The following is a 288,358-nucleotide window of genomic DNA, read 5'->3' on the forward strand; positions in this document are numbered from 1 at the left end:
CAGTTTCCCATGAGCTTACAGTTCAATGTAAACCTACGGGAAACAAAAATCGCTGCACACATGCTGCGGAAAAACTGCACGGAAACGCAGCGGTTTACATTCCGCAGCATGTCACTTCTTTGTGCGGATTCCGCAGCGGTTTTACAACTGCTCCAATAGAAAATCGCAATTGTAAAACCGCAGTGAAATGTGCAGAAAAAACGCGGTAAATCCGCCATAAATCCGCAGCGGTTTAGCACTGTGGATTTATCAAATCCGCAGCGGAAAAATCCGCAGAGGACCAGAATGCGTGTGCACATACCGAAACCCTAACCCTAGCCCTAACCCTAGCCCTAACCCTACCCCTAACCCTACCCCCAACCCTAACCCTACCCCTAACCCTACCCCTACCCCTAACCCTACCCCTAACCCTAACCCTACCCCTAACCCTACCCCTAACCCTACCCCTAACCCTACCCCTAACCCTACCTCTAACCCTAACCCTATTCTAACATTAGTGGAAAAAAAAAATTCTTTATTTTTTTATTGTCCCTACCTATGGGGGTGACAAAGGGGGGGGGGTCATTTATTATTTTTTTTATTTTGATCACTGAGATATAATCTATCTCAGTGATCAAAATGCACTTTGGAACGAATCGGCCGGCAGATTCGGCGGGCGTACTGCGCATGCGCCCGCCATTTTGGAAGATGGCGGCGCCCAAGGAGAAGACGGATGGGACCCCGGCAGGATCGGTAAGTATGATGGGGTGGGGGGGGGACCACGGGGTGGGGGGAGACCACGGGGGGGGGGATTGGAGCACGGAGGGGGGGAATCGGAGCGCGGCAGGCGTGGAACGGAGCACGGGGGGGCTGGAACGGAGAACGGGGGGGCTGGAACGGAGCACGGGGGGGTGGAACGGAGCACGGGGGGGTGGATCGGAGTGCAGGGGGGGTGATTGGAGCACGGGGGGGTGATTGGAGCACGGGGGAGCGGACAAGAGCACGGGGGGGAGCGAAGCACTGGATGGAGGGGAGCCGGAGCAGTGTACCGGCCAGATCGGGGGGCTGGGGGGGCGATCGGTGGGGTGAGGTGGGGGCACACTAGTATTTCCAGCCATGGCCGATGATATTGCAGCATCGGCCATGGCTGGATTGTAATATTTCACCCGTTATAATGGGTGAAATATTACAAATCGCTCTGATTGGCAGTTTCACTTTCAACAGCAAATCAGAGCGATCGTAGCCACGAGGGGGTGAAGCCACCCCCCCTGGGCTAAACTACCACTCCCCCTGTCCCTGCAGATCGGGTGAAATGGGAGTTAACCCTTTCACCCGGCCTGCAGGGACGCGATCTTTCCATGACGCCACATAGGCGTCATGGGTCGGATTGGCACCGACTTTCATGACGCCTACGTGGCGTCATGGGTCGGGAAGGGGTTAATAGGTTGATTGAAAAACTTCTGGAAACCTAATGAGTCTTAGACCTCCGTTACGGGTGCGTGTTTTTCAGTACGTGTGGTATACATTTTTTTCACAGCACGTACCCATTATAACCTATGCGGCTGCTCAGATGTTCGTGTCTTTATACTGACCATGTGTCTGTGCAAACTAAAGAAAAGTCCATTTTTTACTTGCAGCATGAATGACACAGGCCAATATAGGTCTATGGGTCCCTAAAAAACACATACAGCACACAGATGGCATCAGTGTGTCATCCGTGTGCTGTACGTGTTTCACACTGATGTGCAGGTCAGACTGGGGTGTCTGGGGCCCATCAGGGGAATGGACTCTAGGGGCCCACCCTACAGCTATATGCAGATATCTGTCAGTCGTTATCCCCATTATAGTGGAGCATTGACTGTGAAACACAAGGGGCTACTGTACATCTACTGTTCGCCCCCATAACTGGGATGTATAATTACGGTATTTGACATTAAAGGTTCTATGATTAAAACAAGCTATCATCAATCCATGGGCTCCACAGTATAGGTGATCGCTTAGGTCTGACCATTAGAAACTGCACCGATCGGAAAAATGGGGAAGTTTTATCCATGACAGGTCACTTATGCCCATTTTAAAATGCACCAGCAGTTCAGATGTCTGACCGCAGCTCCATTCATTTTCTTTGGGGCTTCTAGAAAAAAAAACAAGAGCAGCGCTCGCAGCCATAGAGTGAATGAATGGATCAGTGGTCAAGTCGGACATACCGCTCCAGTCTAATGGGGATAAATGTTCCACATTCTGCCAACTGGGTCTCAGCAGTCAGGCCCCCACCACCAATCAATACGTTATCACTAATCCTGTGGAGAGGTGATTACTTTTTTCACAGGAGAACCCCTGTAAGGCTACGTTCACATTAGCGTTGTGACCCTATATTTAACATGGGTGGCGCATGGACATGCGTTGCACTTGCGTTTTGTGATGCATGCGTCACTGTGGCGCATGCATCAGGGCGCAGAGGACGCTGCATGATGCAGTTTTTTCTGCACCAAAAACCATGCAAAAGTGGACGCATGCGTCACAAAACGCTGCATTGTGCATGCGTTTACATTTGCGTTGTGCATTGCATCGCCGACGCTGCACCGCACAACGCAAATGTGAACGTAGCCTAAGTGCATCTCTGATGCTGTGATCCAAGTATCTAATCTCTAATGGAAATAAAGAATCTTCTCCAAATTAATATTAGAGAGAACAGATGACTGCCATACACAACACAATCCACTACACCAAGACCAATACATACAGGGAAGAAATGCCACCACACCATGGCCAGACCACATAGTGACCGAGTAAAACCACATATTACCAGCATATAGGCACCAAATAATACCACATACAAGGAGAAATACCGCCACACCATAACTAGACTACATATTCCACCATAGTGACTGAATAATACCACATACAGGGGATAAATACCGCCATACCACGACCAGACCACAAAATTACCACCACATAGTGACCGAATAATACCATATATAGGGTATAAATACCACCACACTGTGACCAGACCACATATTACCATCACATAGTGACTGAATACTACAATACTGATCATGAATACAAACCACAATACTAACAACGCTCTTATTACCACCAGTAACATTATACACAGGAGCTCTGTATATTCTGTCAGTGTACGTTCAAAAGTTTAGGGTCACTTAGAAATTTCCTTATTTTTGAAAGAAAAGCACATTTTTTTCCAATGAAGCTAACATTAAATGATTCAGAAATACACTCTATACGTTGTTAATGTGGTAAATGACTATTCTAGCTGCAAACATTTGGTTTGTAATGCAATGTCTTCATAGGTGTATAGAGGCCCACTTCCAACAACCATCACTCCTGTGTTCCTATGGTTTGTTATGTTTGCTAACTGTCTAAGAAGGCTAATGTATGGTTAGAATACCCTTGAAAACCCTTGTGCAAGTATGTTAGCACAGCTGAAAACAGTTTGGCTGATTAGAGAACCTATAAACCTGACCTTCCTTTGAGCTAGTTGAGAATCTGGAGCATTACATTTATTGGTTCCATTAAACTCTCAAAATAGCCCCAATAGAACTTTCATGTGAAACTCGACAGTCTATTCTTGTTCTTAGAAATGAAGGCTATTCCATGCGAGAAATTGACAAGAAATTGAAGATTTCCTACAACGGTGTGTACTACTCCCTTCAGAGGAGAGCACAAACAGGCTTTAACCAGAGTAGAAAGAGAAGTGGGAGGCCCCGCTGCACAGCTGAGCAACAAGACAAATACATTAGAGTCTGTAGTTTGATACTTTGACACCTCACAGGTCCTCAACTGGCAGATTCATTAAATAGTACACGCAAAACGACTCCGGGATGCTGGCCTTCAGGGCAGAGTGGCAAAGAAAAAGCCATATCTGAGTTTGGCTAATAAAAGGAAAAGATTAATATGAGCAAAAGAACACAATCTTTGGACAGAGGAAGATTGGAAACAAGTGTTATGGACAGACAAATCCAAGTTTGAGGTGTTTGGATCACACAGAAGAACATTTGTGAGATGTAGAGCAACTGAAAAGATGTTGGAAGAGTGTCTCACGCCATCTGCCAAGCATGGTGGAGGTAATGTGATGGTCTGGGGTTGCTTTGGTGCTGGTAAAGTGGGAGATTTGTACAAGGTAAGGCCAGAGTCACACGTCCAGATAATTCCGGTACCGGAAAAATCGGTACCGGAATTATCCGTGTCCGTGTGTCCGTGTGCTTACCGTGAACATCAGTGTGGCACACGTGCGGCAGCCGTGTGCCACCCGTGTGCCACACGGACCGTGCAGGAGACAGCGCTACAAGTAAGCGCTGTCCCCTGCATCTGGTACTGAAGCCGCCATTCATATCTTCTCTCCAGCAGCGTTCGCTAGAGAGAAGATATGAAAAATCCTTTTTTTTTTTTTCGTGTTTAAAATAAAGATCCCTGTTTCCACCCCCTTCTCACCCCCTATGCGCCCGGCCGCTGTTACTAAAATACTCACCCGGCTCCCTCAAAGCATCCTCTCTGTGCCGCACCTTCTCCTGTATGAGCGGTCACGTGGTGCCGCCCATTACAGTCATGAATATGCGGCTCCACCCCTATGGGAGGTGGGGCCGCATATTCATGACTGTAATCGGCGGCACCACGTGACCGCTCATACAGGAGAAGCTGGCGCTGAGAGGACACTGCGAGGGAGCCGGGTGAGTATTTTATTAACAGAGGGCAGGCGCACAGGGGGTGGGAGGGGGGAGGGGACAGGGATCTTTATTTTAAACACGAAAAAAAAAAAAAAAAAGATTTTTCATATCTTCTCTCAAGCGAACGCTGCTGGAAAGAAGATATGAATGGCGGCTTCAGCACCACGCTGGGGGGACAGCGCTTACTGTAGCGCTGTCTCCTGCACGGCACACGGATTGCACACGGACAGCGTCCATGTGCGGTACGTGTTTTACATGGACCCATTGACTTTAATGGATCCGTGTAATCCGTGCGCTCCCACAAACACTGACATGTCTCCGTGTTTTGCACACGGACACACGGTCCATCAAAACATGCTGACATGTGCAGAGACACATTCATTTCAATGTGTCTACATGAGTCAGTGTCTCCGGTACGTGAGGAAACTGTCACCTCACGTACCGGAGCCACTGACGTGTGAAACCGGCCTAAAAGGGATTTTGAATAAGGAAGGCTATCACTCCATTTTGTAACGCCATGCCATACCCTGTGGACAGCTCTAGATTGGAGCCAATTTCATCCTACAGCAGGACAATGACCCAAAGCACACCTCCAATTTATGCAAGAACTATTTAGGGAAGAATCAGGCAGCTGGTATTCTATCTGTAATGGAGTAGCCAGCGTAGTCATCAGATCTTTACCTCATTGAGCTGTTGTGGGAGCAGCTTGACAAACCAACTTGTGGGAAGGGCTTCTCGTACCATGGGGTGAAATTTCTCCAGATTACCTCAGCAAATTAACTGCTAGAATGCCAAAGGTCTGCAGTGCTGTAATTGCTGCAAAGGGAGCATTCTTTGACGAAAGCAAAGTTTGAAGGAGAAAATTATAATTTCAAATAAAAATCTTTTTTTTCAAACCTTGTCAATGTCTGGACTAGATTTTCAATTCATTTGGCAACTCATTTGATTAATAAAAGTCTAAAAGCACAAAATTGTCTGAGTGACCCTAAACTTTTGAACAGCAGTGTACATGTAATACAGGGATCACCAGTGACATTATACTCAGGTGTTCTGTAAATAGTGTCAGTGTACAGGTAACACAGTGATCACAGGTGACATTATACACAGGAGCTCTGTATATAGTGTCAGTGTACAGGTAATACACTGATCACCAGTCACTTTATACACAGTAGTTCTGCATATAGTGTCGGTGTATAGGTAATGCAGTGACCACCAGTGACTTTATACACAGTAGCTCTGTATATAGTGTCGGTGTATAGGTAATACAGTGACCACCAGTGACATTATACACAGGTGTTCTGTATATAGTGTCAGTGTACAGGTAATACAGTGATCACAGGTGACATTATACACAGGAGCTCTGTATATAGAATATAGTGTCAGTGTACAGGTAATGCAGTGATCACTAGTGACGTTATGCATAGGAGCTCTGCATATAGTATATAGTGTCAGTGTACAGGTAATGCAGTGATCACCAGTGACATTATACACAGGAGTTCTGTATAAAGTATACAGTGTCAGTGTACAGGTAATATAGTGATCACCAGTGACATTATACACAGGAACTCTGCTACCCCTTTATATTCATCCTGGTCCTTTTTTCCTGCTCCCCCCACCCCCTATATATCCATGCTGGCACCTTATCCTGGCTTCATGGAGAGACAGAGAGAGACAGACAGACAGAAAGACAAAGAGAGAGACAGACAAACAGCTCCCAGTGCCAGGCGGCGTCCTCCTCTTCCTCTCTGCAGGTCGGCTCGCACATAGTAAAATGGCCGCCAACCTAGCAGAGGCCGGCGGCTGATGTGCGCCCATCACATGCGGCCCATGATACTGTGTGGCACCGCTGTTGAGGTAATGAATGCTGCGTGCGCACGCCCCTGCACTTTCTCTGTCTGCACTTTTAAAGGGCCGATGCCCATAAAAAAACACAGACTTTTTTTTTTCTTCTTCTTCTTCTCCTCTCCTGCCCCCAGAGACGAGGGCCCACCGGGGATTTCCTCAATACCCCGCCAGGCCAGACTGACCCTGCTGAAGTGTAAAGGGCGCCTTAGGATTTGTCTCTACTTTACCGTGCAATTGCATACTTACAGTCACATGCTGACTAGCTTCTCTCAATAAATAACAGAAAAACTGACTGAAACATCAAGAACTAGTCTGTACAGGTGCATACCAAAAAAAGCAACTCATATCAAAATAAGAATAAGGTTGCACTCAATTGTGTTAAAGCATGTCAATGTGAAATACATGAAGTGGGAATAGCAAAATGGCTTTTGAAATTTAGAAAAAATACACTGAGACGTTTAGCACAAAATTTGGACAAATAGAATGAGTCCATCAAACTTCATCAAGGTGTTCTCATGAATCTGATGGGACCCTGACCTAACTGCCCAGTGTAAACACTTTCCTATGGCTAATATCTGAATGCATGGATGAATAAAAACACCTCTCTTGGTAAAGCCTACATCTATGGGTTGGAATGGGTTGGCAGTTATGTCAGAGACCCATCATGTTTCCTTCCATTGCAACCAGTCCTGTCCCTGCAGCTGAAAAATACCCCATAGCATAATGCTGCCACCACCATGTTTCACTGTTGGGATTGTATTGGGCAGAATTATCACCAAAAAGGTCTATCTTCGTCTCATCAGTCTTCTCACCACAGAATCATATTTCTCATAGTCTGGGAGTTCTTCATGTGTTTTTAGCAAACTCTATGCAGGCTTTCATATGTCTTGCACTGAGGAGAGGTTTCCGTCGGGCCACTCTGCCATAAAGGCCCGAATAGTGGAGGGCTGCAGTGATAGTTGACTTTGTGGAACTTTCTCCCATCCCCCTACTGCATCTCTGGAGCACAGCCACAGTGATCTTGGGGTTCTTCTTTACCTGTCTCACCAAGGCTCTTCTCCCACGATTGCTCAGTTTGGCTGTACGTCCAGGTCTAGGAAGACTTCTGGTGGTCCCAAACTTCTTCCATTTAAGGATTATGGAGGCCACTGTGCTCTTAGGAACCTTGAGTACTGCAGAAATTCTTTTGTAACCTTGGCCAGATCTGTGCCTTGCCACAATTCTGTCTCTGAGCTCTTTGGCCAGTTCCTTTGACCTCATGATTCTCATTTGGTCTGACATGCACTGTGAGCTGTGAGGTCTTATATAGACAGGTGTGTGCCTTTCCAAGTCAAGTCCTATCAGTTTAATTAAACACAACTGGAGTAAAATGAGTGAGTAGAACCATCTCAAGGAGGATCACAACGAAATGGACAGCATGTGACTTAAATATGAGCTTCTGAGCAATTGGTCTGAATACTTATGAGCAAGTGATATTTCCGTTTTTCTGTTTTAATAAATTTGCACAAATTTCTACAGTTCTGTTTTTTTCAGTCAAGATGGGGTGCAGAGTGTACATTAATGAGAAAAAAGGAACTTTTTTGAATTTACCAACTGGCTGCAATGAAGCAAAGAGTGAAAAATTTAAAGGGATCTGAGTACTTTCCGCACCCACTGTAAATGAATGAAAAACCAGACGTGGGTTTTTACAGGAGATCGAGGGCTTAGAGTAAGTATGGTTTAATTTAGAATATTAAAGGAGTCTGTGTAATTATTTCAAATAAAGGAATTTATTCTGGCTGTGTTTTTATTTACAAACAATACAACTATAGAATTAGTAATGGATGGGTATCTTATAGAAGCCTCTCCATTACTAAGCCGTAGGCTTGATGTCACCTGAAAGGTGACATCAAGCCCACAAATAATACTTGCCACTGCTACAGGGAAAGTGGGAAGAGCCAGACAAAGCGCCAGAATTGTCGCATCTAATAGATGAGCCTTTTTTGGGCAGCTGCGGGCTGCTCTTTTTAGCCTGATAATACTAGCCCCCAGCTGTGAGCTTTAGCAAGGCTGGTTGTCAAAAAAGGGGGGGACCCCACACTGTTTTTTAAATTATTTATTTAAATAATTAAAAAAACAGGGGACCCCTCTATTCTTGATAACCAACCTTGCAGAAGCTGACAGCTGAGGGTTGCAGCCCCTAGCTGTGAGTTTTGTCTGGTTGGTTCAAGAAAATAGGGGAGAACCAGCGTTGAGTTTTCCATTCATTTCCTTAGGTTGCAGCCGGCAGCTTGGAATACCCCGATCATGCGCACCTACTGTCACTGTCAATAGCGGCAGCAGGTGTCGGATGATGGGGGTAAGAGTCCCAAAAGCCCCCACCTGCTGTCGTTCGGACTTTAGTATAACTCTCATCATTCTCTTCTGCTCGCCGGCAGAGCAAGGGAGAATGATGAGAGCTGGCTTCAGCATCTGCAACTGGGGAACAGCACTTACTGTAGCGCTTCTTGCCCGATGCCAATGCATGTCACACTGAGGACATCAATGTGTGTTCACCATATGCACGTGTGCGGATGTTTTGCCGTCCATGCTGACGGTAAGAAAAGGACATGTCTGCTTGTTTTGCCCAGGACCCACGGTCCGTGGAAACACACTGACATATGGGTCTACGTGTGTACGTGTCTCTGGTACATGTGAAAACTGTCACGACATGTACTGGAAACACAGACGTGAGTTTCATGACAAAAGTTACTACTGAGCAATAAGAACATAAAAGCTCATATCAGTATTGCCAGAAAACATTTTGATGATCCCCAATACTGATGTTGAAGTAACACAGCATTTCCAAAACTGAACATCATGCCAACAGTAAAATATGATGGTGGTAGTGTGCTGGTCTGAGGCTGTTTTTCTGCTTCAGAACCTGGAAGACTTGCTGTGGTACACGGAACCATGTCTATTAAAAAATCCAGAAGAAGACTGTCCGACCATCGGCTCGTGACCTCGTGGGTTATGCAGCAGGACAATGATCCAAAATACACCATCAAATCCACCTATGAATGGCTTAAGAAAAACAAAATTAAGACTTTGGAGTGGCCTAGTCAAAGTCCTGACCTTAATCTGATTGAGATGCTGTTGCATTAACTTAAAAAGGTGATTCATGTTGGAAACCCTACAATGTGGCTGAGCAACAATTCTTAAAAGACGAGTGGGCCAAATTTCCTCCAGAGCATTGTAAAAGACTCATTGACAGTTATCGCAAATGCTTGATTGCAGTTGCTGTTGCTAAGGGTGGCCGAACCACTTATTAGGTTTAGGAGGCAATTACTTTTTCACACAGGATCCTGTAGGCTTGACTTTCTTTTTCTCTTAATAATAAAAACCTTCATTTAAAAACTGCATTTTGTGCTTACTTGTTTTAACCTTGTCTAATATTTACATTTGTTTGGTGTTCTGAAACATTTAAGTGAGACGAACCTGCAAAAGAATAGGAAATCAGGAAGGAGCAGTCATGTTTTCATACAACTGTATATATATATATACATATATATATATATATATATATATATACAGTGGGGCAAAAAAGTATTTAGTCAGTCAACAATAGTGCAAGTTCCACCACTTAAAAAGATGAGAGGCGTCTGTAATTTACATCATAGGTAGACCTCAACTATGGGAGACAAACTGAGAAAAAAAAATCCAGAAAATCACATTGTCTGTTTTTTTAACAATTTATTTGCATATTATGGTGGAAAATAAGTATTTGGTCAGAAACAAAATTTCATCTCAATACTTTGTAATATATCCTTTGTTGGCAATGACAGAGGTCAAACGTTTTCTGTAAGTCTTCACAAGGTTGCCACACACTGTTGTTGGTATGTTGGCCCATTCCTCCATGCAGATCTCCTCTAGAGCAGTGATGTTTTTGGCTTTTTGCTTGGCAACATGGACTTTCAACTCCCTCCAAAGGTTTTCTATAGGGTTGAGATCTGGAGACTGGCTAGGCCACTCCAGGACCTTGAAATGCTTCTTACGAAGCCACTCCTTCGTTGCCCTGGCGGTGTGCTTTGGATCATTGTCATGTCGAAAGACCCAGCCACGTTTCATCTTCAATGCCTTTGCTGATGGAAGGAGGTTTGCACTCAAAATCTCACGATACATGGCCCCATTCATTCTTTCATGTACCTGGATCAGTCGTCCTGGCCCCTTTGCAGAGAAACAGCCCCAAAGCATGATGTTTCCACCACCATGCTTTACAGTAGGTATGGTGTTTGATGGATGCAACTCAGTATTCTTTTTCCTCCAAACACGACAAGTTGTGTTTCTACCAAACAGTTCCAGTTTGGTTTCATCAGACCATAGGACATTCTCCCAAAACTCCTCTGGATCATCCAAATGCTCTCTAGCAAACTTCAGACGGGCCCGGACATGTACTGGCTTAAGCATTGGGACACGTCTGGCACTGCAGGATCTGAGTCCATGGTGGCGTAGTGTGTTACTTATGGTAGGCCTTGTTACATTGGTCCCAGCTCTCTGCAGTTCATTCACTAGGTCCCCCCGCGTGGTTCTGGGATTTTTGCTCACCGTTCTTGTGATCATTCTGACCCCACGGGGTGGGATTTTGCGTGGAGCCCCAGATCGAGGGAGATTATCAGTGGTCTTGTATGTCTTCCATTTTCTAATTATTGCTCCCACTGTTGATTTCTTCACTCCAAGCTGGTTGGCTATTGCAGATTCAGTCTTCCCAGCCTGGTGCAGGGCTACAATTTTGTTTCTGGTGTCCTTTGACAGCTCTTTGGTCTTCACCATAGTGGGGTTTGGAGTCAGACTGTTTGAGGGTGTGCACAGGTGTCTTTTTATACTGATAACAAGTTTAAACAGGTGCCATTACTACAGGTAATGAGTGGAGGAAAGAGGAGACTCTTAAAGAAGAAGTTACAGGTCTGTGAGAGCCAGAAATCTTGATTGTTTGTTTCTGACCAAATACTTATTTTCCACCATAATATGCAAAAAAAATGATAAAAAACAGACAATGTGATTTTCTGGATTTTATTTTCTCAGTTTGTCTCCCATAGTTGAGGTCTACCTATGATGTAAATTACAGACGCCTCTCATCTTTTTAAGTGGTGGAACTTGCACTATTGCTGACTGACTAAATACTTTTTTGCCCCACTGTATATATATAAATACATTTTCCTGTTTTGTTAGTTAAATAAATAAATAGTGCAGAAAAAGTACCAGTCTCCCCATTGTCTGTGCTGTTGCATACAGGTAACCTGCTTACAATGTCATATACAATTGCCAGGTTCTAGTGACCACTAAATAGTTTTGCCCGCATACAGACGTTGCACATGGTGCAAGCTGCTCTATATTATGTTCCCAAACAAAGTGATGCCTAATATCTAGAGTCATATCAGAGGAATGCCATTAGCTGACCAGACAGGGAGTTTTCTTGTTCTTATTGTGGTCACACTATAGCTGTATACCTAGCTAAGGCTGCCTGTAGTGATTCCAGTATTTACTTACCAGCTGAAACCCATAGCAAGGTCATCATGGTCTAAGATAAGGAGTGAAGAAACATGCCCACAGAACCCATAGTGCACTGCTGGTAACTATAAGGTACTGTAGTAATACCCCTAATTACAACTACAACATTGAGGTCAAATCTGTGTATTCTCCGTGATGACTATCATTTGGCTCCAGCATAATGACTGTACTCGCATTGCCACATGCTATATTGAAGTGATTATATGAGTATACACATACTGTACTCACCGAGTGAGCAACACTTACTGTAATATCTTAAATGTAGTTATAATACCTAAGTTATAGATAATTGTAAAGCTAATACTCTTTTTCAACCCAGGACATTAAAGGGGCTGACCCATCACGACAACTCTCATTAATTGAGGATGGCTGGAGAAGAGGGTGACTCATAAATTTAGCCTGGCATATGAGTGATTGGGTCATGACACATAAGCTCATATGGTAGCTTGTAAGGCTTGGCATGCTGGGGATTTCCTGAAAGATCCATGACATGCTGTGCTGCATTTACTACTGCCAAAAGAAATCTTTTTGACTCTTGCACAACCATCTCGAATAAAAACAATTATTCACATTGACTGGGAATATTTAGGTGTGGCCGTGCTGGTGCTATGTGTTCCTTGGAGAATTAGAGCAATGTACAAACAATTGCCTGGCTGGCTCACCTTCCAGCTTGAGTTCATGTATGCCAGTCAGGCTAAAACCAATACTCTGGCACATTAACACTCCTTTTGACAGCCAATCATGGTATAAGTTATATATAGAGATCCTCTCTAGTGGCATAGACTTACCTGAGAATATCATCTAAGATTAATCCAAAACATGATCTCTAGGGGGTCACTAGTTGGCAGTTGTTTCTGACCAGCCAAGCAGAGTGAGAAGGAAGTGCTCTAAGTCCTGTATGCCTCATTTTCCTCAGCCAAGATCTTGTCTTAAGACAGCAAAGACCATCATTTAACCTTTATCAACGACAGCCCCCCTGCTTTCCTTGGCCAAATAGTACACAACACACATCTTGAACTATTTTGTTGGATGGGAAGTCATCCAGAGCTTTTATTTGGAATTCAATCATTTAACAAGTTAGCGTGTCATTTAAATTATTACTGTGGTTGAAGAAATATTCTGATCACTGGAGGTATCACAAGAGAACTAAAAGCAGAAACAAATATCAGTATGCTCAAATATTACCAAACAAAAGGACAAAGGCCTCTAAATTAGGGTGGGTGTCATGCATTCAGCCGCGGGTCCAGTCTCTCATGGACAGGGAGACCAGTGCCCCTCATGCAGCACTATGTACCTCACTCACCCTGTCCGTGGCTCCAGACGATCGGCAGTTCCATTCTCTGCTAGGAACCTGCATCCCCTTTGTAGGTCTCCTGGAACTGTTCTTAGGAGGTGCGCCTCGCTTTCTGCACATACTTAAAGCAGCAGGGCACCTGTTCTCTATTAGGGCTGTCTGTGCTGTGATACTCTGTACATAAAAGGCATCCTCCCCTTGAGGGAGGTGCCTGGGCAACGTGTTCATTCTGTAGGATCGTTGCCTCCTGCTCAGGCCATACTCTGCTGTGCTCTGCGATTCGAAGACTCTTGCTTTGCATTATACTAATACCTCTGTCTCCTCAGAATCCTCTGCTGGCAGTACCCTATCCTGGATCCTTCTGGACACTCCGGTTTCCACTCCAGGCTGACCAAGCCTCTCCTCACTGAACCGTCCAGATACAACTACCAGCTGGATCAGCCTTTTCGGGATTACACGGAGCTTCTGGGATTCTATCCACTGACAGAGCCAATATTCCACAGTCTCCTCTACACGGTCTGTACGGGTTGTCCCTCTTGTGTGGGATTCGTGGCATTGAGGCCTCCTGGTGTTGCGATGGGGGAATCCCTATATAGGGGTATACCTTGCCCGGTGCTCCACTACGTGGTACAGTGTCATGATCCAGAGGGTTCTCCCCTCAGGCACCTTTTCCCTTTTGTTAAGCTTTCGTTAATAAATATCTTTGGTTTTTTGAAGCTCATTCTCCTGTCTCTTGAGTATCGGGTATACAGCTACCACTGCACCATCTGTTGTCTTTTGAGTTCACTATAATCTTCACGCCCTGTGGGCATAACAGTGGGAAAGCGGGCAGCTCAAGATATACAGGTGTTTCTCACAAAATTAGAATATCATCAAAAAGTTAATTTATTTCAGTTCTTCAATACAAAAAGTGAAACTCATATACCGTATATACTCGAGTATATGCCGAGAGTGCCCCTCTCGGCTTATACTCGAGTCATGGTGGGTGGGTGAGGGGGAGCGACACCTGTCAAATACTCACCTGCTCCCAGTGCTCCAGACGCGGTCCCTGCATGTCCCACGGTCTTCGGGAGCGGCAGCTTCTTCCCCTGTTCAGCGGTCACTGGTACCGCTCATTAAAGCAATGAATATGGACTCCACTCCCATAGGGGTGGAGCAGCATATTCATTACTGTAATGAGCGGTACCACGTGACTGCTCACTACAGGAAGACGCTGCCGCTCCCGGAGACGTGGGACATTCAGGGACCGCGACAGGAGCACCGGGAGCAGGTGAGTATGTCATATTCACCTTTCCACATTCCACCGCTGCCCTGTCTTCCGCGTCCTCTGCAGTGACTGTTCAGGTCAGAGGGCGCAATGACGTATTAGTGTGCGTGCCGCCCTCTGCCTGAACAGTCAGAGCGGAGAGACGGGATGCTGAGGAGCAGCGGGCAGCGACGAGAGGTGAGTATGTAATTTCTTTTTTAGTGCAGCAGCAGCATTACATGTGGCACAATGCTATATGGAGTGCCTATAAGGCCATAAAGAACTGCATGGAGCATTATATGGGGCATCGATGGGGCCATAACTGCATGGAGCCATGGAGCATTATATGGGGCATTTATGGGGCCATAACTGCATAGAGCATTATATGGGGCATCTATGGGGCCATAAAGAACTGCATGGAGCATTATATGGGGCATCTATGGGGCCATAACTGCATGGAGCATTATATGGGACATTTATGGGGCCATAACTGCATGGAGCATTATATGGAGCATCTATGGGGCTATAACTGCATGGAGCATTATATGGGGCATCTATGGGGCCATAAAGAGCTGCATGGAGCATTATATGGGGCCATAAAGAACTGCATGGAGCATTATATGGGGCCATAATGAACTGCATGGAGCATTTTATGCAGCATTACATGGGATGGGGCCATAAAGACCTGCATGGAGCATTATATGGAGCATCTATGGGGCCATAAAGAACTGCATGGAGCATTATATCGGGCATCTATGGGGCCATAACGAACTGCATGGAGCATTATATGGGGCATCTATGGGGCCATAAAGAACTGCATGGAGCATTATATAGGGCATCTATGGGGGCATAAAGAACTGCATGGAACATTATATGGAGCATCTATGGGGCCATAAAGAACTGCATGGAGCATTATATGGGGCATCTATGGGGCCATAAAGAACTGCATGGAGCATTATATTGGGCATCTATGGGGCCATAAAGAACTGCATGGAGCACTATATGGGGCATCTATGGGGCCATAAAGAACTGCATGGAGCATTATATGGGGCATCTATGGGGTCATAAAGAACTGCATGGAGCATTATATGGAGTATCTTATGGGGCCATAAAGAACTGCATGGAGCATCTATGGGGCCATAAAGAACTGCATGGAGCAATATATGGGGCATATATGGGGCCATAAAGAACTGCATGGAACATTATATGGGGCATCTATGGGGCCATAAAGAACTGCATGGAGCATTATATGGGGCATATTTGTATATGGAGCATCTTATGGGGCCATAATGAACTGTATGAAGCATTATATGGGGCTCCTGATTCAATATGGATATTCAAAAACACTTAACCTACTGATGTGTCAATTAATTTTACTTTTATTGGTATCTATTTTTATTTTTGACATTTACCGCTGCTGCATTTTCCACCCTAGGCTTATACTTGAGTCAATAAGTTTTCCCAGTTTTTTGTTACAAAATTAGAGGTGTCGGCTTAAACTCGGGTCGGCTTATACTTGAGTATATACGGTATTATGTACAGTCATTATAAACAGAGTGATCTATTTCAAGTGTTTATTTCTGTTAATGTTGATGATTACCGGCACCGGTGCTCAGGAAGGATATAATGGAACTAGAGAGAGTACAAAGGAGGGCAACAAAATTAATAAAGGGGATGGGAGAACTACAATACCCAGATAGATTAGCGAAATTAGGATTATTTAGTCTAGAAAAAAGATGACTGAGGGGCGATCTAATAACCATGTATAAGTATATAAGGGGACAATACAAATATCTCGCTGAGGATCTGTTTATACCAAGGAAGGTGACGGGCACAAGGGGGCATTCTTTGCATCTGGAGGAGAGAAGGTTTTTCCACCAACATAGAAGAGGATTCTTTACTGTTAGGGCAGTGAGAATCTGGAATTGCTTGCCTCAGGAGGTGGTGATGGCGAACTCAGTCGAGGGGTTCAAGAGAGGCCTGGATGTCTTCCTGGGGCAGAACAATATTGTATCATACAATTAGGTTCTGTAGAAGGACGTAGATCTGGGGATTTATTATGATGGAATATAGGCTGAACTGGATGGACAAATGTCTTTTTTCGGCCTTACTAACTATGTTACTATGTTACTATGTTGCTATTATGGCTCACAGCCAATGAAAACCCAAAAGTCATTATCTCAGTAAATTAGAATACTTTATAACACCAGCTTGAAAAATGATTTTAAAATCCGAAATGTTGGCCTACTGAAATGTATGTTCAGTAAATACACTCAATACTTGGTTGGGGCTCCTTTTTCATCAATTACTGCATCAATGTGGCGTGGCATGGAGGCAATCAGCCTGTGGCACTGCTGAGGTGTTATGGAAGCCCAGGTTGCTTTGATAGCAGCCTTGAGCTTGTCTGCATTGTTGGGTCTGGTGTCTATCATCTTCCTTTTGACAATACCCCATAGATTCTGTATGGGGTTAAGGTTAGGCGAGGTTGCTGGCCAATCAATCACAGTGATACTGTTGTTTTTAAAAAAGGTATTGGTGCTTTTGGCAGTGTGGACAGGTGCCAAGTCCTGCTGAAAATTACATTTCCATCTCCAAAAAGCTTGTTGGCAGAGGGAAACATGAAGTGCTCTAAAATTTCCTAGTAGATAGCTGCGCTGACTTTGGTCTTGATAAAACACAGTGGCCCTACACCAGCAAAGGATGGCACAAATTAGAAGCAGGGCCATCCATATACCCTTGAAGGCACCAACTGTAGTAACCCATTCAAATATTGCGAGCAAAGTGTAGTTGGGGTACTCCCACACTTATAAAGGGTTTGTACACAGTGCATAGCCTGCCAAACATTACAAGCAGGGTCATCCATATACCCTTCTAGGCACTGTACTGTAGTAGCTCATTACAATATTGTGAACAAAGTGTAGTTGTGGTACTCACACACTCATAAAAGATCTGAACGCAGTGTAAAGCCTGCCAAAAATTACAAGCACCGTCATCCATACACCCTTGAAGGCAGCTACAGGAGTGCTTCATGAAAAAAGGAAGAAAGCATAGTTGTGACACATCTACACTCATAAAGGCTTTGTGTACAATGCAAAGCCAGGAAAAAATGATAAGGAGGGTAAGACAATTATCCATAGAACCTTGAAGGCAACAATTTGGGAACCTCATTAAAATATTTTGAAAGTGTAGTTGATGTACTCGAACACTCATAAAAGCTTTGCAAAAAGTGCAAAGCCAGGAAAAAGTTATAAGGAGGGTCATCTAGTCATCCATAGACCCTTGAAGGCAACAATTTGTGGGTCACATGAAAATATTTTTAAAGTGCAGTTGATGGGTCATCCAGTCATTCATAGATTGTTGAAGGCAACAACTGGGGGTTCTCATTAAAATATTGAAGATTAGAAACACTTTGTGTCCTGCTGTCATCTGCTGGTGTGGAAAAGTTGGAGCTAATCCAGGCTTTGTTCATTTTTAGGAGAATGAGCTTGTCAGCATTTTCTGTTGACAGCCAAAAGCACCTATCTGTTATTAACCCCCTTCCCTCAGGCAAGATGCTTATTGGCAGGGCAACACGACACTTCCAAGGCATAGAGGGACAGCTCAAGCCAGGTGTCCAGCTTTGAGATCCAATAGTTGAAGGTCGCAGAAGAATTGAGTACGCTGGTTTTGTCAGCCAGGTATTGCTTAATCATCTTTAAAAACGTTTCCCTCCCTGTCAAAAATACCAGGTCATCAGGGAATGGATGCTGGGAGGGTGTCATGTACTTGGCCCAGTCCTTTGACATTTTACCCCTGCCTCTGCTGTGTCTCCCTCGCCTCTTCACCTTGGTTGGGCATGGAAGCTTGTCCCCTGCCCCTGCCTATTTGATGGGAATTTTTTCAACACATTTTCTACAATGGTCTTCTGGTATCGCATCATTTTAGTAGACCTCTCCACCTCAGGAAAGAGAGATGCAAGGTTCTTCTTGTAGCGTGGGACTTGCAGGGTGAACAAACAGTACCCTTTTTTTGCCAATATGAATGTAACACAAAGGTCACGGAAAAGGCAGTGGTACATAAAGTCGGTCATATGTACCAAGCTCCCTTCAGCCAACACTTCCCTGTCTCGACCATGAAGACAACTCTCCATCTCCTCCTCCATCTCTTCCTCTTTATTCCCCTCCTTGGACCATTCACATAGGAGAGACAGGATGAAGCCTGTGTGGGTACTAGCCTCTGTTGCGCTAGCAACTATCTCCTGTTCCTTCTCTTCAGTGTCCATCTCCTCATTGTGCTGATTAAGGCATCATCACTGCTTGCCATCTTTGTGCAGTCCTCAAAGCCTTGGAGAACCACACAATTTTGAGACATCCATATCAACTCTTCAGTTGTTATGTGCGGAAGCTGCCCAGAATACTGATGGATGTGTTGGAGCTGTTATTTAACAACTGGCCTCTGCTGCTCACAAGCCTTGCCAGCATGTGCAGTGTTGCGTTCCAGCGTGTGGTGACATCGCACACCAGTCGGGGAGTCTGCACTTGCATGCGCTGCTGCAGCACTGCCAGAGCTGCAGTAGCTGTATCCAACTTGTGTAAATAGGAGCTGACAAGGCGTTCCTTGACCAGAAGCCCTGGGAAGTGTGGGTAGGTTTTCAGAAAACGCTGAATTACCAAGTTGAGCATGTGGACCAAACATGGAATGTGTGTGAGCTTACCAAGCTCCACAGCCTCCACCAAGTTACAGCCATTATCACACACAACCATGCCTGTTTGTAGGTTCAGTGGTGAGAGCCACAGATCTTTCTGGTCTGTTATTCCTTTCAATAGCTCTGCTGCGGTGTGCGGTTTCTCTCCCAGAAAAATTAGCTTTAGCAGATCCTGTTCCCGATTCGATGAGGCAGTCCTGCACATCTTCCAGCTTCTGGCTGATGTGCATGACGTGCTCTGAGATACCACATTGGATATGGAGGATGAGGAGAAGCATGAGGGGGTGCCGAAACTGGTGTAGGAGGCAGAGGAAAACCTGACAGAAGTAGGGCCAGTGTTGTGAATTCTGCTTTTGGGCTCCCTCCGGTGGTTGTAGGTGGTAATGCAGTTGTCCCTGGGTTGCAGTCCTGGTCAGGTGTATCTGCTGATTGCAGTTCTAACTGGGGTATTTAGATGTGCAGGATTCATTAGTCCTTGCCAGTTGTCCATGGTTGTTGGGAGGTGTTGGACCTCTGTCTGGTTCCTCCTGCCTTGCTGCCAAATCAGCAAAGATATAAGTGTCTGGTTTTGTTTCTGTGGCACACATGCTGTGTGCTTGATAATTCAGTGCTATTCATTTGTTTTTTCTTGTCCAGCTTAGATTGTGTCAGTATTTACTCAGTCTAGTTGGATTCTCAGGAGTTGCAGATATACGTTCCATGTCTTTAGTTAGATGGTGGAATTTTTTGTATTATCTGCTGTGGATATTTTTGGAAGGGTTTTAATACTGACCGCTTGGTATTCTGTCCTATCCTTTCCTATTTAGCTAGAGTGGCCTCTTTTGCTAAATCCTGTTTTCTGCCTGCGTGTGTCTTTCCTCTCCTACTCACAGTCAATATTCGTGGTGGGCTGCCTATCCTTTGGGGTTCTGCTCTGAGGCATGGTAGAATTCCTATTTCCATCTATAGGGGTATTTAGTCCTCCGGCAGTGTCGAGGTATCTAGGGTTTGTTAGGCACACCCTACGGCTACTTCTAGTTGCGATGTTAGTTCAGGATTTGTGGTCAATACAGTTACCACCTACTCCAGAGAAAGTTTCATGCGGCTCCAAGGTCACCGGATCATAACAGGCCAGCAGTCGTCGGCTTTGGTAGCACATGTGCCATGCCAGGGTGGGACTTGGTATTAGCCTCCAAAATGTTAACCCAGTGGGCAGTCAGGAAAATGTACAAGTGCTTGTTGACGTGTCGGTTGTTAAGTGTACAATCCCAGTAATTGCGTTGGTATTGGTTATGGTGATGTTCCTGGACACTTGCTCATACAAGGAGGGGACGCCACAGCGGGAGAAAGAGAGACGGCTGGGGACCAAGCACCGAAATACAGCTGTCGAGGATGAGTGTGTTTATTGTGCTCCAACAGGCATAGTCGCATTTGCCCCACGTCCTCGGCGTCTGCACGCACCATCATCAGCACTTCCATTTCCCCATCACTTACCGCACGCATTATGCTTTTTCTAATTGCTAGGTCTCTGGAAACCAAGTTTCCTTTATTAATTGAAATTCAGTTTATTATGAACCCAAAAATTTGGTCAACTGTAGCAAGAGAAGCAGTTTTTAAAAATTTGAAACCACTGTAATTTCAAAGAAAGCAAGCTAACCCCTTAATGACCACCAATACGACTTTTTACTGACCTGAGGTATAAGAGAATAGCATCCTCCGACAAGTGACAATCCAGCAGCTATCAGCTGTACACTATAGCTGACAACTTGCTGCATCAGCAACAATCAATGTTCGCACCGACAATGGCCTTTTAACCCCGTAGATGCTGCTGTCAATAGTGACTACAGCATCTAGATGGTTAAAAGATTTTTGGGCTCCCTCTTTAACCCCATTGGCATTCCGAATTATGATTATGTGGTCCTTATGTTTGCCATTGCAATTCAAGGCCAAATAATGACCTTAGAGGCTTCCAGATTTAGTGACCTGTTCAGATGTTAACAACATTTAGGTGGTAAATATAATTTTTTTCATTCCTGTCACGCCACTTTTCATTAATTCCTGAAAAGCACCTGAAGGGTTAATATGTTGAGGCATGTGGTTTTTAAAATGCTATCACATTTGGGGTTTTTCTAATAAGTAGGACCCCCAAAATCACTTCAAAACTGAATAGGTCCATAAGAAAATACATTTTGAAAATTTCCTTGAAAAAAATAAAAATTACTGCTACATGTTTAAACCTTCAAAAATGCTAACAAAATAAAAGAACGTTTCACTAATGGTGTTGATGCAAAGCAGACATAATGGAAATGTTATTTATTATTTTTTTTGTGTGATATGACTATCTGGATTAAAGGGATAATCATTCAAAATTTGAAAATTGCAATTATCTTGAAATCTCTGTCTTTTTTTTACAATCACAGTAATGCCCCTACCAAGATGGCTACAGCATTCCAGCGTCAAACATACGGGACAGGGATTCGAGCTTCAACTCCGAGCACCAGCCAATGCTCGCTGAGTGCCGAGCACATCCAAGCACCCATATACTCAAGTGATGTCTGACGATCACGAGCACGTTTGCTCATCCCTAATAGTTACTGTACAAATAATGTATAAAAAATGTTCATCACATGCTACTTTACACGAATAAGACATTGCTACCATTTATATTTTAAAATATTCATCATATCTTATTTATTGGTGATAAACTAAGCTTTATTAAAGGTTAATGGAAATTAACCGTAATCAAGGATAGCTTTTATTCTTGATGCAATCCCTTTAAGGCTAGCCCTGTCAGTAACATTGTAAAATCCTTGTCCATTTGCCTTTTGTTGGCCCGAAAATGAAGGCATCAGGCATTTTCTTTACATGACTGTACTCAATGGAGTGACTATGAGCCTTGAGCAAAATTTGGACCTTGGCTCTCATCAGCGTGTCGGTCAGATGTATGGACCCTTGTACTCCATCCTGGCACCTATCCTATAATAATGCGCCTCATAATGTCCCATGTCTTGGTACCCAACCTGTAATAATGTCCCCCATCCAGTCCCATTTCTTTAATAATGTCCCCCGTCCTGGGCCCTTCCTGTAATATTGTCCCTTAACCAGGGCCCCCATAGGCATGTCAGTCCTGTAATAATGTCCCATATCTTGGCCCCCAAATTGTATTAATGTCTCCTTTCTTTAACAATTCTCCCGTCTCCTACCCTGTAATAGCGTCCTTCATCCCGTCCTAGCCCCCCATCTTGTAATAATGGCTCCATCCTGTACTAATGGCATCCATCCTGTAATAATGTCCCCTATCCTAGCCTCTATCCTATAATAATGTCCTCTATCCTGGAATAATGTCTCCCATTCTAGCCCCCATCCTGTAATAATGTCCTTTGTTCTGACCCCTGTCCTATAATAATGTCTCCCATCCTGGCCCCATCCTGTAATAATGTCCCTGTCCTGGGCCTCTTCCTATAAGAATGCCCTTCATCCTGCACCCCCTTCCTGTAATAATGTCCACTGTCCAGCCCCCCATCCTGTTATAATGTCTCTTTTCCTTGGCCCCTTCCTGTAATAATGTCTCCTGTTCTGGCCCTTTCCTGTAATATGGTCCCCTGTTCTGGGCCTGTATTTTGTAAAAATATCCCCTATCCTAGCCTCTTCTCATAACAATGTTACCTGTCCAGGGCCCCTTCCTGTAGTAATAATAATAATAATAATAATAGTAAAAATGGCCCTATATTGGTCCTCAATTCTGTCGTAATGTCCCTTGTCCTGGCCCTTTCTTGTTATAATTTCCCCTGTACTGGCCTCTTTCTTCAATAATGTCCCTTGTCCTGGGACGCATTCTGTAATAATGTCCCCTCTCCTGGGCCCAAACCTATAATAATGTTCCTGTCTTGTCCCCTTTCTTCATTTATGTCTCCTATCCTAGCCCATTAGTTTAGTCATTTTTGCCATCCTGTTGCTGATCTCCAACCCATATTTAAAAAGAAAAAACTATATTCTACTTACCTGTCCATGTTCACATGGTAAGCAGTGTCCTCTTCCACCTCTATAGCCATCACAAGGGAGCGGTGCATGGCAGTGACATCATATGCTGACAACGATGGGCATACTGATGGGCATACTGATGTCAGGTGTAGGGAGTCATCTGTGGAATACATTTCAGCTGCATGTGCATCTGAGGTTGTGTGATAAAATATTTGTCTTTCCTGGGTATTTGGAGTCAGTATTTGGTGTTCATACACATCAGATAAAAATATATATAGGATTATCATTGGTTATGTTCTTTTGCAGAAATTAGCGATGATATATTTACATAAGTTGAAAAAAGACACCACGACATCAAGTTTAATCTTTTTTTGATCAATTATACATTCTCTGTCACTAGATCATTTATAACCCACAATGCCATTTGTTGTGAAAAAATAATCCAGCCCTTTTATAAAAGCTATTATAGTATCTTCCATTAGTACCTCTTGCAGTAGGGCATTGCACCGTCTGTCTGCTCTACCTGTAAAGAATCCTTTCCTATTTATGTGCTGGATTCGCCATTCCTAAACACATAATGAATATTCCTTGGTACTTTGGAAAGTTCTTTGGAATGAAGAAGTCATGTGCCAGTCCTTTGTATCAACCACTTACTTGTGTATTTATGCAGAAAGACCTGCCAATAGGCCGCCCCGAAGCACAAAGAGTCTATCTCTATAATGAGGAACATGTTTGTGCTTTGGGGTGGCCTGTCGGCAGGTCTCTCCTTGGTTTCTCTGACTTAGAGCAGGAAGATAAGACTCTGCCTACAGTCTCGCACCGGAACACAAGTATATCATTAACTGAAAACTTCTAACACTGATTACACAAGAACTACAAGACTGATTTCTTCACCCCAGGTATCATTTTGATCAGTATAACAACGCCAACCTGACAGTGTCTGTAGTTTACTTAGCAAAATCCTGCTGACAGGTTCTCTTTAAAGGACATTTCTTTATCACTAATATTACCAATTATCACATCACCGCTTCATTCCATCTATGTCATATTAATATGCAATATGAACTGATGTCCTACTGGCAGCTGCAAGTGCCAAGGCTCAGTTTGTTGGGTCTGTCCCCTTGTAATCTCCCCACCCATAACACTCTCCACTAGTGATGAGCAAACGTGCTTGCCACTACTCGGTACTCACCTGAGTATCACTATGCTCAGTGTACTCGGCGAGCACCTAGTATTTCTGGGATTATTCGGCGGGAGCTTGGGTCTCCGCCCTGCAATTCTGGCGCTCTTTAGAGTGCCAATGACAGTGCAGGGATTGTCAGCCATGCACTGTAAAGCGGCAGTCATCTTTGTTGTGATATTACAGTGACTGGCTGGCCGCACAGCGTCATCATGTCTATAAGAGACCTGGTGCTGCCCTGCTCGCCTCATTTTACTCCGGACTTAGCGAGTGTAGGGAGAGCTGCTGCTGAGATAGGGTCAGAATCATCCTGTTAATAGTTAGTGTAGGTCTGAAACTGTTCAGTCCACAACTCCTGAGAAACCAACAGTCCTTTTTAGGGCTAATTCTGGGGTCCAGAGATTGCAGCGTTAGGTAGGCAGGGGAGTCTATGTACACATATCCACATCAGTGCAAGGCCTGCAGGCACTATAAGTGAGTACATAGCTCTCACTGCATACCTGCAAAAGCTCCATTACTGTCTGCTGCTGTTTATGTAATATATACCTAGCTGCAGTTTTCTGTGGCTTTTTTTTCTTCACCTTATTCCTGCTCCTTTTATTTATAAAGCAATCCATAGCCCCCTTGTTTCAACATTTATTTGCTTGGTCACGCTGCCTACTACAGCCAGGTTATTGTAATCGAAGAACGTGCAAATCTACCATTTTTTTTGTCCCAGGCACCAGATGTGAGTGAGCCAAAAAATATTTTTTTGTGTGTCATAGCCAACTCGTTGACACAATTTAGTTGTGCCCAAAAAAATCAAGGCCACATTTAGATCAGTCTGTTAACTGAGGCTGACGGCTGGTGTATCTCTAGTGGAAAAATTGTAGCTTCCCAGGCATAAGTTTCATAGTTCTGTCTGCTATCCTTGTTGTACTCATTTTTAATTTTTTGCCAAATTTCACATACAAAAAAAAAATCATACAGTCTGTTATCTGTGGCTGCGACCTGGTGTATCTGTGGTGGAAAAATTGTAGTTTTGCAGGCATACGTATCATAGTTCTGTATGCTAGCCTTGTTCTCCTTTTTTTAAAAAAAAAATTCACCAAAAAACAAAAAATATTTGAAACAGTCTGTTACGTCAGGCTGAGGCCTGGAGTATCTGTGTTGGAAAAATCATAGCTTTGCAGGCATAAGTTGCATAGTTCTGTCTACTAACCTTGTTCCACTCTTTTTTTTAATTCTCCAAAAAACCTCAAAAATGTATACAGTCTGTTATCTGTGGCTGCGGCCTAGTGTATCTGTGGTGGAAAAATGGTAGTCTCGTATGCATATGTAGCATAATTCTTTGTGCTAGCCTTGTTCTACTCTTTTTAAATTTTTTTCAAAAATTCACCAAAGTAAAAAAAATTTTTATACAGTCTTATGTCAGGCTGAGGCCTGGTGTATGTATATGTGGTGGAAAAATCATAGTCTCGCAGGCATACATAGCATAGTTTTGTGTGCTAGCCTTGTTCTACTTTTTTTTTTCCAAATTTCACATACAACAGAAAAATTAATTATACAGTCTGTTATCTGTGGCTGTAGCTTGTTGTATCTGTGGTGGAAAAATCGTAGCTTTGAAGGCATACTGATCAGATATATTTTTTCTCAATATTAGTACATTTGTGTTGAGCCTTTGAAATAGTTCAGTAGTCCATTTAAAAAGGAGCAAGGCAAGGGGCAAGGGAAGGGGAAGTTGACGTATTGCTGATGGTGCATGCAGAGGATGAGGCCGTGGCCAAGCTGAAAATGGGCCACAACAAAGACTCACATCTTCTCGCTTGACCTTCCTGTCCAAGTTTCTAGGGGATCACAGCACACCACTATTGAAGCTAGAGCAGTGTGAAACGGTTGTTGGTTGGATAGCGGATAATGCTTCCAGTCACTTAGTCACCACCACCACCTTGATGTCCTCCACACGGTCAAGTCTGAGTAGCTGTGAGTGTGGACCGGATATTCCTCACCCTGATCCTCCTTCCTCCCACAATGCCGAGTGCCCTGAGACAATTGATCCCACACTTGGACACTCCGAAGAGCTGTTCAGTTTTCCCTTTCAAGATTCCAGACTCTTGGCCAGTCAACTTGAAGTGGGGCCAGATGAGCTCGCATGTAGCAATGCCCAATGCTTTGACCAGCCCCGGTCACACGAAGGCGATGGTGGGAAAGTGTCACAAAAGGAGGACTATGATGAGGCACAATTGCCAGAAAGTCAGGAGGAGGAACAAGGTGCGTATGTGGAAGACAAGGTGGTGGATGACATAGTGACTGACCCGACCTGGCAGGAGGACATGCAGAGCGAGGACAGCAGCACACATGGGGAAAGAGGCATATCACGCCAACAGGCAGGAAGAAGCAGTGCGGTGGCCACAGACAGAAGGCGTGGATATGTTCCCTGTAACACCAACATGAGGGAAGTTGCCATTCCAACTGTTAGATCTTCCCAAGTCTGGTTATTTTTTAAAGACTCTGCCAATGATCCCAAACAGGCCATTTGCAGCACCTGCCATGCCCGCATCAGCAGGGGTAGCAAAACTACCAGCCTCACCACCACCAGCATAATCAGGCACATGGCAGCAAAGCACCCAACTTTGTGGGCTGAACCCCAGGCTCCAGGAACACTGACTGCAGGTGACATCACTGCTTCTTCTACTGTTTTGCGTAGAAGCCAATCCCCAGTCCACCGTGCATGTGAAGATACCTCTAGCCCTGCACCTGTTGTTGCCCACAGTCAAGCAGCAACATCATCAAGCCTGTCCACGTCCTTGTCCCAGCACAGCCTTCAGTTGTCTATACCCCAGTCATTGGAATGCAAACGGAAATACCCAGCCAACGCCCCACAGTTCACAGTACTAAATTCTAACATTTCTCTTCTGCTTGTGCTCGAAATGTTGCCTTTTAGGCTTGTTGAGACGGAAGCTTTCCGCAACCTGATGGCGACGGCTGTCCCAAGGTACTCGGTCCCCAGTCGCCACTATTTCTCCCAGTGTGCCGTACCGGCATTACACTAGCATGTGTCCCACAAAATTACCCATGCTCTCAACAATGCTGTTACTGGGAAAGTCCACCTAACCATGGACACGTGGACAAGTGCTTGTGGGCAGGGATGGTACAACTCACTGACGGCACACTGGGTTAACATAGTGGAAGCTGGGACCCAGTTGGACCTTGGGATGGAACACATCCTCCCCACCCCAAGGATTGCGGGCCCTACGTCAATCAGGGTTGCCTCCACAGTCTACAGCTCCTGCACCTCCTCCTCCACCTCTTCAGCCTCCATCTCTAAAATCAACACATCAGTCAGAAGCTGGAAGCACTGTAGCACTGCCTCAGCCAAGCAGCAACAGTCTGTGCTGAAGCTAATCTGCATAGGTGACAAACCGCACAATGCAGAAGAGTTGTGGACAATGCTGAAAGAGCAGTCAGATATCTGGATGACACCGCTGAACCTACAGCCAGGTATGGTTGTGTGTGACAATGGCCCGAACCTGCTGGTGGCCCTGAGGCAAGGTGAGCTCATACACGTACCTTGCCTGACCCATGTGCTTAACCTCGTGGTTCAACTTTTTCTAAAATGCTACCCAGAGCTGCCGGATCTGCTAGTGATAGTACGCCGTCTGTCTGCCCATTTTAGAAAGTCAGCTACAGCTTCAGCCGCCCTTGCCATGCTTCAGCAGCATTTGCAGCTTCCGGCTAGCCGACTGGTGTGTGATGTCCCCACGCGTTGGAACACTACATTGCATATGTTGGAAAGATTTTGTGAGCAGAAGAGGGCAGTTGTTGACTACCAACATCAATAAGGCCATCGATATTCAGTTCAGACTCCACACATAAGACCTTAGCAGTGGACATGGATGTCAGACATTTGTACCATCCTACAAAACTTGTGAGGACTGCACCAAGATGATGAGCGTCGATGACGCCATAATTAGCATCACCAACCCGCTTCTCAGCATTCTGAAAACCTCTCTGCTCACAAATAAAGATGATGCATTGCAGGCAGAGCATAAGGACATGGAGCAAGGAACCATACAGGGGGATTACACACAGCCCAGCCTCATGTCTTCCCAACATGGATTGGTAGGCAAAGAGGAGGAGGAAGAACAGGAGCTGCTTTAATGCGCTATAGATGGTACTACAAGCACAGCTGTCATACCGTCTGTTCAGCAGGGATGGCCTGACGACAGGGAGGAGGAGGAGGACAATATGGTCAGTTGTCCTGTTGGTGAGGACACGGAAGTCTTGCCTGTTAGCATTTCACGTGACCCTCGCATTATAAAAATTTTTGGTGACACTCATTACTGGTTGGTGACACTTCTAAACCCATGCTACAAGGAGAACTTTCAATCTCTTCTGCCAGAGGCAGAGAGGTGTACTAAAATGTTGCAGTACCAGAGGGCCCTTGTAGTGGAATTGCTTAGAAAATTTTCATGTGAGAACATTGGCAGCAGACGTCAGAGTTTTGTACAACCAAGTAGTCCAAGCGAGAGAGACAGAAGTACAATCCAGCTCAGGCAGGGGAACAATGGCAAAGTTCTGGGACAGTTTTCTCAGACCCTCCCATCGTGCCGGCACAGAGGCAAGGGGTGCTGTCACAAGAAGTGCAATGTTTGGGAAGATGGTGAGGGAGTACCTTGCAGATCGTACAAATGTCCTCCGTGATTCCTTTGTGCCTTTTAATTATTGGGTATCCAAGCTGGACACGTGGCATGAACTGGCTCTCTACGCTTTGGAGGCCTGTCCTGCTGCTAGCATTCTATCAGAGTGTGTTTTTATTGCCACAGGTGGAATTATAACAGAAAAGCGCATCCGCCTGTCAACTGAAAATGCTGACAGGCTGACACTTAGAAAAATGAACAAGGGCTGGATTGGGCAAGATTTCTGTACACCATCAAGTGAAAACAGCGAAACATAACCTCTAATACAAGCATAAAAGATGTGGCACTCACCCCAAGATTGCGGTCCGTTCCTCTCTCCCCACACCCCTCACGTTCACCTGCCGCCTCTCCACAAATGTCTAATGCCGCATAAAGTGAAAAAAAGGCCATTGTTTTTTCAGCAATCTTGGGGTGAGTGCCATATCTTTTATGCTTGTATAATTTTTAACTCTACTGTTCTGATATATGTAGAGCACCGACCATGGATGCATTAAATGTGGTGTTTCAAGTCTGAAGGAAAGCCGGTCCAATATGTATTGTAGCCTGTGAAGACTGCTAGTTACCTGGTGCTGCTCAGTTCTGAATCTTGTTTGATTGGCATAACTTCTAATACATTGTGCTTTTTGTGGGGGTGTATTGTCATGCACCTCTCCCCAACCACACATGGGTATCCGTTTCCTTATATTGTCTGGTCGGTGTTATCCTCCTCCTTATCCTCATCCTCACCATCCACATCAAGTACAACACCAGGGTTAACGTATTCCGTGATGCAAAATTCACTCAATTTTTGTGCAAGGGTGTTTTTCTGATGCCCATTACTAATTAGAAACCAAAATGAACTCCCCCAGGGGGAACTGTCATCAAAATGAGATGTACGTATATTTTTCACATTTATTCTTATATATTCCAGTTTAAATATCTCTGCACCATCATTTTATGACCCAGTGTATACCTCTACAATATGAAAATATTGAAATACTATTATATACAGTACAGACCAAAAGTTTGGACACCTTCTCATTTAAAGATTTTTCTGTATTTTTATGACTATGAAAATTGTACATTCACACTGAAGGCATCAAAACTATGAATTAACACATGTGGAATTATATACTTAACAGAAAAGCATGAAACAACTTAAATTATGTCTTATATATCTAGGTTCTTCAAAGTAGCAACCTTTTGCTTTGATCACTGCTTTGCACACTCTTGGCATTCTCTTGATGAGCTTCAAGAGGTAGTCACCGGGAATGGTCTTCCAACAATCTTGAAGGAGTTCCCAGAGATGCTTAGCACTTGTTGGCCCTTTTGCCTTCACTCTGTGGTCCAGCTCACCCCAAACCATCTCGATTGGGTTCAGGTCTGGTGACTGTGGAGGCCAGGTCATCTGGCGTAGCACCCATCACTCTCCTTCTTAGTCAAATAGCCATTACACAGCCTGGAGATGTGATTGGGGTCATTGTCCTGTTGAAAAATAAATGATGGTCCAACTAAACGCAAACTGGATGGAATAGCATGCCACTGCAAGATACTATAGTAGCCATGCTGGTTCAGTATGCATTCAATTTTGAATAAATCCTCAACAGTGTCACCAGCAAAGCACCCCCACACCATCACACCTCCTCCTCCATGCTTCACGGTGGGAAACAGGCATGTAGAGTCCATCCGTTCACCTTTTCTGAGTCGCACAAAGAAACGGTGGCTGAAACCAAATATCTCAAATTTGTATTCATCAGACCAAAGCACAGATTTCCACTGGTCTAATGTCCATTCCTTGTGTTCTTTATCCCAAACAAGTCTCTTCTGCTTGTTGCCTGTCCTTAGCAGTGGTATCATAGCAGCTATTTTACCATGAAGGCCTGCTGCACAAAGTCTCCTCTTAACAGTTGTTGTAGAGATGTGTCTGCTGCTAGAACTCTGTGTGGCATTGACCTGGTCTCTAATTTGAGCTTCTGTTAACCTGCGATTTCTGAGGCTGGTGACTCGGATAAACTTATCCTCAGAAGCAGAGGTGACTCTTGGTCTTCCTTTCCTGGGGCGGTCCTCATGTGAGACAGTTTCTTTGTAGCACTTGATGGTTTTTGCCACTGCACTTGGGGACACTTTCAAAGTTTTCCCAATTTTTCAGACTGACTGACCTTCATTTCTTAAAGTAATGATGGCCACTCGTTTTTCTTTACTTAGCTGCTTTTTTCTTGCCATAATACAAATTCTAACAGTCTATGCAGTAGGACTATCAGCTGTGTATCCACCAGACTTCTGCACAACACAGCTGATGGTCCCAACCCCATTTATAAGGCGAAAAATCCCACTTACTAAACCTGACAGGGCACACCTGTGAAGTGAAAACCATTCCCGGAGACTACCTCTTGAAACTCATCAAGAGAATGCCAAAAGTGTGCAAATCAGTCATCAAAGCAAAAGGTATCTACTTTGAAGAACCTAAAATATAAGACATAATTTCAGTTGTTTCACACTTTTTTGCTAAGTATATAATTCCACATGTGTTAATTCATAGTTTTGATGCCTTCACTGTGAATTTACAATTTTCATAGTCATAAAAATACAGAAAAATCTTTAAATGAGAAGGTGTGTCCAAACTTTTGGTCTGTACTGTATATATTTTTTTATTTTCATGTCTCTCAGCTGTTGCTAGGGACAAACATATTTCCTGGGACACAATCTGGCATCATATACTGTATATTAACCTGTGTTCGCCCCTCCCTTTTGTTATTTACTTTCATCGGTGGATTCACATCCAAGGGGCGATTAGGGTGCATGCAAATTTGGGTCAAGGCGGCCCTTGTATTCAATGCATAAGGATCAGTGGAGCAAGACCAACTGAAGAATGTGAAGTGGGTTTTCCTGTGGCCATCCAGTTCAAAGGCTTATTGGGGTGCATATGACTTGATAGCAGGGCAGGCCTTGCATTCAATGCAACATTTTGTCAGGAAGCCCTCCTGTACCTCTCTTAAAAAGGGTATTGGGGTGCGTTGTAATTGTTGGCAGCCCAGCCACTCACTGTATAGGCAATCTATATATATAATTGTCTAAGGGGTACTTACGTCTGTCTGTTGCGGAAATCCTGGGTCGCTGATTGGTCGCGGCCAATAAGAATATTAATGCCGCCTGATGCCCCTATAAAAATAGGCTTTGTGACTTTAAGAGTCCCTCCTTCATAAAGGAAACAATATGTGTCTTCTTATGTGTCACACAACACATGGCCATCTAGGGTTATTAAATGTTACAATGACATTTCCCAGTGAAAGTAATGGCTGGAGCAAGGCCGCCCAACCCCCTCACCCAAGGCCTGAGTGGAGGCCAGCATGACAGTGGGTTGGAGGTGGGTATTTAGAGTAATTAGGAGGAGACTAGGGATGGGGGTAATATGGGGGTAGTTGGGGGTGGGACCTGTTAGTTCCTGCTCTTCAAGCCCCGGAGCACATCTCCTACCATGTCGGCATTGGACCGGGTCTTGGAGACCCTCAGGGCAGCGGCTGCTTCGCACCCTGATGGCTGGCTGGAGGCGCAGGTGGCAGGAATCCTCGGCGAGAGCACAGTGGCTGCAGCGGCATCACCATTAGAGTGGCGTGCACGGTGATGCAGGCCCCCGGAAAGACTGTCCCCAGATATGGCTCCCAGGGCCCCCCGCAGGCGCAGGAGCCCCTCCAGGGACCCTCCAGGCCGGGCGCCAGTTAGTAGCGGTGCCAGCAGGCCCCGGCCTGGGAGGAATCCTATCACCGGGCAGGCCCCATCGGCGGCTGCTGGGACTCAGTCTCGTGCTAGAAAGGGGGCAGAGCCAAAACGCGCCAGGCAGCGAGGGAGGCGCAGCAGTGCGGGGGGCCGCAGCGGCGATGCTCCTGTTGCACGGCCTGTCCCTTCTCATGTGAGCAGCGGTGGAGCCAGCAGTGGGGCGGACGGTGCAGGGCAGCCCAGCGAAGTGCCAGTCCTGTCACCGGGAGCAGGGAACTATCCTGCACAGCTGGACCACAGCGGGGGCGCAGCGGCGTTGCCTGGGCTGGGGTTTGGTGCACAGCGGGACTCGGCCGGAGGCTCAGGACTGGCAAGCACTCCGGCCAGAAGCGGATGGACACCCCATTCTTCAGCAGCGGCATCGGGTTATTCGTACGAGGCGCAACAATCGCAGCAGGTTTCGCCGAGGCAGGAGTTCGGGCAGCAGGGACGTCAGGAGACCGGCATTCCAGCTGGAGGGGTCACAGCCTCCTCGCAACCCGGTGAGTATTTGTCTGTGTCTATTCCATGTATTCAAAATGTTTCCGTACCGGTTGCTGGTGGTGCGCAGGGTAGTGTGGCTTATACGGATTTGGCGAATGGGGCTGCTGTTGCGGGGGGCGCATGTGTGCAGGAAGTGTTAGATAACGTGCAGGCTTTGTTGGCTAGGTTGGATAGGGGTTTATTGGAGCAGAGGCAGCTAGCTGCTTGGTAGCCCCTTGCGGGCCCCCAGTTGGTGTGGTGGTGACAATGCAGGTGCAGGCATCGCCGGTTTCCGTGTCGGTTCAGACGGAAAAGGAGAATCTGGATGATAGGGCTCACGGGGAGGTCTATGTATGTTTTGAGGGTCCTTTGGGGGCCCATCTTAAAAAGTAAGTGAAAGAGAAAATTGGTAAAGATGAATACGTCGAGATATTTTCGTTGCTCCCGCTAGAGAAGTTTCATTTGGATAAGGGCAAAAAAGAGGAAAGCAAAAAAGAGGATGAGGAAAAGCGGAGGTGGCGTCTGATATCGCAGACGTTTTCAAACTGGCTGCAGGCGTTTGCGATTTTAGCCAGCGTGATTGCCGAATCAGCGCTGGGTTGTTCTGTTATATGGATTCCATCGGTGAGGCTTATCAGGTTTACGGGGGGCAGGCATGGCACAGGTATGATGAGCAATTTCGGCAGCGGAAAGCTATCCGGCCTGCCATAAGGTGGGATCAGAAGGATATCGGATTGTGGCTGAGGGTCATGGCGCAGTATAAATTCGGGCATTCCTTTCATGGGGGATCCGGATCCTTGGGTCAGGCTAACCAAGCCGGTGGTTCAGGTTCCGGGGCCCAGTCGGGTAATTCGGGAGAGCGTAAGCCGGGATTATGCTGGCAGTTCAATGAGGGGCAATGCATGTTTGGAGCCAACTGCAAATTTAAGCATCTCTGCTCACATTGTAGCGGCTCCTCGCATGGGGCCGCAAAATGTTTTAAAAAAGGCAAGCCCAAGTTCGGGGCTGGTAATACCCAAGGGGGCGACTCCAGTGAGTTTGGAAAAGATGGCCCCTTATCTAAGTAGATACCCGGATAGGGAGAAGGCCGAATTAATATTTTCAGGTTTTAAGGACGGTTTCGTGATACTGGCGCCTAATTTTGTGGTGCCACAAGGGGTTAAAAATTTATGTTCTGCTTTGTTGCACAGTGCGGTGGTCACTGAAAAACTAGGGAAGGAAGTGTCGTTGGGTCGTATGGCGGGCCCGTTTGAGGTACCACCTTTGCCGGATTTAGTGGTGTCACCGCTGGGTGTTGTGCCTAAGAAAGAGCCAGGGAAATTTCGTCTGATTCATCATTTGTCCTACCCGCGTGGGTTGCCGTTAACGATGGTATAGCACCGGAGCTTTGCTCGGTGGTATATGTATCTTTGATGAAGCAGTGGCTTGGGTGCGCAGGTCTGGAAAAGGGGCGCTGTTGGCGAAAACGGACATTAAATCAGCATTTCGTTTGTTGCCGGTTCACCCCTCCAGTGTTAGACTGTTAGGTTGTTTTAGGAATGGGTTTTTTTTTTGTGGACAGGTGTTTACCAATGGGTTGTTCCTTGTCATGCGCCTTATTCGAATCGTTTAGTTCATTTTTGGAGTGGGTGGTCCGTGATGTGTCCGGTTGTGATTCTGTTATCCACTACCTTGACGATTTTTTGTGCGTCGGCCCAGCAGGGTTCGATCGTTGCCGGAGGTTCTTGAACGCGGTTCAGTGGGTGGCTGATCTTTTCGGTGTCCCGTTGGCACCGGGAAAGACTGAGGGCCCGGACACGTGTCTTTCTTTTTTGGGCATTGTGATTGACACGGTGCGGTGGGAGTTTCGATTGCCGATGGAGAAGGTGGAAGGTCTTCGGGCCGAAGTGGGCAGGGCCTGTCATTTAAAAAAGTTATCTTTGCGCGAGGTGCAGTCATTGTTGGGGAAGCTTAATTTTGCGTGTCGGGTCTTGGCCATGGGGAGAGTTTTTTACAGAAGGTTAGCTAGTGCTATGGCATTTCAGGAGATTGTCTGCAGAGGTGAGGGAGGATTTGATAGTCTGGAATTCATTTTTGACGGATTATAATGGGCGCTCATTGATCATGGATGAGGTGATGGATAGCGACACGCTGGAGTTGTTTATGGACACCGCAGGGGGGATTGGTTTTGGAGCGTATTTTCGGGGGCAGTGGTGCACGGAACAATGGCCTGAGGCTTGAATTGCTGCGGGTTTGGTCAGGAATATCCCGTTGTTGGAGATTTTTGCCATCCTTGTGGCGGTCCATTTATGGAAAAAAGACTTCCGTGATAGGCGTGTGCGCTTTAATTGTGATAACATGGGTGTCGTTTGCGCTATCAACGGGCTTACGGCGTCGTCGCCTCCTGTGGTGCGCCTGCTGAGGCAGTTGGGTTTGTCATGCTTAGCGTTGAATGCGCATGTGACGGCATCCCATGTGCCGGGTTCTCACAATTCCATTGCTGATTCTCTTTCTCATTCGCAGTTCGACCGTTTCCGATTGTTGGCCCTGAAGGCAGAAGTCGTCGGCTTGAGATGCCCTGCGGAGCTTTGGCAGGTGGTGTTCGAGACGCTGAAGGTTTGATTAGGTCGTCGCTGGCTCCTAGGAATTGGGATGCCTATCAGGCAGTGATGTCGTCTTGGGAGGGTTTATTGGCGGCAGGGCACTATGAGGCGAGTGCAGAGGATCAGGTGGGGGCATTATTATCCTGGTTAAGTGTGTGAGCATCTGAAGGTTGGTCTGCGGCTAAGGTGTCACGTACTTTAGCGGCACTAGCGTTTGGTTTTAAATTAAGAGGGCAGAGAGATTTGTCCAAGGTCTTTTTGGTAAAGCAGGCGGTAAAAGGTTTTCGGAGGCGTCAGGGTCAGGGGGATACCAGGCGCCCGGTTTCGTTTGCTTTGTTGGAGCAATTGGGGGAGATTTTGCCTTCAGTATGTTCGTCGGAATTTGAATGCCGTCTCTTCAGGTTGGCATTTTCGTTTGCCTTTTTCAGGGCGCCTAGACTTGGGGAGCTGGTTGCTCCCAGTAAACATGTGTTGGGGGGCATTCTAGCAAAGGATGTGTTATTGTCTCCCGATAGGGTGGAATTTTGGTTGCGGAGGTCAAAAACGGATCAGGAAGGTAGAGATCAGAGAGTGGTATTGGGGAAGGTTGCGTGTTCGGCTATGTGTCCGGTGAGTTGTTTAGCTAATTTTGGTAGGCTGAGGCCAAAGGGGGAAGGTGCTTTATTTTGTCATGCTGATGGTACGTTTCTGTCCAGATATCAATTTACGGTGGTTTTCAGGAAGGCAGTGCGACTATTGGGGCTGGACAGTTCGTGCTTTGCTCCTCACCCTTTTCGGATCGGGGCGGCAACTGAGGCCACATTGGGCGGTTTGGGTAGTGAGGACATTCGCCGAATTGGGCAGTGGCAGTCCAATAGGTATCGCAGTTATGTTAGGCCTCATCGGGTGACCGCAAAACATTAATGCCTCGTGATCTGGGGGTATTTGCTTGCCTTGATGGTTTGTGTTTTGTTGTTTCAGGGTCTCCACCGGTATTGGTGTGGATCTTCGGTCACTCGTTCGTTCACTGGGGAGCCTTGCGTGCAGACATGCAGAGAGAGAGTAGACAACTGGGTTTCGAGCGAGCGGTGGCTGTGGTTCGGTGGTTGGGTTTCCGGGGTATGCTCTGGAGCAGAGTTTTGAAAGAGGTGCACAACAGCGCGAGTTTGCACAGGGCACCGGATATTTTGGTGTTGCACGCCGGGGGGAACGACCTTGGGGTACGACCTTTCAGGGAATTGGTCAGGGACATCAAACAGGATTTGCTGCGATTGTTGGTGGTTTATCCTGGACTTACTGTCGTTTGGTCGGAAATTGTGCCACATTCTCGTTGGCGGAACATGCGATCTTGTGTTAAAATTATCAAGGCCAGGGTGAAGGTGAACAGGGCGGTGTCGTCGTTTGTATCCCGGAACGGGGGTGTGGCGGTGCGACATTTCGAATTAGGAGAGGGTGAAGGTGGTTTTTGGTTGGCGGACGGTGTGCATTTAAATTCGGTGGGTAGTGATCTTTGGGCTTTAGGCCTACAAGAAGGTATTGAACGGGCCATGGCTTTTCGGTCTGGGGGGGTCTCGGGCCTTTGAGATGGTCATCAGCCCTCGTTGTGGCGGCTGGGGGGAGTCCTTGGAGTTGGTGGAAATTGGTTCTGGGGATCCATCGGCATATGGGTCCCCTGTTTTTCGGAGTTTAACAGGTTTTGGATCTGGTGAATTGTGGTGGGGACTTTCGGCTGGGGTGGCCGAACCCCCGTGAAATTTTCGTGAACAGTTAAACCCTTGGGTTTATTGGTGCTCCCGAGCCAGGGTGGTAATGGCTGGGAGTAATTATGTTTTTACTGTTATGTTCACAGCTATGTTTTGGATATTCGCCAGATTCTTTGTAGCTACAAGGACTCCTCCTAGTACAAGAGTAATATTTACATTGTGGATAATTGTTATTTATTTTATGTGTTAAATAAAAGGCTGCTGTGGCCAAATTATTCCAAAGATAATTCTTGTCATGTGTTTTTGCGTGAATGGGAGTGTGGAGGGGTAACGGAGGAAGGGGGAGGTGATCAAGGGGTGGGTTATGGGGTAAAAGGTGCTCACCCGGTATACCCAGGGTCTCGACAATACCAATGTCATGCTTTTGTATTGGTTGAAAGCAATGTTAAAGTTAAAAAACGCAGCAAAAACGCTGTGTGTGAACATAGCCAAAGTGGTGGAGGAACATTTTGGTCTGGGGTTAATTATTTTGCCTTACATACAAGTCATTACCCTGAAAAGGATGTACCTTAATATATTTCCCAGTAAAATCCATTTTGGTTTCGTTTTTGTATGTTTTTTGGTGCACCAGTAAAAATGGTGTGAAACTCTGACAACACTGCTTACAGCTGTGACCTTGGAGTCAGGAATGTTTCCAGGGGCGATCCCGATGATGTTCCCGTGTCAATTTTCAGACGTTTTTAGACCTTAAAAGGACCCCCGGGAGGATCGCGGTAAAAATACTCGGGTCTCCCATAGACTTACATTGGGCTCGCTGCCCGGGTCGCGTAACCGAGTATTCCAAGTTGCTCGACCCCAGCAATGAACACCCGAGCATTTTAGTGCTCGCTTATCACTACTCACCACCTGTTCTGTGGTCTTCTTGTCATCTGTCATGTGATGTGTGAGTTCAAAACAGCACTCCTATCTAGAGTGTAAGATGACGGCCGGACGAGTCCTTGAAGGGACATATGTGTAATCGCAGCTATTAGCTGCGGTGATGTGAGCTCAGAAGCATGCTCCAGCACATATAGTGCTGAGAGAGTTATTAGGCCATATACGAGTAGTTATAAGAGATGGGTGGGAATGACTGCTCCCATATCCCAACCCCAGGGGCGTGGTTTGGCAGATAAAATGGAGGCAGAGTCTCTCATTCAGTGTGGCTCGAGGTGTGGAGACATCCAGTGTGTGTTGCTAAAGGCACTGACCTGACTGGGCGGACCCCCAGTACTATATGACCTACTTATTTACAGTTTGTTTTCACTTTGTGCTAGAAAAGGCTCTGTTTTGTTTTGCCATCCGGAGCGGTTTTTGAAAGTTGAATAAACTTGTCTGGACATTGCGGCAATACTGTTTCCTGTGCCCTCCTCAAATGCAGAGCTGAGTGAGTACAAACCTCTACAATAGATACAAATTACATCTCTTTCCTAAATTTTGTCCTTTCCACTTGCAGTAAAGGGACCCATCTGCAATGAAATTTGTGTCAAAATTGTTCTTTCCTCGTGATGGATCATTTTTTCCATATTTGTCCATCTTTTTATTAATAATCAATGAATGAGTTTCCAATATCACAAAAAAGTCATTTATGATGTGATCTAGCAGTAAGACTATTCAAATGTTATACTATGCAAGTTAAAATATAAGAGCAGTTTGTGAGCCACCTTGTGGTCATGTCAGGCTCTAGAGATTATTCTGAAGTCATCACAAATCTTTAATTTGAGGATATGTTCATTCAACTTTTTAATGTGGCTTTCGGAAAGACCATATACTTCATTTTAATAGGAAAATACTGCTATATTGCATGTGGTGATCTTTTTTTTCTTCCTGAAAAAAAGAAATGTCATATTTTGAGGTATATCTGCTTGAAAAAAAACCCTCTCCAAATGTGACTACTGAATCAATAAAGACATAAAAGTCTCATATATAAAAATGCACACCAAAAAGCAAACAAAGATATTTTATTTTACTTTTTTTTAGGGCTCATCTCCACTTGTGAGGAAAACGGACGAGTGCAATCCGATAAAAAATCGGATTGCACTCGGACCAATGTTAATCAATATGTGACACTCCATTTGCGATTTTTTTTCCCAGCCGAAATCGGACTAAGAAAAATCTGTGTCGGCTGAGAAAAAAATCGCAGCATGCTGCGTATTGCTGAGATTCTCGGACGAGACTCGCCAATGCAAGTCAATGGGTGCGAGAAAAAAAACGCACAGCACTCGCACCATGCGAGTGCTGTCCGATTTTTACGCACCCGTGTCCTTAGAAAAGCCGGCAATTCAGCGCAGAGTACAGTAAAATCACACTGACAGGTTAGATGAGAGTAGATATATACACATATATGTCAGGGAGACACCTATATATATATATTTATATTTAATGCAGCGCTAGATAGCTTTAAAGCTGGTAATTCAATTACCGGCTTTTGCTTTCTCCTTCACAAACCCGACATGATATGAGACCTGGTTTACATACAGTAAACCATCTCATATCACCATTTTTTTTGCATATTCCACACTACTAATGTTAGTAGTGTGTATATGCAAAATTTGGGCGTTCTAGCTATTATATTTAAGGGTTAAATGGCGGAAAAAATTGGCTCCCGCACAATTTTCTCCGCCAGAGTAGTAAAGCCAGTGACTGAGGGCAGATATTAATAGCCTGGAGAGGGTCCATGGTTATTGGCCCCCCCTGGCTAAAAATACCTGCCCCCAGCCACCCCAGAAAAGGCACATCTGGAAGATGCGCCTATTCTGGCACTTGGCCACTCTCTTCCCATTCCCGTGTAGCGGTGGGATATGGGGTAATGAAGGGTTAATGCCACCTTGCAATTGTAAGGTGATATTAAGCCTAATTAATAATGGAGAGGCGTCAATTATGACACCTATCCATTATTGATCCAATTGAAAGAAAGGGTTAAAAAAATACACACACACATTAATAAAAATTATTTTAATGAAATAAAAACAAAGGTTGTTGTAATTTTTTATTTAACGCCCAATCCACTCAGTGAAGACCCTCGTTCTGTGAAAAAAAAAAAATAATAAACCAACAATATACTTACCTTCCACAGATCTGTAAAGTCCAACGATGTAAATCCTTCTGAAGGGGTTAAAACATTTTGCAGCCAGGAGCTTTGCTAATGCAATGCTACTCCTCGCTGCAAAACCCCGGGGAATGAGTCTAAATATAGATCAATGAGCTATATTTAGCTTCATTTGCGGTGAGGCGCCCTCTGCTGGCTGTTCATAGATCGTGGGAACTTTCCTTGAAAGCTCCCAGGCTTTTAGTGCTGCCTTCCCCATTGGTGAGTATGGCACTATCGGTAGTGACTTTGGCAAAAATCGCTGATGTGAAAGTAGCCTTTTGCAGCAGATCCGGCAGTTTTTCTGCATCTGCCGCGTAACGGATCACTTATGCAACACTGCGTTCGGCCTCATTCATTCCCTATGGGACTTGCGGACATGTGCAGCAGTTGTGGTTTTGCCGCGATCCAGCAAATGCGGTACTTGCAGCAATGGCAAAAAAACCCTGCTAGTAGTGTTTTTTTTGTCTCACCGCAAGTGCAAAACCGCAAGTGCCCCACATGTCTGCAAGTAGCCATCACTACCTGTCCCTGCACCTTGCTAGCTCATCCCTAACCATCCCTCCCTGACCTAAAACTGCACTATAAAGTTTTAGAAAAACAATTTATTACTTGACATATTCCTACGATAATGAGGGCTCCAGCGTAGACTGGGACGGGCAGTCTCCAGGTCTCCATTCTCTCTCACCCTCAGCCCCTGCCTCACTGCCTGTGGACAGACCTCCCTCGACCAGACCCCGTAATCGGCGCTCGCAGTAGCATACCGACAGAGGTGTATCCAGATTTTCTGGCACCCAGGGCAAGAATTAATTTTGGCCTACCCCCCCGTCAAGGTCATATGCGATTTGCACACTTAGTCATGTACCCACAAGCTCCTCTCCCTAACGGCTCATACTCACTTGCGAGAAACTCGGATGTGTCTCGCATGTTAATACCCGGCGCTGCTGCCGGCACTCAAATCGGAGCGTGTGGCTGCATAGCAATACAGGCAGTCGCATGCTCCGCTCCGCTCCTGAGTGCCGGGTGCAGTGCCGGGTATTACCGTGCGAGACTCATCTGAGTTTCTCGCAAGTGAGAATGAGCCCCAATGCTCTCAATGTTCAGTGAAAAAACTGAGAGAAGCGGGAAGAGAAGCTCGTTGTCACAGGACCATAAGTATGAGAGTCGCATATGAGTGAAGTGTCCATGTGACGACTACTGGAACCTGCAGAGCTGAATCCTGACATCTGAATTCTCACAACTAATGCACTGAACATTTTTAGGATTCTTCCTTGCCGGTGGACAGTCATGTCAGCACAAGCATGTGATTTGAATACTTCTGACCACATTCTGACTAGAGGTGCCCTACCTCGCTCAGTTCATTTTCATTGACGGCGGCCACATATGTCTACTCAGCATGTCACTGCATGTATGTAAAATCACCAGCACAAGAGAATCCTGACAGCATGCATGGTGCACTGTGAGAACTCCGAAGTCTGCAGTGACAAAGAATGACTGCAGACTCATTACAAACCTGGACATTCCCTTTAATGCTCCTAACACAAATAAAAACATGAGTTAGTTAGTATCACAAAGAACATTTATATCCAGGTACCTTATAGATGATGTCGTCTTTGGAGTCGTTCTTCTTTTCTTCATCTTGTCCAGGCCCCATGATGAGTTTTGTCATCCACAGACGTCTCTGCAGAATTCCATCTTCTCTGCTCTTATGCAGAAAATCTCCACATGATGCCCTTAGGGATACAAGTGTTATTATAATGCTCCTGAATAAAAAATTGCCCATCACTATATTGTCTGCACAAAATATGACCCCCACATTGTCCCTCTTATGGTACATGCTCTTCACACTGACCTCTTCTTTCCATACCTGCCCCCTCTTCACACTGTCCTGTCACACTATGTCCCCCCTTTAGGGCCCAGTATTTATACTGTACTCTCTCATCACACTCCCCCTCCTTGGTATACTGTCCTCTCCTGGCTGTGCCCTTACACTGCCCCCCCATGCTATGCCCCCACTACTCAGTTTCTATTCTGTGCCCACTCACTTTTCTCACCCCATACTGTCTCCTTACACTATTCCCCTCCCTCCTCATACTGTCTCCTCTCACATCCCTCCTGTTCACCATACTGTCTCCTCATATATTTACCCCCTCACTTTCTACACTGCCTGCTCACTTGACTCCCCATTCTGTGTCTGCAAACATCCAATCACCCTCACTCCCCGTACTCTGTCCACATGCAGTACAGACCAAAAGTTTGGACACACCTTCTCATTTAAAGATTTTTTTGTATTTTCATGACTATGAAAATTGTACATTCACACTGAAGGCATCAAAACTATGAGTTAACACATGTGGAATTATATACCGTACTTAACAAAAAAGTGTGAAACAACTGAAATTATGTCTTATATTCTAGGTTCTTCAAAGTAGCCACCTTTTGCTTTGATGACTGCTTTGCACTCTTGGCATTCTCTTGATGAGCTTCAAGAGGTAGTCACCGGGAATGGTTTTCACTTCACAGGTATGCACTGTCAGGTTTAATAAGTGGTATTTCTTGCCTTATAAATGGGGTTGGAACCATCAGTTGTGTTGTGCAGAAGTCTGGTAGATACACAGCTGATAGTCCTACTGAATATACTGCTAGAATTTTTATTATGGCAAGAAAAAAGCAGCTAAGTAAAGAAAAACTAAAGGCCATCATTACTTTAAGAAATGAAGGTCAGTCAGTCCGAAAAATTGGGAAAACTTTGAAAGTGTCCCCAAGTGCAGTGGCAAAAACCATCAAGCGCTACAAAGAAACTGGCTCACATGAGGACCGCCCCAGGAAAGGAAGACCAAGAGTCACCTCTGCTTCTGAGGATAAGTTTATCCGAGTCACCAGCCTCAGATATCGCAGGTTAACAGCAGCTCAGATTAGAGACCAGGTCAATGCCACACAGAGTTCTAGCAGCAGACACATCTCTACAACAACTGTTAAGAGAAGACTTTGTGCAGTAGGCCTTCATGGTAAAATAGCTGCTAGGAAACCTCTGCTATGGACAGGCAACTAGCAGAAGAGACTTGTTTGGGCTAAAGAACACAAGGAATGGACATTAGACCAGTGGAAATCTGTGCTTTGGTCTGATGAGTCCAAATTTGAGATCTTTGGTTCCAACCAATGTGTCTTTGTGCGACGCAGAAAAGGTGAACGGATGGACTCTACATGCCTGTTTCCCACCGTGAAGCATGGAGGAGGAGGTGTGATGGTGTGGGGGTGCTTCGCTGCTGACACTGTTGGGGATTTATTCAAAATTGAAGGGATACTGAACCAGCATGGCTACCACAGCATCTTGCAGCGGCATGCTATTCCATCCGGTTTGCGTTTAGTTGGACCATCATTTATTTTTCAACAGGACAAAGACCTCAAACACACCTCCAGGCTGTGTAAGGGCTATTTGACCAAAAAGAAGAGTGATGGGGTGCTACGCCAGATGACCTGGCCTCCACAGTCACCAGACCTGAACCCAATCGAGATGGTTTGGGGTGAGCTGGACTGCAGAGTGAAGGCAAAAGGGCCAACAAGTGCTAAGAATCTCTGGGAACTCCTTCAAGATTGTTGGAAGACCATTCCCTCTACCTCTTGCAGTACATCAAGAGAATGCCAAGAGTTTGCAAAGCAGTCATCAAAGCAAAGGTGGCTACATTGAAGAACCTAGAATATAAGACATAATTTCAGTTGTTTCACACTTTTTTAAGTATATAATTGCACATGTGTTAATTCATAGTTTTGATGCCTTCAGTGTGAATGTACAATTTTCATAGTCATGAGAATACAGAAAAATCTTTAAATGAGGTGTGTCCAAACTTTTGGTCTGTACTGTAAATTTTTCACATCTCTACTCATACTGTGTCCACATATATTCCCCCGTTCGCTCCCCATACTGTCTGCACCTATCCCCCATACTGTTTCCTCATATGTGCCCCCATTCACCATACTGTTTCCTCATACATGCCCTCTTCCCCGTACTGTTTCCTCATACATGCCCCCCATTCCCCATACTGTTTCCTCACACATGCCCCCATTCCTCCATACTGTTTCCTCATACATGCCCCTCATTCCCTGTATTGTTTCCTCATACATGCCCCCCATTCCCCGTACTGTTTCCTCATACATGCCCCCCATTCCCCATACTGTTTCCTCATACATTCCCTCATTCCCCTGTACTGTTTCCTCATACATGCCCCCTATTCCCCATACTGTTTCCTCATACATGCCCACCATTCCCCATACTGTTTCCTCATACATGCCCCCACATTACCCTGTTTTGTTTCCTCATACATGCCCACCATTCCCCATACTGTTTCCTCATACATGCCCCTCACATTGCCCCGTACTGTTTCCTCATACATGCCCCCCATTCCCCTGTACTGTTCTTCATACATTCCCTCCATTCCCATACTGTTTCCTCATGCATTCCCTCTATTCCCGTACTGTTTCCTCATACATGCCCCCCATTCCCCCTTACTGTTTCCTTGCACATGCCCACCATTCCCCTGTACTGTTTCCCCGTACATGCCCCTCATTCCCCTGTACTGTTTCCCTATCTCCCCCTTTGCTCTTCATTTTGTGTCCTCAAAGCTCCCCCATACATTAAATCCCCCCCATCCCCACTCCAATTCTCCCCACACATAATAAATCCCCCTAGCCTCACTCAAATTGTCCCCACACAACAAATTCCTCCATCCCCACTCCAATTCTACCCACACATAATAAATCTCCCCATCCCCACATAATAATTCCCCCTTATCCTCACTCCAATTGCCCCCCCCTTGCACTTAATCCTTGATGTCTTCCGTGTTGTGAATTCTGTGGCAGAGCTCCCTCCTGTGGTCACAAGTGGTACTTCGGCTGATTCTCTCTGTGAGCTTCTGTTGGTGGAGGGAAGTGGTACTGCGGCTTCTGAGTTTCCTCCCTCAGGTGATCTGGTGAGGTCGTTAGGTGCTTCTCTACTTAACTCCACCTAATGCTTTGATCCTGGCTTCCTGTCAATGTTCCAGTGTTGGACTTGCTTTTCCCTGGATCATTCCTGTGGCCTGCTGCTCTGCATAGCTAAGTTCTTCTTTGCTATTTGTTTGCTATTTTTTCTGTCCAGCTTGTCTAATTTGTTGCTGGAAGCTCTGGGACAAAAAGGGTGTACCTCCGTGCCGTTAGTTCGGTACGGAGGGTCTTTTTGCCCCCTTTGCGTGGTTTTCTTTAGGGTTTTGTGTAGACCGCAAAGTTACCTTTTCTATCCTCGATCTGTTAAGAAAGTCGGGCCTCACTTTGCTGAATCTATTTCATCTCTACGTTTGTCTTTTCATCTTAACTCACAGTCATTATATGTGGGGGGCTGCCTTTTCCTTTGGGGTATTTCTCTGAGGCAAGGTAGGCTTATTTTCTATCTTCAGGCTAGTTAGTTTCTCAGGCTGTGCCGAGTTGCCTAGGCAGAGTTAGGCGCAATCCACGGCTGCCTCTAGTGTTGTTTGGAGAGGATTAGGGATTGCGGTCTGCAGAGTTCCCACGTCTCAGAGCTCGTTCTATGATTTTGGGTTATTGTCAGATCACTGTATGTGCTCTGACCGCTATGTCCATTGTAGTACTGAATTGCCTTTCATAACAGTACAGGAAGCCCAAAGTACTAATGATTCTCAATAGAGGGAAAAAAGAAGTTCTGAGACCATTTTTTTTTCTTTGCACTGTGTTTTGCCTTTTTTTTCCACTAGACATTTGGGTGGTTCAGTACACAGGTGTAGCGATGGACATTAGAAGTCTGTCTTCATTTGTGGATCAGCTCTCGGCAAGAGTACAAAAGATTCAAGACACTATTGATCAGAAAGCTATGTTGGAACCAAGAATTCCTATTCCTGATTTGTTTTTTGGAGATAGAACTAAGTTTCTGAGTTTCAAAAATAATTGTAAATTATTTCTGGCCTTGAAACCTCGCTCCTCTGGTGATCCAGTTCAACAGGTTTTGATTGTTATTTCTTTTTTGCGCGGCGACCCTCAGGACTGGGCATTTTCTCTTGCGCCAGTAGATCCTGCATTGAGTAATATCGATGCGTTTTTCCTGGCGCTCGGATTGCTTTACGATGAACCTAATTCAGTGGATCAGGCAGAGAAAAATTTGCTGGCTCTTTGTCAGGGTCAGGATGAGATAGAGGTATATTGTCAGAAATTTAGAAAGTGGTCCGTGCTCACTCAATGGAATGAATCTGCGCTGGCAGCTATGTTCAGAAAGGGTCTCTCTGAAGCCCTTAAGGATGTCATGGTGGGATTTCCTATGCCTGCTGGTTTGAATGAGTCTGTCTTTGGCCATTCAGATCGGTCGACGCTTGCGTGAGTGTAAATCTGTGCACCATTTGGCGGTATTACCTGAGCTTAAAACTGAGCCTATGCAGTGCGATAGGACTTTGACCAGAGTTAAACGGCAAGAACACAGACGTCTGAATGGGCTGTGTTTCTACTGTGGTGATTCCACTCATGCTATCTCTGATTGTCCTAAGCGCACTAAGCGGTTCGCTAGGTCTGCCACCATTGGTACGGTACAGTCAAAATTTCTTCTGTCCGTTACCTTGATCTGCTCTTTGTCATCGTATTCTGTCATGGCATTTGTGGATTCAGGCGCTGCCCTGAATTTGATGGACTTGGAGTATGCTAAGCGTTGTGGGTTTCTCTTAGAGCCCTTGCAGTGTCCTATTCCATTGAGAGGAATTGATGCCATGCCTTTGGCCAAGAATAAGCCTCAATACTGGACCCAGCTGACCATGTGCATGGCTCCTGCACATCAGGAGGTTATTCGCTTTCTGGTGTTGCATAATCTGCATGATGTGGTCGTGTTGGGGTTGCCATGGCTACAAGCCCATAATCCAGTATTAGATTGGAAATCCATGTCGGTGTCCAGCTGGGGTTGTCAGGGGGTACATGGTGATGTTCCATTTCTGTCAATTTCATCATCCACCCCTTCTGAGGTTCCAGAGTTCTTGTCTGATTACCGGGATGTATTTGATGAGCCCAAGTCCGATGCCCTACCTCCGCATAGGGATTGTGATTGTGCTATCAATTTGATTCCTGGTAGTAAATTCCCAAAAGGTCGACTGTTTAATTTATCCGTGCCTGAGCACGCCGCTATGCGCAGTTATGTGAAGGAATCCCTGGAGACGGGGCATATTCGCCCGTCATCGTCACCATTAGGAGCAGGGTTCTTTTTTGTAGCCAAGAAGGATGGTTCGCTGAGACCTTGTATAGATTACCGCCTTCTAAATAAGATCACGGTTAAATTTCAGTACCCCTTGCCATTGTTATCTGATTTGTTTGCTCGGATTAAGGGGGCTAGTTGGTTCACCAAGATAGATCTTCGTGGTGCGTATAATCTGGTGCGAATCAGGTGAGGAGATGAATGGAAAACTGCATTTAATACGCCCGAGGGTCATTTTGAGTATCTAGTGATGCCATTCGGACTTGCCAATGCTCCATCAGTGTTTCAGTCCTTTATGCATGACATCTTCCGAGAGTACCTGGATAAATTCCTGATTGTGTACTTGGATGACATTTTGATCTTCTCGGATGATTGGGAGTCTCATGTGAAGCAGGTCAGAACAGTTTTTCAGGTCCTGCGTGCTAATTCTTTGTTTGTGAAGGGACCAAAGTGTCTCTTTGGTGTGCAGAAGGTTTCATTTTTGGGGTTCATCTTTCCCCCTTCTACTATCGAGATGGATCCTGTTAAGGTCCAAACCATCCATGATTGGACTCAGCCGACATCTCTGAAAAGTCTGCAAAAGTTCCTGGCCTTTGCTAATTTTTATCGTCGCTTCATCTGCAATTTTTCTAGTATTGCCAAACCATTGACCGATTTGACCAAGAAGGGTGCTGATTTGGTCAATTGGTCTTCTGCTGCTGTGGAAGCTTTTCAAGACTTGAAGCGTCGTTTTTCTTCTGCCCCTGTGTTGTGTCAACCAGATGTTTCTCTTCCGTTCCAGGTCGAGGTTGATGCTTCTGAGATTGGAGCAGGGGCTGTTTTGTCGCAGAGAGGTTCTGATTGCTCAGTGATGAAACCATGCGCTTTTTTTTCCAGGAAGTTTTCGCCTGCTGAGCGAAATTATGATGTGGGCAACCGAGAGTTGCTGGCCATGAAGTGGGCATTCGAGGAGTGGCGTCATTGGCTTGAAGGAGCTAAGCATCGCGTGGTGGTATTGACTGATCATAAGAACTTGACTTATCTTGAGTCTGCTAAGCGGTTGAATCCTAGACAGGCTCGTTGGTCACTGTTTTTTTGCCCGTTTTGACTTTGTGATTTCGTACCTTCCGGGCTCTAAAAATGTGAAGGCGGATGCTCTGTCTAGGAGTTTTGTGCCCGAGTCTCCGGGTTTGTCTGAGCCGGCGGGTATCCTCAAGGAAGGAGTAATTGTGTCTGCCATCTCCCCTGAGTTGCGGCGGGTGCTGCAAAAATTTCAGGCTAATAAACCTGATCGTTGTCCAGCGGAGAGACTGTTTGTCCCTGATAGGTGGACCAATAAAGTTATCTCTGAGGTTCATTGTTCGGTGTTGGCTGGTCATCCTGGAATCTTTGGTACCAGAGAGTTGGTGGCTAGATCCTTTTGGTGGCCGTCTCTGTCGCGGGATGTGCGTGTTTTTGTGCAGTCCTGTGGGATTTGTGCTCGGGCTAAGCCCTGCTGTTCTCGTGCAAGTGGGTTGCTTTTGCCCTTGCCGGTCCCGAAGAGGCCTTGGACACATATATCTATGGATTTTATTTCAGATCTTCCCGTCTCTCAAAAGATGTCAGTCATTTGGGTGGTCTATGATCGCTTTTCTAAGATGGTCCATCTGGTACCCTTGTCTAAATTGCCTTCCTCCTCTGATTTGGTGCCATTGTTCTTCCAGCATGTGGTTCGTTTACATGGCATTCCAGAGAATATCGTTTCTGACAGAGGTTCCCAGTTTGTTTCAAGGTTTTGGCGAGCCTTTTGTGGTAGGATGGGCATTGACTTGTCTTTTTCCTCGGCTTTCCATCCTCAGACTAATGGCCAGACCGAACGAACCAATCAGACCTTGGAAACATATCTGAGATGCTTTGTTTCTGCCGATCAGGATGACTGGGTGTCCTTTTTGCCTTTGGCTGAGTTCGCCCTTAATAATCGGGCCAGCTCGGCTACCTTGGTTTCGCCATTTTTCTGCAATTCTGGGTTCCATCCTCGTTTCTCTCCAGGACAGGTTGAGTCTTCGGACTGTCCTGGTGTGGATACTGTGGTGGACAGGTTGCAGCAGATTTGGACTCATGTAGTGGACAATTTGACCTTGTCCTAGGAGAAGGCTCAACGTTTCGCTAATCGCAGACGCTGGGTGGGTCCCCGACTTCGTGTTGGGGATCTGGTTTGGTTACCTTCTCGTCATGTTCCTATGAAGGTTTCCTCTCCTAAGTTTAAACCTCGTTTCATTGGTCCGTATAGGATTTCTGAGGTTCTTAATCCTGTGTCTTTTCGTCTGACCCTTCCAGATTCTTTTTCCATACATAACGTATTCCATAGGTCATTGTTGCGGAGATACGTGGCACCTATGGTTCCATCTGTTGATCCTCCTGCCCCGGTTTTGGTGGAGGGGGAATTGGAGTATATTGTGGAGAAGATTTTGGATTCTCGTGTTTCTAGACGGAAACTCCAGTATCTGGTTAAATGGAAGGGTTATGCTCAGGAAGATAATTCCTGGGTTTTTGCCTCTGATGTCCATGCTCCCGATCTTTTTCGTGCCTTTCATGTGGCTCATCCTGGTCGGCCTGGGGGCTCTGGTGAGGGTTCGGTGACCCCTCCTCAAGGGGGGGTACTGTTGTGAATTCTGTGGCAGAGCTCCCTCCTGTGGTCACAAGTGGTACTTTGGCTGATTCTCTCTGTGAGCTTCTGTTGGTGGAGGGAAGTGGTACTGCGGCTTCTGAGTTTCCTCCCTCAGGTGATCTGGTGAGGTCGTTAGGTGCTTCTCTACTTAACTCCACCTAATGCTTTGATCCTGGCTTCCTGTCAATGTTCCAGTGTTGGACTTGCTTTTCCCTGGATCATTCCTGTGGCCTGCTGCTCTGCATAGCTAAGTTCTTCTTTGCTATTTGTTTGCTATTTCTTCTGTCCAGCTTGTCTAATTTGTTGCTGGAAGCTCTGGGACGCAAAGGGTGTACCTCCGTGCCGTTAGTTCGGTACGGAGGGTCTTTTTGCCCCCTTTGCGTGGTTTTCTTTAGGGTTTTGTGTAGACCGCAAAGTTACCTTTTCTATCCTCGATCTGTTAAGAAAGTCGGGCCTCACTTTGCTGAATCTATTTCATCTCTACGTTTGTCTTTTCATCTTAACTCACAGTCATTATATGTGGGGGGCTGCCTTTTCCTTTGGGGTATTTCTCTGAGGCAAGGTAGGCTTATTTTCTATCTTCAGGCTAGTTAGTTTCTCAGGCTGTGCCGAGTTGCCTAGGCAGAGTTAGGCGCAATCCACGGCTGCCTCTAGTGGTGTTTGGAGAGGATTAGGGATTGCGGTCTGCAGAGTTCCCACGTCTCAGAGCTCGTTCTATGATTTTGGGTTATTGTCAGATCACTGTATGTGCTCTGACCGCTATGTCCATTGTAGTACTGAATTGCCTTTCATAACACTTCCGCTCTACAGGAGCACTTACCACCAGTGTTCAATTGACAGGGGGAGCAGAGCCATGCATACAAGATGGGACGGGGGGATCCCTGGACAGGGGTGGATACTGACAGCTTGGGGCCCCTGTGCAAGAACTGTGTCTGGGCCCCCTCCTTTTATGGCGACAAAAATATATATATATATATATAATCTAATATATAAAGCTGTGTGTGTATGTGTATGTATGTATGTCCGGGTTTGGCATCTGCACCGCCACAAAATTTTCCACAGTCACACGTCTGGACCCCGAGAGCGTCATAGGCTATGTTGTGAGGCGAAATTTTAACCCCGCACATTCCAATTCACCGAACAATTTTGCCCCTATCTACATAATGGGGGAAAAAGTGAAAGGAAAAGTGTTGGAGGTGTCGCAGCTACAGCCACAAAATTTTGCACAGTCAAACGTCTGGACCCTGAGAGCGTCATAGGCTATGTTGTGAGGTGAAAATGTATCCCCGCGCTTTCCAATTCACCAAACAATTTTGCCCCTATCTACATAATGGGAAAAAATGAAAGGAAAAGTGTAGGAGGCAAATTGACAGCTGCCAGATGTGAACAAGGGGGACTTAAAGAATGAGAGCGATGGCGCCAAAGAGTATATACCGTACAGTTGCTAAGGTGGGGCCCCGACATAGGATACTCACCACACACGGGGATATGAACACACACACAAAATGCGCCACACACTACCACGTGCTTGAACACATATTACCCTCAGCACACATTTCACCACAAATACACCAACCTCGCCACATAAAAGTCGAAACACAAAAGTCGCCACTCAAAACTCGCCATGCACAGAACTCGCCACATGCAAAAACTAGGCTCTTGCAAAACTCGCCACAAGTGCAAAACTCACCTCATGGAAAACTCGCCACACGCAAAACTTGCACACGCGGAAAAATTGCCACATGCACAAAAGTTGCAACACATGCAAAAGTTGCCTCACACAAAACTTGCACATACTCAAAAGGCACCACACATAAAACTCACCACGCGCAAAACTCGCCATGCGCAAAACATGCTGCACACAACTTGCTACACTAACCTGTCACATGCAACTCGACACACAAAAAGTTGCTACACGCATGTTGCCACACAAAACTCATCTCACAAAAGTCGCTACATGCATGTCGCCACACGCAACTCAACACACACAACTTGACAAACGAAACTCGCCCTAAAACACACACAAGTCTGGTATTATCCTTCAAAAATAAAAATCTGATTAATAAGCAGACAAACTACAACAAATGTACCATATAGGAAATACGGCAGCTGTCAGTCACATGACCCGTCTATTATGTGTATGTGTGAGCTAATATATACTGCCAGGGGTAGGGCTTCCTGTTGGCTGGGGAATCATCAGGCTGCCAATTTAGCTTACAAATACTGAGGTAAAAATACTGAGCAAATAACGTGTGAACGAGGTCTAATACAGGAGGAGATGACACACAGGTATATACTATGTACAGGGGAGATGACACACAGATATATACTATATACAGGAGAGATGACACACAGGTATATACTATATAGAGGAGGAGATGACATACAGGTACATATATATACAGGAGGAGATGACATACAGGTATATACTATATACAGGAGGAGATGACACACAGGTATATACTATATACAGGAGCAGATGACCTACAGGTATATACTATATACAGGAGGAAATGACATACAGGTATATGCTATATATAGAAGATGACATGCAGGTATATACTATATACAGGAGGAGATGACACACAGATATATACTATATACAGGGGAGATGACACACAGGTATATACTATATACAGGAGGAGATGACATACAGGTATATACTATATATAGAAGGAGATGACATTCAGGTATATACTATATATAGGGGAGATGACACACAGCAGGTATATACTATATACAGGGGAGATGACATACAGGTATATACTATATACAGGAGATGACATACAGATGTATACTATATATAAGGGAGATGACAAACATGTATATACTGAGGTGATGAGGTGAAAATGAGAGGTGTGAGGTGAAAATGAAAAGGTGTGAGTGCAAAATGAGAGGAGTGAGGAAAAATAGTGGAGTGATCAGAAAATGACAGATGTGAGGTTGAAATGACAAGTGTTAGGGGGGAATGAGAGGAGTGAGGGAGAAAATGAGAGGTGTGAGGGAGAAAATGAGAGATGTGAGGGGGAAAATGAAAGATGTGATTGGGAAAATGAGAGGCATGATGGGAAAATAAGAGAAGTGAGGTGCTATAACTAACCACATATATTTACTATGCCCAGGCAATGCCGGGCTCTTCAGCTAGTACATATATATATATATATATTTTTTTTTTTATAGCCACACACACATATATGTGTATATATTACATACCGTATAAGCCGACCCGAGTATAAGATGAGGCACCTAATTTGGCCAAGGAAAACAGGGTAAGCTTATTGACTCGAGTATAAGCTGGGTATGCATTGTCCCCTCATTCCTATCCTGGTAAGTGTGGTTCCCCCTGCCCTGTCCTGTGTGGCTCCCCCTGTTGTATGCATGGCTTGGCTCTCCCCTCCCATCCTTGTATGCATGGCTCTGCTCTCCCCCTCCCATCTTGTATGCATGGCTCTGCTTCCCCCCGTCCTATCTTGTATGCATGGCTCTGCTTCCCCCGTCCTATCTTGTATGCATGGCTCTGCTCCCCCCGTCCCATCTTGTATGCATGGCTCTGCTTCCCCCGTCCCATCTTGTATGCATGGCTCTGCTTCCCCCATCCCATCTTGTATGCATGGCTCTGCTTCCCCCCGTCCCATCTTGTATGCATGGCTCTGCTTCCCCCCGTCCCATCTTGTATGCATGGCTCTGCTTCCCCCAGTCCCATCTTGTATGCATGGCTCTGCTTCCCCGTCCCATCTTGTATGCATGGCTCTGCTCCCTCTCGTCCCATCTTGTATGCATGGCTCCCTCATCCTCCCCCCTGTCCCCCTCCGTCCTCCCCTGTCATACTCACCTTTCTCACACTGCACCAAAAGTCCCTGCATCTTGGTCCCTGCACCACAGCTTCTTCCTGAGTGAGCAGTCACGTGGTGCCGCTCATTAAGGTCACGAATATGCATCCATATTCCTCACTTTAATGAACGGTACCATGTGACCAGTGAGCACAGGAAGAAGCTGCCGGCGCTGAGACCATCGGAGTTGCAGGCACCGCTGGAGAAGGGTGAGTATGATGAGTTCAAGGAGGTGGGGAGGTGGGTGGGGGGTTTGACCCCAGACTTTTAAAAAAAAAAAAAAAAAGAAAACTTGCTCAGGTGACGCCCCCTGCATCCTGCCGCCCTAGGCATGTGCCCTCAAGTGCCTAGTGGCAAATACGACCCTGCATAGGGCATTGATATCAAAGAAGTATTGGACAACTTCTTTACACAGTTTACATTTTTCATTAAAGGTAACTTGTCAGCAGGATTGTGAACAGTATCTGATAGACAGTGTCAAGTCCGCGCCGTTATACTGATTAAAATGATACCTTTGTTGTTGTGTAATCTTTATTTTCAGTTAATGATATGCCTGTGCTCTGTGACGGCCTGTGGTGGGTCTTCATGTGCTATTCTGCTTAGGTATTTATCAGTATGGCTTCTGACAGGTCACTAATTCCTCAGCGACTTGCCCCCAGTTTAAGTGATGAATATTTTATATATATATATATATATATATATATATATATATATATATATACAGTATACAGTATATACAGGTCCTTCTCAAAAAATTAGCATATAGTGTTAAATTTCATTATTTACCATAATGTAATGATTACAATTAAACTTTCATATATTATAGATTCATTATCCACCAACTGAAATTTGTCAGGTCTTTTATTGTTTTAATACTGATGATTTTGGCATACAACTCCTGATAACCCAAAAAACCTGTCTCAATAAATTAGCATATCAAGAAAAGGTTCTCTAAACGACCTATTACCCTAATCTTCTGAATCAACTAATTAACTCTAAACACATGCAAAAGATACCTGAGGCTTTTATAAACTCCCTGCCTGGTTCATTACTCAAAACCCCCATCATGGGTAAGACTAGCGACCTGACAGATGTCAAGAAGGCCATCATTGACACCCTCAAGCAAGAGGGTAAGACCCAGAAAGAAATTTCTCAACAAATAGGCTGTTCCCAGAGTGCTGTATCAAGGCACCTCAATGGTAAGTCTGTTGGAAGGAAACAATGTGGCAGAAAACGCTGTACAACGAGAAGAGGAGACCGGACCCTGAGGAAGATTGTGGAGAAGGACCGATTCCAGACCTTGGGGAACCTGAGGAAGCAGTGGACTGAGTCTGGTGCGGAAACATCCAGAGCCACCGTGCACAGGCGTGTGCAGGAAATGGGCTACAGGTGCCGCATTCCCCAGGTAAAGCCACTTTTGAACCATAAACAGCGGCAGAGGCGCCTGACCTGGGCTACAGAGAAGCAGCACTGGACTGTTGCTAAGTGGTCCCAAGTACTTTTTTCTGATGAAAGCAAATTTTGCATGTCATTCGGAAATCAAGGTGCCAGAGTCTGGAGGAAGACTGGGGAGAAGGAAATGCCAAAATGCCTGAAGTCCAGTGTCAAGTACCCACAGTCAGTGATGGTGTGGGGTGCCATGTCAGCTGCTGGTGTTGGTCCACTGTGTTTCATCAAGGGCAGGGTCAATGCAGCTAGCTATCAGGAGATTTTGGAGCACTTCATGCTTCCATCGGCTGAAATGCTTTATGGAGATGAAGATTTCATTTTTCAGCACGACCTGGCACCTGCTCACAGTGCCAAAACCACTGGTAAATGGTTTACTGACCATGGTATTACTGTGCTCAATTGGCCTGCCAACTCTCCTGACCTGAACCCCATAGAGAATCTGTGGGATATTGTGAAGAGAAAGCTGAGAGACGCAAGACCCAACACTCTGGATGAGCTTAAGGCCGCTATTGAAGCATCCTGGGCCTCCATAACATCTCAGCAGTGTCACAGGCTGATTGCCTCCATGCCACGCCGCATTGAAGCAGTCATTTCTGCGAAAGGATTCCCGACCAAGTATTGAGTGCATAACTGAACATTATTATTTGTTGGTTTTTTTGTTTGTTATTAAAAAACACTTTTATTTGATTGGATGGGTGAAATATGCTAATTTATTGAGACAGGTTTTTTGGGTTATCAGGAGTTGTATGCCAAAATCATCAGTATTAAAACAATAAAAGACCTGACAAATTTCAGTTGGTGGATAATGAATCTATAATATAAAAGTTTAATTGTAATCATTACATTATGGTAAATAATGAAATTTAACACTATATGCTAATTTTTTGAGAAGGACCTGTATATATATATCTTGGAAAAAGATTCTCTTCTGCAGGCAGGCATCAGCGGTGGCGCCTACGATGCAGCCTGACCGCATATATAATGTGTATATACCGTAATTAATTTGTTTTATGCTATGCTGATATTCCTAAAAAAAAAAGAAGCAATTTGAAAATGGTGCTGACCGCACCTGCGCAGTAGCAGCTATCAGTGATCCGATGGCTGCTATTGCGCAGACATCGGCGTCACCATATTACATAGTAACATAGTTATTAAGGTGGAAGGAAGACTTTAAGTCCATCTAGTTCAACCCATAGCCTAACCTAACATGCCCTTACATGTTGATCCAGAGGGCGGCAAAAAAAACCCCCATGTGGCAAAGAGTAAGCGCCACACTGGGGAAAAAAAATTCCTTCCCAACTCCACATAAGGCAATCAGACTAGTTCCCTGGATCAACGCCCTATCATGGAATCTAATATATATAACATGTAACATTATACTTTTCAAGAAAGGCATCCAGTCCCCTCTTAAATTTAAGTAATGAATCACTCATTACAACATGATACGGCAGAGAGTTCCATAGTCTCACTGCTCTTACAGTAAAGAATCTGTGGCTGTTATTATGCTTAAACTTTCTTTCCTCCAGACGTAGAGGATGCCCCCTTGTCACTGTCTCAGGTCTATGATTAAAAAGATCATCAGAAAGGTCTTTGTACTGTCCCCTCATATATATTTATACATTAAAATAATATCACCCCTTAGCCTTCATTTTTCCTAACTAAATAGCGCCAAGTGTAATAATCTATCTTGGTATTGCAGACCCCCTAGTCCTCTAATAACCTTGGTCGCTCTTCTCTGCACCCGTTCTAGTTCAGCTATGTCTTTCTTATACACCTGAGACCAGAACTGTGCACAGTATTCTAAGTGTGGTCGAACTAGGGACTTGTATAGTGGTAAAATTATGCTCTCCTCATGAGCATCTATTGGAAGAGGACTTTTTTTTCTCTCTAGCAAGATTGCTGATAGCTGCTACTGAGCAGGAATGGCGGTGTAATTTTCAAACAGATTTTTTTTTTAGGAATATCAGGATAACTTGAAACTGAGGAGCAGCACTTTTAGACCTAATACTATCTAATAGACCTGACAGAATAACAAATCTGCAGGTGGTCGGGCATCTAGGAAATAGCGACCACAATATTGTACAGTTTCACCTGTCTTTCACTAGGGGGACTTGTCAGGGAGTCACAAAAACACTGAACTTTAGGAAGGCAAAGTTTGACCAGCTTAGAGATGCCCTTAATCTGGTAGACTGGGACAATGTCTCAGAAATAAGAATACAGATAATAAATGGAAAATGTTTAAGAACATCCTAAATAGGCACTGTAAGCGGTTTATACCTTGTGGGAATAAAAGGACTAGAAATAGGAAAAACCCAATGTGGCTAAACAAAGAAGTAAGACAGGCAATTAACAGTAAAAAGAAAGCATTTGCACTACTAAAGCAGGATGGCACCATTGAAGCTCTAAAAAACTATAGGGAGAAAAATACTTTATCTAAAAAACTAATTAAAGGGAACCTGTCACCCCGTTTTTTCAATATGAGCTAAAAATAGCGTTCAATAGGGCCTGAGCTTTGCTTTACAATAGTGCCTTTATTATCCTCTGATTCCCCACCTTTGCTGCCAAAATATCTTTGTAAACTCGCCGTTTTCGGCTGTCAATCACCCCGGTCCGATGGGCGTTGGCTAATCTCTGATTCTCACCACCTCCCGGTTTTCACTAAAAAACGTCTTCCCGCCGATGTCGTTGTATTTCACGCCTGCGCATTATAATGTAATCTCGCGCCTGCGCATTATGCTTTGCCCAACTGTGGATGTGCATATGCTGACTTCCGGGGCACAGAGGTTACAGTGAAAACCAGCGCATGCACAATGATGTATTGTATACTTTGCAAACAGTTGGGCAATACATACTGCGCATGCGCTAGTGCCTAATGCACTGCGCAACTGCCAAAAATGAGCGCGATCTGTGCTATTCACAGATCGAGTTACGTCTGACATGCTGTGGAGCGGGGGGCGAGACAGCGATTTGGCAACTCCGATCGGACCGGACCGGGGTGATTGACAGCCGAAAACGGCGAGTTTACAAAGGTAATTTGGCAGCAAAGGTGGGGAATCGGGATAATAAAGGCACTATTGTAAAGCACATCTCAGGCCCTATTGAACGCTATTTTTAGCTCATATTGAAAAAACGGGGTGACAGGTTCCCTTTAAAGCTGCCAAAAAGGAAACAGAGAAGCACATTGCTAAGGAGAGTAAAACTAATCCCAAACTGTTCTTCAACTATATCAATAGTAAAAGAATAAAAACTGAAAATGTAGGCCCCTTAAAAAATTGTGAGGAAAGTATGGTTGTAGATGACGAGGAAAAAGCTAACATATTAAACACCTTCTTCTCCACTGTATTCACGGTGGAAAATGAAATGCTAGGTGAAATCCCAAGAAACAATGAAAACCCTATATTAAGGGTCACCAATCTAACCCAAGAAGAGGTGCGAAACCGGCTAAATAAGATTAAAATAGATAAATCTCCTGGTTCGGATGGCATACACCCACGAGTACTAAGAGAACTAAGTAATGTAATAGATAAACCATTATTTCTTATTTTTAGGAACTCTATAGCGACGGGGTCTGTTCCGCAGGACTGGCGCATAGCAAATGTGGTGCCAATATTCAAAAAGGGCTCTAAAAGTGAACCTGGAAATTATAGGCCAATAAGTCTAACCTCTATTGTTGGTAAAATATTTGAAGGGTTTCTGAGGGATGTTATTCTGGATTATCTCAATGAGAATAACTGTTTAACTCCATATCAGCATGGGTTTATGAGAAATCGCTCCTGTCAAACCAATCTAATCAGTTTTTATGAAGAGGTAAGCTATAGGGTGGACCACGGTGAGTCATTGGACGTGGTATATCTCGATTTTTCCAAAGCGTTTGATACCGTGCCGCACAAGAGGTTGGTACACAAAATGAGAATGCTTGGTCTGGGGGGAAATGTGTGTAAATGGGTTAGTAACTGGCTTAGTGATAGAAAGCAGAGGGTGGTTATAAATGGTATAGTCTCTAACTGGGTCGCTGTGACCAGTGGGGTACCGCAGGGGTCAGTATTGGGACCTGTTCTCTTCAACATATTCATTAATGATCTGGTAGAAGGTTTACACAGTAAAATATCGATATTTGCAGATGATACAAAACTATGTAAAGCAGTTAATACAAGAGAAGATAGTATTCTGCTACAGATGGATCTGTATAAGTTGGAAACTTGGGCTGAAAGGTGGCAGATGAGGTTTAACAATGATAAATGTAAGGTTATACACATGGGAAGAAGGAATCAATATCACCATTACACACTGAACGGGAAACCACTGGGTAAATCTGACAGGGAGAAGGACTTGGGGATCCTAGTTAATGATAAACTTACCTGGAGCAGCCAGTGCCAGGCAGCAGCTGCCAAGGCAAACAGGATCATGGGGTGCATTAAAAGAGGCCTGGATACACCTGATGAGAGCATTATACTGCCTCTGTACAAATCCCTAGTTAGACCGCACATGGAGTACTGTGTCCAGTTTTGGGCACCGGTGCTCAGGAAGGATATAATGGAACTAGAGAGAGTACAAAGGAGGGCAACAAAATTAATAAAGGGGATGGGAGAACTACAATACCCAGATAGATTAGCGAAATTAGGATTATTTAGTCTAGAAAAAAGACGACTGAGGGGCGATCTAATAACCATGTATAAGTATATAAGGGGACAATACAAATATCTCGCTGAGGATCTGTTTATAGCAAGGAAGGTGACGGGCACAAGGAGGCATTCTGTTATGACCTGGTGGTCAGGACAATAATGGACCTGGTGGTTAAGAGCACACGGAATGACCTGATAGTCACTGATAATAAAGGACGAGCTCTGGGACGTGGGAACTCTGCTGACCGCAATCCCTAAACCTATCAAACACACTAGAAATAGCCGTGGATTGCGCCTAACGCTCCCTATGCAACTCGGCACAGCCTAAGAAACTAGCTAGCCCTAAAGAAGGAAAAATAAGCCTACCTTGCCTCAGAGAAATTCCCCAAAGGAAAAGGCAGCCCCCCACATATAATGACTGTGAGTAAAGATGAAAATACAAACACAGAGATGAAATAGATTTAGCAAAGTGAGGCCCGACTTACTGAACAGACCGAGGATAGGAAAGGTTACTTTGCGGTCAGCACAAAAACCTACAAAAAGACCACGCAGAGGGCGCAAAAAGACCCTCCGCACCGACTCACGGTGCGGAGGCGCTCCCTCTGCGTCCCAGAGCTTCCAGCAAGCAAGACAACAATAATAATAGCAAGCTGGACAGAAAAATAGCAAACCAAAGAAATACAAGCTGGAACTTAGCTTCAGCTGGGAAGACAGGTCACAAGAACGATCCAGGACTCAGTGAACTAGACCAATACTGGAACATTGACAGGTGGCATGGAGCAAAGATCTAATTGGAGTTAAATAGCGCAGCCTGCTAACGAATTAACCTCGTCACCTGTGGAAGAAAACTCAGAAACACCCACCAGAGGAAGTCCATGGACAGAACCAGCCGAAGTACCATTCATGATCACAGGAGGGAGCCCGACAACAGAATTCACAACAGCATTCTTTGCGTCTGGAGGAGAGAAGGTTTTTCCACCAACATAGAAGAGGATTCTTTACTGTTAGGGCAGTGAGAATCTGGAATTGCTTGCCTGAGGAGGTGGTGATGGCGAACTCAGTCGAGGGGTTCAAGAGAGGCCTGGATGTCTTCCTGGAGCAGAATAATATTGTATCATACAATTATTAGGTTCTGTAGAAGGACATAGATCTGGGGATTTATTATGATGGAATATAGGCTGAACTGGATGGACAAATGTCTTTTTTCGGCCTTACTAACTATGTTACTATGATTAATTATATGCACAGTACATATGCGATTATGCTGCAGGGCAGGCGCCACCACCGGCACCTGCCTGCAGAAGGGGTTTTATATATGTGTATATATATGTGTATATACAGCTCTGGCAAAAATTAAGAGACCACTGCAAAATGTTCGGTTTGTCTAATTTTTCTCTTTATAGGAATATTTTTGAGTAAAATATAGATTGTTCTTTTATTCTATAAACTTTTGACAACATGTCTACGAAGTTCCCAAAAATACATTTTGTTTTTTTTTTCTGAAAAGGAGAAATTGTCAAAATTTAAAAAGAAAACCAGTGCTTTTAGATCTCAAATAATGCAAAGAAACAACAATACTAATGTTTTAACTCAGGAAGAGTTCAGAAATCAATATTTTGTGGAATAACCATGATTTTTAATCACAGCTTTCATGCTTCTTGGCATGCTTTCCACCAGTCTTTCACACTGCTTCTGGTGCAAAAATTTAAGCAGTTCTTCTTTGATCGCTTGCGACTATCCATCATCCTCTTGATTACATTCCAGAAGTTTTCAATGGGGTTCAGGTCTGGAGATTGGGCTGCCCATGACAGGGTTTTGATGTGGTGGTCTCTTAATTTTTGCCAGAGGTGTATATATAAAATACAGGGTGGGCTATGTATATGAATACACCTAAATAAAATGGGAATGGTTGGTGATATCGATTTCCTGTTTGTGGCACATTAGTATATGGGAGGGGGAAAACTTTTCAAGATGGGTGTCGACCATGGCGGCCATTTTGATGTAGGCCATTTTGGATCCAACTTTATTTTTTCCAATGGGAAAAGGGTCATGTGACACATCAAAATTGTGCCCACCTAAAAAAAAGTTTGCCTCATCACTAAACACAATGTTCTGTGTAAACTAAGGGTCCTGTTCCAATTTTTGTTTTGCCCATTCTGCAAATTCAGAGCGCCGATCTGGGTCATCCTCGTTGAGATGCTGCAGCAGCAGGATTTTGTAAAGGTGCCATTTGTGAGTAGCTAATATCCCCCGAAGGAATGTTCGACTGATGCCAGATCAGCGCACTGAATTAGCAGACTGGGCAAAACAAAAATTGGAACAGAACCCTCAGTTTAAACAGAACATTATGTTCAGTGATGAGGCAAACTTTTTTGGGTGGGCCATTTATATGGATACATGTAAATAACATGGGAATGGTGACAATTTTCTTGCATAGGTTAGATTTCAGAAAGGCAGATTTTAAGGGACTCAGAAAGCGAATCGAAGGGATCCAATGGCTGGATATCCTTGAGGACAAAAATGTCCAGAAATGTGAAATCTTGAAAAATGAGATTCTCAAAGCACAATCATTAACAATTCCAAAAATGAGGGAAGAATACGAAGCATTTAAGGAAACCAGGCTGGATGAACACAGAACTTAAACACTTCTTTCTTCATTATTAACATGTGTTAATCAAATAGAAGAGGGTGGCATATCTAAAGAAGAATATAATGCTGTCTGCAGAACCTGCAGGGCATGAATCAGATTATCTATAGCTGACAATAAATTAAATCTTGCAAGAGACGTCAAAAGCAATAAAAAAGGATTTTCTGGATATGTCAAGAGTAGTGTTGAGCATTCCGATACCGCAAGTATCGGGTATCGGACGATATTTGCGGTATCGGAATTCCGATCCCGAGTTCCGATATTTTTGCAATATCCGGAATCGGGATCGGGATGAATATGTGTAAAATAAAGAATAAAAATAAAAAATATGAATATACTCACCCTCGAACGCACCCTGGTTGTAACCACTGCAACTGGCAGTCTCCGTTCCTAAGAATGAGCGAGTGAAGGACCTGCGATGATGTCGCGGCTTGTGATTGGTCGCGTGAGCGGTCACATGAGCGGTCACGCGACCAATCACAAGCCGCGACGTCATCAAAGGTCCTTCACCCGCTCTTTCTTAGGAATGGAGGCTGCCGGTTACACCGCTAAGATCCAGGGTCCGCTGGAGGGGTGAGTATATCAATATTTTTTATTTTTATTCTTTATTTTTTTTACATGAATATGGATCACAGGGCCTGAAGGAGAGTTTCCTCTCCTTCAGACCCTGGGAACCATTCCAGGATACATTCCGATATTTGTGTCCCATTGACTGGCTAATATAAATGCATTCAAGTCTCCAGGTCCAGATGAATTATACCCCAGAGTACTGAAGGAGATAGCAGAAGACATTTTTGAACCACTCTCCATAATCTTTGAATATTCTTGGAGAACAGGAGGAGTTCCTGAAGAATGGAAAAGAGCAAATGTTGTTCTTATCGTCAAAAAGGAGAAGAAGGTGGACCCAAGGAACTACAGTATAGGCTTGTGAGTCTGACTTCTATACCAGGAAAGATCTTTGAACAAATTATTAAACATGTATGTAAGTACCTGGATAAGAATGAAGTGATTAACCAGAGTCTGCATGGGTTTGTAACTAATAAGTCATGTCAGACTACCTTAATTTCCTTCTGTGACAGAATCACTGACTGCGTCGATCAGGGAAATGCTGTAGATATAGTATATCTTGACTTCAGCAAAGCATTTGACAAAGTATCTCACACCATCTTTATTGAAAAAATGACTAAGTATGGAATGGACAAGGCAACTGTTAGGTGGGTTCATAATTGGCTTAGTGATCGGACCGAAAGAGTGGTCGTAAATGGCTGCATATCCAGTTGGAAGAATGTCTCAAGTGGGGTACCACAGGGTTCTGTGCTGGGTCCTGTATTGTTCAACATCTTTAGCTATGATTTAGATGAAGGAATTGAGGGTACACTGTTTAAACTTGATGACACAAAGCTAGAAGGGATAGGTAATACTAGAGAAGAGAGAGGATTCAAAAAGATATAAATAAACTGGAGCAGTGGACAGCAACTAACAGAATGGCTTTTAACAGGGACAATGCAAAGTACTACATCTGGGCAATAAAAATGAAAAAATCATATACAGAATGGGAGGAATAGGGATAAGTAACAGCACATGTGAAAAAGACTTGGGTATACTAATAGATCATAAACTGAACATGAGTCAACAGACTGATGCAGCAGCAAAAAAGGCAAATGCAATTCTGGGATGTATTAACAGAAGCATTCAGTCTAGATTACGTGAAGTCATTATTGCCCTCTACTCCTCTTTGGTCAGACCTCTGTTGTGAATTCTGCTTTTGGTCTCCCTCCGGTGGTTGTAGGTGGTAATGCAGTTGTCCCTGGGTTACAGTCCTGGTCAGGTGTATCTGCTGATTGCAGTTCTGACTGGAGTATTTAAGTGTGCAGAATTCATTAGTCCTTGCCAGTTGTCCATGGTTGTTGGGAGGTGTTGTACCTCTGTCTGGTTCCTCCTGCCTTGCTGCCAAATCAGCAAAGATAAGTGTCTGGTTTTGTTTCTGTGGCACACATGCTGTGTGCTTGATAATTCAGTGCTATTCATTTGTTTTTTCTTGTCCAGCTTAGATTGTGTCAGTATTTTCTCAGTCTTGTTGGATTCTCAGGAGTTGCAGATATACGTTCCATGTCTTTAGTTAGATGGTGGAATTTTTTTGTATTATCTGCTGTGGATATTTTTGGAAGGGTTTTAATACTGACCGCTTAGTATTCTGTCCTATCCTTTCCTATTTAGCTAGAGTGGCCTTTTTTGCTAAATCCTGTTTTCTGCCTGCGTGTGTCTTTCCTCTCCTACTCACAGTCAATATTCGTGGGGGGCTGCCTATCCTTTGGGGTTCTGCTTTGAGGCAAGGTAGAATTCCTATTTCCATCTATAGGGGTATTTAGTCCTCCGGCTGTGTCGAGGTGTCTAGGGTTTGTTAGGCACACCCCACGGCTACTTCTAGTTGCGATGTTAGTTCAGGATTTGCGGTGTTAGTTCAGGATTTGCGGTCAGTACAGTTTCCACCTACTCCAGAGAAAGTTTCATGCGGCTCCAAGGTCACCGGATCATAACAGTACAACTGGCCAATAATGAGTTAAATGCATCTCAGAAGAAGGGAAGAAAGGTGTTGAGTCATTTTTTTTTCTGCAGTCTGCTTTGTCTTCTCTTCCCTCTTTTTCTCTGGGTGGCTGAGGAGTCTTGTGCTAGCATGGATGTTCAGGAATTAGCTTCTCGTGTAGGCCAGCTTGCTGCTAGGGCACAGGGTATTTCTGAATATATTGTTCAGACTCCTGTTTTAGAGCCGAAGATTCCTACTCCTGATTTGTTTTTTGGTGACAGGTCCACATTTTTGAGTTTTAAAAACAACTGTAAACTGTTTTTTGCTCTGAGACCTCGATCCTCCGGTGATTCCATTCAGCAGGTTAAAATTGTCATCTCCCTGCTGCTTCGCGATCCACAGGATTGGGCATTTTCCCTGGAATCTGGGAATCCGGCTTTGCTTAATGTAGACTCCTTTTTTCAGGCTTTAGGATTATTATATGATGAACCGAATTCTGTGGATCAAGCGGAGAAGATCTTGCTGGCCCTGTCTCAGGGTCAAGAGGCGGCAGAATTGTATTGTCAGAAATTTAGAAAATGGTCTGTGTTGACTAAATGGAATGATGATGCTTTGGCGGCAATTTTCAGAAAGGGTCTTTCTGAATCCGTTAAAGATGTTATGGTGGGGTTTTCTACGCCTTTCGGTCTGAGTGATTCTATGTCTCTGGCCATTCAGATTGACCGGCGCTTGCGGGAGCGAAGAACTGTGCACGCTGTGGCGTTGTCCTCAGAGCAGATTCCTGAGCCAATGCAGTGTGATAGGATTCTGTCTAGAACGGAACGACAAGGATTCAGACGTCAGAATAGGTTGTGTTATTATTGTGGCGACGCTTCTTATGTCATTTCAGACTGCCCTAGTGGACAAAGAGGATCGCTAGTTCATTTACCATCAGTACTGTACAACCTAAATTTCTGTTATCTGTGTCCTTGATCTGCTCATTGTCATCATTTTCTGTCATGGCGTTTGTGGATTCAGGCGCCGCCTTGAACTTAATGGACTTTGAGTTTGCCAGGCGTTGTGGTTTTCCCTTGCAGCCATTGCAGAACCCTATTCCTTTAAGGGGCATTGATGCTACACCTTTGGCTAAAAATAAGCCCCAGTGTTGGACACAGGTGACCATGCGCATGGCGCTAGCCCATCAGGAAGATTGTCGATTTCTGGTGTTGCATAATTTGCCTGATGCTATCATGCTGGGTTTTCCGTGGTTGCAGGTACATAATCCTGTGTTGGATTGGAAGTCTATGTCTGTGACTAGTTGGGGTTGTCAAGGGGTTCATAATGATGTTCCTTTGATGTCAATCTCCTCTTCTTCCTCTTCTGAAATTCCAGAGTTTTTGTCTGATTTTCAGGATGTATTCGATGAGCCCAGGTCCAGTTCCCTTCCACCGCACAGCGACTGTGATTGTGCGATTGACTTGATTCCAGGCTGTTAGTATCCTAAGGGCCGACTTTTCAACCTGTCTGTGCCTGAACATACCGCCATGCGGAGTTATGTTAAGTAGTCTTTGGAGAAAGGGCATATTCGACCATCTTCTTCACCGTTGGGAGCGGGATTTTTTTTTGTTGCTAAGAAGGATGGCTCCTTGAGACCCTGTATTGATTATCGCCTCTTGAATTGGATCACGGTCAAGTTTCAATACCCTTTACCTTTTCTTTCCGATTTTGTTTGCTAGGATTAAGGGGGCTAGTTGGTTTACGAAGATTGACCTTCGGGGGGCATATAATCTTGTTCGTATTAAGCAGGGTGATGAATGGAAAACTGCGTTTAACACGCCCGAAGGCCATTTTGAATACCTTGTGATGCCATTCGGGCTTACTAATGCTCCATCTGTTTTTCAGTCCTTCATGCATGATATCTCCCGGACTTATATTGATAAATTCTTGATTGTATATTTGGACGATATTTTGATTTTTTCCGATGATTGGGAGTCTCATGTGCAACAGGTCAGGATGGTATTTCAGATCCTTCGTGACAATGCTTTGTTTGTGAAGGGGTCTAAGTGTCTCTTTGGGGTGCAGAAGGTTTCTTTTTTGGGCTTCATTTTTTCTCCCTCATCTATGGAGATGGATCTGGTTAAGGTTCAGGCCATTCATGATTGGATTCAACCCACATCCGTGAAGAGCCTTCAGAAATTTTTGGGTTTTGCAAATTTTTATCGCCGATTCATTGCTAACTTTTCCAGCGTGGTTAAACCCTTGACCGATTTGACGAAGAAAGGCGCTGATATGGCGAATTGGTCCTCTGCGGCTGTCTCTGCCTTTCAGGAGCTTAAACGCCGATTTACTTCTGCTCCGGTGTTGCGCTAACCGGATGTTTCTTTTCCGTTTCAGGTTGAGATTGACGCTTCTGAGATTGGGGCAGGGGCCGTTTTGTCTCAGAGGGATCCTGTTGGTTCCTTGATGAAACCGCGTGCCTTCTTTTCCCGTAAGTTTTCGCCTGCTGAATGCAATTATGATGTCGGCATTCAGGAGTTGTTGGCTATGAAGTGGGAGTTTGAGGAGTGGCGACATTGGCTTGAGGGAGGTAAGCACCGTATTGTGGTCTTGACCGATCATAAGAATCTGATTTACCTCGAGTCTGCCAAACGGCTGAATCCTAGACAGGCTCGATGGTCGTTGTTTTTTTCCCGTTTTGATTTCGTGGTCTCGTATCTTCCAGGTTCTAAGAATATTAAGGCTGATGCCCTCTCTAGGAGTTTTTTGCCTGATTCTCCTGAGGTCCTTGAACCGGTCAGCATTCTGAAAGAAGGGGTGGTCCTTTCTGCCATTTCCCCTGATTTACGACGGGTTCTTCAGGAATTTCAGGCTGATAGACCTGACCACTGTCCAGTTGGGAAACTGTTTGTTCCTGACATATGGACTAGTGGAGTGATTTCTGAGGTTCACTGTTCTGTGTTGGCTGGTCATCCTGGTATTTTTGGTACCAGAGACTTGGTTGGTAGGTCCTTTTGGTGGCCTTCTTTGTCACGTGATATGCGTTCTTTTGTGCAGTCCTGTGGGACTTGTGCGCGGGCCAAGCTTTGTTGTTCCCGTGCTAGTGGGTTGCTTTTGCCATTGCCGGTCCCTGAGAGGCCCTGGACGCATATTTCTATGGATTTTATTTCTGATCTTCCAGTTTCCCAGAGGATGTTGGTTATCTGGGTTGTTTGTGACCGGTTCTCCAAGATGGTTCATTTGGTGCCTTTGCCTAAATTGCCTTCCTCTTCAGAGTTGGTTCCGTTGTTTTTTCAGCATGTGGTTCGTTTGCATGGTATTCCGGAGAATATTGTGTCCGACAGAGGTTCCCAGTTTGTTTCTAGGTTTTGGCGGGCCTTTTGTGCTAGCCTGGGCATTGATTTGTCTTTTTCTTCTGCATTTCATCCTCAGACAAATGGCCAGCCCGAGCGAACTAATCAGACTTTGGAGACTTATTTGAGATGCTTTGTGTCTGCTGATCAGGATGATTGGGTGGCCTTTTGCCATTGGCCGAGTTTGCCCTTAATAATCGGGCTAGTTCGGCTACTTTGGTTTCGCCTTTCTTTTGTAATTTTGGTTTTCATCCTCGTTTTTCTTCTGGGCAGGTTGAGCCTTCTGACTGTCCTGGTGTGGATTCTGTGGTTGACAGGTTGCAGCAGATTTGGGCTCATGTGGTGGACAATTTGGTGTTGTCTCAGGAGGAGGCTCAACGTTTTGCTAACCGTCGTCGGTGTGTTGGTTCCCGGCTTCGGGTTGGGGATCTGGTCTGGTTGTCTTCCCGTCATGTTCCTATGAAGGTTTCTTCTCCTAAGTTTAAGCCTCGGTTTATTGGTCCTTATAGGATTTCTGGGATTATTAATCCGGTGTCTTTTCGATTGGCGCTTCCGGCCTCTTTTGCTATCCATAATGTCTTCCATAGATCTTTATTGCGGAAATATGTGGTGCCCGTTGTTCTCTCTGTTGATCCTCCGGCCCCTGTGTTGGTTGATGGGGAGTTGGAGTATGTGGTTGAGAAGATTTTGGATTCTCGTTTTTCGAGGCAGAGGCTTCAGTACCTTGTCAAATGGAAGGGTTATGGCCAGGAGGATAATTCTTGGGTTTTTGCCCCTGATGTCCATGCTGCTGATTTGGTTCGTGCCTTTCATCTGGCTCGTCCTGATCGGCCTGGGGGCTCTGGTGAGGGTTCGGTGACCCCTCCTCAAGGGGGGGTACTGTTGTGAATTCTGCTTTTGGGCTCCCTCCGGTGGTTGTAGGTGGTAATGCAGTTGTCCGTGGGTTGCAGTCCTGGTCAGGTGTATCTGCTGATTGCAGTTCTGACTGGGGTATTTAGATGTGCAGGATTCATTAGTCCTTGCCAGTTGTCCATGGTTGTTGGGAGGTGTTGGACCTCTGTCTGGTTCCTCCTGCCTTGCTGCCAAATCAGCAAAGATAAGTGTCTGGTTTTGTTTCTGTGGCACACATGCTGTGTGCTTGATAATTCAGTGCTATTCATTTGTTTTTTCTTGTCCAGCTTAGATTGTGTCAGTATTTTCTCAGTCTTGTTGGATTCTGAGGAGTTGCAGATATACGTTCCACGTTTTTAGTTAGATGGTGGAATTTTTTTGTATTATCTGCTGTGGATATTTTTGGAAGGGTTTTAATACTGACCGCTTAGTATTCTGTCCTATCCTTTCCTATTTAGCTAGAATGGCCTCTTTTGCTAAATCCTGTTTTCTGCCTGCGTGTGTCTTTCCTCTCCTACTCACAGCCAATATTCGTGGGGGGCTGCCTATCCTTTGGGGTTCTGCTCTGAGGCAAGGTAGAAGTCCTATTTCCATCTATAGAGGTATTTAGTCTTCCGGCTGTGTCGAGGTGTCTAGGGTTTGTTAGGCACACCCCACGGCTACTTCTAGTTGCAGTGTTAGTTCAGGATTTGCGGTCAGTACAGTTTCCACCTACTCCAGAGAAAGTTTCATGCGGCTCCAAGGTCACCGGATCATAACAGACCTCATCTGGAATACTGTGTTCAGTTTTGGGCACCGCATTTTAAAAAAAGACATCAACAAACTCGAGCAAGTTCAGAGAAGAGCAACTAGAATGGTGACCAGTCTGCAAACCATGTTCTATGAGGAACGGTTACAGGATTTGGGAATGTTTAGCTTGCAAAAAAGAAGACTGAGAGGAGACTTAATAGCTGTCTACAAATATCTCAAGGGCTGTCACATTTTAGATGTCTCATCTTTATTCTCATTTCTACAAGGAAAGACTAGAAGCAATGGGATGAAACTGAATGGGCGGAGACACAGATTAGATATAGGCTCCATGTTGGAAGGTGAACATCCCTCTGTCTCAAATTACTGACAGACTGAAACAGGTTTTGCTCAAGAATATCCATGCATTTCACACCATCCTTCTTCCCTTACAGTCCGACCATTTTCCCTGTCCCTGCTGCTGAAAAACATCGCCACAGCATGATGCTGCCACTGTGGGGATGGTGTTCTTGGAGTGATGAGCTGTGTTGTTTTGATGCCAGACATAGTGTTTGTTTTGGTTTCCATATAGGGAGTTAACCCTTACTAGGAACTGAATGACACTGTGACTTTAAGAGACAATGATCCCCTCTGATTTGTGTGCACTTGGACTAGTCCTTTCTCCCCTGCAGCTTGCTGTCTGTTGGTTTTGGACAAGAAACAGGAAATGTGTCAGGTCAGGAAGTAGAGAGGGAGCCTTGTGTCTGTGAGAGACAGGAAGGGGTATTACTGTGTCTTAATGGCTTAAAGGGAGACAGTGTCCTGGGTACCGCAGGATCAATCACCAGGACCATGTAAGAAGGAAAGAGTCACATAGCACAGCCAGGTAGTTGTCTTGGAGCACCTTCTGCAACCTGAAAGAGGAAACAACGCTGTGGTACCAGTAAGGCTACGTTCACATTTGCATTACGTCGGGCGCAACCGCGGTGACGCATGCGTCATGCGCCCCTATATGTAACATGGGGGGCGCATGGACATGCGTTGTGCTGCGTTTTGCGATGCATGCGGTTTTTTTGCCGCAAGCGTAGGGCGCAGAGGACGCAGCAAGTTGCATTTTTTTTGCGTCCAAAAATTCGGCAAAAAAGGATGCATGCGTCGCAAAACGCTGCGTTTTAGCGTGCGTTTTGTTGCGTTTTTGTTTGCGTTGTGCGTTGCGTCTCCGACGCAACATCGCACAACGCAAATGTGAATGTAGCCTAATCTCTCAACAATGAAAGTGGGAACAAGACTTTCCTGTATCCTGAAGAAGACAGATCAGTTTACCTGAATGAAGAGCTCAACAGAACAAACTCTGCTCCACTACATCAGGACCAAGCAGAAGCTATCAGACTTTCTTCTAATCGCTACAGAACTGTAAGTGGTACATCGGTGTTCAACTGCATTAGGGTGTAGAGCAGGCATGGTTAGCTAGGGCACTGTAGTAGTGGGGCTCGATTATCGGAAGCTAGGTAGGAACTTAGAACTGAGAGTAGTCTGTAGAAATTGTTAATACTGTTTGTATTAAACTTTGGATAGCCATAGCTGGAGCGCAGCTTTTGTGACACACTCCAACAATCTCTCCTTGTATCTATTATTGCTGTTATCATTACAATAACTGTTACACTTATTTTCCGGCATGTAATCCTCTGTCTTTCAATAGAGTTGTTTCTTTCTACCTCCTCATCTACTGTACCATATTTCAGTACTGCCCGGCGGTGTCGTTCAGGAATCGCTACATCCAAGACCTTTGGTCTCTGTGCTGCTTCTCTGATTGATGCCCTGTTTTCCGGGCTGAGAGTTTTAGTGGGCGGCCCTCTCGTCAGGTTTGTTGTGGTACATTGTTCTTTTCATTTGATGATAAAGTATTTGATGGTGTTTCGGGGGAGCATCAGTGATTTGGATTTTATTTTAAAACCCAACCCTGTCTTGTACTTCTCAACACCTTTGTCCTTGACTTGTTGGGAGATCTCCCTGATCTTCATGGTGTTGTTGGTTAGTGGTGCCTCATTCTTAATGGTGTTGCAGCCTCTGTGACCTTTCAGAAAAGGTGTGTATGTACTGATAGACCGTGATTGCACATGTAACTTTCAGGGGCTTCATACCAAAAGGGATGAATACATATGCAATTGCCAATTTTTAGTTATCTGATCCCATAAATTTAATTTATGCCTATATTTTTCTCACTTCACCAACTTAGACTATTTAGTGCTGATACATCATGCACAAATCGGATTAGAAAAATATTTAAACGCAGGTTGTAATGTAACAAAATAGGTAAAAAGCCAAGGGGGGGGGGGGTGGTTTGAATGCTTTTGTAAGCCAAAATATATTGTATATACTGTATATATCGTAAATCTAATTTCAAATAGAGATGACTTTTATCTCTTATACTGGAGTCAGGTTGTCCTTAGTGAAAGTTAACCCGGGGCCATTGCTCAACTTGAACATAACAAAATTACAGACATGGTTTAGTAAAGAGTTGGCTTCTGGCATCCACTTTGGGCTGTCGAGTTGCCAGCGTCCCTTTGCATGAAATTGGCACCATCTCATGTGTGATATCTACGTGACATATTCACAGTACTACAATTACACTGAAATTGGAATGTGTTATTTACCAATGGGAAATGAGTTATAACCTTACTTCCATTTATTATCATGATATTTAGCATTGTTCTGTTTGCTTTTTCATATTTTAAGTTCCCTCCTACCCCTAAGTAGACAAAACAAACACATCTACACAATTACAAATACTAGTATTAAATATCTGGCAAACGTTTGGTTTAAAAGGTGAATCATTTGATACTAGTAGAATGATAGTCCTGAAAATAGTTTTGGCAAATGGCTTTTTTGGCCCGAGTAGTTCTGTGTTTTGTTCCAGACTGTCCAGGGAATATTCCCAGCTCACTTCAATGGCCACATAAGGTCAGCTGGAACACAAGAGTCTTGCTCATTACAATTCTGAAGTATGGCGATAGTAGCTTTGTGCATCATACGCTGTGTAGGAATATAAAGTACAAATGCAAACTAGTGATAATTGGACAACTACATATGTTACCTGGTATATTTTAATGCACTACTTTCACACGTTCAGTATTTGGTCAGTATTTTACATCAGTATTTGTAATGCCAAAATAAGGAGAGGTACAATCAGAGGAAAAGTGTAATATAAACACGTCACCACTCCTGCATTTATCACCCACTCCTGGTTTTGGCTTACAAATACAGATGTAAAATACTGACCAAATACTGAATGTGTGAACATGGCCTTACTAGATCATTAGCACTGCCACAAATATTTTCTTAGATCATGGTTATTGTTCATTTTTGTTCTTGTCAAGCTGTAGTTAGACACCCGACTGACTTTACAGAATCAGTGTGCTCTGTGTATAGTGGCTGTGCCATTATAATTACAGCTGTAAAACATAGAAAAACCACATGCTTCACCTGTCTTTGCTGTTAAACTATAACAATTTGCAGTAAACTGTGTGAGACTTTTACCATGTAGGATTTGTTAATATTCATTTATTTTTTTAACTATTTTCGGCTACATGTTGATCCATTCTAATTTGATGGATGAATGCTCTGTGGGAATATTTTGTGCAAGCCTAGATAGGTCCACCAGGGTCTTCTCTGCTGTTGTCTTTGTCACAGAGTTACCGCAACAGAGCAGTGCCAGAACACCGCAGTGTCGGCTAGTTCCTGCTTTGCCGCTGAGAAGAAGCACTTCTCCATTGTATTAAATGTTTGTTTTCTTTCAGCAGGACGGGTTAAGTGAGGAGCTGATGTCTGGAGAGCTGGAGGAGTTTTGTTATGATCCGGTGACCTTGGAGCCGCATGAAACTTTCTCTGGAGTAGGTGGAACCTGTACTGACCGCAAATCCTGAACTGACACCGCAACTAGAAGTAGCCGTGGGGTGTGCCTAACAAATCCTAGACACAGCCAGAGGACTAAATACCCCTATAGATGGAAATAGGAATTCTACCTTGCCTCAGAGCAGAACCCCAAAGGATAGGCAGCCCCCCACGAATATTGACTGTGAGTAGTACAGGAAAGACACACGCAGGCAGAAAACAGGATTTAGCAAAAGAGGCCACTCTAGCTAAATAGGAAAGGATAGGACAGAATACTAAGCGGTCAAAACCCAAGAATTATCCTCCTGGCCATAACCCTTCCATTTGACAAGGAACTGAAGCCTCCGCCTTGAAAAACGAGAATCCAAAATCTTCTCAACCACATACTCCAACTCCCCATCAACCAACACAGGGGCCGGAGGATCAACAGAGGGAAAAACGGGCACCACATATTTCCGCAATAAAGATCTATGGAAGACATTATGGATAGCAAAAGAGGCCGGGAGCGCCAATCGAAAAGACACTGGATTAATAATCTCAGAAATCCTATAAGGACCAATAAACTGAGGCTTAAACTTAGGGGAAGAAACCTTCATAGGAACATGATGGGAAGACAAACAGACCAGATCCCCAACCCGAAGCCGGGAACCAACACACCGACGACGGTTAGCAAAACATTGAGCCTCCTCCTGAGACAACACCAAATTGTCCACCACATGAGCCCAAATCTGCTGCAACCTGTCAACCACAGAATCCACACCAGGACAGTCAGAAGTCTCAACCTGCCCAGAAGAAAAACGAGGATGAAAACAAAAATTACAAAAGAAAGGCGAAACCAAAGTAGCCGAACTAGCCCGATTATTAAGGGCAAACTCGGCCAATGGCAAAAAGGCCACCCAATCATCCTGATCAGCTGACACAAAGCATCTCAAATAAGTCTCCAAAGTCTGATTAGTTCGCTCGGTCTGGCCATTTGTCTGAGGATGAAATGCAGAAGAAAAAGACAAATCAATGCCCAGGCTAGCACAAAAGGCCTGCCAAAACCTAGAAACAAACTGGGAACCTCTGTCGGACACAATATTCTCCGGAATACCATGCAAACGAACCACATGCTGAAAAAACAATGGAACCAAATCTGAAGAGGAAGGCAATTTAGGCAAAGGCACCAAATGAACCACCTTGGAGAACCAGTCACAAACAACCCAGATAACCGACATCCTCTGGGAAACCGGAAGATCCGAAATAAAATCCATAGAAATATGCGTCCAGGGCCTCTCAGGGACCGGCAATGGCAAAAGCAACCCACTAGCACGGGAACAACAAGGCTTGGCCCGCGCACAAGACCCACAGGACTGCACAAAAGAACGCATATCACGTGACAAAGAAGGCCACCAAAAGGACCTACCAACCAAATCTCTGGTACCAAAAATACCAGGATGACCAGCCAACACAGAACAGTGAACCTTAGAAATCACTCTACTAGTCCATCTGTGAGGAACAAACAGTTTTACCACTCGACAGCGGTCAGGTCTATCAGCCTGAAATTCCTGAAGAACCCGTCGTAAATCAGGGGAAATGGCAGAAAGGACCACCCCTTCTTTCAGAATGCCGACCGGTTCAAGGACCTCAGGAGAATCAGGCAAAAAACTCCTAGAGAGGGCATCAGCCTTAATATTCTTAGAACCCGGGAGGTACGAAACCACGAAATCAAAACGGGAAAAAAACAAGGACCAACGAGCCTGTCTAGGACTCAGCCGTTTGGCAGACTCGAGGTAAATCAGATTCTTATGATCGGTCAAGACCACAATACGGTGCTTAGCTCCCTCAAGTCAATGTCGCCACTCCTCAAACGCCCACTTCATAGCCAACAACTCCCGATTTCCGACATCATAATTGCGTTCAGCAGGCGAAAACTTACGGGAAAAGAAGGCACACGGTTTAATCAAGGTACCAACAGAATCCCTCTGAGACAAAACGACCCCTGTCCCAATCTCAGAAGCGTCAATCTCAACCTGAAACAGAAGAGAAACATCAGGTTGGCGCAACACCGGAGCAGAAGTAAATCGGCGCTTAAGCTCCTGAAAGGCAGAGACAGCCGCAGAGGACCAATTCGCCACATGAGCGCCTTTCTTCGTCAAATCGGTCAAGGGTTTAACCACGCTGGAGAAGTTAGCAATGAAACGGCGATAAAAATTTGCAAAACCCAAAAATTTCTGAAGGCTCTTCACGGATGTGGGTTGAATCCAATCATGAATGGCCTGAACCTTAACCGGATCCTTACAGCCTGGAATCAAGTCCCTGTGCGGTGGAAGGGAACTGGACTTGGGCTCATCAAATACATCCTAAAAATCAGATAAAAACTCTGGAATTTCAGAAGAGGAAGAAGAGGAGATTGACATCAAAGGAACATCATTATGAACCCCCTGACAACCCCAACTAGTCACAGACATAGACTTCCAATCCAACACAGGATTATGTACCTGCAACCAGGAAAACCCAGCACGACAGCATCATGCAAATTATGCAACACCAGAAATCGACAATCTTCCTGATGGGCTGGCGCCATGCGCATGGTCACCTGTGTCCAAAACTGGGCTTATTTTTAGCCAAAGGTGTAGCATCAATGCCCCTTAAAGGAATAGGGTTCTGCAAAGGCTGCAAGGGAAAACCACAACACCTGGCAAACTCAAAATCCATTAAGTTCAAGGCGGCGCCTGAATCTACAAAAGCCATAACAGAAAATGATGACAATGAGCAGATCAAGGATACCGATAACAGAAATTTAGGTTGTACAGTACTGATGGTACATGAACTAGCGATCCTCTTTGTCCGTTTAGGGCAGACTGAAATGACATGAGAAGCGTCGCCACAATAATAACACAACCTATTCTGACGTCTGAATCCTTGTCGTTCCGTTCTAGACAGAATCCTATCACACTGTATTGGCTCAGGAATTTGCTCTGAGGACAACGCCACAGTGCGCACGGTTCTGCGCTCCCACAAGCGCCGGTCAATCTGAATAGCCAGAGACCTAGAATCACTCAGACCGAAAGGCATGGGAAACTCCACCATAACATCTTTAACGGATTCAGAAAGACCCTTTCTGAAAATTGCCGCCAAAGCATCATCATTCCATTTAGTCAACACAGACCATTTTCTAAATTTCTGACAATACAATTCTGCCGCCTCTTGACCCTGAGACAGGGCCAACAAGGTCTTCTCCGCTTGATCCACAGAATTCGGTTCATCATATAATAATCCTAAAGCCTGAAAAAAGGAGTCTACATTAAGCAAAGCCGATTTCCCAGATTCCAGGGAAAATGCCAAATCTTGTGGATCGCCACGCAGCAGGGAGATGATGATTTTAACCTGCTGAATGGAATCACCGGAGGATCGAGGTCTCAGAGCAAAAAACAGTTTACAGTTGTTTTGAAAACTCAAAAATGTGGACCTGTCACCAAAAAACAAATCAGGAGTAGGAATCTTCGGCTCTAAAACAGGAGTCTGAACAATATAATCAGAAATACCCTGTACACTAGCAGCAAGCTGGTCTACACGAGAGGCTAATTCCGGAACATCCATGCTAGCACAAGACTCCTCAGCCACCCAGAGAAAAAGAGGGAAGAAAAGACAAAGCAGACTGCAGAAAAAAATGGCTCAACACCCTTCTTCCCTTCTTCTGAGATGCATTTAACTCATTATAGGCCAGTTGTACTTTTATGATCCGGTGACTTTGGAGCCGCATGAAACTTTCTCTGGAGTTGGTGGAACCTGTACTGACCGCAAATCCTGATCTGACACCGCAACTAGAAGTAGCTGTGGGGTGTGCCTAACAAATCCTAGACACCTCGACACAGCCGGAGGACTAAATACCCCTATAGATGGAAATAGGAATTCTACCTTGCCTCAGAGCAGAACCCCAAAGGATAGGCAGCCCCCCACGAATATTGACTGTGAGTAGTAGAGGAAAGACACACGCAGGCAGAAAACAGGATTTAGCAAAAGAGGCCACTCTAGCTAAATCGGAAAGGATAGGACAGAATACTAAGCGGTCAGTATAAAAACCCTTCCAAAAATATCCACAGCAGATAATACAAAAATTTCCACAATCTAACTAAAGACATGGAACGTATATCTGCAACTCCTGAGAATCCAACAAGACTGAGAAAATACAGACACAATCTAAGCTGGACAAGAAAAAACAAATGAATAGCACAGAATTATAAAGCACACAGCATGTGTGCCCAAGAAACAAAAACCAGCCACTTATCTTTAGCTGATTTAGCAGCAAGGCAGGAGGAACAAGACAGAGATCCAAATCCTCCCAAAACCATGGACAACTGGCAAGGACTAATGAATCCTGCAAACCTAAATACCCCAGTCAGAACTGCAATCAGTAGATACACCTGACCAGGACTGCAACCCAGGGACAGCTGCATTACCACCTATAACCACCGGAGGGAACCCACAAGCAGAATTCACAACAGAGTTTATTGTGCGACCGTTGCTTGGTTTGTACGCTTGGAAATTCCTCATCCTTACCTGACTTCTTTTCTTCTTCCATCCTTCACACCCTGGTTAATAACTCTGTTAATTGTGAGAGTATATTTGTGTGAGTGGAATTTTCTTTTACCCTTGTCTTTGTTCCCCTGTCTGTCTGGTTGGTGTACTGCGGTACACGGTAGCGCCTCTCTTCCCCAGGTGGGGGAAGGGAACAGACGCAGGGCTGCAGCTAGGAGACAGGGTAAGGGCAGAGGCCTCGGCATCCTGACCATCAGAGGTATCTCGGGGAAAAGGGTGAGCTAGGGCGCCCCCTAGTGCTAGGGCCAGGAAAGGTGCTCCTGGTCCCAGTTTACTCGCCAGTCCTATTGTGACATTAACTCAGACTGAAAACCTTTTTCTGATCCATGATGGATCCTATCACAGCACTGACAGGACAGTTGCAGCAGCTCAGTTTGGAGGTGGCGGATTTACGCATGGTGGTTTCACAGCACCCTGCTATATCTGGTGTGGAGATCTTGCCCTCCAGGCAAACCATTGTGGAGCCCAAGATCGCGCTGCCAGACAGGTTCTCTGGCAGGCGGGACAAGTTTCTTATGTTCCGTGAGGCCTGTAAACTTTATTTCCGGCTGCGTCCGGTATCCTCTGTTACAGAGGAGCAAAGGGTGGAGATTGTTTTCCAGATCTGGTCATGTCAAGAGTTAACTTTTCCCAGCCTCTGTCTGGGCTCAGCTTGGTGATTTTTCACCGCTGCTTCCTCCAGGCGATGTCAGTTATAGTTTTTGCCTAGGGCTGCTGTAGCTGACTCTGATTGCTCTGATGCAGCAGCCCCATAGTATAATGCACCCATAGAAGTATAATGCACCCCTTAGTATAATGAAGCAGCCTCATAGCAGTATAATGCACTCATAGTATAATGCAGCAGCCCCATAGTATAATGCACCCATAGGAGTGTAATGCACCCATAGGAGTATAGTGCAGCAGCCACATAGCAATATAATGCAGCCCCATAGCAGTATAATGCAGCAGCCCCATAGCTGTATAATGCACCCATAGTATAATGCAGCAGCCCCATAGTATAATGCACCCATAGGAGTATACTGGACCCCTTAGTATAATCAAGCAGCCCCATAGCAGTATAATGCACCCCATAGTATAATGCAGCAGGCCCATAGTATAATGCACCCATAGGAATATAATGCACCCATAGAGAAAGCAAGTTCATTGGAGGGCAAAACGCGCGTCGGGGGTCTGAGTTGGTGGATCCGCTTGGTGTTCCCTGCCCTGCTGTCTGGTATCGGTAAGCGCTGCATCCTATTATTGCTGACTGTATACGGTGGGGTGATTACACTCACTGGCATTGTGCTATACCTACCTTTGGGAGCGCTTTTACTCTGCAACTCGGTATACTGGCTGCATGGGCAGCTTACACCAGGGGATACCCGCTTTCTTTTAAATAATCCTTGAGCACCCTATTTAATGTTGTACGCTGTATACTGCATGCACTTTATGCTTTATTAAATCTACTTAATAAAATATTAATTTTCTAATGACCTATATGCTCCGTTTGTACTCCTTTTCTATAGTCTCTGTGGAGTTGGCCTTTTGCTCTGGTGGGGGGTTTCTTTGCACTACTTAGTGCTTCAACTTCCCTCCTGTGTCAAATATGTTGCCTGGTTCTGTTACCACCCATAGAAGTATAATGTACCCATAGGAGTATAATGCAGCAGCCCCATAGCAGTATGATGCAGCAGCTCCATAGCAGTATAATGCAGAAGCCCAATAGCAGGTAATGCAGCACCGTCATAGCAGTATAATGCACCTCATAGTATAATGCAGCAAGCCAATAGCAGTATAATGCACCCATAGTATAATGCAGAAGCCCCATAGTATAATTCACCCATAGGAGTATAATGCACCCCATAGTATAATGAAGCAGCCCCATAGCAGTATAATGCACTCATAGTGTAATGCAGCAGCCCCATAGTATAATGCACCCATAGGAATACAATGCACCCATAGAAGTATAATGCACCCATAGGAGTATAATGCATCAGCCCCATAGCAGTATGATGCAGCAGCCCCATAGCAGTATAATGCAGCAGCCCCATAGCAGTTAATGCAGCACCCTCATAGCAGTATAATGCACCCCATAGTATAATGCAGCAAGCCAATAGCAGTATAATGCACCCATAGTATAATGCAGAAGCCCCATAGTATAATGCACCCAGAGGAGTATAATGCATCAGCCCCATAGCAGTATAATGCACCCATAGTAACATACATAGTAACATAGTTAGTAAGGCCGAAAAAAGACATTTGTCCATCCAGTTCAGCCTATATTCCATCATAATAAATCCCCAGATCTATGTCCTTCTACAGAACCTAATTGTATGATACAGCAGCCTCATAGTATAATGCACCCATAGGAGTGCACCCCATAATATAATGCAGCAACCCAATAGCAGTATATTGCACCCCATAGTATAATGCAGCAGGCCCATAGTATAATGCACCCATAGGAGTATAATGCACCCATAGGAGTATAATGCATCAGTCCCATAGCAATATAATGCACCCATAGTATATTGCAGCAGCCCCATAGTATAATTCAACCATAGGAGTATAATGCACCCCATAGTATAATGCAGCAGTCCCATAGCAGTATAATGCACTCCACAGTATAATGCAGCAGCCCCATAGTATAATGCACCCATAGGAGTATAATGCACCCATAGCAGTATAATGCAGCAGCCCTATAGCAGTATAATGCAGCAGCCCCATAGCAGTATAATGCAGCAGCCCCATAGCAGTATAATGCAGCAGCCCCATAGCCGTTTAATGCAGCAGCCTCATAGCAGTATAAAGCACCCCATAGTATAATGCAGCAAGCCCATAGCATTATAATGCACCCATAGTATAATGCAGAAGCCCCATAGTATAATGCACCCAGAGGAGTATAATGCATTAGCCCCATAGCAGTATAATCCAGCAGCCCCATAGCAGTATAATGCACTCATAGTATAATGCAGCAGCTTCATAGTATAATGCACCCATAGGAGTATAATGCACCCCATAATATAATGCAGCAGCCCAATAGCAGTATAATGCACCCCATAGTATAATGAAGCAGGCCCATAGTAGTATAATGCACCCATAGAATAATGCAGCCGCCCCATAGTATAATGCACCCCATAGTATAATGCATCCCCTTTCCCTTCTCTCCCATAGTAATACAGTATAATGCTCCCCCATACCGGTATAATATGCCCCATACCACGGCTTTGCAAAAAAAAAGAAGTTTTTCATCACCTGGCCGAGCTCCAGCGATATCCTCAACTACGACTCGACTGAGGCGCGGAGAATCGTTCCGGCGTATGACAGTTGACGGCCTGTGATTGGCTGTTAACTGTTGCCGTGTGGGAGGAATCTCCTGCACGGCAACAGATTTTAACTGATCATGAATTGGAGGAGGCGTGATCAGCTACTGAAGCCACAGGATCCTGCCACTGCAGGCCTGGTGATCCTGCTCATCGGGCCCCATATGCCAATAAGGTCAGTAATGATCTGATGGCGGCCCTGGAAGAGGATAATGATCGCTGTTATGTTTGCTAATGACAGGTGTTATGAAGGCAATCCAGAAACACAGTGTGCTTAGCGATCAGAGCGCACACAGTGATCTGACAAATACCCAAAAATACAAGAAAGAGCTCTGAGACGTGGAAACTCTGTAGACTGCACACCTGATCCTATCCTAAACACAACTAAAAGCGGCTGTGGATTGCGCCTAACAACTACCTAGGCAACTCGGCACAGCCTAAGAAACTAGCTAGCCTGAAGATAGAAAAATAGGCCTGACTTGCCCCAGAGAAATTCCCCAAAGGAAAAGGCAGCCCCCCACATATAATGACTGTGAGTAAGATGAAAAGACAAAACGTAGGGATGAAATAGATTCAGCAAAGTGGGGCCCGATATTCTAGGACAGAGCGAGGACAGTAAAGCGAACTTTGCAGTCTACAAAAAACCCTAAAGCAAAACCACGCAAAGGGGGCAAAAAAAACCCCACCGTGCCGAACTAACGGCACGGCGGTACACCCTTTGCGTCTCAGAGCTTCCAGCAAAACAAAAGACAAGCTGGACAGAAAAAAAAGCAACAAAAAAGCAAAAAGCACTTAGCTATACAGAGCAGCAGGTCACAGGAACAATCAGGAGAAGCTCAGATCCAACACTGAAACATTGACAAGGAGCAAGGATAGCAGCATCAGGCAGAGTTAAGTAATGAAGCAGTTAACGAGCTCACCAGAACACCTGAGGGAGGAAGCTCAGAAGCTGCAGTACCACTTGTGACCACAGGAGTGAATTCAGCCACAGAATTCACAACAGTACCCCCCCTTGAGGAGGGGTCACCGAACCCTCACCAGAGCCCCCAGGCCGACCAGGATGAGCCGCATGAAAGGCACAAACAAGATCGGAAGCATGAACATCAGAGGCAAAAACCCAGGAATTATCTTCCTGAGCATAACCCTTCCATTTAACCAGATACTGGAGTTTCCGTCTAGAAACACGAGAATCCAAAATCTTCTCCACAATATACTCCAATTCCCCCTCCACCAAAACCGGGGCAGGAGGCTCAACAGATGGAACCATAGGTGCCACGTATCTCCGCAACAACGACCTATGGAATACATTATGTATGGAAAAGGAGTCTGGGAGGGTCAAACGAAAAGACACAGGATTGAGAACCTCAGAAATCCTATACGGACCAATAAAACGAGGTTTAAATTTAGGAGAGGAAACCTTCATAGGAATATGACGAGAAGATAACCAAACCAGATCCCCAACATGAAGTCGGGGACCCACACGGCGTCTGCGATTAGCGAAAAGTTGAGCTTTCTCCTGGGACAAGATCAAATTGTCCACTACCTGAGTCCAGATCTGCTGCAACCTATCCACCACAGAATCCACACCAGGACAGTCCGAAGACTCAACCTGTCCTGAAGAGAAACGAGGATGGAACCCAGAATTGCAAAAAAATGGAGAAACCAAGGTAGCCGAGCTGGCCCGATTATTAAGGGCGAACTCAGCCAACGGCAAAAAGGACACCCAATCATCCTGGTCTGCAGAAACAAAACATCTCAGATATGTTTCCAAGGTCTGATTGGTTCGTTCGGTCTGGCCATTAGTCTGAGGATGGAAAGCCGAGGAAAAGGATAGGTCAATGCCCATCCTACCACAAAAGGCTCGCCAAAACCTTGAAACAAACTGGGAACCTCTGTCAGAAACAATATTCTCAGGAATGCCATGCAACCGAACCACATGCTGAAAGAACAAAGGTACCAAATCAGAGGAGGAAGGCAATTTAGCCAAGGGCACCAGATGGACCATTTTAGAAAAGCGATCACAGACCACCCAAATGACTGACATCTTTTGAGAAACGGGAAGGTCAGAAATGAAATCCATCGAAATATGTGTCCAAGGCCTCTTTGGGACCGGCAAGGGCAAAAGCAACCCACTGGCACGAGAACAGCAGGGCTTAGCCCTAGCACAAATCCCACAGGACTGCACAAAAGTACGTACATCCCGTGACAGAGATGGCCACCAGAAGGATCTAGCCACTAACTCTCTGGTACCAAAGATTCCAGGATGACCAGCCAACACCGAACAATGAAGTTCAGAGATAAGTTTATTAGTCCACCTATCAGGGACGAACAGTTTCTCTGCTGGACAACGATCAGGTTTATTCGCCTGAAATTTTTGCAGCACCCGCCGCAAATCAGGGGAGATGGCAGACACAATGACTCCTTCCTTGAGGATACCCGCTGGCTCAGATAAACCCGGAGAGTCGGGCACAAAACTCCTAGACAGAGCATCCGCCTTCACATTTTTAGAGCCCGGAAGGTACGAAATCACAAAGTCGAAGCGGGCAAAAAATAACGACCAACGGGCCTGTCTAGGATTCAAGCGCTTGGCAGACTCGAGATAAGTCAAGTTCTTATGATCAGTCAATACCACCACGCGATGCTTAGCTCCTTCAAGCCAATGACGCCACTCCTCGAATGCCCACTTCATGGCCAGCAACTCTCGATTGCCCACATCATAATTACGCTCAGCGGGCGAAAACTTCCTGGAAAAGAAAGCACATGGTTTCATCACTGAGCAATCAGAACCTCTCTGTGACAAAACCGCCCCTGCTCCAATCTCAGAAGCATCAACCTCGACCTGGAACGGAAGAGAAACATCTGGCTGACACAACACAGGGGCAGAACAAAAACGACGCTTCAACTCCTGAAAAGCTTCCACAGCAGCAGAAGACCAATTAACCAAATCAGCACCCTTCTTGGTCAAATCGGTCAATGGTTTGGCAATGCTAGAAAAATTACAGATGAAGCGACGATAAAAATTAGCAAAGCCCAGGAACTTTTGCAGACTTTTCAGAGATGTCGGCTGAATCCAATCCTGGATGGCTTGGACCTTAACTGGATCCATCTCGATAGTAGAAGGGGTAAAGATGAACCCCAAAAATGAAACTTTCTGCACACCGAAGAGACACTTTGATCCCTTCACAAACAAAGAGTTAGCACGCAGGACCTGAAAAACCATTCTGACCTGCTTCACATGAGACTCCCAATCATCTGAGAAGATCAAAATGTCATCCAAGTAAACAATCAGGAATTTATCCAGATACTCACGGAAGATGTCATGCATAAAAGACTGAAACACAGATGGAGCATTGGCAAGTCCGAACGGCATCACTAGATACTCAAAATGACCCTCGGGCGTATTGAATGCAGTTTTCCATTCATCTCCTTGCCTGATTCTCACCAGATTATACGCACCACGAAGATCTATCTTAGTGAACCAACTAGCCCCCTTAATCCGAGCAAACAAGTCAGATAACAATGGCAAGGGATACTGAAATTTAACAGTGATCTTATTAAGAAGGCGGTAATCAATACACGGTCTCAGCGCACCATCCTTCTTGGCTACAAAGAAGAACCCTGCTCCCAGTGGTGATGACGATGGGCGAATATGTCCCTTCTCCAGGGATTCCTTCACATAACTGCGCATAGCGGCGTGTTCGGGCACGGATAAATTAAATAATCGACCTTTAGGGAATTTACTACCAGGAATCAAATTGATAGCACAATCACAATCCCTATGCGGAGGTAGAGCATCGGACTTGGGCTCTTCAAATACATCCTGATAATCAGACAAGAACTCTGGGACCTCAGAAGGGGTGGATGACGAAATCGACAAAAATGGAACATCACCATGTACCCCCTGACAACCCCAGCTGGATACCGACATGGAATTCCAATCCAATACTGGATTATGGGTTTGTAGCCATGGCAACCCCAACACGACCACATCATGCAGATTATGCAACACCAGAAAGCGAATAACTTCCTGATGTGCAGGAGCCATGCACATGGTCAGCTGGGCCCAGTATTGAGGTTTATTCTTGGCCAAAGGTGTAGCATCAATTCCTCTCAATGGAATAGGACACCGCAAAGGCTCCAAGAAAAACCCACAACGTTTAGCATAATCCAAATCCATCAGATTCAGGGCAGCGCCCGAATCCACAAACGCCATGACAGAAAACGACGACAAAGAGCATATCAAGGTAATAGACAGAAGGAATTTGGACTGTACAGTACCAATGACGGCAGACCTAGAGGACCGCTTAGTGCGCTTAGGACAATCAGAAATAGCATGAGTGGAATCACCACAGTAGAAACACAGACCATTCAGACGTCTGTATTCCTGCCGTTCAACTCTAGTCATAGTCCTATCGCACTGCATAGGCTCAGGTTTAACCTCAGGCAGTACCGCCAAATGGTGCACAGATTTACGCTCGTGCAAGCGTCGACCGATCTGAATGGCCAAAGACAAAGACTCATTCAAACCAGCAGGCATAGGAAATCCCACCATGACATCCTTAAGAGCCTCAGAGAGACCCTTTCTGAACAAAGCTGCCAGCGCAGATTCATTCCACTGAGTGAGTACTGACCATTTCCTAAATTTCTGACAATATACTTCTATATCATCCTGACCCTGGCACAAAGCCAGCAAATTTTTCTCAGCCTGATCCACTGAATTAGGCTCATCGTACAGCAATCCGAGCGCCAGGAAAAACGCATCGACACTACTCAATGCAGGGTCTCCTGGCGCAAGAGAAAATGCCCAGTCTTGAGGGTCGCCGCGCAAAAAAGAAATAATAATCAAAACGTGTTGAACAGGATTACCAGAAGAATGAGGTTTCAAGGCCAGAAATAGCTTAAAATTATTTTTGAAACTTAGAAACTTAGTTCTATCTCCAAAAAACAAATCAGGAATAGAAATTCTTGGTTCTAACATAGATTTCTGATCAATAGTATCTTGAATTTTTTGTACATTTATAACGAGATTATCCATTGAAGAGCACAGACCCTGAATATCCAGCGCACACAGTGATCTGACAAATACCCAAAAATACAAGAACGAGCTCTGAGACGTGGAAACTCTGTAGACTGCACACCTGATCCTATCCTAAACACAACTAAAAGCGGCTGTGGATTGCGCCTAACAACTACCTAGGCAACTCGGCACAGCCTAAGAAACTAGCTAGCCTGAAGATAGAAAAATAGGCCTGACTTGCCCCAGAGAAATTCCCCAAAGGAAAAGGCAGCCCCCCACATATAATGACTGTGAGTAAGATGAAAAGACAAAACGTAGGGATGAAATAGATTCAGCAAAGTGGGGCCCGATATTCTAGGACAGAGCGAGGACAGTAAAGCGAACTTTGCAGTCTACAAAAAACCCTAAAGCAAAACCACGCAAAGGGGGCAAAAAAAAACCCACCGTGCCGAACTAACGGCACGGCGGTACACCCTTTGCGTCTCAGAGCTTCCAGCAAAACAAAAGACAAGCTGGACAGAAAAAAAAGCAACAAAAAAGCAAAAAGCACTTAGCTATACAGAGCAGCAGGTCACAGGAACAATCAGGAGAAGCTCAGATCCAACACTGAAACATTGACAAGGAGCAAGGATAGCAGCATCAGGCGGAGTTAAGTAATGAAGCAGTTAACGAGCTCACCAGAACACCTGAGGGAGGAAGCTCAGAAGCTGCAGTACCACTTGTGACCACAGGAGTGAATTCAGCCACAGAATTCACAACAGATCGCCTCTCTGTTGTCCGTGGTTGGCGGGAGGGGACAGAGGAAGCAAGCTTGAGGCTATATGCACACATTCAGGATTTCTCGCAGAAAATTCCTGAGAAAAACCAGACATTTTCTGCAAGAAATCCGCAAGAAAACCGCATGCATTTTTGCCGTGGTTTTGACGCGTTTTTTTCTGCGGTTTTGCCGCGTTTTTGCCGCGTTTTTTTCTGGACACTTCCCAATGCATTTTGTAGTGGGAAATCCGCAAAAAAAAACGCAAAATTAATGAACATGCTGCGGTTTTTACCGCGATGCGTTTTTTTTGCGGAAAAAAACGCATCATGTGCACAAAACATGCGGAATTCATTCTAAATGATGGGATGCTTATTCTATGCGGTTTTTTTTGCGGTTTTATAGCATTTTTATCGGGGAAAACCGTGAAAAAACCACAATGTGTGCACACAGCCTGAGCGTTACTCAGCTACGAAAACACTATGGACTTGGACCTTATGGGAGCGCCCGACACATGACCGCCTTTTTGAGAATGATCTGCAACATGATGTCAGTATTGTTAGGATTGCAAATAGTGCTGACTACTGCGTTGTCACTCTGTTAGATCCACAGTACAAGAGTAAATTTTGCCAAATGCTTCCCCCCTGGAAAGGGAAGCGCGTATGCTGGAGTATCGAAACACGCTTGTAGACAATCGTGAGAGTAGTTTTCCCCTAGACAGTGAGGTAGACAGTATGCAATACAGTTATAGACTTCCAACCCCAGGAACGTTGAGTCATCAACGCAAAAACATTAGCAGCAGCAGTGCAAGTGGCAGAAGCAATTTCTGTGAGTCATTTCACACATTTTTTTAGACCAGCCTGTGCACCAGAAGAGCAGAGTACAAGTCTGACACGTTGTGAATGAGAGGATGGTGCAAGAGCATCTCAAGCTCAATACCAATGACATCATGAGGAGTTTGAACCCTTTCGCACTTGTCTTCAGAACTGCTGGTGGTGTCCTGACAGATAAGGGCATCTGGCTGTCCTCTGAAACAGTAGATCGCCTAACTTTCATCAAGATGAACAAGTCATGGATCTCCAATGACTTTTGCACCCCAGAGGAAGACTGGGAAGTCTAGGCTATGGTGTAGTTTTCAGTGTGAAGCATTATTGCAGTCTGTGACACCTTTGTGGTGTCTTCTATGCCTACTATTGCTACGGCTGCTGATGTTACAAACAATTTTTTGAAATGTGGAGATTCCAAGTTGAGTCTCTATCTGGTGGGTTGCCTGTAGTGAAAGGGTTGTAAGTGACCCACTATTCTACTTCTACTCTGGGGAAATTGATGCCACTTTAGTGGTGAAAGACAATCATTTTTGGAAATGTGGAGACTAGGGTTGAGCGACTTTTTTACTTTTATAGGATCGGGTCGGGTTTCACGAAACCCGACTTTTTCAAAAGTCGGGTCGAGTGAAATCGGCTGATCCTATAAAAAAGTCGGGGTTGGGGTCGGCCGAAACACGAAACCCAATGCAGTGCATTGGGTTTCCAATGGTTCCCAGGGTCTGAAGGAGAGGAAACTCTCCCTCAAGCCCTGGGATCCATATTTAAGTGTAAAATAAAGAATTAAAATAAAAAATATTGCTATACTCACCCTCGGACACGCCCTGGTACTAACCGGCAGCCTTCCTTCCTTGGAATCAGCGCGTGAAGGGCCTTAGATGACGCGCAACCAATCACAAGCCGCGACGTCACCGAAGGTCCTTCAAGCGCTGATTCTTAGGAAGAAAGGCTGCCGGAAAGAAGCAGGGAGCGTCCGAGGGTGAGTATATTCCTATTTACTACTTTTTTATTTTAATTCTTTATTTTACATTTAAATATGGATTCCTATACCGAATTCCGAAACATATTGGAACTCGGGATCAGAATTCCGATACCAGATTCAGAAGATCGCCGACCTCATGGCCGACCCCACACAGGGGTCGGATCGGGTTTCATGAAACCCGACTTTGCCAAAAGTCGGCGACTTCTGAAAATGGCCGACACGTTTCGCTCAACCCTAGTGGAGACTCCAAGTTGGGTCTCCATCTGGTGGATTGCCTGTGCTGTAAAGGATGTCAAAGCCCCATTATACTAGTTCTACTCTGGGGAAATTGAAGCCACTTTACTGGTCTCTGCCCCAAATTTTTGGAAATGTTTGAACTCCAAGTTGTGTCTCCTTCATGTTTGTTGCCTGTAGCAGTTGGGCTCCCAGACCTGCAGGCCTGCACTTAACTTCACTCAACTACCTGTGTTACTATCCTTAAATGTTTCTAACAATAGTAGTCTATAAAGCTGATGTTTTTGGCACCTGAGTGTGGCTGAGCAGAAAAGCAGTTTGAGCTGTTGCTCCCAGCAAAGCGAGCTTAAACCAGTTCCTCACCCACCACATCTTAATTTAAGCTTAAACTCAAAGCTCCAAATGGTGGCCCAGACCATGAAACTTCATGCATGGCCCATGGCTGACTGCTGCGGTGCCATTGTAAAATTTCTACCGTGGGAGATGTTGTGAACTCTGCTTTTGGGCTCCCTCTGGTGGCTGTAGGTGGTAATGCAGTTGTCCCTGGCCTGCAGTTCTGGACAGGTGTATCTGCTGATTGCAAATCTGACTGGGGTATTTAGGTTTGCAGGACTCATTAGTCCTTTCCAGTTGTCAATGTTTCTTGTGAAATGTTGGATCACTTTCTGGCTCTCCTGCTTAGCTGCCAATTCAGCAAAAGATAAGTGTTTGTTTCTTTTTCTATGGCACACATGCGGTGTGCTAGTATTCTGTGCTATTCATTTATTTTTCTCTTGTCCAGCTTAGACTGTGTCAGTGGATTCTCTGGAGTTGCAGATATACACTCCACATCTTTAGTTAGATGGTGGAGTTTTTGTATTTTCTGCTGTGGATTTTTTGGAAGGATTTTTAATACTGACCGCTTAGTATCCTGTCCTATTCTTTCCTATTTAGCTAGTGGGGCCTCATTTGCTAAATCCTGTTTCCTGCCTGCATGTGTCTTTTCCTCTACTTCTCACAGTTATTATTTGTGGGGGGCTGCTTATTCTTTGGGGTTCTGCTCTGAGGCAAGATAGTATTCCTATTTCCATCTATAGGGGTATTTAGTCCTCCGGCTGTGTCGAGGTGTCTAGGTTTTGTTAGGCACACCCCACGGCTACTTCTAGTTGCGATGTTAAGATCAGGATTTGCGGTCTGTATAGTTACCACCTACTCCAGGGAAAGTTTTTATGCTGCTCCAAGGTCACCTGATCATAACAGGGAGAATTGCTTAGCCAACTACCTATGTTACTATTTGTGCCACCGGATTGTGGCTAAGCAACCAACCAGTTTGAGCTGCTGCATAAGGTATCATGGCTCCCAGCAAAACAGACTTGCATCAGTGCTTTGCCCACCTTGTCTTAATTTAAACTTAAATTCAAAGATCTAAATGCTGGCCAAGACTGTGATACCTCATGCATGGCCTATGGCTAATTGCTGCTGTAACATTATAAAATTTCTACTGTGGGTCAAGTGATGCAATTTTCCTGGAGTATGCCCCTAATTTATGGAAATGTTTGGGCTCCAAGTTCAGCCTCCTTCATGTGTCTTGCCTGAATTTATCAGGGCTCTCAGAGCGCCAGGCCTAAACCTGTCATTCATCAACCTCTTACTGAACAATGTTTCAGCTAGAAATGCTGGTCCAAGCCCTGTCCCAGGCGTTGCCCCATACATCCATGCTGTGCAATTATACTATCTGTACTCTGGGTCAATTGATGTCACTATTGCTGGTGTCTGCCCCTAATTTGAGCTGTTTTGGCAGCTTTTTGGAACCCTTGAAGGTGTTGTCTATTCATTTATTTTTGCCTCCCATTGAATTTAGTGAGATTCAAGTATGTTGATGAACAGTGGGACATTCGCCAAACCGAACCTTGAAAGGGTCACTCATTTCTACCAATCAGTGCTCGGCAGCTGCAGGTCCCATGGAAAAAAAACTGCCAAGAATCGAGAGATCAAGCACTGATCAGTGATCAAATATTGATCAGTGCTCGACGGTAGAGAGGAAGGTAAGTGGGAGAGGGTCAAAAAGTGCCAAAAAGGGGGAGCAGGGTATTGGTGTGGATTAGGAAATATCAGGATCAGATCAGGCAAGGATCAAGAAGTCTTTCTTCTTTCTTCCAGCAGTAGCAATGAGAGTGATGGCACAAGTTTTATGGCACCACAAGGCCCAGCACAGAGCTCAGTAACTGCCCTGTACAAATCCACAGCTAGAATGAGGTAGTGCAGGGCAGTCAATCTATGCACCAATCATAGCTGGCCCTGGTGAGGCCGACGTTGCAAGGCTCCAGCTCTTAAGCTGTGTGCACACATAGCAGATTTTTCGTGTTTTTTTTCGCGGTTTTTCACGATAAAAATGCTATAAAACCGTGAAAAAACGCTCACATTAAGCATCCTACTTAATAGAATGCAATCCGCATTTTTTGTGCACATGCTGCATTTTTTTCCTGAGCGGATTCGCATTCCAGAAAAAAAAGCAGCATGTTCATTAAATTTGCGGAATCGCGGGGTTCCGCACACCTAGGAAAGCATTGATCTGCTTATTTCCCGCATGGGGCTATGCCCACCATGCGGGAAGTAAGCAGATCATGTGCGGTTGGTACCCAGGGTGGAGGAGAGGAGACACCATATAATTGTTAAAAAAAAGAATTAAAATAAAAAAATCGTGATATACTCTCCCTCTGATGGCCCCCGGAGTCTTCCTGTCCCTCAGCGCTGCACGCGGCCGCTTCTGTTCCTGTAGATGGTGTGTGAAGGACCTGCGATGACGTCGCGGTCACATGACTGCGATAACGTCGCGGTCACGTGACCACGACGTCATCGAAGGTCATGCACACACACCATCTATATGGAACGGAAGCCGCTGAGGAGAGCGGCTGTTTGCGGTAGGTGAGAATAATCTTTTTTTTTTTTAAATTATTATTTTTAACATTCTATCTTTTACTATTGATGCGGCATAGGCTGCATCAATAGTAAAAAGTTGGTCACACTTGTCAAACACTGTTTGACAAGTGTGACCAACCTGTCAATCAGTTTTCCAAGCGATGCTACAGATCGCTTGGAAAACGCTAGCATTCTGCAATCTAATTATGCTTGCAAAACACTAGTTTTCTGCGGGAATATGCATGCCAATTCCGCATGTGATATTCCCGTGGCAGGAGGCGCAGAATTGCCGCAGAAATTTCCGCAGCAATTCTGCAACGTGTGCACTTAGCCTTATGGTTAGGGTTGGGATTAGGGTAAGGGTTGGGGTTAGGGTTGGGATTAGTGTTACGGTTAGGTTTGGGATTAGGGTTAGGGGTGTGTTGGAACTAGGGTTGGGATTAGGGTTAGGGTTGGGGTTAGGGTTGAGATTAGGCTTTGGGTTGGGATTAGGTTTGTGGCTAGGGTTATGGTAAGGGTTGAGATTAGGGTTAGGGTTGGGATTAGGGGTGTTGGGGTTAGTGTTGTGATTAGAGTTAGGGGTGTGTTGTGGTTAGGGTTATGGTTCTGGTTCTGATTAGGGTTAGGGGTGTGTTGATGTTAGGGTTGCGATTAGGGTTATGGTTAGGGTTGGGATTAGGGTTAGGGGTGTGTTGGGGTTAGGGTTGGAGTTAGAATTGGGGGGTTTCGACTGTTTAGGCACATCAGGGGGTCTCCAAACGCGACATGGCGACACCATTGATTTCAGCCAATTTTGCGTTCAAAAAGTCAAATTGTGCTCCCTCCCTTCTGAGCTCTGCCGTGCGCCCAAACAGTGGTTTACCCACACATATGGGGTATCAGTGTACTCAGGACAAATTGGACAACAGCTTTTGAGGTCCAATTTCTCCTGTTACCCTTGGGAAAATAAAAAATCGGGGGCTAAAAAATCATGTTTGTGGAAAAAAAAGATTTTTTATTTTCACAGCTCTGCGTTATAAACTTCTGTGACACAATGGGCATTCAAAGTGCTCACCACACATCTAAATAAGCATCTTGGGGGGGGTCTAGTTTTCAAAATGGGGTCATTTGTGGGGAATTTCTACTGTTTAGGCACATCAGGGGCTCTGAAAATGCAACATGACGCCCGCAGACTATTCTATCAAAGCCTGCATTCCAAAACTGGGGCAATTTCTCCTGGTACCCCTGTGAAAGTAAAAATTTGGGGGTGAAAAGATCATTTTTGTGAAAAAAATATTATTTTTTTATTTTCACGGCTCTACATTATAAACTTCTGTGAAGCACGTGGGGGTTTATAGTGCTCACCACACATCTTGATAAGTTCCTTGGAGGGTCTAGTTTCCAAAATGGGGTCACTTGTAGGGAATTTCTACTGTTTAGGTACATCAGGGGCTCTGCAAATGCAACATGACACCCGCAGACCTTTCTATCAAAGTCTGCATTCCAAAACGGCGCTCCTTCCCTTCTGAGCTCTACCATGCACCCAAACAGTGCCCCCCCCCTACATATGGAGTATCGGCGTACTCAGGTCAAACTGGACAACAACTTTTGGGGTCCAATTTCTCCAGTTACCCTAGTGAGAATAAAAAATTGTGGGCTTAAAAAATCTTTTTGAGAAAAAAAAGATTTTTTATTTTCACGGCTCTATTTTATAAAATTCTGTGAAGCACTTGGGGGTTCAACGTGCTCACCACACATCTATATAAGGTCCTTAAAGGGAACCTGTCACCAGGGCCAGACTGGGACTAAAATTCAGCCCTGGCATTTGAAGTTATACAGGCCCACTTGTCACATGGTGACTGTATAATATCTTTGTACACTTGTAGGCAGGGCCGGTTTTAGGCAAAGTGGGGCCCTATGCCTAGTCAAAGTTTAAAATGGGGCCCTGTTGTGAATTCTGTTGTCGAACTCCCTCCTGTGGTCGTGAATGGTACTTCGGCGAGTTCTGTCCATGGACTCCCTCTGGTGGCTGTGAGTGAAGCTGCTGCTTCTGAGGTTCTTTACACAGGTGACGTGGTTTATCCTTTGGTTGGCTGCTCTATTTAACTCCACTCATATCGTTACTCCATGCCAGCTGTCAATGTTCCTGCATTGGTTCAGTTCGCTCTTGGATCTTTCTGGTGACCTGTCTTCTCCAGCAGAAGCTAAGTTCCTGATAGTTATTATTTGTTCATTGTTTCCTTGTCCAGCTGGTTATCATGATTTTGTCTTGCTAGCTGGAAGCTCTGGGATGCAGAGTGGCATCTCCGCACCGTTAGTCGGTGCGGAGGTCTTTTTGCACACTGTGCGTAGTCTTTTGTAGTTTTTTGTGCTGACCGCAAAGATACCTTTCCTATCCTCTGTCTGTTTAGTAAGTCTGGCCTCCCTTTGCTGAAACCTGTTTCATTTCTGCGTTTGTGACTTTCATCTTTACTCACAGTCAATATATGTGGGGGGCTGCCTTTTCCTTTGGGGAATTTCTCTGAGGCAAGGTAGGCTTTATTTTCTATCTCTAGGGCTAGCTAGCTCTTAGGCTGTGAAGAGGCGTCTAGGGAGAGTCAGGAACGCTCCACGGCTATTTCTAGTTGTTGTGATAGGATTAGGGCCTGCGGTCAGCAGAGCTCCCACATCCCAGAGCTTGTCCTGTGTGAGTTTAACTATCAGGTCGTGCCGGGTGCTCCTAACCACCAGGTCCATAACAGTACAGCTGGCCCAAAGTATTAATGCATCTCAATAGAGGGATAAGAGAAGTTCTGAGACCATTTTTTTTCTTTGCACTGTGTTTTGTCTTTCTTTTCCCCTAAACCTTTGGGTGGTTCAGGACACAGGTGTAGATATGGACATTCAAGGTCTGTCCTCTTGTGTGGATCATCTCACTGTAAGGGTACAAAACATTCAAGATTTTGTGGTTCAGAATCCTATGTTAGAGCCTAGAATTCCTATTCCTGATTTATTTTCTGGGGATAGATCTAAGTTCTTGAATTTCAAAAATAATTGTAAACTGTTTCTAGCTTTGAAACCCCGCTCCTCTGGTGACCCCGTTCAACAAGTAAAAATCATTATTTCTTTGTTGCGTGGTGACCCTCGAGACTGGGCATTTTCCCTTGCGCCAGGAGATCCTGCATTGCGTGATGTTGATGCGTTTTTTTTGGCACTTGGATTGCTTTATGATGAACCAAATTCAGTGGATCAGGCAGAGAAAATCTTGCTGGATTTGTGTCAGGGTCAGGATGAAGCGGAGGTGTACTGTCAGAAGTTTAGAAAGTGGTCTGTGCTTACTCAGTGGAATGAGTGTGCCCTGGCGGCAATTTTCAGAAAGGGTCTTTCTGAAGCCCTTAAGGATGTCATGGTGGGATTTCCCACGCCTGCTGGTCTGAATGAGTCTATGTCCTTGGCCATTCAGATCGATCGGCGCTTGCGTGAGCGCAAAGCTGTGCACCATCTGGCGGTATTCTCTGAGCATAGGCCTGAGCCTATGCAGTGTGATAGGACTTTGACCAGAGCTGAACGGCAAGAACACAGACGTCGGAATGGGCTGTGTTTTTACTGTGGTGAATCCACTCATGCTATCTCCGATTGTCCTAAGCGCACTAAGCGGTTCGCTAGGTCTGCCACCATTGGTACGGTACAGTCTCAATTTCTTTTGTCCGTTACTCTGATTTGCTCTCTGTCATCCTCTTCTGTTATGGCATTTGTGGATTCAGGCGCTGCCCTGAATTTGATGGACTTGGAGTTTGCCAGGCGCTGTGGTTTTTTCTTGGAGCCCTTGCAGTATCCTATTCCATTGAGAGGAATTGATGCTATGCCTTTGGCCAAGAATAAGCCTCAGTACTGGACTCAATTGACCATGTGCATGCCTCCTGCACATCAGGAGGATATTCGCTTTTTGGTGTTGCATAATCTGCATGATGTGGTCGTTTTGGGGTTGCCATGGCTACAGGTCCATAATCCAGTGTTGGATTGGAAATCTATGTCTGTGTCCAGCTGGGGTTGTCAGGGGGTACATGGTGATGTTCCATTGCTATCAATTTCGCCTTCCACTCCTTCTGAAGTCCCTGAGTTTTTATCAGATTACCGGGATGTATTTGAAGAGCCCAAATCCGGTGACCTACCTCCTCATAGGGATTGCAATTGTGCTATTAATTTGATTCCTGGTAGTAAGTTTCCTAAGGGCCGTCTGTTTAATTTATCTGTGCCAGAGCACGCCGCTATGCGGAGTTATATAAAGGAATCCTTGGAGAAGGCTCATTTTCGCCCGTCGTCGTCACCATTGGGAGCAGGGTTCTTTTTTGTGGCCAAGAAGGATGGCTCTTTGAGACCTTGTATTGATTACCGCCTTCTTAATAAGATCACAGTCAAATTTCAGTACCCTTTGCCGCTGCTGTCTGATTTGTTTGCTCGGATTAAGGGGGCTAGTTGGTTCACCAAGATAGATCTTCGAGGGGCGTATAATCTTGTGCGAATTAAATAGTGCGATGAATGGAAAACAGCATTTAATACGCCAGAGGGCCATTTTGAGTACCTGGTTATGCCATTCGGGCTTTCTAATGCTCCATCTGTGTTTCAGTCCTTTATGCATGACATCTTCCGAGAGTACCTGGATAGATTCATGATTGTATATTTGGATGACATTTTGGTCTTTTTGGATGATTGGGAGTCTCATGTGAAGCAGGTCAGAATGGTGTTCCAGGTCCTTCGTGCGAATTCCTTGTTTGTGAAGGGGTCAAAATGTCTCTTTGGAGTTCAGAAGGTTTCATTTTTGGGTTTCATTTTTTCCCCTTCTACTATCGAGATGGACCCTGTTAAAGTTCAGGCCATTTATGATTGGACTCAGCCGACATCTGTGAAGAGCCTGTAGAAGTTCCTGGGCTTTGCTAATTTTTACCGTCGCTTCATCACTAATTTTTCTAGTATTGCTAAACCGTTGACTGATTTGACCAAGAAAGGTGCTGATGTGGTCAATTGGTCCTCTGCGGCTGTAGAGGCTTTTCAGGAGTTGAAGCGTCGTTTTTCTTCTGCCCCTGTGTTGTGCCAGCCAGATGTTTCGCTCCCGTTTCAGGTCGAGGTTGATGCTTCTGAGATTGGTGCAGGGGCTGTTTTGTCGCAAAGAAGTTCTGATGGCTCGGTGATGAAACCATGTGCCTTCTTTTCTAGAAAATTCTCGCCTGCTGAGCGCAATTATGATGTTGGCAATCGAGAGTTGTTGGCCATGAAGTGGGCATTCGAGGAGTGGCGACATTGGCTTGAAGGAGCTAAACATCGCGTGGTGGTCTTGACGGATCACAAGAATTTGACTTATCTCGAGTCTGCCAAACGGTTGAATCCTAGACAGGCTCGATGGTCGCTCTTTTTCTCCCGTTTTGATTTTGTGGTTTCATACCTTCCGGGATCTAAGAATGTGAAGGCTGATGCCCTGTCAAGGAGTTTTGTGCCTGACTCTCCGGGTGTTCCGGAGCCGGCGGGTATTTTTAAAGAGGGGGTAATTTTGTCTGCCATCTCCCCTGATTTGCGGCGCGTGCTGCAGAAGTTTCAGGCTGATAGACCTGACCGTTGTCCTACGGAGAAACTGTTTGTCCCTGATTGATGGACTAGTAGAGTTATCTCTGAGGTTCATTGTTCGGTGTTGGCTGGTCATCCTGGAATCTTTGGTACCAGAGATTTGATGGCTAGATCCTTTTGGTGGCCTTCTTTGTCACGGGATGTGCGTTTTTTTGTGCAGTCCTGTGGGACTTGTGCTCGGGCTAAGCCCTGCTGTTCTCGTGCCAGTGGGTTGCTTTTGCCCTTGCCGGTCCCGAAGAGACCCTGGATGCATATTTCCATGGATTTTATTTCTGATCTCCCTGTTTCTCAAAGGATGTCGGTCATTTGGGTGGTTTGTGATCGCTTCTCTAAGATGGTCCATTTGGTACCCTTGTCTAAATTGCCTTCCTCCTCTGATTTGGTGCCATTGTTTTTCCAGCATGTGGTTCGTTTGCATGGCATTCCAGAGAACATCGTCTCGGACAGAGGTTCCCAGTTTGTTTCGAGGTTTTGGCGGCCCTTTTGTGCTAAGATGGGCAGTGATTTGTCTTTTTCTTCGGCTTTCCATCCTCAGACTAATGACCAAACCAAACGAACTAATCAGACTTTGGAAACATATCTGAGATGCTTTGTTTCTGCTGATCAGGATGATTGGGTGTCCTTCTTGCCTTTGGCTGAGTTCGCCCTTAATAATCGGGCCAGCTCGGCTACTTTAGTTTCTCCTTTTTTCTGTAATTCTGGTTTCCATCCTCGTTTCTCTTCAGGGCAGGTTGATCCTTCGGACTGTCCTGGTGTGGATACGGTGGTGGACAGGTTGCAGCAGATTTGGACTCATGTGGTGGACAATTTGACATTGTCCCAGGAGAAGGCTCAATGTTTTGCTAACCGCCGGCGCTGTGTTGGTCCCCGACTTCGTGTTGGGGATTTGGTTTGGTTGTCATCTCGTCATGTTCCTATGAAGGTTTCCTCTCCTAAGTTTAAGCCTCGTTTCATTGGGCCATATAAGATTTCTGAAGTTCTTAATCCTGTGTCATTTCGTTTGGACCTTCCAGCTTCTTTTGCCATTCATAATGTGTTCCATAGGTCGTTGTTGCGGAGATACGTGGCGCCTATGGTTCCCTCCGTTGATCCTCCTGCCCCGGTGTTGGTTGAGGGGGAGTTGGAGTATGTGGTGGAGAAGATTTTGGATTCTCGTGTTTCGAGACGGAAACTCCAGTACCTGGTCAAGTGGAAGGGTTATGGTCAGGAAGATAATGCCTGGGTTTTTGCCTCTGATGTTCATGCTGCCGATCTAGTTCGTGCCTTTCATTTGGCTCATCCTGATCGGCCTGGGGGCTCTGGTGAGGGTTCGGTGACCCCTCCTCAAGGGGGGGTACTGTTGTGAATTCTGTTGTCGAACTCCCTCCTGTGGTCGTGAATGGTACTTCGGCGAGTTCTGTCCATGGACTCCCTCTGGTGGCTGTGAGTGAAGCTGCTGCTTCTGAGGTTCCTTACACAGGTGACGTGGTTTATCCTTTGGTTGGCTGCTCTATTTAACTCCACTCAGATCGTTACTCCATGCCAGCTGTCAATGTTCCTGCATTGGTTCAGTTCGCTCTTGGATCTTTCTGGTGACCTGTCTTCTCCAGCAGAAGCTAAGTTCCTGATAGCTATTATTTGTTCATTGTTTCCTTGTCCAGCTGGTTATTATGATTTTGTCTTTGCTAGCTGGAAGCTCTGGGATGCAGAGTGGCATCTCCGCACCGTTAGTCGGTGCGGAGGTCTTTTTGCACACTCTGTGTGGTCTTTTGTAGTTTTTTGTGCTGACCGCAAAGATACCTTTCCTATCCTCTGTCTGTTTAGTAAGTCTGGCCTCCCTTTGCTGAAACCTGTTTCATTTCTGCGTTTGTGACTTTCATCTTTACTCACAGTCAATATATGTGGGGGGCTGCCTTTTCCTTTGGGGAATTTCTCTGAGGCAAGGTAGGCTTTATTTTCTATCTCTAGGGCTATCTAGCTCTTAGGCTGAGAAGAGGCATCTAGGGAGAGTCAGGAACGCTCCACGGCTATTTCTAGTTGTTGTGATAGGATTAGGGCATGCGGTCAGCAGAGCTCCCACATCCCAGAGCTTGGATTGTGTGAGTTTAACTATCAGGTCGTGCCAGGGCCCCAAATGCTAACATATTGCACATCACACAAAAGCATTTTGGTTGTATTTACAAGCGCTGAGTTCACGCCGCTAAATGAGTTTGATCAACAATACTGAAGTTGTTCAACGCTTGTTTCCCGGTCTCTTTCCACCAGCTGAGGAATAATGATGGGTCAGAACAATCACTAATAGATCACTAACAGATCACCATACAGTATCATGTTATCAGCAGCACATCTACAGTTTACACCTGCGATGTGCTGCTGAGAACAATGATTTTTGTTCCAGCAAAAACAATCTGAATATGCAGCATTTTACTTGTTTAGTAAAATACACCCCATATACACCCCATAGTCCTCCATATATTAAAATACACTGCTCAGTCCTCCATATAGCATAATACACTCCTCATAGTCCTCCATATATTAAAATACACTGCTTAGTCCTCCATATAGCATAATACACTCCTCATAGTCCTCCATATAGCATAATATACTCTCCTCATAGTGCTCCAAATAGTATAATGCACCGCCATAGTCATCCATGCATCCATGTAGTACAATTCACTTCCCATAGTATAATGCACCCCATAGTTCTTCATATAGTATAACGTATTCCCCATAATCCTCGATACAGTATAATGCAGCCCACATATAGTATAATGCAGCCACCACCCTACAGAATATAATGCAGCCACCCCAGAGTATAATGCAGCCACTCCATATAATATAATACAACCCACCTCCCCATAATATATAATGTAGCCCCCATAGAATATAATGCAGCCCCCCAGAGTATAACACAGCCTCCCCCATAGAATATAATATACCACCACAATAGTATATAACAGCCACATAGCATATAACACGGCCTCCCCATAGAATATAATATACCCCCATAGTATATAGCACAACACGCATAGCAGATAACACAGCCCATGTAGCAGTAGACAGCACAGCCCACATACTAGCATACAGTACTGCTGACATAGTAGTATACAGCACTGTCCACATAGTAGTATACAGCAGAGCCCATATAGTAGTGTATAGCACAGCCCACATAGTAGTGTATAGCACAGCCCACATAGTAGTGTATAGTACAGCCCACATAGTAGTATACAGCAGAGCCCACGTAGTAGTATACAGCACTGCCCACATAGTAGTATACAGCACTGCCTACATAGTAGTATACAGCACAGCCCACACAGTAGTATACAGCACAGAGCACACAGTAGTATACAGCACAGCCCACACAGTAGTATACAGCAGAGCCCACATAGTAGTGTATAGCACAGCCCACATAGTAGTGTATAGCACAGCCCACATAGTAGTGTATAGCACAGCCCACATAGTAGTGTATAGCACAGCCCACATCGTAGTATACAGCAGAGCCCACATAGTAGTGTATAGCACAGCCCACATAGTAGTATATAGCACAGCCCACGTAGTAGTATACAGAACTGCCCACATAGTAGTATACAGCAGAGCCCACACAGTAGTATACAGCACAGCCCACACAGTAGTATACAGTACAGCCCACAGAGTAGTATACAGCACTGCCCACATAGTAGTATACAGCAGAGCCCACATCTCTCCTCCCCCCTAGAATGGCCCCACAGTCCAGTAAAAAAAACACTCCTCACCTCCCCTCATGCCTGCGGTGCTGGGACACAGTGAGTGCGCACACCCGCAGTGTCAGATGCAGAGCAGGGAATGATGGGAGAGAGAGTGTCAGGTGACGCTCTCTCCTCCATCATTGCATTCAACTGTACCGGCGTCATAGATGCCGGTATAGTTGAATGCGGCAGCGGCGGCGCTTGGGGGGAAGGGTGAGTCGGCGTGCAGCGGCCCACTACTGGCACTGGCCCTTCTGGCATTTGCCAGAACTGCCCGATGGCCAGTCTGACCCTGCCAATCACCCCCAAAGTGGAAGATGAGCTAAGCCCACCAGCATCAGGGGCTTATCTACAGCATTCTGTAATGCTGTAGCTAAACCCCTGTGTAACCTGAAAGATGAGAAAAAGAGGTTATTATACTCACCCAGGGTCGTACCCCGCTGCGGTCTGGTACAATGGGTGTCGCGGTCCGGTCTGGGGCCTCCCATCTTCATAGGATGATGTCCTCTTCTTGTCTTCACGCTGCGGCTCCGGCGCAGGTGTACTTTGTCTGCCCTGTTGAGGGCAGAGCAAAGTACTGCAGTGTGCAGGCGCCGGGCCTCTCTGACCTTTCCCGGCACCTGCGCACAGCAGTACTTTGCTCTGCTCTCAACAAGGCAGACAAAGTACACCTGCGCCAGAGCTGCGGTATGAAAACAAGAAGAGGACGTGATCATAAGAAGATGGGAGACCCTGGACCACAACGCCCACCGCAGCGGGACCGCCCCTTGGTGAGTATAATCTAACCTTTTTCTCATCTTTCAGGTTACATCGAGGCTTATCTACAGCATTCCAGAATGCTGTAGATAAGCCCCTGATGACGGTGGGCTTAGCTCAACTTCCATTTTGGGGGTGACAGGGTCCCTTTAAGGGGTCTAGTTTCCAAATTGGTGTCACTTGTGGGGAGTTTCCACTGTTTAGGCACATCAGGGGCTCTCCAGATGCGACATGGCGTCCTATCTCAATTCCAGCCAATTCTGCATTGAAAAAGTCAAATGGCGCTCCTTCCCTTCCGAGCTCAGCCATGTGCCTAAACAGTGGTTTACTGCCACATACGGGGTAACGTACTCAGGACAAATTGCACAACAACTTTGGTGGTCTAATTTCTCCTTTTACCATTGGAAAAATAAAAAATTGTGGGCTAAAAATAATTTTTGAGGGAAAAAAATAAGATTTTTTTATTTTCATGGCTCTACGTTATAAACTTCTGTGAAGCACTTGGGGGTTCAAAGTGCTCACCACACATCTACATAAGTTGCTTAAGGGGTCTAGTTTCCAAAATGGTGTCACTTGTGGGGAGTTTCAATGTTTAGGCACATCAGGGGCTCTCCAGACGTGACATGGGGTCCGATCTCCATTCCAGCCAATTCTGCATTGAAAAAGTCAAACGGCGCTCCTTCAATTCCGAGCTCTGCATGCACCCAAACTGTGGTTTACCCCACTTTATGCGGTATCAGCATACTCAGGACAAATTGCACAACAACTTTGGTGGTCTAATTTCTCCTATTACCCTTGTGAAAATAAAAAAAAAATTGGATCTGAAGTAAAATGTTTGTAAAAAGAAGTTAAATGTTAATTTTTTCCTTCCACATTGCTTCAGATCCTGTGAAGCACATAAAGGGTTAATAAACTTCTTGAATAAGGTTTTGAGCACCGTGAGGGGTGCAGTTTTTAGAATGTTGTCACTTTTGGATATTTTCTGTCATGTACACCCCTCAAAGAGACTGTAAATGTGAGATGGTCCCTAAATAATTTAATTATTTTGTCTGACATATCTCTGATTTAAGGGCATAACAATTCAAAGTTTGAAAATTGCTACATTTTAAAATGTTCACCATATTTTTGTTTTTTTAATAAATAAATGCAAATAATATCACAAATTTTTTATGACTAACATGAAGTACAATATGTCACGAAAAAAACAATCTCAGAATCAGTTGGATCCGTTAAAGTGTTCCAGAGTTATAACCTCATAAAGTGACAGTGGTCAAAATTGTAAAAATTGGCCTGGCCGTTAAGCTGCAAATTGGCTCCGTCACTAAGGGATTAAAAAGAGTTAATATTGCCATATTCAGTGTTGTGAGCACAATGTCCTAGGTAGATCACTGTGTACTCTCACATTCATTAACATTCCTGACTCTTTGCCATTTGTTATATTCTCTCCTAATCATTCTATTAAATTGAGTATCAGCTAATTTCCGGACCCAAGTATACCTGCTAAAGTAATTATGAAGTTGACCTCTGGCAGGCATGCAAGCGTTTAATATCCTATCCTACTAAAGTAGAAACATACAGAAGGAGTAGAGATTTACGTATCAATTTGCTCATCTCATGTTGGAGTCGAATTTCCTGAAATTTGTGATTTCACACAAATTTTGAGATTCAATTCGTGATTTGCAAAAAAAAAAAAAAAAATTGACTGTCACCATTTCCCACATTGCTGAATTATCACAGCGCAGGCAAATGAATTTGGACTGAGGCAGATAACTTTAAATAGTTACAAATTAATTATTAGCTTCCTTTTTATGTTAACTAAGGTTTGTGAAAAGATTAAACAGAATCTAGCACTGGGAACACTGGGAAAGTTGTCTTCTAGTTTTCCACTATGGAATAATCTTTATTTCTGACACATGAAGTGACTTACCTGTTCTAAATTTTGGGCAAAATAATGGCATGTTGAATGATTCTCAAATTTTAAGGGACAATAATCTTTTCTCATTTGAGGATCCGAAGAAATAATGTGCTCTGGCAAACCCTAATGTCTTCAGATATCTGCAATAAAATTGCCAATTCAATCTACCCCTCTCCTTTACTATTTGGGGAATCCATCACCAGTTACCCAGTTTTGGTTTTCTGTGCAGTTTTGTAGTGTGTAGAGAAGGATTTATTTTTTTAGTTAAACAAATGAATTGGCCATATAATATACAACCCCAATTCCAAAAAGTTGGGATGCTGTGAAAAATGTAAAGATAACTAGAGTGCAATGTTTTTGAAAACACTTATTTTACTTGTTTATAGAGTGCCATTTATTTCCACATCGTTTCACAGTCAACGTCTTCACACTGTCCCTCTCGGTATGTCTTTGAAGTGTGGGAGGAAACCAGATCACCTGGAGGAAAGCCACTCACACAGGGGGAGAACACACAAATTGTAAAGCCATATTTTATCCCCTTCACAACCTTAGACATACCTAGCATGCTTTGGTTGGCAGGTACTTTCTGACCTTAGACGTACTGGTAATGTCATGGCTAAAATGCAGCACCATGACCGCAGTCGCAGTGATCGCATCCATGTGCCCTGCTCAATCTTGTAGCAAAGTACATACAGTAGAGTCGCCGTTGCCTCAGCTACGATCGCTGTGATTGGCTGTTCAATTCTAAACAGCTAATCACAACATTTTCAGTGTTTCATGCAATCAGATTGCTTGACACACTGATGTCCAGCCTATGATCTATGATCGTTGCTGTAGTTTGTACCAGTCAATCTCCATCTTAGAATCCTCAGTGAACATCATGATATGGTGTTGGCTGGACATCCAGGGAATAAAGCCTCTGCAGATGTACTTACTTGGCATTTTTGGTGGCCAGGTGCTTATAAGGATGTTCAGGAGTATGTGGCTACCTGCAATATCTGTGCGTGTTCTAAGACCTCACATACTCATCCATCAGGGGCTCTCCAACCATTGGAGATTCTCAGCAGACCTTGGACTCATTTGTCGGTCGATTTTTATTACGGATCCACCTGTGTCTGCAGTGAACACTGTAATCCTGGTGGTGGTGGACAGGTTCAGTAAAATGTCTCATTTTATTGCTTTGCCTAACGCCAAAACTCTGTCGCAAATCTTCATCAGGGAAATAATCAGACTGCATGGGATTCCTACCAATATCGCTTCGGATCAGGGGGTGCAGTTTATCTCCAAATTCTGGAGGGCATTTTGCACCCATCTGGGGATCCACTTGTCTTTTTCTTCGGCTTTTCAACCGCAGTCTAACGGGCAGACTGAACGGGTTAATCAGAATTTAGAGACATATCTTAGATGTTTTGTGTTTGAGGATTAGAAGCACTGGGTAACCTACTTACCGTTGGCTGAATTTGCAGTTAATAATCACTGTCTGGAATCAACCAGTAAGTCCCCATTTTTCGGGGCATATGGGTTCCATCCGCAGTTTAGTTCGTTCAATGGTGACCGCCCTTTTGATTTACCGGAGGAAGAACGGTTTTCTTTTTCTATTTCTACTATATGGCAGGGGGTGATTAATAATTTGCAAAAGATGGGTTCCAAATATAAGAGTGTGGTTGATCAGAGATGTTTGGTAGGTCAAGGAACATTAAGCTGAAGGTTCCATCTTGGAAATTGGGTTCCAGGTTTATTGGTCCTTTAAGATCTTAGCCGTCATCAATCCGATAGCATTCCGCCTTGCTCTGACACCTACTTTTAAAATCCATAATGTTTTACAACGTTCACTTCTCAAGAAGTACGTGGCATCTGCAGGACCTTAACCTCTGCCACCTTCTCCTGCCATTGTCGATGGTAATCTGGAGTTCCAGATAACAAAGGTCTTAAGGTTAGAGTTGAGCGACCTTGACCTTTTTAGAGTCGAGCCGGGTTTCGCGAAACCCGACTATCTCAAAAGTCGGGTCGAGTGAAATCGGCCGATTATGACGTAAAGTCGGGATCGACCGAAACACGAAACCCAATGCAAGTCAATGGGGCAGCATAGTCGGCAGTGAGTGGGGGCCAGGAAAACACCTAGAGTGCCCATTTTAATGTCAAAACCATCCATTTTTCTTAATGAAGCTTGTCAAGCGTAATTTACCTTATAATAATCGGAAGGCATTTGAAATTGGGGGTCATTTGGCTAAAGTTGTGGTGGGTAGGGCTGGTTCAAGTAATTAGTGGGCCCAGGAAATCTGGACCACGTCACGGCAGTGGAGCAGGGAGAGGTAAGTATTTCAACTTTGCAAGTGCTGTGAACCTGAGCAAGCAGGGGGGGGGCACTCGTTGGCATTGGCACTGGCACAGGGCCCCTCAAAGTACAGCGGTGTGTTTGCACGGCGGGGGCGCCTCCCACCGGCAGCAACACTTTTGCGTACTATGAGAGGCCCTGTGCCAGTGACGTCGCCAACTAGTATTCCTCCCCCCACCTGATGAAGGAACCTGCACTTTCATCTGCACCTTCCTCTTTGTCCCCGTGTAAGGTGGTATGGTATGCGGGAAGGGCAACCTGACTTTCAGCAGGGTCACAATGTTGTTGTGTAGCGTGCATGGGGAATGTTGCATTATGGGTCAATGTACCAGCAGACTCATCTATCACTGGCTGGGCAATGGGCAGGATGAGGAGGAAACACAGATATAGGCCCAAAGAATAAAGTTGGCTAAATGCAGTTCAAAATTGGTAACACAGGAATAACCAGGGGGCATTGCAGTGGAGGACAACTGGAATGAGAGGCTGACACAGAGAGTAGGCCCAAATCAGTAAGTAGTCGAAATGCAGTTCAAAATTGGCAACCGCAGTAAACAGGCGGCACAGCTTTGTTCAGTGGAGGAGAACAGCAAGGAGTGGCAGACACCGATAGTAGGCCCCAACCCAACTAGTAGGCCAAATGCAGTCTAACATTAACAACTACTTAACGAGCGCCTGAAAAGGGAATTTCAGGACAGGAAACCAGGAGAACAGCAAGGAGCGGCAGACACTGTTAGTAGGCCCCAAACCAACTAGTACGCCAAATGCAGTTGTTCCATTTAACCACAATTTAACGAGAGCCTGAAGATAGAAGCTCAGGAAAGGCAACCTGGAGAACACCGTGGAGTGGAACACAGCATCTCTCTCCACCCCATACCCATTTTGTAGGCCTAATGCAGTGTAGTTTTCTACAACTACTAAACGAGAGTCGGAAGACCGAAGCAATGGCAAGGAAACCTGGGGAACACCTTGGAGTGTAACACACCATCTCTCTCCACCCGATACCCATTTTGTAGGCCTAATGCAGTGTAGTTTTCTACAACTACTAATCGAGAGTCGGAAGACCGAAGCAATGGCAAGGAAACCTGGGGAACACCTTGGAGTGTAACACACCATCTCTCTCCACCCGATACCCATTTTGTAGGCCTAATGCAGTGTAGTTTTCTACAACTACTAAACGACAGTCGGAAGACCGAAGCAATGGCAAGGAAACCTGGGGAACACCTTGGAGTGTAACACACCATCTCTCTCCACCCCATACCCAATTTGTAGGCCTAATGCAGCCTACTTTCCGACAACTACTAAACGAGAGCATGAAGATCGAAGCTCAGGAAAGGCAACCTGGGGAACACCTTGGAGTGTAACACACCCTCTCTCTACACCACGGAAGGGCTGATTCTTAGGAAGGAAAGCTGTCGGAAAGAAGCAGGGCGCGTCCGAGGGTGATTATATTCTTATTAGGTATATACTCACCCTCGGACGCGCCCTGCTTCTTTATTTGTAATGAATGTTTATTTGCAATGTGGTTTTGACTTACTCTATTTTTTTGGTAAATAATGATTTTATTATTTTCATTGTTTTGCATCTTCTTGGCAATAATATAAAGAAGACGCGACAGGACAACACTCGGTGGATGCCATATCTGTGTTTTAAATTGAAAAAAACTTTCAGTTAACTACTTGCAGGAGAAAGTTATTGTAGCTCGTGGCCATTTTTAGTTCTGTACCAGATTTTTGTTGTATGTGTTTGTTTTTAATGTTAAAATGTCTGCATTTGATATCTCTCCAGTATTTTCTTTTTTATAAGCAAAATACTTATTTTTATATTTTCTGATGTTGGTTCAAGGGGTACACGGGCAGCAGTAGACAGGTCAGTGGAGGCCTAGTGGAAGGAGGGACCGCAGACAGGCTTTGAAGGCCTAACATAATAAATTGGGCTGGCTGTAGGCAATTTAAAATTGGTTCCAGGGGAACACGGGCAGCAGTGGCCTGGTCAGTGTAGTAGTAGTGGAAAGAACGGGCCGCAGACAGGCTTCGAAGGCCTAACATAACAAAAATTGGGATGTAGGCAATTTACAATTGGTTCCAGGGGAACACGGACAGCAGTAGACAGGTCAGTGGAGGCCTAGTGGAAGGAGGGACCGCAGACAAGCTTCGAAGCCCTAACATAATAAATTGGGCTGGCTGTAGGCAATTTAAAATTGGTTCCAGGGGAACACGGGCGGCAGTAGCCAGGTCAGTGTAGTAGTAGTGGAAAGAACGGGCAGCAGACAGGCTTCGAAGGCCTAACATAACAAAAATTGGGCTGTAGGCAATTTAAAATTGGTTCCAGGGGAACACGGGCGGCAGTAGACAGGTCAGTGGAGGCCTAGTGGAAGGAGGGACCGCAGACAGGCTTCGAAGCCCTAACATAATAAATTGGGCTGGCTGTAGGCAATTTAAAATTGGTTCCAGGGGAACACGGGCAGCAGTAGACAGGTCAGTGGAGGCCTAGTGGAAGGAGTGACCGCAGACAGGCTTCGAAGGCCTAACATAAGAAAAATGTCAATACAATGGTATTGACAGTGCCAGGCATTGAAGGATGTCAGCACATAGACTAAACATTGGTGGAGCTGTGAGAGAAAATTTTGCAAGTGGTAGAGCACTGTTTGACCTGGGGGGGGGGGACTGTCTTGTGGCCGGCGGTACAGGCCCAGGGCCCCTCATATTACAACGGTGTGTCTGACGTTGGGTGCGCACCACCACCGCCAGACACTTTATTGTACTATGAGGGACCTAGTGGCAGTGCCGTCGACCAAAAGCGGGCACACCCACCTCTTCAGACAAACAGTACTCTCACGGGTGCTGGCGCCAAGTGGCGATACCACGGCCCCGTGTGGGGACTTTGGCCATTTAGGGAGGTGTTAACATGTCGGATGCTGGACAATCAGGTGCTGCAAATTACGAGATTGGAAAAGTCGTTCAGAATAGTCCACAGGCAAGACCTTTACATAGGAAAGCTAGGTGTCAGCCGGGCAAGGTGGGGCAAAAGATTTCGAAATCCAGTTGTGGTTCATTTTAATGAAGGTTAGATCATCTACATTTTGGGTAGCCAGACGAGTCCTTTTTTCTGTTAGTATTGAACCTGCAGCACTGAATACTCTTTCTGATAGGACACTAGCTGCCGGGCAAGCAAGCTCCTGCAATGCATATTCTGCCAATTCTGGCCAGGTGTCTAATTTGGATGCCCAGTAATCAAATGGGAATGACGGTTGAGGGAGAACGTCGATAAGGGATGAAAAATAGTTTGTAACCATACTGGACAAATGTTGTCTCCTGTCTGTCACTTTGAATTGATGCTGCAGTACCTGTCCTGTCTGCGGTCATAGCAAAATCACTCCACAACCTGGTCAGAAAACCCCTCTGGCCAACGCCACTTCTGATTTCTGCCCCTCTAACACCTCTGGTCTGCTGGCCTCTGCAGCTCGTGTGAGAACGATCACGGGCGCTGTGTGCAGGGAATGCCAGAAGCAAACGGTCAATAAGAGTTGATTGTTTGGTTGCTAATATTAGTTCCAAGTTCTCATGTGGCATTATATTTTGCAATTTGCCTTTATAGCGAGGATCAAGGAGGCAGGCCAACCAGTAATCGTCATCGTTCATCATTTTTGTTATGCGTGTGTCCCTTTTGAGGATATGTAAGGCATAATCCGCCATGTGGCCCAAAGTTCCAGTTCTCAAATCTGTGGTTGTGCTTGGTTGAGGGGCATTTTCAGGCAAATCCACGTCACTTGTGTCCCTCCAAAATCCAGAACCCGGCCTTGCCGCGCCAACAATTTCCACTGGCCCCGGAAAAGCTTCCTCATTAAAAATATAATCATCCCCATCATCCTCCTCGTCCTCCTCCTCCTGTTTGCCCGCTACCTCGTCCTGTACACTGCCCTGGCCAGACAATGGCTGACTGTCATCAAGGCTTTCCTCTTCCTCAGCTGCAGACGCCTGATCCTTTATGTGCGTCAAACTTTGCATCAGCAGACGCATTAGGGGGATGCTCATGCTTATTATGGCGTTGTCTGCACTAACCAGCCGTGTGCATTCCTCAAAACACTGAAGGACTTGACACATGTCTTGAATCTTCGACCATTGCACACCTGACAACTCCATGTCTGCCATCCTACTGCCTGCCCGTGTATGTGTATCCTCCCACAAAAACATAACAGCCCGCCTCTGTTCACACAGTCTCTGAAGCATGTGCAGTGTTGAGTTCCACCTTGTTGCAACGTCTATGATTAGGCGATGCTGGGGAAGGTTCAAAGAACGCTGATAGGTCTGCATACGGCTGGAGTGTACGGGCGAACGGCGGATATGTGAGCAAAGTCCACGCACTTTGAGGAGCAGGTCGGATAACCCCGGATAACTTTTCAGGAAGCACTGCACCACCAGGTTTAAGGTGTGAGCCAGGCAAGGAATGTGTTTCAGTTGGGAAAGGGAGATGGCAGCCATGAAATTCCTTCCGTTATCACTCACTACCTTGCCTGCCTCAAGATCTACAGTGCCCAGCCACGACTGCGTTTCTTTCTGCAAGAACTCGGACAGAACTTCAGCGGTTTGTCTGTTGTCGCCCAAACACTTCATAGCCAATACAGCCTGCTGACGTTTGCCAGTAGCTGCCCCATAATGGGAGACCTGGTGTGCAACAGTGGCAGCTGCGGATGGAGTGGTTGTGCGACTGCGGTCTGTGGACGAGGTCTTGCTTCTGCAGGAGGACGAGGAGGAGGAGGAGGGGGTGCGAACGGCTACAGCCAACTGTTTCCTAGACCGTGGGCTAGGCAGAACTGTCCCAAACTTGCTGTCAAAGTACAAAGAAAGAAAAAAGCCAGCTCACCGATATGTGCAAAAAGCACGGAACTTCGTCCTGACTCGACGTAGTGCAGATCCAAGTAAAAGAGAAAAATGTTCCAGCTTCTTGATAAAATGTAAAACTTTAAGACCGTATGGTCGAAACGCGTAGCTTTCTTCACTTGTGACAATGCATTGTCCCAGGAGTGTGTCTTCTACTATTTTATATGATGGATTAAAGTTTTACATTTTATCAAGAAGCTGGAACATTTTTCTCTTTTAATCCAAACTTGCTGTCCCCTGTGGACCCTGCATCCACCACATTTACCCAGTGTGCCGTGATGGACACGTAACGTCCCTGGCCATGCCTACTGGTCCATGCATCTGTTGTCAGGTGCACCTTTGTGCTCACAGATTGCCTGAGTGCATGGACGATGCGCTCTTTAACATGCTGGTGGAGGGCTGGGATGGCTTTTCTGGAAAAAAGTGTCGACTGGGTAGCTCATAGCGTGGTACAGCGTAGTCCATCAGGGCTTTGAAAGCTTCGCTTTCAACTAACCGGTAGGGCATCATCTCTAACGAGATTAGTCTAGCTATGTGGGCGTTCAAACCCTGTGTACGCGGATGCGAGGCTAAGTACTTCCTTTTTCTAACCATAGTCTCATGTAGGGTGAGCTGGACTGGAGAGCTGGAGATTGTGGAACTAGCGGGGGTGCCGGTGGACATGGCAGACTGAGAGACGGTGGGAGATGGTATTGTTGCCGCCGGTGCCCTAGATGCAGTGTTTCCTACTACGAAACTGGTGATTCCCTGACCCTGACTGCTCTGGCCTGGCAAAGAAACCTGCACAGATACTGCAGGTGGTGCAGAAAATGGTGGCCCTACACTGCCGGAAGGGATGTTGCGTTGATGACTAGCTTCATTGGCCGAGGGTGCTACAACCTTAAGGGACGTTTGGTAGTTAGTCCAAGCTTGCAAATGCATGGTGGTTAAATGTCTATGCATGCAACTTGTATTGAGACTTTTCAGATTCTGCCCTCTGCTTAAGGTAGTTGAACATTTTTGACAGATGACTTTGCGCTGATCAATTGGATGTTGTTTAAAAAAATGCCAGACTGCACTCTTTCTAGCATCGGATACCTTTTCAGGCATTGCAGACTGAGCTTTAACCGGATGGCCACGCTGTCCTCCAACAGGTTTTGACTTTGCCACGCGTTTTGGGCAAGATACGGGCCCGGCAGATGGAACCTGTTGCGATGTTGATGCCTGCTGCGGCCCCTCCTCCTCCGCTTCAGAACTGCTGCCGCCTGCACCCTGATCCCCCAATGGCTGCCAATCGGGGTCAAGAACTGGGTCATCTATTACCTCTTCTTGTAGCTCGTGTGCAACTTCGTCTGTGTCACCGTGTCGGTCGGTGGTATAGCGTTCGTGATGGGGCAACATAGTCTCATCAGGGTCTGATTCTTGATCAGCACCCTGCGAGGGCAATGTTGTGGTCTGAGTCAAAGGACCAGCATAGTAGTTTGGCTGTGGCTGTGCATCAGTGCACTCCATGTCAGATTCAACTTGTAATGGGCATGGACTGTTAACTGCTTCACTTTCTAAGCCAGGGACGGTATGTGTAAAGAGCTCCATGGAGTAACCCGTTGTGTCGCCTGCTGCATTCTTCTCTGTTGTTGTTTTTGCTGAAGAGGACAAGGAAGCGACTTGTCCCTGACCGTGAACATCCACTAACGACGCGCTGCTTTTACTTTTACCAGTTTCACGAGAGGAGGCAAAAGAGCTAGAGGCTGAGTCAGCAAGATAAGCCAAAACTTGCTCTTGCTGCTCCGGCTTTAAAAGTGGTTTTCCTACTCCCAGAAAAGGGAGCGTTCGAGGCCTTGTGTAGCCAGACGACGAACCTGGCTCCACAGCTCCAGACTTAGGTGCAATATTTTTTTTCCCACGACCACCTGATGCTCCACCACTACCACTACCCTCATTACCAGCTGACAATGAACGCCCCCGGCCACGACCTCTTCCACCAGACTTCCTCATTTTTTTAAAAACGTTACCAAACTAACGGTATTTGTTGCTGTCACACAACTTACACGGTGAGCTATAACTTCAGTATGATTTAGCTACCCCTTTACAGGTGGGTGAGACCACAACGAAAATCAGGCACAATGTTACACACTCTGTTGTTGGTGGCAACAAATGAGAGAGATGCCACACACGCAGGACTGTCACTGAAGCGCAAATGTAAATATTAATCTCCCACTGATTTGTTTTTTTTTTTTTAACAGGGAGACTTTAGAAAAAAAAAATAATAAAAAAAAATGATTTTTTAAGGAAGAATTTATAAACCAAATAAAATGAAATGACTGTTTCAGGGAGAATTTAGAAAACAAATTAAAAAAAAATAGGCTTTCTATGGCCCACTGAGTGAGAGAGGACGCACACAGGAGTCAGGAGTGGCACACAAGCCCAGAGGCCAATATTTATCTCCCACTGATTGATTTAGTGATTTTTTCAGGTAGAATTTAGAACCCAAATCAAGCAAAAAAATAAATAGGCTTTCTATGGCCCACAATTGGAGAGAGAGAGAGAGAGAGATGGCACACCCAGGAGTCAAGACTGGCACACAAGCAGAAAGGGCAATATTAATCTCCCACTGATTTGATTTTTTTTTTTTTTTTCAGGGAGACTTTAGAAAAAAAAAATACAAAAAAAATGATTTTTTTCAGGAATAATTTAGAAACCAAATAAAATAAAATGATTTTTTCAGGGAGAATTTAGAAAACAAATAAAACAAAAAATAGGCTTTCTAGGGCCCACTGAGTGAGAGATGACGCACACAGAGTCAGGAGTGGCACACAAGCCCAGAGGCCAATATTTATCTCCCACTGATTGATTTATTGATTTTTTCAGGTAGAATTTAGAACCCAAATCAACCCAAAAAATAAATAGGCTTTCTATGGCCCACTATTTGTGAGAGAGATGGCACGCTCAGGACTGGCACACAAGCCCAGAGGCCAATATTAATCTCCCACTTTTTTTTTTTTTTTCCAGGGAAAATTTATAAACCCAATAAAAAAAATAATAAATAGGCTTTCTATGGCCCACTATCTGAGAGAGAGAGATGGCACGCTTAGGACTGGCACACAAGCCCAAAGGCCAATATTAATCTCCCACTGATTGATTTATTGATTTTTTCAGGTAGAATTTAGAACCCAAATCAAGCAAAAAAATTAATAGGCTTTCTATGGCCCACTGAGTGAGAGATGGCACACACAGGAGTCAGGAGTGGCACACAAGCCCTGAGGCCAATATTTTTCTCCCACTGATTGATGTTGTGATTTTTTCAGGTAGATTTTGGAACCCAAATCAAGCAAAAAAATAAATAGGCTTTCTATGGCCCACTGAGTGAGAGATGGCACACACAGGAGTAAGGAGTGGCACACAAGCCCTGAGGCCAATATTTATCTCCCACTGATTGATTTATTGATTTTTTCAGGTAGAATTTAGAACCCAAACCAACCCAAAAAATAAATAGGCTTTCTATGGCCCACTATTTGTGAGAGAGATGGCACGCTCAGGACTGGCACACAAGCCCAGAGGCCAATATTAATCTCCCACTTTTTTTTTTTTTTTCCAGGGAAAATTTATAAACCCAATAAAAAAAATAATAAATAGGCTTTCTATGGCCCACTATCTGAGAGAGAGAGATGGCACGCTTAGGACTGGCACACAAGCCCAAAGGCCAATATTAATCTCCCACTGATTGATTTATTGATTTTTTCAGGTAGAATTTAGAACCCAAATCAAGCAAAAAAATTAATAGGCTTTCTATGGCCCACTGAGTGAGAGATGGCACACACAGGAGTCAGGAGTGGCACACAAGCCCTGAGGCCAATATTTTTCTCCCACTGATTGATGTTGTGATTTTTTCAGGTAGATTTTGGAACCCAAATCAAGCAAAAAAATAAATAGGCTTTCTATGGCCCACTGAGTGAGAGATGGCACACACAGGAGTAAGGAGTGGCACACAAGCCCTGAGGCCAATATTTTTCTCCCACTGATTGATGTAGTGATTTTTTCAGGTAGATTTTAGAACCCAAATCAAGCAAAAAAATAAACAGGCTTTCTATGGCCCACTGAGTGAGAGATGACACAGACAGGGATGGCACTCTAGCAGAAATGCCAATCTTAATCTCCCACAAAAAAAAAAAAAAAAAAAGGAACTGTCCTTCAATTACTATCTCCCTGCAGTAATCTCAGCCAGGTATGGCAGGCAGCAATAAGGAGTGGACTGATGCACAAATTAAATAAAAAGTGTGGACAAACAAACAAGATAGCTGTGCAGAAAGGAAGGAACAAGAGGATTTGTGCTTTGAAAAAAGCAGTTGGTTTGCACAGCGGCGTACACACAGCAATGCAGCTATCAGTGAGCCTTCTAGGGCAGCCCAATGAGCTACAGCGCTGAGGGAAAAAAAAAAATGTAGCTTCCACTATCCCTGCACACCGAAGGTGGTGTTGGGCAGTGGAAATCGCTACAGCACAAGCGGTTTGGTGGTTAATGGACCCTGCCTAACGCTATCCCTGCTTCTGACGAAGCGGCAGCAACCTCTCCCTAAGCTCAGATCAGCAGCAGTAACATGGCGGTCGGCGGGAACGCCCCTTTATAGCCCCTGTGACGCCGCGGACAGCAAGCCAATCACTGCAATGCCCTTCTCTAAGATGGTGGGGACCAGGACCTATGTCATCACGCTGCCCACACTCTGCGCTTACCTTCATTGGCTGAGAAATGGCGCTTTTCGCGTCATTGAAACGCGACTTTGGCGCGAAAGTCGCGTACCGCATGGCCGACCCCGCACAGGGGTCGGATCGGGTTTCATGAAACCCGACTTTGCCAAAAGTCCGCGACTTTTGAAAATGAACGACCCGTTTCGCTCAACCCTACTTAAGGTACCTTCACACATAACGATATAGTTAACGATATCGTTGCAGCGTCACGCTTTTTGTGATGTAGAAACGATCCCGCTAACGATCTCGTTATGTGTGACAGTGACCAACGATCAGGCCCCTGCTGGGAGATCGTTGGTCGCTGGGGAATGATCAGGACCTTTTTTTGGTCGCTGATCACCCGCTGTCATCGCTGGATCGGCGTGTGTGACGCAGATCCAGCGATGTGTTCACTTGTAACCAGGGTAAACATCGGGTTACTAAGCGCAGGGCCGCGCTTAGTAACCCGATATTTACCGGGACAGACATCAGAATGTGAGTATGTAGTGCTTTTTTTTTACTTTTACAATGGTAACCAGGGTAAATATCGGGTTACTAAGCGCGGCCCTGCGCTTAGTAACCCGATGTTTACCCTGGTTACCCGGGGACTTCGGCATCGTTGAAGACAGTTTCAAGGATGCCGAAGTCTTTCCCCTGATCGTTGGTCGCTGGAGAGAGCTGTCTGTGTGACAGCTTCCCAGCGACCCCACAACGACTTACCAACGATCACGGCCAGGTCATATCGCTGGTCGTGATCGTTGGTAATCGTTTAGTGAAACGGTACCTTTAGACTCTTGTCCTGTTCGTCGGTCACTTCAATACTTGGTACATTGGAAGGGTACGGTCCTGATTGTGTGTTCCAGCTTTTGATGTCCATGCGGCCATACTGGTTTAGGCCTTTCATGTGGCACACCCAGATAAACCAGGCCCTGAGGTTCCGGAGGACCCTCGTAGAAGGGGGGGACTGCGACAGAGCAGTGCCAGAAGACTGCAGTGTCTCATGGCTCCTGCTTTGCTGCTGAGAAGAAGCACTTCTCCAGTGTATTAAATGTGTTTTCTTTCTTTCAATAGGACAGCGGTTAATCGGCCATGTGGAAATCCCAGCATTCAGCTGTGCTCGGTTAGCCAATCCTCTCTCCTATAAAAGCTAGGCCTTCTGGCCAGATCCTTGTCTGAGTTAGCACTTCCTAGATAGACCTGGAGAGTGAGGAGCTGGTGTCTGGAGAGCTGGAAGAGTTTATTGTGCGACTGTTGCTTGGTTTGTACGCTTGGAAATTCTTCATTCTTACCTGTCTTATTTTCTTCCCCTGTCCTTTACACCCTGGTGAATACCTCTGTTAATTGTGAGAGTATACAGTTATATGAAAAAGTTTGGGCACCCCTATTAATCTTAAGCTTAATATTTTATAAAAATTGTTTTTTTGCAACAGCTATTTCAGTTTCATATATCTAATAACTGTTTGACACAGTAATGTTTCTGCCTTGAAATGAGGTTTATTGTACTAACAGAAAATGTGCAATCTGCATTCAAACAAAATTTTACAGGTGCATAAGTATGGGCACCCCACCAGAAACGTGACATTGATATTTAGTAGATCCTCCTTTTGCAAAAATAACAGCCTCTAGTTGCTTCCTGTAGCTTTTAATGAGTTCCTGGATCCTGGATGAAGGTATTTTTGACCATTCTTCTTTACAAAACAATTCCAGTTCAGTTACGTTTGATGGTCGCCGAGCATGGACAGCCCTCTTCAAATGATCCCACAGATGTTCAATGATATTCAGGTCTGGGGACTGGGATGGCCATTCCAGAACAGTGTAATTGTTCCTCTGCATGAATGCCTGAGTAGATTTGGAGCGGTGTTTTGGATCATTGTCTTGCTGAAAGATCCATCCCCTGCGTAACTTCAACTTTGTCACCGATTCAAGAACATTATTGTCAAGAATCTGCTGATACTGAGAGGAATCCATGCGTCCCTTAACTTTAACAAGATTCCCGGTGCCGGCATTGGCCACACAGCCACAAGGCATGATAGAACCTCGACCAAATATTACTGTGGGTAGCAAGTGTTTTTCTTGGAATGCTGTGTTTTTTGGCTGCCATGCATAACACCTTTTTGTATGACCAAGCAACTCAGTCTTGGTTTCATCAGTCCACAGGACCTTCTTCCAAAAAGAAATTGGCTTCTCCAAATGTGCTTTTGCATACCGCAGCCGACTCTGTTTGTGGCGTGCTTGCAGAAACGGCTTCTTTCTCATCACTCTCCCATACAGCTTCTCCTTGTGCAAAGTGCGTTGTATAGTTGACCGATGCACAGTGACAACATCTGCAGCAAGTTGATGCTGCAGCTCTCTGGAGGTGGTCTGAGGATTGTCCTTGACTGATCTTACCATTCTTCTTCTCTGCTTTTCTGATTTTTTTCTTGGCCTGCCACTTTTGGCCTTAACAAGAACTGTACCTGTGTTCTTCCATTTCCTTACTATGTTCCTCACAGTGGAAATTGACAGGTTAAATCTCTGAGACAGCTTTTTGTATCCTTCCCCTGAACAACTATGTTGAATAATCTTTGTTTTCAGATCATTAGACAGTTGTTTTGAGGAGCCCATGATGCCACTCTTCAGAGGAGATTCAAACAGGAGAACAACTTGCAAGTGGCCACTTTAAGTAGCTTTCCTGGCTATGAAGTTCAAAGCTCAATGAGGTTAGAAACCCAAAAAAAGTGCTTTAGTAAGTCAGTAAAAAGTAGGTAGGAGTATTTAAAACAAGAAAATGATAAATGTGCCCATACTTATGCACCTGTCAAATTTTGTTTGAATGCAGATTGCACATTTTCTGTTAGTACAATAAACCTCATTTCAAGGCAGAAACATTACTGTGTCCAAGAGTTATTAGATATATGAAACTGAAATAGCTGTTGCAAAAAAACAATTTTTATAAAACATTAAGCTTAAGATTAATAGGGGTACCCAAACTTCTTCATATAACTGCATTTAATTGGAATTTTCTTTTACCCTTGTCTTTGTCCCCCTGTCTGTCCCCAGGTGGGGGAAGGGGACAGACGCAGGGCTGCAGCTAGGAGACAAGGCAAGGGCGGAGGCCCCGACATCCTCGCCATCTGTGGTGTTGTGAATTCTGTTGTCGAACTCCCTCCTGTGGTCGTGAATGGTACTTCGGCGAGTTCTGTCTATGGGCTCCCTCTGGTGGCTGTGAGTGAAGCTGCTGCTTCTGAGGTTCCTTACACAGGTGACGTGGTTTATCCTTTGGTTGGCTGCTCTATTTAACTCCACTCAGATCATTACTCCATGCCAGCTGTCAATGTTCCTGCATTGGTTCAGTTCGCTCTTGGATCTTTCTGGTGACCTGTCTTCTCCAGCAGAAGCTAAGTTCCAGATAGTTATTATTTGTTCATTGTTTCCTTGTCCAGCTGGTTATCATGATTTTGTCTTGCTAGCTGGAAGCTTTGGGATGCAGAGTGGCATCTCCGCACCGTTAGTCGGTGCGGAGGTCTTTTTGCACACTCTGCGTGGTCTTTTGTAGTTTTTTGTGCTGACCGCAAAGATACCTTTCCTATCCTCTGTCTGTTTAGTAAGTCTGGCCTCCCTTTGCTGAAACCTGTTTCATTTCTGCGTTTGTGACTTTCATCTTTACTCACAGTCAATATATGTGGGGGGATGCCTTTTCCTTTGGGGAATTTCTCTGAGGCAAGGTAGGCTTTATTTTCTATCTCTAGGGCTAGGGAGAGTCAGGAACGCTCCACGGCTATTTCTAGTGTGTGTGATAGGATTAGGGCTTGCGGTCAGCAGAGCTCCCACATCCCAGAGCTCATCCTGTGTGAGTTTAACTATCAGGTCGTGCCGGGTGCTCCTAACCACCAGGTCATAACACTGTGGTATCCCAGGGAACAGGGCGAGCTAGGGCGCCCCTAGTGTTTAGACCAGGAAAGGTGCCCCTGGTCCCAGTTTACTCGCCAGTCCTATTGTCACAGTCTTGATACTATCAAGCTATCAGGTTCCTGGTCTTCCTCTTTGACTTGTTCCTTCTATTCTTCTGACAATGATGTCTACTTTGGGCACATCATACAAAGAGAGCAAACACTGGAGAAGGACAAGTCGCCTCTTGGTGATCTTTGCTTCGAGTGACATGGCTTAACTTGTTCCAAAATTGATTTGTTTATTCTTCTTGCCATCTCTGGTATTGATAACATCCTTCTCCAGCACCGCATTTGAAAGGTGTTGATTCTTCTTCAGTCTTGTTTCTTTATCATCCAGGTTTTGCATTCCATATGTTAATACAGAAAATACCAAATTACATACAAGCTGTGTCTTCGTTGCCAGTTACATGTTTGTTCCTTGTCCAGTGATGTCATTGTTGCGCTATTTGTCGCCAGTGAAATGCTCCTTGTTCAGCGACATTATTGTTGATTTGCCCATAGCTATTCACTGACTTTCAGTGTCATCACTGCATCTTGAGTGATCATTGATCCAAGTTGGTTGAAGTCCTATACAACTTCTAGTTTATCGCTGTCCATCTCAAATGAGTACCAGCAATACTTGGCAGTAGGCAATATATTTTTCTTCTTTGTATTGAGTAGCAGTCCTATGTTTGAGTTTTCCATCTTGACACTCCATAATTAGTTTTTCTTTTCATCTAAGCTTGTTGCTATCAATGTTGTATCGTTTGCGCCTTTAAGATTGTTGATGATTCAGCAATCTAGATTCCTTCTTTTTCTACCAGTCCAGCTATCCTGAAAATAGCTGCTACATGTAAATTGAAGAGAAATAATGACAGGATGCAGCACTGACTGACATCTTTCTCTACTTTGAACAATGCTGTGTTGCTATGTTCTGTTCGGACAGTTGCTTCTTGGTCGATGTAAAAAACCTGATCAGATGGCTCAGCACATCAATATCCTTCATGGCATTTGCTAATATAAGAAAGGAATATTTCACTTTTCAGTTATAAATTAGTTTACTTTTTGGAAAATATATTGAATACATATATACAGTTGGTACGGAAAGTATTCATACCCATTTAAATCTTTCACTTTGTTTCAATGAAGCCATTTGGTAAATTCAAAAAAGTTCATTTTTTCACATTAATGTACACTCTGCATCCCATCTTGACTGAAAAAAAGAAATGTAGTAATTTTTGCAATTTAATAAAAAAGAAAAACTGAAATATCACATGGTCATAAGTATTCAGACCCTTTGCTCAGACACTCATATTTATGTCACATGCTGTCCATTTCCTTGTGATCCTCCTTGAGATGGTTCTACTCCTTCATTGGAGTCCAGCTGTTTTTAATGAAACTAATAGGACTTGGTTTGTAAAGGCACACACCTGTCTATATGTAAGGAGGTTGCTTTCCCTGCTCCTTGCCTGGAACCACTTAGTCAGACAGCTGGGTTGTTTTGGGGAAGACTTTCTGCCCTGGACAGAGGGGACGAGGTGACTGCTGGGAAGAGAGAGGGGTGTGGTCAGAAAAAGTGCAGGAGAGCAGAGAGAAGGCAGCACGCCAAAGAGAGGGCAGGCTGCAGCGCCGTGCTCCCCTAAAGGTAGTGCTCCCCGTGAGGGCACTGAGGCTGAGATACCCACCATAGTAAAGGCTGTATGTGAGGGTGTAGACTCAGAAGCCTCCTGAATCAAAGAAGACTCTTCCCCTGACAGTGCAGAGACAGTGACCAGTGACCGCAGTGAAAAGCAAAGATCCCTGAGTGTGATTTCTGCCCAGTGTGTGTGTGACATGGTTGCATACAGAGACTCCTGCAGCAGTGACCAGACTGTGCTACTTCCTGATTCCAGTTTCACTTTGAGAAGAACAGACTGCAAAGGTTTTAACCCAAGAGTCTCCAGTTCTCAGAAGACAGGAAAGACTTCAGACTCTTCAAGTGCTGCTGGTGGAATAAGGAGTCGACCCTCCAGTCACATTTTCCCTGGGCTGATAAGTTAAAAGAACACTCGTTTTCCATTTTTCGGTTAACTTGTTGTGTACTGTTATACTGCTTGCTTTATCTTTGCTAACCCCCTGCCTCCTCCCTGCGAGGAGAATCTTACCCCTGTTAATAAATCCCCTTCAACAGTTGGTCTGTCTGTTCCGTGGTGACATACTCATCCCTGCACTCTATTACATATATACGGTAAGACGTCACTGCTCACAGTGCATGCCAGACTAAATGAGAATCATGAGGTCAAGGGAACTGGCCAATGAGCTCAGAGACAGAATTGTGGCAAGGCACAGATCTGGCCAAGGTTACAACAGAATTTTTGCAGTGCTCAAGGTTCCTAAAAGCACAGTGGCCTCCATAATCCTTAAATGGAAGAAGTTTGGGACCACCAGAAGTCTTCCTAGACCTGGCTGTCCAGCCAAACTGGGCAATTGTGAGAGAGGTAAAGAAGAACCCCAAGATCACTGTGGCTGGGCTCCAGAGATGCAGTAGGGAGATGGGAGAAAGTTCCAAAAAGTCAATTGCAAAAGCAGCCCTCCACCGGAGGGCCCGACGTGGCCCGAAGGAAGCCTCTCCTCAGTGCAAGACATATGAAAGCTCGCATAGGCTTTGCTAAAAAACACATGAAGGACTCCGAGACTATGAGAAATAAGATTCTCTGGTCTGATGAGACAAAGACAGACCTTTGTGGTGATAATTCTAAGTGGTATGTGTGGAGAAAACCAGGCACTGCTCATCACCTGCCCAATACAATCCCAACAGTGAAACATGGTGTTGGCGGCATCATGCTTTGGGGGTATTTTTCAGCTGCAGGGACAGGACAATTGGTTGTCATTGAAGGAAACATGAATGCGGCCAAGTACAGAGATATCCTGGATGAAAACTTTTTCCAGCGTGCTCTGGACTTCAGACTTGTCTACAGGTTTACCTTCAATCAAGACAATGACCCTAAGCACACAGCTAAAATAACAAAGGAGTGGCTTCAGAACAATTCTACGACCATTCTTGACTGGCCAGCCAGAGCCCTGACCTAAACCCAATTAGGCATCTCTGGAAAGACCTGAAAATGGCTGTCCACCAACGCTCACCATCCAACCTGATGGAACTGGAGAGGATCTGCAAGGAAGAATGGCAAAGGATCCCCAAATCCAGGTGTGAAAAACTTGTTGCATCATTCCCAAGAAGACTCATGGCTGTACTAGCTCAAAAGGGTGCTTCTACTAAATACTGAGCAAAGAGTCTGAATACTTATGACCATGTGATATTTCAGTTTTTCCTTTTTAATAAATTTGAAAAAATCACTACATTTCTGTTTGTTTTTTCAGTGAAGATGGGGTGCAGAGTGTACATTAATGAGGAAAAAAAAGAACGTTTTTGAATTTACCAAATGGCTGCAATGAAACAAAGAGTGAAAAATTTAAAGGGGTCTGAATACTTTCTGTACCCACTGTATGTAAGCTTAATAATGGATTTCATTAGACATTCTCTTCACATAAGCACCATGCAACTGATTTTCATGGACCATTTTTGTTTCCAAGGTAAAAACAACGAGCTGCGCAGAAATTTTCCATACCGTGTTAACAGGATTGATGAAAATACATTCACATGGTGCAGACTCTGCTCCGAAATGCATAAAATCTTGAATGTGTGAATGGAGCTAAATTTGGTACCAAGTTGTTAAAGGAGTGGTTTGAAACCAAATTGTAATATTATCCTGAATGTCTATTTCATTTAAAAATGTAATCAATTTTCTAATACTCTTCAATAAAAATTTCCCTGTCGTTCTCTCTCTATACTCTATTTTCCTGTTTTGTTCTTTTTAGTTTTTTTTACTTCCATTCCAGTGGCATTGTTTTTTTTAATCCCGAATGAATACTGGCTTATTCAAACAAGATCATCAGGTCATCAGGGGGCTGGGGCTGCGGTTACTACCACAGCTACCATCCCCACCTTAGAATAAAGCGTCATTAGTGATGTTAATTTCAGGGGCTGGGCTAGTCCCTGCTCTGCTGAGAATGTATCAGTTGTCAATTCCAATGCATGCTCAGTTTGAGCTTCCTGTGCTATATTCCTTTGAATGCGCAATGACCATGCACTCCTTCACCAAGTCTAAGGAGAACTGACGAGCTGGCAAGACAGCGCACTGAAAAGGAGAGAACGTGGAAAGGAGAGACCAGCCAAGCCTCCTTAACAAACATCACTGATGAAGTTTTGTTTCAGGGTGGTGACCTCTGTTCCCTGGGGCTGGTTTCTGCTCTCCCTGCTTGCAGCATTCGCTTCTTTTCAAAGTGCACTGAAAGTTCACTTTCTCAAAACTACTGTTTGGGCACTTGGCAGAGCTTGGAAATGAAGGAGTGCTGTTTGACTTTTTGAATGCAAAATTTGTTGGAATAATTAGCAGACACCATGTCGCGTTTGGAGAGCCCCTGATGTGCCTAAACAATAGAAGCCTCCCACAAGTGAAACCATTTTCGAAACTAGACCTCTCGAGCTTATCTGGATGTGTGCTCTGCATCTTGAACTCCCAGGTGCTTCACAAAAGTTTTTAATGTAGAGCCATGAAAAAGTAATCACATTTTTCCCATAAAATTGTTATTTTAGCCCTATTTTTTCACATGGGTGTCAGGAGAAATTGCACATTACAAATTGTTGAGAAATTTCTCTTGAATACGCCGATACCCCATATATCGGGAAAACTACTGTTTGGGCGCACAGCAGAGTTCGGAAGAGAAGGAGCCCCATTTGACTTTTTGAACGCAAAATTTGCTGGAATCATTAGTGAACAACTTGTCCCATTTGGAGAGCCCCTGATGTGCCTAAACAGTAGAAAGTCCCTACAGGGGATCCCATTTTGGAAACTAGACCCCTCAAGGAATGTATCTAGATGTGTGGTGAACAACTTGCTTCACAGAAGTTTATAATGTTGAGATGTGAAAAAAAAAATCACATTTTTCCCACAAAAAAGACATTTTAGCACCATTTCTTTATTTTCACAGGGGTAACAGGAAAACTTATATCATGCAAATTGTTTTGTACTTTCTCCTGAGGATGCCGATACCCCATATGTGGGGGAAAAATTACTGTTTGGGCGCACGGCGAGGGTTCAGAATGGAAGGAGTGATGTTTTGGAACTTAGACTTTGATGGAATTGTGTGTGAGTGTCATGTTGTGTTTAGAGAGTCCATGGTGTACTCAAACAGTAGAAAAACCCCACAAGTGCCAACTGGCCATTATATATGTGTATATATATATATATATATATATATATATATATACAGAGAGAGAGAGAGATAGCGGAGGAGACCTGTGTGATAGATACTGTGCTGTACCCAATCCATCCCATGTGATACTGTGCTGTACCCAATCCATCCCATGTGATACTGTGCTGTATCCAATCCATCCTGTGTGACGCTGTGCTGTACCTAATCCATTCTGTGTGAGTGTGCTGTACGTAATCCATCCCGTGTGGCACTGTGCTGTACCCAATCCATCCCGTGTGACACTGCCTTACCCAAACCAACCCGTGTGACACTGCTGTACCCAATCCAACCCGTGTGATACTGTGCTGTACCCAATCCATCCCATGTGACACTGCTGTACCTAATCCATCCCGTGTGACATTGTGCTGTATCTAATCCATCCTGTGTGGCACTGTGCTGTATCTAATCTATACCGTGTGACACTGAGCTGTACCTAATCCATCCCCTGTGACACTGTGCTGTACCCAATCCATCCCTTGTGACACTGTGCTGTACCTAATCCACCCTGTGTGACACTGTGCTGTACCTAATTCAACCCACGTGACACTGATTTACCTAATCCATCCTGTGTGACACTACTGTACCTAATCAATCCCATGTAACACGTATGTACCTAATCCATCCTGTGTGATACTACGGTACCTAATCCATCCCATGTAACACTGTGCCATGTGTAATACATAGTATCTGCTGTATCTAATGCTATCTTGTGTGATACTTTGTACCGGTGGGGGGTTACTGATGTCGGGGGCCAGTGGGGGTGCTGTTGTCGGGGACGGTGGGGGGGACTGATGTTGGGGCCGGTGGGGGGTACTGAAGTCTGGTCTGTGAGGGGCACTTAGGTTGGAGGCGGGGGCTGATGTCGAGGGCAGTGGGGGTACTGATGTCGGGGCTGGTGAAGGGTGCTGAGGTCGGAGCTGGGGGCTGATGTCAGGGCCGGTGGGGGGTGCTGAGGTCGGGGCCGGTGAGGGGCATTGAGGATGGGGCGGTGGGGGGGTACTGACGTCGGGGCCAGTGGGGAGCGCTGAGGTCGGAGTCGGGGGCTGATATCGGGGCCGGTGAGGGGGGTACTGATGTTGTGGTTGTTACTGCGCATGCGCGGGAATAGCGGTGACGTGAATGTCACTTGCGCAGGCGCAGTTCATGGGCTTGCAACCACGAACTGCGCCTGCACAAGTGACATACACATCACCACTATTCGCGCGCTGGCGTAGTAACGACGCGCAGTTCGCGGCGATTATATATATATAGATAGATATATACACACACACTCATACAAACACACACTCATACACATACTCATACATACACACACACACACTCATACACACACTCGCATACACACACTCGCAATGCTGGCTGCCCTCGTGGACTACTAACACTATGGATTATTCATGCCCCATACCCTATGCACAGCAAATTACATCTGTCATCTTCAGCAGCTCAGCTCCTGCTCGTCGTAGCACTGCTCAACATTCTTCCCACCGGCCGCCGCGTCCCGCCTCTTCTGCCCCGCTCTGCATCGCCAGCAGTGGCAGTGTGATGAGGTCGCAGCATGATGACCTCATCACTCTGCTGCATGCTAGGCTGCGGAGCGGGAAAAAATGCGATGCTCTGTGTAGGATATTGCGGCCGCAATCAAAGGTACAGGCCCAGGGGGAAAATGCATCCCTGCCACCCAGCCCAGCCTGCCACTGGCTGTCTACCAAACAATCCTGAAGGAGAATGTGTCCAGCCATCTGTCCGTGACCTCAAGCTGAAGTGCACTTGGGTTATGCAGCAGGACAATGATCCAAAACACCCCAGCAAGTCCACCTCTGGATGGCTTGAGAAAAACAAAATTAAGACTTTGGAATGGCCTAGTCAAAGTTCTGAACTTAATCCGATCGAGATTCTGTGGCATGAGCTTAAAAAAGCGGTTCATGCTTGAAAACCCTACAATGTGACTGAATTACAACAATTCTGAAAAGATGAGTGAGCCAAAATTCCTCCAGAGTGTTGTAAAAGACTCATTGCTAGTTATCGCAAACGCTTGATTGCAGTTGTTGCTGCTAAGAGTGGCCCAACCAATTATTAGGCTTAGGGGGAAATCACTTTTTTACACAGGGTCCTGTAGGTTTGGATTTCTTTTTCCCTTAATAATAAAAACATTCATTTAAAGATGCATTTGTTTACTTGTGTTGTCTTTGTCTAATATTTAAATTTGTTTGATGATCTGAAATATTTAAGTGTGACAAACATGCAAAAGAATAGGAAATCAGGAAGGGACAAACACATTTTCACACAACTGCATATAAATAAATATATATATGTTTTTTGACATTATAGTTTTTTCAAAGCTGTAGAGAACATTTTTAGAAAAAAATTAATTTCATTAGTAAATGTACACACATGCAGAAATAGCATAGCATGTAATGCTTAATTAATTATGAGATTATTTCTTTGTAAATTAGGCGCACATTTCAGTGTGAATGTCTCGTGTGAAGGATTAAATTAGCAGCTCCATACAGTTGTCGAGTGTATGTTATTTCATTCTCCTCGGTGCTTCATGGAAAGTATGGTGTTAACAGTAACTGACATACTGGAAGCACATTGATAGTTATGGTCCTAGATACTGGACCAAGAAATGAGAGCGCAACCGCGACTCCAGACAAATATATTGAACCTACAGAGAACCAGGAGTATACTCTCATGGGTACAATTTTAAATAGTAAATAGAGCCCAAGTCATTTAATTGTAATATCAAAAAGAGATTTTTATTACACAGAGCTCATTTACAATAAATAGCGGCTAAATGCCAAAATACAAAACACATGACGAAAAAATAGGGTAGAGAACACAATAAAAATAAAAAACACCAAAAAAACAACCAGAAAAGGTGTCTCCATGTTTGTTGGCGCCGAGAGCAAGTAAAAATTTGTAAAATAGGCACCCCTCCATCTAAATCACTTATATAGGGAGCCCATGCCGGCGGTTGCCGTTCTTAATATAGCTATTATAACTTTGCTCGTTAGCCCAAACACAGCATTTGCTGACCCATGTGGGAAGGAGAGATCTCGACAGGCTAAATGTAAAGCCCCGACGCGCGTTTCGTGTAGTTGGCTTCCTCGGGGGGCCGTCAGTGATTTAGATGGAGGGGTGCCTATTTTACAAATTTTTACTTGCTCTCGGCAAGTAGGTTCAATGGAAAGTATGGTGGTGGTATTTTCTACCTGAACCGATCAACTCAAACACATTTGCAAGGTGAATATCCTGATCCAAGAATCAATGTTTCCTAACGCACTGGTCTCTGCTAAAATTATCTTGCCAATAATGTAGGCAATTATTACTGGACACAAAGTTCATTAGTGTTCATCAGCGTAATAAACATTCAACTATTTATTTATTTTTAATTGAATGCATACATTTTCTTGAATTGGGACAACTACTTCAATGTTCTATTAATTCTGTGTTTATTGACAATTTTCTGCCAATAAAGTGCATATTACAAAGAAGTTATCGTATATACTTGAGTATAAGCTGACCCGAATATAAGCCGAGACCCTTAATTTTGCCACAAAAAACTTGAAAAACTTATTGACTCAAGTATAAGCCTGGGGTGGGAAATGCAGAAGATACTGGTAAATTTCAAAAATAAAAATAGATACCAATAAAAGTAAAGTTAATTGAGACATCAGTAGGTTAAGTGTTTTTCTGAATATCCATATTGAATCTGGAGCCCCATATAATGCTCCATAAAGTTCATGATGGCCCCATAAGATGCTCCATACAAAATACGCCTTATATAATACTCCATAAAGTTCATGATGGACCCCATAAGATGCTCCATAATAAAATATGCCCCATATAATGCTCCAAAAAGTTTATGATGGGCCCCATAAGATTCTTCATACAAAATATGCCCCATATAATGCTGCACAAAGGTTGATTATGGCCCCATAAGATGCTCAATAGAAACATTTGCTCCATACAATGCTGCATAAAGGTTTATTATGGCCCTATAAGATGCTTCATAGAAAATGTGCCCCATATAATGCTGCACAAATGTTGGTTATGGCCCCATAAGATGCTCCATAGAAACATTTGCCCCATAGAATGCTGCACTTAGGTTGATTATGGCCCCATAAGATGCTCCATAGAAACATTTGCCCCATATAATGCTGCTGCGATAAAAAAAATGAAATACTCACCTCTTGTCCTGAGAAGGCGGGGACACCAGCACTTGCAATATTCACCTGTCCCCATTCCACCGCCGCACCTCGTTCTGCCTTCCGCGTCCTCTGTAGTGACTGTTCAGGCAGAGGGCGGCGCGCACACTAAACACGTCATTGCGCCCTCTGACCTGAATGTCACAGCCAGAGGATGCAGAAGACAGAGCGGGGCGCTGCAGTGGAACAGGAACAGGTGAATATCAGAATGCTCACCCTCCCCGTTATACTCACCTGCTCCCGGCACGGTCCCTGGCAGCTTCTCACTGACAGATGGTCTCTGGGCGCTGGCAGCTTCTTCCTATGTTCAGCGGTCACATCGTACTGCTCATTAAAGTAATGAATATGCGCTCCACCCCTATGGGAGTGAAGTCACGTCAATATTCATTACGTTAGTGAGCGGTACCACGTGACTGCTGAACAAAGAAAGAGCTGCGGGTAAGGGAGAAGCAGTGACATGCAGAGACGCGCCGGGAGCAGGTGAGTATGATGTGAGAGCTGCCGCTCCCCCCCCTCCGCCGACCCCCTGGGACAATGACTAGAGCATAAGCTGAGAGGGGCACTTTCATCCTAAAAAAATGGGATGAAAATCTCGTCTTATACTCGAGTATATACGCTAAATGTTGGTAACAACATCATTCATCTCAGCAATGTACAAAGAAAGATACACAAAATCAGTAGCAGATTAAGGCCTCTTTCACACTTCCGTCTTTTCAGATCCGTCACAATCCGTCGGTTTTTGAGAATGCATTTTCCCATAGAGTTGTATTAGCGATGGATTGTGACGGATGGCCATACGTTTCATCCGTCGTGCACTGGATCCGTCGTAAAATAGCGGTCTGTCATGCAGAGAAAACTTTCAGTGTAACGTTTCTTGTGCACGTCGGAAAATCAGTCTGCAACGCATCCTGCGCTGCCCGCCGTCGGCTACAATGGAAGCCAATGGATGCAGGATCCGTCGCTGACCATCACACACAGGAATCCAGCGAAGTATCCAGTTTTTCTCTTCTGAGCATGCCCGGAAGGATTTTCAAGTCTGGGAAAAAGTCTCTCTCTCTCTCTCCGTCATTTCACAGGATTCGCACACGTTTTTCACTATTTTCATGACGTCCGTCGATACGTCATTTCACTGCACGTCAACAGAAACCAAAAAACGCAAGTGTGAAAGTAGCCTAAGGAGACCATAGGTCCTGGCAGTGCCCCAAACTCACTACTCATGCCCACACTTGTCACATTTTGGCGTTGACAAATGCCTGTCCCTGACCTGATAAATATGAGCCAAGTGAATGCATAAAAGAAAGACATCAGACGAAGGCAGGGCTGGACTGGGACTAAAATTCAGCCCTGGCATTTGAAGTTACACAGGCCCACTTGTCACATGGTCACTGTATAATATCTTTGTACACTTGTAGGCTCTGCACCAGAGAGCGAAAGCCAGCGACTGGGGGCTGATGTTTGTAGCCTGGGAAGAGGTTAATACCCATGGAGCTTCCCAGGCTATGAACATCAGCCCGCAGCTGTATATTTAGCCTTTACTTGCTATTAAAATCGGGGGACCCCCCCAAAAAAATTACGTGGGATCCCCCTGAAATTTGTAGCCAGAAAGGCTATGCAGACAGCTACGAGCTGATATTCATATCCTAGGAAGGGTGTTGTGAGTTCTGTTTTTGGGCTCCCTCTGGTGGTTACTGATGGTACTGGGTGACTTGTCTTTCCTGGGTTTCTGGGTTCCACCTGTTCCATCAGCATATGGGAGTTTCCTATTTAACCTGGCTTTGCTGGCATTTCCTCGCCGGTTATCAATGTATCCAGTGTGTCTTGTTACCTCTGCTCCCTGCTCCTAGAACCTTCTGGACTAGCTAAGTTTGGATTTTCCTGTTTTGTGTTTTGCTTAATTTGGTTTTTAGTCCAGCCTGCAGATATGTGATTCTCTGCTGCTGGTTGCTCTAGTGGGCTGAAATTGCTTTTCATGTACCATGAGTTGGCACATGAGTTCAAGTAATTTCAGGATGGTTTTTTGAAGGGTTTTTCGCTGACCGCGCAGTTCACTTTTGTATCCTCTGCTATCTAGCTTTAGCGGGCCTCATTTTGCTGAAACTGTTTTCATACTACGTATGTGCTTTCCTCTCATTTCACCGTCATTATATGTGGGGGGCTGCTATTTGCTGTGGGGTATTTCTCTGGAGGCAAGAGAGGTCTGTGTTTCTTCTGATAGGGGAAGTTAGATCTTCGGCTGGAGCGAGACGTCTAGGATCATCGTAGGCACGTTCCCCGGCTACTTTTATTTGTGTGTTAGGTTCAGGGTCGCGGTCAGCTCAGGTTCCATCGCCCTAGAGCTTGTTTGTATCTGTGCTTGTCCTTTTTGTGATCCCCTGCCATTGGGATCATGACAGAAGGGGCCATGGATATTGCCACCCCCTGGCTACAAATACCAGCTCCCAGTCTCCCCTGAAATGGCGCATTTGTAAGATGCACCAATTCCAGCACTTAGCCTCTCTCTTATCACTGCCCTGTAGTGATAGATAGCCGTAGGCACTACTGTAAATTGTGGTGCACAAGTAGGTGCCCAAACCGTACTTATGTTGTAGATAAACTTGGCACACACGTGGTCAAATGAAAGTGAGATTTAATTGAAAGAGAGTACATGCAATATTGACGTTTCGGTCTCAGGTTAGACCTTCATCAATGTACCTCTCTTAGAGTATTTCATAGATTGACGTTCTAATAGGAGATTGATCCCTCTGCTTGTGGCTGGTACAGCTATAAATAGCAAGCTACACTTGGCGCCGGTGCTGTGCTGTGCGGACGCGTCATCCACCGCTCGTCCTGAGTGACACTCAGGAGTGACACTCAGGACGAGCGGTGGATGCCGCGTCCACACAGCACAGCACCGGCGCCAAGTGTAGCCTGCTATTTATAGCTGTAACAGCCACAAGCAGAGGGATCAATCTCCTATTAGAACGTCAATCTACGAAATACTCTAAGAGAGGTACATTGATGAAGGTCTAAACTGAGACCGAAACGTCAATATTGTATGTCCTCTCTTTCAATTAAATCTCACTTTCATTTGACCACGTGTGTGCCAAGTTTATCTACATGCCCTGTAGTGGTGGCATATGGGGTAATAAGGGGTTAATGTCACCTTTGTAAGGTGACATTAAGCCGGCTTAGTAATGGAGAGGCATTCAATAAGATACTTACCATTACTAATCCTATAGTTGGTAATAGTTGGTAACCCTCAACCTACTGTCTCCTTCCCCATAATCCTGTAGAATGTAAGCCCGCAAGGGCAGGGTCCTCGCCCCTCTGTATCAGTCCGTCATTGTTAGTTTGTTTACTGTATGTGATATCTGTAACTTGTATGTAACCCCTTCTCATGTACAGCACCATGGAATCAATGGTGCTATATAAATAAATAATAATAATAATTGGTTAATAAAACACACACATGCAGAATAAAGTATTTTAATGAAATAAAACACCACACAGTTTTGCCATCTTTTTTGTACGCTCATTCCTGCAAAGCCCTTGTTCTCCTGGAAAAAAATTAAAAATAATCTGACATAGTCCATTTAATAACGAGTGTCCCACGACGAGTCCAGCTCTGCTACATCTGGATGCCTGACATCCAGACATAGCAGAGCTTGTAGATGACCACAGGAGATAACTCTCCAGCAATCACCTACACTCTAGCACTCGCGGTCAGCTGACCGTGAGAGACCAGCCTAGTGTGACGGGAGATAACCCCCGGTCATGTGCACAGCAGTTCTCGCGGTAAGCTAAGTTAGGCTAGGGTCACATTGTGTTAGCAGCAGCCCATTCAGCACATACGCTAACGGGCTGCTGCTAGCGCAAGTGCCTGTGCTACATCACGCTATCGCAGATGGAGCTTCTGCTAGCTCCATCTGCGCTAGCAGTGACGGACCCAGAAACGCTGCAGCCAGCGTCTCGGGTCCGTCACTCAATGACGGCGCATCACTAGCGCACGCCCATTCTGGGCGTGCGCTAGGCGATGCGTCCGACATTGCATTCAATGGCGGCGTTAACGGAGTATGTTACACCGCGTTATGCCACAGTGTAACGTACTCCGTTTAACGTTGCCCCTGAACGCAATCTGAACCTAGCCTTATCTCGAGAACTGCAGTGGACGCGGTCTTCCGACAGTGTGACAGGTAAGAGACTATTTAAATTAGGAGACATGCATAGTAAGCTGGGTTTACGCAGTTACTACACATTTGACTAATCATTACATGTGGTTTTACCACATCTAATGATAGTCTATGGGAAATTTACGGTGCGGCGACGGAGCATTGCCGCATTGTAAGCAGACATGCTGCGTTCTGAAAACACATGCTGCATGTCCATTTACGCGGGTATGCCGCCTGCGTCTTTTAACGCATAGTGGAGATGGGATTTCATGAAATCCCCTCCACTATGCTGTAACATCAGGACGCTACGGGTCTGACGCTGCGGCTGACGGTGGAAACATACCCTAACTGTAGTGAGCAGGCCCCTCAGGAAGACAGCCGCTGACACCGAAGAGAGGCAGAATCAAATGATCAAGTGAATCTGTCGACACACCAATATAAAGACTAAATCAACACAATACATTGTGGATGGAACAGCTTTGATGCAAATTACCCATAAAGAGTGGTGGACTCCCTAGTTTTGTAGAAACAAGAGAACAATAATAGAACCAGAAACACATGGGCTACTTGCACATTGAACAAGTCTGTAGGAACCTGTTCACACACCACCAAGAAACTTGAAGACACAAACGAGCACAGTGAGGTAAAAAATACTCTGTTGTAAAAAAAATCACAGTAATAAGCAAGTGCTAGTCAAAAGATGGGTATTTAGTTGATAAGTTTTTTTGCAAAAAAATGCATGTGCTCCCATCACACGCCAAAGTCAGTATTTTTTTTTTTAAATCATTAGCCATACTATACATGGATGACTATAGGGTGTATTATACTTTATGGATGACTATGGGGGTGCAATATGCTTTATGCATGACTACCATGGGGTGCATTATATTTTATGGATGACTACTATGGGGTGTATTATATTTTATGGATGACTGTTGTGTGCATTATACTTTATGGATGACTAAGGAGTGTGCATTATACTTTATGGATAACTATGGGATGTGCATTATACTTTGTGGCGGACTATGGGGTGCATTATACTATATGGAGGACTATGGGCTGTGCATTATATTATTTAAAGAATATGAGCTGTGTATTATACTAATATGGTTAACTATGGGCTATTGTCATGCACAGTGTGGGAAGACTAAGTGCAACATGAACGGATGAGGGGAAGGGAGCACAACACTAGGGAAGAGGGGAGTGGGGACCCCTAGGCAGATCTAAAGTCACCCTGTCTGTCCTAGACGTCCCTATATGGGTTTTGCACCTATCGCCGAGCAGGAAACTAATCACTGCCTGACCCTGGCAATAAGCCCTGCTTAGGGAAGGACTGGGTGCCAACTAGTCAATCCCCACTAAAACTAAATACAGATGGGATAGACAAACGAGAGGAACACTTTTCTTGAGTTGACTCAGAGAGATAACACAGACATCCTCCAACAGCCCCAAAGAGGAAGATAGCCAACTGCTACAGCTCCAAGCCTCAACAGGGGGAAATGGAAATATCACAGGCGATTCCCAGAAGCAGACAGAAAGTCTTTAAACACCCAGGTCCAGGTGTCGAGTATAGCTGAGTCAGAAGTACAAGGAAGACATCTGCAAAGCCAACCACAGAGACTTTCTGCAGCCAGATGCTGTGTGACTGTTTGCAGCCTCTGACACACCCATGACAGCTATGTAATATACTACATGTATGACTATGGGCTGTATAGTATAAGATATGGAGGACTATGGCATGCATTATACTATGTGTACATTATACTTCTTCTGCGGAGCCCCATGACTTCTATTCATGCCCCTGGTAAGTATGGTTTATTTTCTTCTATACATTAAAGAAGAGCGACAGAATGGGGGACATATACAAAGATGAGGGTTATACAGCTCTGGCAAAAATTAAGAGACCACAGCAAAATCTTCAGTTTGTCTGATTTTTCTCTTTATAGGTATATTTTTGAGTAAAATGTAAATTGTTCTTTTATTCTATAAACTACTGACAACATGTTTCCGAAGTTCCTAGCAATAAATTTTGTATTTATTTTCTGAAAATGAGAAAAGGTCAAAATAACAAAAAAAAATGCATTTCTTGCAGACCTCAAATAATGCAAAAAAAAAACAAGTTCATAATAATTTAGAAACAACAATACTAATGTTTTAACTCAGGAAGAGTTCAGAAATCAATATTTCGTGGAATAGCCATGATTTTTAATCACAGCTTTCATGCGTCTTGGCATGCTTTCCACCAGTCTTTGACGCTGCTTTTGGGTGACCTTATGCCACTTCTGGTATAAAAATTTAAGCAGTTCTTCTTTGTTTGATGGGTTGTGACTATCCATCTTCCTCTTAATTACATCCCAGAGGTTTTCAATGGGGTTCAGCGCTGGAGTTTGGACTGGCCATGACAGGGATTTGATGTGGTGGTCCTTCATCCACACCTTGATTGACCTAGCTGTGTGGCATGGCGCTGTCATGATCAGTTCCAGAGTTTAGTCCTGTCTGCTCTTTTTCTGAGGTGATGTCATTCAAGGAGATTATGGAAGTTGGTGCCACCAACTTCAAGGAGAAAGAGAGGAAACGATGATGTGATGGGAAATTATGTATTTACTGTGGATATCCGGGACATTGGAAGAAGGACTGCCCCTCTTGTCCATCGAGTAACAAGCTACTGAGTCTGGGTGATGGTCTAGGAGGTCATCCCGACTCCCAGGTACCATTTTCATCATTTCAAAAAGTTTTGATAGAGGTGGATCTGTGTTATGGAGGTGGTTTTGCATCCACTTCAGCATTTGTGGACTGTGGATCTTCCATGAACTTTATTGACTCTAGTCTGGTGTCCAAGTTAAAATTAGGGACAGTTAGGCGAGAGACTCCCATGCATATTGTTGCCATTGATAAGACACCATTGGCTCAAAATGTCCTTAAATTTGTCTCTGAGGAGTTCCTCCTCAAGGTGGGTTCCTTGCACCAGGAACGAATTTTATGTTTTGTTATGAATAATCTTCCTGCGGGGTTGGTGCTGGGATTCCCATGGTTGCAGAGGCATAATCCTTTTATAGACTGTTGATCCCGTGATATTGTTAAATGGGGTCCTAATTGTTCCAATGGTTGTCTTTCTGCTGTTTTTGTGTCTGCCATTAGCCCAGAGGGTATTCTGGAGTACCTAATGGACTTTGGGGACGTGTTCTCCAAAAAAGAGGCTGAGGTCTTACCACCCCATCGTCCTTATGATTGTACCATCAATCTTATTCTGGGTTCTAAATTGCCCAAAGCCCATTTGTACAATCTTTCTGGCCCGGCACATACTGCTATGAAAAACTATATCTCTGATAGTCTACGCAAAGGTCACATTCGTCCCACTGTTTCAACACAGGATTTTTTTTGTCAAGAAAAAAGATGGTGGTTTACGCCCATGCCTCGATTTCCTGGAACTAAATAAAATTACGGTGATAAATATCTACCCTCTCCCACTCATTCCTGATCTCTATAAACAATTGTCTGGGGCTAAGTGGTTTTCCAAACTTGATCTCAGGGGAGCATATAACCTTATCCACATTCAGGAAGGGGATGAGTGGAAAATGGCATTTCTCACCTCCGAGGGTCTGTTTGAAAATTTAGTCATGCCCTTCGGTCTCACGAACGCACCCGCGGTGTTTCAGAACTTCATAAATGATGCTTTTTCTGATTTTATCGGGCGCTTTATGGTTGTATACCTGGATGATATCCTTGTTTTCTCACCTGACAAGGAATCCCACATTGGTCATTTACGTGCTCTTCTTCACAGGTTACGGGAAAATTCTCTGTTTGCTAAACACGAGAAATGTATGTTTTGTGTCAAGGAGCTTTCTTTTCTGGGGATCATCCTTTTTGCCAATGGGTTTCGGATGGATCCCTGAAAGGTACAGGCCATTGTTGATTGGGTGCAACCCAGAGACCTCAAGGGGTTGCAGCGTTTTCTGGGTTTTGCCAATTATCGAAAATTCATCAAGGGGTTTTCTCAGGTGGTCAAGCCACTCATCGATCTCACTTGCAAGGGGGCTGATCTCAAGGTTTGGTTACCCTTGGCTGTTGAAGCATTTGTTACATTAAAAAAATGTTTTATGTCTGCTCCTGTATTGGTTCAGCCAGATCCATCTGAGCCGTTCATTGTAGAGGTGGATGCATTAGAGGTGGGACTGGGGGTGGTGTTGTCTCAAGGACCCATTATTTTGACCAATTTAAGACCATGTGCTTTTTTGTCCAGGAAGTTTTCCTCTGCAGAGAGGAACTATGATGTTGGTAATCGGGAGCTATTGGCCATAAAATTGGCTTTTGAAGAATGGAGGCATTTTTTGGAGGGGGCGGTTCATAGGATCACGGTGATTACGGACCACAAGAACTTGTCGTACATTGAATCTGCCAAACGGTTAACTCCTAGACAGGCTAGGTGGTCTTTTTTTTTTTCTCATTTTCATTTTTCAATCAGTTTTTGTCTTGGTTCCAACAATGTTAAGGCGGATGCCTTATCTCGCAGTTTAGATCCGATATCACCCCCCGAACCTCCCTCCTCCATTCTTCAGCACGGGGTGGTTGTTGTGGGGGTATCCTCTGAATTGGAGCAGGAGATTCGGGAGGGTCAGACTCTTGCTCCTTCCTCTTTGCCTGACAATAAGCTCTTTGTCCCGGTTTAGTACCGGTTGTGGGTTCTCCGAGAGTTCCATGATTCTGCTCTCAGTGGACACCTGGGGATCTCTGCCACCTGGAAAGCCATTGCTAGGCTGTTTTGGTGGCCCTCCATGACCTCTGATATCACTGTGTTTGTGTCTGCTTGTGATACCTGTGCCCGTGCTAAGAGCTCCCTTAACCGGCCAGCCGGGGAATTGGTGCATTGCGGATAGACCTTGGACTCATTTGTCCATAGATTTTATCAAGTATAAGCCTGGGGTGGGAAATGCAGAAGATACTGGTAAATTTCAAAAATAAAAATAGATACCAATAAAAGTAAAGTTAATTGAGACATCAGTAGGTTAAGTGTTTTTGAATATCCATATTGAATCTGGAGCCCCATATAATGTTCCATAAAGTTCATGATGGCCCCATAAGATGCTCCATACAAAATACGCCTCATATAATACTCCATAAAGTTCATGATGGACCCCATAAGATGCTCCATAATAAAATATGCCCCATATAATGCTCCAAAAAGTTTATGATGGGCCCCATAAGATTCTTCATACAAAATATGCCCCATATAATGCTGCACAAAGGTTGATTATGGCCCCATAAGATGCTCAATAGAAACATTTGCTCCATACAATGCTGCATAAAGGTTTATTATGGCCCTATAAGATGCTTCATAGAAAATGTGCCCCATATAATGCTGCACAAATGTTGGTTATGGCCCCATAAGATGCTCCATAGAAACATTTGCCCCATAGAATGCTGCACTTAGGTTGATTATGGCCCCATAAGATGCTCCATAGAAACATTTGCCCCATATAATGCTGCTGCGATAAAAAAAATGAAATACTCACCTCTTGTCCTGAGAAGGCGGGGACACCGGCACTTGCAATATTCACCTGTCCCCATTCCACCGACACACCTCGTTCTGCCTTCCGCGTCCTCTGTAGTGACTGTTCAGGCAGAGGGCGGCGCGCACACTAAACACGTCATTGCGCCCTCTGACCTGAATGTCACAGCCAGAGGATGCAGAAGACAGAGCGGGGCGCTGCAGTGGAACAGGAACAGGTGAATATCAGAATGCTCACCCTCCCCGTTATACTCACCTGCTCCCGGCACGGTCCCTGGCAGCTTCTCACTGACAGATGGTCTCTGGGCGCTGGCAGCTTCTTCCTATGTTCAGCGGTCACATCGTACTGCTCATTAAAGTAATGAATATGCGCTCCACCCCTATGGGAGTGAAGTCACATCAATATTCATTACGTTAGTGAGCGGTACCACGTGACTGCTGAACAAAGAAAGAGCTGCGGGTAAGGGAGAAGCAGTGACATGCAGAGACGCGCCGGGAGCAGGTGAGTATGATGTGAGAGCTGCCGCTCCCCCCCCTCCGCCGACCCCCTGGGACAATTACTAGAGCATAAGCTGAGAGGGGCACTTTCATCCTAAAAAAATGGGATGAAAATCTCGTCTTATACTCGAGTATATACGCTAAATGTTGGTAACAACATCATTCATCTCAGCAATGTACAAAGAAAGATACACAAAATCAGTAGCAGATTAAGGCCTCTTTCACACTTCCGTCTTTTCAGATCCGTCACAATCCGTCGATTTTTGAGAATGCATTTTCCTATAGAGTTGTATTAGCGATGGATTGTGACGGATGGCCATCCGTTTCATCCGTCGTGCACTGGATCCGTCGTAAAATAGCGGTCTGTCATGCAGAGAAAACTTTCAGTGTAACGTTTCTTGTGCACGTCGGAAAATCAGTCAGCAACGCATCCTGCGCTGCCCGCCGTCGGCTACAATGGAAGCCAATGGATGCAGGATCCGTCGCTGACCATCACACACAGGAATCCAGCGAAGTATCCTGTTTTTGTCTTCTGAGCATGCCCGGAAGGATTTTCAAGTCTGGGAAAAAGTCTCTCTCTCTCTCTCCGTCATTTCACAGGATTCGCACACGTTTTTCACTATTTTCATGACGTCAGTCGATACGTCATTTCACTGCACGTCAACAGAAACCAAAAAACGCAAGTGTGAAAGTAGCCTAAGGAGACCATAGGTCCTGGCAGTGCCCCAAACTCACTACTCATGCCCACACTTGTCACATTTTGGCGTTGACAAATGCCTGTCCCTGACCTGATAAATATGAGCCAAGTGCATGCATAAAAGAAAGACATCAGACGCAGGCAGGGCTGGACTGGGACTAAAAATCAGCCCTGGCATTTGAAGTTACACAGGCCCACTTGTCACATGGTCACTGTATAATATGTTTGTACACTTGTAGGCTCTGCACCAGAGAGCGAAAGCCAGCGACTGGGGGCTGATGTTTGTAGCCTGGGAAGAGGTTAATACCCATGGAGCTTCCCAGGCTATGAACATCAGCCCGCAGCTGTATATTTAGCCTTTACTTGCTATTAAAATAGGGGGACCCTCAGGATGAGCGGTGGATGCCGCGTCCACACAGCACAGCACCGGCGCCAAGTGTAGCCTGCTATTTATAGCTGTAACAGCCACAAGCAGAGGGATCAATCTCCTATTAGAACGTCAATCTACGAAATACTCTAAGAGAGGTACATTGATGAAGGTCTAACCTGAGACCGAAACGTCAATATTGTATGTCCTCTCTTTCAATTAAATCTCACTTTCATTTGACCACGTGTGTGCCAAGTTTATCTACATGCCCTGTAGTGGTGGCATATGGGGTAATAAGGGGTTAATGTCACCTTTGTAAGGTGACATTAAGCCGGCTTAGTAATGGAGAGGCATTCAATAAGATACTTACCATTACTAATCCTATAGTTGGTAATAGTTGGTAACCCTCAACCTACTGTCTCCTTCCCCATAATCCTGTAGAATGTAAGCCCGCAAGGGCAGGGTCCTCGCCCCTCTGTATCAGTCCGTCATTGTTAGTTTGTTTACTGTATGTGATATCTGTAACTTGTATGTAACCCCTTCTCATGTACAGCACCATGGAATCAATGGTGCTATATAAATAAATAATAATAATAATTGGTTAATAAAACACACACATGCAGAATAAAGTATTTTAATGAAATAAAACACCACACAGTTTTGCCATCTTTTTTGTACGCTCATTCCTGCAAAGCCCTTGTTCTCCTGGAAAAAAATTAAAAATAATCTGACATAGTCCATTTAATAACGAGTGTCCCACGACGAGTCCAGCTCTGCTACATCTGGATGCCTGACATCCAGACATAGCAGAGCTTGTAGATGACCACAGGAGATAACTCTCCAGCAATCACCTACACTCAAGCACTCGCGGTCAGCTGACCGTGAGAGACCAGCCTAGTGTGACCGGAGATAACCCCCGGTCATGTGCACAGCAGTTCTCGCGGTAAGCTAAGTTAGGCTAGGGTCACATTGTGTTAGCAGCAGCCCATTCAGCACATACGCTAACGGGCTGCTGCTAGCGCAAGTGCCTGTGCTACATCACGCTATCGCAGATGGAGCTTCTGCTAGCTCCATCTGCGCTAGCAGTGACGGACCCAGAAACGCTGCAGCCAGCGTCTCGGGTCCGTCACTCAATGACGGCGCATCACTAGCGCACGCCCATCTGAACCTAGCCTTATCTCGAGAACTGCAGTGGACGCGGTCTTCCGACAGTGTGACAGGTAAGAGACTATTTAAATTAGGAGACATGCATAGTAAGCTGCGTTTACGCAGTTACTACACATTTGACTAATAATTACATGTGGTTTTACCACATCTAATGATAATCTATGGGAAATTTACGGTGCGGCGACGGAGCATTGCCGCATTGTAAGCAGACATGCTGCGTTCTGAAAACACATGCTGCATGTCCATTTACGCGTCTTTTAACGCATAGTGGAGATGGGATTTCATGAAATCCCCTCCACTATGCTGTAACATCAGGACGCTACGGGTCTGACGCTGCGGCTGATGGTGGAAACATACCCTAACTGTAGTGAGCAGGCCCCTCAGGAAGACAGCCGCTGACACCGAAGAGAGGCAGAATCAAATGATCAAGTGAATCTGTCGACGCACCAATATAAAGACTAAATCAACACAATACATTGTTGATGGAACAGCTTTGATACAAATTACCCATAAGGAGTGGTGGACTCCCTAGTTTTGTAGAAACAAGAGAACAATAATAGAACCAGAAACACATGGGCTACTTGCACATTGAACAAGTCTGTAGGAACCTGTTCACACACCACCAAGAAACTTGAAGACACAAACGAGCACAGTGAGGTAAAAAATACTCTGTTGTAAAAAAAATCACAGTAATAAGCAAGTGCTAGTCAAAAGATGGGTATTTAGTTGATACGTTTTTTTGCAAAAAAATGTATGTGCTCCCATCACACGCCAAAGTCAGTATTTTTTTTTTAAATCATTAGCCATACTATACATGGATGACTATAGGGTGTATTATACTTTATGGATGACTATGGGGGTGCAATATGCTTTATGCATGACTACCATGGGGTGCATTATATTTTATGGATGACTACTATGGGGTGCATTATATTTTATGGATGACTGTTGTGTGCATTATACTTTATGGATGACTAAGGAGTGTGCATTATACTTTATGGATAACTATGGGATGTGCATTATACTTTGTGGCGGACTATGGGGTGCATTATACTATATGGAGGACTATGGGCTGTGCATTATATTATTTAAAGAATATGAGCTGTGTATTATACTAATATGGTTAACTATGGGCTATTGTCATGCACAGTGTGGGAAGACTAAGTGCAACATGAACGGATGAGGGGAAGGGAGCACAACACTAGGGAAGAGGGGAGTGGGGACCCCAAGGCAGATCTAAAGTCACCCTGTCTGTCCTAGACGTCCCTATATGGGTTTTGCACCTATCGCCGAGCAGGAAACTAATCAATGCCTGACCCTGGCAATAAGCCCTGCTTAGGGAAGGACCGGGTGCCAACTAGTCAATCCCCACTAAAACTAAATACAGATGGGATAGACAAACGAGAGGAACACTTTTCTTGAGTTGACTCAGAGAGATAACACAGACATCCTCCAAGAGCCCCAAAGAGGAAGATAGCCAACTGCTACAGCTCCAAGCCTCAACAGGGGGAAATGGAAATATCACAGGCGATTCCCAGAAGCAGACAGGAAGTCTTTAAACACCCAGGTCCAGGTGTCGAGTATAGCTGAGTCAGAAGTACAAGGAAGACATCTGCAAAGCCAACCGCAGAGACTTTCTGCAGCCAGATGCTGTGTGACTGTTTGCAGCCTCTGACACACCCATGACAGCTATGTAACATACTACATGTATGACTATGGGCTGTATAGTATAAGATATGGAGGACTATGGCATGTATTATACTATGTGTACATTATACTTCTTCTGCGGAGCCCCATGACTTCTATTCATGCCCCTGGTAAGTATGGTTTATTTTCTTCTATACATTAAAGAAGAGCGACAGAATGGGGGACATATACAAAGATGAGGGTTATACAGCTCTGGCAAAAATTAAGAGACCACAGCAAAATCTTCAGTTTGTCTGATTTTTCTCTTTATAGGTATATTTTTGAGTAAAATGTAAATTGTTCTTTTATTCTATAAACTACTGACAACATGTTTCCGAAGTTCCTAGCAATAAATTTTTTATTTATTTTCTGAAAATGAGAAAAGGTCAAAATAACAAAAAAAAAATGCATTTCTTGCAGACCTCAAATAATGCAAAAAAAAAACAAGTTCATAATAATTTAGAAACAACAATACTAATGTTTTAACTCAGGAAGAGTTCAGAAATCAATATTTCGTGGAATAGCCATGATTTTTAATCACAGCTTTCATGCGTCTTGGCATGCTTTCCACCAGTCTTTGACGCTGCTTTTGGGTGACCTTATGCCACTTCTGGTATAAAAATTTAAGCAGTTCTTCTTTGTTTGATGGGTTGTGACTATCCATCTTCCTCTTAATTACATCCCAGAGGTTTTCAATGGGGTTCAGCGCTGGAGTTTGGACTGGCCATGACAGGGATTTGATGTGGTGGTCCTTCATCCACACCTTGATTGACCTAGCTGTGTGGCATGGCGCTGTCATGATCAGTTCCAGAGTTTAGTCCTGTCTGCTCTTTTTCTGAGGTGATGTCATTCAAGGAGATTATGGAAGTTGGTGCCACCAACTTCAAGGAGAAAGAGAGGAAACGATGATGTGATGGGAAATTATGTTTTTACTGTGGATATCCGGGACATTGGAAGAAGGACTGCCCTCTTGTCCATCGAGTAACAAGCTACTGAGTCTGGGTGATGGTCTAGGAGGTCATCCCGACTCCCAGGTACCATTTTCATCATTTCAAAAAGTTTTGATAGAGGTGGATCTGTGTTATGGAGGTGGTTTTGCATCCACTTCAGCATTTGTGGACTGTGGATCTTCCATGAACTTTATTGACTCTAGTCTGGTGTCCAAGTTAAAATTAGGGACAGTTAGGCGAGAGACTCCCATGCATATTGTTGCCATTGATAAGACACCATTGGCTCAAAATGTCCTTAAATTTGTCTCTGAGGAGTTCCTCCTCAAGGTGGGTTCCTTGCACCAGGAACGAATTTCATGTTTTGTTATGAATAATCTTCCTGCGGGGTTGGTGCTGGGATTCCCATGGTTGCAGAGGCATAATCCTTTTATAGACTGTTGATCCCGTGATATTGTTAAATGGGGTCCTAATTGTTCCAATGGTTGTCTTTCTGCTGTTTTTGTGTCTGCCATTAGCCCAGAGGGTATTCTGGAGTACCTAATGGACTTTGGGGACGTGTTCTCCAAAAAAGAGGCTGAGGTCTTACCACCCCATCGTCCTTATGATTGTACCATCAATCTTATTCTGGGTTCTAAATTGCCCAAAGCCCATTTGTACAATCTTTCTGGCCCGGCACATACTGCTATGAAAAACTATATCTCTGATAGTCTACGCAAAGGTCACATTCGTCCCACTGTTTCAACACAGGATTTTTTTTGTCAAGAAAAAAGATGGTGGTTTACGCCCATGCCTCGATTTCCTGGAACTAAATAAAATTACGGTGATAAATATCTACCCTCTCCCACTCATTCCTGATCTCTATAAACAATTGTCTGGGGCTAAGTGGTTTTCCAAACTTGATCTCAGGGGAGCATATAACCTTATCCACATTCAGGAAGGGGATGAGTGGAAAATGGCATTTCTCACCTCCGAGGGTCTGTTTGAAAATTTAGTCATGCCCTTCGGTCTCACGAACGTACCCGCGGTGTTTCAGAACTTCATGAATGATGCTTTTTCTGATTTTATCGGGCGCTTTATGGTTGTATACCTGGATGATATCCTTGTTTTCGCACCTGACAAGGGATCCCACATTGGTCATTTACGTGCTCTTCTTCACAGGTTACGGGAAAATTCTCTGTTTGCTAAACACGAGAAATGTATGTTTTGTGTCAAGGAGCTTTCTTTTCTGGGGATCATCCTTTTTGCCAATGGGTTTCGGATGGATCCCTGAAAGGTACAGGCCATTGTTGATTGGGTGCAACCCAGAGACCTCAAGGGGTTGCAGCGTTTTCTGGGTTTTGCCAATTATCGAAAATTCATCAAGGGGTTTTCTCAGGTGGTCAAGCCACTCATCGATCTCACTCGCAAGGGGGCTGATCTCAAGGTTTGGTTACCCTTGGCTGTTGAAGCATTTGTTACATTAAAAAAATGTTTTATGTCTGCTCCTGTATTGGTTCAGCCCGAACCATCTGAGCCGTTCATTGTAGAGGTGGATGCATTAGAGGTGGGACTGGGGGTGGTGTTGTCTCAAGGACCCATTATTTTGACCAATTTAAGACCATGTGCTTTTTTGTCCAGGAAGTTTTCCTCTGCAGAGAGGAACTATGATGTTGGTAATCGGGAGCTATTGGCCATAAAATTGGCTTTTGAAGAATGGAGGCATTTTTTGGAGGGGGCGGTTCATAGGATCACGGTGATTACGGACCACAAGAACTTGTCGTACATTGAATCTGCCAAACGGTTAACTCCTAGACAGGCTAGGTGGTCTCTTTTTTTTTCTCATTTTCATTTTTCAATCACTTTTTGTCTTGGTTCCAACAATGTTAAGGCGGATGCCTTATCTCGCAGTTTTGATCCGATATCACCCCCCGAACCTCCCTCCTCCATTCTTCAGCACGGGGTGGTTGTTGTGGGGGTATCCTCTGAATTGGAGCAGGAGATTCGGGAGGGTCAGACTCTTGCTCCTTCCTCTTTGCCTGACAATAAGCTCTTTGTCCCGGTTTAGTACCGGTTGTGGGTTCTCCGAGAGTTCCATGATTCTGCTCTCAGTGGACACCTGGGGATCTCTGCCACCTGGAAAGCCATTGCTAGGCTGTTTTGGTGGCCCTCCATGACCTCTGATATCACTGTGTTTGTGTCTGCTTGTGATACCTGTGCCCGTGCTAAGAGCTCCCTTAACCGGCCAGCCGGGGAATTGGTGCCATTGCGGATAGACCTTGGACTCATTTGTCCATAGACTTTATCACTGACCTCCCTCCTTCAAATGGCAAAACTGTAATCTGAGTAGTTGTTGACAGATTCAGTAAACAAGTGCATTTTGTACCTCTGGCGGGATTGCCTAATGCTGAAACACTATCTAAGTTGTTTGTTGAGCACGTTGTATGGCTGCATGGCGTGCCTTTGAATGTTGTTTCTGATAGAGGGGTACATCAGTTTGTGTCCAAATTTTGGAGGGCATTTTGTAAAAGATTGGGTGTTTGTTTGACCTTCTCCTCTGCTTACCATCCTGAGACCAACAGTCAGGTGGAGAGGACCAATCAGTCACTTGAACAAATTTTGAGGTGTCTTGCTACATCTCAGCAGGATGATTGGTGTTCTTCTTTGCCCGTGGCTGAGTTTGCATTTAACAATCGGATTAACCATACCACCAGCAAATCTCTATTCTTCTGTAACTATGGTTTTCACCCCCATTTTGGCGAATTTTCTAGGCTGGATTCAGGATGTCCAGGGGCTGATATGGCAGTGCAACGATTGGGGGAGGTGTGGAGGGAGGTCCTGAAGAACATTGGGGAGGCTCAGGGCAAACATAAAGTTTTTGCGGATGAGGAGATAAAGTGTGGTTGTCTACCAGGAACATTCATCTTAAGGTTCCTTCTGCTAAGTTAGGTCCCAGGTTTATTGATCCTTACGAGATCATTGAAGTGGTCAATCCGGTTGTTTGGGCACACGTATATGGAGGGAGTTTTGTATGTATGGTTTTAATTGTTTTTATATGTTACCAATAAAGCTTGTTTGACTTATTATAACTTTTGGTGGTGTGCATACATTATAGTGGCTTTCCTTTTCTTGTTTATTACCTGCTCTGCATATTAGCCATTGTTTTGCACCCCCAATATATATTTATTTATTTGATATCATTGTGGTGCGCCAACTAATTTTTCTATGATGGTCAATCCGGTTGTCTTTCGCTTACCACTTCCTCCGTCGCTTCGAATCCCCAATGTGTTCCATAAGTCCCTTCTTAAGTCATTTGTACCATCCTCTGCTGGGCCTCCATCCCCTCCGCCTCCTGTCTCTGTGGATGGTCAGACCAAGTTTGAAGTGGAACGGATTGTTGATTCTCGCATGGTCCATAGTTCACTTCAGTATTTGGTCCACTGGAGGGGTTACGGTCCTGAGGATCGATCTTGGGTCCCGGTGCGATCTGTCCATGCTGATAGACTGGTCCGGGCATTTCATGCACGTTATCCTGGAAAACCTGGTGGTCTGGTGGCCCCCCCCTCCTTGAGAGGAGGGTACTGTCATGATCTGTTCCAGAGTTTAGTCCTGTCTGCTCTTTTTTTCTCTACCTCATTCTGGGCTCAGGTTTGCTATTTAGCTCCTAGGTATCATGCTGGTGGTGTCAGCTATAGTTCTGCCTTCGGCGTGTGAACCTGACTCTGGTAACTCTTGATTTGTCCTGCTGTGATCCCTAACTTGTCCCGTGTCTGTTTACTCCCTCTGTCTGCCCTTTTCCCATAGCTTCTCTGTTTATCTGCTTGATTCTCCGGTTCTGACCTCCTGGCTTGGCTATTGACTCCATTACTGTTTGTCCCTATTGTACCGTATATTGCCCGTTCTGGTTTACTGATCTCTTGCTGCGTCCTGACAATCCGTTCTGTCTAATCCTTTTTGCACTGTCGTGCTATCTCTTGCTTTGACTCGGCTTGTCTGACCACTCTCTCGCCACTTGATGTCGTCTGTTCTGCTGCTCTGTGTGTGCAGTCTCACTTCCCCCTCAAGCTCCCCCTGGTGGAGGTTGCACTGTACTGCACTGCAGCAGCATGACAAGCGCATTGTCCTGCTGGAAACACCAGTCCTCAGAGTTGGGAAACATTGCCTGAGCAGAAGGAATCAACTGTTTTTCCAGGATAACCTTGTATGCCACAGGTCTTGGGCAAAGCTGAAAATTAGACTCATCAGAGAAAACTACCTTACTCCAGTCCTCTATGGTCCAATACTTATGGTCTTTGGCAAACTTCAGCCTGGCTCTCATTTGCTTCTCATTGATGAAAGTTTTTTTTCTAGCTTTACAAGACTTTAGTCCTGTCTCTAGAAGCCTTCTACGAACTATTATTGCCATGCACATCACCCCAGCTGCCATTTGCCATTCATTTTGTAGGTCACTTGATGTCATCCTGCAGTTGCTGAGTGACATTTGAATAAAATGACAGTCATCCCTATCGGTGGAGAGTCATTTTCGCCCTTTTCCGGTCTGTAGCTTCGTTGTCACCAATGTCTGCTGCTTGACCTTGTTGTAATGGACTGCCGTCTTAGAAATTTTAAGAATGGAGGCAACATGACGTTCACTATGTCCCTCTGCTAGTAAAGCCAGAATTGAGCCCTTCTTTTCCTCACTCAAAACTTTTCTTTTCAACTCTTTTGGCATGGTTAAAAGTTATTTTTTCATTCATATTACTTTTGGGATATTACTAGCACTTGTTCTGCCATCCAGCTTGTCCCATTGCAAGAGGATTGTGAACACTGCATAAGTGTTTTTTATACTTTCCTTCGTTAAATAAGATTTGTTTCAGGTGATCAACTAATCAGAAGCACATTAAGTAGAATGAGGTGTACTCTGGTTGGAATTCAACTGACACTGGAATGGAATGCTGTCAGCCATGTAGAGTAGCTGATTTCTATAAAACTGTGCAGTGGTATCACGCCACTGCAATGCAGGTAAATGCAAGCTCCACTAGGTGGCAATAGAGTGGAGGCAGACAGCATACAGCAAGACCAAGTCTTCAATGCAGCAGAATAGTCAAAACAAGCTGGGTCGATATAAGACTGTAGTGCAGTACGAAAGGAATAATCAAACACAGAGTCACCAACAAGCCAAATGGGTCGGTACCGGTCAGGTGCAGATATACCAAAGACAAGAGACAAAACCACAGGTCAGGATCCAAGTCAAGTCAAAACCAGAGAGATAATACACGACAGGTGAACAGAGTCGGGAAGGGAAGAGGGGAAAACAGACACATGGACAGATCGTGCCGGGACCCACGATCGCTCCTCAGGACCATAACCCTTCCAATGAACCAAGTGCTGAAGTGAACGGGGACCATGCGAGAATCCACAATCTGCTCTACTTCATACTCAGTCTGACCATTCACAGAGACAGGTGACAGAAGGGATGGAGACTCAACAGAAGGAGGCACAAATGGCTTCAGGAGGGACTTATGAAACACATTGGGGATCCGAAGTGAAGCGAAAGGCAACTGGATTGACAACCTCAATGATTTCATAAGGACCAGTAAACTTGGGACCCAGCTTAACAGAAGGAACCTTCAACCATATATACTTGATAGACAACCATACTTTATCCTTTACTACAAATACTGTCCCTGAAGACCGTCGCTTGTCAGCAAAATGTTTATGTGTGCCCTGAGTCACCCCAATGTTCATATGGACCTCCCTCCAAACCCCCTGCAAAATCAGCCCCAAGACACCCAAATCGAGCCTAGAGAACTCACCAAAATGTGGGTGAAAACCGTAGTTACAAAAGAATGGAGAAGTGCTCATAGACTGATTGATCCGATTATTAAATGCAAACTCCGCCACTGGCAACGAAGAGCACCAATCATCCTGCTGGAACGTGGCAAGACACCGCAAAATTTGTTCAAGAGACTGATTGGTCCTCTCTGTCTGACCATTGGTTTCGGGATGATAGGCCAAGGAGAAGGTCAAACTAATACCTAACCTTTTACAAAAAGCCCTCCAGAATTTGAACACAAATTGTACCCTTCTATCAGAAACAAAACTCGAAGGCACACCAAGCAACCGCACCACGTGTTCAACAAACAACGTCGATAGTGTTTCAGCACTAGGCAGGCTTGCCAAAGGTACAAAATGCGCCTGTTTACTGAATCTGTCCACCACCACCTAAACCACAGTTTTGCGATTGGAAGGAGGGAGATCAGTAATAAAGTCCATTGACAAATGAGTCCAAGGTTTATCTGGAATTGGCAAAGGCAGAAATTCCCCGTCCAGCCGGTTATGGGAGCTCTTGGCATGGGCACAAGTATCACAAGCAGACACAAACACGGCGACATCAGAGGCCATAGAGGACCACCAAAACAGCCTAGCAATAGCTCTTTGAGTGGCTAAGATTCCAGGATGTCCACTAAGAGCAGAATCACGGAACTCCTGGAGCACCCTCAACCGGTACTGACCAGGGACAAGGAACTTGTTATCAGGCAGTGACAGAGGAGCAAGAGACTGAGCATCACAAATCTCCCACTCCAATTCTGAGGACACTGCTGCCACGACCACCCCATGCTGAAGAATGGAGGAAGGAGATTCGGGAGGTGATATCGGATCCAAGCTACGAGACAAGGCATCGGGCTTGACATTTTTGGAACCAGGTCAAAAGGTGATAAGACAATGGAAGCGTGAAAAAAACAACACCTCACCTGTCTAGGAGTTAAACATTTGGCAGACTCAATGTAGGACAGGTTTTTGTGGTCTGTAATCACCGTGATCCGATGAACACCCCCCTCCAAAAAGTGCCTCCATTCTTCAAAAGCCAACTTGATGGCTAATAACTCCCGATTCCCAACATCGTAGTTTCTCTCAGCAGGAGAGAATTTCTCAGAGAAAAAGGCACAGGGTCTCAGATTAGTCAAAGTGGCGGGTCCTTGAGACAACACCGCAGCAAACCCCACCTCCGATGCGTCCACTTCAACAATAAACGGTTCTGACGGACTGGGCTGGATCAAAACAGGAGCAGACATAAAGCAGTCCTTTAATGAAGAAATTCCACCACTGCTGGAGCTGATCAGTTTTTGAGATCAGCCCCCTTACAAGTTTGATCCGTGAGGGTCTTGACCACCTGTGAAAACCCCTTCATAAATTTCCTGTAGTAATTGGCAACCCCCCAAAAAACTAAACTGAAAACCCTTCAGGTCTCTGGGTTGCACCCAATCCACAATGGCTTGTACCTTCCCAGGGTCCATACAAAACCCCTTGGCAGACAGGATGAACCCCAAAAAGAACAGCTTTTTGACAAAAAATTAACATTTTTCAGGTTTAGCAAAAACAGAGTTCTCCTGTAACCTCTGGAGAACTGCACGTAGATGACCCATGTGATCTTGTTTGTCAGATGAGAATACCAGGATATCATCTAAGTAAACCACCATAAAGGGGCATATGAAATCAGAAAATACATGGTTAATAAAATTGTGAAAGACGGCTAGCGCGCTAGTGAGACCAAAGGGCATAACCAAATTCTCAAACAACCCCTCAGTGGTGAGAAATGCTGTTTTCCACTCATCCCCTTCCTGAATACGGATAAGGTTATATGGTCCCCTGAGATCCAATTTAGAAAACCACTTGGCCCCAGATAATTGGTTATACAAATCAGGATGAGCGGAAGTGGATAAATATTTCTCACTGTGATTGTATTTAATTCCTGAAAATCGAGACACGAGCGTAAACCACCATCTTTTTTTTTTTTTACAAAAAAGAATCCAGCCGCCACTGGAGAGACAGAGGGATGGATGTGACCCTTACGCAAGCTTTCAGAGATATACTCTTTCATAGCAGTATGCTCCAAGCCAGAGAGATTGTACAGATGGGCCTTGAGCAATTTAGCACCCAAAATCAGATTGATAGCACTATCAAAAGGGCGGTGTGGTGGTAAGACCTTGGCCTCCTTTTCAGAAAAAACATCCTCAAAATCCTTCAGGTACTCTTGAATACCCTCCAGACTTATGGATGATACCTGTACAGAGGTAAGACAACCTTAAACACAATTAGGATCCCATTTAACAATGTCCCGAGATTCCCAGTCAATCACAGTAACTGTAACCAAGGAACTCCCAACACCAGTCCCGCAGGAAGATTGCCCAGAACGAAACATGAAATATGTTCCTGCTGCAAGGACCCCACCTTAAGGAGGAACTCCTCCGAGACAAATTTAATAACATTTTTAGCCAACGGTGTTTTGTCAATGGCCACAATATGAATAGGAGTCTCAAGCCTAACTGTCCCTAACTTGCACTTGGTCACCAAGTTAGAGTCAATAAAGTTCATGGATCACTGACAGTCCAAAAAGCAGAAGTCGGAATGAAGCAATTCCCACAACAAAGTTCCACTTCAAACAATATTTTATGAAATAAGGAAAAAGGTACCTGAGAGTCTGGGTGACCTCCTCGGTAACCACCCAGACTTAGGCGTTTCCCGACACCTTGCTTGTCGGTGGGCAGGGGGGACAATCCTTTTTCCAATATAATGAAAAAAAATCCGGCACTCCCAAAATCATGGAAATTATTTCATTTTATTGAAAATCCAAAATTAACGTAACGATTCGGTCAATTATGACCTTCATCAGACTAAGATACAAAAGAAAAAACATAGCAAAAATATCAATCCACAATTCATACTAAATATCAAGTGCAACATGATAAGTACAAAATGGTAACAAAATTTATCAAATATAATAAATCTTTCATCACTTCAGTGATTGCAATATTATTTACAGTCCTGATACAGCTAAGCCAGTGGCTTATCAAAAGTAATATTAATATTTATATTCATTTTCAATATGGCAATCATTACATTTTAATTAATATGACTCTGGAACAAATTCGTTTTCATGACCCAAATCATCAATGGTATATAACATTAATATAAAAACCAATCAAAAGATCATCATGATGGGCGAACTCAATATATCTAATGTATCTTTATAAACTTTCTATTATACTACTATCTTTATTCTTTACAAATATATGTAATATAAACTAGTCCACCCATTAGAAGAAAATATAGAGGCTTACCGCTAAGTGCAGTGACTGCAAAGACCGACCTATATAAGGTATATGTGACTCCGTCAGGAGTTCTATAAGAAAAGATAGAGCAGTAGGATCAGCGGAAGCAGAAAACTAAGTGCAGACCAGAGATTCAGTAAAAAAGATTGTCCCGGCCCAGCTCAATTACAAGACCCAGGAGTGTATAATGAATAGAAGGGGTTTACCGCGTGTGTGTCCGGTGGTCCGGAAGTTCCTCACCGCAACATGCGGTGCGTGATATGCCTGCATGTCAGGTCCTGAATGTACCCACATTAAATAACCCTAATCCCTGAAGTGACGTCAGAGAAAAGCGGCTGAACCGCTAGGTGGAACGCATGTGAGGAGACGGGGCAACCGGAAGTACGTCACCGCAGTGTCTAGAAGTCCGTACTCCTCTAAAGGAACCTGTATCAGGAACCCAGGTGAACGGTGAGCCTCATAGTGCAGTACGGAAGTCCCCATAAGCAGTAAGTCAAAGTATTCAACGCTGGAGCGTGCAGACCAGGTAAGTATAGTGTAAAGTCAAGAATCAAATGGTCGCCTAGGAAAATAAAATAAAAATAAAAAGAATTAAAACGAAGAATGAATATATGTCATACATAACATAATAAACCCATATATCCAGGTATACACCACCGATTACAACGGATCAGTTGATTCTTATCTAACCACAATTTTTAAAGAAAAAGCCATATCGTTGGTCTCTAGGTCAGAATATCCAAGATGATCATATCCATAATTCTAATCCTAAAAAAAGGAAGTATGAATTAAATTAAAAGAGACCTGAAAGATTATAATCCCTATTAGTAAGCCCTTAAGCTCCAACCTTTGTAAAAAATAAATCCAAAAGGCCTCCCTCTGCAATAGTCTTTTGTGTAAATTGCCCCCTCTTCTGTTCAGAGATATTTGTTCCAATACCAAGAACCGTAATTGTGCCACGGAATGTCCTGCTTCACGGAAATGATAAGGGATCGGAAGATGATATTTCCCACAGCGAATATCCGATTTATGATGTGAGATACGATCTTTGATCGCCTGAGTAGTTTCACCTACGTAAATCTTACCGCAGGGACATTTTATGGCATATGCCACTTGTTTAGAATTACAAGTAAAAAATCCTTGAATCGGAACATCGGAACCTGTCTGTGGATGGGAAATATTAGGCCCTTTTAACACATTTGCGCATTGCGCACATTGTAAACATGGAAAGGTTCCTTTTTGTGAGGTTTGTAAGAATGTCTGTCGTGGGACTTTAGAAAATGAACCAATGTCTGCTCTCACAATTCTATTTTTCAAATTATTCGGCCGTCTAAAACAAGGCAAGAAAGGAGAATGAAATTCAGGCACTTCTGGGAAACTTTCCTGCAGTATATGCCAATGTTTGCGGATCTTACTGTGTAATTTATACATATACGGGTGTAACGTGTGCACTAAGGGGATTCTTACAGAAGATCCAGGGTTACCATCTCGACTTACACTCCTGTTATGATCTGGTGGCCTAGGAGCAGCATGAGACGTACGCTGGAGAAGGTGGTACCTGTACTGACCGCAGACCCTGAACTTAGCACCGCAACTAGAAGTAGCCGTGGGATGTACCTAACACTCCCTAGACACCTCGACACAGCCTAAGAACTAACTTCCCCTAAAGATAGAAACGGGAAAACTATCTTGCCTCAGAGAAAATCCCCAAAGGATAGATAGCCCCCCACAAATATTGACTGTGAGAGGAGAGGGAAATGACATATGCAGCTAGTTTCTCAGGCTGTGCCGAGTTGCATAGGGAGCATTAGGCGCAATCCACGGCTGCCTCTAGTGTGGTTGGAGAGAATTAGGGATTGCGGTCAGCAGAGTTCCCACGTCTCAGAGCTCGTTCTATGTTTTTGGGTTATTGTCAGGTCACTGTATGTGCTCTGACCTCTATGTCCATTGTGGTACTGAATTGCCTTATCATAACAACTCCCTAGACACCTCGACACAGCCTAAGAACTAACTTCCCCTAAAGATAGAAACGGGAAAACTATCTTGCCTCAGAGAAAATCCCCAAAGGATAGACAGCCCCCCACAAATATTGACTGTGAGAGGAGAGGGAAATGACATATGCAGACTGAAATCAGGATTTAGCAAAGGAGGCCATTCTAGCTAAAAAGAAAGAATAGGACAGAGTACTATGCAGTCAGTATTAAAACACTAGAAAATATCCACCACAGAAAATACAAATCTCCACATCTGACTAAAGACATGGAGGGTATATCTGCATCTCCAGAGACACAGCTTGGCTGCAAAAAATCCTTCACAGACAAAGCTGGACAAGACAAAACATGAAAATGCACTGAACTATAAGGTCCACAGCATGTGGACAGCAAAAACAAAGCCAGAACTTCTTTGTTGAAATGAACAGCAAAACAGGAGAGACCAGGTATGGATGTGAATCCTCCAAAAACAATGGACAACTGGCACTGACTAAAGGATCAAGCAAGACTAAATAGCCCAGTCCAAATTGCAATAAGTGGACACACCTGATAAATGCAGCGATCCAAAGACAGCAGCACTACCACTCATAACTACCGGAGGGAGCCCAAGAGCAGAATTCACAACAGTACCCCCCCTTGAGGAGGGGTCATCGAACCCTCACCAGAGCCCCCAGGCCGATCAGGACGAGCCAAATGAAAGGCACGAACCAAATCGTCAGCATGAACATCGGAGGCAACAACCCAAGAATTATCCTCCTGGCCATAACCCTTCCATTTGACCAGATACTGAAGCTTCCGCCTTGAAAAACGAGAATCCAAAATCTTCTCAACCACATACTCCAACTCCCCATCAATCAACACCGGGGCCGGAGGATCAACAGAGGGAACAACGGGCACCACATACATCCGCAACAAAGATCTATGGAAAACATTATGGATGGAAAAAGAGGCTGGTAGGGCCAAACGAAAAGACACTGGATTGAGAATCTCAGAAATCCTATGAGGACCAATAAACCGAGGCTTGAACTTAGGGGAAAAAACCTTCATAGGAACATGATGGGAAGACAACCAGACCAAATCCCCAACCCGAAGCCGGGAACCAACACACCGACGACGGTTAGCAAAACGCTGAGCCTACTCCTGAGACAACACCAAATTGTCCACCACATGAGCCCAAATTTGCTGCAGCCTGTCAACCACAGAATCCACACCAGGGCAATCAGAAGGCTCAACCTGTCCTGCAGAAAAACGAGGATGAAAACCAAAATTACAAAAAAAAGGCGAAACCAAGGTAGCAACGAAGGGCAAACTCGGCCAATGGCAAGAAAGCCACCCAATCATCCTGATCAGCAGACACAAAGCATCTCAAATAAGTTTCCAAAGTCTGATTAGTTCGCTCGGTTTGGCCATTTGTCTGAGGATGAAATGCGGAAGAAAAAGACAAATCAATGCCCAGCCTAGCACAAAAGGCCCGCCAAAACCTAGAAACAAACTGGGAACCTCTATCGGACACAATATTCTCCGGAATGCCATGCAAACGAACCACATGCTGAGAAAACAACGGAACCAAATCAGAAGAGGAAGGCAATTTAGGCAAAGGTACCAAATGAACCATCTTAGAAAACCGGTCACAAACCACCCAGATAACAGACATCCTCTGGGAAACCGGAAGATCTGAAATAAAATCCATAGAAATATGCGTCCAAGGTCTCTCAGGGACCGGCAAAGGCAGAAGCAACCCACTAGCGCGGGAACAGCAAGGCTTAGCCCGCGCACAAATCCCACAGGACTGCACAAAAGAATGCACATCCCGCGACAAAGAAGGCCACCAAAAGGACCTACCAACCAAATCTCTGGTACCAAAAATCCCAGGATGGCCAGCCAACACAGAACAATGAACCTCAGAAATCACTTTACTAGTCCATCTATCAGGAACAAACAGTTTCCCCACTGGACAGCGGTCAGGTTTATTAGCCTGAAATTCCTGAAGAACCCGTCGTAAATCAGGGGAGATGGCAGAAAGAATCACCCCTTCCTTCAGAATACCGACCGGCTCAAGAACCCCAGGGGAATCAGGAAAAAAACTCCTAGAGAGGGCATCAGCCTTAACATTCTTGGAACCCGGAAGATACGAGACCACAAAATCAAAACGGGAGAAAAACAGGGACCATCAAGCCTGTCTAGAATTCAGTCGTTTGGCAGACTCGAGGTAAATCAGATTCTTATGATCGGTCAGGACCACAATACGGTGCTTGGCCCCCTCAAGCCAATGTCGGCACTCCTCAAATGCCCACTTCATAGCCAACAACTCCCGATTGCCGACATCATAATTGCGTTCCGCAGGCGAAAACTTCCGAGAAAAGAAGGCACACGGTTTCATCAAGGAACCATCAGAATTCCTCTGAGACAAAACGGCCCCTGCCCCAATCTCAGACGCGTCAACCTCAACCTGAAATGGAAGAGAAACATCCGGCTGACGCAACACAGGGGCAGAAGTAAATCGGCGTTTAAGCTCCTGAAAGGCAGAAACCTCCGCGGAGGACCAATTCGTCACATCAGCGCCTTTCTTCGTCAAATCGGTCAGAGGTTTAACCACACTGGAGAAGTTGGCAATGAAACGACGATAAAAATTAGCAAAGCCCAAGAATTTCTGAAGGCTCTCCACAGATGTGGGCTGAATCCAATCATGAATGGCCTGAACCTTAACCGGATCCATTTCTGTAGATGAGGGAGAAAAAATGAAGCCCAACAAAGAAACCTTCTGCACTCCAAAGAGGCACTTCGACCCCTTCACAAATAAAGCATTATTACGGAGGATCTGAAATACCATCCTGACCTGTTTCACATGAGACTCCCAATCATCGGAAAAAATCAAAATATCATCCAAATATACAACCATGAATTTATCAAGATAAATCCGAAAGATATCATGCATGAAGGACTGGAACACAGATGGGGCATTAGAGAGTCCGAATGGCATCACAAAGTATTCAAAATGGCCTTCTGGCTTATTAAATGCAGTTTTCCATTCATCACCCTGCTTAATACAAATAAGATTATATGCCCCTCGAAGGTCAATCTTAGTAAACCAACTAGCCCCCTTAATCCTAGCAAACAAATCAGTAAGCAAAGGCAAAGGGTATTGAAATTTGACCGTGATCTTATTCAAGAGGCGATAATCAATACAGGGTCTCAAGGAGCCATCCTTCTTGGCAACAAAAAAAAAACCTGCTCCCAATGGTGAAGAAGATGGCCAAATATGCCCCTTCTCCACAGACTCCTTAATATAGCTCCGCATGGCGGCATGTTCTGGCACAGACAGGTTGAAAAGTCGGCCCTTAGGTAACTTACAACCTGGAATCAAGTCAATAGCACAATCACAGTCCCTATGCGGTGGAAGGGAACTGGATTTGGGCTCATCGAATACATCCTGGAAATCTGACAAAAACTCAGGAATTTCAGAAGAGGGGGAAGAGGAAATTGACATCAAAGGAACGTGACCATGAACCCCCTGACAACCCCAACTAGTCACAGACATAGATTTCCAATCTAACACCGGATTATGTACCTGTAACCATGGAAAACCCAGCACAATATGATCATGCAAATTATGCAACACCAGAAAACGACAATCTTCCTGATGGGCTGGCGCCATGCGCATGGTCAGCTGTGTCCAAAACTGAGGTTTATTTATAGCCAACGGTGTAGCATCAATCCCCCTTAAAGGAATAGGGTTCTGCAAAGGCTGCAAGGGGAAACCACAACGTCTGGCAAATTCTAAGTCCATTAAGTTCAGAGCGGCACCTGAATCCACAAATGCCATGACAGAAAATGACGATAATGAGCAGATCAAGGTCACAGATAACAGAAATTTAGGTTGTACAGTACTGATAGTAACAGAACTAGCGATTCTCTTTGTATGCATAGGGCAATCAGAAATAACATGAGCAGAATCGCCGCAGTAAAAACACAACCTATTCTGATGCCTGAATCTTTGTCGTTCAGCTCTAGACAAAATCCTATCACACTGCATAGGCTCAGGGCTCCGCTCGGAGGACAACGCCACAGTGTGCACAACTCTGCGCTCGCGCAAGCGCCAATCAATCTGAATGGCCAGAGACATAGAATCACTCAGACCAGCAGGCGTGGGGAACCCCACCATAACATCCTTAACGGATTCAGAAAGACTCTTTCTGAAAATTTTCGCCAAGGCATCCTCATTCCATTTAGTCAACACAGACCATTTTCTAAATTTGTGGCAATACGATTCTGCCGCTTCTTGACCCTGACACACGGCCAACAAGGTCTTCTCTGCATGATCCACTGAATTAGGTTCATCATACAATAACCCTAGCGCCTGAAAAAAGGTGTCTACATTAAGCAAAGCAGGATTCCCAGATTCCAGGGAAAATGCCCAATCCTGAGGATCACCACGCAACAGGGAAATAACAATTTTAACCTGCTGAATGGGATCACCAGAAGAACGGGGTTTCAGAGCAAAAAACAGTTTACAGTTATTTTTAAAGCTCAAAAATTTGGACCTGTCCCCAAAAAACAAATCAGGAGTTGGAATTCTAGGCTCTAAAGCCGGAGTCTGAACGATATAATCGGAAATACCCTGTACTCTAGCAGCAAGTTGGTCCACACGAGAAACCAATTCCTGAACCTCCATGCCAGCGCCAAACTCCTGAGCCACCCAGAGGAAAAGAGGGAAGGAAAGACAAACTACAGAAAAAAAAATGGCTCAGCACTTTTCTTCCCTTCTTCTGAGATGCGTTTAACTCATTGTTGGCCAGTTGTACTGTTATGATCTGGTGGCCTAGGAGCAGCATGAGATGTACTCTGGAGAAGGTGGTACCTGTACTGACCGCAGACCCTGAACTTAGCACTGCAACTAGAAGTAGCCGTGGGATATACCTAACACTCCCTGTTGTGAATTCTGTGACAGAGCTCCCTCCTGTGGTCACAAGTGGTACTTCGGCTGATTCTCTCTGTGAGCTTCCGTTGGTGGAGGAAAGTGGTACTGCGGCTTCTGAGTTTCCTTCCTCAGGTGATGTGGTGAAGTCGTTAGGTGCTGCTCTATTTAACTCCACCTAGTGCTTTGATCCTGGCCTCCAGTCAATGTTCTAGTATTGGACCTGTTTCCTCCTGGATCGTTCCTGTGGCCTGCTGCTCTGCATAGCTAAGTTCCGCTTTGCTATTTTGTTTGCTGTTTTTTTCTGTCCAGCTTGTCTATTTGTTTTTTCCTGCTTGCTGGAAGCTCTGGGACGCAGAGGGTGTACCTCCGTGCCGTTAGTTCGGTACGGAGGGTCTTTTTGCCCCCTTTGCGTGGTTTTTGTAGGGTTTTGTGTTGACCGCAAAGTTACCTTTCCTATCCTCGCTCTGTTCAGAAAGTCGGGCCTCACTTTGCTAAATCTATTTCATCTCTACGTTTGTCTTTTCATCTTAACTCACAGTCATTATATGTGGGGGCTGCCTTTTCCTTTGGGGTATTTCTCTGAGGCAAGGTAGGCTTATTTTCTATCTTCAGGCTAGCTAGTTTCTCAGGCTGTGCCGAGTTGCATAGGGAGCGTTAGGCGCAATCCACGGCTGCCTCTAGTGTGGTTGGAGAGGATTAGGGATTGCGGTCAGCAGAGTTCCCACGTCTCAGAGCTCGTTCTATGTTTTTGGGTTATTGTCAGGTCACTGTATGTGCTCTGACCTCTATGTCCATTGTGGTACTGAATTGCCTTATCATAACAGTACTGGAGGCCCAAAGTACTAATGATTCTCAATAGAGGGAAAAAAGAAGTTCCGAGACCATTTTTTTTTCTCTGCACTGTGTTTTGCCTTTTTTTTCCCCTAGACATTTGGGTGGTTCAGGACACAGGTGTAGCGATGGACATTAAAGGTCTGTCTTCATGTGTGGATCAGCTCACGGCAAGAGTACAAAATATTCAAGACTTTGTGGTTCAGAATTCTATGTTAGAACCGAGAATTCCTATTCCTGATTTGTTTTTTGGAGATAGAACTAAATTTCTGAGTTTCAAAAATAATTGTAAACTATTTCTGGCTTTGAAACCTCGCTCCTCTGGTGACCCAGTTCAACAAGTTAGGATCATTATTTCTTTTTTACGTGGCGACCCTCAGGACTGGGCATTTTCTCTTGCGTCAGGAGATCCTGCATTAAATAATATCGATGCGTTTTTCCTGGCTCTCGGATTGCTGTACGATGAACCTAATTCAGTGGATCAGGCAGAGAAAAATTTGCTGGCTCTGTGTCAGGGTCAGGATGAGATAGAGGTAAATTGTCAGAAATTTAGAAAGTGGTCCGTACTCACTCAATGGAATGAAGGTGCGCTCGCAGCTATTTTCAGAAAGGGTCTCTCTGAAGCCCTTAAGGATGTCATGGTGGGATTTCCTATGCCTGCTGGTCTGAATGAGTCTATATCTTTGGCCATTCAGATCGGTCGACGTTTGCGTGAGCGTAAATCTGTGCACCATTTGGCGGTATTACCTGAGCTTAAACCTGAGCCTATGCAGTGCGATAGGACTTGGACCAGAGTTGAACGGCAAGAACACAGACGTCTGAATGGGCTGTGTTTCTACTGTGGTGATTCCACTCATGCTATCTCTGATTGTCCTAAGCGCACTAAGCGCTTCGCTAGGTCTGCCACCATTGGTACGGTACAGTCAAAATTTCTTCTGTCCGTTACCTTGATCTGCTCTTTGTCATCGTATTCTGTCATGGCATTTGTGGATTCAGGCGCTGCCCTGAATTTGATGGACTTGGAGTATGCTAGGCGTTGTGGGTTTTTCTTGGAGCCCTTGCAGTGTCCTATTCCATTGAGAGGAATTGATGCTACGCCTTTGGCCAAGAATCAGCCTCAGTACTGGACCCAGCTGACCATGTGCATGGCTCCTGCACATCAGGAGGTTATTCGCTTTCTGGTGTTGCATAATCTGCATGATGTGGTCGTGTTGGGGTTGCCATGGCTACAAGTCCATAATCCAGTATTAGATTGGAAATCCATGTCTGTGTCCAGCTGGGGTTGTCAGGGGGTACATGGTGATGTCCCATTTCTGACTATTTCGTCATCCACCCCTTCTGAGGTTCCAGAGTTCTTGTCTGATTACCGGGATGTATTTGATGAGCCCAAGTCCGATACCCTACCTCCGCATAGGGATTGTGATTGTGCTGTCGATTTGATTCCTGGTAGTAAATTCCCAAAAGGTCGACTGTTTAATTTATCTGTGCCTGAGCACGCCGCTATGCGGAGTTATGTGAAGGAGTCCTTGGAGAAGGGGCATATTCGCCCGTCATCGTCGCCATTAGGAGCAGGGTTCTTTTTTGTAGCCAAGAAGGATGGTTCGCTGAGACCTTGTATAGATTACCGCCTTCTAAATAAGATCACGGTTAAATTTCAGTACCCCTTGCCGTTGTTATCTGATTTGTTTGCTCGGATTAAGGGGGCTAGTTGGTTCACCAAGATAGATCTTCGTGGTGCGTATAATCTTGTGCGTATTAAGCGAGGCGATGAATGGAAAACTGCATTTAATACGCCCGAGGGCCATTTTGAGTATCTAGTAATGCCATTCGGACTTGCCAACGCTCCATCAGTGTCTCAGTCCTTTATGCATGACATCTTCCGAAAGTACCTGGATAAATTCCTGATTGTGTACTTGGATGACATTTTGATCTTCTCGGATGATTGGGAGTCTCAAGTGAAGCAGGTCAGAACGGTGTTTCAGGTCCTGCGTGCTAATTCTTTGTTTGTGAAGGGATCAAAGTGTCTCATTGGTGTTCAGAAGGTTTCATTTTTGGGGTTCATCTTTTCCCCTTCTACTATCGAGATGGACCCTGTTAAGGTCCAAGCCATCCATGATTGGACTCAGCCGACATCTCTGAAAAGTCTGCAAAAGTTCCTGGGCTTTGCTAATTTTTATCGTCGCTTCATCTGCAATTTTTCTAGTATAGCTAAACCATTGACCGATTTGACCAAGAAGGGTGCTGATGTGGTCAATTGGTCTTCTGCTGCTGTGGAAGCTTTTCAAGAGTTGAAGCGTCGTTTTTCTTCTGCCCCTGTGTTGTGTCAACCAGATGTTTCGCTTCCATTCCAGGTCGAGGTTGATGCTTCTGAGATTGGAGCAGGGGCTGTTTTGTCGCAGAGAAGTTCTGATTGCTCGGTGATGAAACCATGCGACTTCTTTTCCAGGAAGTTTTCGCCTGCTGAGCGAAATTATGATGTGGGCAATCGAGAGTTGCTGGCCATGAAGTGGGCATTCGAGGAATGGCGTCATTGGCTTGAAGGAGCTAAGCATCGCGTGGTGGTCTTGACTGATCATAAGAACTTGACTTATCTCGAGTCTGCCAAGCGGTTGAATCCTAGACAGGCTCGTTGGTCGCTGTTTTTTGCCCGTTTTGACTTTGTGATTTCGTACCTTCCAGGCTCTAAAAATGTGAAGGCGGATGCTCTGTCTAGGAGTTTTGTGCCCGACTCTCCGGGTTTATCTGAGCCGGCGGGTATCCTCAAAGAGGGAGTAATTGTGTCTGCCATCTCCCCTGATTTGCGGCGGGTGCTGCAAAAATTTCAGGCTAATAAACCTGATCGTTGCCCAGCGGAGAAACTGTTTGTCCCTGATAGGTGGACGAATAAAGTTATCTCTGAGGTTCATTGTTCGGTGTTGGCTGGTCATCCTGGAATCTTTGGTACCAGAGAGTTAGTGGCTAGATCCTTTTGGTGGCCATCTCTGTTGCGGGATGTGCGTTCTTTTGTGCAGTCCTGTGGGATTTGTGCTCGGGCTAAGCCCTGCTGTTCTCGTGCCAGTGGGTTGCTTTTGCCCTTGCCGGTCCCGAAGAGGCCTTGGACACATATCTCCTGTCTCTCAAAAGATGTCAGTCATTTGGGTGGTCTGTGATCGCTTCTCTAAGATGGTCCATTTGGTACCCTTGTCTAAATTACCTTCCTCCTCTGATTTGGTGCCATTGTTCTTCCAGCATGTGGTTCGTTTACATGGCATTCCAGAAAATATCGTTTCTGACAGAGGTTCCCAGTTTGTTTCGAGGTTTTGGCGAGCCTTTTGTGGTAGGATGGGCATTGACTTGTCTTTTTCCTCGGCTTTCCATCCTCAGACTAATGGCCAGACCGAACGAACCAATCAGACCTTGGAAACATATCTGAGATGCTTTGTTTCTGCTGATCAGGATGACTGGGTGTCCTTTTTGCCATTGGCTGAGTTCGCCCTTAATAATCGGGCCAGCTCGGCTACCTTGGTTTCGCCATTTTTCTGCAACTCTGGGTTCCATCCTCGTTTCTCTTCAGGGTAGGTTGAGTCTTCGGACTGTCCTGGTGTGGATGCTGTGGTGGACAGGTTGCAGCAGATTTGGACTCATGTAGTGGACAATTTGACCTTGTCCCAGGAGAAGGCTCAATGTTTCGCTAATCGCAGACGCTGTGTGGGTCCCCGACTTCGTGTTGGGGATTTGGTTTGGTTATCTTCTCGTCATATTCCTATGAAGGTTTCCTCTCCTAAGTTTAAACCTCGTTTCATTGGTCCGTATAGGATTTCTGAGGTTCTTAATCCTGTGTCTTTTCGTCTGACCCTTCCAGATTCTTTTTCCATACATAACGTATTCCATAGGTCATTGTTGCGGAGATACGTGGCACCTATGGTTCCATCTGTTGATCCTCCTGCCACGGTTTTGGTGGAGGGGGAGTTGGAGTATATTGTGGAGAAGATTTTGGATTCTCGTGTTTCAAGACGGAAACTCCAGTATCTGGTTAAGTGGAAGGGTTATGCTCAGGAAGATAATTCCTGGGTCTTTGCCTCTGATGTCCATGCTCCCGATCTTGTTCGTGCCTTTCATATGGCTCATCCTGGTCGTCCTGGGGGCTCTGGTGAGGGTTCGGTGACCCCTCCTCAGGGGGGGGTACTGTTGTGAATTTTGTGACAGAGCTCCCTCCTGTGGTCACAAGTGGTACTTCGGCTGATTCTCTCTGTGAGCTTCCGTTGGTGGAGGAAAGTGGTACTGCGGCTTCTGAGTTTCCTTCCTCAGGTGATGTGGTGAAGTCGTTAGGTGCTGCTCTATTTAACTCCACCTAGTGCTTTGATCCTGGCCTCCAGTCAATGTTCTAGTATTGGACCTGTTTCCTCCTGGATCGTTCCTGTGGCCTGCTGCTCTGCATAGCTAAGTTCCGCTTTGCTATTTTGTTTGCTGTTTTTTTCTGTCCAGCTTGTCTATTTGTTTTTTCCTGCTTGCTGGAAGCTCTGGGACACAGAGGGTGTACCTCCGTGCCGTTAGTTCGGTACGGAGGGTCTTTTTGCCCCCTTTGCGTGGTTTTTGTAGGGTTTTGTGTTGACCGCAAAGTTACCTTTCCTATCCTCGCTCTGTTCAGAAAGTCGGGCCTCACTTTGCTAAATCTATTTCATCTCTACGTTTGTCTTTTCATCTTAACTCACAGTCATTATATGTGGGGGCTGCCTTTTCCTTTGGGGTATTTCTCTGAGGCAAGGTAGGCTTATTTTCTATCTTCAGGCTAGCTAGTTTCTCAGGCTGTGCCGAGTTGCATAGGGAGCATTAGGCGCAATCCACGGCTGCCTCTAGTGTGGTTGGAGAGAATTAGGGATTGCGGTCAGCAGAGTTCCCACGTCTCAGAGCTCGTTCTATGTTTTTGGGTTATTGTCAGGTCACTGTATGTGCTCTGACCTCTATGTCCATTGTGGTACTGAATTGCCTTATCATAACAACTCCCTAGACACCTCGACACAGCCTAAGAACTAACTTCCCCTAAAGATAGAAACGGGAAAACTATCTTGCCTCAGAGAAAATCCCCAAAGGATAGACAGCCCCCCACAAATATTGACTGTGAGAGGAGAGGGAAATGACATATGCAGACTGAAATCAGGATTTAGCAAAGGAGGCCATTCTAGCTAAAAAGAAAGAATAGGACAGAGTACTATGCGGTCAGTATTAAAACACTAGAAAATATCCACCACAGAAAATACAAATCTCCACATCTGACTAAAGACATGGAGGGTATATCTGCATCTCCAGAGACACAGCTTGGCTGCAAAAAATCCTTCACAGACAAAGCTGGACAAGACAAAGCATGAAAATGCACTGAACTATAAGGTCCACAGCATGTGGACAGCAAAAACAAAGCCAGAACTTATCTCTGTAGAAATGAACAGCAAAACAGGAGAGACCAGGTATGGATGTGAATCCTCCAAAAACAATGGACAACTGGCACTGACTAAAGGATCAAGCAAGACTAAATAGCCCAGTCCAAATTGCAATAAGTGGACACACCTGATAAATGCAGCGATCCAAAGACTGCAGCACTACCACTCATAAACACCGGAGGGAGCCCAAGAGCAGAATTCACAACACACTCCTACGGCTTTGTTATAAAATACGACGTGGATATCCTCTCTGTAGAAATGTATTCTCCATTTCATCTAGCCGTTGAGAACATATAGTTGTGTCACTTACTATCCTACGCACTCTTTCAAATTGAGAACGAGGAATTGATTTTTTAACGGCTTTGGGGTGGCAACTCTGATACAATAAAAGATTGTTACGATCCGTATCCTTCACATAAAGATCTATCATCAGTGTGCCGTCCGGTTTTTGAATCACCTTGGTGTCTAAGAAATTAATCTCCGTGCGATCATAGTTTAAAATGAACAAAAGTTCAGGCCAGACTGAATTAATCTGATCAAAAAATTCATGTAAACTATCACCTTTACCCCTCCACAAGCAGAATACATCATCGATGTATCTGTGCCATAGTATGCAATGGGACTTATATAATTCATTACTATACATACATTCAGATTCAAATACCAACATAAAACAATTAGCATAGGGCGGGGCCACATTGGACCCCATTGCCGAGCCCTGTATCTGAACATAGAAGGTGTCTTCAAAAATAAAGAAATTCTCTGTCAAAACCAATCTCAACAAATCCAGTAAAAAAGAAATTACCTTAGAATCCATATGGGAATCATCAAGGAGCTGCTTTGTCACCCTTATCCCCTTAGTATGTTGGATGGAAGTATATAGATTGTTTACATCTAATGTAACCAAAAAAGTATCTTCCGGTTGTTTGCCTAATTCACCAATAGTTTGTAAAAAAGATCCTGTATCTAACAAAAACGCAGGTGTTTTTTTAATAAGTGGTGTCAGTACCTTTTTCAATAGAATAGACAAAGGCGATAAAATCGAATCCGTGGATGCCACTATTGACCTACCAGGAGGTCTCTCTAAGTTTTTATGAATTTTAGGCAAAACATAAAACACAGGAATTATTGAGTATTCGTTTGTCAAAAATTCTTTAGTTTTTTTGTCTATGATCTGTGTCGATAATGCTTCCTCCAACAATACAGTTATTTTATTTCTAATTGACGGAGTAGGATTATTGGTAAGAGGCAGATATACATTTCTATTCGCCAATTGCGATAAAATTTTGAAGCGGTAAAAAGAATAGTCCATGATGACAATTGCACCCCCCTTATCCGCTGCTTTTATCACTATATCTTTATCGCTCATCAATGTTTTAAGAGCCACACGTTCTGCTTGTTCCAAGTTAGATCTAAAAGTAAAGTCACCTCTAATGATCTGTTTACAAAAATTTGAAACCTCCCTATCAATCAGTGTTATAAATGTCTCGATTGGTGCACTACTTTTTGGAGGGGAAAAATTACTCCGTTATTTCAAACCCAGATCTTTCAAATTAATGGGTGTGGTTTGGGTCACTAAAGCCTGTGTGGTTATAGGTGTTTGTTCACAGAAATATGCTTTCAGTCGTAGATTTCTATAAAACCTCTCTAGATCAATACTCAACTGAAAGGCATTAAACTTATACGTTGGACAAAAAGATAACCCCTTCTCTAACAAACGTAACTGAGATGTAATATCGGAACCTGTCTGTGGATGGGAAATATTAGGCCCTTTTAATACATTTGCGCATTGCGCACATTGTAAACATGGAAAGGTTCCTTTTTGTGAGGTTTGTAAGAATGTCTGTCGTGGGACTTTAGAAAGTGAACCAATGTCTGCTCTCACAATTCTATTTTTTATTTATTGACATATATTTGTAAAGAATAAAGATAGTAGTATAATAGAAAGCTTATAGATTAGATATATTGAGTTCGCCCATCATAATGATCTTTTGATTGGTTATTATATTTATGTTATATATACCATTGATGATTTGGGTCATGAAAACGAATTTGTTCCAGAGTCATATTAATTAAAATGTAATGATTGCCATATTGAAAATGAATATAAATATTAATATTACTTTTGATAAGCCACTGGTTTAGCTGTATCAGGACTGTAAATAATATTGCAATCACTGAAGTGATGAAAGATTTATTATATTTGATAAATTTTGTTACCATTTTGTACTTATCATGTTGCACTTGATATTTAGTATGAATTGTGGATTGATATTTTTGCTATGTTTTTTCTTTTGTATCTTAGTCTGATGAAGGCCATAATTGACCGAAACGTTACGTTAATTTTGGATTATCAATAAAATGAAATAATTTCCATGATTTTGGGAGTGACGGATTTTTTTTCATTATACAGTTAGGTCCATATATATTTGGACAGAGACAACATTTTTCTAATTTTGGTTATAGACATCACCACAATGAATTTTAAACAAAACAATTCAGATGCAGTTGAAGTTCAGACTTTCAGCTTTCATTTGAGGGTATCCACATTAAAATTCAATGAAGGGTTTAGGAGTTTCAGCTCCTTAACATGTGCCACCCTGTTTTTAAAGGGACCAAAAGTAATTGGACAGATTCAATAATTTTAAATAAAATGTTCATTTTTAGTACTTGGTTGAAAACGCTTTGTTGGCAATGACTGCCTGAAGTCTTGAACTCATGGACATCACCAGACGCTGTGTTTCCTCCTTTTTGATGCTCTGCCAAGCCTTCACTGCGGTGATTTTCAGTTGCTGTTTGTTTGTGGGCCTTTCTGTCTGAAGTTTAGTCTTTACCAAGTGAAATGCATGCTCAATTGGGTTGAGATGAGGTGATTGACTTGGCCATTGAAGAATATTCCACTTCCTTGCTTTAATAAACTCCTGGGTTGCTTTGGCTTTATGTTTTGGGTCATTGTCCATCTGTAGTATGAAACGACGACCAATCAGTTTGGCTGCATGTGGCTGGATACGAGCACACAGTATGCCTCTGAATACCTCAGAATTCATTCGTCTGCTTCTGTCCTATGTCACATCATCAATAAACATTAGTGACCCAGTGCCACTGGCAGCCATGCATGCCCAAGCCATCACACTGCCTCCGCCGTGTTTTACAGATGATGTAGTATGCTTTGGATCATGAGCTGTACCACGCCTTCGCCATACTTTTCTCTTTCCATCATTCTGGGAGAGGTTGATCTTGGTTTCATCTGTCCAAAGAATGTTCTTCCAGAACTGTGCTGGCTTTTTTAGATGTTTTTTAGCAAAGTCCAGTCTAGCCTTTTTATTCTTGATGCTTATGAGTGGCTTGCACCGTGCAGTGAACCCTCTGTATTTACTTTCATGCAGTCTTCTCTTTATGGTAGATATTGGATACCTCCTGGAGAATGTTGTTCACTTGGTTGGCTGTTGTGAAGGGGTTTCTCTTCACCATGGAGATTAGTTTGCGATCATCAACCACTGTTGTCTTCCGTGGGCGCCCAGGTCTTTTTGCATTGATGAGTTCACCAGTGCTTGCTTTCTTTCTCAGGATGTACCAAACTGTAGATTTTGCCACTCCTAATATTGTAGCAATTTCTTGGATGGGTTTTTTCTGTTTTCGCAGCTTAAGGATGGCTTGTTTCACCTGCATGGAGAGCTCCTTTGACCGCATTTTAACTTCACAGCAAAACCTTCCAAATGCAAGCACCACACCCCAAATCAACTCCAGGCCTTTTATCTGCTTAATTGAGAATGACATAACGAAGGGATTGCCCACACCTGTCCATGAAATAGCCTTGGAGTCAATTGTCCAATTACTTTTGATCCCTTTAAAAACAGGGTGGCACATGTTAAGGAGCTGAAACTCCTAAACCCTTCATCCAATTTTAATGTGGATACCCTCAAATGAAAGCTGAAAGTCGGAACTTCAACTGCATCTGAATTGTTTTGTTTAAAATTCATTGTGGTAATGTCTATAACCAAAATTGGAAAAATGTTGTCTATGTCCAAATATATATGGACCTAACTGTATGGATATAGGGGTGGCATCCCTTCTCTGAGCACCCGATTGTATAAGAGGAGTGACGTGATAGACTATTCAGAATCCTTTTTCCAATGTCCAGGATTTCCACAGTAGAAACACAATTTTCCTTTGCGTCGCCATCTCCTCTCTTTCTCCCTGAAGTTGATGGCCCCCACCTCCATAGGTTCAGAAGGTGGCATAACAACAGGAGGAGCAGGAAGCAAATAAACCTCTCACTACACCTCTCTCCCGCAGCCTCCAATTCATACGGACAGCCTGAGTCATGGCCTCCTCCATGGAGCTGGGTAGTGGATGGAGAGCCAGAGTGTCCTTCAGGTGATCCGACAGTCCTCTGCTGACCTTAGCGCAGAGTCGTTCCAAGACACCATCGTGGACCATCGTCGGAACTCGGAGCAATACCATTTGGCGGAGAGCTTACCCTGAAAGAGACCCATGATCGTGTCATCTGCCACTCTGACCCGGTCAGGTTCATCAAAAATAAGTCCAAAGGCCTCAAAGAACCTATCAACAGACATACGTTCAGGGGCAGTGGCAGGTAAAGAGAAAGCCCACGATTGAGGTCACTGCTGAAGTAAGAAAATAATTATCCCCACGTGCTGACTCTCATTACCAGAGGATCGGGGTCTAAGAGAAAAAAGCAACTTACAGCCCTCCCTGAATGTATGGAACTTCTCCTTTTCTCTGAAGAATGTATCTGGGAGCCTGACTGTAGGTTCAGGAGAGTGCAGTGACACATCAACAGTGTCAGAGTCCTGTCAGAGTGCTTATAGACAGATTGAGAAACAGATCCCTGAAAAGATTTAACTATTTCAGAAAGCTCCCTCTGCAGTTGGTTATGAGACATGGCCAGGGCCCTATGTTCCACAGTCAAATCCTGCATCATCTGCATCAAACTAGACATCTGATTTGCCAAGGTACGGAGTGGATCCATAGAAAGAGGAGCAGAGAAAAAAAACCTTTCTGTTCTGATCAGTTATAACGTCACGCAGCTGCAATGTAGGTAAATGCAAGCTCCACTAGGTGGCAATAGAGTGGAGGGCAAACTGAACACAGCAAGACCAGATCTTCAATGCAGCGGTGAGGCCACCACAAGGTGGCAGTAGAATAGTCAACACAAGCCGGGTCGATATAAGACTGTAGCGCAGTCCAAAAGGAATAAGCAAACAGAGTCAACAACAAGCCAAATGGGTAAGTACCGGTCAGGAGCAGATATACCAAAGACAAGAAACAAAACCACAGGTCAGGATCCAAGCCAAGTCAAAACCAAAGAGTCAATACACGAAAGGGGAAAGTCGGGAAGGAAAGAGAGGGAAAAACAGACAGGGGTTCAGTAAGCAAGCAGTAGGACAGATCAGGGCAAAGGAAGTCAGCTACACACACCACTATAACTGACATGGTCTGCAGGACACAGTGGAGATAAATAGAAAACCTGAGACCAGACTGAGGCTGAGAAAGTTAACCCCTGGCATGACCAGACCGGAAAAAGGGGAAGACAGGACTCAAAACCCGGTCTGGATCATGACAAATGGTCTCTTAATTTTTGCCAGAGCTGTATATTCAGGGATGGGGCCCAGGATAAGGGACATATACCAGAATGGGTGATATATACCAGGATGGGGCTAGGATGAGGGACATACAGTGGGGAAAATAAATATTTGATTCACTGCCGATTTTGTAAGTTTTCCCACCTACAAAGAATGCAGAGGTCTGTAAATTATGCACACTTCAACTGTGAAAGACAGCACGGCAAACACCCAGTGTTTGGGCAGCTGAACCTGAACAGTAACAGACTTGCTGGTGAAGCCTGTTTTCGGTGTCTGTGCCCGAACAGTAGGTTTTCAGTACGGACGCCGAACTTTACTATTCGGGTTTGCCCATTTCTGGTATCCACTTCACTCGCCGTGTTTGGAAGAAGAAGAAGGATGAGTACAACCTCAAGAGCAACGTTCCAACTGTGAAGCATGGTAGGGGAAATATAATTCTTTGGAGGTGCTTTTCTGCAAAGGGGACAGGACGACTGCATCGTATTGAAAGAAGGATGGATGGATTTATGTATCTCGAGATTTTGGCCGACAAGCTCCTTCAGTCAGTAAAAGCATTGAAGATGGCTCATGGCTTGGTCTACCAGCATGACAATGACCCAAAAAACACAGCCAGGGCAACTAAGAAGTGGCTCTGTAAGAAACATTTCAAGGTCCTGGAGTGGCCTAGCCAGTCTCCAGACCTGAACCTATAGAAAATCTTTGGAGGGAGCTGAATCTATGTTGCCCAGCGACAGCCCTGAAACCTGAAAGATCTGGAGATCTGTAAGGATGATTGTGCCAAAATCCCAACTGCAGTGTGTGCAAACATGGTCAAGAACTACAGGAAACGTCTGACCTCTATAATTGCATACAAAGGTTTCTGTACCAAATATTAAGTTTTGTTTTTCTATTGTATTAAATGCTTATTTCATGCTAATTAATTTTTAAAAAATCCAGAAAATTACACTGCATGACTTTTACATGATTCTGTCTCTCACAGTTCTATTATACAGCTCTCCAGTGGAAAAACTTGCAAAATCGTCAGTGTATCAAATAATTATATTCCCCACTGTATATAAATCATGTATTTATTCATTCATTATGTGGGAGGGGCCCATCAGACTCTAGTTATGCCACTGCTGGTATGCCCTTGTTATATATTTCTGTTCAAACTGTATTTTCTAAATCTAGTTGTTCAAGTAAATGTCCAAATAGCTTTCACACGTCCCGTATCATATACATTGTGCCTCTGATACTCAAGAAGCTTATGGAAAAGTTTGAGATGTCTCAGAACAAATTCACCCTCTTGAAGGAATAGCATGACAAGGATCAGAAGTCAAGCAGGCAGCAAGTAAGGCTTTGCCAAAGTATAATTGTCTTTACGAATAGTGTAGAATCTGACATCTGAGACACAGCACCTGCTCTTACAACCACAAGCAGGCTGTGTGAAGGGCTATGGCAGTTTGCAATCTCAGCATAATTTTTGGAGCTGCTAAGGACAGTGTTTACTGTCAGACAGAGTGGATGTCGCTCAGTCCAGTAACATAAGAACAAGGAAGCATAAACCAAAATAGAAATGTTACTGTAAACTCAAAGCACAAGCTTATTGTTCAGTCATATTGCCAGTATGTTATTGGATATCAAGATAACTACACCGGAGTCCTAAAAAATACAATATAGTGGTGTGTTATCGATGTTATTATGTACTAGATTGTGGCCCGATTCTAACGCATCGGGTATTCTAGAATATGCATGTCCCCGTAGTAGATTCCAGAATTTGCGGCAGACTGTGCCCGACGCTGATTGGTCGAGGCAACCTTTATGACATCATCGTCGCCATGGCAACCATTATGACATCTACGTCGATACTGTGCCCGTGGCTGAATCAGAAACGTGGGATTTCTACGTCCTTTATGACATCATCGTCGCTGTGCCCGTCGCTGATTGGTCGAGGCCGATTGTGGCCCGATTCTAACGCATCGGGTATTCTAGAATATGCATGTCCCCGTAGTATATTGACAATGATGATTCCAGAATTCGCGGCAGACTGTGCCCGTCGCTGATTGGTCGAGGCAACCTTTATGACATCATCGTCGCCATGGCAACCATTATGACATCTACGTCGATACTGTGCCCGTTGCTGATTGGTCGAGGCCGCGGGATGTCTACGTCCTTTATGACATCATCGTCGCCATGGCAACCATTATGACATCTACGTCGATACTGTTCCCGTTGCTGATTGGTCGAGGCCTGGCGGCCTCGACCAATCAGATGCGGAATATCTACGTCCTTTATGACATCATTGTCGCTGTGCCCGTTGCTGATTGGTCGAGGCCTGGCGGCCTCGACCAATCAGAGACGCAGGATTTCTACGTCGATGCTGTGCCGGTCTCTGATTGGTCGAGGCCTGGCGGCCTCGACCAATCAGAGAGCCGGGATTTCCAGGACAGACAGACAGACAGACAGAAAGACAGACAGACAGACAGACGGAAAAACCCTTAGACAATTATATATATAGATGAGCAAATTCACACCATATAAACACCGGACATTTCATTATAAGAACACGCTTGTACCACTTTTAGGCTAGGTTCACATTGCGTTAGTGCAGTCCATTCAACGCATACTTTAAACGGACTGCGCTGATGCAAGTGCCGACTTTGCACAGCGCTAGCGCAGATGGAGCATCTCCTAGCTCCATCTGCGCTAGCGGTGACGGACCCGGAAACGCTGCAGCTCGTGTCTCGGGTCCGTCACTCAATGTCGGATGCATCGCTAGCGCACGCCCATTGTGGGCGTGCGCTAGCGATGCGTCTGACATTGCATTCAATGACGCCGTTAACGGACTTCGTTACACCGCATTATGCCGGGGTGTAAAGTAGTCCGTTTAACGCTGACACTGAACGCAATGTGAACCTAGCCTTACTCTTTTGGTGCAAATCAGTTCAACTATCTTTTCTAGAGTGGCATAAATACCAGCAGCATCTGCAGAATAAGCACATTGGGCCCAATTCAACATTGTAACCTAGAAGCGCTGGGGTCCTGGTTTCAATCCCACCAAGAACAATATCAGCAAGGAGTTGAGGACAGTGATGATAATGTCTGTAATGCGCTACAGAATATGGTGGTGCTATAAAAATGAGTAAAATAATAATCTGCAGGTTTTTTTTTTTAAGTAACTCTTCTTTTTTGTCTTATGGTTAATGTTTTTATGCAATAAATTCCTAAAAATTTCCCACGCGGTTCATGAATTTTGCTCAAAATAAAAAAATACTCAAACTTTTGTCTTTAACCTCTTTTATGTTTTCCTTTTAGTATAAAACGTTGCATGTTAGGCTAAAATGATGACTTATAATAGAAATATTTAATGTACAGTGGGGCAAAAAAGTATTTAGTCAGTCAGCAATAGTGCAAGTTCCACCACTTAAAAAGATGAGAGGCGTCTGTAATTTACATCATAGGTAGACCTCAACTATGGGAGACAAACTGAGAAAAAAAAATCCAGAAAATCACATTGTCTGTTATTTTAACATTTTATTTGCATATTATGGTGGAAAATAAGTATTTGGTCAGAAACAAAATTTCATCTCAATACTTTGTAATATATCCTTTGTTGGCAATGACAGAGGTCAAACGTTTTCTGTAAGTCTTCACAAGGTTGCCACACACTGTTGTTGGTATGTTGGCCCATTCCTCCATGCAGATCTCCTCTAGAGCAGTGATGTTTTTGGCTTTTCGCTTGGCAACACGGACTTTCAACTCCCTCCAAAGGTTTTCTATAGGGTTGAGATCTGGAGACTGGCTAGGCCACTCCAGGACCTTGAAATGCTTCTTACGAAGCCACTCCTTCGTTGCCCTGGCGGTGTGCTTTGGATCATTGTCACGTTGAAAGACCCAGCCACGTTTCATCTTCAATGCCCTTGCTGATGGAAGGAGGTTTGCACTCAAAATCTCACGATACATGGCCCCATTCATTCTTTCAAGTACCCAGATCAGTCGTCCTGGCCCCTTTGCAGAGAAACAGCCCCAAAGCATGATGTTTCCACCACCATGCTTTACAATAGGTATGGTGTTTGATGGATGCAACTCAGTATTCTTTTTCCTCCAAACACGACAAGTTGTGTTTCTACCAAACAGTTCCAGTTTGGTTTCATCAGACCATAGGACATTCTCGCAAAACTCCTCTGGATCATCCAAATTCTCTTTAGCAAACTTCAGACGGGCCCGGGCATGTACTGGCTTAAGCAGTGGGACACGTCTGGCACTGCAGGATCTGGGTCCATGGTGGCGTAGTGTGTTACTTATGGTAGGCCTTGTTACATTGGTCCCAGCTCTCTGCAGTTCATTCACTAGGTCCCCCCGCGTGGTTCTGGGATTTTTGCTCACCGTTCTTGTGATCATTCTGACCCCACGGGGTGGGATTTTGCGTGTAGCCCCAGATCGAGGGAGATTATCAGTGGTCTTGTATGTCTTCCATTTTCTAATTATTGCTCCCACTGTTGATTTCTTCACTCCAAGCTGGTTGGCTATTGCAGATTCAGTCTTCCCAGCCTGGTGCAGGGCTACAATTTTGTTTCTGGTGTCCTTTGACAGCTCTTTGGTCTTCACCATAGTGGAGTTTGGAGTCAGACTGTTTGAGGGTGTGCACAGGTGTCTTTTTATACTGATAACAAGTTTAAACAAGCGCCATTACTACAGGTAATGAGTGGAGGAAAGAGGAGACTCTTAAAGAAGAAGTTACAGGTCTGTGAGAGCCAAAAATCTTGATTGTTTGTTTCTGACCAAATACTTATTTTCCACCATAATATGCAAATAAAATGTTAAAAAAACAGACAATGTGATTTTCTGGATATTTTTTTCTCAGTTTGTCTCCCATAGTTGAGGTCTACCTATGATGTAAATTACAGACGCCTCTCATCGTTTTAAGTGGTGGAACTTGCACTATTGCTGACTGACTAAATACTTTTTTGCCCCACTGTATATATTAGAGAGATTCTCAAAGATGATGTCAGAACAACAGAGCAACAATGTTCATTCTGAAGAAGAGAGGTGGATTATTTTTTATTGCCTTTCTTAGTTTTTCTTTATGCAGCGCCCCAGAGTCCTGGTCGTTGCAGTAATGTCGCTCTGCCACTAAGGGGAGTGATGTCATGTCTGATTGCACTAAAGGAGTTCACCTGACCAGGTATCACAGTCACACATTACACTTCACACTCCGGTCACCAGGGGGAGCAAAAGGCACTATGTATTAGGCCACTCCTCACACTTTGGTAAAACTGGGGGTTGGATAGGAAGTTAGTCAGAAAGCAGCCTGGGAGAGCTTCAGGGAGGACCTGTTAGCGGTGGGTTCCTGGCAGGTACCTAGCAGAAGGACAGAACGCTACGGAGCCGCACCTGCACTACCTTGCGGCGGCATCCTAAGGAAGGACACGAAGCGAAGGATATTGTGGAGAAGTGAGAAACGAGATCACAGCACAAAGGAGAGCCAGTAGGAGTCGTGCCCCAAGATCGGCAACATCCTACTGAGGCGCGTAGCCGGTGGCCGGAACGCCGAGGAAGTAACTGACTCCAAGCTTTACTTCAAACAGCGGCAGGACAGTTGATTATAGGTTGGCTGTCTACCATATATCACCTAAGCAGACATAGGGGGCAAACGTGGAGAGGGGCGTCTCTAGGGTCCCAGAATAGCTCCGAGCCTTCCCGTCAAACGGGTGCGTCCTAGCCAGATATACTTGGGGGACGGAGAGAGAGAAAGAACGAATACGAAAGTTGTGAGGACTATCCCGAATGCTCAGCAGGGAAGAACTACAACACACAGGCGCTAGTTGGAAGGCACTGATTTCCACCTGCAAAGGGAACTCTGGATGTGCCTTCGGACCGGACGGACTCAGCCAGCCCTGTTAGCAGTGCTCTGGATTGCGGATTCCGAAGTCTTCAGTAAAAAGGTAAAGAGACTGCAACCCTGTGTCCTCGTTATTAACTGCGCCTAACATCATCGCCACCTATTACTAAGTAATGTAATAGATAAACCATAATTTCTTATTTTTAGGGACTCTATAGCGACGGGGTCTGTTCCGCAGGACTGGCGCATAGCAAATGTGGTGCCAATATTCAAAAAGGGCTCTAAAAGTGAACCTGGAAATTATAGGCCAGTAAGTCTAACCTCTATTGTTGGTAAAATATTTGAAGGGTTTCTGAGGGATGTTATTCTGGATTATCTCAATGAGAATAACTGTTTAACTCCATATCAGCATGGGTTTATGAGAAATCGCTCCTGTCAAACCAATCTAATCAGTTTTTATGAAAAGGTAAGCTATAGGCTGGACCAAGGTGAGTCATTGGACGTGGTATATCTCGATTTTTCCAAAGCGTTTGATACCGTGCCGCCAGTAGTGTAGCTACTGGGGGGGCAGAGGGGGCCATTGCCCCGGGCCCAGTCACCTGAAGGGGCCCACTGGGAGATACACTGCCGTGTGTGAGGTGTCAGGAAGAGAGCAGCACAATGTCGGCTGCAGAGCCTCCCCCGTGCAGAGTGCGATGTGGTCTCACCCGAGGAGTCTCTTCCTGGCTGGCAGCAGCAGATGCAGTTACTTACGCTTGGTTTGGCTGAGGAACGCTGGGTCCTAGTGCCCTCCGTCCATCTCTCTGGACACTTCCTGGTTCTCCTAACTGTCTGCCTGAAAACTTCATCAGTAAGTGGGGATGGAGTTTGTTAGAGTAATTCGATTTAGGCATATCATGGTCACTGTGGGGGTGAATGTGAGAGGATTGTGTTATTGTAGGGGCTGAAGTGGGAGAGGAGGACAGGGCACTGTGGGGTAAATGTGAAACGATGGGGGATATTGTAGGTGTGCAGGGGGACAGGGAACTGTGGGGTAAATGTGAAACGATGGGGGTTATTGTAGGTGTGCAGGGGGACAGAGCACTGTGGGGTAAATGTGAAACGATGGGGGTTATTGTAGGTGTGCAGGGGGACAGGGCCCGGGGGGTGAATGTGAAACAATGGGGGTTATTGGGGGTGTGCAGGGGGACAGGGCACTGTGGGGTAAATGTGAAACGATGGGGGTTATTGTAGGTGTGCAAGGGGACAGGGCACTGTGGGATAAATGTGAAACGATGGGGGTTATTGTGGGTGTGCAGGGGGACAGGGCACTGTGGGGTAAATGTGAGAGGGTGGTGGTATTGTGGGAGGGAGACAGGGCACTGTGGAGGTGAATGGGAGAGTTTGAGGGTATTGTGAGAGCTGACATGGGTGAGGGGGCACTGGGGGGCTGACTATTATTATACTGTTTAACGCTATGAGATATTCACTCCATCATATGTGAGGGTACGTGTCCTCAAGGTGTATTGGCAGCGCTTTGGACGCAGCAGATACCCCGCTCCGCCTAAAGCGCTGCCCCCTGTTGTACGCACGGTGATTCCACATATATTCATTGAACACAGGTGGAATCACTGCATCCTATTCATAGACTGTTTTATTTATCTTGTGGAGACGGAGCATCTCTACAAGATAAATAGACATGCTGCTGTCTAGAAAAACGCGCCACATGTCCGGTTACGTGGGTCTGCCACCTGCGTCTATGTACGCATAGTGGAGACGGGATTTCATAAAATCCCCTCCACTATGCTGTAACATCTGGAAGCTGCGGTTTCGACGCTGCGGATGTACACAGCGTCCAATCACCAGCAAAACCCCAAGCAGTACACCCCTTGGAAACATACCCTAATAGTTGCTGTCTTGGGGGCTGGAGATGGGGAGGTCGGGGGGTCTTATTATTGCGAGCTGGGTCTTTTATAAGTATTAGTAAAACAAGCATTGCAAAGAAGGTTAACTATAACAAGGATAAGTATTAACATAAGGGCGCAGACAGACACTGTATAACTCATGCGACGATCGCATTGCAATCATCGGACTGGCCCTGACACCTCTCCTGACAGCGTGATAAATTACTATGCAACTGTCAGCTTCAGGTCATGAGAGCCGACAGTCAGTCCGAGGACTGCGATGCGATCCTCACATGAGAAATACGTCCGTCTGTCTGCCCCCTAACAAGTATAACAATACAGTAACCACGGGCTGCATTCTATGTTATAAGAATAAATTGCTTATAATTAAATTATTAAAGGGAACCTGTCACCCCCCAGGGCCTATTAAGGTAATACAGCCAGCCCCCTTCAGCAGCACTAAGGCTGCATTCTGTGAAGGTGGCTCTTAGGTTTTTGTTCCCTAATAACGCTGAAATATTCACTTTTATAAATTGCGCCCCATACCTTGAGTCTGGGGGTACGTCTTTTGTCCCCGGACACAACCACCTCCCAGCCGTCCATCATCCCACCGGGCGCCGATTCCTGGGCTCTCATTTTTCGGGCATGTGTCATGTGCGCTGCTCTGGAACTCCCATCAGCTGATGTACTGATATAGCGCCTGCGTGTAGCGGAGGCCCGAGATCCCGCCCCGCAGTGTGTTATGATTTATTCACACTGCGGGGCTGGGAATCTCGCGCTGTGCGCAGGTGCGATCTACTTACATCACTTGATATAAGTTCCAGGGCAGCGCGCACAGCGCATGACCGAGAAATAATTGCAGAGCGCCGGTGACGGCACAAGACAGAGAGGAGGCGGTGCTCGGTGAGATGATGAACGGCTGCGAGGCGGCTGAGTCAGGGGGAGAAAACGTACCCCCCGGACTCAATACAGGTTTGGCGCACAATTTATAAAAGTGAATATTTCAGCGTTATTAGGGATCAAAAACATAAGAGCCACCTTCACAGAATGCAGCCACAGTGCTGAAGAAGTTGGCTCTTTTACCTTAATAGGCCCTGGGGGGTGACAGGTTCCCTTTAAGTTATTAAAGGCTTGGGATAATTGTCTGCAGTCACTCTACAGACTGCCAAATCATGATGGGGTGCACCTGCCGTCATGAGACCCCAAGACCACTGGTGTGATCAGGCGGTCATGCCAAGACCACTGGTGTGATCAGGCGCTCATGCCAAGACCACTGGTGTGATCAGGCGCTCATGCCAAGACCACTGGTGTGATCAGGCGCTCATGCGACCACGTTTGCTATTTGCACGTGTTGACTAGACAAGTTTGACTTCTCTCAATAGAAGAAAATCGTCACATGACCTCCTGCTCTCATCAGCGATGCTGGGGCCATTATTACTGTAAATAGGGGGGCTCCTAAATATTAAGTAGGCACTTATGAAGCATTGAAGCCTAACTACTGGGTGGCAGATAGTGCTGCTGCATCGGCTGTCAGTCTGTCCCGGGGCATCAGTTACAGTCGCCGCTCTCTATGCACAGAAAAAAAAAAAAAAAAAAACACAAAATTGAGCTTAACTTAAGTTGGTATACATGCAGAGGTAAAACGCATGTTAAAAATGGCCACAAAACATAAAACCTACAAGAGAAAAAAGTAAATGAAAACCCTGATATAACTAAGTAAAAAAAGCAAAAATGCATTTAAATAACACAGAGTTTTTAGTAATACTGTTTTTTGATCAAAAAATAGCACAAAAGCCATCCCACCTCGTCACGGTAACTCTGATCGGGACAGTCCTACACTATCTAATATTAAAACCTTACCATGTGTCAATGTTGACCTCAGTGTGAATAAGGGCAGACAAAAGGACTGGGCCCAACCAGTGAAACACTAGACTAGGGAAGCTCAGTCCTCAGAGTTACCGTGACGAGGTGGGATGGCTTTTGTGCTATTTTTTGATCAAAAAACAGTATTACTAAAAACTCTGTGTTATTTAAATGCATTTTTGCTTTTTTTACTTAGTTATATCAGGGCTTTCATTTACTTTTTTCTCTTGTAGGTTTTATCTCTATGCACAGAGCGGTGACTGAAAAATGTTGAAGTAATAGTATACACAGTTTGTCAGGGAAAAGTGAATGGCTCCACCGGAAAGAACGTCCTCTGTAAGTCACCATCTACAACTGTGCTGTGATCTCTCTATGTCATGCAGGACTGGTATCTACCACTATATGGTATTTCCGTATGGCGGTAATATCAGTGCTGGTTATTGTATAGAGATTTATTTTCAATAACAGTGCGGTTATCTCCTGAGGTTCCCCTATACCCACCGTAGTTACAATCATGGTTACCTAGTTAAGGGCCACAGGTGGACACAGACAGAAAAGGGCCCATGTGCAAGAACAATATATGGGCCCTTTGCAGCCCAAGAACTTCTAAAAATACAAAATTGCACCTTATTTAGAGGTAGAAAAGGGCCCCCTTAACTCTTGGGCCCATGTGCTGCCGCATAGTTTGCACTAATGATATGTCCGCCTGTTAGGGGCCCACTCACATGTTTCGCCCCCCCTGAGCTGAACCCCTAGCTACGCCTCTGCGTGCCACACAAGAGGCTGGTACACAAAATGAGAATGCTTGGTCTGGGGGAAAATGTTTGTAAATGGGTTAGTAACTGGCTTAGTGATAGAAAGCAGAGGGTGGTTATAAATGGTATAGTCTCTAACTGGGTCGCTGTGACCAGTGGGCTACCGCAGGGGTCGGTATTGGGACCTGTTCTCTTCAACATATTCATTAATGATCTGGTAGAAGGTTTACACAGTAAAATATCGATATTTGCAGATGATACAAAACTATGTAAAGCAGTTAATACAAGAGAAGATAGTATTCTGCTACAGATGGATCTGGATAAGTTGGAAACCTGGGCTGAAAGGTGGCAGATGAGGTTTAACAATGATAAATGTAAGGTTATACACATGGGAAGAAGGAATCAATATCACAATTACACACTGAACGGGAAACCACTGGGTAAATCTGACAGGGAGAATGACTTGGGGATCCTAGTTAATGATAAACTTACCTGGAGCAGCCAGTGCCAGGCAGCAGCTGCCAAGGCAAACAGGATCATGGGGTGCATTAAAAGAGGTCTGGATACACATGATGAGAGCATTATACTGCCTCTGTACAAATCCCTAGTTAGACCGCACATGGAGTACTGTGTCCAGTTTTGGGCACCGGTGCTCAGGAAGGATATAATGGAACTAGAGAGAGTACAAAGGAGGGCAACAAAATTAATAAAGGGAATGGGAGAACTACAATACCCAGATAGATTAGCGAAATTAGGATTATTTAGTCTAGAAAAAAGACGACTGAGGGGCGATCTAATAACCATGTATAAGTATATAAGGGGACAATACAAATATCTCGCTGAGGATCTGTTTATACCAAGGAAGGTGACGGGCACAAGGGGGCATTCTTTGCGTCTGGAGGATAGAAGGTTTTTCCACCAACATAGAAGAGGATTCTTTACTGTTAGGGCGGTGAGAATCTGGAATTGCTTGCCTGAGGAGGTGGTGATGGAGAACTCAGTCGAGGGGTTCAAGAGAGGCCTGGATGTCTTCCTGGAGCAGAACAATATTGTATCATACAATTATTAGGTTCTGTAGAAGGACATAGATCTGGGGATTTATTATGATGGAATATAGGCTGAACTGGATGGACAAATGTCTTTTTTCGGCCTTACTAACTATGTTACTATGTTACTATGTTACCTACACTACTGGGAAGCCCTGGGGATATACTTCACCTGTGGGAAGGTATACCATCTAGCTGTCATTCCATCACCCCAGCGGGCCCCTAAGTAGCGTCGGTCACCCTGACCGAATACCACAGGTGGCGTCACGAAACCTTGACAAACTTGCATCACCTTTCATTGGATGCCCCTTAGCAGGGTCACGGACCCGGTCCAGCCACCGTGACAACCCTAGAACCGAGACAGAGAGGACCGGTACCGAGTAACCCGCGGCCCTGTGTCTGGGGGCGCTCCAACTTGGCGTCACGAACAGGATGTACTTAAGCCTGCAGAATCAGGTCATGTGTGCCTTGGAACTGTGATTGAATTGTGCTTGAACTGTGATTTATTGCAAAGACTGTGTATTGCTATTTGCCGCCAAGATTCCCGCCAAAACCGCCGCCATTGCCGCGCCACGAGGAGCGCAGGAGAAGGAGGGTGTGCCATGGGAGGAGATCGGGAAAGCGGCGCCAAAAGTAGTGACCGCCCTCTCCGACTACGGCTGCAGGATGACGAGCTCAGGAATGCAGGAGCTCAAACCCCAGAAAATGGAGGCGTCGCGTGCGTGTGCCGCCGCAGATCGGGGAGCAGAGACGGCGACCAGCAGGTGCCAGGACGACGGTGGAGTGACCCGGGGTCGTCCATGCCCGCTGGAGGCGAACCAGAACGTGCCGCTACTGGTGGCGTTGGACCTCTCTACTCTGGACGCGGGGTCAGCAACGGCGAAGAAATGGAAGTCGGAGCTGTGCAAGAAGATTGCACAGGGAGGGCCGTGGTCAGAGCCGCTGCAGACTCCAGTGTCCTTGTCAGCGGAGCCGATTGACATCGGTGGAACCACATCAGATGCAGGTACCAAAAACGACCCACCGACCGATCCAGCTCCAGTGACCGCTCCCCATCCCATCTATGACCGGTCTCCTGCTGTCGAGATCGTGGTGGCAGCCCTTTACGCCATGAAAGGGATACTGGCCCCGCTACCGACGTCTATGGGTGAACCGTTAGATGTGAGTCACGAGGGGGTGATCTTTGAATGGGATGCTCCAAGGATCCAACCAGACGGGTCCAGACAGGAGGGCTCCTACGTCATCGGGCTCACCTGGGAGCAGTATAAACGATGCTTAATTTCACAATGGAAAGACTCGGAACGAACAGATCAGACTGCCCGACCAGAGGTACAAACACCCCTCTTCAACTGCTGCCCTGAGAGTGCAGTGAAACAAGGGATAGTACTAGCTTTTCACCTGAGAAGGGGTTGTGGCTTTATACTGGAGCCAGGGCTGTCGACTGAAGTCTTTGTGACTAGCTGTAACGTGGAGGCCCAGTCCCACAGCATACCTCCTACCCGAAACTTGTACCGGGGGGACCATGTGACCTACACCTGCCACTGGAGTGAGCGAGGATGGTATGCCAAAAGAGTCAAACGATGTGAGCCTGTGGTAGCGCCATCTACTGTCACGACCGAAACTAGTGACGGTATCACGCCGATCCCCGTACCCGCGGGACCCAGTACTACTACCCATGCATGTAGCGTCCTGATTGCGGAGTCTGCCACTAGCACTGCCATCCGTACCCAGACCACTAATGACTTGACTGTGCCTAAGAGACAACCCAAAGACGTCCATACGGCATCGGATGAGAGCACAGATCCAGACCTTCCCCGGTCAGGAAGTGTTCACTACCGGCTGATGTCTTGTCACCTACTATAGAAATAAACCTCGAAACCCCGAATATGTACATAGTTAACTGTTTCCTGCTCTTTTGCTGCTAAACCCGTCCTGGGTTATTTCTTAAAGGGATCCCTTTGTTGACCCGGGATCCCTATTGTTTTACGTTTTTCTTTGCACAAGTTCATCATTGTTTCAAGAGACTGCCGAATCATGAACGGTGAATGATTCACAAACTGGGTCTGTAAATAGTTTGCACCTTCTTAAAGGTACTCTCTACTGGTTTTACACGGAAAGAAGACTTTGCGAAGAAACTATTCTTGATGACGACGTGGAAGTTTCTTGTGTCTTAAAGTTTATTAGTTGCAAGTAAAGAAGCTGCGGAGACACCATCACGTGTTTCTCGACGCAAGCAGTGAATAGCCAGGCCTTTCCCCGGGAAGGAACAACCACGGGAAGGGCAGCATCCTATGAAGGAAAGCCACCTATGCCAAGCATGGTATCCATCCACAGACAGCTGTTTCGGGGTTTTTGCCCCTCATCAGTGTGGAGTAGGAATCTGGCTATTAGGAGCAGTGCCTAGTAAAAAGGCTATAAAGGCACAGATGATTGGCCTCGGGGAGACCAAAACATCCAACACTGCGGAGACACCATCACGTGTTTCTCAACGCAGTGATTCCAGAACACTGCCCCCATCCCTTATGGGAAATATGCAGATGCAAGTAAAGAAGCTGCGGAGACACCATCACGTGTTTCTCGACGCAAGCAGTGAATAGCCAGGCCTTTCCCCGGGAAGGAACAACCACGGGAAGGGCAGCATCCTATGAAGGAAAGCCACCTATGCCAAGCATGGTATCCATCCACAGACAGCTGTTTCGGGGTTTTTGCCCCTCATCAGTGTGGAGTAGGAATCTGGCTATTAGGAGCAGTGCCTAGTAAAAAGGCTATAAAGGCACAGATGATTGGCCTCGGGGAGACCAAAACATCCAACACCGCGGAGACACCATCACGTGTTTCTCAACGCAGTGATTCCAGAACACTGCCCCCATCCCTTATGGGAAATATGCAGATGCAAGTAAAGAAGCTGCGGAGACACCATCACGTGTTTCTCGACGCAAGCAGTGAATAGCCAGGCCTTTCCCCGGGAAGGAACAACCACGGGAAGGGCAGCATCCTATGAAGGAAAGCCACCTATGCCAAGCATGGTATCCATCCACAGACAGCTGTTTCGGGGTTTTTGCCCCTCATCAGTGTGGAGTAGGAATCTGGCTATTAGGAGCAGTGCCTAGTAAAAAGGCTATAAAGGCACAGATGATTGGCCTCGGGGAGACCAAAACATCCAACACCGCGGAGACACCATCACGTGTTTCTCAACGCAGTGATTCCAGAACACTGCCCCCATCCCTTATGGGAAATATGCAGATGCAAGTAAAGAAGCTGCGGAGACACCATCACGTGTTTCTCGACGCAAGCAGTGAATAGCCAGGCCTTTCCCCGGGAAGGAACAACCACGGGAAGGGCAGCATCCTATGAAGGAAAGCCACCTATGCCAAGCATGGTATCCATCCACAGACAGCTGTTTCGGGGTTTTTGCCCCTCATCAGTGTGGAGTAGGAATCTGGCTATTAGGAGCAGTGCCTAGTAAAAAGGCTATAAAGGCACAGATGATTGGCCTCGGGGAGACCAAAACATCCAACACCGCGGAGACACCATCACGTGTTTCTCAACGCAGTGATTCCAGAACACTGCCCCCATCCCTTATGGGAAATATGCAGATGCAAGTAAAGAAGCTGCGGAGACACCATCACGTGTTTCTCGACGCAAGCAGTGAATAGCCAGGCCTTTCCCCGGGAAGGAACAACCACGGGAAGGGCAGCATCCTATGAAGGAAAGCCACCTATGCCAAGCATGGTATCCATCCACAGACAGCTGTTTCGGGGTTTTTGCCCCTCATCAGTGTGGAGTAGGAATCTGGCTATTAGGAGCAGTGCCTAGTAAAAAGGCTATAAAGGCACAGATGATTGGCCTCGGGGAGACCAAAACATCCAACACCGCGGAGACACCATCACGTGTTTCTCAACGCAGTGATTCCAGAACACTGCCCCCATCCCTTATGGGAAATATGCAGATGCAAGTAAAGAAGCTGCGGAGACACCATCACGTGTTTCTCGACGCAAGCAGTGAATAGCCAGGCCTTTCCCCGGGAAGGAACAACCACGGGAAGGGCAGCATCCTATGAAGGAAAGCCACCTATGCCAAGCATGGTATCCATCCACAGACAGCTGTTTTGGGGTTTTTGCCCCTCATCAGTGTGGAGTAGGAATCTGGCTATTAGGAGCAGTGCCTAGTAAAAAGGCTATAAAGGCACAGATGATTGGCCTCGGGGAGACCAAAACATCCAACACCGCGGAGACACCATCACGTGTTTCTCAACGCAGTGATTCCAGAACACTGCCCCCATCCCTTATGGGAAATATGCAGATGCAAGTAAAGAAGCTGCGGAGACACCATCACGTGTTTCTCGACGCAAGCAGTGAATAGCCAGGCCTTTCCCCGGGAAGGAACAACCACGGGAAGGGCAGCATCCTATGAAGGAAAGCCACCTATGCCAAGCATGGTATCCATCCACAGACAGCTGTTTCGGGGTTTTTGCCCCTCATCAGTGTGGAGTAGGAATCTGGCTATTAGGAGCAGTGCCTAGTAAAAAGGCTATAAAGGCACAGATGATTGGCCTCGGGGAGACCAAAACATCCAACACCGCGGAGACACCATCACGTGTTTCTCAACGCAGTGATTCCAGAACACTGCCCCCATCCCTTATGGGAAATATGCAGATGCAAGTAAAGAAGCTGCGGAGACACCATCACGTGTTTCTCGACGCAAGCAGTGAATAGCCAGGCCTTTCCCCGGGAAGGAACAACCACGGGAAGGGCAGCATCCTATGAAGGAAAGCCACCTATGCCAAGCATGGTATCCATCCACAGACAGCTGTTTCGGGGTTTTTGCCCCTCATCAGTGTGGAGTAGGAATCTGGCTATTAGGAGCAGTGCCTAGTAAAAAGGCTATAAAGGCACAGATGATTGGCCTCGGGGAGACCAAAACATCCAACACCGCGGAGACACCATCACGTGTTTCTCAACGCAGTGATTCCAGAACACTGCCCCCATCCCTTATGGGAAATATGCAGATGCAAGTAAAGAAGCTGCGGAGACACCATCACGTGTTTCTCGACGCAAGCAGTGAATAGCCAGGCCTTTCCCCGGGAAGGAACAACCACGGGAAGGGCAGCATCCTATGAAGGAAAGCCACCTATGCCAAGCATGGTATCCATCCACAGACAGCTGTTTCGGGGTTTTTGCCCCTCATCAGTGTGGAGTAGGAATCTGGCTATTAGGAGCAGTGCCTAGTAAAAAGGCTATAAAGGCACAGATGATTGGCCTCGGGGAGACCAAAACATCCAACACCGCGGAGACACCATCACGTGTTTCTCAACGCAGTGATTCCAGAACACTGCCCCCATCCCTTATGGGAAATATGCAGATGCAAGTAAAGAAGCTGCGGAGACACCATCACGTGTTTCTCGACGCAAGCAGTGAATAGCCAGGCCTTTCCCCGGGAAGGAACAACCACGGGAAGGGCAGCATCCTATGAAGGAAAGCCACCTATGCCAAGCATGGTATCCATCCACAGACAGCTGTTTCGGGGTTTTTGCCCCTCATCAGTGTGGAGTAGGAATCTGGCTATTAGGAGCAGTGCCTAGTAAAAAGGCTATAAAGGCACAGATGATTGGCCTCGGGGAGACCAAAACATCCAACACCGCGGAGACACCATCACGTGTTTCTCAACGCAGTGATTCCAGAACACTGCCCCCATCCCTTATGGGAAATATGCAGATGCAAGTAAAGAAGCTGCGGAGACACCATCACGTGTTTCTCGACGCAAGCAGTGAATAGCCAGGCCTTTCCCCGGGAAGGAACAACCACGGGAAGGGCAGCATCCTATGAAGGAAAGCCACCTATGCCAAGCATGGTATCCATCCACAGACAGCTGTTTCGGGGTTTTTGCCCCTCATCAGTGTGGAGTAGGAATCTGGCTATTAGGAGCAGTGCCTAGTAAAAAGGCTATAAAGGCACAGATGATTGGCCTCGGGGAGACCAAAACATCCAACACCGCGGAGACACCATCACGTGTTTCTCAACGCAGTGATTCCAGAACACTGCCCCCATCCCTTATGGGAAATATGCAGATGCAAGTAAAGAAGCTGCGGAGACACCATCACGTGTTTCTCGACGCAAGCAGTGAATAGCCAGGCCTTTCCCCGGGAAGGAACAACCACGGGAAGGGCAGCATCCTATGAAGGAAAGCCACCTATGCCAAGCATGGTATCCATCCACAGACAGCTGTTTCGGGGTTTTTGCCCCTCATCAGTGTGGAGTAGGAATCTGGCTATTAGGAGCAGTGCCTAGTAAAAAGGCTATAAAGGCACAGATGATTGGCCTCGGGGAGACCAAAACATCCAACACCGCGGAGACACCATCACGTGTTTCTCAACGCAGTGATTCCAGAACACTGCCCCCATCCCTTATGGGAAATATGCAGATGCAAGTAAAGAAGCTGCGGAGACACCATCACGTGTTTCTCGACGCAAGCAGTGAATAGCCAGGCCTTTCCCCGGGAAGGAACAACCACGGGAAGGGCAGCATCCTATGAAGGAAAGCCACCTATGCCAAGCATGGTATCCATCCACAGACAGCTGTTTCGGGGTTTTTGCCCCTCATCAGTGTGGAGTAGGAATCTGGCTATTAGGAGCAGTGCCTAGTAAAAAGGCTATAAAGGCACAGATGATTGGCCTCGGGGAGACCAAAACATCCAACACCGCGGAGACACCATCACGTGTTTCTCAACGCAGTGATTCCAGAACACTGCCCCCATCCCTTATGGGAAATATGCAGATGCAAGTAAAGAAGCTGCGGAGACACCATCACGTGTTTCTCGACGCAAGCAGTGAATAGCCAGGCCTTTCCCCGGGAAGGAACAACCACGGGAAGGGCAGCATCCTATGAAGGAAAGCCACCTATGCCAAGCATGGTATCCATCCACAGACAGCTGTTTCGGGGTTTTTGCCCCTCATCAGTGTGGAGTAGGAATCTGGCTATTAGGAGCAGTGCCTAGTAAAAAGGCTATAAAGGCACAGATGATTGGCCTCGGGGAGACCAAAACATCCAACACCGCGGAGACACCATCACGTGTTTCTCAACGCAGTGATTCCAGAACACTGCCCCCATCCCTTATGGGAAATATGCAGATGCAAGTAAAGAAGCTGCGGAGACACCATCACGTGTTTCTCGACGCAAGCAGTGAATAGCCAGGCCTTTCCCCGGGAAGGAACAACCACGGGAAGGGCAGCATCCTATGAAGGAAAGCCACCTATGCCAAGCATGGTATCCATCCACAGACAGCTGTTTCGGGGTTTTTGCCCCTCATCAGTGTGGAGTAGGAATCTGGCTATTAGGAGCAGTGCCTAGTAAAAAGGCTATAAAGGCACAGATGATTGGCCTCGGGGAGACCAAAACATCCAACACCGCGGAGACACCATCACGTGTTTCTCAACGCAGTGATTCCAGAACACTGCCCCCATCCCTTATGGGAAATATGCAGATGCAAGTAAAGAAGCTGCGGAGACACCATCACGTGTTTCTCGACGCAAGCAGTGAATAGCCAGGCCTTTCCCCGGGAAGGAACAACCACGGGAAGGGCAGCATCCTATGAAGGAAAGCCACCTATGCCAAGCATGGTATCCATCCACAGACAGCTGTTTCGGGGTTTTTGCCCCTCATCAGTGTGGAGTAGGAATCTGGCTATTAGGAGCAGTGCCTAGTAAAAAGGCTATAAAGGCACAGATGATTGGCCTCGGGGAGACCAAAACATCCAACACCGCGGAGACACCATCACGTGTTTCTCAACGCAGTGATTCCAGAACACTGCCCCCATCCCTTATGGGAAATATGCAGATGCAAGTAAAGAAGCTGCGGAGACACCATCACGTGTTTCTCGACGCAAGCAGTGAATAGCCAGGCCTTTCCCCGGGAAGGAACAACCACGGGAAGGGCAGCATCCTATGAAGGAAAGCCACCTATGCCAAGCATGGTATCCATCCACAGACAGCTGTTTCGGGGTTTTTGCCCCTCATCAGTGTGGAGTAGGAATCTGGCTATTAGGAGCAGTGCCTAGTAAAAAGGCTATAAAGGCACAGATGATTGGCCTCGGGGAGACCAAAACATCCAACACCGCGGAGACACCATCACGTGTTTCTCAACGCAGTGATTCCAGAACACTGCCCCCATCCCTTATGGGAAATATGCAGATGCAAGTAAAGAAGCTGCGGAGACACCATCACGTGTTTCTCGACGCAAGCAGTGAATAGCCAGGCCTTTCCCCGGGAAGGAACAACCACGGGAAGGGCAGCATCCTATGAAGGAAAGCCACCTATGCCAAGCATGGTATCCATCCACAGACAGCTGTTTCGGGGTTTTTGCCCCTCATCAGTGTGGAGTAGGAATCTGGCTATTAGGAGCAGTGCCTAGTAAAAAGGCTATAAAGGCACAGATGATTGGCCTCGGGGAGACCAAAACATCCAACACCGCGGAGACACCATCACGTGTTTCTCAACGCAGTGATTCCAGAACACTGCCCCCATCCCTTATGGGAAATATGCAGATGCAAGTAAAGAAGCTGCGGAGACACCATCACGTGTTTCTCGACGCAAGCAGTGAATAGCCAGGCCTTTCCCCGGGAAGGAACAACCACGGGAAGGGCAGCATCCTATGAAGGAAAGCCACCTATGCCAAGCATGGTATCCATCCACAGACAGCTGTTTCGGGGTTTTTGCCCCTCATCAGTGTGGAGTAGGAATCTGGCTATTAGGAGCAGTGCCTAGTAAAAAGGCTATAAAGGCACAGATGATTGGCCTCGGGGAGACCAAAACATCCAACACCGCGGAGACACCATCACGTGTTTCTCAACGCAGTGATTCCAGAACACTGCCCCCATCCCTTATGGGAAATATGCAGATGCAAGTAAAGAAGCTGCGGAGACACCATCACGTGTTTCTCGACGCAAGCAGTGAATAGCCAGGCCTTTCCCCGGGAAGGAACAACCACGGGAAGGGCAGCATCCTATGAAGGAAAGCCACCTATGCCAAGCATGGTATCCATCCACAGACAGCTGTTTCGGGGTTTTTGCCCCTCATCAGTGTGGAGTAGGAATCTGGCTATTAGGAGCAGTGCCTAGTAAAAAGGCTATAAAGGCACAGATGATTGGCCTCGGGGAGACCAAAACATCCAACACCGCGGAGACACCATCACGTGTTTCTCAACGCAGTGATTCCAGAACACTGCCCCCATCCCTTATGGGAAATATGCAGATGCAAGTAAAGAAGCTGCGGAGACACCATCACGTGTTTCTCGACGCAAGCAGTGAATAGCCAGGCCTTTCCCCGGGAAGGAACAACCACGGGAAGGGCAGCATCCTATGAAGGAAAGCCACCTATGCCAAGCATGGTATCCATCCACAGACAGCTGTTTCGGGGTTTTTGCCCCTCATCAGTGTGGAGTAGGAATCTGGCTATTAGGAGCAGTGCCTAGTAAAAAGGCTATAAAGGCACAGATGATTGGCCTCGGGGAGACCAAAACATCCAACACCGCGGAGACACCATCACGTGTTTCTCAACGCAGTGATTCCAGAACACTGCCCCCATCCCTTATGGGAAATATGCAGATGCAAGTAAAGAAGCTGCGGAGACACCATCACGTGTTTCTCGACGCAAGCAGTGAATAGCCAGGCCTTTCCCCGGGAAGGAACAACCACGGGAAGGGCAGCATCCTATGAAGGAAAGCCACCTATGCCAAGCATGGTATCCATCCACAGACAGCTGTTTCGGGGTTTTTGCCCCTCATCAGTGTGGAGTAGGAATCTGGCTATTAGGAGCAGTGCCTAGTAAAAAGGCTATAAAGGCACAGATGATTGGCCTCGGGGAGACCAAAACATCCAACACCGCGGAGACACCATCACGTGTTTCTCAACGCAGTGATTCCAGAACACTGCCCCCATCCCTTATGGGAAATATGCAGATGCAAGTAAAGAAGCTGCGGAGACACCATCACGTGTTTCTCGACGCAAGCAGTGAATAGCCAGGCCTTTCCCCGGGAAGGAACAACCACGGGAAGGGCAGCATCCTATGAAGGAAAGCCACCTATGCCAAGCATGGTATCCATCCACAGACAGCTGTTTCGGGGTTTTTGCCCCTCATCAGTGTGGAGTAGGAATCTGGCTATTAGGAGCAGTGCCTAGTAAAAAGGCTATAAAGGCACAGATGATTGGCCTCGGGGAGACCAAAACATCCAACACCGCGGAGACACCATCACGTGTTTCTCAACGCAGTGATTCCAGAACACTGCCCCCATCCCTTATGGGAAATATGCAGATGCAAGTAAAGAAGCTGCGGAGACACCATCACGTGTTTCTCGACGCAAGCAGTGAATAGCCAGGCCTTTCCCCGGGAAGGAACAACCACGGGAAGGGCAGCATCCTATGAAGGAAAGCCACCTATGCCAAGCATGGTATCCATCCACAGACAGCTGTTTCGGGGTTTTTGCCCCTCATCAGTGTGGAGTAGGAATCTGGCTATTAGGAGCAGTGCCTAGTAAAAAGGCTATAAAGGCACAGATGATTGGCCTCGGGGAGACCAAAACATCCAACACCGCGGAGACACCATCACGTGTTTCTCAACGCAGTGATTCCAGAACACTGCCCCCATCCCTTATGGGAAATATGCAGATGCAAGTAAAGAAGCTGCGGAGACACCATCACGTGTTTCTCGACGCAAGCAGTGAATAGCCAGGCCTTTCCCCGGGAAGGAACAACCACGGGAAGGGCAGCATCCTATGAAGGAAAGCCACCTATGCCAAGCATGGTATCCATCCACAGACAGCTGTTTCGGGGTTTTTGCCCCTCATCAGTGTGGAGTAGGAATCTGGCTATTAGGAGCAGTGCCTAGTAAAAAGGCTATAAAGGCACAGATGATTGGCCTCGGGGAGACCAAAACATCCAACACCGCGGAGACACCATCACGTGTTTCTCAACGCAGTGATTCCAGAACACTGCCCCCATCCCTTATGGGAAATATGCAGATGCAAGTAAAGAAGCTGCGGAGACACCATCACGTGTTTCTCGACGCAAGCAGTGAATAGCCAGGCCTTTCCCCGGGAAGGAACAACCACGGGAAGGGCAGCATCCTATGAAGGAAAGCCACCTATGCCAAGCATGGTATCCATCCACAGACAGCTGGCTATTCACTGCTTGCGTCGAGAAACACGTGATGGTGTCTCCGCAGCTTCTTTACTTGCATCTGCATATTTCCCATAAGGGATGGGGGCAGTGTTCTGGAATCACTGCGTTGAGAAACACGTGATGGTGTCTCCGCGGTGTTGGATGTTTTGGTCTCCCCGAGGCCAATCATCTGTGCCTTTATAGCCTTTTTACTAGGCACTGCTCCTAATAGCCAGATTCCTACTCCACACTGATGAGGGGCAAAAACCCCGAAACAGCTGTTTGTGGATGGATACCATGCTTGGCATAGGTGGCTTTCCTTCATAGGATGCTGCCCTTCCCGTGGTTGTTCCTTCCCGGGGAAAGGCCTGGCTATTCACTGCTTGCGTCAAGAAACACGTGATGGTGTCTCCGCAGCTTCTTTACTTGCATCTGCATATTTCCCATAAGGGATGGGGGCAGTGTTCTGGAATCACTGCATTGAGAAACACGTGATGGTGTCTCCGCGGTGTTGGATGTTTTGGTCTCCCCGAGGCCAATCATCTGTGCCTTTATAGCCTTTTTACTAGGCACTGCTCCTAATAGCCAGATTCCTACTCCACACTGATGAGGGGCAAAAACCCCGAAACAGCTGTCTGTGGATGGATACCATGCTTGGCATAGGTGGCTTTCCTTCATAGGATGCTGCCCTTCCCGTGGTTGTTCCTTCCCGGGGAAAGGCCTGGCTATTCACTGCTTGCGTCGAGAAACACGTGATGGTGTCTCCGCAGCTTCTTTACTTGCATCTGCATATTTCCCATAAGGGATGGGGGCAGTGTTCTGGAATCACTGCGTTGAGAAACACGTGATGGTGTCTCCGCGGTGTTGGATGTTTTGGTCTCCCCGAGGCCAATCATCTGTGCCTTTATAGCCTTTTTACTAGGCACTGCTCCTAATAGCCAGATTCCTACTCCACACTGATGAGGGGCAAAAACCCCGAAACAGCTGTCTGTGGATGGATACCATGCTTGGCAAAGGTGGCTTTCCTTCATAGGATGCTGCCCTTCCCGTGGTTGTTCCTTCCCGGGGAAAGGCCTGGCAATTCACTGCTTGCGTCGAGAAACACGTGATGGTGTCTCCGCAGCTTCTTTACTTGCATCTGCATATTTCCCATAAGGGATGGGGGCAGTGTTCTGGAATCACTGCGTTGAGAAACACGTGATGGTGTCTCCGCGGTGTTGGATGTTTTGGTCTCCCCGAGGCCAATCATCTGTGCCTTTATAGCCTTTTTACTAGGCACTGCTCCTAATAGCCAGATTCCTACTCCACACTGATGAGGGGCAAAAACCCCGAAACAGCTGTCTGTGGATGGATACCATGCTTGGCATAGGTGGCTTTCCTTCATAGGATGCTGCCCTTCCCGTGGTTGTTCCTTCAAGGGGAAAGGCCTGGCTATTCACTGCTTGCGTCGAGAAACACGTGATGGTGTCTCCGCAGCTTCTTTACTTGCATCTGCATATTTCCCATAAGGGATGGGGGCAGTGTTTTGGAATCACTGCGTTGAGAAACACGTGATGGTGTCTCCGCGGTGTTGGATGTTTTGGTCTCCCCGAGGCCAATCATCTGTGCCTTTATAGCCTTTTTACTAGGCACTGCTCCTAATAGCCAGATTCCTACTCCACACTGATGAGGGGCAAAAACCCCGAAACAGCTGTCTGTGGATGGATACCATGCTTGGCATAGGTGGCTTTCCTTCATAGGATGCTGCCCTTCCCGTGGTTGTTCCTTCCCGGGGAAAGGCCTGGCTATTCACTGCTTGCGTCGAGAAACACGTGATGGTGTCTCCGCAGCTTCTTTACTTGCATCTGCATATTTCCCATAAGGGATGGGGGCAGTGTTCTGGAATCACTGCGTTGAGAAACACGTGATGGTGTCTCCGCGGTGTTGGATGTTTTGGTCTCCCCGAGGCCAATCATCTGTGCCTTTATAGCCTTTTTACTAGGCACTGCTCCTAATAGCCAGATTCCTACTCCACACTGATGAGGGGCAAAAACCCCGAAACAGCTGTCTGTGGATGGATACCATGCTTGGCATAGGTGGCTTTCCTTCATAGGATGCTGCCCTTCCCGTGGTTGTTCCTTCCCGGGGAAAGGCCTGGCTATTCACTGCTTGCGTCGAGAAACACGTGATGGTGTCTCCGCAGCTTCTTTACTTGCATCTGCATATTTCCCATAAGGGATGGGGGCAGTGTTCTGGAATCACTGCGTTGAGAAACACGTGATGGTGTCTCCGCGGTGTTGGATGTTTTGGTCTCCCCGAGGCCAATCATCTGTGCCTTTATAGCCTTTTTACTAGGCACTGCTCCTAATAGCCAGATTCCTACTCCACACTGATGAGGGGCAAAAACCCCGAAACAGCTGTCTGTGGATGGATACCATGCTTGGCATAGGTGGCTTTCCTTCATAGGATGCTGCCCTTCCCGTGGTTGTTCCTTCCCGGGGAAAGGCCTGGCTATTCATTGCTTGCGTCGAGAAACACGTGATGGTGTCTCCGCAGCTTCTTTACTTGCATCTGCATATTTCCCATAAGGGATGGGGGCAGTGTTCTGGAATCACTGCGTTGAGAAACACGTGATGGTGTCTCCGCGGTGTTGGATGTTTTGGTCTCCCCGAGGCCAATCATCTGTGCCTTTATAGCCTTTTTACTAGGCACTGCTCCTAATAGCCAGATTCCTACTCCACACTGATGAGGGGCAAAAACCCCGAAACAGCTGTCTGTGGATGGATACCATGCTTGGCATAGGTGGCTTTCCTTCATAGGATGCTGCCCTTCCCGTGGTTGTTCCTTCCTGGGGAAAGGCCTGGCTATTCACTGCTTGCGTCGAGAAACACGTGATGGTGTCTCCGCAGCTTCTTTACTTGCATCTGCATATTTCCCATAAGGGATGGGGGCAGTGTTCTGGAATCACTGCGTTGAGAAACACGTGATGGTGTCTCCGCGGTGTTGGATGTTTTGGTCTCCCCGAGGCCAATCATCTGTGCCTTTATAGCCTTTTTACTAGGCACTGCTCCTAATAGCCAGATTCCTACTCCACACTGATGAGGGGCAAAAACCCCGAAACAGCTGTCTGTGGATGGATACCATGCTTGGCATAGGTGGCTTTCCTTCATAGGATGCTGCCCTTCCCGTGGTTGTTCCTTCCCGGGGAAAGGCCTGGCTATTCACTGCTTGCGTCGAGAAACACGTGATGGTGTCTCCGCAGCTTCTTTACTTGCATCTGCATATTTCCCATAAGGGATGGGGGCAGTGTTCTGGAATCACTGCGTTGAGAAACACGTGATGGTGTCTCCGCGGTGTTGGATGTTTTGGTCTCCCCGAGGCCAATCATCTGTGCCTTTATAGCCTTTTTACTAGGCACTGCTCCTAATAGCCAGATTCCTACTCCACACTGATGAGGGGCAAAAACCCCGAAACAGCTGTCTGTGGATGGATACCATGCTTGGCATAGGTGGCTTTCCTTCATAGGATGCTGCCCTTCCCGTGGTTGTTCCTTCCCGGGGAAAGGCCTGGCTATTCACTGCTTGCGTCGAGAAACACGTGATGGTGTCTCCGCAGCTTCTTTACTTGCATCTGCATATTTCCCATAAGGGATGGGGGCAGTGTTCTGGAATCACTGCGTTGAGAAACACGTGATGGTGTCTCCGCGGTGTTGGATGTTTTGGTCTCCCCGAGGCCAATCATCTGTGCCTTTATAGCCTTTTTACTAGGCACTGCTCCTAATAGCCAGATTCCTACTCCACACTGATGAGGGGCAAAAACCCCGAAACAGCTGTCTGTGGATGGATACCATGCTTGGCATAGGTGGCTTTCCTTCATAGGATGCTGCCCTTCCCGTGGTTGTTCCTTCCCGGGGAAAGGCCTGGCTATTCACTGCTTGCGTCGAGAAACACGTGATGGTGTCTCCGCAGCTTCTTTACTTGCATCTGCATATTTCCCATAAGGGATGGGGGCAGTGTTCTGGAATCACTGCGTTGAGAAACACGTGATGGTGTCTCCGCGGTGTTGGATGTTTTGGTCTCCCCGAGGCCAATCATCTGTGCCTTTATAGCCTTTTTACTAGGCACTGCTCCTAATAGCCAGATTCCTACTCCACACTGATGAGGGGCAAAAACCCCGAAACAGCTGTCTGTGGATGGATACCATGCTTGGCATAGGTGGCTTTCCTTCATAGGATGCTGCCCTTCCCGTGGTTGTTCCTTCCCGGGGAAAGGCCTGGCTATTCACTGCTTGCGTCGAGAAACACGTGATGGTGTCTCCGCAGCTTCTTTACTTGCATCTGCATATTTCCCATAAGGGATGGGGGCAGTGTTCTGGAATCACTGCGTTGAGAAACACGTGATGGTGTCTCCGCGGTGTTGGATGTTTTGGTCTCCCCGAGGCCAATCATCTGTGCCTTTATAGCCTTTTTACTAGGCACTGCTCCTAATAGCCAGATTCCTACTCCACACTGATGAGGGGCAAAAACCCCGAAACAGCTGTCTGTGGATGGATACCTTGCTTGGCATAGGTGGCTTTCCTTCATAGGATGCTGCCCTTCCCGTGGTTGTTCCTTCCCGGGGAAAGGCCTGGCTATTCACTGCTTGCATCGAGAAACACGTGATGGTGTCTCCGCAGCTTCTTTACTTGCATCTGCATATTTCCCATAAGGGATGGGGGCAGTGTTCTGGAATCACTGCGTTGAGAAACACGTGATGGTGTCTCCGCGGTGTTGGATGTTTTGGTCTCCCCGAGGCCAATCATCTGTGCCTTTATAGCCTTTTTACTAGGCACTGCTCCTAATAGCCAGATTCCTACTCCACACTGATGAGGGGCAAAAACCCCGAAACAGCTGTCTGTGGATGGATACCATGCTTGGCATAGGTGGCTTTCCTTCATAGGATGCTGCCCTTCCCGTGGTTGTTCCTTCCCGGGGAAAGGCCTGGCTATTCACTGCTTGCGTCGAGAAACACGTGATGGTGTCTCCGCAGCTTCTTTACTTGCATCTGCATATTTCCCATAAGGGATGGGGGCAGTGTTCTGGAATCACTGCGTTGAGAAACACGTGATGGTGTCTCCGCGGTGTTGGATGTTTTGGTCTCCCCGAGGCCAATCATCTGTGCCTTTATAGCCTTTTTACTAGGCACTGCTCCTAATAGCCAGATTCCTACTCCACACTGATGAGGGGCAAAAACCCCGAAACAGCTGTCTGTGGATGGATACCATGCTTGGCATAGGTGGCTTTCCTTCATAGGATGCTGCCCTTCCCGTGGTTGTTCCTTCCCGGGGAAAGGCCTGGCTATTCACTGCTTGCGTCGAGAAACACGTGATGGTGTCTCCGCAGCTTCTTTACTTGCATCTGCATATTTCCCATAAGGGATGGGGGCAGTGTTCTGGAATCACTGCGTTGAGAAACACGTGATGGTGTCTCCGCGGTGTTGGATGTTTTGGTCTCCCCGAGGCCAATCATCTGTGCCTTTAAAGTTTATTAGTGACTTGTTGATTATTTGCACTACCTCAAAGAAGACTGATTTTTCCTCTTAAAGGGAATGTTTACTTGTTGCCCTTTGATAAATGTTGCCTAAAGTAGTAAGATAGTAATAATGTTTACATAGTAGATGACATGTAGCTAGAGAGCTAGTAAGTGAACCCGTAGGGGTTAGAGAGTCCTCCTGAAAACCATAGAGAGATGGTTGCCGTGGACCTAGAAGAAGGGATGCAGTAGGCCCAGACAAGTAGCTAGGCCTACCTTGCAGCGGCATCCTAAGGAAGGACACAAAGCGAAGGATATTGTGGAGAAGTGAGAAACAAGATCACAACACAAAGGAGAGCCAGTAGGAGTCGTGCCCCGAGATCGGCAACATCCTACTGAGGCGTGTAGCCGGTGGCCGGAACGCCGAGGAAGTAACTGACTCCAAGCATTACTTCAAACAGCGGCAGGACAGTTGATTATAGGTTGGCTGTCTACCATATATCACCTAAGCAGACATAGGGGGCAAACGTGGAGAGGGGCATCTCTAGGGTCCCAGAATAGCTCTGAGCCTTCCCGTCAAACGGGTGCGTCCTAGCCAGATATACTTGGAGGACGGAGAGAGAGAAAGAACGAATACGAAAGTTGTGAGGACTATCCCGAATGCTCAGCAGGGAAGAACTACAACACACAGGCGCTAGTTGGTAGGCACTGATTTCCACCTGCAAAGGGAACTCTGGATGTGCCTTCGGACCGGCCGGACTCAGCCAGCCCTGTTGGCAGTGCTCTGGATTGCGGATTCCGAAGTCTTCAGTAAAAAGGTAAAGAGACTGCAACTCTGTGTCCTCGTTATTAACTGCACCTCACATCATCGCCACCTACACTACTGGGAAGCCCTGGGGATATACTTCACCTGTGGGAAGGTATACCATCTAGCTGCCATTCCATCACCCCAGCGGGCCCCTAAGCAGCGTCGGTCACCCTGACCGAATATCACAGGTGGCATCACGAAACCTTGACAAACTTGCATCACCTTTCATTGGACGCCCCTTAGCAGGGTCATGGACCGGGTCCAGCCACCGTGACGACCCTAGAACCGAGACAGAGAGGACCGGTACCGAGTAACCCGCGGCCCTGTGTCTGGTTGAGCTCCATTTACCTTTCGTAATTAAAGAAAATGGATATCAAAATCCTGAACATTAAAACCATTCTAGCTTCTTTTTTTAAATGATCTCAGTGCTGAGATATTAGCAACTTAAAGGGCTTGCGATTTTCCCGTATGAGTGCTATCGGGGGCTGTGCACATGTCTGATCTTTTCCTCAGACTGTGTGGTCGACGGGAACAATTGGAGCCATGTTTGATTTTGATCAGAGTTTCGAATTAAAATCAGCAATGCGGGTCTGAGTCTGTAAAAGAAAAAAAAAATCGGTCCACAGTCAGATGATGGAAAGTCTGAGAAGAAACGATGCCACTCTGACCAAATTTTGATATGACCCACAGTGATAGGTGGAGACAAGAAATGTATAACACGGGAAGTGGGAGGAAGGCGCTTGGCCAATGCCTGCAGAGGAGCAGTAGAATATAGTAATAAAAACATTTTTGTTGTCTGTGACCATCCAGAATTCCAAACCTTTCTCAAAAGGCTTGGGAGGCCGTCAGCTTTTGGTTGATCGTGTCTTTTTTGTTTTGTCACTTGGCTTTAGAACAATATTGAGTTGGTTGTTTGACTATTTAGAGAGATAAAAAAAATAATTTAAAGTTTTTGTTTTGTACCATGTGAATACTAAAACAAGTGCAGAAGAGATGATAAAATCCTATCCACTTAAATAAGTTCATCATATAAGGATCTTATAGGTTTTTCCTTAATTATTGCTTTTACATTTATATTTTTCCCTTGTTGCAGATTTTCTGGTGATATACCGTAATTAAAGGAAACAGATTTGTGTAATGATATTCTAGTGTAGTATTACACTAGCAACTCTTTCTGAATATCGGGCTATATTTAGCTGTTCAAGTCTGAACGAGGCTTTGCATTAAAAGCAGTTTGATCCAGTCTTTCATCACCATGTGTCTGAAAGCACTTGGCTATGCCTCAATGCAGGGCATAGAGGAAAATACTCATTCTATTCTACTTACCAAACACAGGTCCTGAAAGATCAGAAATGGTTTCTTGTTAAAGTCGGGGCAAGTGCCATGTGATCTTCCCGGCCATATCCGAAAGGCACTAAACAATTGTTGGACTACATCCAGGAGGTAACATCTCCATGTTGGCATCAGATAACACCTCATTTCACAAATAGATTAATCATATTATAAAATTACCATGACTGCTATAGAAAGAAATGGAGCCAATTAAAAATAAAATGATGTGATGTATGAAGGAAAGAAAATATACAGTATATTACAGTAGTCTTGTTGAAAAATTGTCTTTTATTTCTTAACTAGCTGAAGAGCCCAGCGATGCCCGGGCACAGTAACTAACTGTGGTTAGTTATAACAAATTATAATGATTATATTGCACATAAAAACATTTCACATCATATATTCAACACTACAGATTTGCAACACAAATTAACTAAATGATTACCCAAGTATTGATAATATTTTATTTTCAACTCATTCAAGAGCCTTTTGATAAACAACATTTTTGTTTTTTCCTTCTGGTGCCAAGATGAACAGATTTTTGGCAGTTCCAACTCTTGAACAGACCACGTAAAGTTGACCATGAGAAAAGCATAGAGATTGCAAATCGATCCCTACAACTACTGTCCCTGAGCCTTGTTAATGGACATTGCAAATGCCAGTTGTACTGGAAACTGGAGGCGTTTAAAATCAAAAGGCAAATGAGATGGAATGAGTGGAATTCTTGGAATGAAAATGTCCTCTCTGTTGGCACGTCCTGTCATAATGGTTACTTCAATTACATGTGTAAACAGTTCTTAATCAAGAGTCTTGTTCAATTACAAAGCTTTGGTAGATCTAAATTTCTCAACAGCAGAATATGTGCTGTAGGTTGTAGAAAGAGTTTATGCAGAGGAAGTCCTTGTTGTTCCAAGGAGTTGAGAAACTCTATTGGATAGAATACTGCTTGATCTGTTACTGTATCCACTGACTTGTAGGTCGTGCACATACCTGGAAGGAGACTTAAAATTTGAAGATCCATCTTGTTTAGAGTATCATTTTTCGAAGTTAGAATAACCGTTTCACACAGCCAGACTTTTTGAAGTTGCATTGAATGTTTAGAAAAACCTTTTCTTTTAGCTCCTCAATTGATGTAGCGATGTAGGAAAAGTTGCTTGGAAACATGATCTGTCCAGTGGTTGAGTTTATTAGTGCCTTGCCATCTCCAGTAGTCAACAGCTAGCTTGACAACAGTCCAGTAGAAGCATCAGCTGTCATGTGGACCCTCATGATTGTGTTCAGCAACATTTTCTTCATTTGTCTCCAAAGGTATGATGCTTTTAGGCAGGCATTGAGTTCATCTGCAGGGGTTGATCTTGATATAATGGGTAGTGTTTGTCGAAACTCACCTGCCAGAACAACAACTACACCTCCCATGATAGAATTGTTTCCCCGCAAGTCTTGCAGCAGTATGTCCACTGCTTCCAGAGCCTTCTTGTGTGACATTGTGCATTCATCCCAAATGATGGCACTGCACTTTTGAAGCAGTTTGGCCTGCCCTGATCCTTTGACAATGTTGCAAACTGGGCTGTCACTGTGAGACAGATTAAGCGGTAGCTTGAATGTCAAATGTCCCGTCCTACCATCAGGTAAAAGTATAGCTGCAATTCCAGAATGTGCCACTGCAAGTGTAATCTTTTGTTGTTGCTGAATTTTTGCTAGGAGTAAATTGATTAAAAATGTCTTTCATGTTCCAAGTGGAGCATCAAGGAAGAATATCACACTTTTGTTGGTTGCAGTGAAACTTAAAATTTGGTCGTAGGTGTTTCTTTGGTCTGGTACCAACAGTGGCTCATTGTGTGAGACAAATGCTGTGAGTTCATCAATGTTGTAGTTTGTTTCTCTGAAAATCTCCCTGCACATTTGGTTAGCTTCCTGATTTCTTGTTGGAGTAGGCAAGCCAAGTAGATGTAATGCTTTTCCACAAATTTCCATGCACTGGTCCTCAAGGAGAATTAAGGTTTTGTTGAAAATGTATTCAGTGATGTTGATAAGTTGCTGAAGATGTTCCTTTTAACCTGCATGAGAATGTCCTCACTGAGATCAGTTTTGAGCTTTGTCCAAATGTCAAGGGGATTTGAAATGTTACAGGTTGTTAAAAGAATAGCAAAGAGTTGTCTTAGTCGCTTTGGGGTTTGTGTGGCTGCTGCTTCACTGAGAGTCATGTCCCAGTGTCCGTCATTTTCCAGAAGTCATCGTCTTTAGCAAGCTTCCTTGAATGTTTCACAAACATGGCCCCCAACAGTCTTCAAGTCAGAAAATGATGTTGGACCCTTGACAACATGAAGTAACATGCACAGGTAGAAGCACTCTGCATATGACGGATGAATAGTGTAGACACGAGCAAGAGTATCATTTGCTTTGACCCCTGGATGTCCTTCAACATCAAACCCCTGTTTCCTACATTCCAGTGTTTTTCTAGATGCATTCCAAATGTAGTACTTTGGTAGATCACAGTAGAGTATTGTTTTTGCAAATGTATCTTGTTGACAAAGTTCAAAAAATGGCAAAAGGGTGGTTAGTTGGTGTTTGAAGCTGCTGGATCAGGTTTGCTGGGTCAAAGTAAATGCTCTGTCTATGCTCCAAGTGAACACTGAGATGCATAACTGGTGGGTAGCACTCATGAATGGAGAACCCTAGTATTTTCCAAACAGCTTCATTGCTACTGATATACCTGCCCATCTGGAATGCCTCTACTTCATCAATAAGTCAATTTTTCTGAAGTTTAAACACTGCTTGATCACTTCCTTTGTAGACATATTTGCATATGTACATGATTGATTTCACAGAGTGACAAGATTCGATGTTGATGTGGGCTTGGAAAATTTTGGGAAGCAGAGGATTGTATGGCACTACCCACTTGTTGTCAATTTCTATCTCTTGGGGTGATGATCCAACCTGCATTTTGAGCTTTGCTATGAAACCACCATCCCCTCGTTTTCTTCTTCGGTAGACTGGATATCCATCTTGTCCAGTTTGTGTGTCTTGAACCAGGTGGGTAATTCTTTGAATACCTGCCATCAACTATGCAGGGAGAATTTTTGTTGAGATTCCCACAGGGACCATGGATCATGTTCTTTGTGATGGTGTCAAACAGCAATGGATCATTCTCAGGGTCTAGCAATTTTGCACTGATGATATTGTCAATTGTCAATTTCAGTGGGCAGTATTTTTTTCAGCCAGATCAAGATATGGGCATGAGGAAGGCCTCTTTTTTGCCACTCTACTGAATACATCCAGCAATGTGTCTCACCAAAAATGTGGGCTTTTGTAATCAGATGAACCATTTTTGCAAGTTTTCTCATGCAATGATGTCATAGCGATGGACAGTTTTCTGGCCTGGAAACAGGTGCTCTATGATTTCCTCCCAATTAGAATTGCAAGTAAAGGTAATGAAAAGATCTGGATAGCCAAACTTTCTTACGTAAGTCATTGCATTCTGCGTGTATTCATGCATGCGTTGTGGGCTTCCCGTGAAAGTTGAATGAAGGATTACCATTTTACCCAAGTTGTTTGGATCGGCATCATTTGCCACAGCATCTCTAAGGTGAATGTATTCCTCAGCTCTGAGCTTCTTTTGATTTAGTCAGATATACAGAAGATGTTCACTCTCAATTTTTGCATACATGTCAACGATGAATTGGTGGAAAAGATGTCTGCATTTGAGAAAGTGATTTTCCTCACCAACTCTTGTCATGATCCTATAGGCATAGAAGTCCTTTAAACAACTGTGATTAAATGAAAGATGCTTAGTGATTGGTTGCTATGGGCAATACAGGCAGTATACCCTGTTGTGGTCAATATTTTGCAGTTGTCTTATTTTTTGCCAGAGCTGTATATATATTTGTATACAGTATACACATATACAAGTGATGGATACCGCCATAATTTTATCATCCTGTAGAAAAAAGTTAGATTGTCAATTATGCTAAACAGTAAAATCCATAAAAAAAATTAAATAAAAAAAAAGTAATATACAGCTCTGGCAAAAATTAAGAGACCACTGCAAAATTTTCAGTTTGTCTGATTTTTCTCTTTATAGGTATATTTTTTGCATTCATTTTCTGAAAATGAGAAATGGTCAAAATAACAAAAAATGCATTGCTTGCAGATCTCAAATAATGCAAAAAACAAGTTCATAATCATTTAGAAACAACAATACTAATGTTTTAACTCAGGAAGAGTTCAGAAATCAATATTTTGTGGAATAACCATGATTTTTAATCACAGCTTTCATGTGTCTTGGCATGCTTTCCACCAGTCTTTCACACTATTTTTGGGTGACTCCTGGTACAAAAATGTAAACAGTTCTTCTTTGTTTGATGCCTTGTGACTACCTGTCTTCCTCATGAGAGGTTTTCAATGAGTTTCAGGTCTGGAGTTTGGACTGGCCATGACAGGGATTTGATGTGGTGGTCCTTCATCCACACCTTGATTGACCTAGCTGTGTGGCATGGCGCATTGTACTGCTGGAAAAAACAGTCCTCAGAGTTGGGGAACATTGCTTGAGCAGTAGGAATCAACTGTTTTTCCAGGATAACTTGTATGCGACTTGATTCGCAAAGATTAACTTGCCCAATACCAGCCATGCTGAAGCATCCCCAGATGATCACCGATCCTCCACCAAAATCCACAGTGGGTGCAAGACACTGTGGCTTGTACGCCTCTCCAGGTCTCCGTCTAACCATTAGATGACCAGGTGTTGGGCAAAGCTGAAAATTAGACTCATCAGAGAGGCTTGGTCTTTGGCAAACTTCAGCCTGGCTCTCCTTTGCTTCTCATTGATGAAAGGCTTTTTTCTAGCTTTATATGACTTGAGTCCTGCCTCTAAGAGCCTGTTACAAAATGTTCTTGCAATGCACTTCACCCCAGCTGGCATTTGCCATTCCTTTTGTACAGTCATGGCCAAAAGTATTGACACCCCTGCAATTCTGTCAGATAATACTCAGTTTCTTCCTGAAAATGATTGCAAACACAAATTCTTTGGTATTATTATCTTCATTTAATTTGTCTTAAATGAAAAAACATAAAAAGAATTGTCCTAAAGCCAAATTGGATATAATTCCACACCAAACATAAAAAAGGGGGTGGACAAAAGTATTATCTGACAGAATTGCAAGGGTGTCAATACTTTTGGCCATGACTGTAGGTCACTTGATGTCATCCTGCGGTTGCTGAATGACATTCGAATAAAATGACGGTCATCCCGATCAGGGGAGAGTCGTTTTCACCCTCTGCCGGTCTGTAGCTTTATTGTCCACAATGTCTGCTGCTTGACTTTGTTGTAATGCATTGCTGCCTTAGAAATTTTAAGCATGGAAGCAATGTGATGCTCACTGTGTCCCTCTGCTAGTAAAGCCAGAATTGAGCCCTTCTTTTTCTCACTCAAGACTTTTCTTTTCAACTCGCTAAATAAGATTTGGTTCAGGTGATTACCTAATCAGACATGTAGAGATGTAGAGAAGCTGATTCTTATAAAACTCTGCAGTGTTTTTTTTGTCAGATATATATACATATATATATATATATATATATATATATATATATATACACAGTGGGGAAAAACTGTTTAGTCAGCCATCAATTGTGCAAGTTCTCCCACTTAAAAAGATGAGAGAGGCCTGTAATTGACATCATAGGTAGACCACAACTATGAGGGTCAAAATGAGAAAACAAATCCAGAAAATCACCTTGTCTGATTTGGGAAGATTTATTTTGCAATAAGTCACGTATTCAATTGTGGGATACCACAAGAGAAACAGAAGTGAGGAAGGAAAAAGGATATTTTTAAAAAGTAATAAATTTATTGAAACAATATGTTTAAAATAACACAGAACATTTAATATGGGGAGGGAAAAAAGAGAAAGGGAGGGGGTTAAACCACCAGACTGGAGAAACGAATCTGCACTATACCATAAAGGGGTAAAAGAAAAATAAATAAACCCGATGAAAATATGATGGTAATACTGGTACAAAAAAAGGGGGGCGATCTAGTTACGCTGAGCAAACTAAATATCCACACAGGGCAAGGTATAATCCCCAACAAATGGGCGCATGGGAACCGCATCTGCACCTCACCACCAGCGCTAGTTACCACCGCACTTGCTCGGCACTACAGGTAATTCATTCCCTGGCAATATATCCTTTTCCTTGCAGCCCCTTTGTTTACATTGGCACACTACCTTGGATGTACTCACCAGGACATTAGCAGGTTTTTCTCTTGCTTTGTATTCTTGGACAGACATGTACTCACTGTGTGCTTATTTATTAACCCTTCTATAGGATACTCTTTATGTTGTTGGGGATTATACCTTGCCCTGTGTGGATATTTAGTTTGCTCAGCGTAACTAGATCGCCCCCCTTCTTTTGTACCAGTATTACCATCATATTTTCATCGGGTTTATTTATTTTTCTTTTACCCCTTTATGGTATAGTGCAGATTCATTTCTCCAGTCTGGTGGTTTAACCCCCTCCCTTTCACTTTTTTCCCTCCCCATATTAAATGTTCTGTGTAATTTTAAACATATTGTTTCAATAAATGTATTACTTTTTAAAAATATCCTTTTTCCTTCCTCACTTCTGTTTCTCTTGTGGTATCCCACAATTGAATATGTGACTTATTTGATTCTTGAAGTGACTTACAGCCTTGTTTTTCAATAAGGACTATGGGAATAATAAGATTTATTTTGCAAATTATGGTGGAAAATAAGTATTTGGTCATTAACAAAAGATCATCTCAATATTTTGTTATACGAGTTATATCCTTTTTTAGCAATGACAGAGGTCAAACGTTTTCTGTAAGTCTTCACAAGGTTGGCACACACTGTTGTTGGTATGTTGGCCCATTCCTCCATGCAGATCTCCTCTAGAGCAGTGATGTTTTGGGCCTGTTGCTGGGCAACACGGACTTTCAACTACGTCCAAAAGTTTACTATGGGGTTGAGATCTGTAGACTGGCTAGGCCACTCTAGGACCTTCATATGCTTCTTACAAAGCCACTCCTCCATTGCTTGGGCGGTGTGCTTGGGATCATTATCATGCTGAAAGACCCATCCACGTTCCATCTTCAATGCCCTTGCTGATGGAAGGAGGTTTGCACTCAAAATCTCACAATACATGGCCCCATTCATTCTTTCATGTACACGGATCAGTCGTCCTGGTCCCTTTGCAGAGAAACAGCCCCAAAGCATGATGTTAGCACCCCCATGCTTCATAGTAGGTATGGTGTTCTTTGGATGCAACTCAGCAGTCTGTCTCTTCCAAACACAATGATTTTTGTTCCTACCAAAAAGTTCTACTTTGGTTTCATCAGACCATATGACATTCCCACAGTACTCTTCTGGATAATCCAAATGCTCTCTAGAAAACTTCAGACTGACTTAGACATCTACTGGCCTAAGCAGGGGGACACATCTGGCACTGCAGGATTTGAGTCCCTGGCGGCGTAGTGTATTACTGATGGTAGCCTTTGTTACAGTGGTCCCAGCTCTATACAGGTCATTCACTAGGTCCCGTTGTGTGGTTCTGGGATTTTTGCTCACCGTTCTTGTGATCATTTTGACCCCACGGGGTGAGAGCTTACGTGGAGCCCCAAATCGATGGAGATTATTAGATCGCCCCACCAAGGTCTTGGGGTACTCGGTACCGGGTCCGGTCTTAAAGGAGATGTCACAGTGGCTGCGACCCGGTCCGTGGCCCTGGGCAGCAGCCACGTATTAACATGCGAGACTCGGCCGTGTTTCTCGAATGTGTGATCCTGGCCTAACAGGTTTTATTGCACCCGGCTTTTTTTTGGTAGTGTTGCCAAATTTTCTTTAAATAAATAAATAAATAAATATATATATATATACTAGCTATTGAACCCGTTCTACGCCCGGGTGGCGAGCATTTATATTGGTATATGGTCTCCATCCTGGTATGTGCTGCTCCATCCTGCGCCCCCATCCTGTCATGTGCTGCTCCATCCTGCGTCTCCATCCTGTCATGTGCTGCACCCATCCTGCGCCCCCATTCTGTCATGTGCTGCTCCCATCCTGCGCCCCCATCCTGTCATGTGCTGCTCCATCCTGCGTCCCCATCCTGTCATGTGCTGCACCCATCCTGCGCCCCCATTCTGTCATGTGCTGCTCTTATCCTGCGCCACCATTCTGACATGTGCTGCTCCCATCCTGCGCCCCCATTCTGACATGTGCTGCACCCATCCTGCGCCTCCATTCTGACATGTGCTGCACCCATCCTGCGCCTCCATTCTGACATGTGCTGCACCCATCCTGCGCCTCCATTCTGTCACTGGCTGCTCCCATCCTGCGTCCCCATCCTGTCATGTGCTGCTCCCATCCTGCGCCCCCGTTCTGTCATGTGCTGCTTCCATCCTGCACCCCCGTTCTGTCATGTGCTGCTCCCATCCTGCGCCCCCGTTCTGTCATGTGCTGCTTCCATCCTGCACCCCCATTCTGTCATGTGCTACTGCCATTCTGTGCCCCCGTTCTGTCATGTGCTGCTCCCATCCTGCGCCCCCGTTCTGTCATGTGCTGCTTCCATCCTGCACCCCCGTTCTATCATGTGCTGCTTCCATCCTGCACCCCCGTTCTGTCATGTGCTGCTGCCATCCTGCACCCCCGTTCTGTCATGTGCTGCTGCCATCCTGCGCCCCCATTCTGTCATGTGCTGCTCCCATCCTGCGCCCCCGTTCTGTCATGTGCTGCTTCCATCCTGCTCTCCCCTTCTGTCATGTGCTGCTGCCATCCTGCACCCCCGTTCTGTCATGTGCTGCTCCCATCCTGCGCCCCCATTGTCATGTGCTGCTGCCATCCTGTGCCCCCGTTCTGACATGTGCTGCTCCCATCCTGCGCCCCCGTTCTGTCATGTGCTGCTTCCATCCTGCACCCCTGTTCTGTCATGTGCTGCTGCCATCCTGCACCCCCATTCTGTCATGTGCTACCCTATTCTGTCATGTGCTGCTCCCATCCTGCGCCTCCGTTCTGTCATGTGCTGCTGCCATCCTGCACCCCTGTTCTGTCATGTGCTGCCCTATTCTGTCATATGCTGCTCCCATCCTGTGCCCCCGTTCTGTCATGTGCTGCTCCCATCCATATGCCCCATACGCTGCTCCATAAAGGTTTATGACCCCCATCAGGTGGCATAAGTAACAAATAGCTGTGGCATGAAGTGCCACAGCCTCATGGCACAGCAATTTGTTACTTACGCTACCTGATTCTTTTCCGGCGCCATTGTCTTGCTCCTCCCGGTGCCGGAATCGGCGCCTGCGCAGTCCGCGCTTTCCGGCGCCATTTTCTTGAAGACACACTGCTGTGTGTCTTCAGGAAAATGGCGCCGGTAAGAGCGGACTGCGCAGGCGCTGATTCTGGCACCGGGAGGAGCAAGACAATGGCGCCGGAAAGGAATGGCGTAAGTAACAAATTGCTGTGGCATGAAGTGCCACAGCCTCATGGCACAGTAAGTTTTTACTTACGCTATTCGTTTCGGGCGCCATTGTCTTGCTCCTGGTGCCGGAATTGGCGCCTGGGCAGTCCGCGCTTTCCAGCGCCATTTTCTTGAAGACACACAGCAGTGTGTCTTCAAGAAAATGGCGCCGGAAAGCGCGGACTGCGCAGGCGCCGATTCCGACACCAGGAAGAGCAAGACAATGGCGCCCGAAACGAATAGCGTAAGTAAAAACTTACTATGGCGGCGGATTATTTGCATAATCAGGGCGCACATATGTAGACGGCGTCCCCGTGCTCCCGACCCCCTGCTCTCGGCGGCATTTTTTCTATAATGTAATGCTAGGAGCGTCGCGCCTGCGCAGTCTATTAAGACTTCGGACAGAGTGACGCTCCCAGCGTTATATTATACATATACATATATTATACGGAGCTTTGTGTGTGAAGTTGGTGTGGCTATGCGGAGTGGGCAGGGCTATGTTGAGTCGGGGTGGTGTTATGGCTGGCAATCAGGCAACACAGCGTGCAGTAATCAGCGCACATACAGAGATCTGGCAATAACCAAAAACAATAGGCAGCAGTGGATTGCGCCTATCAACTACCTATGCAACTCGGCACTGCCTGAGGAGCTGACTAGCCTGAAGATAGAAATACAAGCCTGACTTACCTCAGAGAAATACCCCAAAGGAATAGGCAGCCCCCCACATATAATGACTGTTAGCAAGATGAAAAGACAAACGTAGGAATGAAATAGATTCAGCAAAGTGAGGCCCGATATTCTAGACAGAGCGAGGATAGCAAAGAGAACTATGCAGTCTACAAAAAACCCTAAAACGAAAACCACGCAAAGGGGCAAAAAGACCCACCGTGCCGAACTAACAGCACGGCGGTGCACCCCTTTGCTTCTCAGAGCTTCCAGCAAAAATAAATAGCAAGCTGGACAGAAAAAACAGAAAACAAACTAGAAGCACTTATCTAGCAGAGCAGCAGGCCCAAGGAAAGATGCAGTAGCTCAGATCCAACACTGGAACATTGACAAGGAGCAAGGAAGACAGACTCAGGTGGAGCTAAATAGCAAGGCAGCCAATGAGCTCACCAAAACACCTGAGGGAGGAAGCCCAGAGACTGCAATACCACTTGTGACCACAGAAGTGAACTCAGCCACAGAATTCACAACAGTACCCCCCCCTTGAGGAGGGGTCACCGAACCCTCACCAGAACCCCCAGGCCGACCAGGATGAGCCACATGAAAGGCACGAACAAGATCTGGGGCATGGACATCAGAGGCAAAAACCCAGGAATTATCTTCCTGAGCATAACCCTTCCATTTGACCAGATACTGGAGTTTCCGACTAGAGACACGAGAATCCAAAATCTTCTCCACAATATACTCCAATTCCCCCTCCACCAAAACAGGGGCAGGAGGCTCCACAGATGGAACCATAGGTGCCACGTATCTCCTCAACAACGACCTATGGAATACATTATGTATGGAAAAGGAGTCTGGGAGGGTCAGACGAAAAGACACCGGATTGAGAATCTCAGAAATCCTATACGGACCAATAAAACGAGGTTTAAATTTAGGAGAGGAAACCTTCATAGGAATATGATGAGAAGATAACCAAACCAGATCCCCAACACGAAGTCGGGGTCCCACACGGCGTCTGCGATTAGCGAAAAGCTGAGCCTTCTCCTGGGACAAGGTCAAATTGTCCACTACCTGAGTCCAGATCTGCTGCAACCTGTCCACCACATAATCCACACCAGGACAGTCCGAAGACTCAACCTGTCCTGAAGAGAAACGAGGATGGAACCCAGAATTGCAGAAAAATGGAGAGACCAAGGTAGCCGAGCTGGCCCGATTATTAAGGGCGAACTCAGCCAACGGCAAAAATGACACCCAATCATCCTGGTCAGCGGAAACAAAACATCTCAGATATGTTTCCAAGGTCTGATTGGTTCGTTCGGTCTGGCCATTAGTCTGAGGATGGAAGGCCGAGGAAAAAGATAGGTCAATGCCCATCCTACCACAAAAGGCTCGCCAGAACCTCGAGACAAACTGGGAACCTCTGTCAGAAACAATATTCTCAGGAATGCCATGTAAACGAACCACATGCTGGAAGAACAAAGGCACCAAATCAGAGGAGGAAGGCAATTTAACCAAGGGCACCAGATGGACCATTTTAGAAAAGCGATCACAGACCACCCAAATGACCGACATTTTTTGAGAAACGGGAAGGTCAGAAATGAAATCCATCGAAATATGTGTCCAAGGCCTCTTCGGGACCGGCAAGGGCAAAAGCAACCCACTGGCACGTGAACAGCAGGGCTTAGCCCTAGCACAAATTCCACAGGACTGCACAAAAGCACGCACATCCCGTGACAGAGATGGCCACCAGAAGGATCTAGCAACCAACTCCCTGGTACCAAAGATTCCTGGATGACCGGCCAGCACCGAACAATGAAGTTCAGAGATAACTTTACTAGTCCACCTATCAGGGACGAACAGTTTCTCGGCCGGACAACGATCAGGTTTATTAGCCTGAAATTTCTGCAACACTCTCCGCAAATCAGGGGAGATGGCAGACACAATGACTCCTTCCTTGAGGATACTCGCCGGCTCAGATAACCCCGGAGAGTCGGGCACAAAACTCCTAGACAGAGCATCCGCCTTCACATTTTTAGAGCCCGGAAGGTATGAAATCACAAAATCAAAACGAGCAAAAAATAACGACCAACGGGCCTGTCTAGGATTCAAGCGCTTGGCAGACTCAAGATAAGTAAGGTTCTTATGATCAGTCAAAACCACCACGCGATGCTTAGCACCCTCAAGCCAATGACGCCACTCCTCGAATGCCCACTTCATGGCCAGCAACTCTCGGTTGCCCACATCATAATTACGCTCAGCAGCAGAAAATTTCCTGGAAAAGAAAGCACATGGTTTGAACACTGAGCAACCAGAACCTCTCTGTGACAAAACCGCCCCTGCACCAATCTCAGAAGCATCAACCTCGACCTGGAACGGAAGAGAAACATCAGGTTGACACAACACAGGGGCACAGCAAAAACGACGCTTCAACTCCTGAAAAGCTTCCACGGCAGCAGAAGACCAATTAACCAAATCAGCACCCTTCTTGGTCAAATCGGTCAATGGTCTGGCAATGCTAGAAAAATTACAGATGAAGCGACGATAAAAATTAGCAAAGCCCAGGAATTTCTGCAGACTTTTTAGAGATGTCGGCTGAGTCCAATCCTGGATGGCCTGAACCTTAACCGGATCCATCTCGATAGTAGAAGGGGAAAAGATGAACCCCAAAAATGAAACTTTCTGCACACCGAAGAGACACTTAGATCCCTTCACGAACAAGGAATTAGCACGCAGTACCTGGAAAACCATTCTGACTTGCTTCACATGAGACTCCCAATCATCTGAGAAGATCAAAATGTCATCCAAGTAAACAATCAAGAATTTATCCAGATACTCACGGAAAATGTCATGCATAAAAGACTGAAAAACAGATGGAGCATTGGCAAGTCCGAACGGCATCACCAGATACTCAAAATGACCCTCGGGCGTATTAAATGCCGTTTTCCATTCATCTCCCTGCCTGATTCTCACCAGATTATACGCACCACGAAGATCAATCTTAGTAAACCAACTAGCCCCCTTAATCCGAGCAAACAAGTCAGAAATCAATGGCAAGGGATACTGAAACTTAACAGTGATCTTATTAAGAAGGCGGTAATCAATACACGGTCTTAGCGAACCATCCTTCTTGGCTACAAAAAAGAACCCTGCTCCCAATGGTGACGACGATGGGCGAATATGTCCCTTCTCCAGGGACTCCTTCACATAACTGCGCATAGCGGTGTGTTCAGGTACGGACAAATTAAATAAACGACCCTTAGGGAATTTACTACCAGGAATCAAATCGATAGCACAATCACAATTCCTATGCGGAGGTAGGGCATCAGACTTGGACTCTTCAAATACATCCTGAAAGTCCGACAAGAACTCTGGGATGTCAGAAGGAATGGATGACGAAATAGACAAAAATGGAACATCACCATGTACTCCCTGACAACCCCAGCTGGTTACCGACATAGAGTTCCAATCTAATACTGGATTATGGGTTTGTAGCCATGGCAACCCCAACACGACCACATCATGCAAATTATGCAGTACCAGAAAGCGAATAACTTCCTGATGTGCAGGAGCCATGCACATGGTCAGCTGGGCCCAGTACTGAGGCTTATTCTTGGCCAAAGGTGTAGCATCAATTCCTCTCAACGGAATAGGACACCGCAAAGGCTCCAAGAAAAATCCACAACGTTTAGCATAATCCAAATCCATCAGATTCAGGGCAGCGCCTGAATCCACAAACGCCATGACAGAATATGATGACAAAGAGCACATTAAGGTAATGGACAAAAGGAATTTGGACTGTACAGTACCAATAACGGCAGAGCTATCGAACCGCCTAGTGCGTTTAGGACAATTAGAAATAGCATGAGTAGAATCACCACAATAGAAACACAGTCTGTTCAGACGTCTGTGTTCGTGCCGTTCTACTTTAGTCATAGTCCTGTCGCACTGCATAGGCTCAGTCTTACTCTCAGACAATACCGCCAGATGGTGCACAGATTTACGCTCGCGCAAGCGACGACCGATCTGAATGGCCAAGGACATAGACTCATTCAAACCAGCAGGCATAGGAAATCCCACCATTACATCCTTAAGAGCTTCAGAGAGACCCTTTCTGAACAAAGCCGCTAGTGCAGATTCATTCCACAGAGTGAGTACTGACCATTTCCTAAATTTCTGGCAATATACTTCTACATCATCCTGACCCTGGCATAAAGCCAGCAGATTTTTCTCAGCTTGATCCACTGAATTAGGCTCATCGTAAAGCAATCCCAGCGCCTGGAAAAATGCATCAACATTACTCAATGCAGAATCTCCTGGTGCAAGAGAAAACGCCCAGTCCTGTGGGTCGCCGCGCAAAAAAGAAATAATAATCAAAACCTGTTGAATAGGATTACCAGAAGAATGAGGTTTCAAGGCCAAAAATAGCTTACAATTATTTCTGAAGCTCAGGAACTTAGTTCTGTCACCAAAAAAACAAATCAGGAATCGGAATTCTTGGTTCTAGCATCGATTTCTGATCAATAGTATCTTGAATCTTTTGTACATTTACAACGAGATTATCCATTGAGGAGCACAGAGCCTGAATATCCATGTCCACAGCTGTGTCCTGAAGCACTCTAATGTCTAGGGGAAAAAAAAGACTGAAGACAGAGCTAAGAAAAAAAAATGATGTCAGGATTTCTTTTTTCCCTCTATTGGAAATCATTGGAGGGCTCCTTGTACTGTTATGGCTGGCAATCAGGCAACACAGCGTGCAGTAATCAGCGCACATACAGAGATCTGGCAATAACCAAAAACAATAGGACGAGCTCTGAGACGTGGAATCTCTGTAGACTGCAGTACCTGATCTATCCTCACACAACTATAAGCAGCAGTGGATTGCGCCTATCAACTACCTATGCAACTCGGCACTGCCTGAGGAGCTGACTAGCCTGAAGATAGAAATACAAGCCTGACTTACCTCAGAGAAATACCCCAAAGGAATAGGCAGCCCCCCACATATAATGACTGTTAGCAAGATGAAAAGACAAACGTAGGAATGAAATAGATTCAGCAAAGTGAGGCCGATATTCTAGACAGAGCGAGGATAGCAAAGAGAACTATGCAGTCTACAAAAAACCCTAAAACGAAAACCACGCAAAGGGGCAAAAAGACCCACCGTGCCGAACTAACAGCACGGCGGTGCACCCCTTTGCTTCTCAGAGCTTCCAGCAAAAATAAATAGCAAGCTGGACAGAAAAAACAGAAAACAAACTAGAAGCACTTATCTAGCAGAGCAGCAGGCCCAAGGAAAGATGCAGTAGCTCAGATCCAACACTGGAACATTGACAAGGAGCAAGGAAGACAGACTCAGGTGGAGCTAAATAGCAAGGCAGCCAACGAGCTCACCAAAACACCTGAGGGAGGAAGCCCAGAGACTGCAATACCACTTGTGACCACAGAAGTGAACTCAGCCACAGAATTCACAACAGGGTGGCTTGATACATACATACATACACACACACACACACACATATATACATACACTCAGCTTTATATATATATATACATATATATACTGTATATATATGATAAGAATTTCTTTCAGGCTCTGGGGCATGCAGTGCTTGGAAGAAATCTCTGCCTCCTGTCTTAATTTGCTTACCACCCCCCTCCCATCAGCATCACACTGCCCTGTGGCGTGTCCCGCACCCTGCCATAGTGCGATTATACATACCATTGGCTCCAGTATTCTAATGTGACTGCTTTCAAAGACAGGCGGCGATACACTGATAGGAGGCAATCGCTCCCACAGTGTATCACTGAGCTGCCGTGAGAAATTTCTCACACAGCAGTGCCGTAAATTAAAGCACTGGAGCTGATCAGCTGAGGAACTCAGGTGAACTCTCTCACAGTAGCTCAGTGATATACTGTGTGAGTGATTACCTCCTGTCAGTGTATTGCCAGCGGCTGGGTACAGCAGTCACATCTCCCGAAGTGACTATACTACACATGAGATCGCCGTGAGACACTCAGGATTATGTGGACTATGGCGGACAGGTGAGCATATGGCTTTTTTTGGTTTTTGTTTTTCTAGGACACGAGGGAATCGGGGATTGGGCGTTAAGGTGACTGAAATTTTTTAAAATTTTTATTTGAATATGCATGTAATGATTTTACTTTTTTTTTTTAACTGTGAGCACAGGCACTGACTGATGAGTAGGGTTGAGCGAAACGGGTCGGCCAGATTCATGAAACCCGACCTGACACCTGTGTGGGGTCGGCCATGAGGTCGGCGATCTTCTGATCTGGAATCGGAATTCCGATACCGAGTTCCGATATGTTTAAGATATCGGGAATCAGTATCGGAATTCATATTTAAGTGTAAAATAAAGAATAAAAATAAAAAAATATTGATATACTCACCCTCGGACGCGCCCTGGTTCTCACCGGCAGCCTTTCTTCCTAAGAATGAGCGCCTGAAGGGCCTTCGATGACGTCGCGGCTAGTGATTGGTCGCGTGAGCGGTCACATGGGCGTCACGCGACCAATCACAAGCCGCGACGTCATCTAAGGTCCTTCAGGCGCTAATTCTTAGGAAGGAAGCGTTCGAGGGCGCGTCCGAGGGTGAGTATATTCCTAATAGGTATATACTCACCCTCGGACGCGCCCTGGTTCTAACCCACAGCCTTCCTTCCTAAGAATCAGCGCCTGAAGGACCTTAGATGACGTCGCGGCTTGTTATTGGTCGCGTGACGCCCATGTGACTGCTCACGCGACCAATCACAAGCCGCGACGTCATCTAAGGTCCTTCAGGCGCTCATTCTTAGGAAGGAAGGCTGCCGGTGAGAACCAGGGCGCGTCCGAGGGTAAGTATATCAATATTTTTTATTTTGATTCTTTATTTTACACTTAAATATGGATCCCAGGGAGTTTCCTCTCCTTCAGACCCTGGGAACCATTAGAAACCCAATGCACTGCATTGGGTTTCGTGTTTCGGCCGACCCCGACCCCGACTTTTCTATAGGATCGGCCGATTTCACTCAACCCGACTTTTAAAAAAGTCGGGTTTCGTGAAACCCGACCCGATCCTATAAAAAGAAAAGTCGCTCAACCCTACTGATGAGACTATGCCTCCTATCAGTGGCACAAGCTGTCACTGTTATAAGTGACAGCAGACGCAGCCCGATGGGAGCAGTAATCTCATCAGCCCATGTCTGCTGACCTGCTGTAAGCTTTTTACCACAGGTCACCGCTGTGGGTCACAGTCACAGCTGCGGGGTGACGGTGGCATCTGACAGCATGAGCCTGCAGTGCTGTGACTGACAGTCTTACCAGCAGTAGTGTTGCCGCGGGTCACAGTCACAGCTTACCGGTGGTAGGGTTACCGACAATAAGAACAGATGACAGCATGGGAAACACCATAGGAAGTCCATAAAAATGCAAACAAAAACTCAGCTAATCTGCAAACATTTTTATACCTGTGTTTTTGCTGCGGATTTGACTGACTCAATTGTAGTCAATGGGTGAAAAACGCTGCAAAAACACACAAAGAATTGATATGCTGCAGAAAAAAAACACACTGCAAATACTCAAAGCAAATTTACAGATCATGTGCACAACACTTCAATATTGTCATTGAATTAGCTTGCATAAGGATTCCAAAGCATTTGTGGCCAATTTCCCACTGAAAAGAAACACATAAAAAAACACACCATGTGCACACAACCTTATTAGTCCTGTTCACTGTTTGGTTTGGGCCTCTGTTTGCAAGTGAAACCCACTGATTTTCAGCACAGCACATTACATTTAGCTAGTGCTCTTCCTAGCGTAGCTATGACACAGACATATTCTGCCAGGCTCCTATTGCTTTTACTGGGCAGTCCATCTGAGTGAATCTGACCTTTTTAGATGGTAGAAGCATTTTGTAATGCCAACTTCATAGTGGCCTGTGACTCAGCTGTGTGTAAACAAGGAAAACATACAAAAAGGATTATACAACCATGGCATGGACTTTCAAAGCAAGAATATTAGTTTTATCAGATCTTAGATATCTATTTAATAAGATATTGATGTAGTTTTTCTTAACTCTTTCCCTATATATAATGTACCAGTACATCATATTTTGCGGGTGCTTCCTGCAAATGGTCGCGCCAGTACGTCATGGCGATTGTTAGTACACAGGGGCTGACAATTAATCCAGCAGTTTAACAATGTAAATGCCATGATTGATAGCATTCACAGCAATTTAAAAGGCAAGAAGAGTTAGGGGGCTCCTTTTCCTACCCAATGAGCATCACTGTGACATGATCACAGGGACCCGATGGTTTCCATGACACCAGAAGGCCCAGTAATGACCTCCTGAATTGTCAGCTACGTTGGCCTGTTAGACTATGCCAAGAGCATTACCCATTTTCATGTGTGAAAGTGACAAATCTGGGGTTAAAACAACATTTTTGTGGTAAAAATGTATACATTTTTTTTCACCACCCAATGGTATAAAACTCTGTGACACACCTTTAGTGCCAACATGATCACTGTACCCTTAGATAAATTCTTTGGGAAGTGAAGTTTGTAAAATGGGGATACTTATGGGGGGAGTTATGCTGTTCTGTCACTTCAGGGGCTCTGCAAATGTGACATATTACCCGAAAACCACTCCAGCAAAATCTGCACTATAATATGGCACTTGTTCCTTTCTGAGCATTTCATTGTGCCTGAAAAGTAGTTCCTGATTACATGCAGGGTGTTAGTGCCCTCAGGAGAAATTGCACACCAAACGGTGTGGTCCAATTTTTCCTATTAGCCCTTATAAAATAAAATAAAAATTGGGGCAAAAACAACATTTTATTGGTATAAGTGTAATTATTTTTTCTTCACAGCCCAATGGTATAAAATTGTGAGGCACATGTGGTGTCAACATGCTCACTGCACCCCTAGATGAATTAATTGAGGGGTGTAGTTTGGAAAGTGGGGTCACTTGTGGGTGTCCTGCTGTTATGGCACTTCAGAGGCTCTGCCAATGTGACATGGCACCCTCCAACCATTCCAGCAAAATCTGCTCTTCAATATGGTGCCCCTTCCCTTCTGAGCTTTGCACTGTGCCTCAAAAGTAGCTTTCAATCTTATATGGGGTATTGACATAGTCAGGAGAAATTGAATAACAGATTGTACCATTCATTCTCTCCTTTTACCACTTGTTAAAATTAAAAACTTGGGAAAAAGCAACATTTCAGTGAAAAAAACTATAATTTTTCATTCACTCACCCGCTATTTATAGGGACTCTAGCACGCCCCGGCCTCCATGGGTTGCCACCGTGCCTCCTGGGTGTAGGGCAGACAGGTAACTTGCAATTAGCTGTCCTGCTGGTCTCTGGAGCAAAGCATAAAGGTCCTTACTCCCTCAGTGTTCCGGCACCGGGTTTCTGCGCCTCAGAAGGAGGCAGCCTGTGTAGGGCTGGTCCCTTTCTGGTATCCTCTCCTTTGCTACGACTTCCTTCATGCTCGCTGCAATACAGTTCTGCCTTCTGAATGTCTCTTTCTGGGAGCTGCAGCTCTGAGGGCATGCACAGCTCCTTGGACCCTCTGTCCACCTCAGACTACTGTCTGGAACTTTCTAACTCTCCCTACAGACTACCAGTTATATATACTGTATATGTGGGGAGTGACCTAATAAATAGGAGCAGAAGCTCCCCCTGGTGGTCTGGAGTGTGAAATGTGTTGCATGTTTGTGATACCTGAATGCAGTTATCCTTCTTTGCCTCCAAACGTAGCATCACTCTCCCCGAGAGGAAAGCAATACCACTGCGACGATCAGGACCCTGGGGCGCCACACAAGTTTGGTTTAGGTCTGGATAATGCTAAGAAGTATAAGCAGATATCCATCATAGAATACTATCAGGGAGGCGTCTGGCTCCAAATTTATTCATCAGTAGGTCAATTACTCTAAGCATACAGAAAATGTCATTAAGAATTATCTTCAGCATAAAGATGAAAAATTAGTCCTGGAAATCATGATATCTGAGATTACATAAAAGAATTTCCGCAAGCCTTCCACAGAAGATATGTGGCTAGTTCTCCAATATGTTTGGCGTTACCTCCATTCTGAGTTCCTTCAAAATGGTGTAAAAGCATGCCTAGAATAATCAATGATTTCATGCTCTTTTGAAAGCAAAGGGTTGTTGTACCAAATATTGATTAGATTTAGATTTCTCTTTTGATCATGCACTTTGCATTTTGTTAATTGGTTAAAAAAAAACTATTAACGCCTCTAATTTTAAAAGCATTCTTTTCCACATTTATCTAAAACTTTTGCAAAGTGCTTTATATTAGGCTGGTTTCACATTTGCGTTTTTTTTTTGCGTTTTTGCGCAAAAAAAAGCATGCGTTTTTTTCCCTATACTTAACATTAAAAACGCGTTTTTTTGCATGCGTTTTGACGCGTTTTTGCAATGCATGCGTTTTTTCTCTGCATGCGTTGTGTTGCAGAAATGCAACATGTAGTAATTTTAGCGGCTTTTTTTGCCGCCAAAAAACGCATGCATTTTTTTGCGGCAAAAAAACCCCTATTGATGTCTATGTAAACGCATGCGTTTTTAAGCACATGCGTTTGCATGCGTTTTTATAGAAAAACACAAGAATACACACTCATAAGCCACCCCTAAACCCTAACCCTAACCCTAAGGGATCCTAACCCTAACCATAAGGGTTAGGGTTAGGATCCCTAGGGTTAGGGCTAGGGTTAGGGTTAGAGTTTGGGTTAGGGTTAGAGTTTGTGTTAGGGTTAGAGTTTGTGTTAGGGTTAGAGTTTGGGTTAGGGTTAGGGTTAGAGTTTGGGTTAGGGTTAGAGTTTGTGTCTTAGGGTTAGAGTTAGGGTTAGAGTTTGTGTTAGAGTTTGTGTTAGAATTTGTGTTAGAGTTTGTGTTAGGGTTAGGGTTAGAGTTTCTGTTAGAGTTTGTGTTAGGGTTAGGGTTAGAGTTTGGGTAAGGGTTAGGGTTAGAGTTTGTGTTTTAGGGTTAGGGTTAGGGTTAGAGTTTGTGTTAGAGTTTGTGTTAGAGTTTGTGTTAGGGTTAGAGTTTGGGTTAGGGTTAGGGTTAGAGTTTGTGTTTTAGGGTTAGGGTTAGAGTTTGTGTTAGAGTTTGTTTTAGAGTTTGTGTTAGAGTTAAATTAATGAATATAATAGTACAATTAATCCAAAATTTGTATGTATCAATGTATTTGGTCCATAGAAGCTCATTGCACAGTTTGTCCCAATGAAGATATATAGTGCATGTGTGGCGCCCCATGGTCCTGGTCGTCACAGTGGTATTGCTTTCCTCCCGGGGAGAGTGATGGAGGCAAGGAAGGATAACTGTTATGATCTGGTGGTTTAGGAGCAACATGGAACGAGCTTTGAAGGACGTGGTAACTGTACTGACCGCAGTCCCTAAGCTCAACACAACACTAGAAGTAGCCATGGAATGCTCCTAACTCTCCCTAGGCATCTCTGTTGTGAATTCTGTTATCGAACTCCCTCCTGTGGTCATGAATGGTACTTCGGCGAGTTCTGTCCATGGACTCCCTCGGGTGGCTGTGAGTGGAGCTGCTGCTTCTGAGGTTCCTTCCACAAGTGACGTAGTTTACTCTTTTGCTGGCTGTTCTATTTAACTCCACTCAGATCGTTACTCCATGCCAGCTGTCAATGTTCCTGTACTGGTTCAATTCGCTCTTGGATCTTTCTGGTGACCTGTCTCTTCCTGCAAGAAGCTAAGTCCCCGATTGTTATTTTCTGTTCATAGTTTTCTTGTCCAGCTTGCTTTCATGATTTTGCTTTGCTAGCTGGAAGCTCTGGGATGCAGAGTGGCACCTCCGCACCGTGAGTTGGTGCGGGGGTCTTTTTGCACACTCTGCGTGGTCTTTTGTAGTTTTTTTGTGCTGACCGCACAGATACCTTTCCTATCCTCTGTCTGTTTAGTTAGTCTGGCCTCCCTTTGCTAAAACCTGTTTCATTTCTGTGTTTGTGTCTTTCATCTTAACTCACAGTTAATATTTGTGGGGGGCTGCCTTTTCCTTTGGGGAAATTTCTCTGAGGCAAGGTAGGCTTTATTTTCTTTCTCTAGGGCTAGCTAGTTCTTAGGCTGTGTCGAGGCGTCTAGGCCTTGTCAGGTACGCTCCACGGCTATTTCTAGTGTGTGTGATAGGATTAGGGATTGCGGTCAGCAGAGTTCCCACTTCCCAGAGCTTGTCCTGTATCGGTTTAACCATCAGGTTATTTCGGGTGCTCCTAACCACCAGGTCATAACACATCTCGTCACAGCCTAAGAGCTAACTACCCCTAAAGAAAGAAGCAGGAAAGCTATCTTGCCTCAGAGAAAATCCCCAAAGGATAGATTAGCCCCCCACAAATAATGACTGTGAGTGGAGAGGGAAAAGACATACACAGAATGAAACCAGGATGAGCACAGGAGGCCAGTCTAGCTAAATAGATAGGACAGGATGGAATACTGTGCGGTCAGTATAAAACACTACAAAAATCCACGCAGAGTTTACAAAAAATCTCCACACCTGACTAAAGGTGTGGAGGGCAAATCTGCCTCCCAGAGCTTCCAGCAAGACAGAAATAATTCACACTGATAAGTTGGACAAACATAGAAAACACAGAATGGATAAGTCCACAAACTATGGACAGAAAAGAGCAAGCAAAAACTTAGCTTTGCTGAACTGGTCAGGAAAACAGGGAACTCCAAAGAGATGTGAATTCAACCAGGAACCATTTACAAGTGGCACTGGCTGAAGAAAGAGCCAGGCCTAAATAGCCGAGCAGAAGAGACGATAAGTGGAGGCAGCTGATGACAGCTAACTCCAAGGAGCAGCCATACCACTAGAAACCACAAGAGGGAGCCCAAGAGCAGAACTCACAAAAGTGCCACTTACAACCACCGGAGGGAGCCCAAGAGCGGAATTCACAACAGATAACTGCATCCAGGTACCACAAACATGCAACACTTCACACTCCAGGCCACCAGGGGGAGCTTCTGATCCTATTTACTAGGTGACTCCCTATATATATATATATATACAGTGGGGCAAAAAAGTATTTAGTCAGTCAGCAATAGTGCAAGTTCCATCACTTAAAAAGATGAGAGGCGTCTGTAATTTACATCATAGGTAGACCTCAACTATGGGAGACAAACTGAGAAAAAAAAATCCAGAAAATCACATTGTCTGTTTTTTTAACATTTTATTTGCATATTATGGTGGAAAATAAGTATTTGGTCAGAAACAAAATTTCATCTCAATACTTTGTAATATATCCTTTGTTGGCAATGACAGAGGTCAAACGTTTTCTGTAAGTCTTCACAAGGTTGCCACACACTGTTGTTGGTATGTTGGCCCATTCCTCCATGCAGATCTCCTCTAGAGCAGTGATGTTTTTGGCTTTTCGCTTGGCAACACAGACTTTCAACTCCCTCCAAAGGTTTTCTATAGGGTTGAGATCTGGAGACTGGCTAGGCCACTCCAGGACCTTGAAATGCTTCTTACGAAGCCACTTCTTCGTTGCCCTGGCGGTGTGCTTTGAATCATTGTCATGTTGAAAGACCCAGCCATGTTTCATCTTCAATGCCCTTGCTGATGGAAGGAGGTTTGCACTCAAAATCTCACGATACATGGCCCCATTCATTCTTTCATGTACCCGGATCAGTCGTCCTGGCCCCTTTGCAGAGAAACAGCCCCAAAGCATGATGTTTCCACCACCATGCTTTACAGTAGGTATGGTGTTTGATGGATGCAACTCAGTATTCTTTTTCCTCCAAACACGACAAGTTGTGTTTCTACCAAACAGTTCCAGTTTGGTTTCATCAGACCATAGGACATTCTCCCAAAACTCCTCTGGATCATCCAAATGCTCTCTAGCAAACTTCAGACGGGCCCGGACATGTACTGGCTTAAGCAGTGGGACCCGTCTGGCACTGCAGGATCTGAGTCCATGGTGGCGTAGTGTGTTACTTATGGTAGGCCTTGTTACATTGGTCCCAGCTCTCCGCAGTTCATTCACTAGGTCCCCCCGCGTGGTTCTGGGATTTTTGCTCACCGTTCTTGTGATCATTCTGACCCCACGGGGTGGGATTTTGCGTGGAGCCCCAGATCGAGGGAGATTATCAGTGGTCTTGTATGTCTTCCATTTTCTAATTATTGCTCCCACTGTTGATTTCTTCACTCCAAGCTGGTTGGCTAGTGCAGATTCAGTCTTCCCAGCCTGGTGCAGGGCTACAATTTTGTTTCTGGTGTCCTTTGACAGCTCTTTGGTCTTCACCATAGTGGAATTTGGAGTCAGACTGTTTGAGGGTGTGCACAGGTGTCTTTTTATACTGATAACAAGTTTAAACAGGTGCCATTACTACAGGTAATGAGTGGAGGAAAGAGGAGACTCTTAAAGAAGAAGTTACAGGTCTGTGAGAGCCAGAAATCTTGATTGATTGTTTCTGACCAAATACTTATTTTCCACCATAATATGCAAGTAAAATGTTAAAAAAACAGACAATGTGATTTTCTGGATTTTTTTTTCTCAGTTTGTCTCCCATAGTTGAGGTCTACCTATGATGTAAATTACAGACGCCTCTCATCTTTTTAAGTGGTGGAACTTGCACTATTGCTGACTGACTAAATACTTTTTTGCCCCACTGTATATATATATATATATATACATATATATATGTATATATATATATATATATATATGCTAGGCAAAAAACGGAAGGCAGCACTCCAATAGGTAATGAAGGTGAAAAAAGCTGTGAAGTTTATTTCAGACCCACATCTCGCGACGTTTCGGCTCGCTCTGAGCCTTTCTCAAGCAGTGGGTGGTAACAAGTTGTGTCCTTATATACATATACCATACACTCATTTACATAGTAAATAGCCATACATATGCTTACAGATATTATAATAAGTTTACATTATACTTAATAAACGCTCCATGTGTTATTTTAGTGATTAAAAGTGCAATGTGCTAAAGTGCCATAAGACTTTTCCTGCATCCACATTTCCAATGGTATTTCTACTTTTACGGCTGTTTATATTTTATTCTCTCATACATATATAATGATTCATAATCGCTGATATTAGCATAACATAGTGCTTACCCCGCTGTACAGGTTGTGTCACATGGAGGACTATATCGCCGCTGAATTCGGCGTTCTCTAGAGTTTACTGCGCATGTCAGGGCTTCCCATATCCACGTGGTGTGGAGCCAGCCAGTGAGATTGCACATACTCCTTCCTACTACTAGCGCCTGCGCATAAGGACATTATCTGCCCCATACTTCCATCTTAGTTGTGGCAGCGCCGACTTCTGTGTGGTATACAGCGGAGCTCTATAACTGATGTTCCTCCGCACTTTCAAGTTATTTTTATACATTTAGATACCTAATGGGTCATTGCTATCAACCACTCTCAGCTAGCAGGACGGCACCTTATTCAGGATGTCTCCCGCTGCTAATGGGCTTCTACATTGTCCTGTGACCTTCTCAGATCACACAGACTCCGCAGTAAAGCCCATATAAGTGTACTTTTATTATGCCCAGTATCTCTAATAGAAAGAAACTTCCTTCCAACATGTACAGAGTTTCATGCTGATTTTATATTTATTAAATCAAGTATACATTCTCAACTGGCCAGCAAAACCACATCAAACGAATATCGGAAAAGATATATATCTAAAAAACAATATATGCAGAAATTAGATTATATTCGCGACTATGTCCTCCTCTGTGAGCTTCTAATCCATATACAGCAGGGCAAGGACCCTTTTCACTGGGAGTGGAGTTACATCTAAAAAAATACAAACATAACACTTATTAAAATAGGAGCAGTAGAACAGTCTTCATTCTGCATGATCCATAATAACAACCGGAGTGTACATACAGCTAATTCAACCAAGCATTTCCCTTTAGGGAAGGACCATTTGTGGATGAATTTTAAACTCTACATTTAAGCCTTTCGGCTTTAGTGTGTCTAACTCATAGATCCAACGGAGTTCCAATTTTTTCAAAACACTTATCCTGTCCCCCCCTCTTCTTTGGGATGGAACTCTATCTATTATTCTAAATTTTAGATCTTTTTCCGTATGATTAAAGTCCAAAAAATGTTTTGAGATCGGAAGATCCTGTCTTTGCTTCCTAATTGAATGGCGGTGGTTGTTTAGGCGGGTTTTAAATTCACATGTCGTTTCCCCCACGTACCATAATTTGCAGGGACACTCCAATAGATATATAACATAATCTGAGTTACACGTAAGGTATTCACGAATTATATATTGTTTATCCGTAACTGGATGTTTAAAGCTAGATCCCTTAAGCATATATTTACAATTTACGCATGATAGACATGGGAAGCAGCCATATTGTTTATTCCCTGTGATTGTGAGTTGGGCAGTATTTTTGATGGAACCAATATCCGACTTTACTATATGGTCTCCAAGATTTTTGTTTCTGCGGTATGAGAAGAGTGGGGGTTCCCTAAATTCCTTAATGTTTGGTAGGCATTTGCCTAGCATACCCCAGTGTTTCCTAATCACCTTCGCGATTACTCCACTTTCTTCCGTGTATGTCATTACACACGGGATTCTACTTAACATTTTTTTCTCTGTATTTTTCTCCATTAATGCCCTTCTATTTGTATTCAGAGTCCTATGTTTCACTTTGTTAAGTAATTCCCTAGGATATCCTCTCTGTAGAAATTTGTTTGCCAACCTGTCTACTACCCCCCCAACTTTATCTTCTTCTTTTACTATTCTACGTATCCTCAGCATTTGGCTGAGGGGTATGGATCTCACCATAGCGCGGGGATGTTGGCTGTTGAACATTAAAAGATTGTTTTTGTCCGTCTCTTTTACAAATAAAGTTGTGTTAAGTTCCCCATTTTCCTGTTTTATCAAAACATCTAGGAACTGTATACTTGACCTTGAAGAGACCAATGTAAATTTAATAGTTCTATCTATTGTATTTAGGTACTCATGGAAATACTCAAGTTCTTTATCTGTTCCTGTCCAAAGGAGGAAGATGTCGTCTATGTATCGCCACCACACCAGCACATGCCGGAAGTGGTGGGACACATAGACGAGATCCTCCTCCAGGACACTCATTACAAGGTTTGCATAAGCGGGGGCCATACTGGCCCCCATTGCTGTACCACGTTGTTGTGAATAGAAGGTATCCCCAAATAGAAAATAGCTCCGCCCCAAAATAATTTCCAATAATTTTAATACAAATTTCTTTCCTTCCATAGACACTTCTATTTGATCCAATTTCTTCTCTACAGCTTTTAGTCCAGTCTGATGTTCAATTGACGTATAAAGTGAAACGACATCATAAGATGCCAAAATCACCTCCCCCTCTAGTTTTACGTCTTCCAATTTCTTTAAAAACTCTGTTGTGTCTTGGATATAAGATTTACTTTTCTTGGCAATCGGGTTAAGGATCTTATCAAGGAATGTTCCCATCCTACTAAACACTGAGTCTACCCCTGACACTATGGGTCGTCCTGGGGGGTTTATCAGTGTTTTGTGGATTTTTGGGGTCGTATATATTACAGGCGTTCTCGGAAATTCTATATATAAATAATCCATAAGCTCTTGATCTATTACGTTATTTTGTACCGCTTCTTCCAAGCACTTCTTAATTTCAGCCATGATGTTAAACTTAGGATCATAATCCAATTTATGGTATACTTTACTATCTCCTAACTGACTCTCAATTTCTGCAATGTATTTATGCCTGTCCATGATGACGACAGCACCCCCCTTATCTGCGGTTTAATGATGATGTCGCCATCATGGACAAGCTCCTTCAATGCTCTAGATTCCTCCACTGTAATATTTGGATGTTTATATTTACATATAGCCCCATTCCTTAGTTCCTCTATCTCCCCTCTTACCGCCTTTTCAAAGGCATTGATAACCGCAGAATTTACCATCGGTGTAAACTCACTTTGTTTCCTAAGTCCCATCAATTTTGAGTTAAACTCACTATTTCCTACTATATTAATGATGTTTTTATCTTGGAACCACTCTTTTAATTTAATAGATCTAAAAAATCTCTCTAGGTCCATTTGTAAATTAAACCAATTAGTGTGTGAGCATGGAGAAAATGTTAGTCCTTTACTGAGAATAGATATCTGTCCCGGAGTCAATACCTTTTCAGAAATGTTAACTACGAGGTCTGATCCCGTTTCTTGTTGGCCGCCAGTCTCTGTGGCTGGAGTCTGTTTTTTTCCGGTTTTCTTTTGTTCCCGGTGGTGCCGCTTGCCTCCTCTCCTCTTGTGTTTGTTGGTCCTTCTGTTGTTTTTTCCTGGTCTATAAGAAAAATCATCATTAAAGACATGTCCCACATTTCTATCATTAAATTGGTTCTTTCCATGTCCACCTTTCGGAAAAAGATCTAAAATTTAGAATAATAGATAGAGTTCCATCCCAAAGAAGAGGGGGGGACAGGATAAGTGTTTTGAAAAAATTGGAACTCCGTTGGATCTATGAGTTAGACACACTAAAGCCGAAAGGCTTAAATGTAGAGTTTAAAATTCATCCACAAATGGTCCTTCCCTAAAGGGAAATGCTTGGTTGAATTAGCTGTATGTACACTCCGGTTGTTATTATGGATCATGCAGAATGAAGACTGTTCTACTGCTCCTATTTTAATAAGTGTTATGTTTGTATTTTTTTAGATGTAACTCCACTCCCAGTGAAAAGGGTCCTTGCCCTGCTGTATATGGATTAGAAGCTCACAGAGGAGGACATAGTCGCGAATATAATCTAATTTCTGCATATATTGTTTTTTAGATATATATCTTTTCCGATATTCGTTTGATGTGGTTTTGCTGGCCAGTTGAGAATGTATACTTGATTTAATAAATATAAAATCAGCATGAAACTCTGTACATGTTGGAAGGAAGTTTCTTTCTATTAGAGATACTGGGCATAATAAAAGTACACTTATATGGGCTTTACTGCGGAGTCTGTGTGATCTGAGAAGGTCACAGGACAATGTAGAAGCCCATCAGCAGCGGGAGACATCCTGAATAAGGTGCCGTCCTGCTAGCTGAGAGTGGTTGATAGCAATGACCCATTAGGTATCTAAATGTATAAAAATAACTTGAAAGTGCGGAGGAACATCAGTTATAGAGCTCCGCTGTATACCACACAGAAGTCGGCGCTGCCACAACTAAGATGGAAGTATGGGGCAGATAATGTCCTTATGCGCAGGCGCTAGTAGTAGGAAGGAGTATGTGCAATCTCACTGGCTGGCTCCACACCACGTGGATATGGGAAGCCCTGACATGCGCAGTAAACTCTAGAGAACGCCGAATTCAGCGGCGATATAGTCCTCCATGTGACACAACCTGTACAGCGGGGTAAGCACTATGTTATGCTAATATCAGCGATTATGAATCATTATATATGTATGAGAGAATAAAATATAAACAGCCGTAAAAGTAGAAATACCATTGGGAATGTGGATGCAGGAAAAGTCTTATGGCACTTTAGCACATTGCACTTTTAATCACTAAAATAACACATGGAGCGTTTATTAAGTATAATGTAAACTTATTATAATATCTGTAAGCATATGTATGGCTATTTACTATGTAAATGAGTGTATGGTATATGTATATAAGGACACAACTTGTTACCACCCACTGCTTGAGAAAGGCTCAGAGCGAGCCGAAACGTCGCGAGATGTGGGTCTGAAATAAACTTCACAGCTTTTTTCACCTTCATTACCTATTGGAGTGCTGCCTTCCGTTTTTTGCCTAGCATATTACTTGGATGGACATGAGGACGGTCTTTTCTAGGAGGCCTGGCACCCATTGGTGAGCGTTGTGCTGCACTCATTTTTCTTTATCTATATATATATATATATGGTAGTTTGTAGGGAGAGTTAGAAAGTTCCAGACAGCCGTCTGAGAAGGATAGAGAGTTCACTGAGCTGTGCATGCCCACAGAGCTGCAGCTCCCAGAAAGAGACATTTGAAGGCTGAATTGTTTGCAGTGATCGTGCAGGAGAAGGAGCACAAGAGAGGATATCAGAAGGGGACCAGCCCCAAGCAGGCTACCTCCTTCTGAGGTGCAGAGACCGGTAGCCGGAACACTGAGGTTGTAAGGACCTCTATGACTTACATCAGAGACCAGCAGGACAGCTGATTGCATGTTACCTGTCCGCACCCACACCCAGGAGGCACGGTGAAAACCTTAGAGGCTGGGGCATGCTAGAGTCCCTAATATATTCTATAATATATCCTAACATATTAGCCTATTAGGACGCTAGATGATTGTTTGCAGCCGCAGTGCAATAGATTCCCGTGCACATGCACTTTATATATCTTCATTGGGACAAACTGTGCAATGAGCTTCTATAGATCAAATATATTCATACATACAAATTTTGGATTAGTTGTACTATTATATTCATGAATTTTCTTAATCCTAATGAGTGAGTCTATCTACTATATAATTGTCTAAGGGTCACTTCCGTCTTTCTGTCCTTCTGTCTGTCTGTCTGTGATGGATATTCATTGGTCGCGGCCTCTGTCTGTCATGGAAATCCAAGTCGCTGATTGGTCGCGGCAAAATAGCCACGACCAATCAGCGACGGGCAAAGTCCGGAAGAAAATGGCCGCTCCTTACTCCCCGCAGTCAGTGTCCGGCGCCCGCATACTCCCAACCACTCACCGCTCACACAAGGTTAATGCCGGCGGTAACGGACCGCGTTATGTCACGGGTAATGCACTCCGTAACCGCTGCTATTAACCCTGTGTGACCAACTTTTTACTATTGATGCTGCATATGCCGCATCAATAGTAAAAAGATCTAATGTTAAAAATAATTAAAAAAATAAAAAATCGTTATATACTCACCGTCCGTCGGCCCCTCCTCACGACACTCCGGTGAAAGCGCCATGCATTGCGATCTCAGGAGATGATGACGTAGCGGTCTCGCGAGACCGCTACGTCATCATCTCGCGAGACCGCAATGCACTCTTGAGACCGGAGCACACGAGGAGCATCGGTAACCGCTTCCTGGATCCAGGGGCCAACGGAAGGTGAGTATATAACTATTTTTTATTTTAATTCTTTTTTTTTTTAACAGGGATATGATGCCCATATTGCTATATAATACGTGGGCTGTGCAATATACTACATGGGCTGAGCAATGTACTCCGTGGGCTGCGCAATATACTCCGTGGGCTGCGCAATATACTCCGTGGGCTGCGCAATAAACTCTGTGGGCTGCGCAATATACTCCGTGGGCTGCACAATATACTCAGTGGGCTGCACAATATACTACGTGGGCTGCGCAATATACTATGTGGCTGGGCAATATACTACGTGGGCTGTGCAAAATACTCCATGGGCTGCGCAATATACTACACGGGCTGCGCAATATACTACGTGGGCTGTGCAATGTACTACGTGGGCTGCCCAATGTACTACATGGGCTTCGCAATGTACTACGTGGGCTGCACAATGTACTACGTGGGCTGCGCAATATACTACGTGGCTGGGCAATATACTATGTGGGCTGCGCAATGTACTACGTGGGCTGGGCAATGTACTATATGGGCTGCGCAATGTACTACGTGGGCTGCGCAATGTACTACGTGGGCTGGGCAATGTACTACGTGGGCTGCGTAATGTACTACGTGGGCTGCACAATATACTACGTGGCTAGGAAATGTACTACGTGGGCTGCGCAAGGTACTACGTGGGCTGTGCAATGTACTACGTGGGCTGCGCAATATACTACATGGGCTGCGCAATATACTACGTGGGCTGCGTAATGTACTACGTGGGCTGCGCAATGTACTGCGTGGGCTGCACAATGTACTGCATGGGCTGCGCAATGTACTGCGAGGGCTGTGCAATGTACTGCGTGGGCGTGCTATATACTACGTGGGCTGCGCAATGTACTGCGTGGGCGTGCTATATACTACATGGGCTGTGCTATACTCTTCGTGGGCTGTTACACACTACGCATATATATTCTAGAATACCCGATGCGTTAGAATCGGGCTACCATCTAGTATTATAATAATTGGATTTCTTTATCATGATTTGCAGAAAATGAATACTTTATATAGTGTGCATAATTTATTTTGCTTTACGTGGTGACTGAGTTCCCCTTTCACCCTGGTTGGTTAGCGATACTCTGATAAATGACATTAATATTGTATTTTGTATATAATAAAGATATCAATTTTTCCATAAGATACTCTGGATTTGATCTCTTTTGTATTTAGAGGTTCTTTTGTGGTACAGTGCTTTATATATAAAAAATATGTAAGCAAATTGTAACATTGATCTTTTCAAGCGAATACAGTATGAGTGGATATGAGGCTTAGTAAAGGCTTAGTAAGCTCTCTCGTCCTCCTGTAGTGTTGATCAAGATGCATTTCACTGATATAAATAAATCTGATTCTAAGATTAGCTGCCCGGATGTTACCTGAACCTAATGTCAAGTGAAACTTCTTTCCATGACCCATCAAACTGATAAACTGATGCCTTTAGCATTCACAGCGTAAAATACAATAAATCACCATACATATAATATATCCCAACATGTTTCTTGGTATTACCTAGATTAGAAAAGACCAATTTACTGCTACCGTAATTATAACACCACTTTCACATTAAGTCGTTAATATTTCTCTATTTGCTAAATCTCTTCTTTTACCACTTAGTGTTGTCTGGTTAAAAGCAAAGAACACCACAAACAATAGTACTTCACACTTATGGGGTAGGAACTCTTTGCCTCATATGCTGGCAATTAATAGAAAACAGAATACATTTTCATATTTAAAGAGTTTTAATTTTTATTTCATGAATCAATAGTACACATGGAAATAAGAAAGTTTATAATATATTTAATCAGAGAGATCTGCTTCTTTCTCCACCAGGACTGATCATTTATTCTCAAAATTGTCAATTTACAGGTAAATTCTATATTCAGTGAGGACAGATTGCTACATTACTGAGATAGGAGATAACAAAGATTCTGTGTATACAGGAGGTGGTGGAGGAGGGAGGATCTCTGCCTCTAGCTCCTCCCCTACGACAGTCTACATAGAATTCTATCAATAGCAACTGCCATTTCCTATCTTGGTAATGTAATGATCTGTCTTCACTGAATACACATTTTACCTGTAAATTGAGAATTTTGAGAATGGAAAGAATGGTTGTAGATGACGATGAAAAAGCTAACATATTAAACACCTTCTTCTCCACGGTATTCACGGTGGAAAATGAAATGCTAGGTGAAATCCCAAGAAACAATGAAAACCCTATATTAAGGGTCACCAATCTAACCCAAGAAGAGGTGTGAAACCGGCTAAATAAGATTAAAATAGATAAATCTCCGGGTCCGGATGGCATACACCCACGAGTACTAAGAGAACTAAGTAATGTAATAGATAAACCATTATTTCTTATTTTTAGGGACTCTATAGCGACGGGGTCTGTTCCGCAGGACTGGCGCATAGCAAATGTGGTGCCAATATTCAAAAAGGGCTCTAAAAGTGAACCTGGAAATTATAGGCCAGTAAGTCTAACCTCTATTGTTGGTAAAATATTTGAAGGGTTTCTGAGGGATGTTATTCTGGATTATCTCAATGAGAATAACTGTTTAACTCCATATCAGCATGGGTTTATGAGAAATCGCTCCTGTCAAACCAATCTAATCAGTTTTTATGAAGAGGTAAGCTATAGGCTGGACCACGGTGAGTCATTGGACGTGGTATATCTCGATTTTTCCAAAGCGTTTGATACCGTGCCGCACAAGAGGTTGGTACACAAAATGAGAATGCTTGGTCTGGGGGAAAATGTGTGTAAATGGGTTAGTAACTGGCTTAGTGATAGAAAGCAGAGGGTGGTTATAAATGGTATAGTCTCTAACTGGGTCGCTGTGACCAGTGGGGTACCGCAGGGGTCGGTATTGGGACCTATTCTCTTCAACATATTCATTAATGATCTGGTAGAAGGTTTACACAGTAAAATATCGATATTTGCAGATGATACAAAACTATGTAAAGCAGTTAATACAAGAGAAGATAGTATTCTGCTACAGATGAATCTGGATAAGTTGGAAACTTGGGCTGAAAGGTGGCAGATGAGGTTTAACAATGATAAATGTAAGGTTATACACATGGGAAGAAGGAATCAATATCACCATTACACACTGAACGGGAAACCACTGGGTAAATCTGACAGGGAGAAGGACTTGGGGATCCTAGTTAATGATAAACTTACCTGGAGCAGCCAGTGCCAGGCAGCAGCTGCCAAGGCAAACAGGATCATGGGGTGCATTAAAAGAGGTCTGGATACACATGATGAGAGCATTATACTGCCTCTGTACAAATCCCTGGTTAGACCACACATGGAGTACTGTGTCCAGTTTTGGGCACCGGTGCTCAGGAAGGATATAATGGAACTAGAGAGAGTACAAAGGAGGGCAACAAAATTAATAAAGGGGATGGGAGAACTACAATACCCAGATAGATTAGCGAAATTAGGATTATTTATTCTAGAAAAAAGACGACTGAGGGGCGATCTAATAACCATGTATAAGTATATAAGGGGACAATACAAATATCTCGCTGAGGATCTGTTTATACCAAGGAAGGTGACGGGCACAAGGGGGCATTCTTTGCGTCTGGAGGAGAGAAGGTTTTTCCACCAACATAGAAGAGGATTCTTTACTGTTAGGGCAGTGAGAATCTGGAATTGCTTGCCTGAGGAGGTGGTGATGGCGAACTCAGTCGAGGGGTTCAAGAGAGGCCTGGATGTCTTCCTGGAGCAGAACAATATTGTATCATACAATTATTAGGTTCTGTAGAAGGACGTAGATCTGGGGATTTATTATGATGGAATATAGGCTGAACTGGATGGACAAATGTCTTTTTTCGGCCTTACTATGTTACTATGTTACTATGTTACTAATGATCAGTCCTGGTGGAGAAAGAAGCAGATCTCTCTGATAAAATATATTACAAAGTTTCTTATTTTTGTGTCCTATTGATCTATGAAATAGAAATTAAAATGATGGTAACATTTAAAAAACGAAAAACCTCCACCGCACAGCAAAACATCACAATAAATACATAACACATAAATGAAAAACCTGGCGCCCTAATTTTTATTCTACGATTCCAAGTCCTACCTTCACATATGTAAATTGCTTGCCAGCATTCTCCACGCACAGTGTTCTAGGAGTCTGAGAGACGCCCCCTGCTTTTGGCTGTTCCATCTATGGCCATGGGGAGGGTCTTGGACTATCAAAGCACAGTGTGCTTAGTCTAGACTGAGAAACTCCTACCTGCTCTTCGATGGAGCCGTCCATAGTAAGGGGAGCATTTCAGAATTATAGAATACACTACACTATGCATAGAGGATGATTTCAGTTATTACAGCTTTAAGTAAGGACTGGAATTTGGAGGATCCGCACTAAAAAAACTAATGAGGACATCAGGTATTTCAAACTCATATTATGCATTTATTGTGACATATTTGTTGTGAGATGGAGAGTGGTTTTATTTAACACTGTGCCTCGAGGTGAGGGGCATAGGAAGAAGCTTTCTGCAGTGTGGCCAATAAAGTACCAAAATAACGGTATTCTTGCCATTTCCAGTGAGAGGGCTGAACCTTGAATTTGCTGTGGAAGGGACAGCTTGTTACTGTACTTTATGAATCACTTGCCACTAAGAATTATTTCTGTCGACATTTACACCCAACTTCATTTCCATATGAATTTCAACAGGTCTAAATATTAATATATACAAAACTGCACATCCGCTATCCCAGATTATGGCTAACGCTGCATAGTGAGTTGTCCAGTTGTCACATGACATAGGATTGCAATGTGAAGTTACTACAGGGCAACTAATTATAGTGCAATGACCATAGGCCACTGCAGCCACAACCAGTTAGCAGAAATACAATCCAAGTGGATTTCTGCATGACTACTTTCACTATCATTTGTTGCACCTGATAACACTACATATACATTCCTATTGTTGCATTGTTACCAGTTGCCATGTAGCCCTAGGTTATATACCGTATTTTTCATACTACAAGACACATCGTACCATAAGACGCACCTAGGTTTTAGAGGAGGAAAATAGAGAAAATTGAATGTCCTGGGGAAGAGAGGGCAGAGTTACGGCCACGCATGCACGGTTGGAAATGGCGGACGCAACGTACAAAAAAAAGGTTACATTGACCTTTTTTTTCGTGACGACGGTCCGCCAAAACACAATGGATCCAGTGCACGACGGACGCGACGTGTGGCCATCTGTTGGCAATACAAGTCTATGGGCAAAAAACGCATCCTGTGGGCACATTTGCAGGATCCGTTTTTTGTCCAAAACGATGGATTGCGATGGATGCCACACGACGCAAGTGTGAAAGTAGCCTTAGGGTTAGGGTTGGGTCTAAAGTTAGGGCTAGGGTTAGGGTTGGGGCTAAATTTAGGGTTAGGGTTGGGGCTAAATTTAGGGTTAAGGTTAGTGCTAAAGTTAGGGTTAGGGCTAGGGTTAGGGTTGGGGCTAAAGTTAGGGTTAGGGCTAGGGTTAGGGTTGGGGCTAAAGTTAGGGTTAGGGCTAGGGTTGGGGCTAAAGTTAGGGTTAGGGCTAGGGTTAGGGTTGGGGCTAAAGTTAGGGCAAGGGTTGGGGCTAAAGTTAGGGCCAGGGTTATGGCTAAAGTTAAGGTTAGAGTTGGGATTAGGGTTAGGGTTTGGATGAGGGTTGGTATTAGGGTTAGGGTTGGCATTGGGTTTATGTTTGGGATTAGGGTTAGGTTTGGGATTAGGTTTGAGGTTAGGGTTGAGATTAGGATTAGGGGTGTGTTGGATTTAGGGTTTTGATTAGGGTTTTGGTTAGGGTTGAGATTATGGTTGTTTTGGGGATAGGGTTGTGATTATCGTTAGGGTTGTGATTAGGATTATGGATCGGGTTGGGATTAGGGTTAGTGGTGTGTTGGGGTTAGGGTTGGAGTTAGAATTGGGGGTTTCCACTGTTTAGGTACATCAGGGGTCTCCAAACACGACAGCCAATTTTGTGCTCAAAAAGTCAAATGGTGCTCCCTCCCTTCTGAGCTCTGCCATGCGCCCAAACAGTGGTTTACCCCCACATATCGGGAATCAGCGTACTCAGGATAAATTGGACAACAACTTTTGGGGTCCAATTTCTCCTGTTACCCTTGTGAAAATAAAAACTTGGGGGATAAAAAATCTTTTTTGTGGAAAAAAAATATTTTTTATTTTCACGACTCTGCATTATAAACTTATGTGAAGCACTTGGGCATTCAAAGTTCTCACCACACATCTAGATAAATTCCTTGGGGGGTCTAGTTTCCAAAATGGGGTCACTTGTGGGGAGTTTCTACTGTTTAGGTACATCAGGGGCACTGCAAACGTAACATAATGCCCGCAGACCATTCTATCAAAGTCTGCAATCCAAAACGGCGCTCCTTCTCTTCCGAGCTCTGCCGTGCGCCCAATCAGTGGTTTACCCCAACATATGGGGTACCAGGATACTCAGGATAAATTGGACAACAACTTTTTGGGTCCAATTTCTCTTGTTACCCATGTAAAAAATCTTTTATGTGGAAAAAATATATATTTTTTATTTTCACGACTCTGCATTGTAAACTTCTGTGAAGCACTTGGGCATTCAAGGTTCTCACCACACATCTAGAAAAGTTCCATGGGGGGTTTAGTTTCCAAAATGGGGTCACTTGTGGGGGGATTCTACATTTTAGGCACATCAAGGGCTCTCCAAACACGACATGGCGACCGATCTCAATTCCAGCCAATTCTACATTGAAAAAGTAAAATGGCACTCCTTCTCTTCCAAGCTCTGTGGTGCGCCCAAACAGTGGTTTACCCCCACATATGGGGTATCGACATACTCAGGAGAAATTGCACAACAACTGAAACTCACTGGCGTGATGAGCTTTGGTGTCTTTTACTGCCAATGTCTTGGTAACTATTTCATTTTTGTCACAAACAAATCGGACAATGATGGCAAAATAGTTCACTCTGTGACATGTGCAGGCATCCATTTTAAGAAACAGAAAGCGTCCCTTGAGAGTTTTTTTAAGTTCTTCCTTTTGTTTAAAAGCTTCTTCGATTACTAATTTTCTAATACTCTCTCTCTCCAGAGAAACACCAAGCTTGCAGGCCATTTCCCCATTCAGACACATAAAAGCTGGTCGTGAAAATAATGAAATAGGCACACTATCCTTTACAACAAGCTCTATGATCTGTTTTTTAAATGTATCTACTGTCATTGTCACAGTAACTTTGTCACTGACAAAATATCTTGCAACTGATGGCTGCAAAGTTCTCTGCTCCTTTGTTTGGCTGGAAGAGCTGGGCACTGGTTCATTGGTTTGGATGCAGTCTTTCTCATCCACTGCTTTCAGTACTTCTGGATGAAAGCGCTGTAAATGTCTCTTTAGATTAGAAGCTCTGGTAGGAGCATTTGTATCTTTGCCTGAATATGCACTGATCTTGGCTTCACAGCATTTGTTTTCATCTGGCTCATTTGTCATACACTGACAGACATATTGTTTTCTATCTTGAGTGATGGTGAAATGTTCAAATACAGCTGATTTAATGTGACGCTTCTTTGACATTCTCAGGTTTTTAATTCTGCATTCACAATCCAAATGACAATTGTTTTTCCTAAAAACAATTGAACAAATTTATTGCCAGGTCGTACAACTGATATAGTGGTCAGTAATACTGTTATTCCTCATGTACTCACAGTTAACTGATGCAAAGTTTGTTGAAAGGATAATACTTCTTACAGTCTTCCTCTTCTGAGTAGCAGCTGTGAGATGCTTGGAAGACACACACCAAACATCTAGTCTGGAGGAGGAGCTTTACTACTAAGAATTTGCAACACATTTTCACTTTCAGTTTCATACATTGTAAGTAGGGGGGGTTGGGGCAGCATGAGGTTAACCAAGTATGAGATTAGACAAGGGCAGTGGAGAACAGTGACACACAAGAAGTTAGAAATGTCTCTATCTCTAGCAGAACTGCTTATCACTAGTGTTGAGCGATACTGTCCGATACTTGAAAGTATCGGTATCGGATAGTATCGGCCGATACCCGAAAAATATCGGATATCGCCGATACCGATATCCGATACCAATACAAGTCAATGGGACATCAAGTATCGGAATGTATCCTCATGGATCCCAGGGTCTGAAGGAGAGGAAACTCTCCTTCAGGCCCTGGGATCCATATTAAAGTGTAAAATAAAGAATTAAAATAAAAAATATTGTTATATTCACCTCTCCGGCGGCCCCTGGACATCAGCGGGAGGATCCGGCGTCCGGCACGGCTTCTTTCTTCAAAATGCGCGCCTTTAGGACCTGTGGAATGACGTCCCGGCTTCTGATTGGTCGCGTGCCGCCCATGTGACCGCCACGCGACCAATCAGAAGCCGCGACGTCATTCCTCAGGTCCTAAAAGGCGCTCATTCTAGGACTTTAGCTGAGGAATGACGTCGCGGCTTCTGATTGGTCGCGTGGCAGTCACATGGGCGGCACGCGACCAATCAGAAGCCGGGACGTCATACCACAGGTCCTAAAGGCGCGCATTTTGAAGAAAGAAGCCGTGCCGGACGCCGGTTCCTCGCGCAGATGTCCAGGGGCCGCCGGAGAGGTGAATATAACAATATTTTTTATTTTAATTCTTTTTTTTACACTTCCGATACCGATACCCGATATCACAAAAATATCGGATCTCGGTATCGGAATTCCGATACCGCAAGTATCGGCCGATACCCGATACTTGCGGTATCGGAATGCTCAACACTACTTATCACTGTTGTTCATAGTTTGATAGAACATATATATTTGAGTAACATTTATAAAATTTATATGAAAGTTCAATTATGAAATATTAATACTTTTTTTAAAGCTGGAGTCGGAGTCGGTACATTTCTACCGACTCCGACTCCAACCAAAACTAACTCCGACTCCACGACTCTGACTCCACAGCACTCATTTATACGGAGACTTGATTACACACAGATGGATTATATTTATCATCATTAGGCATTTAGGACAACATTGGATCATTCAGAGATCCACAATGAACTTCTGGAGTGAGTTTGCTGCACTGAAAGTAAAGGGGCCGAATAATATTGCATGCCCCACTTTTCAGTTTTTGAATTTCCACAAAGATTTAAAATTACCTATAAATTTCGTTCAACTTCACAATTGTGTTCCACTTGTTGTTGATTCTTCACCAAAAATTTACATTTGTTATCTTTAATTTTGCAGCATGATATGTGGGAAAAGGTTGAAAAGTTCCAGGGAGCCAAATACTTTCGCAAAGCACTGTAGATATATAGAAGGAATGAGATAGATAGATAGATAGATAGATAGATAGATAGATAGATAGATAGATAGATAGATAGATAGATAGATAGATAAAATTCAAAAAAGAAGGCAGCACTCCATTTTCTTAATAAATGTGCAGGATTTAATCAGACCCACATGTCTGGGCAACGTTTCAGCTCCAAATGAGCCTTTCTCAAGCAGTGGATACATAACCTTAGTGCATATATATAGGTTTTAAAACAATCCTTAATTACAGCCATTTGTGATCAATAAAGTGCAATGCATTGCAATATATTTCATGTGCTCCATATTTTATCTAGCAATAAATTTCATTGCTAGATAATATTTGATTAAGACAGCGATGCTTGGTGCTTATGCGCATGCGCCAGTCTCAGTGGAGATGCTGGATCAATATAGGAGTGAAGAAAAAGATATGCCACTACAAAGATGGCAAAATCTAGCGCTTATGCACATGCGCCAGCCCATGGATGCTTGAGATTGGTCTGCAGTCCGGCATAGGGATATGACGCGCCAGACATGCGCACTTGATACATAGGAACGCCGAAGAACATGATAATAATAATAATAATCTTTATTTATATAGCGCCAACATATTCCGCAGCGCTTTACAGTTTAACAGTTTCAAACACAAAAGTCATAAGTAACAACGTTAACAATACAATAATGATGTTGTCCTCCATTAGTAGCAGGTTGCTTCAGGGGTAAGAATAAGTGAAATATGAAAATAATATGGATAATAAGGTATACAGAGTAAAGTTTGGATGTATAAACATAAGAGGAACACTACTTTGCACATATGCACATATGCACTTTATGAAATTTATTGCTAGATGAAATATATTGCAATGCATTGCACTTTATTGATCACAAATGGCTGTAATTAAGGATTGTTTTAAAACCTATGTATATGCACTAAGGTGGTGTATCCACTGCTTGAGAAAGGCTCATTTGGAGCCGAAACGTTGCCCAGACATGTGGGTCTGATTAAATCCTGCACATTTATTAAGAAAATGGAGTGCTGCCTTCTTTTTTGAATTTTATGAACTTGGGATAACCAGTGGACAGGTTGCCTGGAGGATTTGCACCCAGACATAAGTAGAAGATTTGTTCTGTTCCATTTCTATGAATATGTTGATGTCTGGAAATTTTTGCACACTCGGATTTTTTATATTGAGTATATTTAACATCCTTAAGCCATTTTTTGGTAACATGGAGGAACACTCTATGGAACCCGGGACTTTTAACTACACAATGGAGGATGAGGAGCGTATACTTGGCAATATTGAGGGGGATGCAGCTTTCTTGAAAAGTACCCTCGTTGATTGAAATGAAGCATAAATATGCAAATGATATGAAGCGTCTAATTAGTTCTCAGTTACATTTGACTACATTGGGACAATATCTAAAGGAACGCAAAATACCAAGGGGACTAAGATCTAACATTAGGCCCAATTTATTTAGTGGTAATACTGCATTTTGTAACAGATTCACAATGATATCCAACAAATATGCCATGGATGTGATGTTATTAAACGTTGAATTCTTACAAGTAGAAGTAAAGAAGTTGCAGTCAAATGTTGGGGAAACTGGAAAGAAATTACAAGATATATTGAATAAGGAAGATTGGACCATATTTAAAGATAAAGTGGATAAGGACATGAGTAAATTTCGTGGAGAGCTGGAAGAAACTAAAAGGAAAAAATGGACTAGGGACACTGGGGACTATGAGACAGGTCATGTGTACACTTGGCAAACAGACAATGCTAAAATATCTTGGAAGAAAAGAGGTTATTTTAATGGAAATGATCCTAATGCCACTAACTTTCATTGCATGAATAATGAGTTTGTTCCCACTAGATCCGATCAAAGGCCTAGAAGAAGAAAAAGGCGAGGAGGCAAGCGCCAGTATCAGACGCAAAAAGAAATCAGAAAAAAACAAAGTACAAAGAACATTGAACCTCAGGAAGAGGGAACAGAACTAGTGGTGAATAGGGTTGAGCGACCTTGACCTTTTTAGAGTCGAGTCGTGTTTCGCGAAACCCGACTATCTTAGAAGTCGAGTCGAGTGGAATCGGCCGATTATGGCGAAAAGTCGGGTATCGCCCGAAACACGAAACCCAATGCAAGTCAATGGGGGAGCATAGTCGGCAGTGAGTGGAGGCCAGGAAAACACCTACACTGCCCATTTTAATGGCAAAAACATCCATTCTTGTTACAGAAGCTTGTCAATCGTAATTTAGCTTATAATAATTGGAAGGCATTTGAAATTGGAGGTCATTTGGCTAAAGTTGTGGGGGGTAGGGCTGGTTCAAGTAATTAGTGGGCCCAGTAAATCTGGACCACGTCACGGCAGTGGAGCAGGGAGAGGTAAGTATTTCAACTTTGCAAGTGCTGTGATCCTGAGCAAGCAGGGGGGGCCCACTCGTTGGCATTGGCACTGGCACAGGGCCCCTCAAAGTACAGCGGTGTGTTTGCACGGCGGGGGTGCCTCCCACCGGCAGCAACACTTTTGCGTACTATGAGAGGCCCTGTGCCAGTGACGTCGCCAACTAGTATTCCTCCCCCCACCTGATGAAGGAACCTGCACTTTCATCTGCACCTTCCTCTTTGTCCCTGTGTAAGGTGGTATGGCATGCGGGAAGAGGAACCTGACTTTCAGCAGGGTCACAATCTTGCTGTGTAGCGTGCACGGGGAATTTTGCGTTATGGGTCAATGTACCAGCAGACTCATCTATCACTGGCTGGGCAATGGGCAGGATGAGGAGGAAACACAGATATAGGCCAAAAGAATAAAGTTGGCTAAATGCAGTTCAAAACACAGGACTAACCAGGGGGGCATTGCAGTGGAGGACAACTGGAATGAGAGGCTGACACAGAGAGTAGGCCCAAATCAGTAAGTAGTCGAAATGCAGTTCAAAATTGGCAATCGTAGTAAACAGGCGGCACAGCTTTGTTCAGTGGAGGAGAACAGCAAGGAGTGGCAGACACCGATAGTAGGCCCCAACCCAACTAGTAGGCCAAATGCAGTCGAACATTAACAACTACTTAACGAGAGCCTGAAAATGGAATTTCAGGACAGGAAACCAGGAGAACAGCAAGGAGTGGCAGACACCGATAGTAGGCCCCAAACCAACTAGTACGCCAAATGCAGTTGTTCCATTTAACCTCAATTTAATGAGAGCCTGAAGATAGAAGCTCAGGAAAGGCAACCTGGAGAACACCTTGGAGTGTAACACACCATCTCTCTACACCCCATACCCAATTTGTAGGCCTAATGCAGTGTAGTTTCCAACAACTACTAAACTAGAGCATTAAGATCGAAGCAATGGCGAGGAAACCTGGGGAACACCTTGGAGTGAAACACACCGTCTCTCTACACCCCATACCCAATTTGTAGGCCTAATGCAGTGTAGTTTCCAACAACTACTAAACGAGAGCCAGAAGTTCGAAGCAATGGAGAGGAAACCTGGGGAACACCTTGGAGTGTAACACACCGTCTCTCTACACCCCATACCCAATTTGTAGGCCTAATGCAGTGTAGTTTCCAACAACTACTAAACGAGAGCATGAAGATCGAAGCAATGGAGAGGAAACCTGGGGAACACCTTGGAGTGGAACACACCATCTCTCTACACCCCATACCCAATTTGTATGCCTAATGCAGTGTAGTTTCCAACAACTACTAAACGAGAGCCAGAAGATCGAAGCTCAGGAAAGGCAACCTGGAGAACACCTTGGAGTGGAACACACCATCTCTCTACACCCCATACCCAATTTGTAGGCCTAATGCAGTGTAGTTTCCAACAACTACTAAACGAGAGCATGAAGATCGAAGCATTGGCGAGGAAACCTGGGGAACACCTTGGAGTGGAACACACCATCTCTCTACACCCCATACCCAATTTGTAGGCCTAATGCAGTGTAGTTTCCAACAACTACTAAACGAGAGCATGAAGATCGAAGCAATGGAGAGGAAACCTGGGGAACACCTTGGAGTGGAACACACCATCTCTCTACACCCCATACCAAATTTGTAGGCCTAATGCAGCGTAGTTTCCAACAACTACTAAACGAGAGCATGAAGATCGAAGCAATGGAGAGGAAACCTGGGGAACACCTTGGAGTGGAACACACCATCTCTCTACACCCCATACCCAATTTGTAGGCCTAATGCAGCGTAGTTTCCAACAACTACTAAACGAGAGCATCAAGATCGAAGCAATGGAGAGGAAACCTGGGGAACACCTTGGAGTGGAACACACCATCTCTCTACACCCCATACCCAATTTGTAGGCCTAATGCAGCGTAGTTTCCAACAACTACTAAACGAGAGCATGAAGATCGAAGCAATGGAGAGGAAACCTGGGGAACACCTTGGAGTGGAACACACCATCTCTCTACACCCCATACCCAATTTGTAGGCCTAATGCAGTGTAGTTTTCTACAACTACTAAACGAAAGTCGGAAGACCGAAGCAATGTGGACGAAACCTGGGGAACACCTTGGAGTGTAACACACCATCTCTCTACACCCCATACCCAATTTGTAGGCCTAATGCAGTGTAGTTTCCAACAACTACTAAACGAGAGCCAGAAGATCGAAGCAATGGAGAGGAAACCTGGGGAACACCTTGGAGTGTAACACACCGTCTCTCTACACCCCATACCCAATTTGTAGGCCTAATGCAGTGTAGTTTCCAACAACTACTAAACGAGAGCATGAAGATCGAAGCAATGGAGAGGAAACCTGGGGAACACCTTGGAGTGGAACACACCATCTCTCTTCACCCCATACCCAATTTGTAGGCCTAATGCAGTGTAGTTTCCAACAACTACTAAACGAGAGCCAGAAGATCGAAGCTCAGAAAAGGCAACCTGGAGAACACCTTGGAGTGGAACACACCATCTCTCTACACCCCATACCCAATTTGTAGGCCTAATGCAGTGTAGTTTCCAACAACTACTAAACGAGAGCATGAAGATCGAAGCATTGGCGAGGAAACCTGGGGAACACCTTGGAGTGGAACACACCATCTCTCTACACCCCATACCCAATTTGTAGGCCTAATGCAGTGTAGTTTCCAACAACTACTAAACGAGAGCATGAAGATCGAAGCAATGGAGAGGAAACCTGGGGAACACCTTGGAGTGGAACACACCATCCCTCTACACCCCATACCAAATTTGTAGGCCTAATGCAGCGTAGTTTTCAACAACTACTAAACGAGAGCATCAAGATCGAAGCAATGGAGAGGAAACCTGGGGAACACCTTGGAGTGGAACACACCATCTCTCTACACCCCATACCCAATTTGTAGGCCTAATGCAGCGTAGTTTCCAACAACTACTAAACGAGAGCATCAAGATCGAAGCAATGGAGAGGAAACCTGGGGAACACCTTGGAGTGGAACACACCATCTCTCTACACTCCATACCCAATTTGTAGGCCTAATGCAGCGTAGTTTCCAACAACTACTAAACGAGAGCATGAAGATCGAAGCAATGGAGAGGAAACCTGGGGAACACCTTGGAGTGGAACACACCATCTCTCTACACCCCATACCCAATTTGTAGGCCTAATGCAGTGTAGTTTTCTACAACTACTAAACGAGAGTTGGAAGACAGAAGCAATGTGGACGAAACCTGGGGAACACCTTGGAGTGTAACCCACCATCTCTCTACACCCCATACCCAATTTGTAGGCCTAATGCAGTGTAGTTTCCAACAACTACTAAACGAGAGCCAGAAGATCGAAGCTCAGGAAAGGCAACCTGGAGAACACCTTGGAGTGGAACACACCATCTCTCCACACCCCATACCCAATTTGTAGGCCTAATGCAGTGTAGTTTCCAACAACTACTAAACGAGAGCATGAAGATCGAAGCATTGGCAAAGAAACCTGGGGAACACCTTGGAGTGGAACACACCATCTCTCTACACCCCATACCCAATTTGTAGGCCTAATGCAGTGTAGTTTCCAACAACTACTAAACGAGAGCATGAAGATCGAAGCAATGGAGAGGAAACCTGGGGAACACCTTGGAGTGGAACACACCATCTCTCTACACCCTATACCAAATTTGTAGGCCTAATGCAGCGTAGTTTCCAACAACTACTAAACGAGAGCATCAAGATCGAAGCAATGGAGAGGAAACCTGGGGAACACCTTGGAGTGGAACACACCATCTCTCTACACCCCATACCCAATTTGTAGGCCTAATGCAGCGTAGTTTCCAACAACTACTAAACGAGAGCATCAAGATCGAAGCAATGGAGAGGAAACCTGGGAACACCTTGGAGTGGAACACACCATCTCTCTACACCCCATACCCAATTTGTAGGCCTAATGCAGCGTAGTTTCCAACAACTACTAAACGAGAGCATCAAGATCGAAGCAATGGAGAGGAAACCTGGGGAACACCTTGGAGTGGAACACACCATCTCTCTACACCCCATACCCAATTTGTAGGCCTAATGCAGTGTAGTTTTCTACAACTACTAAACGAGAGTCGGAAAACCGAAGCAATGTGGACGAAACCTGGGGAACACCTTGGAGTGGAACACACCATCTCTCTACACCCCATACCCAATTTGTAGGCCTAATGCAGCGTAGTTTCCAACAACTACTAAACGAGAGCATCAAGATCGAAGCAATGGAGAGGAAACCTGGGGAACACCTTGGAGTGGAACACACCATCTCTCTGCACCCCATACCCAATTTGTAGGCCTAATGCAGCGTAGTTTCCAACAACTACTAAACGAGAGCATCAAGATCGAAGCAATGGAGAGGAAACCTGGGGAACACCTTGGAGTGGAACACACCATCTCTCTACACCCCATACCCAATTTGTAGGCCTAATGCAGCGTAGTTTCCAACAACTACTAAACGAGAGCATGAAGATCGAAGCAATGGAGAGGAAACCTGGGGAACACCTTGGAGTGGAACACACCATCTCTCTACACCCCATACACAATTTGTAGGCCTAATGCAGTGTAGTTTTCTACAACTACTAAACGAGAGTCGGAAGACCGAAGCAATGTGGACGAAACCTGGGGAACACCTTGGAGTGTAACACACCATCTCTCTACACCCCATACCCAATTTGTAGGCCTAATGCAGTGTAGTTTTCTACAACTACTAAACGAGAGTCGGAAGACCGAAGCAATGTGGACGAAACCTGGGGAACACCTTGGAGTGGAACACACCATCTCTCTACACCCCATACCCAATTTGTAGGCCTAATGCAGTGTAGTTTCCAACAACTACTAAACGAGAGCATTAAGATCGAAGCAATGGCGAGGAAACCTGGGGCACACCTTGGGGAGGCAGACACCGTTAGTAGGCCCTACCAAAGTTGTACCCCCAATGCAGTTTTAAAATTCCTAGAGGCTGAAAACAAGACTATTGACGCTCAGCTTTTTTCAAAGGAACACAGCTGAATTGAGTGGCGCAGACAGACACAGGCAGTAGGACTTAAACCAAAAATGTGGCTCACTGCAGCTTAAAAAAGTTACAGGGGTACACAGGCAGCATTGCTCCGGGCAGTGGAGGACAATTTCAATAGTGGACCGCAGACAGACTTTGTACACCTACTATTAAAAAAAGGATGCTCTATGCAATTAAAAATAGGTTCCAGGGGTACACGGGCATCAGTGGTGTGGTCAGCGGAGGAAAATTGGAATTAGGGACTGCAGACAGACTTTGTAGGCTGTCCCCTGTGGACCATGCATCCAACACATTAACCCAGTGCGCCGTAATGGACACGTAACTTTTTGTGGACATGCCTACTGGTCCATGCGTCTCTTGTCAGGTGCACCGTTCTACTGTTTGATTGCCTGAGTGCTATGACAATGCAGACTTTTTCATGCCGCTGGAGGGCTGGGATGGCTTTTCTCGCAAAAGAAATGTCGACTGGGTAGCTTGAACCGTTGCACAGCGTAGTTCATCTGGGCTTTCTAAATATAAAACAAAGAAAAAAGGAGGCTACATGCACTTTCAGCTGGGTTCCAGGGGTACACGGGCAGCAGTGGTGTGGTCAGTGGAGGCCTAGTGGAAGGAGTGACCGCAAACAGGCATCGAAGGCCTAACATAATAACAGATGGCTGTGGGCAATTTTAAATTGGTTCCAGGGGAACACGTGCAGCAGTGGCCTGGTCAGTGTAGTAGTAGTAGAAAGAACGGACCGCAGACAGGCTTCGAAGGCCTAAAATAAAAAAATTGGGCTGGCTGTAGGCAATTTTAAATTGGTTCCAGGGGTACACGGGCAGCAGTACAATGGTCAGTGGAGGCCTAGTGGAAAGAGTGACCGCAGACAGGCATCGAAGGCCTAACATAATAACAGATGGCTGTAGGCAATTTTAAATTGGTTCCAGGGGTACACGGGAAGCAGTGGTGTGGTCAGTGGAGGCCTAGTGAAAGGAGTGACCGCAAACAGGCATCGAAGGCCTAACATAATAACAGATGGCTGTAGGCAATTTTAAATTGGTTCCAGGGGAACACGGGCAGCAGTGGCCTGGTCAGTGTAGTAGTAGTAGAAAGAACGGACCGCAGACAGGCTTCGAAGGCCTAACATAAAAAAATTGGGCTGGCTGTAGGCAATTTTAAATTGGTTCCAGGGGTACACGGGCAGCAGTACAATGGTCAGTGGAGGCCTAGTGGAAGGAGTGACCGCAGACAGGCATCGAAGGCCTAACATAACAAAAATAGGGCTGTTGGCAATTTAAAATTGGTTCCAGGGGTACACGGGCAGCAGTACAATGGTCAGTGGAGGCCTAGTGGAAGGAGGGACCGCAGACAGGCTTCGAAGGCCTAACATAACAAAATAGGGCTGTTGGCAATTTAAAATTGGCTCCAGGGGTACACGGGCAGCAGTACAATGGTCAGTGGAGGCCTAGTGGAAGGAGGGACCGCAGACAGGCTTCGAAGGCCTAACATAACAAAATAGGGCTGTTGGCAATTTAAAATTGGTTCCAGGGGTACACGGGCAGCAGTACAATGGTCAGTGGAGGCCTAGTGGAAGGAGGGACCGCAGACAGGCTTCGAAGGCCTAATAGGGCTGTTGGCAATTTAAAATTGGTTCCAGGGGTACAAGGGCAGCAGTACAATGGTCAGTGGAGGCCTAGTGGAAGGAGGGACCGCAGACAGGCTTCAAAGGCCTAACATAACAAAATAGGGCTGTTGGCAATTTAAAATTGGTTCCAGGGGTACACGGGCAGCAGTACAATGGTCAGTGGAGGCCTAGTGGAAGGAGGGACCGCAGACAGGCTTCGAAGGCCTAACATAAAATAATAGGGCTGTTGGCAATTTAAAATTGGTTCCAGGGGTACAAGGGCAGCAGTACAATGGTCAGTGGAGGACTAGTGGAAGGAGGGACCGCAGACAGGCTTCGAAGGCCTAACATAACAAAATAGGGCTGTTGGCAATTTAAAATTGGTTCCAGGGGTACACGGGCAGCAGTACAATGGTCAGTGGAGGCCTAGTTGAAGGAGGGACCGCAGACAGGCTTCGAAGGCCTAACATAAAAAAATAGGGCTGTTGGCAATTTAAAATTGGTTCCAGGGGTACACGGGCAGCAGTACAATGGTCAGTGGAGGCCTAGTGGAAGGAGGGACCGCAGACAGGCTTCGAAGGCCTAACATAAAAAAATAGGGCTGTTGGCAATTTAAAATTGGTTCCAGGGGTACACGGGCAGCAGTACAATGGTCAGTGGAGGCCTAGTGGAAGGAGGGACCGCAGACAGGCTTCGAAGGCCTAACATAACAAAAATGTCAATACAATGGTATTGTCAGTGCCAGGCATTGAAGGATGTCAGCGCATAGACTAAACATTGGTGGAGCTGTGAGAGATAATTTTGCAAGTGGTAGAGCACTGTTTGAGCTGGGGGGGGAACTGTCTTGTGGCCGGCGGTACAGGCCCAGGGCCCCTCATATTACAACGGTGTGTCTGACGTTGGGTGCGCACCACCACCGCCAGAGACACTTTGACACTTTATTGTACTATGAGGGACACAGTGGCAGTGCCGTCGACCAAAAGCGGGCACACCCACCTCTTCAGACAAACAGCACTCTCACGGGTGCTGGCGCCAAGTGGCGATACCACGGCCCCGTGTGGGGAGTTTGGCCATTTAGTGAGGTGTAAACATGTCGTATGCTGGACAATGCGGATGCGAGGCTAAGTACTTCCTTTTTCTAACCATAGTCTCATGTAGGGTGAGCTGGAGTGGAGAGTTGGAGATCGTGGAACTAGCGGGGGTGCCGTGGACATGGCAGACTGAGAGACGGTGGGAGATGGTATTGTTGCCACCGGTGCCCTAGATGCAGTGTTTCCTACTACGAAACTGGTGATTCCCTGACCCTGACTGCTTTGGCCTGGCAAAGAAACCTGCACAGATACTGCAGGTGGTGCGGAAAATGGTGGCCCTACACTGCCGGAAGGGATGTTGCGTTGATGACTAGCTTCATTGGCCGAGGGTGCTACAACCTTAAGGGACGTTTGGTAGTTAGTCCAAGCTTGCAAATGCATGGTGGTTAAATGTCTATGCATGCAACTTGTATTGAGACTTTTCAGATTCTGCCCTCTGCTTAAGATAGTTGAACATTTTTGACAGATGACTTTGAGCTGATCAATTGGATGTTGTTTAAAAAAATGCCAGACTGCACTCTTTCTAGCATCGGATACCTTTTCAGGCATTGCAGACTTAGCTTTAACCGGATGGCCACGCTGTCCTCCAACAGGTTTTGGCTTTGCCACGCGTTTTGGGCAAGATACGGGCCCGGCAGATGGAACCTGTTGCGATGTTGATGCCTGCTGCGGCCCCTCCTCCTCCGCTTCAGAACTGCTGCCGCCTGCACCCTGTTCCCCCAATGGCTGCCAATCGGGGTCAAGAACTGGGTCATCTATTACCTCTTCTTGTAGCTCGTGTGCAACTTCGTCTGTGTCACCGTGTCGGTCGGTGGTATAGCGTTCGTGATGGCGCAACATAGTCTCATCAGGGTCTGATTCTTGATCATTACCCTGCGAGGGCAATGTTGTGGTCTGCGTCAAAGGACCAGCATAGTAGTCTGGCTGTGGCTGTGCATCAGTGCACTCCATGTCAGATTCAACTTGTAATGGGCATGGACTGTTAACTGCTTCACTTTCTAAGCCAGGGACGGTATGTGTAAAGAGCTCCATGGAGTAACCCGTTGTGTCGCCTGCTGCATTCTTCTCTGTTGTTGTTTTTGCTGAAGAGGACAAGGAAGCGACTTGTCCCTGACCGTGAACATCCACTAACGACGCGCTGCTTTTACATTTACCAGTTTCACGAGAGGAGGCAAAAGAGCTAGAGGCTGAATCAGCAAGATAAGCCAAAACTTGCTCTTGCTGCTCCGGCTTTAAAAGCGGTTTTCCTACTCCCAGAAAAGGGAGCGTTCGAGGCCTTGTGTAGCCAGACGACGAACCTGGCTCCACAGCTCCAGACTTAGGTGCAATATTTTTTTCCCACGACTACCTGATGCTCCACCACTACCACTACCCTCATTACCAGCTGACAACGCCCCCGGCCACGACCTCTTCCACCAGACTTCCTCATTGTTTTAAAAACGTAACCAAACTAACGGTATTTGTTGCTGTCACACAACTTACACGGTGAGCTATAACTTCAGTATGATTTAGCTACCCCTTTACAGGTGGGTGAGACCACAACGAAAATCAGGCACAATGTTACACACTATGTTTTTGGTGGCACCAAATGAGAGAGATGCCACACACACAGGACTGTCACTGAAGCACAAATGTAAATATTAATCTCCCACTGTTTTTTTTAATTTTTTTATTTTTATTTCAGGGAGACTTTAGAAACAAAATAAAATAAAATGATTTTTTCAGGAAGAATTTAGAAACCAAATAACATAAAATGATTTTTCAATGACAATTTAGAAACCAAATAAAAAAAAAAAAAAAAAAAAAAGGCTTTCTATGACCCACTGAGTGAGAGATGCCACACACAGGAGTCAGGAGTGGCACACAAGCCCAGAGGCCAATATTTTTCTCCCAATGATTGATGTAGTGATTTTTTCAGGTAGATTTTGGAACCCAAATCAAGCAAAAAAAATAATAGGCTTTCTATGGCCCACAATTGGAGAGAGAGAGAGAGAGATGGCACACCCAGGAGTCAAGACTGGCACACAAGCAGAAAGGGCAATATTAATCTCCCACTGATTTTTTTTTTTTTTTTCAGGGAGACTTTAGAAAAAAAAAATAATAGAATAAAATGATTTTTTCAGGAAGAATTTAGAAACCAAATAAAATAAAATGATTTCTTCAGGGAGAATTTAGAAAACAAATAAAACAAAAAATAGGCTTTCTATGGCCCACTGAGTGAGAGATGACGCACACAGGAGTCAGGAGTGGCACACAAGCCCAGAGGCCAATATTTTTCTCCCAATGATTGATGTAGTGATTTTTTCAGGTAGATTTTGGAACCCAAATCAAGCTAAAAAAATAATAGGCTTTCTATGGCCCACAATTGGAGAGAGTGAGAGAGATGGCACACCCAGGAGTCAAGACTGGCACACAAGCAGAAAGGGCAATATTAATCTCCCACTGATTTGATTTTTTTTTTTTTTTTTCAGGGAGACTTTGGAAAAAAAATAAAATAAAATGATTTTTTCAGGAAGAATTTAGAAACCAAATGTTAGGACTGGCGGAACGCACCAAGAAAGGTGATATAGATGCGTTCGCAGTCCGGGGTCCACCGTGCAGGTGAAAACCTGCTGCTAGTAAATACAGACTATATGGCAGTACACTAAAGTATATACACGTGGGTTCAACCTCACCCAGCGTGAAGGGAGCAATACTGTTGCGTCACAGGATCGCGGTACCGCACCTAAAGCGCGAGCGAGTAGTCAGCGTACTTAACCCCAACTGGGATTGTAGTCCGATTAGACCCTCGCTGGCACTACACCACAACTGGGTATGTAAGGAAACTAAGTATAAATATATGCATGCACAGGAGTGCGAGCAATGCCGCACTGACGGACGCCACCAACCACACTGGCTTGGGTATGGAAAGCGCAAGGCAAGCGCACGGCGCCGTACAGGCGGACACAGCAAGAGGACGCTGCAATGTGTGTATCGTGCAGATGATTAGTCGGGCGCTAGATAGCTACCAACATCCGCGAGCAGACAACAACTCTAGGGAGGGATATTTAGGAGCTTTCATCCATCGACATACATTCATCTACACACACACATATAACGTTATGAGACAATACTAGCGCATGGCCGTGCGGTCATGCGCAGTTTATATAGTTGCAGCACAGGAAGTGGCTACAGCACTTTTGCCCTTCCAAGACCTGCCAAGAGGACCAATGGAATGTGCTGCAGAGCCTGAGCACATGACCCTCGATCTCCAACGGGAGATCTTACCCTGGGCATGCTCAGTACGTGCAGACAAGGACTTAGTCCCAGAGAAGTCCGCTCGCTGCTGACCAGCACTGACTTTAATGGCAGAGACTGGAGAAGCAGCAGCAACTCTTCGCACAGTCAGACTGAGCGAGACGCTGGGATCGACGTCCCTGCTGAGCAGACTCCACTGCGGCTGGAGGAGAATGGGAGACCGCAGCGGAGACGGATCGAGATTCCCCCTGTGCAGCAGAGGAAACTCGACTCCTAACATGCCCCCCCCTCCTTGGGCCTCGCTACGTTCGAAGGCAGCAATGAGCTGCGGAGCCTGAATGTGCTCAACAGGCTTCCAGGACCTGTCCTCGGGGCCATAACTCTTCCAGTCTACCAAATAAAATTTTTTACCACGCACCACCTTGCACCCCAAAATAGCGTTCACCTCATAATCGTCCGTAGACGAACCCGATGTCCCAGCAGATGACTCGGAAAACCGGGACATATACACGGGTTTCAAGAGGGACACATGAAAGGTGTCGGTGATACCCAGGCGTGGCGGAAGGGCCAAACGATAGACCACAGGATTAACCTGCTCGAGGACCTTGAATGGGCCCAAGTCGCGAGGAGCAAATTTAGTGGACTCAACTCGCAGCCTGATGTTACGGGCGGAGAGCCACACCAAGTCGCCAGGAGCAAAGGTCGGAGCGGGGCGCCGATGAGCATCGGCGGAGGACCTCATTCTCTCCTTAGAGGCCCGAATGGCATCCCGAGTGCGGTCCCAAATATCCCATGCCTCCACAGCCCAGTCTGCCACCCTGGAGTCGGCCGAAGACACGGGCATAGGCACAGGTACTCGTGGATGCTGACCATAGTTGAGGAGGAATGGGGTTTGTCCAGTGGAGTCGGCTACGGTGTTGTTCAGTGCAAACTCTGCCCATGATAGCAAGGATGCCCAGTCATCCTGCCTGGCTGAAACAAAATGTCGTAGGTATGTGACCAAGGTCTGGTTGGCCCTCTCTACCAACCCATTCGTCTCGGGATGATAAGCGGAAGAGAGATTCAACTCAATACTGAGAAGACGACAGAGCTCTCTCCAGAACCGAGACGCAAACTGGGGACCCCGGTCACTGACAATTTTGTCTGGCATACCATGCAGGCGGAAGATATGTCTAATGAACAACGCTGCCAAGGCCCGTGCAGAAGGTAACCGCGGCAGCGGCACCTAATGCACCATTTTTGAGAAATGATCGGTGATGACCCAAATGATGGTACAGCCGCGAGACTTGGGCAAACCCACAACAAAGTCCATCCCGACCATCTCCCAGGGCCTATCTGCCACCGGCAAGGGATAGAGCAAACCAGCTGGCCTTTGACGCGGGGATTTATTTTTGGCGCAGGAGACACACGCCAGAACATAATCCCTGACATCCCGGACCATATGCGGCCACCAGTACGTCCTCGCCAGTAGCTCAGATGTCCTCTTTGTCCCAAAGTGTCCACCCACCCTGGACGAATGAGCCCAAGAGAGAACCTCCGGTCGCAAATTAATGGGCACAAAAGTCTTGCCCGGAGGCACAGACTCTAGCGAAATCGGCGCCACGGTTCTCAGGCTCTCGGAAGGGACAATAAGCCGAGGCTCCTCTTCCTCCTCCTCAGTTGACATAAGGGAGCGAGAGAGAGCGTCAGCACGGATATTCTTCTCCCCGGCGAGATAATGAAGGGAAAAGTGGAACTGGGAGAAGAACAGGGACCATCTGGCCTGGCGAGAATTTAGCCGCTGGGCTGTCTGCAAATAGACCAAATTTTTGTGGTCCGTGTAAACTTGGAAGGGAAACCGCGCACCTTCCAGAAGGTGTCTCCACTCCGAAAAGGCCAACTTCATTGCTAGCAACTCCCTGTCCCCGATGGAGTAGTTCCTCTCCGCTGGCATGAAGGTCTTGGAGAAGAAGAAGCATGGATGCTTCCGACCTTGAGCATCCTTTTGGTAGAGGACTGCTCCAGCACCAACGGACGAGGCATCCACCTCCATTAGGAATGGTTTATCCACATCGGGACGATGTAAGATGGGAGCGCTAGCAAAGTGGGACTTAATAGAAGTGAAGGCCTTGGAGACCTCTTCCGACCACAATTTGGGATTCGCTCTTTTCTTGGTGAGTGCTACCAAGGGAGCTACCAGAGTTGGGAAGTGGGGAATGAACTGGCGGTAATAGTTTATGAACCCCATAAAGCGCTGCACCGCTTTAAGAGAATGGGGCTCTTGCCAGTCCATCACAGCCTGTAGTTTGGCAGGATCCATAGCCAATCCCTGGGCGGAGATGATATAGCCCAGGAAAGGTAAGGACTCCTGCTCAAACACACACTTCTCAAACTTTGCATAAAGAGAGTTTGCCCGTAGGAGGTCGAAGACTCTGCCAACATCTCTCCGGTGGGAGTCAATATCTGGAGAAAAGATGAGAATATCATCCAGATAGACTACAACCGAGGTGGAAAGCATATCCCGGAAGATGTCGTTGACAAAGTCTTGGAAAACGGCAGGTGCATTACAGAGCCCGAAGGGCATCACCAGCTACTCATAGTGCCCATCTCTGGTGTTAAATGCCGTTTTCCACTCGTCCCCCTCACGGATGCGAATCAGGTTATATGCACCCCGCAGATCTAGTTTAGTAAACACTCTAGCTCCCCGAAGCCTATCGAAAAGCTCAGATATCAACAGCAAAGGGTACTTGTTCTTAACTGTGATAGCATTAAGACCCCTGTAGTCTATGCATGGACGTAGTTCTCCATTCTTCTTCTGCACGAAAAAGAACCCTGCCCCAGCAGGTGACACTGACTTCCTGATGAACCCTCTTGCCAGATTCTCTTGTATGTACTGAGACATTGCCTCCGTTTCCGGGAGAGATAATGGATAGACTCGACCCCGGGGAGGCTCAGCACCAGGCAAGAGATCAATAGGACAGTCATAGGGGCGATGGGGCGGAAGAGTCTCCGCTGCCTTTTTGGAGAACACGTCTGCATAAGACCAATATTGCTTGGGGAGAGAGGAGAGATCTGCAGGTACCTCTGTAGTAGTAACCTGAACGCACTCTCGAAGACACCTGTTCCCACAAGATTCACCCCATCCCAGAATTCTGCCTGAGGACCACTCGATGTGAGGAGAGTGGTACCGTAACCAAGGTATCCCCAAGAGAACCTCATCAATTCCCTCAGGAATGACGAGTAGAGATATAATCTCCTGATGAGATGGTGACATGGACAGAGTAAAAGGGATAGTTTGATGTGTAATCTGTGTGGGCAGTGTCGACCCATTCACCACTCGTACCGTTACTGGTTGAGATAGCATGACCAGAGGAATTGCGTGACGTTGGGCGAAGGCTGAAGACATAAAATTGCCCTCCGCCCCAGAATCCACGCAGAGTTCCACCGAGTGAGAGGATGAGCCCAATGTTATTGTCCCCTTAAAGGACAATTTGGAGGCAAACGTCGCCGTGTCTAGGTCACCTCCACCAACTACCACTAGACGCTGACGTTTCCTCGACCGCTGGAGACATCGGGAGGTAAGATGTCCAGACTGTTGGCAAAGATGACAAATCTGGAGTGCACGAGCGGTCCGGGACTTAGATCCTGCTCGAGACTCTACCACAGGCTCATGGGGCTCAGGAGCCTGGTCTGGAGATTCCAAAGGTTTGGCGAAGGTGGGAGCCAGCCGAAACATCTGCCTACACTGGGCTCGCTCTAACCTCCGCTCGTGAAAACAGAGATCAATACGAGTGGATAGAGTAATTAATTCCTCCAGTGTGGCGGGAATCTCCCTAGTGGCCAGGGCGTCCTTAACGTGGTCAGCCAGCCCCCTCCAAAATATTGGAATGAGGGCTTTATCCGACCACTCCAGCTCAGATGCTAGGGTGCGGAAGTGGACGGCAAAATGACTGACCAAGGACAAGCCCTGAGTCAATGCCAACAATTGGAGCGCCGTATCATGGGTGACACGAGGTCCCAAAAAGACCTGTTTCAGAGTGCTCAGAAACAACGGAGCACTCTGCACCACATGATCGCTATGCTCCCATAGCGGCGTAGCCCACTGCAACGCTCTGTCCGACAGAAGAGACACTATAAATCCCACCTTAGCCCGCTCTGTAGGGAAACGAGAGGCCAGAAGCTCGAGATGGATAGAGCACTGACTCACGAAACCCCTACAAGACTTACTGTCACCAGAGAATTTCTCTGGAAGCGGGAGGCGAGTTAGAGTCGGGACAGGAGCGGCAGTGGACAAGGTGGCTGCAGCAACACTAGCAGCCTTAACAGCGACAGCAGTGACATCCACAGCTGAAGTTGAACGCTCAAGAGCCGCCAACCTTCCCTCCAGCTGCTGGATGTACCGCTGTGAACGCTGATCGTCCATCATTTACTAGCCAGACCCTGGCGCTAGTATTGTTAGGACTGGCGGAACGCACCAAGAAAGGTGATATAGATGCGTTCGCAGTCCGGGGTCCACCGTGCAGGTGAAAACCTGCTACTAGTAAATACAGACTATATGGCGGTACACTAAAGTATATACACGTGGGTTCAACCTCACCCAGCGTGAAGGGAGCAATCCTGTTGCGTCACAGGATCGCGGTACCGCACCTAAAGCGCGAGCGAGTAGTCAGCGTACTTAACCCCAACTGGGATTGTAGTCCGATTAGACCCTCGCTGGCACTACACCACAACTGGGTGTGTAAGGAAACTAAGTATAAATATATACATGCACAGGAGTGCGAGCAATGCCGCACTGACGGACGCCACCAACCACACTGGCTTGGGTATGGAAAGCGCAAGGCAAGCGCACGGCGCCGTACAGGCGGACACAGCAAGAGGACGCTGCAATGTGTGTATCGTGCAGATGATTAGTCGGGCGCTAGATAGCTACCAACATCCGCGAGCAGACAACTCTAGGGAGGGATATTTAGGAGCTTTCATCCATCGACATACATTCATCTACACACACACATATAACATTATGAGACAATACTAGCTCATGGCCGTGCGGTCATGCGCAGTTTATATAGTTGCAGCACAGGAAGTGGCTACAGCACTTTTGCCCTTCCAAGACCTGCCAAGAGGACCAATGGAATGTGCTGCAGAGCCTGAGCACATGACCCTCGATCTCCAACGGGAGATCTTACCCTGGGCATGCTCAGTACGTGCAGACAAGGACTTAGTCCCAGAGAAGTCCGCTCGCTGCTGACCAGCACTGACTTTAATGGCAGAGACTGGAGAAGCAGCAGCAACTCTTCGCACAGAGTCAGACTGAGCGTGACGCTGGGATCGACGTCCCTGCTGAGCAGAATCCACTGCGGCTGGAGGAGAATGGGAGACCGCAGCGGAGACGGATCGAGATTCCCCCTGTGCAGCAGGGGAAACTCGACTCCTAACACCAAATAACATAAAATGATTTTTCCAATGACAATTTAGAAACCAAATAAAAAAAGGCTTTCTATGACCCACTGAGTGAGAGATGCCACACACAGGAGTCAGGAGTGGCCCAGAGGCCAATATTTTTCTCCCAATGATTGATGTAGTGATTTTTTCAGGTAGATTTTGGAACCCAAATCAAGCAAAAAAAATAATAGGCTTTCTATGGCCCACAATTGGAGAGAGAGAGAGAGATGGCACACCCAGGAGTCAAGACTGGCACACAAGCAGAAAGGGCAATATTAATCTCCCACTGATTTTTTTTTTTTTTTTCAGGGAGACTTTAGAAAAAAAAAATAATAGAATAAAATGATTTTTTCAGGAAGAATTTAGAAACCAAATAAAATAAAATGATTTCTTCAGGGAGAATTTAGAAAACAAATAAAACAAAAAATAGGCTTTCTATGGCCCACTGAGTGAGAGATGACGCACACAGGAGTCAGGAGTGGCACACAAGCCCAGAGGCCAATATTTTTCTCCCAATGATTGATGTAGTGATTTTTTCAGGTAGATTTTGGAACCCAAATCAAGCAAAAAAATAAATAGGCTTTCTATGGCCCACTGACAGAGATGGCACACACAGGAGTCAGGAGTGGCACACAAGCCCTGAGGCCAATATTTTTCTCCCACTGATTGATGTAGTAATTTTTTCAGGTAGATTTTAGAACCCAAATCAAGCAAAAAAATAAAACAAAAAATAGGCTTTCTATGGCCCACTGAGTGAGAGATGGCACAGACAGGGATGGCACTCTAGCAGAAATGCCAATCTTAATCTCCCACAAAAAAAAAAGGAACTGTCCTTCAATTACTATCTCCCTGCAGTAATCTCAGCCAGGTATGGCAGGCAGCAATAAGGAGTGGACTGATGCACAAATTAAATAAAAAGTGTGGACAAACAAGATAGCTGTGCAGAAAGGAAGGAACAAGAGGATTTGTGCTTTGAAAAAAGCAGTTGGTTTGCACAGCGGCGTACACACAGCAATGCAGCTATCAGGGAGCCTTCTAGGGCAGCCCAATGAGCTACAGCGCTGAGGAAAAAAAAAAATGTATCCTCCACTGTCCCTGCACACCGAAGGTGGTGTTGGACAGTGCAAATCGCTACAGCACAAGCGGTTTGGTGGTTAATGGACCCTGCCTAACGCTATCCCTGCTTCTGACGAAGCGGCAGCAACCTCTCCCTAAGCTCAGATCAGCAGCAGTAAGATGGCGGTCGGAGGGAATGCCCCTTTATAGCCCCTGTGACGCCACAGACAGCAAGCCAATCACTGCAATGACCTTTTCTAAGATGGTGGGGACCAGGACCTATGTCATCACGCTGCCCACACTCTGCGTTTACCTTCATTGGCTTTGAAATGGCGCTTTTCGCGTCATTGAAACGCGACTTTGGTGCGAAAGTCGCGTACCGCATGGCCGACCCCGCACAGGGGTCGGATCGGGTTTCATGAAACCCGACTTTGCTAAAAGTCGGCGACTTTTGAAAATGAACGACCCGTTTCGCTCAACCCTAGTGGTGAATATTTCCAACAAGATATTGACTAATGCACAGATTTCTGTATTGAGTCATGGGTTAAGTTTTAGTCCTTGTACCCATGTTGATTGGTTCGAGCTACAGTTAGACCTTGAGGTTTTTTTTAGACAAATTAAGTTAAAGGAGTGGTTTGGAGGTAAGGATAATGCTAAAGTTACTAAAATGAGTGAGTTTGACCTTAAAATGGTGGACTTAAAGAAAAAAAAAAGGTTTGTTGCACCAACAAATTCAGCTGTCATTGAAGCATTTGAAGAAGCTGTAAAATCAGATAAAGAACAACTGAAGTGTAATAATGTGAAAAAGTACAAATATGCCAATATTCTGAAGGAGAAGGTTGAAGCCTTACAAGAACTTGCCCATGATGACGACATCATCGTTAAACCTGCAGATAAGGGGGGTGCGGTCGTCGTCATGGACAAGTATGCATATATCACAGAAGTTATGAGACAGTTAAGTGATGAGAGTATATGGTAAACTAGAGAGGGATCCAAGATTTAGTATCTATGAAGAAATTAAAATATGTCTAAAGGAAGCAGTGGATGCATCTATAATAGATCAAGAGCTGTATGATTATCTATTGGAAGAGAACCCACGTACTCCGGTGCAATATATAACCCCAATGATACATAAAACTTTGGTCAACCCTCCCGGGCGACCGATAGTTTCAGTAGTTGTCTCCATGAGACACTGCATCTGGAGGGGGAAGTACTTTTGGTATCCTCCGATGTAGTGTCGCTTTATACTTCCATTGATCACGAACGAGGTTTGAAAGCAATAGAGAAGAAGTTGGATCCTAAAAAATACACAATTGAAGGTAAAATGTTCTTATTAAGGATGTTGGAAATTATATTAAGGCGCAACTATTTTCTATTTGGTGATGCGTTTTACACGCAAAAATGAGGTACAGCTATGGGGGCCAATATGGCCCCTTCATATGCTAATCTGGTCATGGAAGTCCTGGAGGAGGACCTCATCTATGTGTCCCACCACTTCCGGCATGTGCTGGTGTGGTGGAGGTACATAGATGAAGTCTTCCTCCTTTGGACAGGTACACAAAGCAAATTAGAAGAAATCCACGCATTTCTTAATACACTACACCAAACGATCAAATTTACATTAGTGAAATCTAAAACTGAAATCCAATTTTTGGATGTATTGATTGAATTAAGAGATGTCAACTTGCAACCACATTATATGTGAAAAACACGGATAGGAATAACTTGCTTTTGTATGATAGCCAACATCCGAGATCTATGAAAAGATCTATCCCACTGAGTCAACTACTCAGGGTTAGACGTATAGTTAAGAGGAGGATAAAGCTGATACAGCAATAGATCTGCTGATAAAGAAATTCTTAAACAGAGGATATCCTAGAGGGTTATTAGAAATGACAAAGAATGCGGTAATGAAAAAAGATAGAATAGAATTAATCAACAAGGAATCAAATGAAAAACGTAAACAAAATTTACAATAGAGTTCCCTTTGTCTCTACTTATGGAGAAGAAAGCAGAGAAATAGCAAATATTATCAAAAAACATTGGGCAATGCTGGGGAGGTGTCTTCCTGATGTTCATGAATTTAGGATACCACCATTGAATTCATATAGAAGAAGCAGGAATATAAAAGATATTTTAATAAAATCAGACATTGGCCCAAGGAAAAAAAGTACTCAGAGGTCCCTAACAGGATCCAAAAGGAATGGATGTTTTCCATGTTTAAATTGTATAAATTGTGCATACATTATCAAAGGGTCCACATTTCAGCATCCAACGACAGGAAAGATATATGAAATTAAGCAATTTTTAACTTGTAGTTCAGATTATGTAATTTATCTTCTCATGCGCCCGTGTAACTTATGGTATATCGGTGAAACAACCTGTGAATTTAAGACCAGGATGAATCAACACTATTCTGCCACTGATATACGTGGATGAGATGTGTCTGAGGGATGTGATCACAAATCGCTATATAAACAATGACAGGTAGCGTTACTCGCCAACCTGTGCCACCAGTCTCTATCAGCCGCGTGTGGTGATCCGGAAGGATGATGCAGTGATACATTCAACAGGTTTATTTACAGTACCTTGGTGAGAGTGAGGACTGTAGGTTAGAGCTGTTACAGAATCACCAGATAGAGGTAATAGAAGCTTCAGGTTAGAGGTAACAAGAGAATCCTTTCTCCAGCTCTGCAGCACATGTGGGATCCAAGATGGCACGGAGTACAAAACAGGAAGAGAAGGAAAAAGATAGGAGGAGCTAAAGACAGAAAGGTGTTGTGGGAAAATTCCATAACAAATATTATAGTGATATAGCAAACGGCCAGTAGATGGCAGCAAAGTATAACAAATGATAGAACCAGGCTTATTAGCACTACATAAATGTCCATGTATGACTGAAAGTCTATCAGAATAAACTGAGCAGCACACTCCCCGTCTGAAATCCTTGGATTTCACTATACCATAAGTCTCGAATTGGGAGTGTTCACCAGAAGTGCATGGAGGGATACGTCAACCTGTAAGATAAAAACAACGCATGCAATGCAACAATAACATATTGAATAACAAGTCTAGAACGATTTCTTGAAGTAATCCAAAGGATAACCCATCTTCGGATTGGAGAAGCCGCGCTAGGCCAAACTGTCTCCAACCCATTTGTAATCCAAAGGTTGAAGTTCCTTGAAAGAGTTCCTACTGATTGGATGGATAATCAATCCTCAACCGGTATGAGTAAGATAATCTCTGATATAGGCCTAATGAAAGATTTGGGGTCACCTTGCTTAGTAACTGTCACTTCTACCTTGCGTACCTTGCCATCGTCACTTGGAAAGGTTTTAGATATAAGTCCCATAGGCCATTTGTTTCTTTCCTCCTTGTGGTCTTTCATGAGGATAATATCTCCTACTTGTAAATTTGGCTTTACTTGTTGCCATTTTCTTCGTTTTTGGAGAAGTGTCAGGTACTCCCTCTTCCATCTATTCCAGAAACAATTAGCCAGATGTTGCACATATTTCCACCGTCTCTGATATTTGTTACCAGACACAGAGTCTTCAGGCGGGTTAGGAACAGTTCCAAGTTTCTGGGTGAGGAGAGTTGCCGGAGTGAGAATTGTAGGAGATTCTGGATCCGTAGATATGGGTACAAGTGGTCTTGAGTTTACTATAGCAGAGACTTCTGCTAAGAAAGTGGTCAAGGTCTCGTGAGTGAGTCTTGAAAGATTTGAGTCCATCAGCATAGATTCCAGTTCCTTGTGAAAAACATTCTGCTGCACATTGCGTATCACAATGAGTTCACTCAGAACAATGTCTTCTGCAGAGAGAGGCTTATGGCAGATATGCCAACCATGACAATCAGTGTTACTGTCCTTATTGCGATAGCATTGTACAATGTGTACTAACCTTGCAATGGCACGAACCAGCCTCGTCCATCTTGAGAAGCGATCAAAACGCTGACAGTCCAAGCCAACCTTCTCCTTGAATTTGGTGATGAAGGTGCTGACATCAGGACAGATCTCTGGGTCGACATCTGGATCCTCAAGGCTGAAGCTGTCTTCAACGGCAGTCTCTTTGCACTGTTCGTGAAGGAACTCCGGTCCTGTCAACCAAGAAGAGCTTGCGAAGGCACCAATAGACACTGGTCTAGTAGCAAGGTCCGCAGGGTTAAGATGGGATGGGACGTGCTGCCATTGCTGGGGTTTGGAGGATTTCCTGATCCTTTCCACTCGGTTACTGACATAGACGTAGAAGCGTTTCGTCTGGTTGTATATGTAGCCCAGAACTACCTTACTGTCTGTGTAGAATTTTGTGTCATCCACGTGAATAGCTAGTTCACTCTGTATGAAGTCTGCAATCTCTATGGCTAGTACAGCCCCACAGAGCTCGAGTCTGGGTATGGTGTGCTCGGGTTTAGGAGCCAGTTTAGCCTTTCCAAACAGAAATCCAACATGGGCATCATTGTTAGAGTCTAAAACCTTCAAGTAAGCGACAGCGGCAATAGCTTCAGTGGAGGCATCAGCGAATACATGAATCTCCTTCCTTTGACTTGTAGTTAGGGATGCTGGAGTGTAACAACGTGGTATGTGGATCTTATCCAAGGCGCAAAGAGATTCTCTCCATGACTTCCACTTTAGTTGTTTGTCTGCAGGGAGTGGTATATCCCAGTCCTTAATGTACTCTGAGAGTTGTCTCAGCAGGAGCTTTCCTTGTATAGTCAGGGGTGCGACAAACCCAAGTGGATCATATAGACTGTTCACCACTGACAGAACCCCACGCTTAGTAAATGGTTTTTCTGCACCACTAACCTGAAAGCTGAAGGAGTCATTTAGCAAGTTCCACCTCAGGCCTAGACTTCTCTGTACTGGTGGATTGTCTGAACTTAGGTTCAAGTCCCTAAATTCTGTGGCATGATCATTAGGGTGAAAGGCCTTCATGACAACAGCACTATTGGAGGCAATTTTATGCAATCTTAAATGAGCTTTAGAAAGCATACCTTGTGTCCATTTGAACAGATCTGTGGCTTCTTCCGCCGTGGGCAGGGATTTAAGACCGTCGTCCACGTAGAAGTCCTTTTCAACGAACTGTTGGGCATCCTTCCCGAACTCTGCTGCACCATCGGAGGCGGTCCTATGTAGGCCGTAGGTAGCGACTGCAGGAGAAGGACTGTTTCCGAAAACATGCACCTTCATGCGGTATTCGATCATTTCCTTGTTGGTGTCGTTGTCTCGGTGCCATAGAAAACGGAGATAATTTCTGTGATCTTGTTGCACGATGAAACAATGGAACATTTGTTTGATGTCGGCGGTAATGACGACCGGTTCCTTTCTGAATCTCATGAGCACTCCAACCAGGTTGTTAGTCAGGTTCGGACCAGTGAGGAGAACGTCATTCAGAGATACGCCGTCATGTTTGGAGCTTGAATCGAACACCACCCTGATTTGTTTCGGCTTTCTTGGATGATACACTCCAAAGGAAGGTAGATACCAGCATTCTTCATCAGCTTGCAATGGTGGAGCTGGCTCTGCATGATCATTGCGAAATATCTTGTCCATAAAGGCTATGAAATGTTCCTTCATTTTAGGCTTGTTCCTTAATGTTCTCTGCAGTGAGATGAATCTAGATAAGGCCTGTTCTCTGTTGTTAGGAAGCCTGGTCCTTGAAGCCTTGAAGGGTAAGGGAGCAACCCAGCGGTCCGATTCATTTTTGAAGAATCCACTGTCAATAATTTTAAGAAACTCCTTGTCTTCTATGGATAAGGTGACTTTGTTGTCATCTTTTGTTGTGTGAAACACTGTTCTCCCTAAGTCATCAGCGTAGGGAGTGGGAATGATGTCAGGCTCCTGGATGCAATCAGAGAACCTCTCTTTCACTTCGTAGTGAAGGCATGGCTTAAAGTGAGTTGCTCGACCATTTTGGAGCACATACGTTTTACAGGCGTTGACTTCGGATGCCTTGTGACTCCTATCCAGACATACATCGCCCACGATTACCCAGCCTAGGTCGAGTCTTTGGGCGTATGGAGCATCATCTGGGCCGTTGCATTGTTGGTGTACCTTGTGGACCTTCAGAATGTCCCTTCCGAGTAGGATTAGAATATCAGCATTCATGTCCAGAGGAGGAATTTCATTAGTCAGGTGCCTCAAGTGGCGATGATGAAGTGCGGCTTTCGGAGTGGGAATCTCCTCCCTGTTATCAGGTATCTGGTCACATTCAATTAGGGTTGGCAAGGGTATATGCACGTTTCCCTTGATTGAAGAGACTATGTACCCAGAGGCTCTCCTGCCAGAAGTCTCAATACGACCAGAGCAGGTGTTGAGGATGTATGGAGTCGTTTGTCCCTTTATGTTGAAGATCTCAAAGAATTTGGGCCTTGCTAGAGATCGGTTACTTTGCTCATCTATTATGGCATACATTTTGGAGGCCTTGTCGGGTTGTCCTTCTGGATAGACCTCAATCAGACATACCTTGGCACAGCATTTTGGATCAGTCCCTTCTCCACATACCTCAGTACATGAGGAGGAAACAGCGGTTGCAGTTGGGTCAGGGACCTGTGGCTCCCCGCCATGCTTTTGAGCAGGGTTAGATGCTGCAGAAGGTTGTGAGTTGTATGGAGCTGGCGTGGGATGCATGGCTGTGATGTGTTTATCACTGCTGCATTCAGTGCACTTAATGGCGGCCTTACAGTCCTTAGCGAGGTGGTCTGAGGAGGTGCAACACTTATAACATATCCCAAGCTCCTTGAGGGTATCTTTACGCTCCTGCAAATTCCTTGCTCTGAATCCACGGCATTCTTTAAGTGGGTGAGGCCTTTTGTGGATAGGGCACATACGGTTATTGTCCATGACTTTAGGAGCAACATTATTTGTCTTAGTGAAGGCAGGTGTAGTAAGTGGAACGTCAGTCTTTCTCACAGATACTGTGTTCCTTGAATCTCTACGTTTGGCAATGTTATCATACCTTGTAGATGATGATGATGCTGGTGGAGTAGGCTCAGTGAAGTCGAAGCTGGGATCATTCTTCTTCCGAGCTTGGTCACTGATGAACCTGGAAAAATATGAAAAGGGGGGAAAGGACACATCATGCTGCCTTTTATACCGTGAGCCGTGGTCTGCCCATTTATCCTGCATGCCGTGTGGCAACTTGGACACTATTGGATTAACACCGTGAGCAGTGTCTAGGTAGCTCAGTCCTGAGAGACGTGGGTCTAATTTTGCCAATTCTATTTCCTTTAGCAGGTCGCTCAGATCTTGAAGTTTTCTATTGTCCTTGTTAGTTATCTTTGGGAAGGTTTGCAGTCTTTTAAATAAGGCACATTCTATAGCTTCTGAGCTGCCATAGGTTTGTTCCAGTCTCTCCCAGGCTGCAATAAGACCTGCATCTGAATAGTCCACATGAACTGCCCTTATTGTCTTTATGTGCTCTGCTGATTCAGGGCCTAACCAGTTAACAAGCAAATCCAGTTGTTCCTTGCAGGTGAGATTAAGGTCTTGGATCACTGCTTGAAAGGTGGATTTCCAGGCTCTATAATTCTCAGCACGATCATCAAACTTTGAGAGACTAATGTTTATTAACTCCCGGCGAATCATGTATCTGGCGAAGTCAGACATATCCGATCTCCCGGTCATTGTTGCAGGATGAACTTGTGGTATCCGTAGGGAATGTAAGTTCTCTGGCTTATATGACTGCGACAAATCAGGACGAAATGATGCGGCATAAGGGTTAAACTGCGGTTTAGTCTCTATAGGTTCTGCTGGCTGTGGCCTAAATTGTGAGTTAGTGCTGGAAGTTACCTTGTCGGCAGTAGGTGGCAACATTTCTTGACTTGCGGGCGCATCCGTGTTAGAAACTGGAGGTGGTGCTGGTGCAGATGTTACATGTCTTAGCACGTAGTCTGAAGTTCGATCAGCTGCGTCTTCCATTTCTTCTGGAATAAGACAGTCCGGATTATCATCTTGTCCCAGTGCATGTTCAAGGACCTTCAGTTTAGCAAGGGCTGTTGCTTCTTCCCTTTCTGCTTGGAGTAGTTTCAATTTCCTTTGAGCTTCCATCTCATTTCTTTGAGCTTCCACTTCCACTTCAGCCTCCCTTTTAGCAAAGGAGCTTTTTACTCTAGCTTCCTCTGCAGCTGCACGGATCTCTAGTAGCTTGTCGGACAATGTTGACTTCCTGGAGTGAGATGATCTGGAAGACCAAGCTGTGATTTTGGTCGATGTTGTGCGATGCGACCTAACCTCTTGGAGGTGAGCGATGCGGAGTTCTGCTTTATCCTGGGCATCTCGTACTAATGAGGTCTTTTCTTGGAGAAGAGTTTCCCTTTCAGCTACTTCTGCTGGGGCATCTTCCATGTCACAGTTACTCAGGAATGTGATGTACTTTGCAGACAGTCTCTGGTAGCGATCATAGGCGGCAGATAAACTCTTCAATGTGGCGGTTAAACCTGCAGCGTCACTGTGATAGCGTGGAAGAGCTGCTAAATAGTGATCAACTCTGCCCCATAAATGTTCTAGGTTATCATGGAACTCGTCTCTAGTAGTCTCAAAGTTCTCTCTGGCCTTTTGTGTCGGCTTGGTTACACGTTTGGGTTGTACGTCCTGCTCTGCAGTAAGTGTGGACTCTGCTCCTGCAGCATCTATGGTATCAAGAACCTGATGTGCTTCACTTTCAGATGGGTCCACGGTGCCCTTTGTGGACATGTTTTAGCTAAGATGGCGGACGGTTAAGACTTGCTAGCAGACAATGCATATGCACACAGACACTGTAGACTTAGGTCTCTTGTTACTATTCTGCCACCGATATACGTGGATGAGATGTGTCTGAGGGATGTGATCACAAATCGCTATATAAACAATGACAGGTAGCGTTACTCGCCAACCTGTGCCACCAGTCTCTATCAGCCGCGCGTGGTGATCCGGAAGGATGATGCAGTGATACATTCAACAGGTTTATTTACGGTACCTTGGTGAGAGTGAGGACTGTAGGTTAGAGCTGTTACAGAATCACCAGATAGAGATAATAGAAGCTTCAGGTTAGAGGTAACAAGAGAATCCTTTCTCCAGCTCTGCAGCACATGTGGGATCCAAGATGGCACGGAGTACAAAACAGGAAGAGAAGGAAAAAGATAGGAGGAGCTAAAGACAGAAAGGTGTTGTGGGAAAATTCCATAACAAATATTATAGTGATATAGCAAACGGCCAGTAGATGGCAGCAAAGTATAACAAATGATAGAACCAGGCTTATTAGCACTACATAAATGTCCATGTATGACTGAAAGTCTATCAGAATAAACTGAGCAGCACAAACACCAATATGCCATAAGGAAAAACAGAACTGATCTTCCAGTTCCAAAGCATTTTGTTGACTGTAAGCACTCTGAAAGAGATCTAAAATGTAGGATAATAGATGCTGTCCCAATGCAGAGAAGAGGAGATAGGGAGCAAATTCTTAAAAAGAGAGAACTGATGTGGATATATGAACTTAATATCAAAGCAAAAGAGGGGAGAAGCCAGCGCTGCCTATGGTTAAAACGCAATACATAAAGTGCAAATGCACATATTGATTTCTAACTGTATTTTCAAAATGAGACATTTAGCAAACAATTGATCAATTATTTGAGCTACCCCGCCACTTCACGGCATTCTCATAATGGGGCAGTCCTACTCTACGTTTTTTATATTCGCTGTGCCATAAAGGCCTCCTAAATGAATTAAAAGCAAGACCACATTAAATGCAAGCTGTACCTGGAGCATTACTGAATCACTCCCATGGTGCCAGAGGGGCAAGCGAGGATAAAGGTTGACCAGGTCCAGGCATAGACATTTCAGGTCCAACCTCCACACTGCCCAGCCAGCACCACAGATAAAGGGTGAGACAGGCTGAGACACAGGTGCATAATTAAACAAAGCCTAGGGCAGGGCAGGGCTGCTGTATGTGTGTACAGCAGCCTATCAATCACAGAAAGAATGGCGCACATAACCCGGCGCGCACAGCAACAGTGTTGGTCAGCCACATACCAATATCAAAGCAAAAGAGGGGAGAAGCCAGCGCTGCCTATGGTTAACCCCTTTACCCCCAAGGGTGATTTGCACGTTAATGACCAGGCCAATTTTTACAACTCTGACCACTGTCCCTTTATGAGGTTATAACTCTGGAACGCTTCAACGGATCCCAGTGATTCTGACATTGTTTTCTAGAGACATATTGTACTTCATGATAGTGGTAAACTTTCTTTGATATTACCTGCCTTTATTTGTGAAAAAAGTGGAAACTTGGCGAAAATTTTGAAAATTTCGCAATTTTCCAACTTTGAATTTTTATGCAATTAAATCACAGAGATATGTCACACAAAATACTTAATAAGTAACATTTCCCACATGTCTACTTTACATCAGCACAATCTTGGAACCAAATTTTTTTTTTGTTAGGGAGTTATAAGGGTTAAAAGTTGACCAGCAATTTCTCATTTTTACAACACCATTTTTTTTAGGGACCACATCTCATTTGAAGTCATTTTGAGGGGTCTATATGATAGAAAATACCCAAGTGTGACACCATTCTAAAAACTGCACCCCTCAAGGTGCTCAAAACCACATTCAAGAAGTTTATTAACCCTTCAGGTGTTTCACAGGAATTTTTGGAATGCTTAAATAAAAATGAACATTTAACTTTTTTTCACAAAAAATTTACTTCAGCTCCAATTTATTTTTATTTTACCAAGGGTAACAGGAGAAAATGGACCTTAAAAGTTGTTGTACAATTTGTCCTGAGTACGCCGATACCCCATATGTGGAGGTAAACCACTGTTTGGGCACATGACAGAGCTCGGAAGCGAAGGAGCGCCATTTGACTTTTCAATGCAAAATTGACAGGAATTGAGATGGGACGCCATGTTGCATTTGGAGAGCCACTGATGTGCCTAAACATTGAAACCCCCCACAAGTGACACCATTTTGGAAAGTAGACCCCCTAAGGAACTTATCTAGAGGTGTGGTGAGCACTTTGACCCACCAAGGGCTTCACAGAAGTTTATAATGCAGAGCCATAAAAATAAAACAAAATTTTTTTCCCACAAAAATTACTTTTTAGCCTGCAGTTTTGTATTTTCCCAAGGGTAACAGGAGAAATTGGACCCCAAAAGTTGTCCAATTTGTCCTGAGTACGCTGATACCCCACATGTGGGGGGAACCACCATTTGGGTGCATGGGAGGGCTCGGAAGGGAATGAGCGCCATTTGGAATGCAGACTTAGATGGAATGGTCTGCAGGCGTCACGTTGCGTTTGCAGAGCCCCTGATGTACCTAAACAGTAGAAACCCCCCACAAGTGACCCCATATTGGAAACTAGACCCCCCAAGGAACTTATCTAGATGTGCTGTGAGAACTTTGAACCCCCAAGTGTTTCACTACAGTTTATAACGCAGAGCCGTGAAAATAAAAAAATCTCTTTTTTTTCCCTCAAAAATTATTTTTTAGCCCCCAGTTTTGTATTTTTCCAAGGGTAACAGGAGAAATTGGACCCCAAAAGTTGTTGTCCAATTTGTCCTGAGTACGCTGATACCCCATATGTTGGGGTAAACGCCTGTTGGGTACACGGGAGAGCTCGGAAGGGAAGGAGCACTGTTTTACTTTTTCAACGCAGAATTGGCTGGAATTGAGATCGGACGCCATGTCGCATTTGGAGAGCCCCTGACGTGCCTAAACAGTGGAAACCCCCCAATTATAACTGAAACCCTAATCCAAACACACCCCTAACCCTAATCCCAACGGTAACCCTAACCACACCTCTAACCCAGACACACCCCTAACCCTAACCCCAACCCTATTCCCAACCGTAAATGTAATCCAAACCCCAACCCTAACTTTAGCCCCAACCCTAACTGTAGCCTTAACCCTAACCCTAGCCCTAACCATAGCCCTAACCCTAACCCTAACCCTAGCCCTAACCCCAACCCTAGCCCCAACCCTAGCCCTAACCTTAGCCCTAACCCTAATGAGAAAATGGAAATAAATACTTTTTTTATTTTTTTTATTTTTCCCTAACTAAGGGGGTGATGAAGGGGGGTCTGATTTACTTTTATAGCGGGTTATTTAACGGATTTTTATGATTGGCAGCCGTCACACACTGAAAGACGCTTTTTATTGCAAAAAATATTTTTTGCGTTACCACATTTTGAGAGCTATAATTTTTCCATATTTGAGTCCACAGAGTCATTTTTTACCTCTTTCACTACTATAGGATTAGTAATGGATAGGTGTCTTATTGACGCCTCTCCAATACTAATCGGGCTTAATGTCACCTTACAATACAAAGGTGACATTAACCCCTTATTACCCCATATGCCACCGCTACAGGGCAGTGTGAAGAGAGAGGCTAAGTGCCGGAATTGGTGCATCGTACATTTCTGGGGCGGCTGGGAGCTAGTATTTGTAGCCAGGGGGCCAATATCCATGGCACCTTCCTAAGCTATGAATATCAGCCCGCAGCTGTCTGCATAGCCTTTCTGGCTATAAAATATAGGGGGACCCCACGTCATTTTTTTGGTGGGTCCCCCTATTTTAATAGAAAGCAAAGGCTATGCAGACAGATGCGGGCTGATATTCATAGCCTGGGAAGGGGCCATTGGTTTTATCCCCTCTTCCAGGCTACAAATATTGGCCCCCGGCCATCGGCTTTCCTCCTCTGGCGCAGAAAATTGAGTGGAGCCCATGCCATTTTTTCAGTTTTTTTTTCCCAAAATTAAACATATTGTTCAATAATAAACATCGACCTTGCTATTACATATCTATGGATATATCTATAGATATATCTATAGATATATCTATCGCTCTATAGATAAATCTTTCTATAGATACTGTATATCTCTCTATCTATAGATATATTTATAAATAGAAAGATATATCTATGTTCTGTCCCCACATGAGGCGAATGGAGGTGTGGTTGATTAATAAGTGTTGTGAGAGAGAAACGTACCTCCGTATTTCCTCGAAATGAGGCAGACAGGACCAATGCTGCTCAGCGTCCAGAGAGATGATGCACACCAGGGATTTTGTAATCCAGACTTGTTTATTTTGTAGATCTGGACATACAGCGTATAACTGGTAATACAGAACTTCTCCAGAAATGCAGGGTAGACAGGGTACAATAAGATGTAGCACCAAGTATGACTGCAAGTGTGAGCAGCATGAGAGAGTGGTCGAAAGACTGATGCCTTCCTAAGCCCAGTTCAAAAGCACGTCCTCTCACAACAGAAAGTAAACTGGAAATGGCTGCCAGAGGAAGAGAAGATTTGACCCCTGAACCGGATGTAAGACATGCCCACAAGAAATACATGAAAAACAAGCTGCCATACAGAAAAAGGCCATTGGGTGGCAGCAGAGTAAAATATAACAACATACATGGAAACTGAGGAATATACATGGAACAGCACAATCTATACATAGATCTATCTATCTATCTAACTATCCATATATCTATCTATATCTATCCATAGATATATCTATCCATAGATATATCTACAGATATATCTATTCATATATCTATAGATATATCTATCTATATATCTCATTCCTTCTATCTCATTCCTTCTATCTCATTCCTTCTATCTATCTATCTATCTCATTCCTTCTATCTATCTATCTATCCCATATCTATCTAGCTATCTATAGATAGATAGAAGGAATGAGATAGATAGATAGATAGATAGATAGATAGATAGATAGATAGATAGATAGATAGATAGATAGATAGATAGATAGAACGAGATACAGTGCCTTGCAAAAGTATTCGGCTACCTGGAATTTTTTTAACCTTTTCCCACATATCATGCTTCAAACATAAAGATACCAAATGTAAATTTTTAGGTGAAGATGAAGACTCAACAACAAGTGGGGCACAATTGTGAAGTTGAACGAAATGTATTGGTTTACATTTTTGTGGAAATTCAAAAACTGAAAAGTGGGGCGTGCAATATTATTTGGCCCCTTTAACTTAATACTTTGTTGCGCCACCTTTTGCTGCGATTACAGCTGCAAGTCGCTTGGGGTATGTCTCTATCAGTTTTGTACATTGAGAGACTGAAATTCTTGCCCATTCTTCCTTGGCAAACAGCTCAAGCTCAGTGAGGATTGATGGAGATCGTTTGTGAACAGCAGTTTTCAGCTCTTTCCACAGATTTTCGATTGGATTGAGTTCTGCACTTTGACTTGACCATTCTAACTCCTGGATACGTTTATTTGTGAACCATTCCATTGTAGATTTTGCTTTATGTTTGAGATCATTGTCTTCTTGAAAGACAAATCTCCGTCCCAGTCTCAGGTCTTTTGCAGACTCCAACAGGTTTTCTTCAAGAATGGTCCTGTATTTGGCTTCATCCATCTCCCCTTCAATTTTAACCTTTTTCTGACCTCGGACGGGATAGTACGTCCGAGGTCAGATACCGCGCTTTGATGCAGGGCTCCGGCGGTGAGCCCGCATCAAAGCCGGGACATGTCAGCTGTTTTGAACAGCTAACATGTGCCCACAATAGCGGCGGGTGAAATCGCGATTCACCTGCCGCTATTAACTAGTTAAATGCTGCTGTCAAACGCTGACAGCGGCCAGGGCTGTTGAGTCGGTAAGCCACAGTTGCGACTTCGACTCCTGGATTTTATCAGGTTCCGACTCCCACTCCGGCTGCGACTCCTTCATAAATGGCCAATTCGTAACAATAAATTTAGTGTTGTCAAATATTAACATCGTGCTTATTCAGTTTCTCACCATCATATACGTAATCAGACCACTCAGAGCAAAAACTATATTATAATACAATTAGAATATAGCAAATAACTTTTATAAACTTTTCTAAACTCTTGTAAGTAAATATGCAATAAACACTGTTATGCAGTTAATAAGAAGAAATCTATAAATTTGTCCTCAGAAAAAGTATTGCCTCTGTCAGATCCTCCTTCATGGATCCCCTCAAATCTCATCTAATTATTTTGAGTTGAGGGTTAGCCATGTCTACAAGAAAGGTTTTCAGTTCAACCAAGCGCTGAATCATTAAGTAAGTAATAATAATAATAATAATAATTTTTATTTATATAGCGCCAACATATTCCGCAGCGCTTTACAAATTATAGAGGGGACTTGTACATACAATAGACATTACAGCATAACAGAAATACAGTTCAAAACAGATACCAAGAGGAGTGAGGGCCCTGCTCGTAAGCTTACATACTATGAGGAAAAGGGGAGACACGAGAGGTGGATGGTAACAATTGCTATAGTTATTCGGACCAGCCATAGTGTAAGGCTTGGGTGTTCATGTAAAGCTGCATGAACCAGTTAATTAATTTTTTTTTTTTTTTTTAATATAGGCCACACAGGGATCGTTAGGTTAATGCATTGAGGCGGTAGGCCAGTCTGAACAAATGAGTTTTTAGGGCACGCTTAAAACTGTGGGGATTGGGGATTAATCGTATTATCCTAGGTAGTGCATTCCAAAGAATCGGCGCAGCACGTGTACTGCCCCATCATGTGGCTTGATCAATAATTGCCCCTTTTCCAGCACGCCTCTTCAAAATTGAGTCAACTTTAGGGGTTCTGGCAACAGTAGCCAATTTTTTCACCTTGCCAATCAGTGCAGCAGCATGTCCTTCTTGCAGACTGTCTCTTATAGCCAGCTGTAGTGTATGCAAAACACAGCGAATGTGATGAATGAAAGAACATATTGACATAGTTTCAACAAGATCATCTAAACTATCATGTTGCTGTTCATCTGAAGCAACTTCAGTTTGCTCCTCAGTTACAATACTGTGTTCCTCTATTTCAAACATTTCTGTGTCTATGGACCCAGAATGTTCTTTTAGCTGCTGGTCACCATCATTACTCTCATTCATTAGCTTAATAGTACTTATAATATTTGAAGCATTGTCAGTTACGACAGAAAGAACTCGCTCTTTTTTAAGTTCATAGTCTTGCAGAACCTTTTCCACCAAGACCTGGAGAAACTCACTGTTGTGATGAGCTTTCTTGTCTTTTACTGCCAATGTGTTGGTAACTATTTCATTTTTGTCACAAACAAATCGGACATTGATGGCAAAATAGTTCACTCTGTGACGCGTGTGCAGCGTTTGTATGTCTTTTGCTGTATTATATTGTTGTTCTTCTTCCCAGTCCAGGAGTACTGGATTTAACCGGGGGGAGTGCAGCGCCCAAGAGACCTGGTCGTTGCAGTATAGCGCTCTGCCGCTAAGGGGAGCAGCGGTACGTCTGATGGCACTAAGGAGTTCTCCTGACCAGGTATCACTAGAACACATTACACTTCACACTCCGGCCACTAGGGGGAGAAAAAGGCTTTATTTATTGGGCCACTCCTCACACTGGTAAAACTAGGGGCTGGGGAGGAAGTTAGTCAGAAGCTGACTGGGTTGGAACCAGGCAACATCCCGTGGCAGGGGGTGTTGCAGGGAAAAGGCACAGGGGGGTCCCTGTCAGGCGTGGGAACCTGGCAGGTGCCTAGCGAACAGAACAGAACGTAACAGAACCGCGCCTGCACACCCTGTGGCGGTATCCAGGAGAGAGACACGAAGGGAAGGATATTGTGGAACAGTGTAAACGAGATCAGCACAAAGGAGAGGTTTTTGTGCTAACCGCAAAGTAACCTTTCCTATCCTTGGTCTGTTCAGTAAGTCGGGCCTCACTTTGCTAAATCTATTTCATCTCTGTGTTTGTATTTTCATCTTTACTCACAGTCATTATATGTGGGGGGCTGCCTTTTCCTTTGGGGAATTTCTCTGAGGCAAGGTAGGCTTATTTTTCTATCTTCAGGGCTAGTTAGTTTCTCAGGCTGTGCCGAGTTGCATAGGGAGCGTTAGGCGCAATCCACGGCTACCTCTAGTGTGGTGTGTTAGGATTAGGGATTGCGGTCAGCAGAGTTTCCACGTCTCAGAGCTTGTCCTATGTTTTTGGTAAATGTCAGGTCACCTTGTGTGCTCTGAATTTCAAGGTCCATTGTGGTTCTGAATTACCTGTTCATAACAGTACTGGAGGCCCAAAGTACTAATGCTTCTCAATAGAGGGAAAAGAGAAGTTCTGAGACCATTTTTTTTTCTTTGCACTGTGTTCTGTCTTTCTTTTCACCTTTACATCAGGGTGGTTCAGAACACAGGTGTGGACATGGATATTCAGGGTCTGTCTTCTTTGATGGATAATCTCACTATAAGAGTACAGAACATTCAAGATTTAGTGGTTCAGAATCCTATGTTAGAACCTAACATTCCTATTCCTGAGTTATTTTCTGGAGATAGAGCTAAATTTTTGAATTTAAAAAATAATTGTAAACTGCTTCTGGCTTTGAAACCCCGCTCTTCTGGTGACCCAGTTCAACAAGTTAAAATCATTATTTCGTTATTACGTGGCGACCCTCAAGACTGGGCATTTTCCCTTGCGCCAGGAGATCCTGCATTATGTAATACTGATGCGTTTTTTCTGGCGCTCGGATTGCTGTACGACGAACCTAATTCAGTGGATCAGGCAGAGAAAAATTTGCTGGCTCTGTGTCAGGGTCAGGATGAGATAGAAATTTATTGTCAGAAGTTTAGAAAGTGGTCCGTGCTCACTCAATGGAATGAAAGTGCGCTGGCAGCTATTTTCAGAAAGGGTCTCTCTGAAGTCCTTAAGGATGTCATGGTGGGATTTCCTATGCCTGTTGGTCTGAATGAGTCTATGTTTTTGGCCATTCAGATCGGTCGACGCTTGCGCGAGCGTAAATCTGTGCACCATTTGGCGGTATTATCTGAGCATAAACCTGAGCCTATGCAGTGCGATAGGACTTTGACCAGAGCTGAAAGGCAAGAACACAGACGTCAGAATGGGCTGTGTTTCTACTGTGGTGATTCCACTCATGCTATCTCCGATTGTCCTAGGTGCACTAAGCGGTTCGCTAGGTCTGCTGTTGTGAATTCTGTGGCAGAGCTCCCTCCTGTGGTCACAAGTGGTACTTCGGCTGATTCTCTCTGGGAGCTTCCGTTTGTGGAGGAAAGTGGTACTGCGGCTTCTGAGTTTCCTCCCTCAGGTGATCTGGTGAGGTCGTTAGGTGCTTCTCTACTTAACTCCACCTAATGCTTTGATCCATGCTTCCTGTCAATGTTCAAATGTTGGACTTGTTTTTCCCTGGATCATTCCTGTGGCCTGCTGCTCTGCATAGCTAAGTTCTTCTTTGCTATTTGTTTGCTATTTTTTCTGTCCAGCTTGTCTAATTGTTTTGCTGGAAGCTCTGGGACGCAAAGGGTGTACCTCCGTGCCGTTAGTTCGGTACGGAGGGTCTTTTTGCCCCCTTTGCGTGGTTTTCTTTAGGGTTTTGTGTAGACCGCAAAGTTATCTTTCCTATCCTCGCTCTGTTAAGAAAGTCGGGCCTCACTTTGCTGAATCTATTTCATCCCTACGTTTGTCTTTTCATCTTAACTCACAGTCATTATATGTGGGGGGCTGCCTTTTCCTTTGGGGTATTTCTCTGAGGCAAGGTAGGCTTATTTTCTATCTTCAGGCTAGTTAGTTTCTCAGGCTGTGCCGAGTTGCATAGGCAGAGTTAGGCGCAATCCACGGCTGCCTCTAGTGTTGTTTGGAGAGGATTAGGGATTGCGGTCTGCAGAGTTCCCACGTCTCAGAGCTCGTTCTATTATTTTGGGTTGTTGTCAGATCACTGTATGTGCTCTGACCGCTATGTCCATTGTGATACTGAATTGCCTATCACAACAGTCTGCCACCATTGGTACGGTACAGTCGAAATTTCTTTTGTCCGTTACTTTGATCTGCTCTTTGTCTTCCTATTCTGTCATGGCATTTGTGGATTCAGGCGCTGCCCTGAATTTGATGGACTTGGAGTATGCTAGGCACTGTGGGTTTGTCTTGGAGCCCTTGCAGTGTCCTATTCCATTGAGAGGAATTGATGCTACGCCTTTGGCCAAGAATAAGCCTCAGTATTGGACCCAGCTGACCATGTGCATGGCTCCTGCGCACCAGGAGGATATTCGCTTTCTGGTGTTGCATAATCTGCATGATGTGGTCGTGTTGGGGTTGCCATGGCTACAAGTCCATAACCCAGTATTAGATTGGAAATCAATGTCTGTGTCCAGCTAGGGTTGTCAGGGGGTACATGGTGATGTTCCATTTCTGTCTATCTCATCATCCACCCCTTCTGAGGTCCCAGAGTTCTTGTCTGATTACCGGGATGTATTCGATGAGCCCAAGTCCAATGCCCTACCTCCGCATAGGGATTGTGATTGTGCTATCGATTTGATTCCTGGTAGTAAATTTCCTAAGGGTCGACTGTTTAATTTATCTGTACCTGAGCACGCCGCTATGCGGAGTTACGTGAAGGAGTCTTTGGAGAAGGGTCATATTCGCCCGTCATCGTCGCCATTGGGAGCGGGTTTCTTTTTTGTGGCCAAGAAGGATGGTTCGCTGAGACCTTGTATTGATTACCGCCTTCTAAATAAAATTACGGTCAAATTTCAGTACCCCTTGCCGCTGCTGTCTGATTTGTTTGCTCGGATTAAGGGGGCTAGTTGGTTCACCAAGATAGATCTTCGTGGTGCGACTGCGTATAATCTTGTGCGTATCAAACGGGGCGATGAATGGAAAACAGCATTTAATACGCCCGAGGGCCATTTTGAGTACCTGGTTATGCCATTCGGACTTTCTAATGCTCCATCAGTGTTTCAGTCCTTTATGCATGACATCTTCCGAGAGTACCTGGATAAATTCCTGATCGTATACTTGGATGATATTTTGGTCTTCTCGGATGATTGGGAGTCTCATGTGAAGCAGGTCAGAATGGTGTTCCAGGTCCTGCGTGCTAATTCTTTGTTTGTGAAGGGGTCAAAGTGTCTCTTTGGTGTTCAGAAGATTTCATTTTTGGGGTTCATTTTTTCTCCTTCTACTATCGAGATGGACCCTGTTAAAGTTCAGGCCATTTATGATTGGACTCAGCCAACATCTCTGAAGAGTCTGCAGAAGTTCCTGGGCTTTGCTAATTTTTATCGTCGCTTCATCGCTAATTTTTCTAGCATTGCTAAACCGTTGACTGATTTGATCAAGAAGGGTGCTGATGTGGTCAATTGGTCTTCTGCTGCTGTGGAAGCTTTTCAGGAGTTGAAGCGTCGTTTTTCTTCTGCCCCTGTGTTGTGCCAACCAGATGTTTTGCTTCGGTTCCAGGTCGAGGTTGATGCTTCCGAAATTGGAGCAGGGGCTGTTTTGTCGCAGAGAAGTTCTGATTGCTTGGTGATGAAACCATGCGCCTTCTTTTCCAGGAAATTTTCGCCTGCTGAGCGAAATTATGATGTTGGCAATCGAGAGTTGCTAGCCATGAAGTGGGCATTCGAGGAGTGGCGTCATTGGCTTGAAGGAGCTAAGCATCGCGTGGTGGTCTTGACTGATCACAAAAACTTGACTTATCTTGAGTCTGCCAAATGGTTGAATCCTAGACAGGCTCGTTGGTCGCTGTTTTTCTCCCGTTTTGACTTTGTGGTTTCGTACCTTCCGGGCTCTAAAAATGTGAAGGCGGATGCCCTGTCTAGGAGTTTTATGCCCGATTCTCCGGGTTTGTCTGAGCCGGCGGGTATTCTCAAACAGGGGTTAATTTTGTCTGCCATCTCCCCTGATTTGCGGCGGGTGCTGCAAAAATTTCAGGCTAATAGACCTGACCGTTGCCCAGCGGAGAAACTGTTTGTCCCTGATAGGTGGACGAATAAAGTTATCTCTGAGGTTCATTGTTCGGTGTTGGCTGGTCATCCTGGAATCTTTGGTACCAGAGATTTGGTGGCTAGATCCTTTTGGTGGCCGTGTCTGTCGCGGGATGTGCGTTCTTTTGTGCAGTCCTGTGGGATTTGTGCTCGGGCTAAGCCCTGCTGTTCTCGTGCCAGTGGGTTGCTTTTGCCCTTGCCGGTCCCGAAGAGGCCTTGGACACATATCTCTATGGATTTTATTTCGGCTCTCCCCGTCTCTCAAAGAATGTCGGTCATTTGGGTGGTTTGTGATCGCTTCTCTAAGATGGTCCATTTGGTGCCCTTGTCTAAATTGCCTTCCTCCTCTGATTTGGTGCCATTGTTTTTTCAGCATGTGGTTCGTTTACATGGCATTCCAGAGAACATCATTTCTGACAGAGGTTCCCAGTTTGTTTCGAGGTTTTGGCGAGCCTTTTGTGCTAGGATGGGCATTGATTTGTCTTTTTCCTCGGCTTTCCATCCTCAGACAAATGGCCAGACTGAACGAACCAATCAGACCTTGGAAACATATCTGAGATGTTTTGTTTCTGCTGATCAGGATGATTGGGTGTCCTTTTTGCCTTTGGCTGAGTTCGCCCTTAATAATCGGGCCAGCTCGGCTACTTTGGTTTCGCCGTTTTTCTGCAATTCTGGGTTCCACCCTCGCTTCTCTTCAGGGCAGGTTGAGTCTTCGGACTGTCCTGGTGTGGATACTATGGTGGATAGGTTGCAGCAGATTTGGACTCACGTAGTGGACAATTTGACTTTGTCCCAGGAGAAGGCTCAACGTTTCGCTAACCGCAGGCGCTGTGTGGGCCCCGACTTCGTGTTGGGGATTTGGTTTGGTTGACATCTCGTTATTTTCCTATGAAGGTTTCCTCTCCTAAATTTAAGCCTCGTTTCATTGGTCCATATAGGATTTCTGAGGTTCTTAATCCTGTGTCTTTTCGTTTGACTCTTCCGGCTTCGTTTTCCATCCATAACGTGTTCCATAGGTCATTGTTGCGGAGATACGTGGCACCTGTGGTTCCATCTATTAATCCTCCTGCTCCGGTTTTGGTTGAAGGTGAATTGGAGTATATTGTGGAGAAGATTTTGGATTCTCGTGTTTCGAGACGGAAACTCCAGTAGCTGGTTAAGTGGAAAGGTTATGGTCAGGAAGATAATTCCTGGGTCTTTGCCTCTGATGTCCATGCTGCCGATCTGGTTCGTGCCTTTCATGTGGCTCATCCTGGCCTGGGGGCTCTGGTGAGGGTTCGGTGACCCCTCCTCAAGGGGGGGTACTGTTGTTAATTCTGTGGCCAAGCTCCCTCCTGTGGTCGTGAGTGGTACTGCGGCTGGTTCTGTCTATGGGCTTCCTTTGGTGGATGAGAGTGGTACTGCGGCTTCTGAGTTTCCTTCCTCAGGTGATGAGGTTAGGTCGTTAGGTGCTGCTCTATTTAACTCCACCTGGTGCTTTGATCCTGGCCTCCAGTCAATGTTCTAGTATTGGTCTTGCTTCCTCCTGGATCGTTCCTGTGGCCTCTCTTTCCTGCATAAGCTAAGTTCTGCTTGTGTTATTTTTGCTTGCTATATTTTCTGTCCAGCTTGCTATATTGGTTTTTTCTTGCTTGCTGGAAGTTCTGAGACGCAGAGGGAGCACCTCCGTACCGTTAGTCGGTGCGGAGGGTCTTTTGCCCCTCTGCGTGGTTGTTTGTAGGTTTTTGTGTTGACCGCAAAGCTATCTTTCCTATCCTCGGTCTATTCAGTAAGTCGGGCCTCACTTTGCTAAATCTATTTCATCTCTGTGTTTGTATTTCATCTTTACTCACAGTCATTATATGTGGGGGGCTGCCTTTTCCTTTGGGGAATTTCTCTGAGGCAAGATAGGCTTATTTTTCTATCTTCAGGGCTAGTTAGTTTCTCAGGCTGTGCCGAGTTGCATAGGGAGCGTTAGGCGCAATCCACGGCTATCTCTCGTGTGGTGTGTTAGGATTAGGGATTGCGGTCAGCAGAGTTTCCACGTCTCAGAGCTTGTCCTATGTTTTTGGTAAATGTCAGGTCACCTTGGGTGCTCTGAATTTCAAGGTCCATTGTGGTTCTGAATTACCTGTTCATAACACAAATCAATGCCCATCCTTGCACAAAAGGATCGCCAAAACCTCGAAACAAACTGGGAACCTCTGTCAGAAACGATGTTCTCCGGGATACCATGTAAATGAACCACATGCTGGAAAAACAATGGCACCAAATCAGAGGAGGAACGCAATTTAGGCAAAGGTACCAAATGGACCATCTTAGAAAAGCGATCACAAACCACCCAAATGACCGACATCTTTTGAGAGACGGGGAGATCCGAAATAAAATCCATAGAAATATGCGTCCAGGGCCTTTTCGGGACCGGCAAGGGAAAAAGCAACCCACTGGCACGAGAACAGCAGGGCTTAGCCCGAGCACAAGTCCCACAGGACTGCACAAAAGAACGCACATCCCGTGACAAAGAAGGCCACCAAAAGGATCTAGCCACCAAATCTCTGGTACCAAAGATTCCAGGATGCCCAGCCAACACTGAGCAATGAATCTCAGAGATAACTCTACTAGTCCATCTATCAGGGACAAACAGTTTCTCCGCTGGGCAACGGTCAGGTCTATCAGCCTGAAATTTTTGCAGCACCCGCCGCAAATCAGGGGAGATGGCAGACAAAATTACCCCCTCTTTGAGAATACCCGCCGGCTCAGGAACACCCGAAGAGTCAGGCACAAAACTCCTTGACAGGGCATCAGCCTTCACATTCTTAGAGCCCGGAAGGTACGAAACCACAAAATCAAAACGGGAGAAAAATAACGACCATCGAGCCTGTCTAGGATTCAACCGTTTGGCAGACTCAAGATAAGTCAAATTCTTGTGATCTGTCAAGACCACCACGCGATGCTTGGCTCCTTCAAGCCAATGACGCCACTCCTCGAATGCCCACTTCATGGCCAACAACTCACGATTACCAACATCATAATTACGCTCAGCAGGCGAAAACTTTCTAGAAAAGAAAGCACATGGCTTCATCACCGAGCCATCAGAACTTCTTTGCGACAAAACAGCCCCTGCTCCAATCTCAGTAGCATCAACCTCAACCTGAAATGGGAGCGAAACATCTGGCTGGCACAACACAGGTGCAGAAGAAAAACGACACTTCAACTCCTGAAAAGCCTCTACAGCTGCAGAAGATCAATTTACCACATCAGCACCCTTCTTGGTCAAATCAGTCAACGGTTTAGCAACAGTAGAAAAATTAGCGATGAAGCGCCGATAAAAATTAGCAAAGCCCAGGAACTTTTGCAGGCTCTTCTCAGATGTCGGCTGAGTCCAATCGTAAATGGCCTGGACTTTAACAGGGTCCATCTCGATAGTAGAAGGGGAAACAATGAACCCCAAAAATGAAATCTTCTGAACTCCAAAGAGACACTTTGACCCCTTCACAAACAAGGAATTCGCACGAAGGACCTGGAACACCATTCTGACCTGCTTCACATGAGACTCCCAATCATCCGAAAAGACCAAAATATCATCCAAATACACAATCAGGAATTTATCCAGGTACTCTCGGAAGATGTCATGCATAAAGGACTGAAATACTGATGGAGCATTGGAAAGCCCGAATGGCATAACCAGGTACTCAAAATGACCCTCGGGCGTATTAAATGCTGTTTTCCATTCATCGCCTTGTTTAATACGCACAAGATTATACGCCCCTCAAAGATCTATCTTGGTGAACCAACTACCCCCTTTAATACGAGCAAACAAATCAGACAGCAACGGCAAAGGATACTGAAATTTGACTGTAATTTTATTAAGAAGGCGGTAATCAATACAAGGTCTCAAAGAACCATCCTTCTTGGCCACAAAAAAGAACCCTGCTCCTAACGGTGATGACGACGGGCGAATATGGCCTTTCTCCAAGGATTCCTTTATATAACTCCGCATAGCGGCGTGT

Source organism: Ranitomeya imitator, chromosome 1 (genome assembly GCF_032444005.1).
Source record: "Ranitomeya imitator isolate aRanImi1 chromosome 1, aRanImi1.pri, whole genome shotgun sequence".
NCBI classification, from domain to species: Eukaryota; Metazoa; Chordata; class Amphibia; order Anura; family Dendrobatidae; genus Ranitomeya; species Ranitomeya imitator.